Here is a 288,358-nt window from a genome sequence, read left to right as displayed (position 1 = left end):
ATCGTCATTTCCCTAAAAAGCTCATACACGCGCTCCAGCTCAATGAGAGCTAAGAAGAACACCAAGTTAGAAGCTTACCTGTCCAGGAAAGGGAGCTTCCAGGTGCTAATCCAAGTTGAGAGCGATGCTATGGCGTAGTTGTGCCCATCTTTGAAATGCTTGAGATTTGTCCTTGTTTTATTTGTCCTGGCATCGGCTTTCCTTCCTTGGCCTGCTTTTCAGAGTAGGCTGTAGTTGTTAGTGTGAGAATAGCAAGGTTTTCAGGACGGTGAGTCCGCCATTATCAACTTGTCTCTCAACTTGTCTCTTGGTGTCATTGGCTGGTAGCGCCGCGCGCGATTTCAAACATGATAAAACGGGATTTCACACATTTCCGCTGGATCTCATTGCATTAGATCAAAAGTGTCATAAATAATTAATTCTATCTTAAAACGATTCGCCAGTTCCTGCAGCATGCCAACATCTGCCTGATTGTTATGAAAAAAACAGAAAAAAAAACAAAAACGAAAACAAAGAGTTAAATACCTCCTCTCACCTTCTAGAATCTCGGCTTAGTGATAGCGTAGTGGTTACCGTGTTCGCCGCTAAGCCAGAAGGTAGCAAGTTCGAAACCCGCCCCGGCAATGGGCATACATGAGCCAAGTGCTGGCTGACTTACACAGTGTCACTATTGCATACATGTCGCTTTGCCATTTTTTACATTTTGAAAAAACACAGCATTGCATTTTTATGCCTATTTTGCCCCTTTACCCCCTTTTTTGCCCATTTTGCCACCTTCAACTTATTTTTATTGACACTTCAAGCCTTTATTGCCACTTTTCATCACTTACATTGTGGCTATTGCAACAACAATTGGGCTCTTTGCTTGAGTATGCTCTAGGAACACTGCTCTACATAGACGTGTTGAAATTCAATGTGAACATACGTGTGAGACAATTGTAAAATAGCCATGCTGTGTCCTCAGGTAGTTGTGAGAGTGGCCACTGAGGAGAAAAGCCCAAAGAGAATGAGACTGAATAGGATTGTTGAAAGGCCTTGAATGTGTGCTCAGTGACAATGTAGCCTAGTTTGGTGAAAAGTGTCAAGCTGCCAGGCCACTTTGGGTTGATTGGCAAATGGAATGTGTTTTTTTTCCAAAAGTAAATGGCAGTGTGATGGCGTGCACAGGGCACGAGGCAAGCCAGTTAGCTTCAGTCGCGGGAACGGCTCCAGCCCCCCAAGCCCCGGATCCCATGCTTTTCCGATCCTGCTCTGGTCGGATCCGGAGCCCCACTCCGCCGGGGCGCGAACCTGCAACCTCTTGCTCCGCCGACAGGCGTCGTTGCACACGACGCCATCAGTCTGCCCAAAACTTCTATGAACTGGGAGGGGATTTATCTTTCATTTTTTTTTTTTTTTTTTTTTAATTCATAAAACCCCAGCAGATGCTCGCATGCTGCAGGAAGTGGCGAATCGTTTAAAGATAGAATTAACTCTTTGTGACGCTCAAACGCAATAGACCCATTTACAGTCATCAGAAATATGCACACATTTCAGCAATGGAAGTGGCTCTTTGCTCCACCCACTGAACCGTGTAAGTGAACGTTCGTGCTAAAAATTAAGTTTACAGCTGCTAAAAAAATGTCCGGTTGTTGCGTGGTTGGTTGCCAGAACCGCTATTCCAGCCGTGGATTAAAGTTTGAAAGGATTTCGACGGGATCCCGACCGTTTCAGATCAACCGGAGGCGTCTGTGGCTGCAGGCTACAAGAGGAGTTGACTGGACCGAGGAGACGATCAGAAATGCTTGCGTTTGCAGCGCCCGCCTTATATCAGGTAAGTTCTAACTACACCATGATAAAACTAGAAAACAGTTTGATGAACTGTACATAAAATATATACTTAAGTTACAACTAGCAATAAAAATAACTGATGGTTAGCTGAAACGTTAGCTAATGTTAGAGTTAGCTAGTAAACAAACACCTGTTTTGTTTACAGGTGAGGCGTCAATGGAATCCAGCAGTCCGGAGGCCTGTACGACGAAGCTGGATTAAAAAGCCCTGGATATCTCACCGCTAGCTGGACTGACTTATCAAGACATTTGCAATCCGGATCAGCTGTAATAGGAAGCTGGTTATCAACTCGCTAATTGCAGCCAGGGTTTTCCAATCTGGATCAGTGCGCGCTCACGTAAAAGGGGTGGTGTTTGCAGCGTCTGACCAATCACAAACATGGAGAAAGCCTGTAGAGCAGCTTCTTTTCAATGGAGGAACAGACAATCATTCTTCAAAAATAGGAGGAATTTAAATCAATCATCCAGGCCAGAAGCAACACTGTCGCCGGAATGAATGCTGGCAGAAAACTGCCGACTGTTAATGCGTAAATTCGTCAGACTATACAAAATTAATTTATGGGACAATATAAACTGACACTCAGGTTAAGCAGCTACAACGTTTAACTTAGAGCTTGAGACAGACGCTCTTAGCTTGTTTTCGATGTCCAGCTTCTATCTGTATTCCGAGTGGATTGAGGAAAACCTTTCCTACACTAGACTAAGGCAAAAAGAAGGATGTGGCTCTCATCATGGGACAAAGTTTTACAGGTGAAGCAGAAGGCGATCTATAACTTATCCCATTTTCTTGTCTTTGGTTTAGTAATTGTGGTATCTGGTGTAGATTGTTGGCCCTTTATTTGACCTCTCTCAGAATGTTGCATGCTTTGGTAGAAGTGCTAAAGGTAACACTTTATTTTAGTGGGCCCTATTTACCTAGTAACTTTGTAGTAAGTGTAATTCTCTATTAATTTCTCAAGAATAAGGTGGTATTTACCTTGCAATAAGTTGTCATTTTACCAAGAAATATAGTAATATTAAAGAATTATTTACCTAGTAATAATGTATAATTCCTTGTAATATGGCACCAATTCTCTGGTAATTAAGTGACTTTGTAGTCTCACTGTGATGGTGCTATTGGTGTAGAACAAGACTGCAATGCCTCTTCAACTAAACCACCATGATAAAGAAAGGAGAGTCAAAAATGTACAAAAACCTTTTATTTCTCTGTAACATCATTCCTCCAGAAATGTGAGCCAACAGCTCGCCCCAGTCTTTTCCCTATGACTCTTAAAAATACTATTCAAAGTGCTTTGACATGGGGAAAACTAACTGGGGAACCATAAGCAGTTGTGATGTGCTTCAGATATGTAATGATGACAAACATAAATAATACTGGCAGGCACTTTTGTCATTTGAGGTATGCACAAAAACGAAACAAACAGCATCACAGACGGTTTTCAAAGGCATACTCTGGCTGTGCACAGGTAGGTGAGGAGTGGGCTCTACACACGGTGCAGCGCCTCGGCCTTTGGCAGCTACCGGTGGAGCACGCTGTCGGGTTTAGGATATCCAAACAGCTCAAAGTCTGGTTCATACAGTTTGTAAAGTTCTCTTCTCATTGACGAAGGGATCTGTTTAAACCAGTCTCTCTCCCAGCTGGCTGCAGTGCGATTTCGAGCTCCTGACGGGAAGTGTAGTAGATGATCCACCTCCAGGAGTTTTAGCAGGTTCTCTGCGTCTGATTCCAGGGTTTCCAGTCGTCCAATGAAGTCGTACTTCACCTGGCATGGATGGCACAGACGATACACCTGAAAAACGCAGAACAGCTGGACTTACAATTTCAAAAATGCATCAATTTATGCTAAGGCGAGAGACTTTTTTATTAGATGTACCACTGTCCCGTATCTGTGTGGCACCACTCTCCTTTGTGTGTGCATATTTAATATCGACACCATGACAAAGAGGTCACACAGCTATGTTCCTGGTTTGTTCTTTCAAACATGGCTAGTTTCAATGCATTTCCCAAAAGAACATAAACAAAAGAAGAGGAGGAAAGCACAAATAAAACAAAAATTAATAAGATACTTTTGTATAAGATACATCCTGCCAGGTAAATTTAGGGCTCCACATGAATACATTTACATGCTGAAAACTCACAGCATGCAGCCTGGAATGGTTCAATATTTTTGAGTGCAGTATTGATTGATGTAGTGGTCCCACAGCAGCTGCTTCCAACAAGATTAAATTAAAAAAACAAAGTCAGGAAGGCTCTGATAAAACTAACCGTGACATTTTTTTTAGCTTATTTCATGGGAAAACCTCAGTACATGTAGACACATATAGTACATATTTATAGTATTAAATTGTGACACATGAAGTGTAATTGATTGGGACAATCTTAAGCATCAGCATGGCTCTAAATCAAAACTGTATTATGTTTTTTTTTCTAATTCAATTATTTTGTCTGAGTTTATGACTGATTCAAGGACAATCTGAAATATCAGCTCCAGCTCTGAGGAAACAATTAACGGTAATTAAACAATATTTGCAAGGGACTCTGTTTTTACATGGAGACCTCTGGTAATTATCAAGAATTATGGAGGAAGTCTGTGTTCTTAATCCTGTGTGAACTGACCATGACAGAAATTTGTAAAGTAAAATTCCAGTGCAAATTCTGAAATTTTGGGTAAAATTTAAAAGAAGGTTATTGTCTGCACTGGACATTGCATGCAAAGATTTCCACAGTGTTTTACGAGCAAATTAAGCTGGCTTGTCTTGCTACACAGTTAAAGAGAAAATGATAAATCCATCAGAAAACCCTGATGTACAAGAGCCATTAGATTAATATCATGGGGGGGATCAGCTTTACGTAGGTAATACAGGAAGGGCTAAAAGTAAAAAAGTTGGGAAACACTGCTTGAAAGCATGCAAAAATAACCTTTTCTACCTTTAAACCTTTAGAGCGCTAACAGTACATGCAAATTTAAACACTGTCATCCACAAAATGCTAGGTGCTTTACATTTCCTTTTGTACAGATTTCAACAAGAAAATCAGCACAGTACTTTGTTTACTGACACAGTCAATCTGTGCCCAAGTGTTTTCAAGTAATCCACTTGTGCGTGGAAATTTCATTACACCAAACACTGACCTAAAGCCCCTATGTAAATTCAGTCACCAGGGAGCTCTAATTGTAAACAACTTCAAATATTTGAAGGCAGAGAAACACCGCTCAGCTCTGTCAGCCTCCATTGCTTATTACAGCTTTTGAATTAAGCAGTCTTTTCCACAGAAACTGCATTCAATGTGTTTTTGTTTCATGGATGAATTTCAAATAATGAGGAAGAAAAGCTGTTAAAAGTGGCATTTCTAAGGATCCTTTCGGGATTCTGGGAATGGAGTTACATATTTATAGGGGAGCCTGGGGTACAGAAGGATTAGCTAATGGTTCTAACAAGAACAAAACAGGAATGAGATAAATCAACAGAATGACAGCTTCCAGTAGCGCATCTTACTTCCTTGTGTCACAGTCTTTGACCAAAAATCCAGCATTTCCCCACCTCTGTCTGTCACAGAGGCTCTATCATAGCACAAGACACAGACAGTTACAACCAGGTCTTAATGATTTGCATAAATAATTTAATTGCATTTTTTCCCAATATTGTGATTTATTTGTTTTTCAACAGACCCAAGCAAAAAAAAATTCTATATAATAACCAGCACAATATTAGATAAATTAAACTATGGATGACCCATTTGAAAATATATATCTAATCAGGATTATTTTGGCTCATATTATAAATTTGATATCAAATGCTATATTGAACAGGGTGATAAGTTTTATGTCATTCTTGTTCTGATTAAGAAAAACATACAGAAACAAGAAAAGTTGTTTAGTTGTAAACTATTCTAAAAAAAAAAAAAGACTCTTCACTGTTTGCATAATGTATAAATTATAACATTTCTGCTGCAAAAAAAATGCATTAAACTGGTAGTTTGACACGTTTAAGGTTAAAGAAATTTTGCAATGTCTGCAACATAATTGCAGCACGTCATATTGCAATTTAATCTTATATTTGATTAATTTTCCAGCCCTGGTTACAACTATAAAAACTATATTTTTTTTGCTTTGAAAACTGGTGAAATATCCAAAGTAATAAGCACATAACTAAAATAAGAAATACAACACAGGAGTAGAAATTTAAGAAAATAAATGTAGATATTTTGGTGCAAAAATTAAACTTATTGTACCTTAAAGGAGGCAAATCAAGAGCCCTTCTTAAATGTAGCTTTATTTTTATGACTCAAATGTTGTTTTTTTAACTGTGTCTGATGTTTTTTGGACCTTGAGTTGGTTGGTTGACATGTTTTTACACACACTAGTCAAAGATTACCTTCTGCCTTTGGCATGCAAGAAGCAGACAAAGAAATAATTTTCTGTTTATTCTATTACATAGAAATAATGCTGGACTTACGTTTTTCCAACAGAAGGGGGAAGCATTCTCATACTGATCAACTCCACAGTAAGATCATAAAGTTTTAAGGTTATGTTTGAGGGCATACAGCTGTGGAAGTGGCATACCTGCCGCCAGTGTTCGTTGAAGATACTCTCCTTCTCCGTCTCTGGATCCAGCAAGTATGTGATAAATTGCTGAAATGTGGGTTTGATTCCTGCTGCAAACGCCTCAGCTGCTGTCTCTGGCAGACTACCAGACATATTACCATAACGACTCAGCATGACCGAGCCAAACTGCCTGTAGAAGTCTTCATTTGGCCTGAAAACACAGGAATATGCATGCCATGATTATTCAAGAAGGCTGCTTTTAAGTGAAGCACATTTTCCACATTTACAAACACACACTCTGAAAGTTAAACACCGACTCTCTGTGTATTGACGCATTTATTTCATACCCACCTTCCAAACTTGTTCCTGAAGGCTGATATGAGACGAACAAAAGGGTCTCGTACAAACAGAAACTTGGTGTAGTGCTGGAGCTTGAGTGCCATCAGGTGGCGGGATAGAGAACCATAATGGCGCCAAAACCTGTAAAATATACCATAAAGAGCACCAGGAAGGCAGATCTTAAGTATGTTAAAATTTGCTCAAACCCAGCTGCTGTGATTGTGTTGTGTCAAAGGATACTAAACACATTACATACAGTCAAAGAAGCCCTTAAAGGGTAAAGGATTTGTCGGTGTAAATACAAAAACATACGAGCAAACACAGACAGCTCCCGAGGGGTAGAGAAAGGTCTGTCTGTGCTGCAGATCCAGAGCCCCGCCTGTCGTTTCCACTCTCTTCTTCCAAGAGTCAACCCAGTAAATAACTCCTGAACCACAAGGAGAGTTCCTGCAGTTTGTAATGAATATTAGTCTTAAAATAGGGAAACTTGTGACTCATTACAGTCAGTTCAGCCCATTTTAAAAGGAGCAGAGACAAAAGAAACAGATAGCCACAGGAATCAGCCTATTAGCCTTGTTTAAATGAAATAATCAATGGGTTCTTCTCTTTTATTTCTAAAATTCTTACATTTAAATTTTTGAAATAGATTATTTGTAAGTAAAGACAGCCATGCTTTCACTAAAATTGTGCAGATGTCCTTCTCTTCTGCCTCGACCTCCTGATTTACTGGCTGTTTTCTTTGTTGTCACTGTGGTCATGAGGCTGTCTGGTTTGTTTGGACTCAACGAGATGCATTCTTCACACTCCTTGGTTTCCATGCTGACTTGCTTGGGAGATCTGTTTAGTGAATTGGTAAAAGTTTTATGGTGGGAGTTGGCTCCTTTGTGCAGGAATTTGGTGTGATTTGGGTTTGTTATCTTTAAAAATGTAATATGCTACATTCCCAGGCTTCCTTGGTATGCTGTTTAGTCCCTAAACACTGCTCAATAACTTCATTGAGAGATGCAATTCTTGCATGGCTGAAAATTTTAGTCAAAATGCCATATAATCGAATACAAGTGCATGTATTATTAAGAAAGCAGAATTTCACACTGAACATGAACCATTTATGGCATTGAAATATGCCACCAGATACCCTTTGACACAGTTTAAAGCTAACATTTAATTTTTTTTCTTCTTCCTTTGATACCTTAAAAACTGCCCTAAGAGCCATCCCTTTTCTCTAGCCACTTTTTTTCTTTACAAAATGACTGACCACACATTTCGTGCTTGTTTGTGTTTAGATCAGTGGTTCTCAAATGGTTGGGCAGCAGGACACCACCTCCTTGTGAGAAGTCGTGACCCAAATTTAAAAACTAAAACGTCAGAAACTGGAGATAGAGTTGGGAATGACATAGCAGGAAAGGAGCCACAGCGCAGATTAAAACCACCAACAAGCCTTCTGACGTGTCCACCAATTTTTTTGATCATCAACTACATTAGCTCACATATAGCTGTTCAAACGCAGATTACTACAAATATTAAGGTGTTACAACACTGACTAACATTTATTATTCTAATGGTTAACATTATCAACACTAGTAATACTAGTATGGTAATGGTACTACAATAGTAGTGTACGATGATAGTTCTTTAATTACCCCTGAAAATGTTTCACATTTTTGTGTTTCTGTGTGCATGGTGTCATACTTGGCAAAAGTGAGGTGGAGAGAGGAGTTGTGTACGAGGTCAGGAGGGACAGCCTCTGGGTCAGTGTAAGGTTTTCCTGAAGACGGTGAGATCAGAGACTGGGACAGAACCACCATCACTCTCTTCCAGTTGGTGCATGCTACCTGAACAGGGGAGAGTAATCAAGAGAGTCAAAAGAGAACTTTGAGAGGAAGATGTTTATATTTTCTTGCTTCATTTCCACATACAATGAACTACTGCTCCATATCAGACTATAGGGATGCTCAGGATGGTGGATGGAGTTGCAAACAGACATGAGAGAGCGAGGGAAGACATTGGGGAAATGGCCAGAGGTGGGAGACGGACCTTGACACACAGTAGCCTCTGCAGAAAACTGACAGGTCAGCATTCTATAACGTCCTCTTTCATTCTTAAATTCTGGGTAAGGCGGTATGTCAGACACAATGAATGCATTTTGACAAGCTGTATTCTTCAGCGCTGTAAACAATGGATGGAAAGATGAACTGATACAGAGGAGGCATGTTACGTGTTACAGGTAAAACCTTCACAATAAGACAAACTTTCACCTGGAAAACATCAAACCGCTCTAAAATATGGTATCAGCCAAGACCTACATATACACACGTACAGAGAAAACAAAGATTTTTCTGATTCTTGGGGGGATTGTGGACAGGCCAGGGGCCCATATAGGCTAGAAAAGCCTGATAAAGTGTATTTTGCATAATATGTGACCCTAAATAACTGCTGATAAAGAAATATTTACAGCCACCAGTATTAATTTCATCGCCTAAACTCTGACTAAAAATGTTCATTGACAGTCTTTTATTGCCATGAGAAAACTAAACTAAAACCTGCCAAAAATAGATCTGTGATGACTAAAACTGACAAAAAGTAAGTTTAGTTTTCACCTACTAGACTAAAATGTAATTTAGTTTTCGTCACACATTCAAAATACAAAATATTTCTCCACTGTGGGTAAATCTGTCAATATACAATGCGTCTGTATCTCTTCTGTCTCTCAGCTGTAGAAAGCAGGGACCCCAGGTTTAACAGGGTGCATAGAACACAGTACCATGACTTGGTACCAGACTCGAGCCAGAGAATAAATGCTTGAACAAAAAGTAAAGACTAAAATGTGAGGACTTTTTATGGACTAAACTAGACTAAAATGTTTTTGAGTTTTTGATGACTAAAACTAGACCAACACTAAAAAAGGTAGAAATGACTAAAATGTGACTAAAACTAAAAGGCATTTCATCGAAAGACCAAGACTGGGACTAAAATCAAAAATAGCTGTCAAAATTAAACCTGATAGCCACAATTAATAAGAGTTTCTACTTGTGGTCCTACTTCTGACTGAACTCATTTTGTAAAAGGACATCAGGCATCTCCAATGCAAAGAGAGGCGCAAGGAGAAATATTTAGCTCTCATTGAGTGGGATGTGCCCTAGGTAGCTACCTATACCTGATGGTACACTTGTACATTTTGCTGATATACAGGCCTGATATATGATAATATATATAATTTAATACAATTTATAGATAAAATTTATACTACCGATTGTAAAGCTGATATATCAGTAGAAACTTTCATATTACATGTCCAGAAGTTACACTCGCAATTAATCTATCATTAATCACACAGAGTGCCCAACTTTTAACAACAATTTCACTTAAAATTGCTTCATTGCTTCATTGAATCAGTGTTATGTAAAGCTCCTGATTGTAATGTGGATTGTGAGAAGTAATAAAAACAAGCTTTATCAAGCTTCATTACAGTATTATTACAAATTGGATCATGGTTTACAAGATGAATGGACTGAATACAAAAGAGGACTGGAAACTAGACATTAAAACCACAGATTCTTGTTTTAAGAGACAATAAATTAATTAGAAATGTGCTCATTTCTTCATTAACTCTTGTACAATCAGAATTTTTAAACTTGTGGAGTTCTCCTTATTGACCTCTAAAATGAAAGCTGGTTTAATGCCTTAAGAGTTTGAAAAACACTTTATGGCTCCATTAAAGTCTACGTTCATCACCTACGTGATAAGACTGTTTCATATAAATACAGACACATAGATAAGGACAGCTGTACCTTGGGAACGTAGCAGTAGATAATCTGGTGAGTGTCGTCTACTATAAGGTGATCCAGTTCTCTGTTTGGGATCTGCTCAAATGCTCGAGTCCTTCCAGGGAAATCCATCGCATCCTTCCCTGAGCACACATCCATAATCCTCTGCTTCCTCGCCTCCTGTTCCCTTTCCTCCACAGCGGTGCGACTCCTCTCCTTCTCCTCATCTTCCCTTGTTTCCTCCTTCCTTTGTTCTTGTGTTTCCTTTCCCTTATCCTTTGTTTGTTCCTTAGCTTCTCCTCCTTTCTCCTCAGGAACCAGTGTTGTACTGGGGGCAGTAGTGTGGACGATAACTGAAGAACTGGCGTGTGCTCTGCTGGTGGGCACAGAGCGTGGCGGGCCTGAAGTGGCCTGAGGGTAAGAGTCAGAATGCAGTGATTCGTGTTTGGGGTCCTGAAGCGGGTAGAGGTTGAAGCCTCCGACGTCGTCCCAGTACACGATGATCAGCAGGATCATAAACAAAGACCCCAGAATGAACGCCACTCGTAGACCACGCCATGTTCCCATGGTTACACCAGGTCCAGAGCGGTGATTGGTGAAGAAGAGAGGAAGAGGTTATCTTAGCTCCATGGTGGATGTCTATGCCGGAAGGAGGCGTTTCCTGCTTTTCAGATGCAGCTGAAAGAAACAGGAAATGTGACTAAAACCCCTGTTCCTCTTTCAAATGATGATCAAGCAACAAGAAAAATGGCCATAATAAAAAAAGTGGAAATTATGGTGTGAAGAAACTGAGGCGTCATGATACCAGATTTATTCTTTGACAGAATGAAACATCAGTGGTATTTTCAAGCGTTTAACCAGCTGAAAGAACACTGTATATTTTCACCATGCTACTTTGTACTTCCTTCACATTTAGGAGGGAAATACTTAACTACATGCAACGTGAGCCTGCATCAGAAATTAAATCAGCTTGATTTCATTGTAGTATCCTGACAGCATGTGAGTGAAGCAGCGTGACATGGCCTAACGTTTCTCTCCTGTGCCCAGTTCCTGTCTTTCTCTGCAGCTTGTGTAGACATGTGAAGAACAATAAAAAAGGGAGATGACAAGGAATTAGGAGAGTCAGACAGGGATATATTCTTTCACTCTCCTCACTCAACAGAGCTTTATAGCTTGTTTTAGAAAGTGGAGATTAATAATACCCTTATGGGTTTGAAATGTTATGCTCTGACTTTTGTTAACTTGGGGGCAAAACTATGCAGCTCAGAGCTGTCAAAGACTCATCAGTACAAAAACGCCACAGTTCCACCATAGGCGCTTTATGTCATACTATTTACAAAGGCAGCCTGAAATCTGCGGCTTTCTATGCCTTTATTTAGAGACAGTACAGTGGATAGAGATGGAAATTTGGGAGAGAGGAGGGTATGACATGCAGGGAAGAAGCCAAAAGCCAGATTCAAACTAAGGCCACCCCAGCACCCCTACTGCTGTATCATTCATACAAATTTTCCACTTTAATTTATTTGGGAGATGTCTTCCACTTTACTCAGTATCATTATAGATGATGGCTGCTATTGTTAGTTAGTACTGGCACACATTGTCTGCATTCGCTGCTGTTTAACTTTCCTGCACCAGCTTATGACCTTTTCGTTACTTTAAGATTCAAACTGCACATTTCTCTGCCTAACAGCTATACAGCTGTGTCCCAATTCAGGCGCTGCATCCTTTGGAGGGCTAATTTTGAATGAAGAGGGATATTAATTGCTTTCTTATCTGAAGACACCTTCTTTCCCCCACAAATGAAGGATCCATCAGGTGGGTCATTTATGACCCGAAGCATCCTGAGATTAATAGTGTGCCAATTATAGAGCTGGTGGATTGTCAAGTGATCAAGTGATACACTTTTGACTGTAATTATTTGGAATAAAGTCAATCAAAGGGCTAAAAACAAAAGGGGGGTTTGAAAAGTGCACTCAGCTTGAAAATCACAGGTTGAAGGCATGATGTTAGTTATGTTAGATAGTCCTTGGACAGCTGTTGAGGTTGCGGGGTGACAGGGAAGACCTTAGAAACAAAAGAGTAAAGGCGGGGATAGCTGGTGGCTAAGGCTGGGCAATCAATGGGAATTTAGATAAAATCAGAATATGTCCTACTGCAATTTTTAAATCAAAGAAGTTGCCATATTTGTTTCACCTGAAATGCGTCGAAAATAAATAGATAATAATAATAGATAAAAATAAATAAATGACAGTTTCAGACTTTTTTTTGGCAGCAGAGATGTTATGTTCTCCACATCAGTCAAACATGATTTTTTTTCTAGAATAGTTTGCAAAATGTCTTAGGTTTCTTTCTTTCTTTCTTTTTTTTTTTTTTTTTTTTTTTTTTTTAATGTTTCCCTTATTTAAAATGAGAATGGCAGGATGACCAAAATCGTTCAGCCCTGTTGGTGAATGTGAAATCCTTCATAGGTAGTCTCATCTTAATTTCCCTGAGTGGTCTATGCAGGATATGAAGGCTGAGTCCTTTGAAGTATGCTCTCCCTAAATTGAGACATCACTTATACATACAATATGTTATGGATTCACAGAGTTTGAGATTCTTAAAAAAATACCTTGTATGGAATAATTCTGAGTAGACTACATCCACCATTTTTGCCCAATGTGTGTTTTGGTCAAAATGTCCTCATATAATTAGGTCTATACATTCACACCCAAACACTTTGTGAAAACACTGTAATTAAATTAAGGATTAACTGGTACTATAGGTAAGACTTTTAAGGCACTAAAGAGGATTACAAGTGGACTTAAGCTTTGCTATAGGATGTTTACATCCTCATTAGTGCCTCATTAATCTAGTAGGAGCCACAAGGGGGACACGTTTTGTTTTGGATTGTGAGAAACCTAGTGGGTGTTAAGCTACAAAAGTTAAGTATCTAATCCCTTTTTTCCATTCTCAGAACTCCTTTAGGGTGACGAGTAACAGAGCTACAGTAAATGGACAAAGCAAGAGTTATGATAAAAAAGAATAAACCCAGTGAGAAGTTTTCTTTTTCTTCTATAGCGTATCAATAACATTACTTAAAAATGTATAAGGTGTGAGAAACCCCTGATAAATAATGCAATAGATATGACTGAAACCATTATAAGCTATTACAAGAATGAGGGACTTCCTGTAAAAAATCTTGTTAAAGAAACCTACATTATACCTCACTTCCTCAATGGTTTTACATGAGACCCACGGGTTATTTAAGGTTTTTTTTCTACCACTGCTGGATTTTATGTTTCATGAAGATTGTCAAGGGGTTGGTGATTGTGTTCTGCACTTTTGTCATTTGAAAATATTCTCTATTTGTATGGATTTAGTGGACAGGTGGATTCACAAGTCTGAGGGTCATCTTCCCCTCTGAAATAAAAGCAAATTTACATAAAAAGGAGTCCATATAATGCTTCATATTTAACATGTGTTGGCGTGTTAACACGGCATCCATAGTTAATGTGACAGGTGGTCTTTTCACTGAAATGGAAATGCAAAATGAAACGGTGAGGGGAGGGGGGGTGTTTGTAAATGCCAGCACAGTGAATAAATGCATAGAGTATGAGGGAACACTGACAAGTTTGAGCTGGTATTGGAGTGGAGCATGAATGATAAATATTTTACCATCTATTCCTTAACCACGGTACATTTGAAAATGTGAAGAACTTTTACTGTAACTGAGGGATTCTAAAATATTATATTCCTGCTTTGTATTTCTCAATTTAGACCTCAAACCTTCCCCCTGTGGGGTATCGGCAAATAAAGGACATAAAAGGTGCAACCGTTTCAGAGCAGCGAAGAAGAACCAAAGGACCCACTGCTGCAGCAAAGAATGGAAGCTGCGTTACAGTTTTTCTCTGAATGTGATTGTTAAAATGCCTTCCAGATCGGCGCTGTCATGCATGACAAGAAGTGACACGCTTACTTGCCACATTCAGCCCTTACTCCACCCTAAAGGTGTGTATTTTGTTATTTTTTTCAACAGATTATTTTCCCATGTCCCTGGTAATATGCAAGGACATCAAGGTGTGTCAGTCCTCCTTCCGCCCGTTGGTGCCCTCATACTAGCTTACTCGCCACATCTACACCTTCTTTCAGCATCAATTTTTAGCCTAAACATGCCTAAAAGTTCTGCACAGTACTGTATATCACAAGAAAGGTGTGTTGGAGAGAAATTAATACACGAATTGCAAAAATAGCATAGCAATGTTCTTGAGAGAGAAAGCTGTCAATGTATTTCTGCAATCTATACAGTATGCAGGAATGTGCCTGCAAGTTTTGACACTAAAAACAATAAAATACATATAAATCTAATATATTTTTGTAGTTCTGGTATCAAAACAGGAATTTAAATAATCTGAAATAAACCAGCATATTACCAAAGATCAAAATCTGGTCTTGTGACAACTCGATTGACTCTATCAAGGACACAGGTGATAATCTTTTAAAGTACAAATAAGAGCACAGTAACCTTCAAAGCACATGCTTTAATCTGTTATGTCCAGTATGAGTTGTCCCGGGGCCGTGGGAACCTCAGGCTCCACCCAGGGCACTCAGCTGTCACGGAGATGTGAACAAACGGTGAACAAACGGTGCTGTGGGGGTGGGAGCTGCTTCAGTCCAGAGCTTGTTAGAGGGCTTACTCCCCTTATTGTCTGTCCTATAAAAACATCTGCTGTTGGGGGATATTGTGGAAAAAATGACTGTTCTAATAAAACGGGGGAGAAAAACACAGACAGTGAAGGGAGTTAGCCTGAAGCAGAAACGCTCCAGCTCTCATTCTGACAGAGAAAATTATTGTTTTGACTGTGGTGTTTCTTTCCACTTGGTTTTAAATCTAAACTCCACGTTGACTGAAGTGGCCTATTTTGAGGAATATGCACCCACATGCTTGCTCGTATCTTGGCACACACAGTCCTCAGGAGCACACATAGGGCCGGGAGATATGGACTTAAAAACATATCTTGATCATTTTTAGCGGAATGGTAATACATGAGATACATCTTGATGTTTTCCTGTAAGAAATGAACATTTATTATGAGATCAGAATAACAGACCTTAAAAATTCTTGTAAAATATGCACAATACTTATTTACTGGACACAACAGATAAACATAAGTTATAGGTATCTGTTGATGCCACATTATTTCCTGATGGTTGATGCTTGTAAACTGGGTCGCAGAACAAGTTTGCAAAGATTTTGACAGTGATTATTATTGCGATTTTGATATGATTTGTGGTATTAAATTGTAACAATTTTTACATCATTATCCTCTTTTAACTGAAAAACATAGTCAGTGATTATTGAAAGAGTATGAACTAGAATGATTTTTTGTCATTTCTGTGCCAAAAAAAAAGTTAATTTCTAAAGCTAGAATGTATTAAATGTGCACCAGGACGTCTCTCCTGCAAAATAAATCTTAAATTATATGTAAAATGGATCTTTTGACACACGTGTCACCTTAATGGCAGGGGCGTCCAAACTATGGCCTTGGGGGCCACAGGATATTTCTAAAATAAAATGACATACGGCCCACATTGTAGCATGAAGCATGAAACCTGAAACCACGCTGATTCTGTAAACAAACATTTTTTTTTTTCTAAAGGTTAATTTTTGGGCATTTTGTGCCTTTGTTTGATAGAGGAGAGGATAGTGGATAGAGTTGGAAACAGGGAAGAGAGCGGGGAGAGACATGCGGTAAAGGGCCTCTGGCTGGATTCGAGCCTGGGCCGCCCGCGTACATGGGGTGCACGTCTTATCCATTCTGCCACCTGTGCCCCGTAAACAAACATTTTGACAAGAAAATTTTATAAATTTTTTGGGACTAAATTGAGACAACACTTAAGTATTTGACATTTGGCAAGCAAAATAATATTATTATCTTGATTTTAGAGATGAAACGGTATCACTTATTACGTGGTAGAGTCTCAGTACTGTTGTTGACGTGACTGTTTCAGAGAGAGAACTTAAAGGCAAAAAGTATAGATAGTAAGTATAGATATAGATCTAACAGTGTATAATAAACAATATATACTGCCAGACCGTGGTCACACACTTGATGTGGAATATGAGTAACATGAAGAGCCACTTTACAAATCATCACCCTAAAAGCATTGGCGAAGATGTGAGGCGCAGAATCAGGCCAGGTAAAAAGATTCTTAAGGAAGCGTTCACAATCCTGCTCCCCCACAACAACGCCAGAACTCAACAGATCACAAGGTTTATCTGTGAATATTTCACCAAAGACCTACGGCTATTTTCTGTGGTGGATAATGAAGGTTTTAGGAGGTTAGCTGGAGCCAAAGTATCACTATGTATTTTAAGCCTAATGCACACCCACAGCACTTTTTTGCACATACTCTAACATTTAAAGTGAAACTGTTCTTGATAAATGCCACGTCACTCTTTGTTAAGTCTTCATTTGCTTTTGTTTTTGATACCATAATGAATCCATTTTTGCTGACTTGTTACCAAGGTATTAACATACTGTGAGATTTTGATACTATTACATCGCTACTTCATTTGTACCACCCTGACTGATTACCACAGCAAATAGCAGTACCAATAGCATTCCAAAGCCAGTGGTAGCCAGAGCTAAGAAGGGGCCCCTGAAATCTGATTGGCCTCCCCAAAATCATTAAAGTGATATTTGCAATGTCAGCCATTAACAAGTCATTTGAGCATAATCAGCACTAAGCATATCTTTGCATAGATTAGATTGGTTTTATGAACTTTATTATCCTCAAGGTGAGGTATATGGAAGCAGTCCCATCATCTTTGGATATATTTCTGTATGTGGCCCTCAGGGGTAAAAGTTTGGATACCCCGGCCTTAAGGAGATATTGCACCTCCTCCATTAAAATTTAGATAAATTGGTCTGCCGTAGTCAATGTCAGCTGAAACTGAATTTTAAAAAGTTACATCCCAGGCTCCAGTTTAGCTCAGTGTGTGGAGCAGATGCACGTATACAATTCTCAAATCACTGATCAACTCCCGCTCTCTGTGCTGTTTGGTGCATGCCATTCCCCACTCTATTTCCCCATATATCCCGTCTCACCTCAGCTGTCCCATCCAAATAAAGGGAAAAGCCCCCAGAAAACCTTAAAAACAAAAAAACAGTTGCATCTCTAACTGAGATCAGTTTGCAGCAGACACTCAATACTGGATATTTTTTTGTTTCCAGTATCTAAAATTGCATGTAAAACACTGTCTAAATTGTACAAAAACATCAACGACACTTTGATATGGAGGTCCCCAAGATTTCCAACTCTGAACCCTTTAAAGTACTATATCTGACACACAATTTCATTAGGCCTCTGTCCAATCCTTTCCTTAAAACCTTTTGTATACAATCTAATAAATGAAAAAAATGCCTTTCAGTGGATTATCAATTTCCCAGAAATGCTTAATGAAACTTGGAATCAACGGTGGTGGACAGCTCCTATCCCAGGACAGAAAGATATAGACAATCTTTCATACCATCAGCAATTAGACTGTATAATTCTACAGCAACCAGATGAGACTCCCAGACGATTGAATTTCCCTTTGGGGATAAATAAAGTTCTTGTATTGTATTGTATTATTGTAATGCATCAAATGTGATGCAAAAAAAAAAAAAAAAAAAAAAAAAAAAACAAAAACAAATTTGTTGGCGATTTTTCTTTTTTGGTATCAGTGGGTTATATATCTCAGTTTCAAAAAAAAAAAAAAAAAAGAAAAAAAGCGCCTGATACCAAATTTTTTTTCGTATCAGGCGTCTTTTTTTTATTTATTTATTAAAAGGCCTATCATGTGTTTCAAAATGAGGAAATCATATTTTTTTTCAAAGATCTATAGTGGGTATTTTCAACCATGAGAGAAGGAACACTGTCTAAATTCCTTGAATGTGTTGGCAAAATCTGGAAAAGTTAAAATCAGTTTTAAAGATATATATATGTATACATGACACTGTCTTACACCATATCTAAAAAATATCGGTACCTTAAAACTCAATATTTTCCCCAGCCCTACCCACACGTGCAAACATTTTAAAATGGAAAATTACGTTAAACACATTTTGTTAAATTTGAATGATTTTTAGGGCTCAATAACAGTCTTATTTAGAGAGAAATTCCGTGTATCAAGTGGGCACATAATGTTTTATTCAGCTGTTTTTTCCGTGGGGTATTCGCCATCAACTGGTCCCAATCTTGGATGGAAAACCACCTTAATTTATACAGTACACAGGTTACAATGTGCCCTTTCACTGGCCTTTTCATCGGACTCTGTCTCCTTCTCATACATCGGGACACTTTCCTTTTTAACTCCACAGCAGCAGCAGACGACAGAAACATTAAAACTTCATTTTTCTTCAAAGACTCCTCTTCATTTCCTCCGTAAACCTCTTCACCACGCTCCCTTTGAGCTGTGAAAAAAAAGCCCGGTTCTGTTCCCTTAATGCCCTTCACACCGGGAGCATCACGGCGACAATTAAACCCGCCTGAACATGAATCAAATCCTGATTAAAATCAAACAAGATGGCCTCAGTTTCAGGTTTTCTCTTACCCGGCAGATGAGCTCCATGGTTCCGGGTGGTCAGCCCTTTGTCGCCTGCTCGGTGTCCCCCTCTCTGTCTGTCTGCGAGACCAGTGATGGGACCGGGTGGGCACGACAGGGACTGTGGTGGTCTAGGCTCACGCTGCAGTTAAATCACGCGAGATTTGGGGAAACCAGCCACTGGCCCCTCCACACAGGGTATCGTCTTACAGACTGCACTCACACACAGCCTGCAGCCCGGATTTAAAGCTATGAAACCGCAAACCTAGCATAGCCTTCAAGATTGGTTTCCAAAATAAGGTCCGAGGACCTGAAGGCGGGCCAGGACGGGGTTTCCACTGAGAAAACAAGAGAAATGTAACTATAAATAACAGCTGAGGACACTGGGAAATCCCATCACCATCAAAAGGAAAGAAGATAAATATACCGGGGTTCAAATTTAAACTCAACTGTCCCTTTCACAATAAAGCCATAAAAAGGAAAACTTCAAAATAAAAAACTGCACATTTTCATGAGTATCGAGACGGTATGAATGTCATTACAATGACTTAATGCTCTTGAAACATCTGTTAGTTGTTTTTTAGGATGATGTTAGCTTATATGAAAATCTTTGACCTTTTTTGAGAAATACACTATGCTATTTAAGCTTGGACAAGCATCTAAACTTCCAAGACATTGCAGAGAACAAATGATGTATTAAAATTAGGTTTATTTACACCAGATTGTTCACTTTTGAGTTAGGCCTAGTTTTTCTGTGGCTGCAGTGTGACGAAAAAAATGCTTTACCCTTTAACTGATTTTACAAATCGATCATGGTCAATTTAATTTGGCTTTTTTTCAACAAAAAAATCTTTAAATGTCGAATTGAAAACAGATTTCTACAAAGTATTGTCAATTAAATAAAATTTGTAATATAAAATAAGTGACTGCTTAAATATTCAACCCCTTAAAGCAGCTGACCTTAATAGACAGAGGTCCAGCCAGCTGGTGCTAGCAGTCTCACAATTAGTGAAACTGGCAGTGAATGTGTCTCAAGTGATTGTAACATAAAGACACTTGTGTCTGGAAGGTCTAGTCACTGGTTAATCAGGACTCATGGCTACCATTGCACCATGAAGCCAAAGGGACACTTAAAGTAACTCAGAGAAAAGGTTGGTGAAAGTGCACATCACCACAAACACACTATCCCCACTGTGAAGCACAGTGACGGCAGCATCAATCAGTGGGGATGCTTCTCAGCAGCCAGCCCTGGGAGGCTTGTATATATAGAAAGGAAATAACCAAAACTTCATGCTTGCTCTGGAAAATGGAGTAAAAGAAGATGTAAACATGCATGTCCTTCTATAAACTTGTGCTTTTTAACATGCTGTTTTTTTCCTTTTTTCCATGTAAGGTCCAAACTACAACTTTTTTTGTTAGATACATTTGGCTGGTTTCTCTTCAGGAGGTAGTGGTTGGTCCTTATGTCTGACCATTTAAGAATTACTGCTATTAAGTATAATCTGATATAAGCCTATATTGAATAAAAACAAAATCTACAGATGTTTGCAACAGATGAAACTTGTTCAGAATTCTGTCTGAACTACGGTTCAGGAGTAGTCTCTTAATGAGTATTTATAACATCTGTGAGTTGATGTGGAAATGACGGGGTTTCTGTCCGCTGTCTCCACATCACACGTCTCAGCGGCTCACCAGCGGTAGCTGAAAGTCAAGACCAGTGATCCTGTTACTAAAAATAGTCACACATTCTGTCAGTGAAGGCATTTCGCCCAGGAAATTAAATATTTTGAATGGTGCCACAGAAAGATTTCAGTTAGACCTTATTGTCAACATCAGGTAGATGAATGTTTGTATAAAATCACTGTAAGGTCAGTCGGATTAAGCTTTTATATCCTGCTCCAAACCTGATCTTAACCTTTCTGAATCCAAATAAAAGGCCTGTTGTTAGAGCGTCTTAGAGTCTCTGCTGGATGATGTATAATGATAAGGTGTATGCATCACAGCAAACCTCACTTCTAAATGCCATGTAAAGCACATAAAAATGAGATTATTGGCAGATATTGTCCTTCGTGAGGGTAATGATGGCTACTAATAGAGCACAATAGGGCTATATTTTATACATCAACTGCAGTGTTTAACAAAGTCTTCTGAAAACAAGCCCTTAGTGGAAAGTTCCCCCATTAAGTTCATCAAACACAACTGTATTCATCTGTACAATATGTTAAAATAAGTCAAACATAAAATGGAATTTCACTTTGGGGAGTTTCAGGGTAAACCAAAATAATGTCTTTTTAAAACATCCTGTAAAACAAACCCAAACTATTCCCTACTTCCTCTTGGGAATTTTCAAACTTTCCCTGCTTGAATTGTACAAAGATATTTTTTACTGCCATGGTTTTTACATAAAGGTTATTTTCAGGAAGGTTATTTTCAGATTCTCTTGTTTTTTGGGGGGACTGTGAGAAGGTTTGGTGAAAGCTATTTGTAATTTCTTTATTTGAATATTTCTCACTTCATTGAATTTTGAATTATAACTCTTTAAAACCACAACTGATGCTGCCATATTAGGTTTTGGTTTCCTGTTTTTTCAGGAAGGCCTGCTGTCCCCAAAATGGAGATAAACTGAGTTATGAGTGTTAAATGTTTGAAAATTGCCAGTTACATTTTATTTATACCAAAAGACAGATGGGTATTGTGTGGTTTAAAACTTGCTAAATGTTTAAGGAGAAAGTTGCTTTTAATTAATGAAGGGCATCTTGGACACAGCTCTCAACTACCTTGGGTACCACTGGGTAACACTAGTGCAACCAGGAGAGACTTGGTAGGTTCACAAGAATTTATTGGGAAGACTACTTGGAGGTGGCGATGAAGGTATGCAGGGTGGCAAAAAGGAGCTGGACCTGTACACCAATGAGGGGGCGATGAAGGGATGCCGTTTGCATGGAGGAGACTGACCTGGACATCGATGAGGTGTAATGGAGGTGGCTTGGGTGGAGGAGGGTTGAAACATTGAAACAACAGACTGACTGCATCAGCAGGATGATTACATCGAGATAAGTCACGGCAAAAAGGGATTGACTCGGAGCTCAAGAGAGTAGACACCCATACCAGCTGATTACCAGAACAGGAAAAGGGAGAGATTATCAATGAATGAAAGGATGAAGCAGAACGAAACAGTCTTCCTGCTTGAATCTACACTAAGCTTCATGATCGACTCACAAGCTCTTCATCAGGTACATCTGTTCAACCGCCCATTAACGTAAATATCTTTATCACCTAGTCCCATGACAGTGATCAATGCATGGCATGTAGACATGGTCAAGATGATGGTCAAGCACCAGAATGGGGAAGAAAGGTGATTCCAGGGACATTGAACATGCCATGGTTGTTGGTGGTCTGGCGGGCTTCCATGCTGTTTAAGTCAAATTCTGATGCTACCTTTTGAATGTCGCAGCAGAAATTGAGACTCATCAACCAGGCTCAGTTTTCTGTTCTGGTCTTCTGCCACTGCAGCCCATCTACTTCAAGGCTCGACATGTATGTTCAGAGAAGTTCTCTGCATTCCTCTGTTGTGAAGATTGTTTTTTGAGTTACTGTTGCCTTCCTATCAGCTCAAACCAGTCTGGTCATTCCCCTCTGACTTCTGTCTCCACCAAGGCATTTTTAACTGGAGAACTGCCACATACTGGATATTTTCTTTCTTAGACCATTCTCTGTAATGCTTCTGAGAGAAAATCCCAGCAGATCAGCAGTCTCTGAAACACTCAGACTCGCCTGTGCAGCACCAACAACCATGACCCGTTCAAAGTCATTTAAATTACCTGCCTTCCCCACAGATACTCGGTTTGACCTTCAGCTCATTGTCTTGACCATGTCTACATGCCTAAGTGCATCAGTTGCTGCCATGTGACTGGCTAATTAGATGTTTGTATCAGTGAGCAGCTGAAAGGGAACAAAGTGGTTGGTGAGTGTATGTCTTTAGAAACTTTTTACTCAAACAAACCTTTAAAACAACAACTAAGAGGCCGTTATGAGTGGGAGCAGGCTTTTTAAAACTGAGGTTGTTCAAGTGGGAGCTTTTCTACTATGAAAATCCTGGCTGTAACTTTTTTAGGCTGTCAAGCAAAGAGAAATCTTGACACTGATCTCACCAAACTGCCTGCTAACCATCACATAATATAGATGTTCACTTTCCTGTTAACATCTGTAAAAGGAAGCACATAAACACATTAGATCAGTTTAATGAAGTGAAAGACCTCTGCAGGATAAAGTGTCAACAAACTGAGTGGATCAACACTGTCTGACCTCACAGATCCATTAGGGATCACTTTTAATGATCACACTAATGAGCCAAAACGCTGCTGCCACATCAGGAACGCTTCAGTTTGATGAGGTTTTCTTGATGATAGTGACTTCAGTGTTTCATACGATATAAAACTGTGTTTAAAGGGCAGATGCTGGGTTCCCCTCTTTCCAGAGACCATTTTCCTAGAACATTTTCAGTGACAACTGCATCATGCCTATATATGTTCCTTTCTGTGGAGGTCTGATTCAAAAATTACACTTTAGTGACTGGCATTTAAAGGAGACATATTATGCAAAAATATGTGCCCCTGGCCTGTCACAAAATATGTGCTTCAACAAGAAATTCTCAGGTTTTCTCCTCATGATGTCATATGGGGAGTTAGCGGCCCCCAGGTTCGGTTGGCCCTCCTGATTGGAAGAAAGTTCTGCCCTCCTGTCCTGATCATCCTCTCTGCTGCCAGAGAGAAGAGGATAAAGAGAGCCACATCCATTTCCTGAGAGGGGCGTGGTCAGGGGCAGAGTCAGACAGCCTATTAACATTTAAAGCCACAGACACAGAAACAGCTGGTTCTGAGCAGGACTGAAACAGAGAGAATTTTTAGGCATGCAAAAATCCTATACTGGAGTGTTTTTTCAGCAACAAACTTCATGGGCAGGTTTCTGGGGACCTCTGAGACTTATATTAATGTATCTTAAAGGGGTAATAAATGTGACCTTTAATGGACTTTCAATTTCAATTACAATTCTGGCTTCCAACAATCATATAAACCAATATAACGGATAAAATGATTGCAGTGTCACTTGTGTTAAACTCAGCTTGTCGTAGGTTTTACTATGTGATACCTGTGTCTGGATTTGTTGCAATATTTTAGCCATGAAACTATTTCTTTTTTGTTTATTCATTGTTACTGTCTGTCATTATTTTACATATTCATGTTTTTTTCCACTCATTCATGTTCATCTATTGCTTGTTTTCAAAGTGTAAACAGTGGTTAAATTTGATAAATGCATATAATGCAAATGTAATTAATGAGTAACTGTGTTTATAATCATGATAATGATTTTGCCATAATCAAGCAGCCCTAAAGTGCAGTCTGTTCCTACAGCCCTGAACTCTAACACGCTTATGTAAGAGTTAATGATGATCATAAAAAAATTCAAATACACCGGCAGATGTAAAGCATTAGTTGAATTATGCTACCACTGGCAAACTCAGAACTGCATCTCTGCTTTGCACTCTTCAGATGATACGGTTCTGTTGGCCTCTTCACCTGGTGGCCTCCAGCAAACACTGGGAAGGTTTGCAGCTGACTGTGAAGTGGCTGAGATGAGAGTCTGCACCTCCAAGTCAGAGGTCATGGTTCTCTACTGGAAAACAGTGGATTGCAATCTATGGATGGGGAGCAAGTCTTAGCCCCAAGTGAAGGAGTTCAAGTATGTTGTCACTAGTATCCACTGGTGAGGGTAGAACGGGCTATGAGATTGACAGGTGGGTTGGTGCAGCTTCAGCAGTATTGCTGGTGTTGTACTTGTGGGACAGCACCTGCAGCTTTAATTTAGCGGTCAGTTTTCATTCTAGCCCTCATCTGTGTTTAGGAATTTCGGATAGTTCCAGAAAGAAGGAGATTGTGGACTCAAGCAAGTTGAAATGAGCTTCGTCTGGAGGGTGGTTAAGCTCAGCCTTAAGAGCTAGGGTGAGGATCTTGGACATCCAGGGAGAGTTTGGAGCAGAGCTGCTGCTCCCTCACATTGAAAAGAGTCAGCTAAGGTGGTTCAGGCATTTGATCAGGACGCCTCCTAGTCACCTCACTGTGTAAGTTTCCCAGGTACGTCTAACTAGGAGGAGACCTTAAGACCCAGAACTTGCTGGAAGTATTATACATCCTATCTGTACTTGAAGCACCTCAGAATCCCCAGGAGGAACTGGAAAACACTGCTGAGGAGAGAGATGTCAGTGGATTGGGCATTTATGCCTCTGTGTATGATTTAGTTATTGTTGGAGCAGTTTGGGCTTTATCCATGAATGTCTATAGAAATAAAATCCCACATTATCTTCATTTTTAGTTCATAACCTGATACTGAATCAAGAGAATGTTTTAAACTTTTCCAGGGGGTTCAGATGGCCTAGTTAAGGTATGCCTCATGCACATGAGTCTGGCCTGTGGCTCTCTCCCACTCTCTCATCCCTGTTTCCAACTCCATCCACTTTCCTCCTCTATAAATAAAGGCACAAAATGGCCCAAAAATCTATCTTTAAAAAGCCATTTCTAGGATATTTGACTTTTCTTCCATTTCCAAGGCTTGAAAATGTGGCAGCTGTTTTCTAGCTTTTCCAGGATGCATAGAAACCCTGCTATGGTCGAGCAAACCTGCTTCAAACTTCTTGACAGTCGATTTATTCAACAGAAGAGAAACTATATTTCAGTCACTTTATATAAGCATATTAAATTACAGCGCGGCTTGCTTGATGAATGTATTCAGGAAACAGAAAGAGGACTTTAACCTTAATGATGGACCAGCTACCTGGAAAAGTAGAGACAACCCTGTGATTTTCCCAGCATGAAATATCACTGACCACAAAAATACACAGTATGTGCAAAACAGAGAGTGGCCTTGACTGTTTTAGACATCAAATCAATCTAAGGAGATCTGCCATCATTTTTCCTACTGTTTGAACCAGCAGAGATCTGTGTCTGAAGCTGAAACACAGCTGGGACCTGACTGCAGCCTCTGTGGATGTAACGATGTGCTCATGAGATGTGATCTGCTTCAAAACAACGAAAATGTCAAACTTACCCAGCCAGGTGACGCTTGGGAGATAAAATCATCCTTAGCAAACTCTTGGACATGGAGAGACTTCTGATGGAAAAAGTTGATATGCTTCTCTCACGACTCCCAAACAGCAGACCACACAAAGTGGATCCAAAGCTCTGCTGCTGGAGGGAATGTGGAGAAACTGCGGTTGTTCATTCTCATGTGTTCTGATCCTCATTTTGTTTTTCTAGGAGACAGTAGCAACAATTGTTCAAAAAAGACAGTTTTACTATAAATACAGCAACTATTTCCCTCTACCCTTAAACATTCCCCTGAGTAACTTTATAAAGATGATGCTCAACTTTTAAAGGTCCTGTTAGGAAAAGCAGTTAAAACATTATACTACCACAGTTCTGTTTAAACACTGAGTAACATAACTTTTAGAACAGATGGTCAACTCTACAGGGTTAGGGTTTATTTTAATCATGGAGGAAGAAGACTCTGCGCCTGAACAAAATCAGAAATACTCAAATAGTTTTTATTTTTAAAAATCTGCTGTTTCTGAATAAAAAGGCCATCATTTATCTGCTAAAGGTCCTCAGGTGTCTGCACAAAGAGCACAACCTCCAAATAGCACCACCAGTGTTGCTTAATGAACCCAATTTCTCCCAATTTCTCAAACCCAAACCAAAACAAGATTGGATCAAAGTCAACAGGCATGGTTCATGTACTTCCCAAAGTGGTCTGAACCAGAGCTTCTGTGGGGATTTTGAGATATGAGAGATATTTATCTAATCCAGAAAAGCAGCCATCTTAAATCAGGTGATAGCAACAAACTTTATAAGATTTCACATTCTTCGTATTTATCCATATGCCATCAAAGATAAGTGAATATGTGTAAAACTAAAACAGGTACTCATCATCTTGTTAATGCATGTAATTTTTTTTAACTTTCTGGTTTATTTTTTGACTTATTTTCAATGGATGGAAATAAAACAATAAAAATTAGTTTATATATGTTGAAACAACAAGAAATGTATTTATAAGGGTTGTCAAACAATTAAATTCTTAATCACAATTCATCTCAGACCATTCAGTCAATTGCAATTAATCCCACCATTTTGCATTTAAAACTTCTTTCATTTCATGTTAGATTTTTCTACCATCTTACAACTAAAGCCCAAAACACCGGTTCTGCAGCGTTGCATCATATGACATGGTTCGAGTGCCAGCCTTAGCACACACCAGCAGCATCCGTTACTGGTCAAACTCCCCACCATGTGAGAGAGCCCACTCAGCACCCCACTTCCCCAGGTAAGTGGGAAAAAAAATATGCAAAAATAAACTTAAAAGAAAAAAGACAAGAGCAGTGTCATTTCACCAGCTGCTAAGGCCTCCAACTTTGACCTCGATTGTAAAATGGTGCTTATTTTCTGCCTCTGTGCTCTGAAACAGAGCTAGTACTCGACAGTCGAGATGTAAAAATCAGCTCTTGGGAATACAGAAGTGGCATTAAGCGTTGGGTCTAGGGCACTACCGGTGTGTTTGTTCATAGAAAATGATTGGGGCACTGGTTTGGACACGTGTCTGGCAGTGTTTGTGTTTCCTGTTTGGATGGAGACCTGTTTATATTTTAAAAGGCAATATGGACTGAAGTTTATGATATGAACTTAACCACTAAAAAGTAACTTCTTATGGACTGAAAAGGAAATAAGAGAACAATAAGAAAAGTAAATGTTTGATACCCTATCTCAAGGTGCAGATGACTTTTGACTCGTACACTGAGCTATCCAGATGTTTTTTCAGTAGAATGAGACATTAAGTGTCTTAGAGGGACAATGAGGCATGTGTTAAAAAATTCTTAATTCATGAATTTGGGGTTTTAGTTTATTTGTGTTACATCAGGCAGCCCTAGCATTCATGCATTTTTTTAACCTACACAATGAAATATAAAAAACAGTCAATTGATTTTACTAGAATGATACTGAATTCAACCCAGTCTTTTAAAGTCCACTATTGTGACAAAATCAGATTCAGAACCAGAGAAACAAATGACTCCCCTTCTTAAAAAGAACCAGACATTAGTACACATGAAGGTAGTATTGTGTTTGAATGTTTATTTAAAGTTAATCCCGCTGCACGCCCCCTCCCTGTGTGAAAGCCGAGTCTGAAAGGAGGAGGATACAGGCCACTATAGTGCCACATCAGCACATTTATTAACAAGGCTACTTGTTTGAGCACAACACCTCCAACCCCTTCTGGTATGGCACTGTGTGCTGCCCTTTGATGACACACTAGCATGGTGAGGCTAGTTCAACAACAAACCCCCGAGTAAGACGGTCCAATAAGAGGTTAGAGAGCAATTATCTCAAATGATGAATAGAAAAAGAAGGCAGTATTTCTAAATGTTCCACAGAGAAATGATTAAATGGGGCCCAAAGACAGCGAGGAAACAAAGAGAGGATATCTAAAATATGTTCTCTCTCGCTCCTCGGCGTGGCTGCTGATCAGTAAGGCGTGCTTTGATGATGTCACTAAAGTTAAATTTTGAGGCTCTGGATTTTGAACCCCAAGATTCACAGCGTGGTCGTCCTTCTCCAATCAATGACGCAGTTCTTCTCTCCTCGTTCCACACAAAAACGGATGGACTGTGAGAGAGAGGGAGAGAGAGAGGGGAGAGAGAGAGAGAGAGTGTGTCAAATTCAGGTCAGTGTCTAGACGGCAAATAATGCACACGCAGAGGTTGTCAATCTCAAAGGCTTGATTCACGATATCATCAAGATGCAGGAATGTGACTAATTTCCCTCCTGTGTGGCATAAAGATTTGAGCTCACAGAAGAATGACTCCATTCATGAAATTTAGCAGCTGCATGGGAGACGAATTAATTGGTACGCAACAGTTGCATCCAGCTTCCACTGAATCAATATTCAATTAAAACACTGACGTCACTGACATGGTGTTATCTAAGGGGAACACTACTGCAGAGCAACACTGCTTTGTTAAACTTAATGCATGCTTCAGAAAAGCACATATAAAAATACATCCAACCCCAAAATATGGGGCAGATGGACACTATTACAAACATGTAATAAAATCACCCTTAACCCCCACTGAAAAATCTTGCAAGGTAGTCTTTAGAACCATCAGATAATCAGGACTTTGCAGACTTTAGTCAGAAGATGGGGAATCAGGCTGAAAATCTGCACTATCATCTTGTAGTGTGTGCCAGGCTTTAGCTGGGTCCCAGTTGGTATTAAGTTGTTTTATTTGTGAAAATCCCTGCCAGATTTCAGGCAGACTTCCCCTAAAATCATACTGTGTTGGTCATTGACAGCGTCAGACTATCCCTGTTAAGACAGGAGGGGTCTCAGGAGGTAAGAAATGATGTGAAGCGAACAATGCAAAGTGGTGGACTAAGCAAAAAACAAAATCCAATACATGATGCTATAATAGGATTATGTGCCTCTACATCAGTGCTAAGTGCACATCCACCTATTCCCATCATTAACAGACTGGAGAAATACATAGAACTGGTTCTTTGCTATTCTGTCATCTGCAGGATATAAATGTTGTCACACCAACCCACTTAAGGTGATAACGTCAGGGTGAGAAACTTGGCTGTTAACACAACCACAGAAGTTTCAGAAGTTTTGTTCTCAAGTGAAAAGATCTATAATGTGTGTTTTGCATACTGGTATTCCAACATCCTTAGTCTCAACACAAAGTGTTGTTTTTCCTTTATCACTAAAATTTCAATCACTATGCCTCAATTTGAAGCTTTCTACCTAGCCTGTCAGACTCTAATACTCACTGTAGCACCAATCTTAAAAGAATAAGCTTCCCATTTCTGTAATCTAGTAAGGATAGTCTAGGATAGTCAAGGTCAACCTCAGGCTTGTCTGTGCCTCATTGTTACCTGCGTAGGGGACTACAGATCTCCAAGGGGAATGATTTCTTCGTTGATAAAAAACTCAATGGTCTCCTCCTCCCAGTCGTCCACGTTGCTGTCCAGCTCATCAGAGTCTACTCCTAGATGACAGAGAGGAGCGTCAGCGATCTTTTAATTAAAGACAGCAATGGAGAGAGGATTACAAATACTACACTAGAGGGAGGTCCTACCTCCTCTGAGCTCGAGGCGGAGGCTCTTCTGTTCATGATAGGTCTGCAGCGCCGCCTCCCTGTAGCGACGGTATTCCTCCATCATGGACCTGCGCTTGTCCACCAGCTCCTACTCAAACACAGAAAACTTTTAGTGTCATATCAGAGAACAACGGTGGAGATTGTTAAATTTTCATCATGGACAGCCAGACTTTACATATCATAAAATCTGGTGAGACAGACGCACTTTTACTTTATCTTAATGCTGTCTGAACCTTACATAATGGTACGACCAGATTACCAAGTGCAAAAAGACTGATGCATGGAGCATCATTAAGGCAAGTGCGCCGCCACCATTTTGATTGCAAGTGGCAGCTTTACAGCTCAAAATGTGCTATGATTGGGCCCCAAGACGCTGTACGGTTTATTCTGTGGCCTTCAAGTAGACGGCTCAGGTTCAAAGCTGAGCTGAGGCTCCTTTTCCACATTATTTCCAAACCCTCTCACTCCCCCATTTCCGACTATAAACTCTCCTGTCCCTGAACTCTCTGAGCCCTAAGCTATTTTTATACCATTTTGTCTCGCTCTGACATTTTGTCTTAAAAAGTTTTCAAAAAGTGAAAAACGTAATCACTCTGTAACAAAAAGTCCTCAAAATATTATTGTACTATTCAGGCCATCTGAATGTCTCTGAGAGTAAAGACTTGCACAGTTAGCAAACCACATTGGACGATGAAACAGCCTGCCATTGTTTGGCACAACCAAAAAAAAATATGGCGGATAGCATTAGCTGCTAGCAGCAGAAATGATTGAAAAATTGATTAAATAATGGAGAAAAGATGTTCAACATTGGAGTTACTGTTTTGGATTCTTAGCTGAATGTGATGGAAGTCATGACACAGTTTAAACTTTTTTCTCTGAGAATCCCAGAATCTTGCTGTATCCATGCACCAGTGCTACTTATAATCTAGATTTTAAAGTAATAATAATAAAAAAAAGTGTCATAATAGACAAGAAGTAAAAAGTTAAGGAGGTGAGATGAAAACAGTCTGCACAAGATTTAAAAAAAAAAAAAAAGTCAAACCTTAGAAGCCTTGGACTGGCTCAGACGATCCTTCTGCTCAAAGATCTTTGAGTATTTCTTCAGATCCTTCTTGATCATCTGCAAGACAGACAGATATTTCAAATTAAGACACAATCAATCAATCTTTATGTATAAAGTTATCTCAAGACACTTAAAAAGAGGGCTGTAAAAACACAGACAGCAACAGTTGAGAACTGAAGTCTGTTGTTTATTTGTTGAAATAACTGTTGATAGTACCTGCTACCGTTTATTGCTGTATTGTTTGTTGTAGTTTAATGTCACAGGGATAAGTCTAGGTAATAGTTACTACCTAACACAGTGTTAGGCTGTTAGTGATGCAAAAGGGAACATTCTAATGCTGTACAAACCCCCATAAATTTATTTAAGCTATGATTGACACCAAAAAGTTTTTGAAATTCATTTGACTCATTTGACGCATTGAGGACATTCCCACTGTGGTATTATGTTGGGGCGCTCTGGCAGTAAGCTTAAATTAAAGCCCTCTTTAAAGTGTTTATATCTGCAAAAGAGCAAAGCCATGAAAAGCACTTTATATCTAAAGAGAGCTGCATCAAGCCGAGTTATATCATCCAATGGAAAGGAGGTTATAGATTATACAGAAATAAATGAATACCTTGATCTGGTCTGAGCTGAGCAGGGTAGGAGGTCTGGGTCTCCAGAGCAGCTGACAGAAGCGGTCCTTGTTGTTCTTTTGAAGCAGACGGCCCTGGAACGTCCACAGCCAGTATGCATTGTCCACCTACAGACAAACATGAAGAAGCAGATGGAAATAGTATCAGTGTTCACCCCACTGATTTTGATTTCAGGGGGACAAAAATCTATTGTGTGGTTATGAAACGGCACGGACCTTGTGGCTCCACCAGGATACTGAAGTGACGACGTAACGACCAGTCGGGTCCCACTCCACGTCAGAGGCCATGTAGTGCTCTGCTATGTTCATCATGGTGCAGTCTGATGTGTCCACGAAGGCGAGAGCTCCGTTCATGCTGCACACAGAAACAAGTTAAGTTAGACACAAGGACACAAATACACAAGTACAAAGAACGAATACCGTGAGCCTCAGAACAGAGTTGGAATCAGGAGCTTAGCTCTCATACGAGGTGTCAGAAAAGTTATTTAGTTTGTCATCAGGGGCTTTGTGCGTCCATCACTAAAATAAAAACAAAACAACTTAAACTGACCTTCTGAGTCCAGCCAGCACCAAAAACTGTCCCTGTGGGCTCCAGAAGATGCTGTTGGCCTGCTGCTTGTCAAACATTTCTGCAGGAAAAAGGAACAAGTGTCAAACAGTGGAGGTTTGAGGAGTGTCTTTGACTATGACAGGACATCTGTGTGTAATCCACTCACTTATGAGCTCAATCTTGCCGTTGTTTTTGACATGATAGAAGGAGACGCTGATTCTAGGAGCCTCTCCATGGAGAACAGCAAACTTGCTGCCATTGGGCTCCCACGCAAATGCTATGATGCTTTCTGGAAACACAGAAAAACACTCATTAGATCATTGATTTCTTGTTTACATTCAGAAACAAATCTAGGGTTAGGATGTCCAGACTCTTGTTGGAAAGGAGACACAGGGCGGAGTGCTAGGGGTGCAAGGCCCTTTATTTTATTTATTTAACTTTACTTAAACCAGGAAAAAACTATTCTGCCAGATCGTGACTGTGGTGCATCTGAAAGTTGTTTGTCAAAAGGAAAAAAGCACGCTGTCACTGACATAGACGAATTTACAAACAAAGCAGAGCAAGTCAAAATATAATTAAAAAATGCTGCTAGGTCATTAATGGCCATTTTAATTGTGTATTAGCGTGAAGCTAACAGACAGTTGGGATACAGCATTTGTAAGGTTAGTTTTTTTCTTCCATCACCTCATTCAGTTGTCATCACTACTCTTTACATGTTAGTGTTTCCCTTTTTCTAAGTGTTGCATAGCTGCCTGTTGTCATGTAGTTTTTTTGAAAGTCTAATGAAGATGAATGAGGCTCTGTGTTTACTTACGGTCTAAATTCACAGTGCCAGCAGCATTTAAAGTTCAATACAAAGCTGATGCAGTAGGACATTTTTAGTGCTGAAAACATTGTTGGCTCCAGCTGTTTTTGTCACCATGATCTCAGTTGAAAACAATTCCACTTTTGAAACAGCACCGCACTTGTCAATGATGCTTCTCCCTCACTGTCCAATCAAAAATGGAGAAGGGATGGGACTTCACTCCAGCTTTGTAGAGAGAAACTGATCGGACTTGTCTTTTCAAGCGTCAAGTTTCTAAGTCTAATGACGCTGCTAATGCCAGGAGAGGATTCCTTTAAATTTTCTTGGAGATATTCTTTGAATAAAAGAAACATATTAAGCACACAGAGCTATTTAAAACTGATTTAGATACTAAAGAGGAAAGCAGGAATAAACCTGCCTCTGCCCTTATATATGAAGTAAGTGTGAAGTAAGGGTGGATGTGTGCTGGGGGATTGCAGTCAACCAACTTTATTTTAGGAATTGGAAACTATTCAGACCCATAAAGCAACTTTACATGACCCACCCATTTTGAGGGGAAGATTTCACACCATCCCTTGTAACTCTGTTCCTCAGAGGCACTTGGAAACGAGGATAAGGTCAAAATAAAAGTTCGAAATGGCACTGAGCCTTTGTGTGTAATTTAATATTCTTACCCTTCATCTCCACCACATCAACAGGAACCTGCTTCTCTCTCATGCGGAAGATTTCAAAGTTGGTGACCACACCCTGCAAACAATTAAAAATAACTTCAACCTTTGTTTTTTTTAATCTGAGATTTCGACAGTCTCCCTTCTTTCTCTCCATTTGTGTACCTGCGTTCCTTTAGGAGTCCTGTCCACCTTGACACACAGGTAATCTCCGTTTCTCTGCCAGTGCAGTTTGCAGTCTACAACGTTGAAGAGGTTACGGACACGGATCTCCTGACGGGAAGGCATCTGCATCAGAGTCACTCTGGCTGGGATGTCTTTATCCTCGGGTACCCAGAATGCTATGATGTTGTCTCCAGGAGACCAGGAAAAGTCCCTGCAGAAACAAAAAATGGTTAACGGTAAATATCTCTGTGGACAGATGTTTTAAATTCAAATCAGTTAACACTATCCATCAAGGACACTTACTTGATTCCAGTTATCTTCAGACTCTTCTTGTCGAGCAGGCCCATGGACTAAGAGAAGCAGAAACAAGACTTAAGCTCTAACTTGCACCACCAACATATAATATAATATGTTAATGTAATATAATAATAATATAATAAAGTGGTTTGTTGTAAACCAACTCACTGGAGTCTCGTAGATGCTCAGAGTGTCTGTGGTCATCCTGGCAAAGAACTTCCCATCATGGCTCCATCTGAGAACAAATTAGTAAATGTTCAGTCACTGCAGAAGAGAAGCTGTGAAGCACAGGACATTTTGAAAAAGGGAGAAGAAAACAAGGACGAAAAAGTGGACTATACTGACTTGAAAATGGGCCAGTGTGCAGAGCTCTCACAGTGGAAACCTCTCTTCTTCTGTCCGGTCAGGATGTCCCAGATGATGATGGCCTGAGGGTCCTCTTTAGTGTCCATCAGAGGACTGAAGGTCACCACGTACCTGAAATAAACAGGAGAAAACTAGGGCTTAGAAACAGCAACTAAAGCCTGAAGATTGTGAATGAACACTATTATTTGGATCAGCTTGAAAGACTGACATATTTCAGGCTTTGTTTCTGAATCATCAGAATCAGGATCAGAAAGACTTTATTGTCATTGTTGTTGGTACAATGAAATTTTGTTTGGAACTCACAGTCCAGCAGCAGTAAAATTAGGATAAAATAGAATCAGGGTAATAAAACAGAATAAAAATAGAATAAATACAATAAAATACAATAACAATAGCAATGACAACAGTAAAAGAGAGAGTCGCAACAGTAAAAAGAGAGAATGAATCATATTGTACTGTGAAAAGCTTCCTTGAGTGGAGTGTAAACATTGTGACATTTGTAAACATTGAATAAAGTGTACATAGTACAAGTTTCAAGTAGTGGAGTAGAGGTTCACTGCTGGCAAGTGCAGGTATTAAACAGCTGCATTTGACATTGGTGGTTACAGTCTCATTTACAACTTGAATGTAACTTGGAAATATCTGTAACAGTATTTATTTACAAAATTGGATTAAAATAAATAATCATATAAGAGTGGTACTACGGTTTCAGACAGGGGTCCAAAAATGATGGTCCAGACCAGGGTTGTCCAAACTTTTTCCACTGAGGGCCACATACAGAAATATGTAAGGATGTTAGGGCCACTTTAATATCCACAAGTGAGTTATATGACATTGATTCAGTCAGAATGAAAATAAAGGAGGAGCTGGGGTGGAGGAGAGCAAATCACCTGGCTGTCAGCTGATGAGGGATTGCATTAGATCAGCTGATTGAGGCAGAGCTCGACTCCATGGCCTGTCTGTAACAACGCTAAACGATTGATTTAATGGCTGGAACTTTGACGTACAATACAGTGAAACACAAGCTCCATGTTCAAATGTGGGCCAGATTTAATTTTATTTTTAGAATTAACTATGGACCAATTAAATTTCGATCTTGGGCCGCATTTGGCCCCTGAGCCATAGTTTGGACACCCCTGATCTAGAAGCTGAATCTCTAAGGTGAATTACCTCTCACACGGTGAGAAGTCGATGAGAGAAACCCCCTGATGACTGAACCTCTGAATCTGCTTGAACTTCTCACCGCCCCACAGTGCAATGCCTCGTTGATGGAAGGTGGCCAGGTAGGTGCCTTTAGGAGACCATCGGACGTACGTCTCTGTCCAGCGCTGCAGAAACAAAACCATCATTAGTCTGCAGGCCGACCCTCACTGTAATACTACATTTAATCCACTCATATCAATCCTGTCATCTCACCGCTCTCTCTTCAACTATGATTGGGTCCTTCGCATCATTATTAAAAATGGCCGTCCTCTCTCCAGCTTCATAGATCACGCTGTACTGGTCACGACAATCTGGATCCTCAATCCAGTGGCGCATGTTACCCTGATAAGATAAGATGTTTGTGGTTGGAAAGTTATTCAACAGGCTCATTTTCATGGACTTGTCAAAAATAATGAGAAATGCTTTGTAAAAATCTGAGTTATCAACAACCAAACAGCACTTACAAAGTCTTTGAACGGCTGCTTCTCTGGAGTAACCCACTCATCGCTGATGTTCATGTATCTGGGAAAATGAGCAGACAGAATTAGTCTGCTTGTCTCAAAATATGTTCCTCCACATTTTTAACACTTTAACACACTTACTTGTCAAAATCAGTGAAGAGATTGACCCTGAACGTATGCTGTTTGTCAAGTTTGTACCCATCTGCGTTCTTAACTGCCTCCAGGGCCTGAGTGGGAGCGGCATACTCCAAGAAGATGTACCTGTGTGAGATATGGGTCAGAGCTATGAGTCTTTTTTGATTATCTTTTTAATCCTTAAAACCCTTTACTGGACATTCACCATTTTAAAGAACATCCATGATGAACTGGACCCTACCAGTGCCATTCTACTAGCTGACTACTGCTTCAGGTCCTGTGAATTTTCTTAAAGAAGATTCATAATTTTCATAACACTAATGATTGACATAGTAGCAACTTTACCGGTGTGCAATAGACCATTTTTTATTTGTGAATTTTCCTTTTTTTATCTTAATGCCATCATAAATGAGGGAAAGTTAAATGTTTTTTGAGGCTTACATAAAGGTTTCCTACTACCACTACTACTACCATTCATAAAATCACTAAAATACAACAGTAATGCCATATACTGCAATAACAGAGTGAGATTAAGACAGTGCAAGAAGCACACATACCCTTTGGTCATGCCCTCTGCCTCTGGATAGAACTCTGTGGTGATTTTGCCAAACTTTGAGAAAATTTTGTGTATGACGTTCTTGAGTTTCTCCAACCGCTCCGGGCCCACCTGAGGGACGTTGTCCACCACAACCACAGAGTCGATGCCATCAGCTTCCTGGGGTTTCTCCCTCAGGATGTCACCCAGGAGCTCTGAGGGGAAAGATGAAAATCAGAATCAAGTCTATTTGCAAAGTACATTTACACATGCAGGAGATTTATCTTGGTGATAGAAAGAAAATAAATAAGCTAGTGAGCCGCTGTACTCCTACTGTCAGGGGCCTTAATAAGATAAAAACAAGAGTAAAAGTAATACAACAAAAATACCTAGTGTATGAATGCAAAAACTGCATCTTGAAAGTGCAAGACATTTGCAGCAGTTTTTTTTTTCTATCAACAAAATTTGACTACACCGATTTTAGTCTCTTCCATGTAATGACTTCAGTGACTGTATTTAAACTGTATAATAATGTTTCTGTATCTCCTTAAATCTAAAAACAGATTCAATAATAAAAAAAAACTCATCAATGACAGCAATTGCAAATTAGCCATAGTTAGTACAAGTAGAGCGATTATCAGCCTGGCCAATTATTGATTCTGATACCTGGCATTTTGCAATTACCAGTATCAGCATTTTATTTACCGATAATTGATCAATTTAATTAAAAGGTGTGCTGCCAACGGCAAGGTGTGTCTTCTCCTTTGACTTTGTTTTCCCACTCGGCAGCCTCACCTTATGTGCTGCCTACAATACTACCTGACTGGCAAGATGTCGTACAACTCTCAGCCAATCAACACTGAGGCCCTGGTGATACTGACAGTGTATGGCACAGTTCCCCAATTAGTGATCCCTAGGGGTTAAACTGTGGCAAGAATATCAAACTGAGGGCAGAAACATCCACAAGTTTTCCCCTACTGCATAAACAATAGTCACAGTAGATGTTAATCTTGCTTGATTATGATTACTTCGATTTCATATGAAGGAATAGAGGTAGTTTAGGGAATTCAGAAGTACTGAAGCAAAAAATCACAAAAGCTGCAGCAGGCAGATTTTTAATTTTTTTTTTTTTTAATGTTTGTATAAAATTTTGGCTTATTTGATCCGTGCAATCATGACTGGGTGGGGCAGATAACTTGGTCTACGGGCCATCATTTGGGGATAACTGGAGTACAGCATCACTTCCTGTTTCCTGCTGCGACTGTGTTGCCCTCTGCTGCATCTCATGTTGACAGAGCTGAGGCTAAACTGTGTATTTTCATACATACTTAAACATGCAATTTTACCTCTGTCACATTAAGTACATTTTGATTGTCATAACAAGTGCATATTGATTCCAAACACTGGTTATCAGTCTCATGCACAGCTTATAATCTGTACTGACATAAGCCCTGAAAAAACAGTATTGTTAATAGCTAGACAGCTGTTTTTGTGTATTACGCATGAAGCAATAACCACTGCAAAATGCCCTGTTAAATGAAAAATAAAAAAAATAAATAAAATTGAGATACAACAGACAACTAATGTCCAAAACATACAACAGTCAGATTTAAGTTAACCACTGTCTTAGTGTGTGATGCTGTGATTGCCAGCATATTTTATTAGTTAATATTTCTGAACTGCAGCAGTATGAAAGCAAACAAACTATGAGTAGAAAAATGAGATGCTACAAATTAGGGAAGTGGCAGAATCACTTTAAGACAGCAAATTAAAACACTGCCAAAAAGCCTATAGGATTAGGTTTCCAATATTTATCAAGAAAAGACACAAAAGGTGAATCACAAAGAAAACCATAAAGAAAAATACATTTTGATACTATGACAAGTGCACAGAGTCCTTCAGTTTGCTAAACTTGTGAAATCTAATAGTCTAGATTATTGTTGATCCATGTAATTACAGGTCTGTTGTAATACTGATTCAAATTATGGGATCTAATTCACTTGCAGATGAGTCAAGTATTACTATGCAAGGCACTCATATATATCAGAACAATCCTAGAGAAGTTACTTACTACCCTGTTAATAAGGTATTAAATCAGTTCATGTTAAGTAAACCTCAGGGAGATTATGGACTATATCCCTATATCCTCCTCAATCCTGGGCTAAAATGAACATGATGTGAAAGCTGGCCTGATGTACCAGCTGCTTCCTGCAAATCACGCACTGCAAGGTGGCTGTGGTGGTCTTGGCTCTTAAAACTGATTCAGATGGCTGTGAGACAATTACATGACAGTCTAAGCCTTACTGCAGTTTTATAATGACAGCGAGAAGACCACGGAGAATGGTCGTCTGGGGTCTGGGTGAGGCTTCAATGGGCGTGAAATGAAACCGTTGGTTAATATTAGCTCATGTCGGGATAAGTTTCAAGAAAATGATGATGACGCTGTTTTGTTCCTCGTGTTCGGACTCTAAAATGTAAGGTTGGGAAATTAACTGACAAGCTAACTTGAGCTAGCCCTATAGCACCTGCAGCACAACTACCATTGAGCTCTTTAGTACAGCTCCATGCTAACTGTTAGCATCAGGCCTAAAAGCCGGCGTCTTTCCTGCCGCCGCTCACCCTCGTCATCGACGTCATCCTCGTAGTCCTCTGGGTCGCTGAAGGAAGGCTCTTCCTCTTCATACTCTGGGTCGTCCACCATATCCACGGTTTCTTGCATTTATCAGGGATACGAGACGGATTTCTCGCCGAAGCAGAGCAGAATCCGAAAAATTAAGAGGCTGGGGGTCCTCGGCCGGTGCGGCACCATGTGCGATTACGTGAAAATGGACGATGTGACGGAAATGTAGCACCGGAACTTGTTCGGAAGCTAGCACGCGCTGCGCTGAATAGTTAAAGCTGTAGAACATAGGGATAGCTGGTTTCCGGGCCTCGCTAATGGGTCCTTGCCTATCCACATGTTTTTAAATCGGCGAGCGGCGCAGTTGTCAATGTTATGACACTCAAATTTTACTCTGAAAGAAAAAGAAGAGGGAAGCAAGGTACCGGTTGTTCTGAAACTATTTCCCGCGAGATGGGTGGTTGGTAAAACTACTGATAAAACTGGAGCTTCTCGTTCATGCTAGCTTTATCTGTCTAATTTTAGAAGATGGTGCATATAAAGTACGTGAGTGAGCGATAGCTATGAATGCATTAATGTAACTGAAATCTATCTGTCAAGGTTAGAGACCTACCAGTACTTACACGTATCCTGATGGTTCACTACCACACTTAGTTCAGTAACATGGACATAGAGTGCGTACCTCTGCTGCCCAGAGTTTGTGAGGTGCTGGCGGACTCAGGGAGGTCCTTACCTGATGATACCAGCCTGGAGAAACTGCTGGACTGGTTCACAAGGCTCACCAAGACTGGTTAGTAGCCTACTGTCTGAAACATGAGAAAAAGGATGGGTATTGCAGGTTAACAATACGATACGGATTTTGTGATTGACACTCTGCAGGACAATCCTATACCCTTAAACAGGTCAAATACATGTTTTAAATCCGTTTTTTACACTGCAAATTGTTGCCAGCTTCACCTCTAATCCCACTTTGTGTTTCTCCACTTTGTCCTCTTCTTTTGTGGTCAGTGAACTTGCATTCAGGTGACTCATGTCATTTGTAGTCCAATTACCATTAACTCATCACACAAGTCAAGAGTACAAGATAGTTAGATACTTTATTGATCCTAAAGGAAATTCAAGATTAATCCTGAGGGAAATTCAATATAATAATACTTTGCCTATATTTTGTGCCACCCCTTGGTGAGTTATTGGCTATCTGTCATTATTTCTTGCCTCTTTTGGTGTTAGGACTTTGCTTGCAGTCATCAAGGCTGCAAGCAAATCAGTCTTGAAACCGCTACCGATGCTTTTTCTTTACTTATTTTGGTGTAAGATTCCTAGTACAGGTTGTTGCAATCGTGTGATCCTGAATGTCCGCTGGGGGTCAGGAAGTGGGGTACAGTCATTAGGAACGAACAGGAACAGAGGGAAGTTCGCACTTTAATGCTCTAAATTAGGGCTGAACACCTTGGGAAAATAATCTAGTTGTGACCCGCCTGGCAACACTTTGATGCTCCCTCTGCAAGCTGCTTTTTGGAACCCTCCTCCACCCCAGCTCCTCTTTTCTCTACTTCTGACTTGATCTTTGTCACTCTGTTGTCATTGATGTCTGCTCTGTTCGGGGTTTTTTTGCTGCTTCTGCTGTAAATAATTGCAGAAAATCTGCCAGTACTGATATCATACTGGTAATATTGTGCATCCATAGTAACAGGTATTCATATTGTTTGATTTTTACTCCTACAGTGTTGAAATGAAAAATTCAGGTATCACAAAAATCCCTTTAGCTATATTTTTGTGGGTAACTTGCTGCAGATTAAAAGAATATAAAACATCTTGAACTTGTCCCTTCTTTACATCCATTTATCTGGGGTGAATTAGCAACTGTTCATTAGCACCATGCTCCAAATGCTCCATGTTACAGAGACACAGTTATTAAAAGTTAACTAATGCACCAATATAAGGACTAGAGGAATTATCTAAAGATTATTTGAAAAATGTATAGATAAAAGGGCACTGTGTCTTACGGTGATATTTTTTCTTGTCTTAAAGCTTACATTTGTGCATGTTTGTTGATAGATAAATACAGCAAGTAGGTATAGAAAGCATGAAGAGTGAGAGGAAGGGTTCAACCATGTTTGTACAAGTGGATAATAAATCTGTCTCATGTCTCGCTTTTCTCCTGACGAAGGGGGATCACTCCTAGGGTCCTGCCCATGCCTGACTGGTTTCATCTCCGCTGTGATTGGCAACAAAGACTCAGACCCCAGTGTCCTGTCCTTTACTCTCAAACTCACCGGCTTAATTGCAGCCACTGAGGATGGCTTCAGATCACTTCAGGTACAGAAAAAGTCATCTGTTTGCTACATTGCTACACCCCTGAATGTTGACAGAATTGTTTACAACAGATTCAGTCTCCCTTCTTCCTCCTCCAGGAAAGCCTGCTTCTTAATGAGGCCTTCAACCTTCAGCACTGGCAAGAAGCAGGGCTTTGGGATGATCCCTGTATCAGGATTGGTTGGATCCAGGGCTTGAAAAGTTTGCTGCAGCACCCAAAGGCTCTCAGTTTCTTTGCACAGTCAGGTAACACTTGTATATGTTATAAATCATAAAAAGTGTATGACTGAAGGGAGGCAACTTCAAGTCTTACCACTTTCTAATCTGTTTCCCTGACCTCCACAGACTTCATTGAACCGCTCCTACAGCTGCAGACAGACTCAAGCTTATTTGTTGCTTCAGCTGCAAATCAGATGCTCGCCCACATCCTCCTCTTCTTCCAGCCTGTCCTATCTGAAGGATGTAATGGAGAAGGAAAGCTAAATGGAATCAAAAGTGCCTCTTTAGAACAACCGGTTGTCCCAATGGAAGCCAGCGCAGAGTATACAGCTTTAGTCAAGCTGATCTCAAAGTACCTCAAAGAGTCACTAATACCCACAGACAACAAACAGCTCCATCAGAGTCTGCAGAGCCTCAAGCTGCTGGCCCTGCTGCTGCACCAGGCCAGGCCACCTCTTCAGGATGAGCTGCTCCAGACTGTCACAGGGTCTCTGGAGGAGGTGGTGAAATCAGGCTGCAGCGAGCTCACGCTGCCTCTGATGGACGTCATCCTGGCTGCATACAGGTAGACTTTACAGAAAGAAAGGCCCATAAATAATGTAACATGACTTTTGTTTTAATGAATTGTTGTCAACGCATGTCTTCAGCAGCCCCAGAAGTGAACGTGTCCAAGACCAGCGTGTTGGCCATCTGCTCTCCTCCATGTTGAACATTAACAAGCCGTCTGACCTCATTCAGGCTGCAGCTGCTTTCCTTCGCAGCGGTCTTCAGTAAGTATCAGTTCACTGCACAACTTCACAACCTCATGCAGAATTCCCCACCAACCGTGCAAACTGAGATAGACGAAGTCATGTTTCCTGATATTAAAAGTTACATCCTGGAAAACCTGGACATTTGCCAGTCATGGAAAACAAATGGAAATGAGAGAAACAGCAAGATGCCCTAGAAAATATCAAACTGTCCTGAAAAATTTTTTAGAAATTCTTCTTATTTTTTAATTATCTCAAACATCATATTCAACAGTGACAATAGTTTTTGGACAATAATGATAAGGGCTGGCAACACTCTGGAAACAGCTTTAGACCTGAGAAACTTTACCCTCCACAAAAGTCTGATGAATGAGATATGTTGTGCTAGAACATTTTTCATCATTATTACTGTTATTAATTTGAGTAAGGCGGAGGCAGGATAGTTTTATTGTCTTTTTATTTTTATGCCTCCATGCCTAAAATACTTAGGGTCAAGGCATTATATTCTCAGGTTGTCTACCCTTTTGTTCTCCCTGACTCCAGATGAACTGATAAGATTTTGGCTGTCACAGTGTTTAGATTGGGCCCAAAAATTCCAGCTCAATGCTACACGAGCCAGTGCACATTCTCTTCAAGCCTGGCCCAGCCTGTCCCCTCCCATTAATCACATTCATGAGCCCTAGGCTGATAAAAAACAGACATTTTTCAAAACAGATTGGCTGTTACATTATGAGTTAGTGAGGCAGTGAGGACGATCAGCAGTGTGCCGACATCACTGAGCACTGAAGATACAGAGCCTTTTAGAGATCATTTGTCTGTTAACAGACTGATACAGTCTGCATTACTCTTCTCTGACTTTATTGGTAAACTGAGTCGCATTTATTTATTTAAATTTATTTAACCAGGAGAACCTCATTGAGATCAAGAATCTACAGAATTTACAAGAGTGTCCTGGCCAAGACGGGCAGCAACGAAATCACAGTGTTAAAAACAGAACAGAGAAACTATTACAAACACAAATCAAACAAATCCATGTCAGAGTAGTACATCATTAGTCAAACATCGTCCTCCAACACTTTTAATTTACTTTAAAAAACATTTAAAGAGGCCAGCTCCACCAGACATAACGTCTCCTGTAGCAGATCTCAGGCAGCAGGAGCAGCATACCTAAAATTCCTTTTACCCATTTCAAGACAGACTTTGGGCACAGAGAGTAAAAGTAAATTTTGTGACTGAGTCACAGAATGACAGAGCATTACAACAGATAATGACGGATTTACTTTTTCTTGCTTGCCCCCCACTGTACTATTTCAGTACTCAGAGTGGAGCAAGCTGGCAGTGCCACTTTTTAACAGCTTTTCTACCTCATGTCAAAAACATATTTGAAGAAAATAGTTATATACAGAACATCTTGTAATTTGTGCGATGGGCCTGCACTAACGTGTCTGAAGTAGAAAAATAAGGTATAAAAACAAGGAAAAAAATCTAGGGTAAAATATAGTTATGCTGCTGTCTAACTGGACGTTTTTGACTATCATAGAGCTCAACCTGGCCAGGGCCTGAGGGAGGGTTAGGAATTCTGGCCCAATCCGGTTTTGACCTACGGACCATGTCAAATCCATGTTGTGTTCATGTGGAGAATCTAACCTCTTAAGTCATGGATCAAGGTCACTGGGGCTCATTTTCATCCTCTACTTTCCAGCCCATTCTTGTGAACCTGCTACTGTCAGAATGCTTTAAAGGATTTTCTTCAAATGTTTCACCAGTGTTCACTCTGACTTATGGATGACCCAATTAGATGTTGATAGTGAAAGGTTAATGTCCGCAGGCCTCATGTTCAGCCCTTGCTTATAATATTTATACAAATGACATTACCACAGAAAACACCACAGCCCTTCTTCCTGACCCACAACTATTCCTGAATTCCTGAATGCCCAAAGCATTATATTTGTATGTCTGCAGGTGTATTTTACTATACTATGATCAATTTGTCATCATTTAGAAATATGTAGGGTTCATGAATATAGCCATAGACTGCACATCTTTTAAATTTGAATTTCAGAAGTTGTCATGGAAAAGTCTTGGAAAGTAATCTCATTTAAAAAGTGGGAACCTTGGAGAAAAGTTCTGTATTTATCTACACCTGATGGCTGTTTCTTCATTTTTGCAGCGATGCTCACCACTCAGTCCAGGCGGTGCGAATGCTTCTGCTTCCACTCGACATTGTGACCGGTCACACTCTTCTGGGCACAAACATATCCGGTAATCCACACAGATAAACACTAAAACAGAACTGTTTATTCTTAAACGTCTTAAAAAAACATGTCTTTTGTCCCTGCAGTTGAAGACCATGGGGGTTCCATGGCAGAGCAGCTGAAGAGTAAAACCTCCTGCATCTCTCTGATCTGTATCTGCCTGACACACACGCCACACATCACACTCCTGGTGAGGCTGGAATACCAACAGAAACATCTGACTGTATGTTAGTGTTTGAGGCAGATTAGGGTTGATGACTGTCTCTTTCTTGTCCTCACAGCCCTCTGACATCCTCCCATGTCCTCCTGCTGTGATCGTCATTGCAGTCCTGTCATTGCTGAGGATCTGCAGTGGTGTTTCTCCCCCCTCATCTTCTGGTTGTAGTGAAGCATGCAGGAACGTGATCAGCAGCAGCAAAGTTCAGAAATGTGCTCTGGAGGCTCTGACATCTCTGAGCAGCAGCCAAGGTGAAGCTGTGTTTCTTTGTAAAATCTTTAACAAAGAGAAAAATACATTTATGCTCTCTTTTCCCAGAAGTTTAAACTTATTTAAGCTAAATGGAAAACAGACTAAAATTTAAAAAAAAAACCCGACAGAGTCAATCTGAATTAGAACTATATTTTACCTCGAGGTAGTTAAAATATAAAAGTCATTTAACCTAAGGGAATAAGAGGTTTAAAACTACTGATGGAAAAAGTAAAAAAAAGGTGATAATGATTATATCAACAACATAAATGAAACTAAGATTAAGAATCAATAAATACTGACTTAAAATACTAAAAAAATAATTGTTAGAATAAAAGAATATAGTTTTATACAATTTGTGTTTTTTGTGATAAGATGATTGTATCTTGTGTGTTTCAGGAGCACAGGAGAAGATCAGTGAAGTTGTTGTGTCTCTGATTGAATATTTGGACAATCCTGATTCAGAACCAACGGTAAATTGTTTTCTTACCTATAAATGAAACTCCTTATATATATATTTATATATCCAGACACTGGCCTGCTGCTACATGGATGCACTGATATAAGTACTGATGCTTGTCTTGTTTAATTCAGTTCAGTTGGAAAAAAGTAATGGAAAAAAATGTCCCGAGGTGTCATGGAACAAGTTGTGAAGCTGGAGTTCCAGGTTGTGAGGCCCGGTGACGTTCAGGCTCCTGCTGCTCTGTTTGAATTGCCCAGATACGTTGGCAACATCTGGATGAGTGGGTGGAACAGATGACTAGTGAGGGAAACCTTTGCTTCTATGCCGTGAGCAGAACTGGAGTGGAACAAGGGTTTCCCTACTTCCCACCCACTTTTCCAAAGGTTGCAAAACATTTTGGCGATTTAAAAAATGCTCTCTCTCTATTGGTTCAAAATATGACATATGACAAAATATGATATAATCCGGTGACTGTGCTTTTTGGTGCTGCTGGTCATTGAAAATGGTAAAGATCTGATCATTTTGAAACACATTTAATTCAAGAGTGTTTACATTTTTGATGACTTCATTACACAGAAATGTTTCCAATGTTTTTGTACAACTTTGGCCATTTTATATGAGTTTGTCTCCAATTTTTGTTATTGAAAAATAAGAAATTGACCAGTAATGAGGCTCTAGGGTAGTGATACTCAATGCATGACTCAAGAGCCACATGTGGCTCTTTTATGACTTAATTTGAAATATTATTCCCCCAGAAAACCATAGAAAAGGGAAACTTTGACCTCAGAAATTTTCCATTGCAAGTCACAAGCTGTTAGTTTCCAACACTTACACAGTAGGCTTTAATTGGTGAACTTAATCATCAACCTTTATTTTTTGTCTGTATATTTTTATTGCCCTTATTTACTATTTTTTTGCATCTTTAAATCCATTTTTGCTGATTCTAGCCCATTTATGCCACTTCTTTTTTTTCCATTTTCGGCCTTTAAAGCCGCCTTTTGCCATCAAATGCCCCTTTTGCCAATTTTTGCCATTCTTTGCTGCTTTTTGCCCGTTTTAGTCACTTTTCACTTTTTGTTTTGCTTTTAGACCATTTTTGCCACCTGCAACTCTTTTTTTCTGGTCACGTCTCACCCATTTTTGCCACTTTTCACTCAGTTTTTGCCATTTTATGCTTATTTTGCCACTTTTCACCATTTTTTGCCACTTTTCACTCAGTTTTTGCCATTTTATGCCTATTTTGCCCCTTTTCACCCCTTTTTGCCACTTTTTGCCACTTTATGACCATTTTTGCCCCCTGTAACCCTTTTTCTGGTCACTTCTCACCCATTTTTCCACTTTTCATTCAATTTTTTACCATTGTATGCCTATTTTGCTGCTTTTCACCCATTTTTGCGATTTTATTGCTGCTTTTTGACCATTTTTGCCACCTGTAACTTAATTTTATAGCCAATTCAACCTTTTTTTGCTGCTTTTCGCCACATAGATTGTGGCTCTTGGTAAAGATATTTTCAACAGTTTGGCTCTTTGGTTGAGCAGGGTTCAGGAACACTGCTCTAGGGCTTCTGTTTTATTGATTATGGTATCAAACAGGTTTAAATGTTTGATTTTTACTGGAACATTTTTACATTAAATTAAGGCTGGGTGATATGGTAAAAAATGGAATCTCCAATTTTTTTTCACACCAAACTCGACTTCCGATTTAAAGCGATTTTTTTGTTGTTTTAAAATAAAAAAGAAATTAAAGGTTTCTTTTATATTTTATATATATACATGTAATATGTAACAAAACTGAATTGAATTGTCCTTAACAGATTAAAGCGTGAGCTGTAAATTTGTCTTTAAAATTGCACTATGGAGGTTTTTTACATGAACACTCAGGCTCTGAAAGTTATCTGATTAAGAAACAGATAGAAAGTAATGCTATGTCTCTCCATGATCTATGGAAGTAAGAAAGACCATCAGAAGGTTATACAAATATATTATTTGTATTTGACTGCTCATCATATCAGCCACAGAATGCATGTAAAATAAAAATGTTGGCAAGCAGACCAAACTACATTTAATTTAAATTTCAACTAAAAGGATTAAGAGTGAATATTATTATTTAAACTGAGCAGGACGTTTTTCTTTGTTTGAGGGGATGTTTACCTTGAGTTTTAGAACACTTTGGTTACACATGAGCAATATGAAGGTTGCAAAAAACAATCATAAGATTACAGCTTCTTACAGTAGGTTTTTCTAAAGGTATTACTGCAGTAAAGTTTAACAGAAAATCTTAATTTTCAATTTTCAAAATCTTGATTTTCCAAAAATTTATGTTTTTTTAGCTGAAAAATATCAAGATATGCATTGTGCAATGCTGTATAACTACAAGATAATGAGATTTGTCCTTAAGACCAGCCCTTAACTTAAGCAAGATAGTTAATGGAGTGGATGCTGGTTTGGCACTTTGCCGCATCAACCTTGGTCCTGTACTGCTCTTGCCTCCTGGTTTCCATCCTCCAGACCTGTGCCCTATTTCTTTAGATATCATCCCAGCTTCCGCCCCCTACATTTGGACCACAGATCCGGTGAGCTGGATCAGGCCCTGGAAAGCACGCCTTCACATCCCTGCTCTCCTGAGCACGTCAGCATCAGACACACCGTCTTGCTTAAAGAAAGCCTTACTTTAAGTCCCCTTAGCAGGGTAAAGGTCTCTAGTTTTTAGAAAATTTTATTCTCTCATTGACATGACACTGTCTGTGTTTTTCAGGTGCTCCACAAGTCTTACCAGGCTTTGTTAAAGTGGATCAGCGTGTGCACAGACATCTCCTTTATAACAGACCAGCTTAGACGAGGTAACCTTTATTTAATCTCTCAGTGGTGAATCCACAGAAAGTGTTTGTGACTATCGTTGGATTACAATTCTCCATGTTTGTTACTCTTAGATCTGGCTGACGTTGTGAAGAAGCGTGTGTGTGACATGCGCTGGGAGGTGAGAGACTCCTCTGTGGAGTTTCTGGGACAGATGACAGACGTTGGTGTCCCTCTAAAATCGGCCAAGGAGATGTGTAATGTGACTGAGGCTCTGCTGGGAGGCTGCTGTACCACTCCTCTCCTGAGGGAGGCGCTTCAGGACACAGAGAGTTATGTGAGAGCCAGCGCTATCTCTGCACTGGCAAAGACAATGACACACAGCTGGCAGCAGGGGGCAGCACTCTCTCAGGAGGAGGTAGGCAGACTATTAAAGCTGTTGACTTTTGATAGCACATGAAACATTATTTACTAATCAACTGTCTGAACTTTTAATATTTTGGCTTCCAGCTTGTCACACATTCTGGGTAGTTATTTTTTAATGCTTTTACAGACATGCCTTATCCTTGTTGAATCATGCCTTCTTTTGGAGTTTTTACATATTTCAAGCTGCCATTAAAATTTAACATGGCTTGAAAGCTCTTTCACTGGAGTGACAACACAGAAGGTTGTGACTTAAATCAGAGCTGTGATTCAAATAGCATAGAAGGAAAAAACAACAGTATTTTTCTCATGCAAATGTGAATTTACTTCTAATTTCTGATTATGACATGAAAACCTTGTTCTGTAATAAATCTTTAGTCTTAAAAGAACATAGGTACAGTGATAAATGGTATGTGCATTTATTTTTTTGCCAACATCTTTTAAGTGTACCGTGCATTTTACCCAGACTCTAATAGAAATGTTTTATATTTACAAGAGCGGTATGATGAAGAGAAGGTGCTCCCAACCTCATTATCTCTTCTTCCAGGACTCCCCCTCACACTTTTCTCTGTCAGTTTTGTTGTACAGTCCAAAAAAATCCTGTTTATTCGCATGAGTTTACTATCGGTGACCCATGATGACAAAGAGAAAACTGAAAATTTATCAAAAAGAGAAAAACTGAAATATCACATTGACATAAGTATTCAGACCCTTTACAGAAACATGTGTTGTGATGACACCATGACTGGAGTCCACCTGTGGTAAATAGAATTGATTGGATTGGGTTTTATTTTGGAAGGTACACACCTCTCTATAGAGGGCCTCAGCAAAACCCAAGCCATGAGGTCAGAGGAACTGCCTGCAGAGCTCAGAGTCAGGGTTATTGCATGGCAAGACTGTGAAAAACAATATTCTCTGGTCTGATGAAACCAAGATTGAACTATTTGGCCTCAATTCTAAAGGATATATCTGGAGGAAAACATGCAACACTCATCTAATACCATCCCAATAGTGAAGCATGGTGGTGGCAGCATCATCCTGTGGGGGTGTTTTTTCAGCAGCATGGACTAGGAGACTGGTCAGGGTTGAGGGGAAGCTAAATTACAGAGATATCCTCAGTGAAAACCTGGTCCACCATGCTCAGTATCTCAGGTTGGGCTGAAAGTTACCCTTCCAACATGACGATTTATTTGTTTATCTGACTCTAAGCACACAGCTAAGATATCGCAGGAGTAGTTTAGGGACAACTCTGTGAGTGTCCTAGAGAGGCCCAGCCAAATACCTGACTTGAACCCTAAAGAACATCTCTGAGGCCTGAAAACGGCTGTCCACCAATGGTCCCTATCCAACCTGACTGAGCTTGAGAGGATTTGCAAAGAAGAGTGGCAGAAAATCCCCAAATCCAGGTGAAAATGTTTGTAGCATCAGGCTGCAACATAACAAAGTTTTAAAAAGTATAGGGGGTCTGAATACTTTCTAAATGCACTGTGCATATGTTTTTTGTTTTTTTTTTGGTGCGTCAGAGATGATGAAAAACATTAAAAACGGGAGGTTTAGTGATTACTGATCACTCCACTGTAATGTAAATTTGACTGTTGATGAAAATCTTCTCCTCTATCTTCCTTCAGACTGAAATAGTGAACAGACTACTTGAGATCCTCTCTGAAGACACAGAGGGATTCTCCAGGAGGGCTGTGGTGCAGTACTTCATCTCCTGGTTCTCCTCCTCCTCCTCTTCTTCTCCTCTCCTGATGCAGAGCGTCCGCTGCGTCCTCTCTCTGGGTGGTGCAGATCTGGACTGGGAGGTTAAGTTCCACACTCTGGAGCTGGCTGAGCTCCTCATGGACGAAGCGTTTTCAGGTCAGAGGGGTTACAGGAAGGACTCGGACACACATGATGCCCCACAGCACCCTTATGGTGTCATTTCTGAGCAGACCTTCACCCTCCACACTCACACAGCCACAGAGGAGGTGGGGTCAGATTTGGGCAGGGCGCTGAAGAGTCTGGTGGAGCAGGGTGTGATCTCTGCGCTGTTGAGTGGTCTGGTTGACTGTGATCGTCCCGTGGGTCTGAAGGCCTGTCGACTGCTGATAACACTCAGAGAGACAGTCTGCTCTCTGTTAGGGGAACAAGATGCTTCAAGGGGAACGGTCTCTAGAGTGTCCTGTGAACTTCCTGAACAAGGCTGGGGGCGGGAGATCAGAAAGCTACTGGGAGATAAAAAAGCCCAGGAAACAGACACACTGACTGAGGGAGCGATGGGAGAGGTGTGTGCTGTTGATGTCTGTGAGCTGTTGAGATCACTGGGTTTAGACGAGAAGCGGGACGTCCTGACTCAAAGCAGCGACCACATCCATAACTCTCCTCTCTCTCTGCTGCAGGACATTTTAACTGTAAGGGTCGCTCACTCTCATCCAGACGCAGAAACAGAGCAGGAGGTCATAGTGGACTGCTACTGACACACGTGCACTGTAGTGACTGCATATTCATATGGACGCTCCACCTATTTCCCTTGTGCAAAATTGAAGCCAAAATACCCCCATCACAGATGCTGCCGTGGTGGCATCACAGCCAAGATGTGTGCAGAAGCGATTACCTGGTAGAGCCACCAAACTTACATCATACCATTTTTCACCAACCAAAGCAGACATTAAACTCACTGATTCAAAGACAATGATGTCTTAGGTCCACAGCAGATCAGATTCTTGTGTTTGTTTGGAGCAAATACTCACTTTTATGGAAATTTTATTGACTTTTGTCCTCCTCCAGTCTGCTAATTCGGATTGGGTGGCTGTTTGGAGACCATTTGTCAACAGAGCTGTCAGTCATGATGTTATATCAGCTCTGTTTGGTATCAAAAAAAATGGATTAAAGCAAAACTTCTCAAAATTTTAAACTTGGACATAAATCAGCTCCATGATAACAACTGTCACCATAGAATCTGGGTTTAAGAAAAAAGATTTGTTCAGCCTATTTTAAGATTGATTGCAAAAGTAAGTCAGCTTACATAGAAGTCTGAGAAAATGGCTGTAAACTTTCCTTGTAGTTTATGTCAGTGGTTCCCAAAGTAGGGGTCGCGAGAAAGTAAAGGGAGGTCGCAGGATGCTTTTCAAAAAACAAATAGAAATTTAAAATGAGTTAAAATCATACGTTTTATACATTATTGTAAAAATGTTGTTAAAAAGAGTTCAGTTTAAGATAAAACCTAGTTATCAAGTGATACTTGTGCTTAAATGTGAGTAAATGTTCTAAAAACTACCTAAAATGTGAGTTTTAATCATGATGCTTTGTGCAACATTGTGCACTTTATTCCCCTCAAGGGAAGGTGGGGGTCTCCGGTATCTGACGCCGTTATTTTGGGGGTCACTGGCTGAAAAGTTTGGGAACCCCTAATTTATGTTACCAGTCACTTGTTTTAAGTCTTCTTTATTGGAGCACAAAGTTCAAATTGTAAATTTTGGTCGCATTCAGTTATATAGAAGGGTTTGCTTCAGAGCATGACTGCCATGTTTTACAAGTTCCATCTACAGAAAGGGAGTATGGATATTCTCATTCTTTTGACTAAATATTGTTCTTACTGGCTCCAAAAACATCACTGTCACACCTCACCCTAAAATGTTTCATGAAAAACAACGAAGCAGCTTTATTGGGAACCTTTCAAACTCCAAATACTCATTCCATTATTATTTTTATGCCGAACAAAATGTCATGCATTTCCACTGATATTTGTTTTCTTGCTGAAAATAAACTGCTGAAATTTAGAAAATAAATAATCTCTGAAATCATCCAAAAATTGGGGTAATTGTTGATGTTGTGTTGACTTTGTTTCAAATGTTTTACTTTCCCTCAGTCAGTATTAAGAGACTAACACACTTTCTTTCTTGAAAGCCATTTTTGGAGCCATAATGCTAGTTCAAAGATTTTTAAACTAAGATTAAATCAGTGTAAATGAAGTGATATCGAGCACCTTTCATGATGACCACTCATTGGTGACTGGATGGACAAACTTTGTTGATCCTTAGGGAATGTGAAAATATTTTTGTTGAAAATCAGTCTGTCAAACTTTGGATGCTTAATGTCTGACTCAGAATCAATATTCGGTGTAGAAAATGTGAACAGAGAGGTTATTTTAGCAGCGTACAATCAGTCATCCATTCTGACACCAGAAAGCATAAACCATAATATGTTTATTTATTTATTGATAGCAGTGGTTGGTTGCCTCTGATGGTCTTGTTGTCTTTTGTAGGTCAAACAGAAGCATCGGTATCAATGTTTATTCCTTCATTACCAGCTTCATTTTTGTAAGCAAACAGAAACAATACAGCTGGAGATTTCTGCATTAATGTATTAATCGCAATTTGATTAGGGTCCACAATACGTGCATTCATTTTTTAAAATCACATTAATCTCATGCTTTATTGTCCCTTTCAGCACGCTTTTGTTGAGATAAGATAAACCTTTATAGATCCCTACTGGGGGGAATTTGAATATCACATAAGCTCAACAGGAGAGGAAAAAGTAACTAGCAATACATAACAGAAAGTAAGAAAGAAAAATGTACTTGAATAAAAGATAACAAAAATAGCAATAATAATAACAGCATTTCTTACATATTTACATGTGCACACCTTTCACTTGTGGAGGGACTAAACCTCCAGGTAGCATTACACATCTGAAAAATGACAGAACTGATGATTTAATGTGCGGTTTAAGAGCAACAGGAAATGTCACACCTTGGATAGGTGGCTGTAACATCTTTGGGACTGATAAGCCACTGCATTGTCTCCCTGCAGCCACAGTGATGTAAAATAAGTTCACCACTGCTCAAATAATCACTATTTGGCTGTTCCCTTATTTCCTCTCAATCCATAACAAGTTATTTTATCCCCGGTTAAGCTCATGTCATAATCTTCAAAATAAAAGCAGGTGTGTATCCAAACAGGAAGTCAGTTACCCTTAGTTCAGACAGTACAAAAGCCAAAATGAAACACAACCTGCTTTAAATGCAAAATACTGGAATCACAGAATGTTTTAAAAATTGAGAATAATCATAATAAACTACTACAGTTCTGAGATCAGTCACGATTTAAATGTTTGATCATTTGAAAGCCATAAGTACAACACAACACAGATCAGACAGATGTTCATCTAAATTTTCTATAACAGCGGTTCTCAACTGGTTGGGCATCAGGACCCACCACAACCACCTCAAGAGCAATCGTGACCTAGGTTTTCCCAAAATGTTCAACCGCTCAAATTTACCAAATAAATTTTTTGGCCCTAAATGAAAAAAACATACTTAATAAAGAGACAAGACACAATAAACAGGCTTAAAAGCACATCACTACAGGAGAAATTACATACATGCATCTTATTTTACTCTGGTTTTTTCAAGACAGCATAAAAATTTCATGATTCCTGAAGAATGTCTTTCTTAGCTTGGGAAAACCAGAAGTGTTATCCAAAGAAAAAGAGGTAAATGAGTAGAAAGCTTGAAACAAATACTGAAATTTACTCGTTATCAAAGGAAAACCTAAAAATGCATAAATTTACCCTGTGCCTATGTAGGGCTTCTGTGTACAGAATTTCTGACTAATTTCTTTTTCAACATGCGCGACCGATTGGACAGAGCTTCAGGACCCACTTTTGGGTCCCAACCCACCAGTTGAGAATCACCTTTCTATACAACTTTGCTGAAGTTAGACTACACTTTTGAAAGTTTTAAATATCTTAAAATACGATATGATGAAGAATATGCATGAAGCGTCCTAAGTCACAGATGGGAATGCTAACTCAGTGGATAACTTCACTCATGGTGCAAATGTGTCTAGCAACAAAAACGACAACAGTCCACTTGAAAAATGACCAAAGCAATGTCAGCAGGGATCACTGAACAACAGGTAATATCTTAATGCAAGTAAACACATATGAAACACATCTAAATGCTCTGCCCAAGGGCATGATGGGAAAATCTGCAGACACATACCCCTGATTTGAAATAGAGTGCAGTCAACAGAGGAGAGGAAGGTAAAGCATTTAATATCGTAGCTGCTCAGTGTGGTTTTAGTCATAATTTCTTTATATACAGTTGTTAAGATCAGCCTTCTGGTTCCTTAATACTTTAGATAATGCAGCCCAGTGGTTGCACCTAATTACTGTCAACTATTATGTCTAACTAAAGTTAAATGTTATCACTGTTAAAGCTTTTAGAATATGGAAATGTGGGTCAATAGAAACAGCTGGAATAACTGTGTTAAGCGAAGACAAAGTTGTGATATTCATATAAAGAAAGTCCTCAGGTCATCACTCTCCACTCTGGATTATTTTTATTCCTTTCCTCTTTTCTTCCTCTGTCGCTAATTTCCCCGGAGGAAAATCTGCGTTTGAAGCCCCCGGAGTTTAAAGTGAGCGTAGACTTCAGAGATGGAGATCTCCACGTGTTCACTCACACTGAGTCACATGGAGTAATGGAGGGACACACGCGCGGAGCCAAACTCTCCTCATTAACTAATGAGCACACGCACATATCCACTCTGATTATCTCATCCTGTAATAGAGTGTCATTGCCCCGCTCTGCTGCACACACACACCGCTGTATTCTCGCTCTCTTCATTCATGAAGTGAAACTATTTTTGTAGCTGACTCTCCTCATTTGTTCATCATGGAGGCGGTGGCTCTTTTCTCCTTCACAGCATCTGAGGCGGACGAGATCAGTTTCCAGAAGGGCGACATCATCAAGGTAAGTGTTTGTGTCTTAGGGTGTAAACGTTTGATTGGTCTAAAAGTGGCTGAAGTTAAGAGAAGACTGCGTGTTTACATGGTGAGAATAACTGTGCATGTGTGCTTCAGGTGACAGAAATGGACGAGGATTCTTGTTGGTTCACAGCAGAGATCCAGGGAAAGAGAGGCTACGTGCCAGAGAACTACATTTCCCTCCTGCCTTATCCGTAAAATACACTTACTTTTTTCATTTAAAAAATCTTCAGAAGAAGAAAGAACACATTTTTATGGCAAAACAAATCCTCATGCATGTGTTTTTTTGACTAAAATCTTTGGCATCAGTGGTTTCGAAACTCTTTGGCTTGTGGATCCTTTATAAAGGAAAATATGCCATGTGTTTTTTACCTGCTTGGTTGTGACTTTTTGAAGTTTTTACACAGGTAAAAGGATTTTAATGTTACACAAGTAAGAGCAGAAATGAGGCAAGAGTTTCCAAAAGGTTGAATCAATCAAAGCTGCCACATTTTATTGATTGATTAAATGTGTATTTCAAACAAGTTAAAAATGCAAAATGATCACTGTAGTATTAATTTAAATCCGCATAATGATGATTGAAAGTATTATTCCGACACATTTTACTAAATACAGACAAACTTTGTGTTGCAACCAGATACAAAAAATTCCCAAAGAGTTTTTTGATCAAGATCAGTTTGAACACGTAAAAAAATGAAATTCGTCTGCATTAATCTGTGTCAAAAATAATCTCTGATTGTTTTATCTTTATCAAAACATTAAGTTGATTTTGTTTTAGAATACTTAAAGATTTATTATTAGACGCAAGAAAACATATGATTTTTAAGAGCAACTGGAAAAACCAAGATGCAAAATTTCTTTCCATTTCTGAGAAAAAGGTCAGACTGACTGTCTGACTCTAAACTAAGACCTGACATTAATCTCAAATTTCTGACTTTAGTCTCAGAATCAACTTTTATCTCAGAATCTTACTTAATCTCAGAATTCTGACTTTAACCCCAGACCTGATTTAAATCTCAGAATTTTACTTTAGTCTTGGGACCTGACCTTAATCTCAGAATTCAGACTTTAATATCAGACTTGATTTTAATCTCAGAATTTAGACTTAAATGTCAGATCTCTGTCTTTTATCTCAAATCTCAAAACCTGACTTTAATCTTGGATTTCAGACTTTAATCTCAACATTCTGATTTTCTTGTTCTTGTTACTGGTCTGATGATTGACCTTAATCTCTGAATTCTGACATCAACATCCGTATGTTGAGTTTATTCTCAATTTTGACATTAATCTCAGATTTCTGATTTTCATCTCAGAATTTTGGCTTTAATCTCAATTCTCACTTTGATCTCAGAATTCTTACTCTAATCTCAGAAAACTGACTTTAATCTCCATCCTAACTTTAATTTCATGATTCTGGCTTTAATCTCAGAACTTCAACTTTTTTTTGCTGAATTTGAAAGAAAAAAGTATTTTATATTTTCAGCAGCACTTATCCTCTTGGTATTATCCAAACATCAGGGTCCTAACTTGTGTTTTGGAGCCACTGTTTGATAAAACTTTGTTGATTTTTATCCAGACTCTCACATCATGCTTTAACCAGTTAAAACAGTCCTTTGGTTTTCATCAGCTCTTATTTTTAGCACAAGCCAAGAATATCGTTGACCTGCTTTTATGTGTTTATTTTAGGTGGTTTGCAGGGCGGGTGTCTCGACTCAATGCTGAAAAGCGTCTCCGTTGGCAGGACACGGGCGTGTTTCTGGTGAGGGAGAGTGAATCAGCTCCTGGAGAGTTTTCTGTCTCCGTTAGGTCAGTAAACGCACCATGACAGCTCACCAAAACCCCAGGCAGACAGACATAACACCCCTCTGATATCTATTCACACATTATCATGTTAATAAACACTGAAATGTCTGTTGTGCATCAGTCATATTTAAGCTGCTCTGCGTTTAAAAGGAGAATGGATAAAACCATCTGCTTCTGTCTTTTATTTGAAAGCTGTTTAACGCCTCAGAGAGTGAATCAAACCAGATTCATGCAGGCAGAAGCATCTAAATTTTACATCGTGTGCCGCTTTTAGATGTTTGTTTTACATCACAGAGAGCACATTAGCAAGTCAGAGCATCCACGTGTCTCTGAGTGTGTCAGGCCATTTAAATATGAACCAGAAGAACCCATCACACTAAAAATATAACAGCAGCACAGACAGAAGTGTGTATGTGAGAGAGAGAGATAGAGGAGGTGTAATTGGGTCACCAAAGTGACGTGGGACACATTTAATCATTGAGGGTACACTCAATAATCAGGCCGTTACATAACGGCACTCAGTGTTTAATTAAACACAGGTACATTATGCAATTGTCAACGAGCACATTCATGCATGTACACACTGTTTGTTTATGCATGTTTAAAGCTTCACATCTGTATGCCTTCGAGAGTCAAGAGGTCAGAGCTGCATTTTCTTGAAGTGCAGAAGAGCATGCTATAACGGTGAAGAGTGTAGTGCTGAGAAGTGTCGACAGAGGGAGGTAACGTTTAAGGAGTTTTTAAGAGTCACAAGATGTTTTTATGGTTTCAGACCGCAAAGACTCATTACAGGAGATTCCTTCAGTTCCCGGCATGTCTGCAGGCCTTTAGGCCATTTACCCTAACACCATGAAAAAACACAGACGTGTTTTTTTTTTATGAGATCTGTCTCTGAATTAGACAGTCAGCTGTACCTGTCTGCTTCCAAAATACATTCTGTATGCTAACTTAAAAAGTCATGCATGTGTGCACGTATCGATTTAATATTCAGTTCAGTTTTGACCAGGATTTGTTTTTTTTTTTCTCTTTTTTATGCCTGTAACTTTGTTAACTTCGCTGCTGTCTGTCTTGTTCCATCATGGCCATGCTTTTGTCATGGTCATGTTAAGTTTAAAATATTTGGTTATCTGTTTTTATTTATTTTTTATGTAGAATTTCTTAAATCTGTTTCATAAGACAGGTCTACTGTCTTATGCCAACAAAAAATTCCAAAGCCTTTTATTTGCAGTGTTTTGGTACTAAACTTAAGGGGCAAACCATTTGTTAAAAAAGTGAGGACATTTCAGATGGAACACACTGGCAAACAACAAATCCTCATCATGATGTCAAATCTCAACAGGTATATTAGCAAACAAACGTGACCTCTCTGATTGAGAGAGTAAATATGATGAAAGAATAGGTTTGTTGCTGAAAAATCACTCCATGTCTGAAAACCCCTCTATTTCAGCCCTGCTCAGAAAAAACTGTTTCTGTGTCTGTGGCTTGAGCTGTCTGACTCCGCCCCTCTCAGGAAATAGATTTGGCTGAAGGGATGTGGCTCCCCTGGATCAGGAGAAGAGGGCTGAACTTTCTTTCAAGTGGGGAGGGCCAACTGAACCTGGGGCTAACTCCCTGCATGACATCATGAGGGGAATATTGAGAACGGCTTGTTTCAGCACACGTTTTCTGAAAGGTGGAGAAAGAGATGGGGCGAGGGAATGGATTTTTCTGATTCTTGGGGGGATTGTGGTCAGACCAGGGGCTCATATTTTTGCTAGAAAAGCCCGAAAAAGTGTATTTTGCACTAATGTGTGACCTTTAAGCTTGTTTGACTGGATTTGTGAGATGCGCATCTTAGATGGGACATGCAGAGCCTTCAGACTGCCTGCATGTGTGCTCTCAAGCGCCTGATATGCATGGCACAGGCACCGAGAAGTTAGAGAATTAAGGTCTCGCCTAGTTGTCCGACACGCCGCATGCAGTTATGGATCAAATAGAAAAGAAAATGCTAACGGGAGATGTCCACGTTGGTAGAATATGTTTATTGACTACCCAGATGAAGGCCACGAGCTTAAATGATTAGTATCATTAAAGTTTAGATCTTTTGCATCTTGTATAAAATTGGCAGCTATTTTAAACTCTGCTGAAATGTGTGGCACTATTCACTCTGCTTGTAAACTACTGTACTGAATGTCAAAGTAGTTTTTTTGAATGTGGCTAGCGTTAGCCACTACTAGCCCTTAGTCCCTCCTGCAGGTTAACTTCCACATACCTGAGCTGGATGTGGTTACACATTGCTGCAGTTTTTATGCTAGTTTAACCTGATGTAGCTGCTTCTGGAACATTTAATTGTTTAGCTGACCAACCACACGCATGCTCAGAATAAATGTTCTGGAAGAGTACACAATAAACAGTTTCATCTTTATGGAGAATATTTTGTATGCAGCATTTTTTTTTTTTACTTGGACACAGGATGCACAACACCATATTAAAAGAAATGCACCGAGGGGAAATTAAGGTTTCTAATTAACCTACATTGGGAACAAACAACAGAAACGGGAGGTACAAAGAAACAAACTGAAGAGAAGGATGTGGGATCATTCTCAGGAACTATTGGTGTGAGGAAATAACTGTTCAAATATGAAAATATTAACTAGGGCATGATATAATCCACGCACCTCTCACACATCTGAGTGAAGAAGCCTTCATCAGAGCAGTGAAAATGATGTCATACTCATTTCAGAGTAATTAGATAATTATTTTCAGGTGTGTAAGGGAGGGACAAAAGACCTAATTCTGTGTGTGTTTGTTTTTAAAGTTAAATGCTTTTCAGTCTTTAAATCATTAGATAAAGAAACAATACAGGGCAGATACTCTCTATAAAATAGACACACAGTAACACTAGGATTATATGTAAAATGCTGAGGTGTTGGTTCTCCTCTTTTCACAAATCACAGGAGAGGTTTTTAATGGTAGGTGTGATGTTCCTTTAAATAGAAATGACAATAAAATGAAATGTTTATCAAAAATGTAAACTGGCTGCTTTAAAGCTTAGACCCGTCTATATTAGAGCGGCTGCTAATGCCATTTTACATTTATCATACACATTTATCACATGCATTTATCAGTAATTTTTTCTATCAATTAAATAAGCTTGATTTTTTAAATAATTGATCAATTTTAATCTATACATTTATTGTTTTTATTATTTTTATTATTTTTAAATTTTATTATTTTAAATAAAGTTTGATTTGATTTTGATTCATTGGCAGAACATTTATGAGCAGCAACTTTAATATGAGTCGAATCATTTAGATTCTTTTCTAGCATATGAAAAAATGTAATACCTTTATAAAGTTTAAAACCATATAAAATAAGATAAAGATTTATCTAATATGCATCAAGCTCTGACGCAAAGAGCTTGTGGACATTTACATCAAGTCAAGTCACTTGTAAACATTTTTCTTTTTAATGTAACCTTTATTTAACCAGATATAGACCCATTGAAATTGAGATCTCTTTTACAAGGGTGGCCTGGCCAAGAGGTCAGCACCAGTGAAAGCTCTGATTTATTTGTTGGTGACAACAATGTGATAAAAGACAATACAATACTGTGCTAAAGTCACAATATGAATAGTAGAATACAATAAGACTTGATATAAAATGACAAGATAGGATACAATACCTTACAATATATAATATAATATAATACAATAAAATATTGTAAAATATTAAAAATTCTGATGTAATACAATACAATTCAGTATGATACAGTACAATGTAATACTATACAATACAACATGATTAGAAACAATACACTAAAATGCCAAGATTTAATACAGTGACACTATAAAGGATATAAAGGATAGGATATAAATTGATTTAATAATATACCACAATGTGATATGATACAATACAAAGATATACTACAATCCTACAATTTTTTAAATGATATTATATGATACAGTATGGTTCAGTATAGCATGATGTTTTAAATTTGCTGATTTTTTGGGGTCTTAAATTAAAAATTGTAACTCAATGATTATCAATACTTTAAAAAATACAAAGCTACAAAGATCATATGATACTATGCAATACAATAAAATACAATGCAGTACAATACAGTTGATAGAAAAAAATACGGTACTATTTGGCACAATATGACTAGAATAATACAACAGGAAACAATACAACACTGTAAGACAGGATTCAACATGTTACAATACAGTAAGATAAAAAATACAGTAAAATATGAAACTTTAGGATACGGTACAAAATGATATGTCACAGTACATTATAATATGGTTTAAAAAATATGAAATAAACAATATGAAATGAAACAACATGATACATTACAATATGATATAATGATAGGATATGATATAATCGAATTTGGTGTAATTAGGTGACATATTATGCTATGAGCATGAATCTGATGTGCTGTACAGAGTTTACAGCAATTGCTAATTTCCAACTCTTGTCCCTAGTTGGGCCTTTGGGTGAACAGTTCATAAAATGTACAACATCTAACAGCATAAAAAGGCACAAGAGTTTATAGAATAACGGGACAATAAAATACATATCCACATAAAAAAACAACAAATTCTATAAACCAGTTCAAATAGGAGGTTAAAAACATGGCAGTCTAAGAATGATTACAGCTCTGGTTTGCTTTCATCCAGCACTTGACCTTTGTAGTGAAGGATTTTAAATCTGTGATTAGTTTGATTCTGTTGGTAATGAATTCCAGAGTTTACAACCTTTAAAAGAGAAGGCTGACTGTCCAAATGTTGATCTACGTTTTTGTATGCTACAGTTTCTGTTCACTGTGCTTTTTGTTACTCTGCTGCTGTTCTGTCTTCAAACAAATTTGGATAAGGGTTCAGGGGAACGATTATTAATACATTTAAAGACTAATTTAAGGAAAGAAAGATGCACGAAGCTCTCAAAGCTCAGTAGATTGTATTTTTTCAAAATGTGGCAGTGATGCCAACGGATTTTTTGTCCATTATTTTTAGGGCTTTATTGTACAAGGATGAACGATTTCTAATTGTTAAAGGTGAACGCTGAGCCCAGACTGTCATACAATATGAGAAATGAGAGAAGATCTTGGAGTGCATAAATACCTGACCTGCCTGAGTTGGTATGCACTGCCTAATTAATTTAAAACAATTTAGGTTGCACATTACTGATTTAGGGATTTTCTTCACGTGTTTATCAAACCTGAGCTGTGGATCTAAAATGACCCCCAATAATCTGAATTCATTAACCTCTTGCATTTATTTAGTCTTTATCTTAACACAAAAACATTCAAGTGGACACCATTTCCTTATGGAGAAGCATGTTTACACAGTCTTATTTAGATTTAAAACAGGATGATTGAGTTCCACTGTTGGACTTCATACATGTGGTCAGTCAAGATCTCTGCTGCCTTGATAGGTGACTTAGCAGGAGTATAGATGACTGAATCATCAGCATAGAGCTGGATGCCAATGTCTGGACAAATTTTGGGCATATAATTTATAAAAAGACTAAAAAGCAAAGGGCCAAGAATTGACCCTTGGGGATACCCGTTGTGTTTTTTAAAAAGGATGTTTGTCTGTCATCATTTACACACTGTTCTCTATTTAGAAGATAGGACTTGAACAAATCAACTGTGTTTTTAGAAAAATTAAAAGATGACAGCTTGGGCAGAAGAATTTTATGGTTGACGGTGTCAGACGCTATTTTAGGTCAAGAAACACTGCCCCACAACATCACCACCGTCAAGAGATTGTTCTGTCTTTTCAGTAAAAGAAGTATTTGCGGTTTCTGTTGATAAGATGATACAATATGACAAAATGATAAGTGTTGTCACGTTACAATATAATATGATACACTTTCCTCTCTCCTTGGGGAATATGTCTTGTACTTCTTGTGCTTTTAGGCATGTTTGTGCCAAAAATTACGGCTGAAGTAAAGAGTGTAATGGAGTACAAGACTGCCTGATGGCACCATCAGGTTGGACGGAGGATTGACACAACCCTGATCATGTTCTGGATGTCCTTGCATATTACCAGGGGCATGGGAAAATAATCTGTTGAAAACAAAAAAAAAATTAAAAAAAAAAACAAAGTCCACACCTTTAGGGCAGAGTAAGGGGTGGATGTGGCTGGTAAGCATGGCCAGGGTACCATCTGGGTGGGTTGGAGGGTTGCCACAAGCCCCTGGTCATGCTGTGGGTGTCCAAAGGGCAGGAAAACTGCTGGTACAAAGGCCCGGACAAAAGAGATGCTGTTGAGCTTGACCTTGCCTGCAGAGCAGCACACGTATGTCGACATGTGTCTTTAGTGCCCTACATGCCTAAAATGTATGCATGTGACTGTATCTTTCTTCACAGTAGCTTTAATAAATAGAAATAAATCAATAACAGTCGTGCAGATATGCAAAAACATACACCATATTCATCATTTTTGAGATGCTAGAGACAGAAAATATGTATGTTTTGCTGGAAGAAAGTCTGAAACAAGCATGTTTCACAATTGAAGCAGTTGTTGTATGTGATCAGCTTATTAATGATTCTGCCTCTTATTTCAGCTCTTTCTGACCTACTTCTGTCATTAGATCTTAAAGTTCACTCATCTAGATACACAGATTGTATGAGACAACCTCACGAACCACTGAACCTCTGTGAGCTTTGAAAACTGCTCAGACCAGAATAATGTGTTTATTCATGTGCATGTGTGTTGAGCTTGGGAATTTACCACCTGTGATGATTTAAAGGAAACACCCACACACTCAGGTGATTGTGGTGCCATTTCCCACACTGACAGAGGTGTGAATGTCTGAAAAGCATCCCAAGGAATGAAAAACAACATTGTCTCATTCTTTTCGGTGCTGATACCTGTCTAACTCTTCCCTCCTGTCTTACTCTGCAGCTACGGGGACAGGGTGGAGCATTTCCGGGTGCTGGAGGGTGGCGGTCAGTACTGCATCTGGGACGAGTCTTTCTGCTCCCTGAACCGTCTGGTGGATTACTACAGGACTCACAGCATTGCCGTGGAGAAAGTGGTCCTCCTCAAAGACCCACCCTTATCCCCTCGCCTGCTCTCCCACCCTGGACGTAACCCTTACCCCAACCCTTACAAAAGCAGCTCTCAAGAGTCTCTCCCCACTGCCCGCCTCTTCTCTCACCCGTCTCACCCGGAGCGTCTGCTTGAACCAGTTATGGCGGTACGATGAATCATAGCATTCATGTTTAAAATAGCTCACCTATTGTACATGATGTCATGGCTTAATGTTCTGTCTTTGTGTGTGTAGAAGCCTCGTCTAGCCCACGCGCTCTGTGACTACACCCCTCCTCACACCGCTCACCTCCACTTCCTGCGCGGTGACATCATCGACCTGCTGGACTGCTCGAGCCATCTGTCCTGGAGGGGGCGCTGCAGAGGCCGAGTAGGCATTTTCCCACCAGAATACGTCCAGCCGCTGTACCACTGACACCATATCAGACTCCAGTACCATGGCTGTATCACGACTATTATCTGTCAGACTCTAGAGACCTTCCTTATTTATCCAGTGACTGAACTAGACATGAAACAACAAGTTCAAAACAATTGACTGTTATTAATTCATAAAGTTAACCTCTAAAGCCTGGTTTATACTTCTGTGTTAAATCTACACCGCCTTTTAGCTCTATGCATTTGGTGTGCTTGTGTAGCTCTTCAGTACACCTCTCAGTGCGATTTTAGTCCCAGTTTCCTTTCCTGCTGCCACATTCCCTGTGTTTCCCCGTGTTTTGTTGGAATCAGAGCTGATAAATATTGATTAGGAGTTGATTTTACTGCACTACTTGCTAACACAGAAAGAGAGGAGACAGTGGAGGGGATGGAATGTACGGCAGCTGAATCAGCCGGGGCAGAGGACGGGGAGTTTTTTTTTTTGTTGCTGTTGATGAGTCACTGACAGTCACGGATGAGGAAAGACACTTCTGATACTTTCAGATGCCAACAAGTAGATCTAACTTTGCCTGTAGTTGGAGGTGTAGTGGTGCCTGCAGATGTGGCTATATTCTTAATTTAAGCCCCACATTTTTAGAGACAAATCCAGCTACGGATATATGTCCTTTGTCATACACTACTATTTAGTACAACTAAAATAGGTCTTTTTGTATTTGCACACTGACACGCCACTTCAGCTGCTTGACTTCAGGTAGTAAGGATCATTATGAAGTTATGAGGGAAACGAGTTGATAGAAAGTAGTGTCAGCTCTGTTTGATGTCATTAGGTATTTCCCAGAGGACCACAAAGGATACCATGCCCCAAGTAAACAATGAAGGAAATAAAAAATACTACAAAATGATGTGCATCAGAGGGAGCTGAAAATGGATATACTTTTTGTCAGTGGTTCCTCCTTTTTCCTTCGCCCCACCCCCTTGTTGTATCTTAGAAAAGCAGAGCCTCCCTGTGGTTCCACAAAAAATACAATATGTTAAAATCTGCAAAAAGTGACCATTCCTATTCATTTACATTTTTTATTTGAGGTCTTAAAGTATCTTAGACATTTCCTAAAGTTGTCACAGACAGAGGAATAATTAATTTTTCTAATCATAACGGAATGTGTCTTGTCATGTTTGTTGTCATAGGTCGTGAGTTCAATCGCCCAAACTTATCTTCTTAAAGGTCACATGTCAAAATACACTTTTTCAGGGTTTTCTAACAAAAATATGTGCCCCTTCCCTGTCCACAGTCCTCCCAAAAATCAGAAAAATCCATTCCTTCCTCCTCTCTCTCCACTTTTCAGAAAATGTGTTCTGAAACAAGCCGTTCTCAGATTTTCCCTTTCATGATGTCATGTGGGGAGTTAGCCCCGCCCCCAGGTTCGGTTGGCCCTCCCTAAGTGGGGAGGGCCAACCTTTTACTGATCCTCCTTAGGAGAGCCACATCCATTTCCTGAGAGGGGCAGAGTCAAACAGCTCATTAACATAGGCATTATTTTAAATACAGATTGCTAGCCATTGCTATTGCTAGTACTCACAACAGCAATGGACGACAATCAGAGCATAGTACTTAATTAGTAATGTATGCTCACATGCTTCAGAATAAGGTGTTTTGATAAAAAAATAAAGGTAGTAATATGAAAACTTGTTGAGCTACAACAAATACAATTAAGTTGCAAAGGAATTCGAAAGTCTGTACCCAAAAAGATTATTATGTAGTCTGTACTTAGCAAGCAGTCATAATGTTAGAGGAAAAAATATGGCTTACATAACTAAACATGCATAGAACAGTTATACAAAATTAAGGGAAAACACTAATAAAATAAAAATTACTTCAAGTCAGCTTTAGATTTCTGCCTATCAAAGTTGTGCCAGCTCAAGTGAAAAACACAGGTCCTAGAGCTACGGTGCTGAATCTGTTGTCATGAAACTGCTGCCTGCAAACCTGCAGATACGTACTACTGACGTCCACTGCCTCCTTCTCAATGCTGCTTTTTGATTTGAATTGAGGACTCTGTTCTACTAAAACAGCACATCATAAGCCAAATTTAATAATAATAATAATGCATTTTATTTATTTTGAGTTTTAAGAAGCGATTTGAAAATTTACTAAACAGAAAAGTGATGTTGACAATTTGTTTTCATTCACTTACATGTTCACGCTGGAAACAGCTGATGCACATGGATGTGTATGCGTGCACATTATGCACACCAGCTGTTATCAAAAGATCTTTGTATAAAATCTCCAGCAAGTGTTTGTAATCATTAGTTTATATGTGCTAATCTAAATTTTGACAGTCTCAGAGCAGAAAAACCCTTAAAGATCTTTAGCACCCCCCACTAGGGGGCCTGGACCCCAGGTAGGGAACCAGTGCTTTATGGAGACATAAAAAGGAGGTATGTATGCCTGTGAATACCCTGTACTACACCACTGCCTTCAGAGACTTTTACTACCACCCACTACTACCGAGCAGACCAGTCATAGGGGCTTACTATCTGTGTTGTGTCAATGACAAGTTACAGTTTTGAGGAAGTGCACATGCAAGATTCTGCATAGGCTCAACACTAATCAAACCTTTTGTGTGGGGCAGTGGTTCCCAACCTTTTTTCCTTTTAAGCCCCCCCCCCCCGTATTTCCTGTATCTCTTCACTTGTCCCATCAAATAATGGCAAAAAAGCCCTCAAACCAATCTAATGTGTATGCTACAGTGTAGATTTGATGCAGAAATATAAATCAGGCTTTAATTAGCTTTTTGTCCATAAGTGAAAACAGATATTTCTGCCAGTCAGTTGATTCCAAGCAGCAGAAATCATTACTGAAAAATGAAACTAATGTTTGAGTATCTCAAGTGTCCACTTAAGGTTGGGTCTAAAGATAAGAAATCCCCATAAAAGCCCTTATAAAAATGCCCATTTTTATAAGGGAAAGAAACCTGTTTATTACACTGTATAAAGAATGGCTTCAGCCTCTTTAGCTCAAGGTTAGGCAGCTTTGGTTCCCAGGAAGGCCATATAAGTTTTATCCTATCTGCAAATGTAGGGTTCCTGCAAAGGAAAATCTTAATTCAATAATTATTATAACTCCTAATTTACTAAGAGGAACTAATGCACAAAGCTTTCTTCAAAATTTGTCGTAGCAATGTTTATGAAGAGCTTAACTCAGAGTTAAAGCAGATTGAAGCTACTTATCACTGCGATGAGCAGAAGACTTACTGGTTATTAAAAGGTATTTTACGAACATTTTAATTTTTTTTCAAATGCATTTTGAATCTGTGTAAAGATTTTTAGAGAACGAATGAAAGCCACATTTCTTGCACCGAACAAAACAAATTCCAATACTTGAAGATTATTTTAGGGATATTTCTTTTTGCATTCGTTGAATATGGTGTTATACTGACAACTCAGTTTGAATCCATCATGCCAGGTTTTTTCAGTGTTTGCAGTTCACTGATTTTTGAGAACGACTCAAGAGCCATCGTGACAGGCCATCAGTTACCCACTCCTGCTCATCTGATTTGCTCATCTAGGAAATGTGATCAACTGAACCATTTTTCCATCTTATTACAGTTTAAGTCATAAATCGAGCATTTTTCTTGAATAAATCTTGAAAGGGAACTAAAAAAGAAAGCCCCATTAGAAAGCTGTCAAATTACCTCATATGAGTGGGTTGAAGACTGTAGTTTAAAAAAGTTAAAAATTTGATAGATCAGAGTTAGAAGGAAGTAATTTTACCAAACCTTTATAGGCTTTTTCCCAATCTTACCATTATAAATATGGACACTGTGTTTCTTTGTATTCCTGCTGTACATGACTGAAGCCAAACTACCCTTGTGACAGACGCTGACATAATGTGCTGGTAAAGTCATTTTTAACCAGTAAAAGATTTATCACAAAGAAAATAGCAGTGATAGAGTCTTAAGGCCATAGAGTGAACCTTTATGATCCTGTTTTTACATCAAAATCTGTTTCTTTAAACAGCTTCTATTAATATTAATTAAAATGTAGATTTCTGTTTGCTTTTTACATTTTTGCCTTACTGTGTGTTTCTCTTCTTCTTCTGCTTTAGTAAATGTAAGTAAACTGTACAGATGCCAAATAAAGAGTTATATTATCTGGTTTTACATCCTCTGCCATGGATTTATTATGGACAAACATCTTTGATGCACAAATATTTATATTTATTTAAAATATCACAGGAAAAACCACTGAAGAACAACCTCTGAGGATATGCTATGCTTTCACTGACATGAGGCTCTTTCTAATAGTGTGTATAGATACTTTCAGAGTTTCGTCAATAATTTGAGAAAAAAAATGTACACAAGACATTTTGGAGGTGACAACATATCCCTTTTCCACCTTTTAACACAGCCGCCCTTGCTCTAAATGAAATGTCTGCAACTTGGTAAGGTCAAATATAACATGGATGGAGGCTTTTGACCCTGTTTAAACCAGCTTTAAACAGCCTTTTTCAGAATGGTCAGTTTTGGTGTGCTTGTCTCTTTAAATGCAAATGATCTCCTCTGATGCTGCTACAGAGTACAGCTGTGTGCTTTCATGGCTGTGGGTGGAGAAACCAGGTGATGAGTGTTTTTATATTGACTGTCATATTGCCACAATGAGAACAGATTCTGAACAACACCCAGTTTTGTTTTCAGACATAGGAGGGCTGGATTAACTTATTGCACTTATATTTGGGTCAGTAGATACTCTGAATACCCAAAGATATGTGCAAAAATACTGAGGAAGGTACACATGTATGAATTGAATGCCTACAACACATTCCAAAAAAGTTTGGACAGGAGCCAGATACAACAGCGAAAGTGCTTAAAACACCCTAGAATATCCCACAGGTAAGTAGCTTAATTGGCAGCAGGTGATAAAACCATAATTCGGTATAAAAGGCTGGAAAAACTGCATGAGTTTCTCCACTTTGTGAAAGAATGCGTGGGTACATAGTCCAACAGTTTATGAACCACAATCCTCAGAGTGCAATTTCACCAAATTTAGAGATTGCACCATCCACAGGCCATAACATCCATAATGTCATCAAAAGATTCAGAGAATCTGGAGAAATCTCTGCAGGTAAGAGGCAAGGGTTCAAACCAACAACAAATGCCTGCGAACCTGGATCCCTCAGGCGGCACTGCATTCAAATCTGGTATCATTCTGTGATGGATGTTATAACATGGACTCAGGAACACTTTGAAAAAACATTCTCACTTAACAGTACGTTGCTAAATCTAAAAATGTAACCTAAGACTCTTATCATGCAAAGTGACAGCCATACATCAGCAACATTCAGAAGTTCCACTGCCTTCTCTGAGCCTGAGTTCATCTGAGATGGACTGACCTAAACTGGAAAGAGTGTGCTGCGGCCTGAATCCTCTTGGCTAAAGAGAGAAAGGACCATCCAGACTATTATCAACATAAAGTTTAAAGCCAGCATCTGTGAAAATGTGGAGGTGCATTGTGGCCCATAAGATGGGTAACTTGCACATATCTAAATGTACCATTAATACTAAGAGTTACATGATTTGAGGCAATATATGCTTCCACCCAGATGTTTTTCATGGCAAAAAAGCCAAGCCACACTCTGAACGAGCTACAAGAAGAAGAAAAGGTGATGTAACACAGTGGTTAACATGCTCCTGCCACAACTTTTCTGGAACATGTTGCAGATATTAAATTCAGAATGTGTGCTTGTTTTTCAAAAGTGTCAGTTCAAATATTAAATATCTTTCATTTGTGCTGTTTGAATTGTATGTAAGTTGAAAAGGATTTGCATTTTACTGTATCCTGTTTTTAATTCACATTTTACACAATGTCCAAACTTTTTTGGAATTGGGTTTTTTACATTTTGGGGTTTTTCAAGTAGATTCACATGTATCCTTTCATTCTTGTGCAATGCACTGTGGGTAATGATATTCTGTGGTTGCATCGCTCTACTTGCAGCATCTTTTTCTATAGAGTCATCCTGGATGAAACTGCCTGGACGAAAGTTCAGATGTGAACTTTTTTATAGTTCTCCAAATTGTTCCACAGTTGTTGGTACGGTTAGGTCAACATGTCTTCATATGCATGGTTTCCTATTAGAACAACATTGAAAAACAGAAACATTTTGAGATATCTAACATTTTGACTCTTGACCTTAAGCTTCTACTTCTATGAAAAACTCGAGAATGTGAAATGATGTGATAATCATCTATCATTATGTGTAATTTGACAGAAATGCGGGCAGATTCAAATACTTCTTCCCATCAAAATAAGACATGTCGAGGTTTGTGCAGTCTTTTTTTTGCAGAGGAATGTGCTCTCTGACTTTTTTCTAGTTAAACTGTGCTACATCTGCAGCTACATTATTCATTTTGAACACAGTACATGGTGTTGATTTTGAAAGAGTTGCATAAAATCACAGTTTGCTTCCACACATTCATGTATTTGGAGAAATCAGTCTGTTTGGCAGGCAGGCGGAGTTTGCGCTCCATGTTTGAGAGTTTGGCAGGAGTTCAGAGGGAGGGTGAGGCAGGATGTTAAATCGACTCCTTCACTCAGGCGAAGTATGCATACAGAAAAATGTTAATGCTGACCAGCAGGAGAGCGTTCACGCAGCAGAACCTTGACCAGAACACGCTCTCTCTGACGCTGAGCACTCTGGGAGTTGGAGTATCCTCTGATCGTCGAGCTGCCGAGATACACAGTCCTGTGCCGTGACCGCACGTCATCCGCTGAGCTGGCTCAGAGCCTGAAGGAAGCACACACACAAAGCAAACACAGGAAGTTACTCAAGCAATATCTACAGCAATGACTGTACATCACATGATGACTAATTTTATTCCAAGTAACCAGACTATTCAGACTCCTACTCTGGGAGTTGCGGTGGCTGATAGAGGACACTTTCTGGAGGGGTATTTCTCTCTGTGGTTCTTCAGTTATAGTCCACCAGGTCAGATTACAAATCTAGAAAGGGGGAAAAAGGATATGTAACCAAATTTAATTCATTCAAGGCAGTTAAATTATCTAAAATACACAATCTTAATAAAAAATAATCAGGATTTTTTTGGGGGGTTTTAGGCTTTTACTGAAGAGACAGGACAGTGGCTAGAGATTGAAACTAGGAGGAGAGGGTGGCAAAAGTAGTCTTGAACCCAAGCCAGTTTTGTTGTTGCTTTAACTAAACCACGCCTAATGACAGCACCTTGTTCATCCAATATGACTCTGATCGGTCCATTCATTCTCTGATCAGGAACAAGTGTGTCAACTCGAAGCTTGATGACAGACATGATATCAGGTCAATCCATCAGCTTTGCAATGTTAAAGTACAAATTAAGTTTAAGACAATAAGTAAACGTAGCACAAAAAGTAAGGAGATTTGTGTTTGGTAGATTATATATTTTTGTTGCAGCAATGCTTCTTGGCAATAAAGCTTATACTGATGGAAAGCCTGTTTATTTTCCTTTTAAATAGTGCCACATTTGTAAGGAACATGCATTTGAGAGATGAGCAGCAGAGCTGAGTATGTACGTCACAACCATGAAAAATTTGCCATATCTTCTCTGCCAGCACCAAAAAAATAATCTATCAAACACAAATTTCCTTATGTTATGTGCTAGGCTTATTAAGCTTAGCTTAACACAAAGTATACATACAATGAAATACGCTTAGCCAGGTTAAAATAGGCATGTGGGGTAGCTTAGGCTTGTGTAAACTGTGTCTCTGAATCTTCAGAAGAACATACTGGGGTGGATTTTATACGGACTCAGTTCAATTAGGCAAGATGAGAGGAATAAATGTCTTTTGGGAAGGCCAGACTCTATAGTCAGTGACAGAGCTCTCTAACACTGGTAGGCCTCCAGATAACTTTAATTTCTGTCACAAACTAAATATATTTCGATGTACTTTAATGTCTTATTTTTTCTCAGTGTGATGATGTTTTTGATCCACTTCAACAGATTGGAGCAAGCTGCTCCCCACAGTTCAGTCTCTATGCTGAGCTAGGCTTCCTCATGAACAGACTGCTATAAGATTAGTCCAAACTACGACTTCTAGTTCATGGTAAAAAACAACAACATATTTTTCTTTTAGACTTTTAGTCCTGTATTTGTTAGGACAGTGGATAGAGTAGGAGACTGGGGAGAAAGAGTAAGGAAAGACATGTGGGAAAGGAGCTGCAACTGGGGCTACCTGCTTGGAGAACCATCAGCACCATTGCAGTAAATGTGGTTTTACTGCAACTGATTTTGCCTAAATAACCTCACAAGTAATGGACCTTGTCACCATTTTTAAAGTAATGTAAAGTACTGAAAAGTGTGGCAGTGATTACTGTTGAGTTACTGGCAACGTGATAATGAACAAGATGTCTGTATTGTGTACAGGAGAGGTTAAATATGTTTGCCTTTTTCAGGTCAGGGCTAATTCTCCTGAAATGTGAATTGTGACAGAGTATTTCATCAGAATGTGGCTGTTTGCACTGCAAGTTTACACACAGACCAGAGGAGTGTCAGATGAGACAAATGGGTCAACGGCTCTAATAATACTTGAAATATGTAGCATTAAGTATGCAAGTCTTGCTTTTGTATACAACAATAGTTTGACTGTACTGTAAGGATTTGCTGTGGTTGTTGATCTTGTGGATTTGGACAGGTATGACCTCTTTGATTCAATATGCCTGCTCCTTTACCTCAGGGTCATTGCATTGTTTGGTTTGGCTTCCTTATAAGTTCTGTTATTTACAGCATTTATGAGCTACCTGCTCATGGCTGGGTGGTGGTGTGAGCAGTGATACTACAACCACAACGATCGCAGTGAGCCCACACAGCAGGATGGCGAAATGGAGGTAATGGACGCCACGCAGCACAGCAGGAGCTGAATCCACAATGCCACATCTAGGAGGTGGGAAGGCAAACTCCAGCACCATCCGACACACACCCACCACCAGGCCCACCATCAGGCCCCAGAATGCCCCCTAAAACAGACACAAAAAGAGATTTACAGGTTATATGGCATACCTTTCTAGGTGGATGTCCTGAACTTCCTGCTGTTAAAAGAATCAGTGCAATTCCTGCTACAGGCCTGGGTCACACTTGGGTGTGTTCGCCTTGCAGCACTCTCACTTTCCCACCACGGTAATCTGTCATTGTCGTGTCATTTCTCACTTTAGTTCACACACGTGCTGCAGTGACAAAAAAAACTCACTGGCTCCTTTTCTGTACAACCTTCAGCAAAGAATGTGATCCGTGCAGTTCGACTAAATGCTAATAAAACTAATGAGATTGTCATGGCACATGCAAGTAAACAGCTTTAACCTACTTTAGATGGCTCACTTCTTGCTTGTTGTGCTTGAGAAAACATTCAAGTCGTTGTTGGTGTTGCTTTGCAAACTGTTGTGCATGGTCTGTTTTCTGGTTTGAGTTTCAATGAATCACTGGGCATTAAAAAAATCGTGCACTCCTCTAAGCAAAATCCTTACATACAAACTCCTCGAATAAATACAAAGGGTGACAGCGACAAAACATCATAAACACCACGTGAGCTTGATATAAAGACTAATTGCAGTGTTAATAAGAGTTTTATGAGTTAGATTTGCAGCTGTGCTTCGAAGACACGTCATGCTCTCATCAAATAACTCGGTGCTGTTTGCTCTCTGCAGTCAGACTGCTTAGCATGTGACACATCCTGTGCACTAATGTGCGCCCTTTGACCACATGAGTCAACAACATTAAGTTTCTCACAGCCATATGCTCACTGCGTTTACATGAACGAAGAAAAAGCTCACACCTTTTATGTAACGGTACCATTGACCCTTCTCAATAACTTTTTATGGGTTTAAAGTGAAATGGTAACGGATGGCTGTGACATTTAACAGCTCTGCCACTGAGAATAAGTTTGGTCATCTGCAGGTCTAGACAATTGGACATGTGGTAGAAATTGAAATTTTTTTTTAGTTTCCTGGGAAACTTTCACTTCATTCTAATACAAATTAATTATGTAATTTAAACAAGGCTGAAAAGGCTATTGACCTTTGTAGACACATGCCTGCCATGACTAGTGTTGACATTAGGCTGCTATAAATCTTACATTCCAGGTGTATTTCAGGGCTATAAAAGTAAAAAGTAACAGAAAGTAACATGACAAAATCAGCCTACTTGACCCCAAATGGCAGTCATTCTGTAAAATGTGCTTAGTCACCTTGAGGGTGCTCAGTCACAAACACAGAGTCATGAAGAACAGAGCTGAAAGAGTCTTTTATTCATACAAGTGATCTTGAAGAACCCAACAGCCTCAATGCCAACTTAGCTGTCCTTGTGAATACCTCTTTGTTGAGCTTTTCATTAATATTTAAAAATATGCTCAGACTAGACAGATGGACATGCAAAATACTCTGTTTTCAACATTTCATTCCGTTGAAAGTCGCCAGCACGGTCACGTTTTAAACCTTAACACCATCGTCTGCTCGCGTTAGGGTTGGCCCATTCAGTGCTTTTGTTACAAAGATGAAATTGCTATGGAATATATGCTCTGTTACACTTTTGATGCGTTTTTCAGATCTGCTATCACACATTCAAACCTTACACACTGACTTCGCTGCATTTATCTTTCTATTGTTTCTCTATTCTATTATGAAAATTTGTAGTGTAAGGAAAATTGAACTGCAAAAAAAAAAAAAAAAAAATATGAAGATGATTCTATGGCTCTTTTACTGATTGTAAAAGAAAAAGGGAACACTGGGTACGTCCGTCCTGGAAGAACTCATCTTCATATGGATTTTTTGCACAAATTACTGTCTTATCTATGATGTTCGATGGTTGATATAAACATAATACATGGAAAAATGACAGTGTTTAAAGTGTGAGGGAGGGAGAGAAAGGAGCTGGAGCCACTGCTCTGACTGGGTAATCACCCATTTACATAACTTAGACAGATGCAAAAAAAAAAAAAAAATGCAAAAGTGTTCCTCCTGTTTCTCTTCCACAAAAAAAACAAGAAAAATAATGGACAACTGTTTTTGAGTCAGTGTGCAAACATAACAGCAGGGTATATAAGAAAATCTTTCATTAAATTTGATACCTTATAAGACTTTTTTCAAGACTCTCAATATATTTTCAGAGCCCATTGTCTTTTTGGTTGTTAACCATTTACACTGGCGACACAGCTTTGTGCATGTTTTGTGCAGCTTGTAAGATAAAGATGTGACAATGTAGTCAGGAAATCCAGATAGTATTTGTCACTGTTGAATGCAAATAAAGCTTTCTTGAGATGCTAGCGGTGCTAGCATGAACAGACTCTCTGCTAGTATTACACTAGGCAAAATCTGCTTTTTATTTGTAGAATCCTTGCTAGCTAGAGACACTGCAGAGCTTTAAAGATGCACTGATAGCTCAACAACGGGCCAGAACATAAATAGGTGTGCTAGCTAATTTCAAGAGCAGAGCCTTCAAACTCGTTAGACAAATATTAAAACTGAAAACAGCATATACTTTTTTATACTTTTTAAAAGCCTCAAATTTGCTAAATTAATAAAACAACTTTAAACACTCTTTAAGATCCTACAGACACCCTGGACAAGAATAACATAACATCTTATTTCTTGTCAATGTGCAGCAACATTTAATATTGACATTTAGAGCTTTCTAACCTGTTTAAAATGTGCACCACATAGACTACCATCAGAAATAAGTGGGCAAGAGTATTTATCTAGTGCCTGACTCCAGTGAGTAACATGTTTCTACTCCCATCCAGCCAGGACAGACATCGCGATGTCAACAGGCATGCTAGCTTGCAGTCATTGAGCTATACTGTGGGCACAACAGTGGTTTGAATTAAATGCTTATTTAAGCATGCTCAAAATGATCATGTGAACTTTGAGACAGCGTTTATCTTCCATATTATCAACTCTTTCTTTGTATCAGCCTGTTAACACATGTTTAAGCTGACAATGCTAATATCCTGGTGTAAAAGGTGTATCATCCTAAAATATCTTTGTTTTTGTGGTAGCAAAATGAGTGGAAATCTCCCTAAGAGCATAAAACTTCAGTTCCTTGTGTGCCCTCTTAAGGCTGACAGCAGCGACAATCCTGTAAAAATGCTAATTTATACATTATACATTTGCTTTTAATATCTCATTTCTTTATCAGTGCACGCGGTGATTTGTCAGTAGCTTATCAATTAAATGTTTCATATAAATTGTATAAGATACAATGTAAAATTGGTATTTAAAAGAAAAAAACAGACTGTGATTATTTCCTTGTTATTTTCACCTCATACTTAATTCAAAATGGTACAAAGATAACAAATCACATGCTATATTTTGAAATTTTATTGTATTTGGAAAATTACAAGCTCATTTTTATATTTGATGCCACCAACCAGTTTTAAAAGAAAGTGGGACACAGTCATGATTACCACTCAGCAATATCACCTCTTTAATGCCTCTCTGTAACATTGTCTCTAACTTGTTTTTAAGATATGCTTTTATATGCCTTCATTTTAGAGAAGAGGTCAGTGGATAGGATCGTAACCAGGGACGAGAGAGAGGGAAGAGACATGCGGGGCTACAGGCCAGACTTGAACCCGTGCTGCCCGCGTTCATGGGGCACTACCTAACCACTAGGCCATCTTTGCACCATTGTCTGTCATTTGTGAATTAAATATTTTACCATGTTGGCTTGATGTAGGCTATCAGCTGTCCAGCTGCTCATAATGTGCCTAATTTCAATGAGTGACACATCAGGACTGTAGGCAATTTTACCACCTTCTCTTTGCTGTGCTGCCTTTGAGCTATTTCATCTAAATATCAGGTTTCAATGCTTCAACAACAAACACATTCTGTTTGAGTCAGGGCTGTCAGATGATTCATTGTGCATCATAAAGGTTATGAAATTTAACTTCAACTGAATAGTTAATGAGGGAGTGATAAAAAAGATGAAAGGTTTGGTATTAAAAGGTACAGATGACTTTTGATTCATCCACTTAGCTGTGTGTGAGTTTAAGACGCTGCAGTAGCTTAACTAGTGTGTCCTAAAAGACACAACAGCAGGAGATTAACATGATTTTTTTTAATGAATTCTCTAAACACAGATCTTAATCAAACTGCAACTAATGCATTAATGCTGATATCCTTCATCTACAGTTTACACAGTGTTCTGATGTTTCAGGAAATAAAGTTTAACCGAGACTTCCTGCAAAACACATTGGCTGGGCTCTTCCTGCTCTACATCAGACAGTAATCTTGTTTTGAACTTTAATAAAAGTTAGAAAAGAGACACATTTATATCACAGTAAAGAGGAACCCTTTCATTCTGAAAACAAAACAGAGAAAATCCTCTGTATTTAATAGGTAAGAGAAAGTCCACAGGGTGTGGACACACCCAGCACTTGCTCTACTAAAGCAGAGTTTTAGAGTCGACTACCCAGCAGACTGGTCTTTACTTGTAGTAGAAAGAAGTTTCAACACGTGCGTTACTGGCTCTGGGCTCATCCACATTCTTACAGCAGACGTTTTATCTCTTTTATCTCACTCAGTTAATCTTTGTTTTCTAATAATCACACTTTCCCTTGCTTGCGCTTTGTTATCAACCTAAAGCAGTAATCTCATTATTCATGTGAAGGAGCCGCGTAGAGACGACGGTGACTACAGAGGAAATAATAAACAAAACGCAGCAAAGAACGTGTGATGAACAAACACATGCACAAACAACAGAGCACACACACGTCTCCACACAGAGCTATGAGAGATGTTGGCAGCTGGATCCCATGTGAGGCTAATAAAACCGTGAACAAGTACAGCAGGGGAGAAGGGACAAACAGAGCAGTCAGGAAAGACTCAAAACACCGAAAAATCCTGACTGCTTATCCCAAAAACAAATGATTGAAGCTAGTTTTTCATTTGTTCTCTTGTGTTTTAGGAGCTGTACCACAAATTAATTTTGTGTTTATTACTTGTGTTGTTATTCATCTAACTGTAATTAGTGCTGTAATCATCAGTTGGTCATATGAATAAATATCACTTGTGATCCTTTCAGCTAAAGTGATTAGCGGATCTGCACTTTTTCGAGTGTTTTGTTAAATGACAGTGCCTTTTACTATATGCTTTATGCTTTTTTTGTATTAGCTCTGTGATTTATGTTGTTTTTAATGCTCAGTCTGTGCGTTTACATGCTATGTTAAGTCAACAATGGTTAAAGCTTGATTAGGCAATTTCACTGGACTACTATCATGGTCTCAGTATACATGCACAAGAGGAATATCATTTTATTGATGGCAGTATGTCCAACTACACTACGATAGAACGCAAAACATACCCCTTTAGCAGCGGCCTTCAACCTGTTGACTTTGCTAACAAGTTAGCAGGCAGTCAACCCATTGTACATTCAATGATGAAAACATGGACAAACTTCAAAGGTCTGAACATTTCTGCACACTCTTTCCTTTACTTTTGGTATTAATGAGGAGAACACCATTCGTCTAGCTTATGGTGATATCTAGCAGATGACAATGAGACTCCTGCTATGACCTCTGGGTCAAAGCCCAGTGCGGAGACTTGAGCATGTAACATTACTTAATATGCATTCCAAGGTCCACTTTTTATCAGATAAACTCATCGGTTTGACCTTTCCTCTTTGCATATAAATATACTGAGTGTTTAATCTGTGCTGCCACTGAAAAAACAGCTGAACTGCCAGTGTTGCAGCACTAAATTCTCAAAATTTTCTTACTATATAAAAGCAAAACACGTTAAAGCCAACTGACAACCTCATAAAAACTTAAATATTAATTCAAACTGTAGGTTTTGTCACTGTGGACCCTTATACTGCACAGGGGCATTCTCTGTATCACTAAAACCAGAAAAGTTGGAACTGGAACTGCTTCAGTGGTTTTTCTGATATATCTTCTGTAGGGAGAATGCTTTCACTAAAATGACCACCAGGTTAAAAGTCTCCAAAATGCAGACAGTTTTATGTACTTATGATGTTTTAGGGCCAGTAATGCACCTGAGAAGTGAAGGGAACGGAATTTTCAACAAAGATAGGTGAGTATGAGCTAACATTATCTGGCTAATGTTAGCTAACGACAGTATGAGGATCACTGTCAGCTGTCATTTTTCAGTCAGTGTTCTGGACTGTAATGTTAAAGACAGCCATATTTTTTAAAGGTTTATTTTGGGCAATTTTGTGCCCTTATTTGATAGAGGAGGATAGTGGATAGAGTCGGAAACAGGGATGAGAGACATGTGGCCTCTGGCTGGATTTGAACCTGTCGCACACATGGGGCGCGCCTTAAACCACTCCGCCACCTGCGCCTCAAGACAGCCATATTTTGACAAAATATTTTATGGCAAGATTTAGAGAAGTCTGTTTGGCACTACTGTCTATTGAAATCTACAAACAGTGGGGATTTTCTGTCTGTAGAAGTATAACTCTGGCTTGTCTCCTCATTAATTAATGGTCTCTGCTGAAGAAGAACTTCTTTCTTTAAAAATACTAAAAATAAAACTGGCTTAAACATGAGTGCAGCAACACAGACCATCAACATCACTACAGTATACTGTGGTAGGAAGCCATTTTTGTTCACCAGTGGGTGGTTTCATGGGTGTGAGATGTCACATGAAAGCTTTGAATTCCCAGACAAACATCAATAATGAAACAACTAGCTATTCACAGTCGTTTTGTGTCATTGTGCTCATGTTTATGGTTCAAGTATGTTACCTGTTCATTGGTCCTCTTCCAAAACACGGCCAGAGTGAACACCGCAGTGACGGGCGGGGCGAGGTAACTCGTCACTGACTGGATATAAACGTACAGCTGGCCGCTGTTGGCCGACTGCAGGATGGGGATCCACACCACGCTCACCACCACCAAAATCACAGTCACGATCCTGGAAGTAAACACAACATCTGTTTCACTTTCTGAGCCCACAAGCTTCCCTTTTCTTGACTGATCATGATATTTAAAGTTAACCCTTCCCTAGCATCAAAGTGCATACTTAGTATTGTTAAACGTTAAAGAGTTTTTACCTGCCGACCAGTAGCAGCTCTCGCTCTGAGGCACGTGGGCGATGTTTCTTCCAGATGTCCATGGTGAAGAGTGTGGAGCTGCTGTTGAAGATGGAGGTGAGCGAGGACATCAGGGCAGCCATCATCACTGCTATCATAAGCCCTCGAAGGCCTGAAATACACAAGAATGACTATTCAAAATTCAACACATTGAGCAGCAGATTTTCAAGCTTTATTAAACAATCACTGTACTCTCACCACTTGGCATGAGTTCAATGACCAGTTTGGGGAAGGCGATGTTGGAGCATCCCACCTCAGCCCCACACACCCGCACACACTCCTCTGGATCCACACATCCCACAGAGTCTGAAATATGAAGACAAGGTCACAAGAGTGGGACATGTAACAAAATATTCTACTCATGCAGAATTCATGCTCCTTTGCTCTGTTTTCTACTATTGCTGAGGTAGGGGGCTGAGGCAACATCCCTTTAAGTAGGACGTTAGCAGGTCTCTGAATACAGCAACATTTGTGCGGTCACATTTCCTAATGTACTTTAGAGATGTCAATACTTTTATTCTGTTTTCAGTCAAGGTGGAATCAGAGAAACTGGATCTAGAAAATTTCATGGCCTGAAAAAAAAAAATCATGTGTCTTTTGAATAAAATACAAGTGAAAGTTCCTATGAGGATCTTTCACTTGTGTCAGTTCTGGTGCTACCTGTTATGATTTTCCAAAATTACAACATCATATAAAAGTTCGTTTTTCCTGTGATTTTCCTCAGAAAGTTAAACGTCCATATAGTCAAGATGCATCTCTTACAAAGTGAATCATTTCAACACTTCTTTGTTTTAATTCTGAATTTTATGGCTTACAGCTCACAAAAATTAAAAATCCACTATTTCAACATATTAGAGTATTGTGGAAAATTCCACTTTGCAAAGGTTTCCTGCGGCTTCATTCTCTCACTCTGGTTCAGTACACACAACCACAATCATGGGAAGACTGCTGACTTGAAAAATGTCCAGAGGACAATTACTGACACCCTGCACAAGGAGGCAAGCTACAGAGGGTCACTACTGAAAGGGCCGTCTGTTCTCTGAGGCTGTATCAAAGCTTATTCATGGGAAGTTGACTGGAAGGGAAAAGTGTAGTAAGAGAGGAGTACAAGCAACAAGGATGGGCTCAGCCTTCAGAGGATTGTCAAACATCAGATTCAAGAACTTAGGGGAGCTTCACATGCTGCTGTTGGTCCTCTGTGTTTAATCAAGTCCAGAGTCAACACTGTCAGCTGTCTCCAAGGAGATTTTAGAGCATTTCATACTTCCATCTGCTGAGAAGCTTTATGGAGATACCGATTTCCTTTTCCAGCAGGACTTGGCACCTGATCACAGTGAAGCCGAAACTACCAGAAACTGGTTTTCTAACCCTGGTATCACTGTGCTTGATTGGCCAGCCAACTGGTCTGACCTGAACCCCACAGAGGAACCTCTGGGGAAATGTCAAGAAGGTGAGACACCAGACTCAACAATACAGATGAGCTAGGACTACTATCAAAGCAACCTGGGGCTTCATAAAACATCAGCAGTCCCACAGACTGATAGGCTCCATACCACATTGCATAGATGCAGTAACCAAGTACTGAGTGCATAAATGAACAAAATTTTCCAGAAGATCCACATAACTGTCTTATAACTCATTTTTGGACTGATGTTTTGTGATTTTCTAATACTTTGAGACAGTGGATTTTTTATTTTCATGAGCTATAAGCTGTAATCATCAACATTAATACAAAAAATGTCATGAAATATTCCACTTTGTAATGATGAGTCTAGAATAAATGGAAGTCTCAATTCTTGAACTAAATCACATTAAAGGGAACGTTTTCATGATATTCCATTTTTTGATGCACCTGAATAACAGTGTGCCCATCCATATTGTTAACATCACCAATCAAAAGGTCATTCTGTTTTAAGAAAACATTTTGAAAAAGGCGATCCTGTTCGACAGCATAAATAAAATTAATTTTCTGTTGCTTTGATAAGAGTGTCTATTATTCAAGTTAAGAATAAAATATGGTTATTACAGGTTAACTTTACAATGGACCTTGATTGGGGAGACCTGCATCGGCACCCAGTTTGCCTGAACCCCAGAAAGCTCTCCCTTTTATCACCTCTGTGGGGGCCTGGTGTGCAGCCCCTCATTCTGAACTCTCTCCATTAGTGCATGCTCGTATGATCCTCTTTGTTCCTGTGCATGTATTTCAGCCTCTGTGTTTGTAATATTCAACAACAGAGATAAACTGAATTTCCTCTGAGGAGTTAATAAAGGATATTTTTTTCTTATTTTAACCGACTCTACCAAAGGGAAGGGCTTACGTATTTCATTATATGACGACAGATTAATAAACAATTAAGTCCTGTGGTTTAAGTAAACTGGTCCAACTGGGTCAGCTGTTGTGTCTCTCTCCGTCTGGCCAGGCAGGAGGGTGGAGTTTGAAGCCTCTCTTTCCTAACCCACTACCGGACACTCCGCCTTTCAGTCCCCGGTATCGGAGCTTCCGTTGGCGAATTCCAGGGTCAGACACTCGCCGGCTGCTCAACACTGGACTTAGATGAACTTTCTGTCTGTCTGGAGGAACTTTTTGAGACAAAATAAGGAAAGGAAAAACGGACGTGATCTCGAAGTAAAGGGAAGTTGGGACTCGCACGCGCCACGTCGGTGATTTTAACAACTTTTTATGCTTCGCTGAGTTCATCAGAAGTTGCCATTTTTGTGCCTTTAGACAGCTGAAGGGTTCAGACTTTAACAAAGGAGGAAAAGTGACTCGTCAGCGCTGCAGTTAGACTGAGTCACACTGTTTCGACACATTTAAAAGGAGGATTAGTGGCTTGTTTCTTTATCTCAAGTGTGTGTTCCGCTTCTGCCTGACTCATTGGCAGACACGAACATCTACTCAGACAGCTGCCTGCCTCCATGTCTGCCGGGCCCCGCGGCTGGAGCAGCTGAACCGGGCGGCTGCCGCTGGAGTTGCCCGGCCCCTGTCAGGTGAAAGGCGTGGCTTTGGGTGGTGGTGCTTTGATCGAAAAACACCTGAGGTAGTGTGTGTCAGTAACATGAGAGCTGAGCTGAGCTGGAGTCCGTTTTGAGGAGCTGTTCGGACTTTTTATTTCACTCTAATGAAAATGTTTTCCAATCGTTGAGGTTTGTTTACTGCCTTGGCTTCTCAGGTCACGCGGACACAGTATGGACCGTTATGAGAAGTCGTACTCTATCAAAGTTTGACCGTTTGGACTGACCGAAGAAAACTGGGTCGAAGTGGTTCCAACACTTAACTATTTACTGACCGGTGGATAAATTGGAGTCATGGCGTTGTCTCAGATTCAGTGTTTGGACGACCACCACGTCAACTGGCGCGTGAGTGAGAGCAAAGCGGAGTTTTTCTATAGTGAGGACCAACGGCTGGCTCTGGAGGCTCTCATCACCAAGGGCCGCGATGCTTTCATGGACTACATCAGCGAGCATAAAGTCCGGGAGTTCCTCTCGGAACCGGAGCTGGAGCGGATTGCACGGGTAGCAGAGGCCTACCGTCCTGGGCATGAGCATCACCCGAAACCAGAGACGCCGTTACCGGGTAGCTCTACCCCCGGGTTGGGGAACATCACCCCGGGGTCCGCGGAAGACGCCGGGGACGGTGAGGTGTCGCTGCAGTACTGGCCTGACCGGTCTGAGGCCTCAGTGGCGGAACTGGACCTTGGCTGGCCTGACGCCATATCATACAGAGGGGTCACGCGCGTGACCGTGTACACCCAACCTCCTACAGAGGGTCACACGCACATCAAAGAGGTGGTGCGGAAGAGCATTGCATCAGCCCAGAAGGTAGGCAGTGAGAAAGGCCAAGATAATGATTATAATGCAGTGTTTTAATCAGGGGATCTACAATAAATTAACATGGAAAATAACATGAACATGTCACAATAGTTTAAATGAAAAGAACAGAAGTCCTGTATTAAACAGCTTGTTTTTGTAGGCTATAATAGTTTGGTTTTTATACCAAGATTACACAGATTGTGTTTTAGGATGTCATTACAATGGGCTTAGTTTATATTTGGCTTCCCTATTTATACAAATCTTGGGGATTGAACACATTTTAACACAAAAACTAATAAAACACAACAATACAGAGGCTCCATTGTAAGACAGAACCCAATAAACACCCCAGAAGTCACAGCAAATTTCTTAACAAACATTAAAGTAAGATTTGATGTTAAGGAAAGAACTTCACAGGCTTAAAGCTACCCCAACACTGGGTTTAGATCAGTGGTTTTCAAACTTTTTTATGGCCTAGGCACACCTAAGATCAGGCCAAAATCTCAAAGCACACCATGTTCATATCCATACTAAACAGCATCTTTAAAACATCTCACAGTAGCTCAAGTTTTTATATCATTGGAGTAAAAATGTGTTGTTGAAAAAGTTACCACGTCACACCAAGACATGCTGTGGGCCTTGCCACACCATTTGAGAACCACTGGTTTAGATTACTAAAAGATGGCTTGATCAAATGTGAAATAAGCAGCTGTTGTGATATTGACTTATCAGTCATGCCGAACATTGAGCAATCTCAGCTCTTAGCCTTGGCAGTAGTGAACATCTTTGATTTCGCAGGGTATTTGGAGTTTTCTACACTGCTTGTGTGTCTATTGAAGTCAAAAGTCATGTCACCAGTCACATGGCTGCCAGCTATGCAGCTGCACACTAGGACAAGACATGGCCTATCAAACAGCAGTTATCTCTTATGGCTTCAGTCTGGCTGCATTTAATCCAATGACTCTCTTGTAAACATCAGTCTAGAGTTTTTTTTGTCTCATATCACTTTCTGTGTTTCTGTTTTTCTCAGACGTGCTCACCTCTCTCCATTCTCTCTCACCTGACAGACACATGCTTCATCATGCAGACTGCAAAGTTTTAATTAAACAAGCCTTATCTTGACACGCCAGGGGAGAAAAACGCTGTGACGTCACTGAATGTATAACATGCCAGACCTGTATACGCCACCTCTGACATATATAAATTTTGGCACGTGTACTCAAACTCTGGCCTGAATAAACAAGTCCTCAAATAAAATAGACTTTGTTCTAGGGCAGAGTACTTTTTTATAACTTGGAGAGTGCTTAAGACAGTGATCCAAGCAATAACTTTTTCCTTAATGCTGCTTTTTAGCTGAGCTTAATCAGGTTCAGGTTGTTTTTGTATTTATAAGCATGCACGATTGTTCTCTAAAAGGTGGTTTCTTTCACCTTTTACAGTTTTAGAGGGACTTAAGCATCATGCATTCTCTCAACAATAACAAAGCTAAGTTTCCACCAAGGTTCAGTTTGTTTCAGTATGGTATGCATTATTTGTGTTTCCACTAAGAAAACTTGGGAAATGTTAGATAACAAAATAACTGACCTGAACAGCCCTGCTTTTTCAGCACCCTTCTGTTGGTGCAAATGCACACCTATTGACCCTTAAAAGTGGAGCTAGACTTCATTTATTTGTCAAAACAATTGTCTCTTTCCAAATAACAGCACTAATAAGACAGACACTCAATACTGCAAGTTTTGTGCTGAGCTAAGGGGCTTATGGCGCCCCTTTAACAGCTTTTCTCCCCCGGTGTGTCATATAAATGCTTATAAAAGAAACAGTAACATACTATTCAGTTAATTAACCATGTGGGGTAGTGGGTAGACTACAAGGACTACTAATTTTAAGACAATCGACAACTATGCTGCGCAACAAGGAATTTGGCTCGGTTAGCTTTGTCCTTTATGTTCAAGAATTAAACATTAAATCAAATGATAAAAAAGTATGAAAAATTAAGATTTAAACATGCACAAGCTCTTGTTCTGTATTTTTTACTAGTATATACAAGTCCTCATACATTGATAATATGGTTGCAAGTATGCTAGATGCAAGGATGTGAGCATAATTATATGAGGTTTATAAGATAAATTAAGATATTTTACATTAATTAGTGCAAATGTGCACATGAGGTGAGGCATTTTACCAGATTGAGTTTTTTTTAACATATTATAGACATAAAAAAGCCAAAATATTACCTAATTAGGGGCCATTTGGGAGCCGAAAGAATGTCTTTTATCACTAAACTGGGCCAAATTAACCAGATTTTTAAAAGAAGCTAGCACTTACTACAACATTTACAGCCACTACAAGCAAGGCTGGATGGACATCAGCTGTAGAAAGCAAGATCAGGATTTACTGCACCAATCCGTGCCAAAGTGCACTGAACCAAATTGGACCACTTGGTGGAAATCCAGCATAAGAATACAGTTTATTTGTAATCTATGGTTAACTCTTCCAAACTCCCTCTCCGTGAAGTGGCTTCTCCCAGAGCTATTTTCTTCTCCAGTCTATCCATTTAGTCGCCAATCTTTGAGCCCACAATTGTGCAGTTCTCTAACTTCAAACTGGGTCATGTGAAGAGTGAATAGACAGCGCTGTGTGAAGAGATGCCATGCTGTCACAGGATTTGCCCTGTCGTTGAACCTGCATTGTCCAGCCGCTGCACACTCTATCACCTCTCTGCAAAGCACTCTCTGTTTCCAGCAGTCTCTTTATGGGACCTTCATGTTCTGACAGATTCTTTCTCTTTTGAGGGTTTAACTGTGTACATTCAGTTCTCACAATTGCTCAGCTTCCTTTCAGGATTTATTGGGTGGAATAGTGTTTACAGGGGCAGCTCAAATCTAAACCCACCCTCACAGATCAGGAAAAACTAACACCATTTCTGGTTTCCTCTTTGTGTTGTGTTTTTTTTTTTAGGTGATCGCTGTAGTGATGGATGTTTTTACAGACGTGGATATCTTTCGAGACCTGCTGGATGCTGGCTACAAACGCAAAGTTCCTGTATACATTATCCTTGACCAGGCTGCAGTCCCATGCTTTCTTTCCATGTGTGGCAGAGCTGATATGCACCGCGGACACCTGAAGGTTTGCAAAAACACACTCACAGATGATGTTTGGATAAGTGGGGGGTGGGGGGTGAACTAGCTGGAGAGATGGCTACCTTTGATAAGCACGTAATAATAGAGGAGGGTTTAAATTACAAAGCTCCTATGTCAACATTTGAAATTAAATTTTTTTCATGAAAGACACTTCGCAATAACAAGCATATCACTATAAAAGGGAACTAAATGCAAGTAGAGCAGATGAGGACACAGGTGTGACATGTTTCTGCCTGCAGGTCTTGGCAAACTGCATGCACCATCCAGTTTTTATAACCATATGCTGAATTTATTATTCTTTGTTTAACTGGTCTAGGCACTAACAGAAAATACTTAATATGTAATGGGTGCCTTTCTAGATATTTCATACTGGAGGCCAAAAAAAAAATCCCCACCAAGCACATTCCCTTTTGTGCTGCAGGCAATTAGCTAAACCATGCACACACATGCTCTCTCTGACATGATAATCTTTCATTTTTCTTTCTCTCTTCCTCATGGCATCGACAATCAGACATCCGCTCTCTTTCAGACTGTTTTTTATCTGCCATCTCTGCTGTCATCATGAGCATTTATGACTTCTATGCTTAGTATCTCCCGTGAGGTTTACTTACGAGGTAACGCTCGGCCTGCAACCACACCCTTATCACAGGGCCAAAGACAAACACAGCAGGGTGTGTCAAACAAGCATGCTCATACATCGATACAATCCATGCTCTAACCTGTACAGTCAGGAGGTTATGGTGGTATTAAAAGGAAAAGAGCTGTGCTAGAAAACTCATTGTTTTCCACCTCCTCATTCTCTTGACGCCTTTATTTGCCCTTTGTTCACTAAAATCCTTCGTCCCATTAACATGAAATCCCCAAGAGCCTGCCTGTGCATGGTATTAACCCTTAATGTACATGTGTGTTTTTGTTTAGAATCTGCGTGTTCGCTGCTGTGGAGGTGTGGAGTTCTTTACAAGGTCAGCACAGAAGGTTCGTGGATCTCTGAGCCAGAAGTTCCTCCTGGTCGATGGAGACAGAGCCATCTCAGGCTCCTACAGGTGAGCAGTGTGCTGAGCACGTTTTTCGTATGAATGAAAATACTGCAATCTTTGTTTGTTGTAACTCAGCCAAGCAGGCCATGTTTTCTTTCTGTTTATTGGCAAGTTAAATAGAATTATAAAAACATCTGTACTAGCTGGCTTTTGATTGGACTTTATGGAAGTGAGAGAAGAGGCTGAAGAAAACCTCTATTAAATTTCAAGCCACTTGCATTTGCAAGGAGTAACAGTGACATTAGTATGCCACCTTTAAATGGCCGTCCATAAGCACCATCTGACTGGATCTCACTAGTGTTGTCACCATTAGATTTTTTAATAATCTACTAATCTTAGACATCCATTATTGGGTACTTTCATCCTTTTGATTATACAAGTTTGTAGGCATACTCCTGCACACTGTCTAAATTGTACAAATATGTTGCCAATGTTATCAAGATATGCAAATGTATTTGTGCAAATTAGGTAGCGCTCTATCTTTCTTGCCCTTAGTGGCATTCGCTGGCTCAGTAGACCTACAGTCAGTCTTGCATATACTGCTCCTGCAGCCACATGTCATTGTGTCCTTGCACTAGACATTTAACCCCAATTTGCTCACACTGCTGCGTCAGTAGTGCGTGAATATAAATGGATACATATGCATGAAGTTGGTTTATACTAATATATGCTCTACATAGTTGCCTTTGCTATTTGTGTGTGAACTTAGAGTAAATGGATGAGTGAAAGCTGTGGTGTTGGTCAACTAGAACAGGACTTTACAAGCTCAAGTCTGTACTATTTAAAAATATAATTCAAGATTTGAATTTCTTTAAACTGTAGTGTTTTTTCACCTACTACTGAATGTCAAAGATTGTATAAGTTTAACACATTCAAAAGTGTGAAAGTACTGACAGTTCTGAGAACCTTTGAACTGACTTTCAAATAGGCAATAAGCAGAGGCGGTTTCAGTATTTGGAGGCCCAAGGCACAGACCAATATTAGGGCTTTTCCATTTCTTCCAAGCACGGCTCGGCTTGACTTGGCACAGCAGCCCAGCGCAGCAGGGGAGTTGCTTTTACACCACAACCGAGTTTGAGGGCGCATCTGGAGCTGATGACACAGTGCTTTGAGCCCTCCTCGATCTCTCTGCTCTGTCTGATCTGAATGACTTTACATCGTTTTAAAGCAAAAGATCAAACTGTAGACTGACAGCACTGCAGGCTCCTCTTTTTACATTCTCTCTCTCCCCGTCTCTCTCTCTCTCTATCCGCGATCAGTAAACAAAAAATAGTTCACGCTTCTCATCAAAGGAGAGAATTTTCCTGCATAGAAATTAAAGAAAAGTCTCCTTATTATTGATTTGTGGGTCTCTAAAGAGCAGAAAATGAACACAATCATATTTTGGATTGGGCAATGAGAACTGCATGCTTTACTAGTGTAAATAAATTAAAGACAGACTCTGTCATGGACAAAATGTCTCCAACACCTCCAGCATTTTATTTTTTAAAAGTCTAGAATTTATTTGTATATAAGAAGGGGAAAGCGTTAAACTTTGGTTATTAGTAAGTGCAGAAAAAAGGTGTATTCCTGGATCAGTGCCTGGTCCTTCCTGATTTCACTCGTCAGTGTGAGAAGCTGTGTGCACTGAAGGTGGGGCTGGCCTGCTTTGGCCCTACTCATGAGCAGGGCCATTTGAGCGCGGCTCAGTGCGGCCAAAGTGGTGATGGAAATGCAAATCAGCACGGCTTGGTTTGGCTTGGTGCGGCCAAAAGCCGTAGTGGAAAAGCCCCATATGTGGCCCTCAACAATTTAGCTACAGGCAATTATAGGGAGTGAACAAATATTTTGAAGCGTCTCTTTCCAGCTAACAAAGTTAAAGATCTACAGGACATAATTTTGAAACATAAACCAACTAAATAACCAACAGCAACTGTGCTTCACCTCTTAGAAGACTTTTGGTGCAATATCTGTTCTTCTGCCACATATAGTTATTTGTCTATATTGAAACACCACCACTGCGTTGTTTCATTGGGTCTATGGGGATCAATCTGACTCTAAATTTCTTCATATAAAGACAATTTTAGGCTGACTGAAGGGCTTTGACCTTGCTGCTGGAGCATGGAGATCACCCAAGGACCTTTTTAGACCATCAAAATATACTTTGATGCTTTTTGTTTAAACTTAGCCCCTTATTTCCTGTCAAAATACATGTCTTATCTTAATCATTGAAAGTAATTTTAAACACATACCTCACATCTGATGCACACCTATAATGATGATATCTTGATGCCCTTTGGAGCACAAGGCTCCAGGCAATTGCCTACCTTTGCCTAATGGTAAAACCACCCATGCCAATAATAAGATTGTTAATCTGGTGTCCAAGGATGGCTTTGACAAACACAAAAATCGAAGTATCTTCGTAGTGGACATAGGGTTCCCCTGCCTTCATTTTTCAAAGAAGCTGACATCTTAATGATGTTATTTCTCTGTAATAATTTTATATTTCTATAAACTCACTTGATTTTAACTCGTTTGCCTCCCCTCCCTCTATGTGAACTATTTGCAATTTAGTACAAAGTACTGGCGCATCAGTTAGGATCAGCCTTGTGTCTATACAGAATAACTCTTGACCTAGGTTGAGGGAAAAGACCAGGAAGTTTTCTTCTTATTTCTGTACTTAATATACAAACCCATTTGAAACTACGACTGGACTCTGCCATATCTCTCACTGTACATAGTTTTTTGGTGTCTTTTGGCTCATTATTTTGGCTTTGGACAGCAACTTCACTGTTCACTGCTTTAGCTTTTATTATCCTGTCTCATCCGTTTCCAGTTACAGCTGTTTCCAGAGAAAGTAAACAGGTAGCTGTAAGATAATGTGTTTCCCTTAACAACATGATAACAAGAAATGATATGTCAATATTTAGTTTACAGTTTGGTGCTCTGCTCCCAAAAGGCCGAAAATCATCTAGTCAGACTTTTATCAGCTAGTTCAATTATCTAATTAGACTGGTCTTTCATTGTCAAATAAACATTCCCCTCAACAGATGAACACATCATTATAGCAGTTTCAGTCTTACAATCTTCACGTGATCTCATAGATGATATGCCATGTTGAAGGGAAGCATGAAAGAAATATGTAATCAAAAACAAAGTTATAATCACGGCGTAATACGAGACTTCAAGGTGCAAATATCTTGTTTACTGGTTAACCTATGAGTTGAAGGAGATGTTACATAAAAGAAGAATTTTGATGGAAAAAACCTGCAAGGAAGGAGGTCTAGCTGAAGAATAGGACATTTAAAAGTTTAGATGACAAGATTTAAGGTACTTGTATTAATAATTAGCCCTTTTCTGCTCTTGTTTAGTGTACTGTCTCTTTTATCTGCATTTCTATTCTTTTGTACGGTCATTCAACTCGAGAAAAATTTACTTACCTGGTCATTATTATTTATGATCTCAGTTTATACACTGGGAGGAAGATTGAGAGCAAGCACCTTTTTATATCCACTCTGATAGCAGTGTATATAAAACAAAATGTTTTTGTTTAAATCAACACATCAAACAACAATCCAAGGCATCTACATTAGAGACGAAGGAAACCATACTGCATTCAGATCATTCCATGTCAGATAAAAATTTTTATATTTATTTAAAAAGCCAAGCATAGCTAATAGGACAACCTTCAGCAGAATCATTTCTAAGTTTCCAAATCTCATTCCTGAATAGATAACTGAAGGGGATCAAGTACTTTTGTGATTCCTGAGATGTTTGCTAAGAAGAGCTTTGTTATTAAATCAAACGCATTTTCTCTTGGGACAGCCAACAACAGCCTTGTTTTTTTTTTTTATCATTTTTTAAAAAACATTCTCCAAAGATATTCCTCTGATTTCAAAAAACTTGTTACAGGATGTCAGACTGCATCTAGAGCTTTAAAGCAACTTTTTTAAAACCATGTTTCATGTGAAAGTATGATCTAAGAAGATGTAAAATGTTACCAAATAAAGCAGTAGACTCCTGAGTATTTGCTATTATGACTGAGACCAATCTAACATGTTTGCTTATGTTGACAGTTGTTAAATCTGTTCAGATTTTTTGAAATGAAGTTTGATGATATCCTTAAAAAAATAGTGTGCAGCTATACAAAACAGCACCTTGAAAACCTAGAGGGGCAGTTCATGGGCCAATTCATGCATTTTTCCCTCCACCCTTACAAAGAAAAAAGGAATATGGTTGAAAACTGGTGGGCAATCCTTTTAAGAATAGAGACTCTGCATACAACTGTCAATAATAGATAAATGGATTCTGGGGGACTGTGGAGGGTTGACAATTGTGCTTTTTCATAATTGTAAGCAAACTCTAAATCAGATCTTCCCAAACTTTTTTTGCTCATGTCAGGGGCTGGGGACCCCTACTGTCCCTGTAGGTGGTTAGAGTATTTAGAAACACACAGCCTAAAAAGCATATTAAAGTAAGTTATCGTAAGAAAATATGTGTGCAGCAGACCCCTATATTATTGTTTCCATGTGCAAACTCACATTTAAAAGATTTCTCTTACACATTAATTTCATTTTAGCATTTATCTCACCCAGGGACTCTTTTTTATTTAACTAACTATATTTATATATTTTTTGGACTGTCAAAATAAATCACATGAGTCAGGATGAATTAAGGTCCACAGTTATTGCACATTTTATAAAATTGTGATTAATCCCATGATTTTTTTTGTCTATTTCAACAAACTACCGTGAAGCCACATCAGTGTCTCCCTGCAGCCACAGTGATGTAAAATAAGCTCACCAATGCTCCTTAAGTTTTCATTTCCCTTTAAAAAAAAGCCCTCATAGACAGTGCAGTGGATAAGTGAAAAAATCATATGAACACTGTTCTCAAACATTTACTGTCTTACTGTCCCCTTTGTTTCCTTTTCAATCCATAACAACTTCTTTGTCCATGTTTAAGTTCATGTTGAAATCTTTGATCTGCCCATAAAAGCAGTTCTGAACAATTTGTGGAATTTTAAAATACAATAACAAGATGCAATTAATGGAGATTAACCACAAATATTCTGAGACTAACCCAATTAAAACTTTCAGTCTTTTGGGTCACACATGGCCAAGACTTGAATCTGCTTATTTTAATTAAAGACAATTCCTTCAAACAGTGTGATGTGGCCAGCGGGATACCACAAGGACAAACTTTTTAGTTTATTTATGTAACCCTTTTGTGTACTCATCAGGAGGCACCACATCTCTTTCCGCAGCTATGCTGATGACACTCAGCTCTATGTGGCCATGTCTCCTGATGACACCAGACACATCAATTAACTTTTTAATGTCTTTTAGATATGAAAGCCTGGATGTAAAAAAAATGTTTGGAGCTCAACCAGGACAAAACAGAAGTTTTAATTATTGATTCCAAAGCTCAGAGAGAAAAATTGCCCTCTCAAACTACACAAAATAGAACTACACCCAAGTCAAGAAGCTAATAATCTTTGATTGTGATGTAAATTTTACAGCTCATATGCAGTATGTCACAAAAACAGCATTTTATCACTTGAAGAACAAGTAAGGCAATTTTTCTCTCTGAGCCAAACAGAGAGACTAAAGCACGCTTTTATAACAGGCTGGACTGTAATGCTCTCCTTTCTTGTCCACTGAAGAATATTTATCAGCTCCAGCTCATCCAAAACTCCAGGAGGGACCTCAGATCCTCTGGCTCTTCTGTCTTGGCTGTTGTACTGAACAGAACGCAAAAGTTTGCCGATGCTGCATGCAGCTATTACGCTCTGAGACGGTGGAACAGCTTTAAAGAGGATCTGAGAATACTGAGATTTTTAAAACGCAAGCTAAAAAACGTAGTCTCTAAATCCTTTTACCATTTTACCTTTTTGTCAGTCACTTTTCTTCTCTCCAGCATTGTAAAGCATTTAGAACTGCAATTGAATATGTTTGAAATGTGCTAAATCAATAACGTTTGTTTGTTTGATTGATTGATTGATTAATAGATAGATAAATAGATAGACAGATAGACAGATAGATAGATAGATAAAAGGAAAGGAAATCACCCCTGAGTGAGCCAGTGCTCTGGATTAATGCTTCCATGTTTGTGTTCCTCCAGCTTCACCTGGTCCTCCTCTCGTCTGGACCGTAACCTCATCACTGTGATCACAGGACAGGCGGTGGAGACCTTTGACCTGCAGTTTCGTGATCTCTTCCTCCTGTCCAGAGGCGTGTCTCTCAACAAGGTTCCCATGGTGGACGAACCTGTCCCTGATCCAATCCCACAGGCTGCTCCAGTTCCGGTTCCAGCTTCTATTGCTCGGAAACTCATCAATCCCAAATATGCCCTGGTTGCAGCGGGGACAAGTCAGACTTCTTCTGAACAAACCTCCAATAAGCCGATTCCCCCCGGGTTAAAGATAATGAAGGCACGTCTCAAAGGGGTTATTGAAGAGCCAGCCATACACCCTGGATTACTGAATCTGGAGAAAGCAAACCTGATCCCATACCTGCCCACCTGGCCAGAACCAGATCCACCAAGTGATGTGATTGGCTTCATCAACATTAGGGATGAAAAGCGAGCCAATCAGGTTCATTTACAGAGGTCTGAGAGGTTTGAGGTCAGCCAAGCTATACGCTTCACTTCACCGCTTACACTTCCAGCAAAGAACGAACCAGCTTTACGTCAGGATGATAAAATGGATGGAAAAGCAGAAAATCCTCCTGGGAGTAAAGGTACAGATGCTACAAGTCCAGTGAGTCCAACCAAGAAACAGTCCAAAAAGCAAACACAAGCAGCACAACATATAGACCAGTCTGATGAAACAGATTCAAGAGCACCCCCTCAACAGCAAAACACACCTGCAACACAAGAGACACAAAAAACAAGTACGCACACTCCTACATCACAACCCAAAGTTACTGCGGCATCACAACCAATAGAAAATGCCAAACAAACCCCAGAGAACCCACAAACCGTCGCACCTCCTGTTCCAAAACCCCGCACACTGCAGATAGTTCTAGATTCTGCCCCTGCAGAACAGCAAGGCAACCCGCAAGTCACCCTGATGAAAATGGACCAATCAGACGAGGAGGAGGAGGAGCTGAAACCAAGCCGCCGTAACTTAAAATTAACATTAAAAGACGACAGCCCGGACTCAGGCAGCAACGAGGAAGGAAGCCAAGACAGCACAAAGGTCATCTGTGACCGAGCTGCCAATGATGATCCTTCGAGCACATCCACAGCGTCAGAAGAGGAGTTTTATGACTGTGCACAACCTGACACCAGAGACCAGATGTCCAATGGGGTGACGACAGGGTCAGGACGCGGGCATCGCCATGGAGATGGGGTCAACATGATGGCTCGCCTCTCACAGAGCATGCTGGACTTGCGGGAGCCGAGCAAATCAGAGGACAGCACTGAACTGATTCGCCAATCACAGCAGCTCCGCAGACAAGGTTACCCCTCACCACACAGGCACATAGGACAGGTAAGCACCAAGGTGACTTGATTGCTGTTTCAACCCATCAGCTACTGAAAATTTCAAGAAATTTCAGGACAGCCTGAACCTAAAATCCTCCTGAGTTGCAGAGCAAGTCTAACACTACAATGGTAGTTTTTTTCTTTATGTCTGTGCTACTTTTGATCCTATGTACTCTTACTATGAACAATCATACTGAAAAGTGAATACTGGTGAGAAGGGCTGGTCTAGGAAGAAAATTTGGCTCTAGCATTTTTGGCTTGAACTTTGCCCCTCACAACAGTTTGAATATGACATAATTGCAGACACCTCCCCTTTGCCCCCCTTAATACATGGAGCTGCCATATCCAACCCCCAAAAAGATTACATAGCTTAGCGCTTAGTGGCATTGATGCATCTAATGGTGTGTATTCAATCTGTTTGAATGACTACTTAGTAGAAGTACATAAAAAAGCAAACAATGTCTTAGAGATTTTCTGCTAGAATTAATTGTAATTGTAATTTTTCAAATTAAGAAAGGCTTTAGGAGAAATGATTTGACCAGTAAACTGCCATTATAAAGTAAACCTATGGGCCATTGCCCCTTCTCTATGGGGCTGGTGCTTAGTGGAAAAAAACAAACAAACAATAGATTAATCATACCAGCATCAAAGAGCATCCACCCACCAGGAAATGCCAGATTGCCAGTCCACCCATGCTGGTGAGCAGAACAGTTTGAAGCAGCTTCTCATATCTCAGCAGTCAGATCATGTAAACATTATCACCCAAGCTCACTCACGGTGAAATTTCTTGAATATTTCCCGAAATGTTGGCATGTCAGCTCAGCCCAACTTCACTGAAACTTTACTAGGCAGCTGACAGGAAGAGGTCAGGGTGAAAACTTTGCTGTTTGTCTTTACACATGCAGCTTACCCCCAAAAATTTAACAAATGCTCCAGGTTCTTATCATGGTTCTGAATTGCTTCAACTTCAGGAGTCACCAATATCTTCTTAAAGCTACAATATATTGAATTTTTTAACAGAAGTATCTATTTAAATTAAATAACTACTCCAATTTTATAGATGAGTACTTATATTACCACAAACATTTACAACAGTTTACAAAAGCAGAGAAATTTTACAATTATGACGTTACATCTCTTGTTATGATGGCTGTCACGACAAAGCCACTGTGACCACGAGAGCTTGACTGCAGACATCCATAAACGCATGGGCACTTGGGACATTCAGAAACTCATATGTGTTGCCTACTATGTTTTACTGTTTAAATTTAGGTGTTTAATTAAGATGTTTAAAAGTCCCAACATATCCCGGGCCACGTGCTACAGTGGGTTCCCAAAATGCTTTGCGTGTGGCTCCTGTCCCCCCAAGGCACAAGCCAGAATAGGTCAGCACATGAAAAACAGGTTTTCTCTATCAATGTGGGAAATTCATCCAAGAAAATGGAACATGGTTTACTGTTTATTACTTTTGCCTTATGAGTTTAGTTTTTAATAAAAGACATCTCAAAAAAAGATAACAGGCAACTGATGTGGGCAGAGCACAACGCCCCGTAGGATCGCCCAGCACCATTGGAGGACAAATTAAATGTCTCTGGGATTCGCCTCTTCTACATCACAAGGGTGTGTTCAGTAGGGCCGTAGATTACCGATAAAGAAAACAAAAGAATATGAAAATGAGGACATTTCAAAAGTTTACAGATGTCTCAGTGCACATGTTTTATGGATGTCTAATGTCTGCAGCCATGTGCCTCTCACTGTCTGTGACAGACACAAATTGTTTACTGTTGCAATGAAAGCACATGATGTTATGTGAAGGAAAGCAAAACAATGCAATGGGAAATGCTACTGGAAACTGCCCTTCTATTGCAGCATTTCATTCATGTTTTGTGCTGCTTACCTTTAATGGACTACAGTTACTCTGCCATTATTTGCTGGTTCAATTGTCCAAGCTCAACCCTGTAACACAGTACCCAGTAATGCTTTGGCCTCACTAGGCATTTCCAGGTTGAGTCAAGATCAGGCCCGCTGTTCAGTTCTCCCACCTCTGTGATTCACTTCCTGTTTCAAAGTGTAGCCTCTGTTCATTTAAAATGGCTCTCCATACGGTGTATTTACTAAACCGTAAACAAAAAGTAAACAGTAGACACTGGCAGTGCTGATCTTTACCCATCATATGGTGTTACTGTTTAGATTGAGAGCCTCCTGATGGTGGAACTTAGATACTTTGCATTTTAATGAGAAATATTTCAAATTTCTGAACATTATGAACCACTCAAATATATGTGATCAAAAGATATGATTGAACCAACAGACAGAACAAAACAAGTATGTTTAAAAGCTGAAGAAGCCATGACAGGGCATGCATGCTGCAGTCTATTTCCCTCCATTACCCTACAATAATCTGTAAACATTGATATTTTCTAGATGTTTTCTGTTAGCTTGAGAAATTAACACAGCATAATGCAAAAGCATGCTTTGTTATCCTAAGATAAGTCCAGATTTCAAGAAAACAACTTCAAATTACTGACCATCACAGCAAAACAGAGTAAAGTAAACTAAATGGTTGTCTGTCTATCTCAGGCGTCTGTCGATCATAGAGTTTTAGCCACAGTTTTTCCAGGAAACACTTTTGTGACCCACTGAAAACAGCTCAGGGACCTACTTTTGGTCCTAACTTGCCAGTTGAGAACCAATAGTCCATGGGACCCACAACAGCAAATTAGAAAGCATCAAGAAATTTATTTTTCTTTAAAGGTTTTTAATGCCTGTTAGTGCTGCCAAAGGGTCAGGAGGAGTTATTTACTGCTTGCATTGCATAAATGCCTTTATTTACAGCAGCCACAGCAAAGACTCACAGTAAGAGATACCTTTGACAGTTAAAAGGAAGCAGGGTGATTTATTAGTCAGAAAACACTACTTACATATGCTTAGAACAAGATATGTAAAGTGATAATGTACTACCTTGAGCACAGGGGCTGCCAAAATCAACACAAACTGAAAGCTTCATATAGCTGCTTGAAGCACTCTCAAGTGAAGATGGAAAGTCTGGATTTGTCATGGAGAATGTGATATTTTTCAAGTTAAATGTCCTCTGGTTTTGTACTGTTGATCTGACAAAATAAGCCCTACGAAGAATTAACTTTGGGATACTTTAATTTTTACTTTTTCATACATAATAGTCTCCCTGCATCACAAAATAAACTTTAGACCTTAGATAACTCTGAAAGGCAGATGCCAACAGTGCTTCATTCCATCTTTGATGTCCATTTAAAAATATTTCACTCTTGAACGACTACTGTGCAGGATTCTACAGGATTAACTTTTGTTTTGAGCATTTTCACTGTGGGGTTCATTAATTCAGGATTAACAGAAAGGCTCTCAGACAAACACGGTTATGCAATCCTGCTTTAAAAAAAGGGTGTGTTCCACCGGTGGTGTCTAAGCAGGTTACTACCTGCTTACAGTAAACATGTCACCCCTTTTTTCCTTCTAAAGAGGTGTGTGTTTATGTGAATCTTTCCACATCTATTTGGACGTACCTGGATAGAGAGCTCTGCTGATCATGCCAGGAAGGATGATGAAGATAAACGGCAGCATTTTCAGATAGGCAGCCAGGATTGACGCTCCTTTCACATGACTCATGTTCTTAGCAGACAGGGACCGTTGTACAATCACCTACACATGAAAACAAAAAACGAAACAAGACTATTAAACTGTCTAAATTACATAACACAAACACATGTTTTTAGTGGTTTATGAAATAGTCTGATACAAATGATATAAATACCTCTTTATGATCTGCAAAACTAATCAAGACTATTGGCATTAGAAGAGATTATTTCTGCACAGTAACTTTTTTTTTTGTTTTGCACTTCTGGCCCTAGGTAGATGTCTGACAAAGTGAGTAACAACACTCTGCCAAAACAACACCTGTATATTACTTAAAAACTTTATCTCGCTGACATTTCTATGATGAGCCTTGATGTATGAAAGGAGGGACAATAATATACATATGACTTTTTGAGATAACTGACTTAATTTCTATAAAGGAGCCATCAAGTTTTTTTATTAGTTTCCTGCATTTTTATAGTAAAATAATGCATGAATCTCAGAACCAAGTGCATTCAAGTGGAAACGATAGTTTTGGAATATTTGTGAATTAAAGTAGAAAATGATAAGGGACCAAGGATTTATCCCTGAGGTACTCCATAAGTGGCTCCATATTAAAAAATTTCTCTCCTTTTGTCCTCCTTCTTTCTAGTTGTTCAAGACTTCAAAATCTCCAGGCCGTGATGGGCGACTGAGAGGAAATACAGTAGTACTTGCTAAACCAGGCAGTTTTCACCGCCCGACCCGAGCAGCTGGCCCTGTGATTGGAGGACACCGTTACTGGCAGGGTCAAACACTGCAGTCTGAATCATCTCAGTTCCATGGAGAGACGCGCTCTGGACGGTCACCAAGACGCCACAGCCCTGGCTACAGGAAGACAGACCACGCATCCCCACAGCCACCAACCAATGCTTCGGGGTTACTTGGAGTATCTTTCTCAAAACTGAACAATTTGAAACACCTAAGGGCAAGAGCTGGGGTACCACAAAAGAAAATGTCGCAGAATAACAAGGCTACCAGGTAGAACTGTGGGCAGGTACATGTACATAATGGGGATTAGAGTTAATTAAGTTGCTCAATCTTCAGTGTGGAATCTTCCCTATCTCTGCCATACAAAGTTACTTCCTGTTTTAAAACCTTTAGGCTCAACATACAGGATATCTGTAACTGGGATACTTTGACTATGTCAACAAGGGTTGGCAACTTCGTTAAATGATTTGTTTGAAGAGGTTTTGTCTGTAAATAGATTACATCACCTTCCAATTCTACATTTATTTGAAAAAAGGTTTCTAGTTTGATTGTTTTGGTCTGACCATGGGCTGCAGAGTACTGGACCAGGTCTGAGTGACGTCAGCCTTTTTGTTACTGAAGGGGCCTTTGAAGCCATATGAGACGTCGCTATATTGAAAACGCCGTCTTAAATCAACTTCAGATCAAACATGAATAAACAAAGAGGTGGAACTGAGGCAGGCCTTAGCCTCCTGACAAACAAAAATACTTGCTAGCTACCAGTCATATCAGACATGCTGAACTTATATCCTCTAAACCAAAAGTACGAGCTATGAAAAAAACCCTGGAAGTGCCCATGAAGATATGAACTCTTAAGACCAAAACTGTTTTTTGAACCAGGCTGTAAACGTGTTTTTTCTGCTGTAAAAATTGCTATTTTAACATGGGATGTATATTCTGTATGACTTCTGGTGCTTCTGCAGGCAGCCTCAAGTGGACAGTCGAGGAACTGCAGTGTTTTACACTTCAGCGTTGGTTTTGTTTTTCAACAGTGGCAATTTCCACGTGTTCTTTACTTGCTGATAATGAACTTTTGAAACAGGAACTATACAGACATATAACTTGACATTTGCATGTTTAGAAACATGCATAAAGACACATTTTAGCACTTCCCTCTAATATATTTATCCAAGAGTTGTGTGAAGATTTCTATCATAAGCAGGGTTTATTTAAAGGTGATAACCAGTCCAAAGAGACACTGTGACGGTGTGATAGTATTCCCTTTAATATTGTAAATAATCCTCTGAACAACTTCTTAATTACCTCAACTGCAATTCTTTTTCATTTTTTTGTACTGTAACCAACACAGATGGATGTGTTGTATCTGTGAAATCAATGTTATCTGATTGTCTTCCCACTGACAAGAGAGTCATGCTCTGGTGTTGATAGCACTGTGATTGGTTACTGATGTTGCAAGGGTAGGGCTAATGCTATGATTACTTATATAGATGGATGTGATTGATAACCTGTGCAGGTACAGAGAGGTTGTAAATATGGAATTTAAATCACTGATATGGGACCAAAAGGGAACATTGTAAATAAAAAGATGGATTGTTGCTGAACACACACTGCTGTCGTCCTAACAAGTTAAGTCAACACATGATTGTCACCAGATGTTTTTGTGAAAAACATCTAAAACAGTAGATGATTGTGTCTACAGACACTTCAGCAGAATGGAGTTAGGGCAAGTCATATGAGCAAAACCAACCACCTAACTTTAAGAGTAGAAGGTCCAGCTTGCTCCTGTCCAAACAAACTTACCATAAGGTTCATTTTGGCTGGACTGGAGGATGAGTAGTTCACTTTTTAACTAAATCATCTTACATTTTGCTGTAATTTTCCTCTTTTGACCTGTTTATTTACTGCCAATAACATTGACTATGTGACAGCAAATGTGGAAGTGGTAACTCTGTCAAATTACATTTCCAGGATGTAAGTTCATCTAGAAATACAAGGAAGTGTTTTTTACAGGACATTTGTATAAGTTTATATTTTATTTGCTTTATCTGATTAAGCCCCCCTCTTTTATAGCCATACCACCTGAATCAAGTTTGGGCAATTAAAATCATGTACTCAGAAGATCCTCGAGACATTTTCATGTGACGTAGGAAAAAACAAATGGAGCCATGCTCAGCTGCTGAATTTTAAGGTTAATCAAAACATGCAACCAATAACACAACACCCTCTGTACCTGTAATGCCAATGTAAAACAAATAGGACAAACGTCCGGCAACAAATGCCAAATAATGGACACTAAACCATGTCTTACCATTAAAACTGGATATAGGGCTAAGTAGCTTAGCAGTCCACCTCTACTTCACACATTGTTTTTCTGATTGGTAGAAGTTTCCAGAGGTATTCTAATTAAACAGTTTATTTTGAGAAATCCACTTATCCTCAGTGTAGTTTGGACTTTTGTGGTGAGCCTCTAATAGGCGCCAACAGGGGAACTGTATTTTAAAGCAGCTCTGCAGCAACAATGTTTTCAGCTTTTTCTTTGCCAGCACATAAACATGCACACTTGTGCCTGTGAGGAAGACTGGTTTTACTCCCCACTTTATTTTTCTCTAATTGTTTTGTTTTGAGAAAGCTTTCTCACCTCTCTCCACTTTATTTTGGACTTTTTTGTAGCTAGCCTGTAGTGATGATCAAGAGAGCTGCATTTTACAGCACATCTGCGTCAGTTGTCTGGCCAAATGCTTCTTTATACATCGTTTTCCAAATTGATGAAGAGATACTCTAACTGTTCAAACTATACTAAGGAAGCTTTCCCCAATGTTGTAAGAGCCTCTGTTACATGTCTCTCATGGCCACCAGGGTATCTGTGTTTTAAAGCACTCCTGCAGCAGCTGTTTGCAAGATTTCTTCATATGCCTCTCTCTGTGTTTGTATAAATGTACCTGGTCAGAGCACCAGTACCACGTGGCCAGTATGGTTAACCCCAGAGTCATTCCAGGCCAGGGCAGGTCTCCGGTGACGGCGTCTCGGAACAGGTGCATGGCGTCCTCACGAGGCAGGTGGCAGGTGCTGTTGGGGATGATCTTTTTGGGAACCGCCATGCTGTACACTTGCTCCAGGTTGCCATAGCCGCCAATCTTGTTGAAGGCTGTGAACAGAAACCACAGGTACACGCCTTCCAATAACTATTGTTATGCTATTTTATTGTGCTGTAATATGAGGTTTAAAAAAATAGCTGACATTTTTGGATGTTTCAAAATGATACAATCTCTGTTCAGCCAAAAATAACAAACAGATATTAAGGCATATCTTAAACCATAGCTAATTGTCCAAATTGCACCAATACATTGACAACTTTCAGTACCAAAAACTTGGCAATGCATTTTATACAGTGACATTTTCTGGAGTGGGAAAGTTTGCATGCACTCTATTGCAATTTAAAACAAGAAACTACCCCATATTTGGTGTCTGCAACTTTGTTTGTCAACATGGTATGGGAGCATGTACCTGCCAACATATAGGTTTCAAAATATGTGTGTTTTTGGGGGGATTTTTGCACCTGTGTGAGTCAACATATGTTCCCCCTTATATGTTGAGTCACACAGGTGTAGGTTTAGCTTCTTTGTAACCAAGACAGGAGACCGCCGAATAATACATGGACAGCATGAACTAGTATTAAGATAATGCAGAGAGGTGATGAGATAATGCATCTGTCTGCTCATGCATATAGCTCACCCTTTGATACAGATTGTGGGTTGGCAGGTCACAGGGACAGAGGGGTTTAAATTTTATGTTGCCGTGGACCGTGTGTATGTTGCATGAGTCATACGTGATCAGGTGAAGGAAACTGATTCTCTGTTAGGTTAGCCTTTTCATAGTAGAGCCATGAAAATTACAAATTTCCTGGGAAAATGACAAAAATGGAGGAGGGAGATAGGCCAAAAGTACTAGAGAAACCCTGGAAAAGAAGGAGCGTTGGCAGGTATGTCAGAACAGGTATTGTGGTAATAGGCTTCCCTAAGGTGTAAAGCTGCATCAGTGAGGAAAATGAAATGGGATTGGAATAGGAATATTACAAAGCAAGGGTTAAAATGAGACCCAGTAACCTCAACCTTTGACTCCCAGCATTGAATCAGTTCATCCTTGAGTCAGAATGGACATTTATGCAAAGTTTGCAGAAAATCCCTCAAAGTGATCTTGTGAAATCCTGTTTACAAGCAGGAATGGACACGTGGCTTAATGGCCTTGGCTATTACCTGTGACCTCTAATATTTAATGGAATCATTCTTGAGTCAGAGTGGACATTTATGCAACCTTTTGAAGAAAATTCAACAGAGCAGCCTTCAGATATCATGTCCATAAGCAAGGGATGGACATGTAATGTCCTTGGCCTTTATAATAAAAATTAGATATGTGTTGAGTCAGGGTGGATATTCGTGCAAAGTTTTAAGAAAATCCCTCAAAGCGTTCTCAAGATATTTCGTTTACAAAACTGGCTTGCACATGCACACTTATGGAGAAAACATAATGCCTCTGGCCTCGGCTATTGTTTACGAGTCATCAAAATTCCAGTATTGTGACAAGCCTAATAAAATAATACAAACCAGTGATTGTTAGGATGATCGCCCCAACGATCATGACAAACGTCTGCAGAGTGTCGGTGTAGATCACAGCAGCAAGACCACCTGAAAGAAAAGGTGGGCATCTTTAATCTCATGATACCACTCCATTATTTATAAAAAGCACACTGATTAACCCTGAGGAAACTATGTGATATGTTTATGTTGATGTTTGTGCACCTGCGATAGTGTAGAGAGCTGTCACCACAAGCATGAGGACAGTGGACAGGTAGAGGTTCCAGCCGAGGCACACCTGGACAAATAATGCTCCAGAGTACAAGTCAGTCTGGTGATGGAAACGTAACACGTCTGTCAACAATACCAGCAATAGAACCAGATTTACAGGAGATTATGTAGAATTGATTTTTTGGTTGTTCTTGCGATGTAGTCGTACTGAAATCTTTGTGAAGACAGACAGCAGCAGAGACAACACAGCCAGGTAGGTTCTGATCCTCTCTCCTCCAAAGCGACGGCCCAGGTACTCCGGCATCGTCACAATCTGAATGAACACGTCAGCATTTTAGACATGAAGAGCTACACAGAAAGTTCAAACTCAAGACGCTCCAGACAGTCCCAGAGGTCCAGTATGATGTATTTATTAGCATCTAATGTGAAGAACTTTTATTTGTTCACACTTCCTGATTTTAATATAGTAATTATGTGCTGATAACATAAATTATGTTTCCTAGAAGACAACTGCATGCGTGTGTGAGACAGGAGTATTGTAACACCCTGTTGGGGAATTTTTAAGGCGGGGAATGGTGATAAGGAGAATGTCTCTTGGCACCTAAATGTACCTGCAGAACCAGCCTTAACAAGCAGACGCTTAACTCTGTGTGAGCATGTGCAAACTAACCCCTGAAGAAATGTAGACAGGCACAAAAACCCAGGCAAGGGCGAGCAGCACATATGTGGCCTGGGAGAAAGAGGAAAAGAAAGCACAAAGAGGTGAGACAGTAAGTTTCCTAAATAACTGAGGTCAAAGTTTTATCTCCTTAGTTTCCCCTCAGGCTCATGTGCGAGCATGTGTACTGTTATGCCCCATTTAATACAGATGGATGGAGTTAAAGATGTGCTAATGCTACCACCTGCAGCAGAAAGCCTGTAACTGCTGTTACCCAGTTCAAAGCCATAATTTGAAAAAAACAACTTTGTCACACTAATGTCAGTTGTCAGGAATGATTTACTGTAGCTGTCTTTTTTTCTTGTGTTTATTCAGCCAGCCCCATAAATACAGCTCACAACAAAAGAAACATAGATTAGTCGACTAGCTCAGCTTCATTCCACTCTACGCTGTGTTTACTGAACATTAATGGGTCATCAGATCGGGTCTCTTAATGTTTTGTTGAATCTCTGATGTTGATGGATGTGTGTTTCTGTGTCTGCTCACATTCCATTCAAAGCCGGTGACAGCAATGCCTCCAGCAGCTCCGGTCCCAGCCAGGCCGATAAACAACCCTGAGCCCTCTGAGCTGGCAAAGAGAGATGCTCCAATCTGTGCACAGCGGGGAAGCAATAAGTATTTTATTCAGGAACACTCGTACAACAATGTTAATTATTCTGGGAAAAAATAAAGGCTTAAGTGTACCAGCCTGAGTGTGGTGTGCAGATGAACACAGATATGTATGAGTCACAGTGCATTCAGAGAGTATTTGACCCCTTCACTAGTTAAAAGTTTGATACGATACTTTTAACCCTTTTTCCAATTTCTGCAACGTCTTTGTAACTTTTTGCCTTTTTTGGCTGACTTTTGCCATTTTTTTGCCCATTTTTGTTGTTTTCTAACACTTTTCACCCATTCTTTTAGCCAATTTTGTTAACTTTTATGCCACTTTTATACAGTTTTTACCTTTTCATCCATCTCTGTCACTTTTTTAACCACTTTTTGCCTATTTTAGCTGCTTTATGCTACTTTTGACCATTTTGGCTGTATTTAACCCACTCTTTGATGCTTTTTGCCCATTTTGCCTCTCTCGGCCCATTTCTTGCAACTTTTTTTTATCATTTTTTTGTCACTTTGAGCCCATTTTCCCCAGTTATGCCACTTTTTGACTTGACCATTTTTGGAACTTTTAACTAATTTGGCCACTTTTCACCAATTCTTTTGCCTCTTTTTTACCACTTTTTGTCCATTTTTAACCCATTTATGCTACTTTTTTATATTTCAATCTATTCTTGCAACTTATCATGCATTTTTTGTCTTTTTTTCCACAAATTCAATTATTCACTACCTTTCCAAAAAAAAGTTGTCTCAGTTGTGCACATCATAGCCTAAATCAGAGGTTCCCAAAGTGGGCTGTGGGTCCAGCCAGGTGGCATGTTGTCATGACAAGAGGGGCGTGGCAAGTCAAGGCTAAGCAACACCAGCTAGTGGCTTAAGCACTGCAGAAGAGGCGCAGTTCATTGATGTCACCCCATATTAAATGATGCGGTTGCGGTTCAAGTCCAAGGCATGGTCCGCATTTTGGATTGGGGTGAAAAAGGAGTATCCACTGCTAGGCAGGAGAGCCCTGGCCACACTGCTCCTTTTTGCAACATCCTACCAGTGTGAGATAGGTGTTTCTGCTGTCCCCTCAATCAAGACAAAAACCAAATCAATGCTGGACATTGAAAATGAACAGAGTGGCAATCTCACAGCTGCAGTCAAGATTAACTTTTTATTCTCAAGGAATCGTTCATCTTCAGAGGGTCTGATTTTAAAAACTTTGTTTTAGGCGATGGTTATAATTTCTACAAAATTGTTGGTTCTATCCACATTGTTAACATTACAAAAGGTGATTTTGTTTCAATTAAAGGGGTTTATTTAATGAAATTCATGTTTTTTGCTTTGATAACAGTGGATATTATTATTTGAGTTAAAAATAAAATATGGTTATGACAGCTTAACTTTACAGTGGACCATGAGTTTGGCCCCCAGTTTGGCTGGGACCCAGAAAGCTCTCCCCTTTAATCCCAAATATTCCACTATTTGGAGTCACTCTTAGTATCAGATAATTGCAGATAAGGAAAAAAAATCATCACTTTAAATTCCTTCCTCCAGCTTGTTGCCTTATTCATAAATAATCACCAAATAAATAAATAAATCTGTATAGATCAACTCACCGGCCACCAGGCCATGTCCCGTCCAGCCAGGAAGTATCCGCTCAGAGTATTTCTGCTCACCCTGCATGATGACTGACAGAGCAAACAGTTATCCAGACATTGACATAAACTTTACAGTCACACACATTTTCAACTCCGACTCTCACCCAGATCCCCACAGCGAGGTTGAGAAGAAAGTAGGTTGCTATGACAATAATGTCAGAGATGCTGAAGGACTGAGGCAGGGCGTAGAAGTTGATGGTGGAGTTGGTCATCCTCAGTGTCCAGAGTAACGCAAATACACACTTAAAACACACAAATTCACCCACATAGACACAAATAAGCTAGATTTATCCAATTTTTACACTGTTTCTGTTAATTCTATTAACCTTTTCATATAATCTGTCAAAGAAGAGCCTCTATTTAAACACAAGAAACACCAAGAAGAGCACATCACATTCACTAAAACTCAGAAACTATCACCTAGTCTGATAAAAACTTATCCTCCCTTCAAACACAAAACCAAACGTCTCACTAACACAGACACACACACACTGAAACACAAACTCCAGCCCTTCGTAAAAGTTCCTCCTCGACTGATCTTCCAGCAGTTACCAGCCTGAGTCGGAGTGTTTGCTGTACGTGTGAAGAGGGCCGTCCCCCGGCTGAATTGATGATTAAACACATCACCTTAATGTGGCACCTGCAGCGCTGACACACACTCTCTGCTAGGGGATAATGGAGTGTGTGGTGTGGTTGACAAGTGGAGTACAGCAGATGCTCCAGTGGGCCGGAGTCCACGATGCACACACACACCAGCACACGCTGATGGTCAATCATTGGCAATGACAAGTTTATAATCATTAGCGTCTAAACACACAAACATCTGCTGGTAAGTGCCACGGACGCTGAGAGGAAGCAACAACAGGTTGATTAACTTTTCACGGTTTCACTCAGTAACTTTTAGGGGATTTCTACCCTCTATTACTAATGTTTCCTCCAACAAGCAGCAAATACCTGACAAAAGCACCAGTTTATTTTAACATAGATCTGTTTTTATGTCATCAAACAAACTGACACCAAACCTTTGATTGTCAATATTGTCCTCTATAGTTTACTCATTTAATGTTTGCTTATTTGTGAAGGGACACGTATTGAGCAAGTAAACTGTTGCCCACACACTACAGCATTTATAGTCTGGACTAATTTGCAATGCTGTCTCGAGGAGGGCCTTTCAGGGATAAACACCAATTCCAGAAAAGTTGGAAAGTTGTGTCAAATTTGAGTAAAAATCCTTTTCAATATATATTTTTAATTACTAATAGCATAGACTGATAACTGATAAACACTTTTAGGAAGTATGCACACATTCTGAATTCAAAGTCAGCAACGTGTTCCGAAAAAGTTGGGACATGAGCAAGAAATGACAAAAGGGTCAAAAACACCTGGAACATTCTACAGGTAAGTAGGTTGATTGGTAACAGGTGATTACACCATGACTGGGTGTAAAAGAAGCACCCCTGGAAGGTTCAAGGCACCCACAGTGGGGTTTGGTTCTCCACTCTGTGAAAGAGAGCATGTGCAAAAAGTCCAACACTTTATGGGACAATATCCCTCAATGTGCAACTGCAAGGACTTTAGAGATTTCACCATCTACAGCCTGGAGAAGTCTCTGCATGTAAGGGGGCAAGGCTGAAAACCAACATTGAAGGTCTGTGACCTTTGATCCTTCAGACACAGGAAGTACTGCTCAGCTCATCTGAGATAGACTGACCTAAAGTGGAAACATGTCCTGTGATCTGATGAGTTCGCAAATTGGTTTTTTTTCTGAAACAGAGGGACATTTTCATCCAGAGTGTTATCAGTGCAAAGCTCAAAAGCCAGCATCCTCGATGGTGTGGGTGTGTATTAGTACTCATGGCATGGCTAACTCACACATCTGTGAAGGCACCATTGATACTGAGAGTTACATACAGGCTTTGGAGTAACGTATGCATCCGTTTGGATGAGGTATTTTTCAGGGACTTCCGTGATTGTTTCAGCAAGACAATGCCAAGCCACATTCTGCACGAGTTGCTAGAGCATGGCTTCATAGTAAAAGATAGTGGCTACTAGAAGGGTCTGCATGAGGTACGGACCTGTCTCCAATTAAAAATGTATGATGATGTATGATGAAGCAAGAATGGGAGAAATTCTACTGTCGATACTTCAATAATCAATGTCTTCAGTCTCCAAACACACAAAAATGTACAGTGTTATTTATCTAGTTTCTGACAATGAATGGTGTTCAATGTGAGCGCTGATATTTGGTCGGTCAAGAAAGCAATCACCTGGAAATGGTGCAAAGGGAATCCTCCATTTCTCCTGGAAATTGCTGATGAGATCTGTCAGGCAAAAACTCACATATCTTTAATATTCAGTGATCAGATTTGAAAAAGAAATGGGGTAAATGAGCAGTCTGAGGCCCTCCGTAAACACAACTGAAACCCCATAAAGACAAAGTTATTTTGATTATTATCAAACGTGTCTGCATCCCACTGATATGAGTGGTGTGCTATATGTGTATTTATATTGTGTTTTAATTTTCTTTTAAATGGAAAATAAATAGAAGCTAAAAACTTCAATACAGACTAGATATAGAAAAAAGCATGTCAAAGTGTAAGAGCTCTATGCTTCAAAAACTGCAAACATGCAGACACAGCCTAATGAGTGTTTAATAGATCATAATATTGAGAATAGCACATGGTTAACATGATAAGGGGCACTCCTTTGATTTAAATCTACTTATACAGACATACAACATGGTTAGGCGATGTTTCTTTGAGCAACAACATGTTAGGACAAGAAGTCCAAGATGAGGACATGAAGACCATTGGCTGAGTTTGCTTTCCTGCTCCCTTATGTGAAATTACCTCAGTGTCACACACAAACTGCTGCTCAGTGTTTGTCTGCTGTGAGGAGCAGATGGTGGTGATAGAGGCACCCTGACGTCACACACATAATCATCATCAATCTCTCAAACTAACACACAGAGAACACATTGTCAGTGCCGAGGATGAGTCTATGTGTTATAGAAAATGAAGGAAAGCAAGCAAAAACTCAGCATTTAATGAGTCAGTTAATGTTATAGTAAACTAACTCAAACTTGTATATGACTTTTCCTGTCTTCTGACAACTCAGAGTCATTCTACACTACAAGTCACCATAACTCATCTACACAACATTCACAAATTAAAGTGGCTGCCACGTGAAGTGTCCATCAAATGTAACTGATCCCATTTAAACACATTCACTCTCAGCTGACGCAGCAGTGGGAAGAATCAAAGATTCTACCACTGAGCTACAAGGGCCCATGTTTTGGTTTTTTAGTAACTGCTTTGCTCAGGCCTGCTCAAGTATATGGTATACATCAGCGTTTCTTATGTGGCGTTGGTGAGGCACACTGATGTGCCTTGAGGAGAGCCTTAGCATGTCTTGGAAATTTTTACAACCATGCATGGTTACTTTGACTGAACAACAACTTAAGAAACTTTTACCTATGCTTGCACTGTTTTTTTTTTGTTTTTTTTTGGATACAATCATTTATTAAGATAACTACTATAACAATAATACCATTTTAAAACTCACTATATCAAAATGTTTCAATTCAAGGCACCTGGATCAGCAGCATAAAAATCAAAGAACAAAAGTCTAACAAAAACGAAAAACATATGTATATAGCTAATTGCACATATAAATATACAAAGAGAAAATATATTTTGTAAACAATACATAGATGCAGTACAGTATGTCTGTAAACAAAAATTAACACTATAAACAGGCGGTTAGAAATATAGCTTCAGATATTGACAGTAACGACATTTAAAATATGAACTAAGCTGTACAATTACAGTGATAAATTGAAAGCCAATAAACGCTGAAGTGCAAAGAGAATGATTTTAACTATAAATACATATAAAAACAGAGCAATGTGAAATGGACCAATACTGAGTAGATAAAGAGTTTGTAGTGCAATAAAATAAAAATCTAAATATATAAATAAAAAATTAACATGGGTATATGACGTGGACTGGGTAGAAAAAAAAGTGTTTTAGTGCAAAAAAGGATGGGTGGTCATCAGAATAACTCTGACTGTTAATGAGATAGCAAAGCAATATCTATCGTGTTATATGAAGACCGTAAATGGTAAAACCGTACATACCAGCATGAACTTACGTTTCCACTTAAGTTTTGTGAACATAGTAAGCTTAAAGTTAAACAATTAAATCAATACATACCTTTAACAGTAAGAAATAATCCTTCCTCGAGCGACATCCTCCGGCCAAACATTTTAACGGGTTTCAGCCGTGGTGCATGATGGGAGAATGAGTACTAGCTTCTCCAACCAATCAGATTACGAAAGGCTTTCATAACCCGGAAGTAATACACAATAACAAAATTTTACCGGGAAATCTGCTTCGTCAACGTCGCTGCCGAAGCATTAGAAGGAATATTTATGATAGAAGTCATTAAGCGTGTTTTTCAGTCAGCCAAACTCCTAAGCGACACCCTGGTTTTGTTTTACATCTGCTAGAGTTATTATGGACGAATATGACGAGTTGTTCGAGGTTGAGGATGACTTCGAGGATCGGTTCGCCGACGAGCTGGAAGCTTTGGCTGATATGGAGAGTAAGTGTCTGACAAAAGACAACTTCACAGAAACATTTCTGCATGTTTATAAAATATCGATATGTGAAAGAAACTATCCGTATTACTTGTGCCATCGCAGCTCTGGTCTCAAATATCGTTAATTACGTTAAAATGACAGCAAGACAGCGGGTTTCTAGTAACGAGAGCATGACAAAATGTAGAGCTGACACCAAATATCAGAGGAAAACAAATTAGATTTTACACTTTCACACTGTATGAGTATTTATATCCGTAAATTACACAAATATCTTAAACGTTTTGAATAGCTGTATCACAAAACATCGTTTTGCACCATGTATCACATTCAACATACACACATAAAAAGGAGAACAAAACAAAAACAGACATAAAACCCTGAAGACAGTTCCTCTATTTAGGTGTCCATAGAGAACTGTGTACACATACCTACAAAATAATTTTCACACGTACCCCCCAATTCAATTCATACATAAAGCCATATTCATACCAACATACACGCATGCATACACATACTGATACGTACCAGATGTGTTTCACCTGTCAAAGTAACATCCCAAATAAGATGAATTTGCATTATTGTTCATTTACATTTTTAGCAAAGCATGTATCTCAACTCCTGTCCTCTCTTAGTCCTGTTTAGTTCCTAGTATAGACCATGAATGTTTTCCACGTCTGGCTGTATTTGTTATTATTCAATCTTGCAATCATATTTCAGGAGCAGCCTTTTCTGTCATGACCTTCAAATACTCTAAAAGCCAAATATTTTATAAAGCCATGCTTGCATACAAATCCTTGATGTTTTTCAAAGTCTTTTGGAAAATACTGACAACAAATAAGCATTATAATCCTTGTAATAGAGCAATGCCACAGGTATTTATTCAATATACTGTACATTTGATCCTAGGAGTGAGATTTATATTACCCTCTTTTCTGTGGATAATAATAGCTCAAAATGGAAAATTGCTGTTTCACAAGACAGGTGTGTAGGAAGGCAATATGTCTTTAAAAAGAGTCCAATCGCAAATTGCAAGTCAGGCAGTGTGCAGGAATACTCTTGTAATAGCAGCGGCCTCACCCATAGACAGTAAATGTAATTTTTGGGCATCTTAATGTTTTCATTTACAACAGACAGACCACGATTACCCTGTATGCTGATATCTTCAACTTTTTTATTAAGTTGATTTTTGCTGTAAGAGTTCCCAGAAAATGTAATTACTTTGGTACTTTTAGAACTTATGGATTTAAAGGATGAAATCATATTTATATTTAATTCCTGTGCATTGAGAGCAAAAATAACCAGTCAGATTCCTTGTTGTGTAAGCATACTTAGCCAGTAAAGCTTGTTCCGATTCATTCTAACAATTGATAATATTAAAAAATGTAGAAAAACTTCATATTTTTAACTCAAAGCTGATGCAAGAGGTCATAATGAAGAAGCATTTTTATATTAAACATCATATTTTGGGGGGCAACTGAAGACACTGTCTAGATCGCATAAGCATTGCTACTGTATTTGAGCAATCAAGACTGTGTGCTGGATTTTGACTTTATCTTTTGAAATAAAAAACAAGTAGGTATTAGGTTTCCTAGAACTTCTTTTCTTGTCCTTGTGTAATCAATACAGGTGCTAATATCATTTGACTTTTACCAGAATAAAGATTATATAATGTCAGTTATCTTACTGTGTCATAACTGTGTATGGTTGAAATGACTAAAAAGTTTATGAACAGGGGTTTATTAACCAGAATAGCAAAAGGTCTATGCATGAGAAGCTGGACCAAGTGAAGGTTTCGCACAGTTTCTGAGAAGAGAAACTTTAGCAACTGAAAGACTGAAAATCTTCGCTGAGAGCCAAGGCTGGCTTATATCTTACTTGTTCACACACAAAAAGACCATATGAAATTCCAGATAAGCCTACGTTTTGATGGTTCATTGACTGGAAAAGAATGACAAAAGATTAACTGTAAAAGCTACAACAAACATGAAACAATGCCAGTAACTATGGTCATGATGGTCAACAGAAAATATCAACATTTTTAGGCCCTCTTCCCGACCTCCTGAAACACAACTAAACAGGTAAAAAATAAATGTCCAGACACTCATGTGCAAATTACTGGATATGTTGTCAAACCCAAAAGGACTGAAACACAAAAATCAAGAGCTGAACTTATAACGGCTTCTAGAGGCACAGTTATTATCAAAAATATTTTGGCCATATTTTGTTGATTGAGCAAGTAAGTTATTACTCAAGCATTAATTTTATATCTGTACGTCTTTATTACTTAAACATTACTTAAATGTCTATTCCTTTGTTTGAATTAATCAGAAGAATCCTCCAGGTTGGGAAAACGCCAGCAGCAGGACATTTCTGACATAGAGCATCTACTGGATGATCAACCCACCAGTGAGTAAACTGTCTTTGCAGCTGTTTTTGTTTGTTTTGTTTCTTGTTGGTTTATATCTTTGATGTGACCTTGTCCTCCTCCTCACAGCGCCAAAGGCAAAGCGGCAGAAACAGGAAGCGGGAGTGGTCAAACGGCTCTTCAACCCAGCCAAAGAGAGCAAACACTCGTCACAGCGAGATGACATCACACCGCCGTCCTCTCCAGAGCATTACGAACCCTCTGACGCCATCAGGTACCAGAGACTGTGTGGTAAACACAGCGTGAGCTGACAGTCATGATATATCTGTCACATGGGGTCTGAGGTTTAGTGAGAGAAAACTGATCTTCATCTTGGTCTGTAATGATTTTAAATCTAAGCTGGAGTGTGCCACAATAAGGGCCCTTGCTGAAAACTGATTACTGGTATTCATTTTAGGATTAATGGTATATCTTTAACAGGAAGTGATGCAGTATTTGAGACTCAGTACAACAGTTGATAGAGATCAGATCTTTCTGAATGTGTTTTTAGGTCTACCTCGGCTCTGTTGGATATCAGCGGTTTGGCTTCAATCCCAGAGACTCCTGCACGACCTCCCACAGCGGCTCCAGCCTCGCTGCACGTTCTGAGACGACCTCCTTTAGAGGGAGAGTTCATCACTGTGACAGACTCCTCTGGGAGTCGAGTCTACCTCAGACAGAGAGAAGACACGGGGACAAAGGTTAAACTGCCTATGCTGTGATTCATCTGGGATGCTGAATGTTCCACATTCAGGCTGCAGACCCTCAGTGTCTGTGTGTGTTATATTTCTGTATTATCTCCGCATTAATCTGTGTGTGGTTTCAGGTGGTGGAATCCAGAATTGTACCAAACTCCCAGGGTTCACTGGGGCTGCTGGCGGTGCCTATAGGTGTGTTGAGAGAACAGGAGGCAGACAGGGTGAGTGGCCAAGCTGCTGTTTGTGTTTAATCTGCAAAGTGTCCTCACATAACCACACAGTAATCACATATCAGTACAATCAGCTAAAACACTTTCTCTCAGTCCAAACATTTGATCACGATTACAGAGGAGAACAAGCCTTTTATATAAGGATGAGTGTAGCTGCAGTAATGCTTATATATTTAAATGACAGAAGACTGTAACTCACAGTGATAATTCTACATTTTTCACTTAAAGAAAGGGATGTTCTGATCTAATGACACAAACACTAGAAGGACAAGGATTAGTGTTTGAAGCTCAGATGCTCGAATATACTCATAAACAAATTCAGATTTTTCCATCCCATCTTACTTTCTTTATCGTGGCAGTTTTAGTATCAGACCTTTAGGGTAAATGTTAGATTCTCTGACATGGCCCCTAGCCCAGAACCAGGTCAGGCCAGGATCTCTGGCCCTCCTCTTGGGTCCGGCCTGGGTTGAGCTTGAGGGAAGGGGAAATGATTGACCATGGCGCTGAGATTAAAACTTGTGCTTTTTAATACAAGATGCAGGTAGTGACTACTTTGATAATTATACGTAAAAATGAAGAAATGGCATTATAAGCTGCTGTGCCACCTTTTTGTCTACTTTTGCCATTTACTGTTGCTTTTCACAAATTATTTGCCTCTTTCATTCTTTTTTTGACTATGTTCAACCATTTCTGTCACTTTTTAACCACTTTTTTGCCTCGGCAACATTTTTTTGCAACTTTTGCGTACTTTAGCCAGCATTTTGCCATTTTTAACAAGTTTTTTTGCCTCTTTTTCCCATTTTAACCACTTTTGTCAACCTTTTTGCCACCTTTATCCCTTATGTCCTTTTCCACCCATTTCTGCAACTTTTTATCCCTTTTTTGCCATATCTGCAACATCTGTTTGCAATTTTTAGTCCACTTAAGCCACCATTTTGCCACTTTTTGCCCAATTTTATTTCTTTCTGTCCATTTCTTGTCACTTTTCAGCCCATTTTTTTGGTCACTATGAGCCCATTCTCCCATTTATGCTACATTTTTTTCTACTTTTAACCCACTTTACCACTTGGAGCCAATTTTTGCCACCATTACCCACTTTTGCCTCTTTTTTTTAACACTTTTCAACAATTTTTGCCACTTTTAACCAATTTTCTGTCTCTGCCACATTGTTAACACTAATAAAAATCACTAATAAAAAGGAAATTCTGTTTTTATAAAAGGGATTTAAATTTAACAAAAAAGGCTATATTTTCCTTCAGCATAAATAAATGAAATTCATGTTTTGTTGCTTTGATAAGAGTGGTTATTATTCAGGTTAAAAATAATTGTGGTCATCACAGCTTAACTTTAGAATTGACCATGATTTTGCTGACCTCCATGGACCCCCATTTTGGCTGGAACCCAGAAAGCTCGCCCCTTTATCCCCTCTTATGGGCAACCTTGACAGTAGTAATGTACTCTTATCATAAATGTAAATGTGTAGGGAACTGTATGTGCACGAGGGATCTTTGAGGCTGCAGAAAATTTCAACGTGTGAAATTTTGTTTCTTTTTTTCTTTATGCAGAGGCACCAGCAGGTAATAGAGGAATCTCAGCGTCTTACAGACCTGCTAACCAGGTAACTCCCCACCCTCTGTCTCTTACATGCACCCTAGTACATGAAAAGTTTGATCATGACAAGTTTTTAATTTTATATCCTGCTTTGTGTCTTCTTACAGCAGTGTGAATGATGTGATTGTTGAGCCTGAGAGCAGAGAAGATGAAGAGAACGAAGATCCTGAGGACACAGAGGGTCGAAAATCCAGACTCTGGGTGGACAGATTCTCCCCTCGACACTACACTGAGCTGCTCAGTGATGATGTGAGATGTATTTAAATTTCTCTGTGCAGCTTTACACTAGATATTCCATGTGTACATTCATACTCAGAGCAGACCATCTTTGTGTTTGTAAACAGTGATCATGTGAATGTGGCATTTATACCAAACTGGTCTACATCAGTCTCCTGTGCTGAAGCCTGCTGTGTATGTCTGTGTTTTTCAGTTCACTAACCGCTGTCTGCTCAAGTGGCTGAAACTCTGGGACACTGTTGTGTTCGGGAGAGAGAGGAAGTCCCGTCCTGTTCGTTCTGACAGACAGGCTCCCAATCAGAACTCATTCAAACCCAATCAAACCAATCAGAATCCAAATCGCTTCAAGAGCAAGATAGAAATGACAGAGGAGCTGCTGGAGGCCGAGCTGGACCAGTACAAACGACCCAAATTCAAGGTAAACATAAAGGACCATCTGTTTGATCAGCCCTAAATGATATATGACATGTGACTGGCTTTTCTCTGTATGTAGGTGGCGATGTTGTCCGGTCCTCCTGGCTTGGGGAAAACTACCTTGGCCCATATTATAGCAAAGCATGCTGGGTACAATGTTGTGGAGATCAATGCCAGGTTAGACTAACCAAAGTCAAACAAATTCGGCATCATCTGTAAATCAAAAAATTAATTTTACTAGTCAACTTGTTGATGTTTCTGCAGTGATGATCGAAGTGCAGAGGTGTTTCAGAAACGCATCGACACTGCAACACAGATGAAGTCAGTTTTGGGAGCCAACGAGAAGCCAAACTGCCTCATTATTGACGAGATCGATGGAGCACCAGCGGTAGGTTTTAAACAAACAACACATATATGCCCAGGACTTCCATTTTTATTTTAAAGCCTGTCACATTTTTCTCCAATTTCTTAACATTTTTTTTGTTGTATCCTATTGAGTTCTTTTATAAATTGGGCTGCATTTTTTATTCTTGATTGAATTTTTTCAAATAAGTTATCCCAGTTGCCTGGTTTGCCCTTAATTGTTGTTGTAACTGCTCTCCCCTTTATCCCCCTTATGGAAGGGGGATAAAGGGGAGAGCTTTCTGGGGCCCAGCTAAACAGGGAGTCCATGGAGGTCAGGAAACTCACGATCCATTGTAAAGTCAACCTGAATAATAACTACTCCCATTAAAGTGACAAAACATGAATTTCATTAATTTATGCTGTAGTACAAAATAGCCTTTTTCAAAATATAAACTCCTTTTATTAAAATAGAACTACCTTTTTTATCAGTAATGGTATCAGTGTAGATAGATGCACTGAGCTATTAGTAAAGTAATGTCAGACATTTTTGCTAGGCCACAATGTGTACTAATGTCAGGATGCCAGAAAATAAAATAGAAGAAACTACGACAACTTTTTAAAAACATAGTGAATAATTGAATAGCTGTGAAAAGAGACAAAAATGAGTGGACAGTGGCAAGAATAGGTAAATATACTAAAAGAATAGAATTAATGGATTATAAGAAGTACAAAGTGGTCAAAAAATGGATGAAAAGCTGCAAAAATGGTCAACAAAAGGCTTTAATGGGAAAATTGGGTGAAAAGGGGCAAAAAAAATAAGAAGTGGCTTAAAAATTGACAAAAATGGCTATAAATGGGTGGAAAGGGGCAAAAAATGTTGTGGAAATGTTCAAAAAGTGATTAGAAAAGTGAAAGAAATAGGCTAAGAGTGGCTTGAAGTGGGTGATAAGCCGCAAAATACTCCATAAGCGGCAAAAAACGCCAAAAGAAAGCAAAAAGTTGCAAAAAAGATGTGAAACTTGACCAACAAAAGGGGGGAGAAAATGGTTATTTAAAGTGAAAGAAATGGGCAAAGAGTGGCTAGAAATAGGCAATTAGCAGCAAAAATAGTCAAAAAGTGGCAAAAACAGGTGAAAAATGATAAAAGTAGGTACAAAGTTGCAAATAAGAAGTTACGGAAATGGGTGTGAGTTGGCAAAAAATGGTTTAAAACTGTGACAGAAAGGGGTGAAAAGTTGCAAAAATTGGCAATAAACAGCAAAAAGTGGAGAAAATTGACAAAAAGTGGCAAAAACAGGTAAAAATGGCAAGCGGCAGCTAAAGTTGGAATAAATTTTCTACATAGATTTTGCAGAAATGGACAAAAACAGGCGAAAAACTGCAGGTATGGGCAAAAAGCGGTTTAAAAAAGAAGTGGCACAAATGGGTGAAAAAGGACATAAAATGGGGTAAAAGTGGCACAAAGATGTGGCAATAAAGAATGGAAAAAGTAGTGAAAGTGGTTAAAAGTACCACAAATGAATCATTTGAACATCAGAACACAATCACAGCTTGACATGCACTAAATGAGTTAAGTGTTAGCAAGGAAGCTAGCACCAATCCTATTGAGTCTACACACATGCATTGATATTAATAAATCAAAACTTGGGAGGGCGCATTCTCTGAGGTTTTCAGGAGTCCAGCAAATTCTGTGGGCGGTCCTGATGGTGAGCAAGGCTGTATCTCAGAAACTCCAAGAAACACAATCAAATATTTTTTATTCAGGATGTGGGTTCTGCATAATTATATGGCTGATATGACTGCATATCTACCTGCTGTAGCTGTTTGTCAGGAAGCTTCTGACCCATTTCAGCTCAACTTTTTCTATTTGTAGGTTGATCTAAGTTTAGCCTGAGAAGGTGTTTTAAATCTGGTGTTTGCTATGGATGGGTTTCAAAGATGGCTTTTAGTAACCAAAACTAAGACTTCATCCACTATTTTTTACTTTCTGTAATAAAAACAGAGTAATTTCATCAACTGGAGTCAATAGAAGCTTGGCTTTTAATTCAGTTTTGTGGTATTTGCAGTGTTACAAAGGTCGTTGTTTTACAGTGTGTTTGGTTTATTTTTCTTTGCTGTTTTCAGGCAGCGATCAATATTCTGTTAGCGACCCTGAACAGGAAAGACGGGGCTGGCGGGGAGGCAGCCACAGAACCATCGAAGAAGAAAAAGAAGAAAGAGTCCATCTTGCTTCGACCAATCATCTGCATCTGTAACGACCTGTAAGAGAGACTGGTGTTTGATAGACACATGAATGTGGACAGGAGACAGCAGAGTGGTCATTTGAATGACTAAATATATTTTAATTACTGCAGTATTTTATCTGACAACACTTTTTTTTGTTCAGTTATGTTCCAGCTCTCAGACCGCTCAGGCAACAGGCCTTCCTCCTCAGTTTTCCCCAGACTCAACCTTCTCGCCTTGCACAGAGACTGACAGAGGTCAGCCCACAAACATATAAAGAAATAATCACACAACCGTATCCAAACATACCAACAGTTCAGGTATTTATTGAGTCTTTGTTTGCAGATCTCAGTCCGACAGGGGATGAAGGTGGACACGGGGACTCTGATGTCTCTATGTGAGAAGACAGACAATGACATCAGGTCATGCATTAACACACTGCAGGTGAGGGAAAGTCCATCTCTTGCATGATTAGTTCAGTTGTATCTGTTGTGATAATGCATATGTATGTTGTTGTGTATGTAGTTCCTCCACGGGCGTGGTCTGAAGAAGGTGGACACCAGGACTATCCAGAGTGTTTCTGTGGGGCAGAAGGACCAAAATAAAGGCTTGTTCCATCTGTGGCAGGAGATCTTCCAGTTACAGCGATTCAAACGGTACTTTATTTGCTGCTTTAGTTTAATCAAACATGAAATCTGGATTATTAATTGTACCAGTAAGAATCCTCAGTCTGTTTCGGGGGACTTTTCCAGAGGGAAAGAAGGCTTGAACATGCTTCCTGTGTGACAATTTAAATGGCATTCTCACCATGCAGTTTCGGTGCAGCTCTTTTAGTGCCGTCGGCATGGAGAGTTTGCACTCCTGCTGCTGTAGTAAAGTAGCTGAGCCCTCAGCCTGTGCTGTGGCTTTGTCCACCTCCATGGTCTCTTTTTGTCTTTAAGTGGGGAATCCTTTCAATCAGAAACACTCCTTACAAGGTTTATTGACTTTACAGAATACCCCTGTTTTCTTTAAATCCAGTTGTAATACCTAATTAGAGAAAAACCTGTTTAGTGGCACCAGCACCCCCCTGGCTTGGGCTGCGTCACTGTGTGTATCCTAGCAAGTTCTGAACATCTGCTTACAGTACACAATGAATGGGGGCAAATCTTCAATAGCAACAGGTCACATGCAGTGTGTGGTGCTGGCGGCTGCCCTATTACAAGCACTACATTAGACCAGTGGTTCTCAACAGGTCTAGTGTCAGGATCCACTACCACCTTCTTATTGTCAAATCCTGACCCAAATTGCTTCAATTTTTTTTTTTATCATAACCAAATGTTTATAAAAAATTGAGCTGTTTAGGCTTTAGATAGAGCAAAAGATGTGATAAAGCAAAGAGACTGAGACATATATTGCAAAATAAAATCACATCATAGACTTTTTGCTACATATTTATTTTTGGGTACATATCCACAACCCACTGAAAATGGATTAATTTTGGGTCCCGACCCACCAGCTAAGAGCAAAGGGATTGGACCATAATGCATGGAAACAACATCAATTATGGGATAAGATAGCTGTTGTGATGTTTAGATTCTGCAGATGGCTTGCAGGGGGATATTTATTATTTTTCATTTTAACTAGATTAATCCCACTTATAAACTAACTGATCTGGAACTTCTGAGAAGTTTAAATAAAGTTTTATGAACCGGGGATCTCTGGACTTTAATGAGTCATTTTGTACATGCACCCCTGTAAATATTTTTTAATCTATAACAGTGTGAACACTGTATTTTACAGCAGGGGTTCTCAAACTTTTCAGCCTGGGACCCTGAAAATAAAGGTGCCAGAGAGCGGGGACCCAATTGTACCTGAAAGTGGCTGAACAGAGCCATGGACATTCAAGAATAGTCATGTGCCATCAAGGCTGCACATAGAGGGGGGAAGTCAGCAAAACCATGGGTCCATTGTAAAGTAAAGCCCTGATATCCATATTTAATGTATTTTATCTGAATAATCACCACTCTAATCAAAGCAACAATCTCAAGCCATCTTAAAAATGTAAGTCCTTTCTCTTAAAAACAAAATTAGATTGAGTTAAAAATTGGCAAGAATTGGGGAAAAAAGGGATGAAATTTGATTTTATAATAATGGGTAAACTAAGACATCAATAGGCGAAATGTTGCAAGAATTGGTCTTGAAGTGACATAAACAAGCAAATAAAGTCATGGAAAGGGTTTAAAAACGACAAAAATGGCTCAAAAGGGAAGAAATGGGGAGAAAAGCTGGTGAAATGGGATTAAGATGTAGCAGAAATAGGTTTAACATGCAAAATGTGAAAAAAATTTGTGGAAAAAAGGGATGAAAACGGGTTAAAATGTGGTAGAGTTGTTGTAGTGGCAAAAATGGGTAAACGGGCACAAATGGATTCATACTGTGCAAAATAGATGAAAAGTGGCAAATAATAGCAGTGAAATTGGGCAATAATGCTACTGATCCAACACACATGGATTGATATCATCAATAAATCACAAATGTAGAAGGCCCATTCTCTGGGTTTGTCAGGAGGCCAGACAATTCTGTGTGCAGATACACGTTTTATGGATTTTTAGAAACAGTACTTTGATTTCAAAGCATAAATCTCACCAAATGGCCATGTTTTTTTTACATTTGACTAGTTTTATGCATATTTTTTTGTAAAAATTGGTAAAATATACACTTTGAAATCATTTAAAAATTCGTCTTTTTTTCAGTTTCTCACGACCCGCACATTGAGAACCACTGTACAGAATAAGTCCTTTGGAGCTGAAATCTGATGCTTTATTGTGATTTGAAATAAAGAAGAATTGTTTGACAGTCCTAATGATTTTATTTTATTTTACTAAGGTGTGTTTTTATTATGTTTTTTAATGATGAGTAAATACTCAATGCCTGATGGATGCACTATGAGCAGGATTTGGTCCCTAGGTCTTCTTCTCTTCACCCATCTTGATGTCAAAACTCAATAAAAGAGTTAATCACTCATAAAGTGAAGCTCTAAACTGACAGTAAAAAAGGATGTCCTTTTAATTCCTCTATCCTTACAGGAAGCGTATCGGCGAAGGGTTTGAGGAGGCACCTGGTTCAGGAGGTGGAGCTCAGAGGTTTCAGAACATTTTACACCTGGCTTCATCAAGCGGAGAGTATGAAAAAGTTTCTCAGGTGATAAAAACACCCTCATTATTTTGATTTGAAACATTCTGTAACAGCAAGCCTAGCTGCTATAAATTAAAGGTTTAATCTGTGTGGCATGAAGCTGAACATGTGCGTCTCCTCCTCAGGGTCTGTATGATAATTATCTGTCCATGCGTGTGAGGGATCCAAACATGGAGAGCGTGTGTGAAGCTCTGGATTGGCTGATGTTCACAGACAGGCTCAACCACGTGATTCTGCACGGACAGAACTTCTCTCTGATGAGATACCTGCCCTTCATGTCCGTCACCTTCCACTTTCTGTTTGCTCACACAAACGTGCCACGTATCAGCTATCCTCACAGCCAGCAGGAGGTACCAATCTACCATATGCACCATTTTTACTTGCATGAACATTTCCACATAAAAAACTAAACATTCTGTATATTAAAGACTATATAATAAAGGAGATGGATATACAGAAAGGATAGGCCTAATAAATACGTGAGATTATTCCTTAAAAACAGTGTCACAGAGTCATAATTGTGTTCTCTTCAGGCTTCCTCTCGCCTCGTCGGCAGCAAGAATGCTCTAACCACGATGTTGGCTGACATCCCAGCATGCTTCAGAACGAGGATCAGTCAGATGAGCCTGACCCTCGATATCCTCTCTCTCCTCCTCGACATTATCTGCCCCAAACTACGACCTGTAAGTAAAAGCATGTACCTGGGTATTGGTCAAACCTGGTTTTAAAAAAGTGGCCCAAACCCATGAATGATGCATTGTGTGATTTTTGAAATTATGCCAATGTGACTTTAAGGTGCATAGATTGCATAAGTCAGTTAAACTTTTTAATATTTCATTTCTAGTTTTCAAATTTACTATGGCAAGAAGTTTGAAGGATATATGAAACAATTTATCTAGTTTAAAACACATGCTTCCTCATGTCCAACACAGCCTTACATCTCACAAAAATAAAAAAATCCACTATCTCAAAATATTAGAATATTGTTAAAAGGAAAAATTTGTAAATGTGTCCTGAGGCTTTATTCCCTCACTCTGGTTCAGTACACACAACCACAATCATGGGGAAGACTGCTGACTTGACTCTTGTCCAGAGGACAATCACTGACACCCTGCACAAGGAGAGTAAGCCAAGAAGGTCACTGCTGAAAGGGCAGTCTGTTCACAGAGGCTGTCTCAAAGCATAAATCATGGAAAGTGTACTGGAAGGGAAAAGAGTGACGCAAGCAACAGGGTTGATCTCAGCCTTCAGAGGATTGTCAAACAAAGCAGATTCAAGAACTTGGGGGAGCTTCACAAGGAGTGGACTGAAGCTGGAGACAGTGGATCAAAAGCCACCACACAGACAGGTCCAGGAAATGGGCTGCAAGTGTTATGTCCCTAGGGTCGAGCCACTCCTCAAACACAGATGATGTCATCACTTGGGCTCAGGAGGAAAATAACTGAATCCGTGTCCAGAAGAAGATCGGAGAGACACAGAATTCAAGATGCTTGGAGTCCAGTGTTTTCAGTTCCCACAGTCAGTGACCGTTGGGTCTTGGTGTTGGTCCGCTGGTCTTTGTTAAGTCCAGAGTCAACACTGTCAGCCGTGAACCAGATTTTAGAGCACTTCATTCTTCCATATGCTGAGAAGCTTCATGGAGATACCAATATCCTTTTCCAGCTGGACTTAGCACCTGATCACAGTGAAGCCTAAACATCCAGAAACTGGTTTTGTGACCCTGGTATTACTTTGCTTGTTTGGCCAGCCAACTGTCTGACCTGAATCCCACAGAGGAATCTCTGAGGAAATGTCAAGAGGAAGATGAGAGACACCAGACTCAACAATATAGATGAGCTGCTATCAGTGCAACCTGGGCTTCATAACACCCCAGCAGTGCCATGGACTGATCGGCTCCATGTCACTTTGATGCTGTAATTCGTGCAAAAGCAGCTTCAACCAGTTACTGAGTACATAAATGAAAACTATTTTCCAGAAGGTCAAAATTTCTGTATTAAAAATACTTTTTCCTAGGTTTTTTGTCTTGTTCTAATATTTTGAGCTAGCAGATTTTTTTTATTTTTGTGAGCTGTAAGCCTTAATCATCAACATTTAAACATAAAAGGTGTTCAGATATTTCACTTTCTATGAGATGAGTCTACTTTATATTGAAGTTTCACTTCTTGAATTAAATCACAGCAAAAAATGAACTTCATGATATTCAGATTTTTTAGATGCCTCTTAACAGTCTTTACAAAATTCTCAACAAAAGTTAAAATAAATTTGATGAACTTGAGGCACATTCTGGACTTAAATACAGGTGGATATCCCAGGTAGATTCCTATAGGAATGAGTGGGCCTCTGGTTGGCTCACCTATGTACAGGTGTGTTAATAGAACCAAGGCATTATCTTACATCCTGTGTGTGTCACTCAGGTGAATCCGCAGCTCTTCAGCAGCAGAGAGAAGGAGCAGATGAGAGAGCTCATCGACTCCATGCTGGCTTACAACCTCTCATACAGGCAGGACCGCACTCCTGAGGGACAGTACACATACATCCTGGAGCCGTGAGTACACACACAACTACACACTAACACACACACTAACTGTAACACCTGCAGCCAGCTCCACGCTGGTTTGAACACATGCAGAGCAGATGTGTTTCAGGGGTGTTGAAGGTCACTGCTCCTGTCCAAACTGTGTTCTCTGCATGGAGGCTTAGAGAGTAATCCCCTTAACACCTAGACTGTGTGTGTTTGAGTGTTTGATATTATCTCAGCCTGCCAGCTGATGGACAAACAGATGGAAAAATCACTGTTAGAGGAGGGAAATAAGGGGAGGAACAGCAGAAAAGTACTAACGCTTGTCTAAATGTAAGACATAAAAGGTTCCAAGCAAGACAAATTGGAGATTTTGGAGACCTTTGTTGACCCAGGAGCTTCATTTTTGTGGTTACTGCAGACACTGGAGAATTTGTGAAATGGGATAACAAGCCGTACATCTCAACCATGCCGTCCCAGGTCCATCAGCAGTCGGACTCACAGGGCGACTCCTTCCTTCAGGCTCGCTGTGACGAGGTGCTGGTCACCAACGACTGGGGTCTTCCTCTAGTCTTAGCTCTGCTGCTGCTTCTTCTGATCTACACCTTCCTGTACCTGCCCTCTCAGGCTCGCCACAACACCACGCTCTGACGACTCATGGGTGAAGATCTGGAACATGTGGATCTGAATGTTTTACATTAGTGGATATGCCTCTCTTCAGCTGGATTATTTGATTGGACTGCTCCTTTTTTGGACATCGCTGATTGGTCAGACTTTGGTGGAGTTATTTGGATTGCTGTTTTTTAGGGAGGGAGAGAAAGAACAGGAAAGATGAAGATGCTAGTTATTAGTTTATAATGGGAGACAGACATCTAAAGCAGTGTACAACACCACCAGAGCTTTTTATAGTGTGTATCACTCTGCTTCAGCCAGCGTACTGAATACTGTAAGTTAACATAGATTTATTAAAGTAGCTGGTACACCTGTGACCTGCTGCACCTTGTATGTAAGTTATGTCTTATGTTATTATGTCCACACTAAACCTTTCGTTTAAACTTGAGAAGTTGTAACTTCTGTTGTGTTTGGTTGCACCATGGAGACGAAAGGTTCTTCTAACCTAGTAGAGAATAACGCCCAATCATAGATGTGGTGGTAGCACTTGTCTCTTGTGCTGTATTGCCTCTGAACAGACCAATGGCTGACAGTAACAGAGATAAAAACATAATTAAAATATGTTTAATCACTGTCATTGGGTGAGGACTAAAAGCCTACACTCGAAACCTAAAGTCAGCGTCATATAATAAATCTTCAACATGGGGTATTTTAACTGTTCTTTATTGTGTAAAAACTGCAAATTTTAACTCTGCTAAGCTGACGGATTGACTAGATCCCCTGACTGTAATCTTCAGTTTCATTGTCTCCCGAGGGAAATTTGCTTCACAGTCAGGTGAAACCATGAAAAACTCAAGTGCACAAATTCAATTACAACTAGGATGGCCGTCTGAGGCGGCAGACCCACGCCTTAACAGCGCCACCGAGGAACTCACGCTCCCATTGATTACTATGGTGTTCAAAATTCGAAGTCCGAGAAAAACCGAACGGGTGTGCGGATCATCACCAAAATCTTATCGATTCTTCCCTGTCACTATCCCAATATTCCCTGAAACTTAGGTGAAGATCCGACTTTCCGTTCTCGAGTTGTCTTGTACACATACAAACAAAGAAACAAACAAAGATATGCAACCCTTTGCATAACTCCCTGCCGATTTCATCGGCGTGGGTAATAAATACCTGAATACAAGTATATGTTAAAGGACAGCTGAGAGTAAAACCATCCTCAAAGTCACTGCCAGACATCAGTAGTGAAAGTTAAATACTTCAGTCTGGATTATTTTAGTTATTCAGTTGTGTAATGGCCTGCTGGACTTGGACTTTTGTAATCTTAATCTCCTGATGTAGGGCAGGAGCTCATATTCAGCATGGAGTGGTTGCCTAGAGTACTGTGTGATGATTTTACTGGTACCCTCAAACCTCTTTTTAATCTCCTAGTGAAAGGTTACCAAACCAGGTGATAATGTCAAAGGTCGGGGCAGATTTGACCTTTGAGTTGTAAAACCGTGTCATTCATTTGTGGTTGAGCTTCTGAAAGAAGTGCAGCTGCTGCTGTGATTTTTTTCCTAAACTATATCAGTATTGAATGGCAGCTCGTTGTCAGTGACAAAGCCCAGGTATTACAGCACCTATAAAAAGAAAGGAAGGCTTGTATAGGTAGAGGTTAACACAGATGTGGCAAAATAGAAGAAAATCCTGGAGGACAGTCTTATTCAGTCTGCAAGAGAACTACAGCTTGAGAGAAGATTTATTTTCCAGCACGACAATGACCTGAAACATACAAGAAAGCTACACAGAAACGGTTTATAGACAACAAGGTGAATGTTCTGGAGTGGCCAGACCTCAATCCATTAAAGACTTTTGACTGGTCTTGAAAAGAGCTGTTCATACCTGATCCCCGTTCTACCTGATAGAGCTTGAGCAGTCTGCAAAGAAGATTGCAGCGTCCAGATGTGCCTGACTGAGAGCTATCCACACAGACTCAGTGCTGTGATTGCAGCCAAAGGTGCATCTACTAAATACTGACTAAAAGGGGTCAATATTTATGCAGTCACTTATTTTATGTTTCATATTTTTGTTTAATTGATATTACTTTATAGAAATCAGTTTTCACTTTGACATTAAAGAGGTTTTTTAAATGTATGTAAAAAAATAATACATTAACCCTTTTATTGACTTATAAAATCAATAAAAGGGTAAAACATTAAAAGAGTGGATACTTTTTATAGGGACTATGTCTGGTGGATCCATCTTGCAAAGCTTCAAATGAAAATGCTTGTTATGAGAAAGAGGGGATAGCTACAGGCGTTGTTCAGGTATACTGCAAGCCTGTAAACCAAGGTTATTATAGTAAATTAAAACAAACAAAATAACTAAAACCAAAATGTCAGATTCATTTTAGTTAACTGAAACATTAACAAAACCAAGACTGTGAGGCTACAAAACAAAAAATAAAATAAAACTAGAAAAGCACTTGGAGAGCGCAGACCTCTGCCATAAGCCCTATCTCCCAATAGTAAAGAATCCTTTAAAAAATCCAGACGGCGATCCGGATCACTCCCAAAATCTAATCAGTTTTTCCTTATGCCATTTCTGACATGTCCTGAAAATTTCATCAAAATCCGTCCTCAACTTTTTGAGTTATGTTACTAAGAGACAAACTAACTAACAAACCTCCTTGGCGGAGGTAATAATAAGGCACACAGTATTTTCAGTCTGTTTTCTTTGTTTTTAGCAGCATACTTCATTTGCACCCAAGCCTGGGGAGTGTAAAATGCTCTGATTTGATTGGCCAAGCCTTCACACAAAGGTACTTTTTGGACTTAAGTTGTTTTCAAATATTGAATTCAAGTAAATAAAATAAAAAGGGATGTGTAGCCTGTTCAAACATCGTTCAAAAATTGTGTGATGTTTACTGTTTCTGGCTCATTTGGGTTTCCCCCCCGAAAGGTGCCCCATATTACTAAAAAATCTAAAACTACAACTTTTTATTTTTGTAAAATAAAAATTAAACCAACAAATCAGAAGTAAAAGCAAATAAAAGATGAAATAAAAGTTGAAAACAAAAAATAACAACAAAACTAAAAGTAAAGAAACATAAAAAAAAAATGTTTTAACTTTGCTGTAAACAATGGCAGCCAGTAAAGAAATCAGTGAGGCAGTAGCTTAAGCTGCAGTTTCATCAGAGCTTTATTATTTATTTATTAAAAGAAGAGCAAAGAATTGGACTGAAAGCTTTTCTTGGTGAAGGAGATGTTTTGCTCTTCTTCTCTTTAATTCACTAACTGGCTCGACTGATGGTGAACAATGATGATGGATGTTGTTCGCCCCGCTGGACGACAAACAGCTACTCCATCTTCCTTGCCTTGATTGGCCTGCTATGAATGTGATAGACAAAGATCCTCTGATCACCCTCAGAGTTTTTCCTTTGAAAGGCTCTCCCCTTCCTAAACACCGCCAATGGGCTGTTGGATGTGTGAAACAATATTGCATTGCAGGTTGGGAAACTGTCTCTGCTCATTGAAAACAAAAGTGGGAATTCCAAGGAAGTCCTCAAACATTTTTAGGGATGTAATCAATCATGGGGAACACACTGCTGAAAACAGTCACTAAAATAATCTGCTCCTCATCCTCCAATTCATCCCACTTTTCAATACAAAACACCATGACAGCTGTATTTTATAGAGAACTTTACACCTACAAGGAGGCAGGTGAAAGATTTAAGCTGAAATCTAAACCAGGGCTCACCACGTACATTTGCACAAGGGCCAAATTTAGTCTTGACAGAGACTCTGGGGCCGGACTTTCAAATAAACTAAATTCAATTAGTATATGGTTTAATTAACATATTATTGTATAGTTACAATAATATCCCAGAGACAGGACCCTCCCCAGTTGTGATTTAGCACAAATATCAACTTAGATTTGACACTTTATAACCCCTTTTCATTACTTTATTTGGCTGTTTCTGCTTAGGTTTTTTGCCAATCGTAACCCATTTTTGACACTTTTCGCCCATTTTGCCACTCTTTAACCTCTACTAGCCACTTTCCTGCCACTTATCATCCATTTTGGCTACTCCCTAACCCCTTTTCACCACTTCATCTGGCCATTTTTGCAACATTTCCACCAGTCTTAACCCATTTTTTAAAAAGTTATTTACAAATATTTACTAATTAAGGTCTGACGAGTGATTTTCTGTAAAAACAGATTAAATGTTCAGTTATTCTAAAAATATTTCAATATGAATTGTTTTTGGGGTGGGTTTAACAGCTGCAGACATTGAAAGCCAAAAAAAGGCCATCACAACATGTTGTTTTCCTCCTTTTATATGAGTTTAACAATCTTCTGGGGGCTGGATAGGAAGCTTTGGGGGCCTGATGTGGCCCCCAGGCCACCAGCTGATAAACAGTGACCTAAACCCACATTGAAACTCTCTCAGCTGGTGCAAAAAAATCAAAAGTTAGCTGGACTTAATCTTGGACATAAGAAGGAACTTGTGTCCAAACTAAGCAGCCTTTTGTAGTGCCGCTCATAGATAAATCACCAAACAAAGTCATTTTTAACTCACTGCTTGATTAATTAAAACACAAATGACATAAAAATCTGTACATGTGGCTTCTTTTCGAAGAGCAGCCTCTGTTCGTGGTCCATCAGCCCCCCATCTCTGCCCTTTTATATCTTCTTTATGATATATTTAGGTCGCTCAGGCATTGAGTGAGTCTGCTGGAGTGTACTGTCTGATTTTGTGTGTGTTGGAGAAAGATGGAGATCAGCTATAAGAGGATTAAGGTTTTAGAGAGTGACAAATGTAGGCTTTAATTCTGCAAAACATAAACCACAGCATTAGAACTGGGACCTTTTTGTCTTATTTGCGATCTTATATTTACCTGTGTCAGCTTCTCGCTGTTAGGACTGTATTAAGTTTAATATCTAGTTCTTTCAGCTCTCTAATGGTTATACTCCTGTGTGTTTGCAGGCGTGTTGAGGAGGTGGTGAGGTTTCCGGGCCTTCCTCCACGGCGTCAGCTGACATATCAGGCCAAACAAACGATCAGCAGAGAGATGGAGCTGGAGAAGATGAGGAGAGCCGAGCAAATGATGCTGCAGAGAAACCCTGCAGGGGTGAGACCATAAACACACGTGTTAAAGAACAGATGGTGGGGTGTTATTTAACAGTAGACAGTCAGGTCACTGTAAGTGTTAATAATCTAATGTTTTTATAATCCGCTCTGTCTGTGTGGAGCAGAAGAAGGAGGGAGAGAAAAAGAACGCGGGTCCTAAACCAACCAGGAACCACGAGCAGAGGCTGGAGAACATCGTCAAACAGACTACAGTGGAGAGCCGGGTGAGAAACACACATGCACAGACACGCAACTAACTGAGAAATAAAAAGTGAGAGTTATTTATGTCTCAATAAAGGGATTTGCTGTAAAGTCAATAAAACATGAAAACAGTCATTTTTAACAAATCACTACAAGACTTAGGTGCAAATTTTTTATTGGCTAATTTAACCAGTGAACAGTTATTTTTAGACCACTGGGCTAAATGGGGAAGTAGAATTGAGTCTCCCACAGCTGTATGAGTTCATGCCTGCAGGTGGCGCCAGAGAGAACCACTCAACGTGAGAGGCTGTGTGAGCTGCTGCTCTAATAGATCAGTAATGAGTGACAGAGAGAGAGAGAGAGAGAGAGAGCCTCTGGAGGGCAGAATCGAGGATAATGAGAAGCCACTGGGTTAACGTCCCTGATGGTGAAACTGTGAAACGAGGCTAATAAGAGGCCGTGTTTCTGTTCAGTGTTATTGACCTCTTTATAAAGGACAGAAACTTTATGATCACTTTGATCCTGATCGTCTCTCTATCTTTGTTTGTTGGTGTTTCACAGCCCGAGGTGGACTTCTTCGGTCGAGCCGTGGCCCCCAAACCTCAGAAACCTCAGCCGTCAGCTGACTCAGGTATGGTGTGAATTCACAAGCATCATTTATCCAGACCTTCACGGGGCTGTTTAGTGGAAAAACGCCTCAGGGCACATCTGGTCTAAACCCACAGCTGGGGTGATTACTGATGTGTGTTACATAACGCGGCTAATTCAGATCTCCTGAGGCTCTCTGCAGGCTGGAGATCTGGTCTGTCAACAGCACAGACGCCTCCACAATGGAGGTAATATCGTGTCTATCAGAAACATTATAGTGGGAGCTCCCCTCCTTTATTTAAAGCTTAACCAACAGAATAAACAACACATGCATATTACTTACCTAGAAAGAAGTCAAATACAACCTTAATAGGGTCTAAAGTTACTGAAACTATCAAAACTTCATAAAACTATGCAGACTAGTGTCAGTGATTCACCCCCCAGTCACTTTGTGCCACTGGAGACAAACGTGACTGCTGTGTTCAGATGCATCACAGTTCCAGGCTAAAAATAGCACATTAGCATAAACAATAGAGCTCTTCAACAGCCAGCTGGGGTAAAAATATTCAATTGGTGTTTTTAGATAGGGAAACTCATCTTATTGTTGCACCGTTTGTACTAAAATATATGGAAATAAACATCCAGTCTGTGATTTTGTTTGTAAACTTGATTATTTACAGCATCATCTCTTAATATGGAGATGAAGGGAGATTTCTGGCAATTATTATTTAGGATAAAGGCTTTATACCAAAGGGAAGGTCGCTCATAGCTGCCTTCTTTTATCAGAAAAACGCTAAGTCATGTCAGAGTGAACTATATTTAGTTTTAATTTTATTTAAATCCCTGCTCTCTGTGAAAACTGTAAATCAGAGCTGTCAGTGTTAACATGTTAATCCTGATCCTCCCCCCGCTAAAAACATGCTCAGTAGGTTAAGTGGTGACTCTAAATTGGCCTTGGGTGTGAATGTGAGCATGCCTGGTTGTCTGTCTCTGGCGACCAGTCCAGGGTGTACCCTGCCTCCCACCCAATGACAGCTGGGAGGCTCCAGCCCCCCCCAGCCCCCCAAGATAAGCAGAATAAAAAAGTGGAGGCATCATATGCGCTTCCTTTTTCCCTTTCGGCACACCATAGTTAAGCCTTCCTCCACCTTCTGCAGTGATGGAAACAAACAGTGCAGTACTTTTAACATGCACATTTCACATAAACTCATTGACGGTACTGACATGTGCACTCTTTGTCAGACAGAACTGAATTATGGGGGCACACAGATAGCCCAGTGGTCTACGGCGCTACCCATGTACGTGTGCGGCCCAATTTGGAGAGACATGCGGCCTGTGGCCCTTTGCCACGTCTCTACCCACTCTCTCTCCCGTTTCCGACTCTATCCACTAGGGGTGGGACAAAAAAATCGATACACTGAAATATCGCGATACTTCCTGGCGCGATATTGTATCGATATTTTAAAATGCAGTATCGATATTTAATTAATTAGCTAATTATTCACTTTGTTGGTGCGGTAGTTTGTGGTTTAATTTCACCCCCTGACCGCTAGTTGGCGGCAGGCATTGCCAGCTGGCAGTTGACTCTTGCCTCTTCTCTCTTGAGACAACGAGATCACACGAGACTTCCGGTCTGCGTGAGCCGGTTGCTTGTACCTACCCTGCAGAGCGACTTCTGCCGCATTCATAGTGGATGTGTATTTTTCCTGATATAGTCTGTAGGCATCATTATCATTCATCTTTTTCACTGGTGTTTAAAAAGCTAACAAAAGATTGCAAAAATCGGCAATATTGTAGAATCGCAATTTAAATCGAATCGGCACCTAAAAAAAATCGTAAAAAATCGAATCGGGAGAAAAGTGAATCGTCCCAGCCCTACTATCCACTGTCCTCCTCTATGGAATAAAGGTGCCAAAAGCCCAAAAATAAGTCTTTAAAAAAAAAGAACTGAAATATGACCAAGTATGTGATTACATACGAGCCAAGTATACATGTGCAGCAAGTCTGACTTGTGTCAACAGACAAGTCATTCCTATAGCGGTTGGTTCAAATAAAAGTGAACCTGTTGAAAAAAGCAAACCATCCTGAAAAGCTCTTCATTACTGAGATTGATCAACTGTAATTGTAGTTTTTATGCAAAGCTGGGGCTGATATCAGGTCAAAGCCGAAGCAGTGAATTAAACTGGTACAGCTTTAAATCCTATGTCCCCATACAAGTACTTTGTTATTAATTTGTGGCTTTTATGTCTTAAATATGCAGCAAAAGTGAAAATAAATCTGTATGTAGGTTTGTTGTCTGATAGGATTGAATGAGCTGAAGCCACGCCCACACAAATGTGTGGGCTGGTGATGTCACCAGCCCACATATTTGCCCTGCCAAAATTAATCCCAGCCAGGAAAGAGGTGGAAAGATTTCTCACAGTCTAAATAAAAAATTCAGTCGCATGTAGATATCAGTGTTTTCACATGTTTACAGCAACCATATTCCAACATATCTAGTTTGTTCATACACATATTTTGGATTTCACTTTACAGGGTCTTTATAAACTTCACTTTATCTGCTACCATTTTAACACAGTTTAGGACACTGGTTATTGAGATTATGCTGTCATGAAATCAAAAGATGCTTTAGTTAAGAATTAGTCTATGGGGTTTTCATGTCCATGCAACCAGGTAATTCATTTTGATAAGATCTTTGATAAGATTTCAAAGGTTGGTTGTGTTTTGTATTGTATGTGCCATAGTTTACATTAAAGGTGGGAAATATGTAAAATAATATATCTTTGCATCATTTTTAAAAACCTGAAAACTTTTGCTAATGTGATATTTCTGTTTTTTATTTTTCATAATTTATCAAAAAAATCTAAAATTATGTTTTCACTTTGTTCTGATGGGGTTCTGAGTATAGATTAATTGGAATATATTTCTTTTTATCTGTAGCATCAGGCTGCAATAAATCAAAAGTGAAAAAAAATGATGGGGGTCTGATAACTTTCTGAACGCACTGTTTGCACAAGTCACTGTTTTGTCTTGTTTCATCAGAGTTGAACTTATAGTCACCCTTATCTGTGTTTGTATGAATAGCCTAAATGCAAATTATCTGCCTGCAGCTGTGCTGTGAAGAAGTATGCAAAGTCTAATGTAAAACATTGACTTAGAGTTTCAACAAACAAACGAGTGTAGCTTTGTTAAGGCTGAGAAGATTAATTTTCCTTACGAGTAGTGCTCCAAATAATTCTTGATTTTCATATAGACAATTCACTTTACAGTTTTGTGTGGAAGTCAGAAAACATTTTTCTCTCATAAAAAGTCTTGTTCAGATTTCCTAGTCTGATATGAGCATTTGCAGATTTTTAATAGGAAGTATTTATTTCATTTTAGATAATGCTAAATGGATTTTTTATCAGACTTATCAGCTACAGTTTTCAGCATTTAAGCTGCTGGTTCTAGATTGTGATTTTGAGAACTCGCTTGGTTGTTTTTAACTGCTCCTTCTCTGACTTGTCAGTATCAACAAGAGAAAAAAGTAATTTTGTTGTTACCTTGCATTTTTTATTGGCACATAAACTCACCTAGCACTTTAATAGGACACGTGTTCAATACCTTGTTAATGCAAATAGGGTCAGTTTTTGCACACATAAATGCAAATTTCTGCCTTTTGCATGCAAAAAGGGCACAAATAGTCTTATCTCTTGCATTCTGAAAGGACATATTTCAGAGTCCCAGGTCAAAGAAAGAAATGAAGCCTGAAGACATGACTTTTGATGTTGAGTAGGTGTGGTTCAAGATGTTTTCATGATCTGACTTTTCACGATAAAAAAATAAAATAATAGAATAAAAAAAAAATAGAAAATGATAGAAAAAACTGTAACACAGTGTTAACTGATAAATTAACTCCTCTTTAATCACTTTTCTTGCTATTAAAAGTTAAAGGGATATTTTTCAAGTAGATTTGTATGAGGTACCTAGCAGTAGTAGTAGTAGCCTCCTGCAATTTCAGTGAGCATTGCTCCTTTAAGTAGGTCTCGCTGGTTGTACTGGCCAAGAAGCTAGGCTATACAGTGTTAACAGATGGGTACAGGTTCTCTGTGGAATTTAGGGAGTTTTTGGTAAAAAAACAACTAGCTAGTTCTTCTTAAAGGAGCACTGGAGGCTAATCCCACTTGTGCTGCTAGGTACCTCATCAACTCAACTTCAAAAATAATGAAATATCCCTTTAAATTGGCTTAGGGACTCTTTTTATTCCTACCACCTTGCATAACAATACCCATAATGCACTTGTCCTCTCTCTGCAGGTGAGAAGTGTGCGGTTCAGTCCATAGGAACAGCGGTGGGCAACAGTGACGTTTGGTTTCGCTTCAATGAGGGAATGTCCAACGCTGTCAGACGAAATGTTTACATCAGAGAGCTGCTGTAACACAAAACACACTTAAATACACACTTTCACCCCTTTTCACATCTGAATGAATCCAACAAATTCCACTGTTAAATTCAAAACAGTCTTTATTTTGATTGACAGTGTAAAGAGCCAATAAAAACGTGTTGTTGAACATTTCTCAGTGGTCCTTCAAAACAAACTTCTAGAAAGCTACTCAGTGCTGAACGCTCACTCACTCACTCACTCATACAGTAGTCTTCACATAAATTAAAAGCATTCAGGAGTCTCCCAATAAATAAACATGATAAAAGCAACAATGTGTGTGAAGGAGAGTTAGTGCAGCGTGAGTGTGTGTGGGAGTGCACGATTCTTAATTTTGAATGCATCCGTGATTGTGTGTGTGACCATTAGAGGATCACACACTTGCCCTTCTCCACCCAGGGGTTGGCTCTCATCAGCTCCGGGTTCAGAAATGGATCCTCACACACACAACCCTCGATCCACTTCACCAGCCTGTAAAGAAAACCACACAGTCACCGTCAGCGTGAACCTGACACAGCAGAGAGCTTTGATGTGGACGGTTTAAACTCACTCAGTAACGGTGATGGAGGATTTCTCTCTGTTGATGGCCAGCTGATACTGAAGGCTCTCCACCTCTCTCCTCATCTGTGGGACGTCTAACTCCTCCATGATGCTACTGCCGTTCACACGCAAGAGAAAAACAGACAACAGAGGCTCTTTTAACCCATTTGATCAAAAGATTTCACACAGTGTAACGCACTTACATAGTCATAAAGCAGTGGTTCTCAGTTGGTCTTTGTTAAGGACCCACCACTACCTCCTTAATGGTCTCAACAGACCGAAGAACTTTCTTCCACTTGACCATGGAGTCTTCCACATGCCCTTTGGTCAACGCTAGTTAAGATTTAATGAGTTTTCTTCAACAGTGGCTTTCTCTTTGCCACTCTCCCATAAATCTTTGACTGGTAAAGAACCCTGGTAACCCTGCCAGTATCGGCCAAAACTTTAAATATCAGCAGAAATGTTCCTAACTGCCAATACGATCATTTTTTCAGCTAGCAACTGTCCATACTGATGTCATCCTTATATTTAAATAAGTGCTGCTATAGATTTTTAAAATTGTTATTGTCAGGTGTTTTATTTTTACTATTTAATTCTATGTACAGCACATTAAAGGAGTCCTTATCGATACTACTATCGATACTTTCTACAGTTTGGTGGAAAGAAAATAAGGGCAAATATTTAAACTACAAGTGGTCCAAGCTGAGTAGTGCTTGAGTTAAAAAGTCTGTCGCATCTATTGTATATCCCTCAAATTTAAACACATATTAGCACTGTATCTATTGAAGTTTCTCATCAAAAACTAAATTATCCCATTTTAAGTGACATTTTGAACACAACATATAGAATACAGTCGTCTAATTTACTGAGGTTACTTGAACGCATTATATTCTCTGTCTTTAGCTTGTAAAGTTCGCTAAGTAACTTTAATTTTGCTAATTCCATCCTGAATTCCTACACTGGATTAATATCGTTAACGCACAGGACTTGCTCAAAGTTTGGGAGCACTTTTCAGCATTTAGCTGAGCAGCTGAAGAAGAAAACTGTCCTGAAGCAGCTGAAGAGAGCAGTATGACCATGGCTTGATCCCGTGTTGTTGTTAGCATCTTTGCTAACATTAGCAAAGATGTGCTTTGACTAAAGGTGGTACTTTAAATCGCGTTTTTTTTTTTGTTTTTTTTTTTAACATGTTACGAATTCAAGATTAATCACAAGCATTAACGCGTTCACGTTAACAGCCCTAACTTAAATGTTAAACATTTCTCTCCTATACTGTTTGGTGGATCTTCAGGGGCTGGAGCATGACCTGCCTAGATCCAAATTCAGCTCAGTTTGTTTGGTAACATAAGATAGATATGATGGCTAAAGTCTTTCAGTCTGGATAAAGATCTGATTAAAATGATCCACTTTAATTCAGAATGGGGTTTTTACTGCAGAGTTGTTTGACTCAAAAAAGTAATTTATTTGGATGTTTTTGGTGCATCAAAATCAGATAGCACTGCTTTACTTAACTTTAAAATTCCACTACTTAAGACATTCTCTGGTCGTGCAGAAAGATTTAAAGACTCAGAAATGACTTCCCTACATTCTGTGTACAGTATTATTTAAAAAAAAACAATAAACCCATCACAAGACTGCAGTTTTTCAAAAGTAGACGCCAGTCAGTAATGAATTTTCAGTTTATTTGGGGCTTAATTCCTTTGGCGGATTAATATGCATTTAATGCCCTGAGTATTAACAGCGGCAGTGTGCCGGCTGTGGGATAGACTACAATGCCTGTGGTCATTGTGAGAAATGGTCAAATCATTCACTGTAACAGTGAGGCTCGTTGTCAGCTTTATAATTTTGGTTAATAATGGACCTCTGCAACGTAAAATAAACTATAACAGGCTGATCTAACAGCTGTTTGTCCATTCATTCAACTGTTAATCTGGTTTCATTTGATAAAGTTTCATGTTAAAGGTTATAATCTCTTCTTTGGGTATTTAGGTCAAGCTTCATCTTAATGCTTGTTTTAGTATTTACTTGACCAAATGCATATTTGAAGCAATTATAATATATAGAGAGTGATAGAAAGAAAGATGTACTTTATTGATAACAAACAGGGAAACTGTGGTATTTCAGAGTATCAGTATCATGAAAACTAGGTAGATTCCCAGTCTCAGTGAAAGTTGATGCCCCTGCTCCCCTTCCTCCCCATGTTTCCTCTCTTCTGCTGTCATATCTAATACAGGCGAAATGCCCCCAAAATAATCTTGAAAAGCAGTGTTAAAACAATGCAGTCAAACTCTACTCTGACTCTACAAACATGAAGGAATGTCTGTGCAGAATACCATAAAAGCACCAATATGGTAGATATAAACTAAATTATACACAAGAGCTAGTGTGCAAAAATATCTGGCCTGTCAAACTATTACATTTTAAATGTGATAAACTACTGACTTTGAAGTGTCAGTGGTGAGTAGTTGTATATGAGAAATTAAGATTATTTTGCATTTCAGAAAATACATTTTTAATGTGAAGCTATTCCTATTTGTGTGTCGATCTGTGAATTAAATAAAACGCAAGCTCTTTTAAGATCTTGACATTTAGATTTATTATTCAAATGCATGCTTCAAACTATGACTGAGAGGTATTCTGTCAAATCCAACATTTAAACAGGTATACATTTTGAAAAATGTAGGAATGCATGTACAAAATGACTCACTGACTTCTGATGATCCCAAGTAAATATGACCACATAAGAGTTACGCAGAAACAGTTAAGGTTGACAATAAAGCAGAGATTTTCTCAAAAATATGTTCAATGTCATGCTTTTACTTTGTACTATCTTTTTTTTTTTTTTTTAAAGATTTCTTTTTGGCCTTTATTAGATAGGACAGTGGATAGAGTCGGAAACAGGGAAGAGAGCGGGGAGAGACATGCAGGAAATAGTGCCACGGGCTGGACTCGAGCCCTGATCACCTGCGTACATGGTGCGTGCCTTAACCACTTGACTACTGGCGCACCCTACTTTGTACTATCTTAAACTAAGGCTATTTTACTTCCTGTTCAGATAAAAACTTGCTTTTATTTTGGAAAAAAAATCTGGTAGGTGGAACAGAAAAAAGAACTTACTATTGATAAGTGAATGAAAATGGCTGACGTGAGAGTTTAAAAAGTCTGTGGGTCATTTGGTGTCGGCTTTCGGAGAAAGAATAAACTTATTTTATCGACATTTTTTGGACCATCAGAGTCAGACTCTGATGAATGAAAGATTTGAGAGGGGCAGGACCTATCAAAGAATTCTCAGAAGGTGATTGGACAAACTTTCTGTCAGTCACATTTACAACGGGCCAATCAGAGCAACAAGATAAAATGAGGTTGTAGACATGACAACTCCACTACTAACCAGAGCTTTACAGGCTAACGCTACTGTACTGTTTGAAAGGAGTGGGGTTGTCGTGGCTAAAGCCAAGCCCATCTTCTCTTCTAAGAGAAGCTTTCAGTGTGGCTCTTTGCTCTTGTTTTAATAAAGAAATGTGGTCCAGGTCTGATGAAACCGCTGCTTTTCTACAGCTACATCAGAGCTAATTGCTACAGTGGTAGCAGTCAATGCATGTCTTAACTGGTGAGAGTCCATCGCAGTAATGGTGACTACTCAACTTCCAGTGCTTCTCTGGATTCATCTATACACTAGCTTACAGTAAATTTAACCCCACCTGTAATGATCGTAATCTCAACAAGCAGGTTGGCAGAGGTAACCACCTCTTCCGTTATGAAAAGCTTTCAGTGCTGTTCTTTGCCCTTAATTTCATAGAGAAATGTGGTCCAGTTCTGATAAAACTGCTTCTGTACCATAGCCACACCTGAGATGTAACCACTGCACCAGCTTAACCCCAGCCGTAGCTACACCCTCGCTCTCCTCCAATGGCAGACACTTTAGATTGGAGCTTTGCAAGGTAAATTTGCCTGATGATAGTCTGGTAAATTCATCTTCTTTGCAAGGTTCGGAAAATGTCACACTACACTAAAATAGAGAATAATTTTCAGCGTGATAGCCCACCGTTTAGTCTTTGTGTCAAAATGCTTTGTTAACCAGTTTCTCTTCAGGAGCTACCCTGGCAGCCACAATGCTGCTATGTTTAAAAATAAATCAGTTATTTCTGCACTTTTCCCACCCTCAGCCGACAAAGCAGTCTTCTTTTCTCTCTTATTTTTCTCCACCCCTCCCTTTAGACATTTAATGCCCATACATATCCTATTTGTTTCACCCAGTGATGGAATATAACATCAGATTTCAGTACTGCATTCTGACTTTTTGACCTTTTTACTCTCAAGGGGAAGATGGGAGAAAATATTTTTACAAAAACAAGTTAGAGCTAAAGTGTTTTGGCTTCATTAATTGCGCATTCTATTAAAAAATAGTACCAAAATACATATATTTGTAGCATTTTTTCTCACATACTTTTCCCTGTCTTTTTTAAAAGGTGAAATGATGATTCATTCTGGGTGGTCCAAACGGCCCATAGTTGGGCGATCCTTCTTGCATTTACCTCCGGATCAACTAGTAGAAATATTCAGTTGCAGTAGTTGGTTTTCAGCCTGTAGAGGGCAGTCACTATGCATACTTCTAATGCAAAATCTAGGATTTTTATCCTCCCGAGACCCTGCGTATATAAAGACAATAATTTTTGGCTTTCCTACAACACAGAAATTCTGCTATCAGAATTATTGAGATAATTGTCTAGAATTTCCATAGAAATTTAAGTAATTTGCTTTTGTTTTGTTTTATAACGTATTTGTTGGGGATATCATAGTGTTTTTACCTTTTGTTCTGGTAAAAGCCTTCTAGGTGTCAGGTGACAGGTGTCGCAAATTAGCATTTGCTATAAACACTATGATACATGCATGGGATGGTTGTTCTCAGTTGTCTCTATATATTGTATTTGTCCCTGATATATATATATATATATATACATATATATATATATGTATATATATATATATATATACATATATATATATGTATATGTAATTTTCAGTAATTTTCATGTCAGTTTTTGGAGGATATGTTTGTAGATTAAGAGCTTGATTTGACATTTTAGGTACTTTTATGGGAAATGGGCAAATGTATTTGTAAGTATTTGGGGAATTTAATAAGAAGATAACACTTCAGGGAAATTTTTTGGTTTGTTTGTAATTTTTCCATAATTTTTGAGGCATTTTGGGGAAATTTACCTGTCATTTTTGGGGGGATTTGATTGGATATTGTGGACGGAATTTGATTTTACATTTCGAGGAACATTTTTATTAAAATCTTTTGTCTTTCAGAAGGTTTCACCAAAACATCTGGGAATGTTAAAAGAAATTTTAGGCCTATCAAGGTTAATCTCCATCCATCCATCCATATTCTATATCGCTTGTGCCGTTGGGGGTCGTAGGGGGAGGGTTGCCAGTCAATCACAGGGCTGACATATAAGACAGTCAACCCACGCATGCATGGAGAGAACATGCAAACGCTGCACACAAAGACCAGGAAGTGAACCAGGGACCTTCTTGCTGTGAGGCAACAGTGCTATTTCCTGTGCCACCGTGCAGCCCAAAGTTAATCTCAATAATTGCAATTATCGACGATCTACAATTAGTGCATTATTTTTTTAATCGCAATTAATTGCATATTTTATGCCTTCCAACACAGCAATATAAGTAAGTTATTTCCTTTTCAATCCATAACAAGTTTCTTTTTTCATGGTTTAGTCTTCAATATACCTATAAAAGCACGCCTGTATTCAACCTCTAAGTCAATTACCCCTAATTTAAGACAGAAAGATCCAAAGATGACACATAAAGAGTAAAATGCGATTTTAAAAAAGGGTGTGATTAATCATGATTAACGACAGACAACCTGAGATTAATCACGATCAAGATATAATCTTATAACAGCCCTAGAATTTTTTTGGATTTAATGGGATTTTTTAAAAGACGTTTAAGAATTTTCAAAGATTTTTTTAAAAATGTTTTGGAAATTTAGGGATTTTTTTAAAATATATTTTTGTGTTCTGGAAAGCTTCAATAATTTAAAGGGGAATTTTCCAAGACCTCAAAACCTTTTGGTGTCCAAAAAAATTATGTGCAGAATGATAATCTACAATAAAGAAATAATTCTGTTTTTATTGTGCAGATAGGCCTACTGTCATCATTTACAGACATCATTCTATGGTGAAATCTTCTTGTTCAAAAGACAGGGTTTAGTTTTTATACTCGGCAGATCCTACTTGTCCCAATTAAATGGGAGAAACTAAAAAATGCATTGCAAATAAAAGCACAGGTCTTAGGAGAATATGTATTTTGTCCTGAAGATCTGGATCCTGACTGACCAACAATACAATTAAATACACATGTTGGATTTTTATAAAGAGAGGTCTGAGAGTCTATTGTTAAGCATTTCACAACTTTCCCAGTCCATTGCAGCCTCTGTGCAAAACTTTCAGATTTGAAATTGATGTAAAACACTCAAAAATGATCACATATATAAGCTTTATTGTTTCCTTTAAGTTGCATTGGCAATTCTACTGTTTTGTAAATCACAGAAAGTTCTAATTTCCATTTGAATGTCCCAGCTTTTTAGGAAATAAGGTTGTAGCTGAGTAAAGCTGGCTGCTTGTACTTTAACTCCTATTTATTGTAAAGTGTGCCCCACCCTGCCACAGACCACATAACAGCAGGAAGAGAGAGAGAAGAGAGGAGTTCATGGCCGGCCATAGGATCAGAGTCCTAGTCTACTGGAAGCCATCTCCCCCCTCTTCCTCACCCTCCTCCCTCCTCCTCATCTTTTTAATGGATATGTAAGTGTGCTGGCCTGGTCCTATTTCCTCCAGCAGCATCTCTCCATCCTGCTGGAGCCAGCTGTTCCATTAAAAGGCCTCTTTTCCCTCCTCCACCTCCTCCTCCTCATCATCATTTAATTATAACATGCTCTAATGTGCTACACTGACACATCATCATCACTCGGCTATCGGGGATATTTAAGGGCGCCTTAGTACATATTTACGGTAAAATAATGAGGTTTTTGACTCGTTTATGTGTCTACAGAAGGAAAAGCGACTACAAGATGCTAGCTGTGTTCCTTTAACATCAAAACATCCGCGGAAATGAGGCTGTGTCGTGATTTTACGGCCGTGAGAACGCGTTAACCCACCCACAAACCACCGCTCTTACCGTAAGATCTGCCGGACAGGACCGGGGGAAGATTACCGGCTGACGGAGGGTGTAGTCGGCGTCAAAAAGCAGCTGATAGTCGGTGGAGTTTCCCCGGCAGAGGAGTCCGGCTTCAGTGCAGGCAGGAGGAAGAGGAAGACGACGAAGAAGAAGAGGAGGAGGAGGAGGAGGGCACTCCCCTGCGCTGCTCTCCTCTGGTGACTGGATGCGGGATGCGCAGGGCGGAGTAATGGAGCCACACCGCCTGCTTTGGCAGTCAAACGAGGTCTGCACGCACCTGTATGGAAATCCGGGAGCAGAAACACGCAAAAGAGGACGAGCTCCAAAGGGAAAACAAGCCCGGAGATCATTTTCCATTCAGATGACTGAGGCAGATGTCGGCTTTCGTGTTAGGATTCTCCAGAGAGAGACGAGAGAGAAAGTACTAGAAGCACTGAGAATGGATTAGTGGATTTGTTTACCTTCCTTTTTTAATTTTTCAATAAGTCACTTGTAAAATAAGACATAATATATGACTCTGCTTAAGGAGAGGATTTCTTTCATCATTTCGGACGCATTTTCTAAAGTTAGGCTACGAAGGTCAGGCCTGGAAGGAAAACGTGTTCTGGTATTAGAAACGGCCAGAGGTCAGGGCAAGGCCGTCCATAAGGGGGGATAAAGGGGCCCAACCACACTATGGGCCTATGAAGGTCAGCAAAATCATGGTAACTATATTTTATTTTTAACCTAGATGATAACCCCTCTTGTCAAAGCAACAAAACATGAATTTTATCAATTTATCCTATAGTACCACAGTTTATAGCCCTTTTCATTAGTAATGTTAACAATGTGGATGGATGCACTAAACTATACGGAAAGTGATGCCAGACTTTATAGCAAGACCATGATTTTCACAAATGTCAGGATGTCAGAAAATAAAATAAACTGAAACTTTTTTTAAAATATAGTGAATAATAGTGAATAGGCAAAAAAATGGTTGAGGAGTGGCAAGAATCGGTTAAAGTAGATAAAGGTAGGTAAAAAATGGCAAAATGGGTTAAAAGTTGCAAAAATGGTCAAAAGTGAAATAAATTGGCAGAAAGTTTTAAAATTGGTGAAAAGCAGCAAAATCTGGCAAATATGAATGTGGCAAAAAGCAGCTACAGTAGGCAAAAAGTAGCATATGTCACAGAAATGGGCAAAAGTGGTTAAAAAGGGACCAAAAAATTTTTTTAGCAAAAGTTGTACCCACAATTTGCAGTTTATACCACAGAGTATTTTCATTCACAACATAGGATTGAAGCTGTGTAAACATGTGAGACTGTGGTAGGTTAAAGCATTTATGGCATAGCACCAAAATTCTGCCACAATTCTAAGTCAGAAGAAGAAGCAGACTCTTCATCTGTCTTTGTCCTTCTAATAGTAAAGGTAGGAGATTCTGAACGTGCATGCATATCTTTACTCTCACAGCATAATTCCCCCCGTCATTTATGACCACATTTTGATATTTACCCAACTCTATTCATTGTGCCTTACTTCCTATATCCTCAGCCAATCAGAGTGCTTGTTACAGTCCATAATCACTGTATGCCAGTCATCCATTATCTATCAGGTCACTTTTATGAAGTCCTTGTGGCTTTGCATTAAAGAAGCATGTTCACACGTCTGGTAGATCTTCCGCTTACAGTACAAATTTTAAAAAAAAAGCATTGTTTGAAAAAGTTTTTTTTCTGAAAACCTTCAAATATGACTTGGGCAGTTTTACTATGAGGCTAACAATCTATGAAAAATTCAGCCTACTTGTTTTTCAGCCAAGTATTTCAACAAAGTAAATAAAGGCCTCCAACTCAGACCTTTAAGCATCAACACCAAGCAAGTAAAAAGGACAAGTCATAAATAGGGATGGATATTTTCATGTAGTTTTACAGAAACTTTATTTTACAAATACAAGTTGATGGTTGAAATAAAAACACAAAGCCCTTTAGAATACATAAGTCATGTTATTTGAAAATTACACTATCCTCAATGAGCTTTTCTACTCTTAGAAACTTTCATCATTGAATATTTAATTCAGTTGCAAATTCACTCGTCCTCTCTTCATTCTTCCACTGTGATTATTCTGATTGACAGCTGGGTCACCTGAAAAAGAAAACAAATCATAAGAAAATCAGAGATTAGAAATAAAAGCTTCAAGTGTAGAGGTACTGTCAAACTGAGTTATAAAAAAAATGCCTTTGGCTATACCACACATGCACTCAGGGCCAGTTTAAGTGGTTATGAGGCCCCAGGCAGAAACCAATGTGAGGCCCTTCTATCTAACAGAAAAAATAAAGCAAGTGAACAAAATCTATGAAGAATCTCTTTCAAGGTAGTAAAACCAGCGAACTACAGGGCATACCCAAATTCAAAACATTCAAAGGGATCCAACAATAAATCACTTGATAGGGAGACTTTCTGGAGGCTTGGATGTTGCTGTAAGGGCCAGGGGTCCTCATCAGGGACTTTTGGATAACTAAAATATTTTTGGAACAATTTTGTTCACTACTGGCCCTTTTTATACACCAATGTACGTCTACAACATTTTAAGTAATTTCAGATGTATACCTCATGAGATGCAATACAATTACTAAATCCTGAACCCCCAAGGAATTTGCCTAATGATAAAATGGCCTATATGCTACACAAGCACCAACTTACCATCAGAGTGAAGTGTGTCACAGGATGACTGACTGGACCAAACAGCATTACTTGCTCTTGATGAACAAATTAGTCTGTGAAGAGAAATGTTCAACTTTTATACCCAAAGAAAAAAAAATCCCAACCTCATGCACATTTTGGTTAAGGAGCCTCAGGATAAAGTTAGAATCAGGGGCTGAAGTTCAGCTCTCATAGTAGGTGTCAGAAAAGTTTATTTTAGTTTGTCATCACTGGCTAGAAGGATTTTTTAAAATACAAAGTATTGAGAGGACTTACCAGGTTTTAGATGGCACTTTTAGCTGAAGTTGAGAAAATTTTGATCCAAAGACCTTAGAGAAAAGTAGAAAAACATGAATGTAAGCGGCCATTATCAGGGAAAGACAGCCCAAATACATCCATTATAGAGCCTCAGTTTAAATTCAGAATCAGAGGCTGGAGTTCAGCTCTCATAGTAGGTGTCAGAAAAGTAAAATTTAGTTTGTCATCACAGGCTGCTAATCTTCAACATGCCATATATATGAACTCACCAGCTCTAACTCCTGGAGATGCTGATCCCTTGAAATCAGTGCTCATCAGGTGTCGACGGACTGAATTCAGGCATCTTGCTGGTCTTCAGGCCTGGAAAGACATCTACGCAGCAACCATGTCTCAGCTGCCTTGATTATCACCTGTACCAGGGAATACTGTCAATGAAAATATGATTTAAAGGGGATTAGAGATGCAACAAAATCAGTGCAACCTTCTGATTTTTCCAATATAAATGACTCCCAGTTAATAATTTTATTAGACTGCAAAAAAAAAGTCCTAGGCACAGAATATTGGATTATACCTTAACTTTTTTTTCCCCGGAGATCAAAAACCAATCAAACTCCTGCACACTGTTTAAATATTTAAGACTATTGGCAACCATTAAGACGGTGTAAAAAAAAAATTCAACCACAATTTTATGGAAACATTTCTCTGCTACATGGGTGTCTACATCAAATAAATACTTTTTTTATTATCGGTGATTTAGAATTAAACATCATCCATTACTGTTCAAACGTGTCGTTTAAAAACGTGTGAATTTAGTAAAAAAAAAAAAATGGTGACACCCTTTGCCCTGTACACATGCACGCGGACACAGAAAGAGAAGTAGCACCTTTGCCTCACTTAAGTCTGGAAAACTCTACTAAAAAAATTAAAAACAAAAATTTAGAACTGACTGCTCCAATTTTAAAGCTGCATTTACTATTTTAAGAAGAATTGACCACTTTGTTTTAGTAATGAGTGGCTCTTACATTTGCTCAACAGCCACGTGCTACTGTTGAAACCAAAATGCACCATAGTTAGCAAGTAAACATTATAATACTCACTCAATTTGACTTCATCTTGTGACCAGGTCGACGTCTATCATACTAAGCGACCTGCTTTGGTCATGTTTGCTGAAAACTGGTGAAGGTTTTGGTACAAAATGCCCAGAGGAGTCCCGGATAGCCATCTCTCCTACCACGTTACCATCAGAGACCGCACAGGGCCGGAAAACTTCATTTATAAACGGTTTCCGGCACCGGAAGTCCCTCCCATTTCGGAGCTAACTCTTTAACTAGGAGTCTTTTTTCTATTTAATAAGACATAAAGTTTCTTATACTTGTCCTTTCTGGTATTAATGTTTTGCTGTTTGTGATTTAACGTTAATGCCTAAACTGTCAATCGTTTTAATACAGCGATAATTTTGACCGCTCAAAAGAACTACATTTCTCGACTCGTATAGGTGAAGACTGCTTTAAAGCCTCACGGGAGGTGTAGTTTTTTATTATAATAACAAAAATCGCTTATTTTTTAAGGAATTAGGAAACGGTGCTTTTAAGAAAAAAATAAGACAATGACGCAAAATTCTCCTCAAAAGAGATAACGGTGTTTATGTATAATTTAAACATTAATTTTCCTCTTTTTTTGTTCAGAGTGTTGCAAGAATACAATTACCTAAATGCGATTTAATACATGTAATATTTCCAACTTTTCCACAAATATAAGCTGCTTATAAATAATGTGTTGTAATGTGTTTCAAATATATTGTAGACTATTATCAGTGTGTGACTATGGAGTGAAAAGGCGTGAATGCAGAGGTGTGACCTGCAGTGTTGAAGCGCTTTGAGTAATCACACTACCAGGCCTGTCCATAATTTTTGCTGGGCCCCGCAGAATGGGCCCTCCTCTGTTGTGATTAATTGAAGGTTTCAATGTATAGGTGTTTCATCAGTAGCACTGGTGTTAGTCTAGGTCCACTTTTCATCAGTTTTGTGCACTTTTTCCTCTCTGTTTTTTACCACTTTTGAACCATTTTTGCCACTTTTTAATCCCATTTCGCTGTCTTTTCTGTATGTTTTTGACACTTTAAATCAAGTTTTGTCACTTGTAACTCCATTTCCCCACTTTTTCCTACCCTTTTTGCCACTTTTAACCCATTTAATTCTGTTTTAAGAAAGAAAGAAATTCTGTTAAAAATTAAATGTTGTTATGACAGCTTGACTTTACAGTGGCCCATCTGGGGCTGACTTCCATGGGCCCCCAGTCGGGCTAGGCCCCAAAAACCTCTCCCCTTTATGTGTGGCCTTTCATATGACTAGAAAAGCGCTATACAGGCTCAAGCTCCATTTACCATGTAAATAGAAGTCTTAATTTCCTTGTAAATTCAAAAGAAATTATTTTTCTTACAAGCAATTAGATCCTTTAACTCCCCCTTAAAATGGGTTTAAATCTCTATGATAAATTATCCAAATGAAATCAGAGCAAGACCTGGAAATAAACTATTTATTTTGTAGGCCATTCATTCCTAACATAATGTATCCCCTTATTTTTCAAGAAATTTTCAAGATAAAAGTCTCCATCATGTTAGATATTAATTAAAGTCCTTAAAATGTAATTTTAACTTTGTATTTAGTTTATTAAATCAGTTGAGCAGTGCTTTATTGTCCAATCTCAAAGTGCTGAATAGCAGCTAATCTCTTCAGAAAGAGCCAATATTTCATGTAAAGACAAGTGAGAAATAAAAAAGAAACACACATGACGAGTTATGTAAGGTTTAATTTATACATTTATTCTGATCACAGCTGTACAGGAATGCATCGTCACAGCAGAAACACAACCTAAACCCAACCATGGCACGAAAGCCGTCACAACACATCCAGAACTCAACCAGAAATGTACAGGCTCAATCAGCTCGCCTCAATTTAATATCTATAACTATCATCATCATCATCATTATTATTATCTTTATTATTATTATTATTATTATTATTATTCACATAGAACCATCTGTCTCTCAAATATATCTTTGTTTTCAAAGAGCATAAAAATACAAGTGGACTCTTCATTGGGGTGAACACTGGTGCTTGATCCACTGTTTGGCCTACATGGGGGACCACTGAAAACCGGGAAGGAGCAGAGCCAATTTATTACAGCTTACAGGAGGGGTCCAGGGGGTGGCAGAGGGCTCTTACAATGCTTTTCAATGTTTACAGGAGGAATGCAGACACAAAACTCAAACTATAACCTACTTCTGACGTCACACACATACACAAGGAGCCAGAAAAAAACAATTAAAATGGAAATAATAAGAAAAAATGGGGATATAAAAGTAAATCTGAATATATGAGAGAACACTACCAAGGCACAGAGAGATGTAAAGTGAACAAAAAGAAGGAGGTATCAAAGGGAGAAAAGAAATGAGGAGGCAGGATGGTAGGTGGGAAGATTAGAGGCAGTTTCACTAACCAACACTAGAGGGAGCTCTAACAGCTCAAATACCCAGGTATATTAGAAACTCTATGTATGTATACTGGATGTACTATATAAAGCATTGAAATATAGGACTATCTTTTTAAAAACACTGTTCACTGCAGCAGGACAAAGGGAAACAACGCATGAGTCTGTGTGTCATTGCATGTGCATGTGTATTTGCAGATTCATTTCCAAGCAAACCTCCATAGACGGAGCTACACACCAACACCAGCAAAGTCACCACCAATGAAATGCCTTTATCTGTATGTGAGTGAACGTGTGCGGGTGTCTCAAATTTCATGGACACACATCTATATCGTCGTTCTGATCGTTAGAATAGCTACTGTACGAGTGGGAGGACATTGACATGAGCATCAGCAGGAACTACATACACTCGTAACGACAACAACGGCAACGGTAACAACAACGGCAACAACAACAACATGAAGAAAGACGACACACAAGTCAGGAAGTTTCTGGTTAACCACAATCCTCCACTCACACAGAAGAAGAATCTGGAAAAATGCATCTTTTTTGACATCTCATGAGTGAGACAGACTCAGAAAGCGGCCCGTCTTTCTGTGTGCTTTTTTTTTTAAAACTCTCGCTGGTATCTCATCTGTATGCATCCTGTCTATCGATCCCGCTATCTTATCCGCCTGTCAGTCAGTTCATGTGCTTATTTTTGCAAGCAATATGCTTATCTGTCTGTCTCCCTGTCTGACTGGGTTAACGTCTCTGTCCTAGCCAGAGTCTGTGGAGATAAAAGGATGAGGAAAATGATTGTGCTTCTCGGTCCATGCAGCCCTCTCAGACTCAGAGGTGGCGGCGGCTCGCTGGGCTGCAGAGGTCAGAGGTTGTGTGGGAGCGGCCTCCTCGTGTCAGGAGGCGTTCTAGAGCTACCGCACCAGACGAAGAGGTCTCCCTCCTCGGTGATTTTGCTGTACAAGGCTACATGAGAAGCGCTCAAACACACTCAAACTCACACGCACACACTCGCAGAGCGCCAGCAGCGTCGAGCCTTGGGAGAGTTTTGTTGATACACCTACACATGATAAGGGATAGGAAAGGTGGGGGTAAAGGGCTTGGTTTGAGACGGGACGTGGGCAGCGGATCAGTCGAGCATTGCATCCAGTTGGTCTGCCAAGTCGTCAAACATGCTGCCGATGTCGTCCAAGATGGAGGCCGTCTCCTTTTTGCTGGAAAGAGAGCTGCGAGTTGGAGAGAAGAAAAAGGAGTGTTAGCTGATACTGAAGCAGACAACACAGTCACAGTCATAGAGGAGTGTGAGCTGAGTTTCACACATTGTTCAGCTGCATTATAGAGATCCTTTCTAACGTTATACACAATATTCCTCAACACGGACACACAGGAACCCACAGAAGGTTCTGGGTCCCCTAAAAACTCAGTAAAACGGGCTCTCTCCAGCTGTGATGTATTAATACAGGTGTTGTAACTGTAGCAATGGTGCTTCCATCGTCTCTTACATTTTCCTCATTTTGAAGCCAAAAAACAGTTCAGCTTTATTTGGTTCTAATTTTGAAATTATTCATTCTATTGTTGAAAAAATGTTTAACCACTTTTCTCCACTTTTTAACAGATTTTCACCAATTTTTCTGGCAATTTTGCCACTCTGGGCATTTTTTTTGTACACTTTTATACGTTTATTGCCTCTTTTAACCAAGTTTTGCCACAGTTAGTAACTTTTCTGACCCTGATAACCAACCTTGCCTCTGTCTGACCCTTTTCTTGCCCATTTTTGCCTCTTTATCCAACTTTAGCTATATTTAAAGTTTTTTTTTTCCTCTATTGACCTTGTTTTTACATTTTTCTCCCTTTTTTCCCCCTTTCAGAGTTTCCTGTCAAATTTAACCACGGGGGTTTTACCTCTTTTACCACATTTTTATACTTTTCCACCTTTTGTGCTTTTTTAAAGCAGGTTTTGCCACATTTGACCATTTTTGACTCCTACATCCTATTTTTACACTTCTCTACCTTTTTGTTTGCCTTTGATAAATTTTATTTGCAACACTTGAACATGGCTTTTGCATCTTTGAACCTATTTTGGACACCTTTCTCCTTTTTTTTGCCCCTAACACTTTTTGCCACTAGTTACCATTTTTGACTCTTTAAACTCATTCTTATTCTTTCCTACCTTTTTTTTTTTTTGCCTCTTTCCTACCTTTTTTTTTTTGCCTCTTTCAACCATTTTTCCCAAATCTAAACATGGGTTATGCCTCTTTTTAAATATTTTTAACACTTTTTCGAAACACTTTCCTACCTTCTGTGCTTTAAACCAAGTTTTGCTGCATTATCCACCTTTTTGCCTATTTTTAACCATTTTTTATACTTTTCTACCTTTTTTACCATTTTGAACCGGTGTTTGGCACATTTAACCATGGGTGTTTGCCCATCTCTAACCCATTTGCCTCTTTTAGACCCCTTTTCACTACTTTTTCCTGCCTGTTTTGCCACTTTTACCAGTTTTTTTCCATTTCACCACCTTATGGGGGCTTCAGGAGCCCACAGTATATCTTAAGAACACTTACATAACTGATTCTTGGGGTTGAGCTGGGATAACCATTTTTTATTTTTGACCTAAATAATTAAAACTCTTGCTTTACAGAATATAGTATTCTTCAAAATGTAAACCTCTTGTCTTTAAACCGTGTTGTTGTGTAATCAGAAGTGGCACAGATGGGTTAACAGAGGCAATTACAGGGTGAAAAATACCAAATGTGCAAAAATGAAAATAAAAAGGTGGGATGAATGGGTTATAAGTGGCAATAATGGGTGTGTCAAACAGTGAAATGCAGTTAAATTGGCAAAAATTGGACATAAAATTTGTTGGGTTAAAAGTGGCATAAATGGGCAGAAAAAGGTGGGAAAGGGGTTTAAAAATGGTAAAATGGCCTTACAATGGCAAAAGTAGGTAAAAAAGGTGGTGAAATAAGATTAAAATGTGGAAACAATGGGTCCAAGAAGGTAAAATGGATTAAATGTGGCAAAACATATGCTTTTGAATGGAAAAAATTGGTTCACAGATTCAACAATTGGCAGAATGTGGCAAAAATGAGTTAAGAGTGGCAAAAAAGGCAGGAAAAGTTGTGAAAAGTGGAAAAATGAGTTTATACCTGCAAAAATGGGCATGCAAATAGTAAAATGCAGTTAAAATAGACAGAAATGGACTTAAGAATTGGTAAAAAGTACTTAATAGTGGCAAAAATGGGTTAACAGAGGTAAAAAGAAAAAGATTTGAGTGTCTAAAAAGTGTCTAAAAAGGAAAAAAAAAAAACGTGGTGAAATAGTATTAAAAAGCAGTAAACATTGGTTAACAGGCAACGCTAGGCGGAAAGTGGCAAAATTGGTTAAAGGTGGCATAAAAGTATTATAGTAGCAAATATGGGCGTAAAGATTGTGAAAAGGTGGGGAAATAGGATTAATAAAGTGGCAAAAAACAGGCAGAAATAGCGGTGAAATGTATTTAAAGAAGCAAAAAGGTGGAAAAAGTGTGCAGAATTGTTGAAAGACGGCTAAATGGCTATTAAAACAGGATAAGATGGGTTAAAAACAGCACAAATAAATAATTTCAACATCAGAATCCAATAATAGCTTGATACACTTCTCAGCCCCAAATTGAAGTAACTGTTAGCCAGGATGCTAGCACCAATGCTACTGCTCCAGCAGACATACAAGGCTCCTATCAATCAATCACGACTGTGGAGGGCCCATTCTCTGGGATTTTCAGGGGTCCAGCAAACTCTGGGGGCCGGCCTGCTCTGGGAAACTTAGGGGAGGATAAACAGGATGTAAAGCACAACAATGACAAAGTAATAAACAATAAGGCAATAATCCATACCAATGCTTCTTCATCACACTAATTTCAATATTTAAAGCAACTTAATATCCCTATACGATCCACTCTTCTGCAGGTTCTTTTCTGAGCTGTTGATGTCTTATGCAGCTCCCAGTGTCACACCTTTTTTTTTCCACTTGGCTCCATGTTTCTAGCCATGCTGCTTCTTTCTGTTGTCACACCTTTACATCAGATGGTGGTGTGCTTGAGGATAGAAACTATAAAACCAAAGTGTTTCATGGTTCCTTAGGAGCTGTTTTAAAAAAAACTCTTATTTTTATTACAGCTAATGCCTGCTTGTATGCTCATATTCCCCCTGTCACTTAATTGTCTATATTTGGGAGTACAGGGAAGAGGTGGTAGTTGTTATCCTTATTTTACTAGTTACATGGATTTTTATTTTCATTATAAACTTCCTCTGAGAAGGGACCTGATCCCTGTGCAACCTGACAGAGCTTGAGCAGTTATGCAAAGAAGAATGGAGGAAAATTGCAGTGTCCAGATGTGCAAGCCTGACTGAGAGCTATCCACACAGACTAGTGCTGTGATTGCAGCCAAAGGTGCATCTACTAAATACTGACTTAAAGGGGCTGGATATTTATGCAGTCACTTATTTTACATTATATATTTTTATTTAGTTGACATTACTTTGTAGAAAACCTTATTAACTTTGACATCAAACAGAGTTATTTTTCCTTTTGGTCTCTTTCTTTCTGCTGTGTCATGCTGACATGGTAGCATAAGAAGTTGTTTTTTAGAGCTTTATTATGGAATAATCTAGCATTCACGTTCCATTGTCTCAAAATCTGTGAAAAAGTAAATGATCTGCAGTCAGCTCATCAGAACAACACACTATCACAGAGATTTAACACCAGCTTTTCATACAGTGAACTCTGATACAGTTGACTGGTGGGTTTATTTTGGTGAAAGCCTTCACCTTCAGTAATTATCTTAATGCATAGTAATTATTAGTAGTGATGCAGCCCACAGTGTCCATGTTGGATTTTAATATCCTACCTACGTACAAAGGATAAGTAGCTTTAAATTCAGGCCACTTTTGTCCTCCAGCCTCTGCTCCTCTTCACTGAAGCCTTGTGTGTCAGAGCTTTATTTAGTAACTGCTAATACAAATCAAACAAGCCCTTCTGCTGAGAGGAAGAGAGGCTTTTACTGTAAAGCAACCGCAGAACAAAAAAAAAAAATCACACAATGTGTTTGCTTTACTGAGCTGTAAACAGATACACCTGTTGCTCTTCTATCATATATCTGGGAAGCTGCCTTCGGGTGTTTACTGTTCAAACGCACTCTCAGTTACCATGGCAACCATGGTTTCATGCATATTGAAGGTGTCAAAGTCATGGCAATCAGTTAAAAAAATACCCCACCCCTGTATTCATCCGGTTGTTTTGACTTTAAGATCTTAAATACAACAGGAAATACCAGCCTCAGTGACCTCAAATCAAAACTGCTACAGTGACCCAGAAATATAACAGAAATGAAAGTAATTTTAATAGACAACCCTTTTATCAGGTTTCTATGCACTGTGTTTGGAAATAGCTTTAAAGACTGTAATTTAATTTTCCTCAAAGCTCTACCTGCTTTTCACTATTTTCAGGAATAATCTAATGTTTTAGGAGAAGCTGTTTAGCTATTTTTTAAAATATAAAAATGTCTGGTCTTTGTCACAGTTGGAAGAATAAGCCACAGTACACAGAACAACACTAATTTATGTGGCTGAAAAATGTAAGTCTGTAAGAACTTTGTTCTCCCTCTCTGAACCTGCTACGTCTCGTCTAGTCTCAGACGCTAAGAGAGGTCGGGACAGGTTAGTCCATGGACAGGAGACTGCCTGGGTATACCAGGCGTTTTAAGCTTGAGATAGCTGTGGATTAGTAGATAGAGTCAGTCGTCTCTGAACCAGAAGGTCTGGGGTTTGATCCCCATCTCGAGGTGTCCTTGAGCTTCTCCACTGTGCTCTCACTGCTGTGTCAGTGGTGTGAATGCATGTGGATGGGATTAGTTAATACTGATAACCTCTCAATAAGCAGCCTTTAACATCGGTGTGGTGATGTCACAGTGGTTTGTCATCATTTGGGGAAACCTCGCAGACATGTTTAAGGAGCAACGACTGCGCCAAACTTTGAAATACCTGCTGGAAGAGGAAGAAACTTTGTAGTAGAAACAATCAGTGCTTCTCCTTCTGGCAGAGCAAAACAATGCTTTCTGAAGCGCAGCTATTTAACATCATCAACTCAGAACGCCGCGTCAGCAGCTCTAGATGCCCTCATATGGGTTAGCTTGGTTGTGGTGAAAAAGCAAATTTCCTCCCATGCTGGGCTGTCATGCAGACTCAAACCCAGCCACTCAATGTAATAGAAAAGCTCCATTAGATGCCCTGAGCAGGGCCTATATCAGTGATCAAGAGGCCACATCAGGTCCTCTAAATCTTACCATCCAGCCCCCAGAACATGATCAAATTCAAAATATATGCAAGGAAAAATTCTAGAGGATAAATATTACAACTACAGCTTTTAAAACGACTCCAAAAACAACTAAGATTGAAACAATTTAATCAGAAATGACTTTATGTGTCATCCATTTTTTTAGAAATCCACCTGTAAGTCAATATTAGCAAATATATAATGCATATTAAGCACTAATTTATAAGTTCATTCTGGATAAAAACTGCTGTTTTCTATGGAAACTTTTGGCTTCAGGTGTTTTGGGAGTATGAAGAAATATTAAGCTAAAAAATCTCCGTCGCCCCCTTGTGGCTGGCTGTGATATAGGGATTGATCTCATTGTTGGAGCCAAAAAATTTTGTACATTTGAAAGAAAATAAAACTATAGATACAAAAAGATGTTAATAAGACTTTTTTGAAAAATTCTTAAGTTTATTTGAAAGTTCTGTGGTTGATGACCCCTGACCTACATTGGCTGTGGGAACTTAATTTCACACTAGGACTTTGTTAAGCATATTGTCTTCTTTGGAAAATATTCTTTTTACTGTTTTTCTGTAACTTAAATACTGTAAGAAAGCTAACTGGTGAAATATCTCACATCATTTGTACCTGTTAATATAGCATATCTTAAATTATCTCATCTACCCAATGTAAATCAGCCCACATCCTTGCATATTTTATACTTTTGATCATGTCTATTCAGCGTTCTTGCACCCTTTGCACAACCATAACATTAATGCTCGACCCAAATTAAAAATCCCATCCACCCTCTAAATGCATAAATGCATTGAAAATGACTTCATCTATTAACAAGAAAACTCCATAAAGAAATTCAAAGCATTGATGGTAAGATTTCCCCACTATGGTGAAGCTGGTTTTTATTTTTTAGACATATAGTCAGGATTGTATACCTCTATTCAGAGAGAAAGACAGAAGATAGAATCAGAAATAGTGAAAAGAAAGAGGGGAATGAAACAGGCCACAGGAGCCACAGGCCAGGCATCAGCCCACAGCTTTGTCTAAAACTCTGGCTGCTGTGTAGGGCTGACAAAAAACTGGCAGGCAGAGATTACATATTCATCAATCTGACCAAAGGGGTTCAAGATCTGACTGCATTTCCCACTTTAATAGAAAGGCACGAGAGCAGTATTTATGCTTTTATTTTCCTGGTAAGAACAAATATTTTGAATAATTTAAATTTCATGAATACAGGGAATTGTCATGTCAGGACTGCTATCCATTGCCTGATATTCGTCTTCTCACTTCTGAGGTCTACTTTGTGCAAAGAAAAGCTCATTTATGATTTGATCTGTTCTTAACCAGCGTTTTTGATTAAAATGGTTCAGACTGTCACATTAATGTCAGACTAATTTTTCCTAAATACTCACTCGTTTTGTTTGTCCTCCTCTTTGATTTTATGCTCCACAGCCTGCACAGCTGCAGCCAAGGAGGCACTGGTCTCCTCCAAACGATGCTTCACCTCCTCTTTCTGCTCCTCCTCCTCTGCTTGGCCCTCCACCTCTCTCACATTTTCTGCCTCCGCTCTCTTCCTCTCCTCCTCCTCCTCTTCCTGCTCCTTTTGCCTCTTTTGCTCTTTCTCTTTCCTCCTCTCCTCCTCCTCTCGCCTCCTTTCCTCTTCCTCCTCTGCTTCCCGTCCACCTATGAGATCGATGGAGAGGCCGGCGATGGAGGAGCGAGGAGGCTTGACAGGGTGTGGAGACGGGGTGGAGGGGCTCTGGGCTGGAGAGGGGGAGGTAAGAGGGAGTCCTGGAGAGAGGGAAGGACCAGAGGGGGTCTCAGGGGCAGGAAGAGGAGCAGTGGAGAGAGGAGAGGAGGGTTTGGGGGCCGGGGTGGGGCTGGCAGCAGCTGGGCTGGTAGCAGCAGGACTGGGGCTCTGTGTAGCTGAAGCTACTATTGCTTTGCCTGGTTTGGGTGCTGTTGGAGGCCCGCGGGGTTTGGGGGACACGGGAGGAGGGACACGCTTTGGCTCTGGTTCAGGGAAAGAGAGAGAGAGAGAAATCTTTTAGTTATTGTTACACAGTTTACATTATTTGCAGGGGATCAAACCACAGAGTTTGCTGCAAGTTTATGGTGAGTGACTGAATCATCAAGTATTTATTTTAATAAACAAAGAGCATTTCTTTTCAGTACATGAGGGCAGTGTTATTAGCTGCTCCTCTTTAATAAACACATTATTGTTTTCCTAAACTTTAACCTCCACGGTGCTTTTTCCTAAGATTTATGAGCTTTGATTGTGATTAAGGCGTTGGGGAATTTTTGCAATTTTATGAAAAATTAAAAACTGAAATATCACATTGACATAAGTATTCAGGCCCTGCTGCTCTGAAGGTTCCCAAGAACACAGTGGCCTCCATGAGTCTAAAAATGGAAGAAATTTGGCACAACCAGGACTCCTCTTAGAGCTGGTCGCCTGACTAAACAGCAATAGGGGGTAGAAGTGCTTAGTAAGAGGTGACCAGGAACCCAGTGGTCAGTGGATACACAGAAGCTTCTCCTCAGTGCAGAACAGATTAAAGCCTGCTCGGCTCCAATTAGCCTAGCCTAGCGTTCATTTGAGGAGAATGAGGAGGTAGCTGTGAGCAAGGTTTAGCTGTGCTGGAAGACGATAGCAATGGCTGTTGCCGGTGTAGCGATTAGCTTGGGTGTAGCTGTAGTGTAGCAGCAGTTTAATCAGAACTGGATCACTTAAAACAAGGGTGTCAAACTCAAGGCCCGGGGGCAAAATCCGGCCTGTGGTACAGTTAACACCGGTCCAGAAGATCATATCCTATTCTTACTGGCCCTAAAAGATAATTATGACTTCTATCTATTATTTGGATGATTATCTTATATTTTGACCTTTTACATTCATTATTTGGACTTTTAGCTAATATTTAGGCTTTTTAATTTTGATTTTTTATCTAATATTTTGACTTTGTTAATTTATTATTTTCACTTTTGTCCAATATTTTGGCTTTTTCTATTTATAATTGACTTTTTATCTCATATTTTGACCTTTTAAGTTCACAATTTTAAATCTCAAGTCATATTTTGGCCTTTAAACATGATCTTGACCTTTTTATATATATACATTTGCCTTTTAAAAGCACTATCTTAACATCTGATTTTGTGTTTTGACCTTTTGCAATAATAGTTTTGACTTTTAACTCAGATTTTGGGCCTTTTAAAATCATTTTGACTTTTAGATCTCAAAATAATTTATCATCAGTGCTAATTTCCCAGATGAATGTAAAATAAATCCATGCAATGGTTTTAGGAGACAGTCTATCTAATGTGTCAGATTAATGCATCGCCACACAGGGATTTTTTTAAAGGGTTTTGTGTTAATATTAATGTAAAAACTGTGCATTATTAAATGAAGCTAAATTTGAGAAAAATGCTTTGATTAGATGCAAAATCAGTAAAGAAACATCTCCCAGGATAAATCATCAACATCCTTTTTAGAATTTTTTTTTAAATAGATCAAATCTGATAAAATGTCATTAAGAATTTCTACAAAATGACTTGCCTAATTCTAGTGTAGAGGTGAAAAATAATACCTAAGGCATATAAAATGAAAAGCATGGTCTGTTTCGAGTTCTGAAAACTTGAAGTCTAAACTGATCAGTTAGATCTTATGACTGTTTTCCAAGTTGACGTCGTATTTCTTTACATTTCTTGTCCTTTCTTTGTCCATGAAAAAAAGATATCCAGTTTGGACTTTAATGTCACATAAATAAAAATCCTAATAAATGAGAAACTGAAACATCAACATGATTTAAAATTAATGGCTTAACAGCAAAGCTGCAGATTAATTTCCTTTTAATTGACTTATGTGAAATTATTCCAGCTCTAGTTTATCCCCAAAGATGCTTTTAAATCAGAAAAACTCATTAGAAATGATTTCATTAAGCCCCTGTGTGTGGAGGCATTCTCCGGCTGAGTGGGTGATAATAACAATATAACTAGAACTTCCACTCAAAGTCAGTTAAAACAGGAAGAATGCTAATACAGTTTCCTATTAGTGTAAAATTTTTGACGACCTGTTTTCCCACTCCTCAAATTAGTACCAACATGAGGACAGGGATGTGAGAGAGCAAGAAAATAACAGAGATTTCTTATTTTTCTCTAAATCAAAATCATCAGAGTACTTTCAGGCATTAACAATGTTAATCATTGACACAAAGTGGCTTTCAAAGGTTAAAGTTATTAAAAAAAACAGTATATATATACTTGACTCTGCACAAGCTCTTCCAACTCTTGCTTGTATACTAACATGAGCGAAGAATCTCTGACTCCTTCTGTTGAACAAAAATGAAGCCAAAATAGCCTCACAATGGGTGCTGGCATATTGTAATGAAATCTGCAGAAGGAAGCTGTATTTTATTCACAATTCACAAACTGAGACGTTTTACCATTTCATGGAAAATTTCAGCTCGTTTTGAATTTGACGGCAGCAACACAGCTCAAAAAACTCGGGACAGAGCCATGTTTACCATTGTGTAGCATCACCTTCTCTTTTATTAACAGTCTGTGAACGTCTGGGAAGGGAAGAGACTAGGTCATGGAATTTTGGGAGAGGAATGTTGTCCCATTGGATTCAAGATGCTCAACATTTTCTATTGGTGAAAGAACTGGACTGCAGACTTCTGTCTTCTGTAGATGGTGGAATATTCAAAGTCTTTGCAATCTTACATTGAGGAACATTTTTCTGAAAGTGTTTCACAGCTTTTGTTTTTTGCAGATTGGTGAACCTCTGCCCATCTTTACTTCTGAAAGACTCACTGCCCCTCTAAAATGCACCTTTTTTACCATGTTACTGACCGTTGCAATTTAACCTAATTAGTTGCAAAATGCTCCTCCAGCAATTTTTCACTTGCATCACCTACTTTTCCAGCCTTTTTGCTGCCCAATCCCTTCCTTTGTTGAGATGTATTGCTGCCATCATATTTAAAATGTACTAACATTTTATTTGACATGGTCTAATGTCTCAGTTTCAACATCTGATGTCATTTATGGGTTTATCAGATTTGACAATCATTGCATTCTGTTTTTATTTACATTTTACAAAGCGCCCCAACTTTTTTGGAATTGGGGTTGTTGTATTCAGTCAACGCTCTTAACTCAATGACTGATTACAAAACCTTCAGATCGGTCTAACCTGGACTCTGTGCCGTCTCTGTGGTGTCCGGCCCCGGTATGGGGACCCTGCGAGTTGGGGTTGGCGGATCAGCTTGCGTCTTCCTCAGGGCAACTGTGGATGGTTTGGGTGAAACTGGCGGCTTCAGAGACTTCCGGGCCTCCATCCACTCACAGCTCTCCCTGTTTGTCTCCGTCCTATCAGAGACGTCGGACACCGGCCTCCTCCTCAGGACCACGCCCCCGTTCTGCTGCAGCTCACCTCCTGCTTTCCTGCTACTGTCCGTCTGACTGCTGGGAGGGTGCGGTTGCTTATTGCTTTGATTGGCGGTTTCTGTGTGCTCGGACGCGCGCTGCCTCCTGCGGATGGTATCTGTACCGGTTGTCATGGTAACGACAGTGGTCACCGTGGATGCGGGTGCCTCAGAGTCTGTTTCAAGCAGACGCGGCTTCCTTCGGAGCGTCGCTGTTCCGTCAGTAATCTCTGAAGTTGAAGAGGAGACCACGGTGGAGCGAGGGCGGGGTTCTGGACGCGGCTGAGCTGGTTGGCGCGGTGACGCATCAGTCTGATCAGCAGGGAGGGCTTCTGGTCCACTGATGGTCCGACGCCGATTCAAGATGTCATCCTCCTCAGAGCCTAGACCGCCTGCATGTGCCTGCCGCCGAAGCATGGGCGGACTCACCTGGAGGTCACATGACTGTTACACATACATGCCAAGTATAAAAGCAGTAGAATATGATTCTTAAATAAACCACACCCACCTGCAGGTAGCTGTTGCTGCCTCCCATGTTCCTTGGAAGGGTTTTAGCCCCACCCACCATGGATGTTTCCAGCATGGCAGCAAGACTGCGGACACTCCCAGAGGCCCCCTCTGACCTCTCCAGACCCCCTGACTCCTGAGATCTCAAAGCTGCTCCCAGACTGCCGCAGTCACTGGCTCGCCGCTCCCGATAGGCTGGCAGCCCTAGAAGCCCCTCCTCCTGTGCCTCCCCTTCCCCGTCACCCCCAGTGATGGAAGAACAGGACCTTTTGGGTGGAGTTGGGGGCCGTCCTTTCCGACGAGGTCGAAGAGTGACGGATGATTGGCTGCGGTTGACAGTGACATCATTGGAGGCGGCAGTGCGTGCAGAGCTGCTGCGGCACACTGTGGCGTATCGAGAGTCTGACTCTGAGCCAATCAAACTGTGAGTTCTCCTTCGCTCCTCCTCCTCACAGGGTAGGCGGAGCAGTGGGACTGGCGAATCTGGCGTCGCCATCTGAGTGGAGGGGCGGGGTCGAGCCCTGGGGGAGGCCTGCTGGGTGCGGGTGTGAGGCGGCGTCTGTGGTGGCGTTTGTGTAGGTGTGAGGGGCGGGGTCTGTTGATGTGTGAGACCTGGACGGGGTTTGGCCAATGGGCTGGGGGCTCCTTCTCTCAGCCTCTTGGCCTCCCTGCGAGGCTCTGAGCCGGTGCTGCTCCCGGGGCTGGAGGGAGGGGTAGAGGGGCTCTGAGGAGGCTCAGAGCTGCTTACTCCTCTCTGCAGCTCCTTCAGTCTCCTCACCCCCAACATCAGCTTCTTCTGATGGCCTGAGGGAAGGACAGATAGAATTATCGCGAGGAGAAGACAATGAGGACATTTATTCTGAGACTTTATACATACAAGAGAAAACCTCTAATTGACATGCAAATATGCTGGTAAAACTGCATTTTTTTTTCCTGTTTACCTCGCATTACATGACTTTTGAGGGCAGTTTTGCAGCAGTTACTCTAACAAGAAGCTTACCTACTTTAAAATTGGAAAATAAAAACCAAAAAAGCCTTTATTACTCATGCAATCCTGGAAATCTATTGAAAATTTCAGGCAAAACTTTCTGACTTGCCCATTTACAAATGCTATGTTACCATCAGTCACACATTCCTGCCTTCCTGTCCGGAAAACACTTAAACCACTCCTGTTCTCTATATATTTGGCAGAGATGTAACGCTCCACACACCATGCAAATATCCAAGTGTCAAAAAAATAAAACAAAATCTTCGTTTTTGTATATGTATGTCTCATTAAATATGAGAAAGCCATAAAATCATCATTATCTTCAATGAAACAATTCATATTCAGTTTTGCAATGAGTAATAATAATAGCATTTTCCCAAATTGTACAGCCTTAGTTTAATCTATTTAATGTGTATTATGTATTTATCTATTTATATTTAATGCTTGTTGTGATATAGAATGGTTAATTGCTTGTTTGTTGAGAAATACATAAGATAAGGAACCTAAATATAATCGTATATTAAATTGCACATGCAATATTGAGGAAAAAATTGCTAGATTATTGGATTATTTTCCTGCATTGAACAGCCCTAGTTTACGTCTATGTCTCTTCTAAGTCTGGAATGCTAATGATAATGTGATGAGTCTGTGTAAAATCACAAACATTGCCTTATTGTTCTGTCTTAAATGTGTACTTTGATGAGGCTCTGAACTGCTCTGAAGTGCTTCATCTGGTCAAAGCCGCCCATAAGAGGGATAAAGGGGAGAGCTTTTTGTGGCCCATCCAAACTGGGAGCCCATGGAGGACAGTGAAATCATTGTCTAATGTAAAGTTAAGCTATGATAACTGAATTTTATTTTTATCTCTTATCAAAGCAACAAAACATGAATTTTATTTTTTTATGCTCTAATACAATAAAGCCCTTTCAAAATGTAAACCCCTTATATTAAAACAAAAAAACCTTTACATGAGTAATGTTAACAGTGTGGATGGACGCACTGAACAAGTGGGAAAGTAATTAAGACTTTATAGCTAGGCCATGATGTGCATAAATGTCAGGATGCCAGAAAAAAATGGAAGGAAATTAGACAAATTTCATTGAAAATGTAGTGGAAAATTGAATAATTGTAAAAAGAGACAAAAATTGGTGAAAAGTAGCAAAAAATTGGTTAAAATAGGAAATAGAAAGGCAAAAATTGGTTAAAAGTGACAAAAAAGGGTAAAAGGTGACAAAAATCAGGTAAGTTGGCAAAAAGAAGTAGCAAAACTGAGTTAAAAAAGGAAAAAGAACAATGCAAAATTGGTTAAAAGTGTCAAAATAGGTTAAAAAGTTGCAAAAATGGTCATAAAGTGTCTCAAAGGGACATAACGAGTGATACTGATAAAAAGTGGCATGAAATGGACAGAAAGTGGCAAAAAATGGCTGAAAAGCAGCAAAAAATGGGTTAGATGCAGCAAAAACTCTCAAAAAGGGAATAAAAATGGCAAAAAGTGGCTACAGTAGGCAAATGGTTTTAAAAAATGCTGTAGAAATGGGAAAAATGAGAGGTAAACAAAAGTGGCATAAATGGTTGAAAAGGGCAAAAACTAGAATGAAGGTAGCAAAAAGTAGCAAAAAATGGGCAAAAGCAGCAAAGAGTGGCAAAAGTAGACAAAAAGTGGCTAAATCAGGCAAAAAATGGGCAAATAATGGCAGGAGGCGGCTGAAGTAGGCAAAAGTTGCAAAAAATGCTGCAGAAATGGGCAAAACAGGCAATAAGAAGTGAAAAATGACAGCAATGAGTAAAAAGGGCAAAAACTGGATAAGAGAAGCAAAAAGTTTTAAAAAGTGGTGAAAAAATGGGCATTAAGTGGCAAAAATTTGCAAAAGCAGCAAATAGTGGCAAAAACAGGTTAAAAAAAACATGGAAAAAGCAGCTAATATGGGCAAAAAGTTTGAAAATAGATGATACAGAAATGGGCAAAAAAGGCAAAAAAAACTTTGCAAATATGGGTAAAAAGTGGTAAAAAAAAAAAAGAAGCAGAAGTGGGTAAAAAAGGGCAAATTGGGATAAAAGTGGCAAAAATATGGCAATAATGGGTGGAAAAAAACTGTCAAAAGTACCACTAATAAATCACTCCTGCATCAGAATCCATGATAGTTGGAAACAATTTTCAGCTCCAAAATGAGGTAATTGTTAGCCACGATGCTAGCACCGATGCCACTGATCCAAAAAACACATTAATATCATAATAGATCAAAACTGGGGAGGGCCCATTTCCTGGATTTTTTAGGGGCCCAGCTAATTCTGTGGGCGGGCGGCTGTGTACAAGTGAAACAGAAGTTTATTTATGATGTAAATGTTATGAAGTGAGTGATATTAAGGGTCTTGAAATCTTGCTTTGTTTTCAGAAATTGTAATTAGTTGATATCTTTGCAGTGTCTCACCAAGTTTAGTAATCCCGATCTCCTGCAGATCCTCCAGGCTGATGTCAGAGATGAAGTCAATGTTTTCATATCCGTTCTGCACCAGGACCTGATAGTACTGACTGAGACCCAGGTGAGACAGCCATTCCGCCAGATTGGCCTTAGACACACAAGCAGGGACACACAAACATGAGACACAGAGTATTATTTCATTGCGTTGTGATTCTGAATGACTGTGTGGATGCTTTTCTGCATGCAGCTGCCAAAACTCAACATCTTTCTTTTTCGTTGTTGTGTAGTGCACGTGTGAGCCTTACAGGCTTGTGGTCCGGCAGCCAGTCTGTGGAGGGCAGCTTGCTGATCTCTGATGTCAACTTCTTTCGATGTCCAGGCTTCATGACCCCGATTGCCGTCAGGTCCTTCAACACAGAGCACACTTAGTCACGTCAGGAATTCACCACAGCTACTGTAGGTGTTTTTTTCTCTTTTATATGTAAGCAATTTTGTGCGTTCGTTTGACATTTGTACTCGAGCTGCGTGTGATGTGCCTTCAGGAATATTTTGTGTAGATAATCTCTCATGAGTGTCCCCGGCCTTTTGGCGGTTTACGTCATAGCACTGTGTCCGCTTGGATACACACTCACTAAAACACACACTGGCACTGGAAACACACTCAAGGACAAACACAACGAGCAGCGTTTACAGCAGACGGCCATGTGTGAACGCACGTATGTACATGAAGCAGACTGAGCATGAGGAGTGACTGGTTGAGGCTCAGGACTCACACCGGGGGGTCAGGTGACAGAGACAGGAGGGTCATGATGACATCATCCAGGTCAGCGGGGGAGCTGATTTGAGAGCTGAGCTGGGCGGAGCCTTGACAGACAGGGGACGGGGCGTGAGGGGGTCAGGGGTAATGACCTTACCTCAGGGGTCATGCGGCTAATGGTGTCTAGATCATATCCGGCGGTGAGGAAGTGGGTGGTGTAGAACTGCAGCTGAAACTCACCCAGCCACGCCACTACTGCCTGCTTCTAGAACACAGAACACAGAACACTACTGCCTGCTTCTAGAAGAGTCCACAGGCTTCTTCTAGAGCACGGGACACACGCCCGTTCTAGAGCGGGACACGGGCGGCCTGCTCTAGAACACGGGAGAGAACACTGTTCTAGAAAACAGCAGAGAAACATCCATTTATCCCCACAGTGTAGACTGATCTACAACAAAATGTCAAAAATCTTACAACAAAGTGGAAACATAAAATAAAAAAGGGCTTTTCACTTTAGAAAACATATTACAGCTTCTTAAATATGACCTCACAATAAAAACATCCCACTTCAAGACATGCTACCTCCCTGGAAATGTGCTTATGATTCATAAAGGTTTTACAAGGAGGATTCATACGGGGATTTCCGTCACTGATACCATTTCTAAAGGATAAAATGTAGCATGACTGACATGGTGGCTGATATAGAGCATATTAAGCTGGAATGAGGGTACTATAAGATTCAGAGTATGTTGTAATTGCATTAACATAGTCAGCTTCCATAGCCTGCATAGAACACTCAGACTGAGCTGAAATGAGAGCCTGGCTGATGAAGAATTTCCAATTTTTCCAATTTCCAACTGCGATTTTGAGCACAATCCAGCTGACTACATACCGACAACACCTGGACCTTTGGGTAGTAGCCAGACCATGCCAGAGTTTGGCTAATTCAGAGTGTAGCCATGCTTGTTAGCATCTAACTAACATCTATTTTCATTTTCTTTGATGTTCCTTCTTTAAAACTTGACCTGATTTACAGCGTATCCCAGTGTAGCTATGTAGCGCCTCCTAGAGACTGTGGCTAAACTGCACTTTCTTACAAATTTTTACACAATTTGAACTTTCCCAGTGGAAATCGGGCGGCTGGCTTATGATTGGCTAAATAAGATTTGTGGGTGGGGCCTACAGGAAACAGCATCTAAGGCCCGCCCACTCCTTCAACCAAGGTTATTAAAGTTAACTAAAACTGACTAAATAGCAAAAACTAAAGTGTAAACATCATTTTAATTAACTGAACAAAAAGAAACTAACTAAAACTTACATCTTAGTTTAGTCTTTGACAACATTAGACTGACTAACATGTACATCCAAGCCTGTGGAGTGTAAAATGGCCTGATTTGATTGAAGAGGACTTCACACAGTGGCTAATTTTAGGGTCTTGATTTGTATCAAAATACCAAATTCAAAAAAAATAAAATGAAAAGTGAAGAATAGGGTGTTTGGATATGTTTTTTTAAAAAATTGTATCATGTTTACTTTTGCTTGCCTTTTTGGGTCTTGCCCCTGACAGAAATTCCATATTGCTAAAAAAAAGGTAAAACTAACACACAAACTAATAATATATATATATATATATATATATATATATATATATATATATATTTTTTTTTTTTTTTTTTTTTTTTTTGCAAAATAAAAACTAAACTAAACTGACAAACCAGCAGTCAAAACTAGATAAAAATTAAAACTCATGATTTTTTTTAAATTATATCCTTGGTCTGGACCAGCCCTAAATTATGTTGCTATAGGCTTAAAGCTAGGACTAAACCAGTCCCAACTATAAGCTTTATCAAACAGGAATGTTTTAAGACTACAGAAGCAGCTTAACTAACTAAGGGCTGGGCCAGTCTTAACTATAGTATCATGGTATTTCATCTAAAACATAACATACACAACATTTCCCACTTTCTCATCCCTGTTTCCAACTCGATCCCCCGCCTTTCTCTCTAAGTAAAGGAATTAAACACCCAAACTAAATCTTTTTTTAAAAAGCGGTGCTGCAGCCTTGTGTGAGTCACCATGTATGCCACCACACTTGGCACAGTTAAGCAGCTGTTTACACTTCACTGTGAATTAGGGTGAATCTTAAATCATGTCAGGTCATGTGCAGTGTGTGATAGTGGCAGCTGCAATCACTGAGATAACTTGTGCATTAGCAGACCCAGAATATAGGATGCAGCCAATTCTTCAGACAAATAAATCATTTTTAAAAGTTAATTTTATATACATAATTTTACTGGTGATTCTTTTCTATGTTTTTTTGGCCTGTTTATTTACTTGTATAACTTTTCATAGACACTAATAGTTTTTTTTGTTATCTTAAATTATAATTTAATTAAGATTTTTTAGTATTATATAGCTTTGCTAACTTATTATGGTCTTCTTCCTCTGGCTATTGAGATCGGTCGACTCAAAAATATCCGCAGAGAAAATAGACTGTGAGTTGTGTGATCCAGCAGAAATAGAAAATGAGCCTCATTTTATTTTGCACTCTACCAAATATGATGATATAGGAGAGGTTTTGCTTCATGAAATGACTTGTCAAAATCCTGAAATCCTGCAGTTGCCTGATGAGCAAAAATTGGAATGATTGTTTAAGTTTGATGTGTTCAAACTTGCAATTTTTTAAACTCAAAAGTCTGGAAAAGAAGACAAGATAGCTTATTTAACTAATTAATTAATGTTTAGTTTGTCTTCATCCTTCTTTTCTGTTCTATAATGATGAGAGAACTACTGTGCACTCTGATCCTGGTTTTGTTTGAATTCTTGGTGTCATGTACGCCCATGTAGGCTGGGTATATGATTGTATGTATGACACAGGAATAAAGTAAAAACTTATTCTACTGCAGACAACCATCCTCTCAGCTGAGATGTTTTGATTCATGTGTTGCAGAGAGTGTTACGAGTATTGTAAGCTATGGAGGAGGGGCTCTGTCTACTAGACAAACTTTGTGATGGAGTTTAATTTTTCCTGTGTGAATTTTTGCACCTATTTTGAACAACTTTGACTGACATAATTGTTTTGTATGAAAAATTGTTCCCCTACTGGTGTTTTTGATGGCTCAGCATTGGTCTGATAATATGTGACAACCAATATGTCGGTCATGCTCCACTTCTAACCCATGCAAAGGAAACACAAACCATCAGTGCAGCTAGAAACAATAATAAAATTACATGTTGGATTTGTGAATAAGTTCAGTGTCAAAAAAGGTGTGACAAGATCATCCAATCAATTCAACACTTCACTGCTGTTGCCTGGCAACCAGTAGATGCACGATTCTAGAATCCACTGTTTGATGTTTCTAGAACGTTTAACCCTCAGTACACACACACTGTTGGCAGGTTCTAGAGCAGAGCAGCATGTGGCCTCCTGGTGTCTCAGTGTGGTGTGAGGACGGGAGGGGGGGCGGGTGGAGGCACAGAAGGCAGGACCGTCTCTCTGCCTGTCTCCATGGTGACACAGTCGCATGCCCATCCTCGAGGTGTCATCTGTTTGGGAGCGACACGACCACGGTGTGTGGCTGACACCACACCGGGCCAAACTGAACCCACCCATGTCGATGACTTTCTCTGAACCCAAAGCTATGGTCGAAAGGATACAGCTGAAAAAGAAAGTGAACCAATCTGCCACGCAAACACTCACTTTCCCATCATCCTCCTCTGCCTTCCGATCAAACTGCCGGGGCTCATGAACCGGGTGGCTGGAGGAACCTTTGGGTCAAGAGGAAAGAAAGATTGTTAACACTTTATATTACTTATAGAAAAATGTACACCTACAGTGATATTATTTTTCTCAAAACCAGGACTGATATGGTCCAAAAATCATATCCCAGTATTTTTCACAATACTTAATATTTAATGAAAAGTGAAAGTAATAAAAACAACCACGCACTCAGCTGATAGTCACCAGTTTACACGGTCACTGGTTGAACCAAAACATCGGTCGATGTTTTCACAGGTTTTAACTGTTACTTACATACTGTCTGCATTGTAATAAAACATTCACAATATTTTCAAGGTGGTTAATAATGTTCTATATTTTAAAGTCTCATGTGTTTAAAAATGATAAAATTGCTCTTAATCTTGTTAAGAATTCTACTTCCTCTAGATAGTTAAGTTTGATCGTCTTCTCGGTGTCACAGAACCCAGCAGGGCCGGGACCTCACTCAACCATCCAATCAGCAGTAGGAACAGGAGGTGTGCACAAAGGGCAGAGACCTAATCAGTGTGAGCTTATCCACACCGACAGGAGATTCCACATTCACAGGAAATAATTGCAATGCCTCTCACAAGTGGGGTTCCCTAAACCTCTAGGCGAAGGGTAGACACATGCTGATCCACTCAGTGGGGCGCGCATGCAGCCCTGGTATCAAACCTCTTAATGCTCAGTCTCGAGGCTGAATGCCACTTGTCATTCTAAGAAGTTTTACATCGACCCCACAGGGATGCATATCTAGTCAGCATGCTGGAGTCTTATCTGATATTGAAATTAACCAGACAAATCGCTTCACCGTCGGTCATGCACCACCCACAGAATCAAGAAAGAGACATCTTTATGTCTGTCCTTTCCATGTCAAGGCTAAGTGATGTTTCCCATGTTAAGTCAAATTGAACTGCAAGCGCCACCCCTGTTGGTGGCAGGAGTTTCAGCTTTGCAGTCATACTCTCCTTAAACCCAAAGACTTTGGTTTTTTAACAATCTGCCCAGGAGGTTATGGGAATAATGCAGCCAAACTGATCATGGTCGGAACTATGGCGATATTTTTATTGTTTCTGAACCTCTAAGTTTCAGTCTTGATTAATAAAAACCTTCTGCTTTGGCTTGTGTCTAAAATCTCCATTATTTAAATGATTTATGCCTTAAAAAAGTGCAGTAACTGAATGATCTTCAGTCATAATTTAACCTAAAAAGAGAGAGCACCGTCTAAATTAAACAAATATATTGGCAACATTTGGAAAAAGTGAGTGAAACTAACGAGGAGCGACGGTTCCTCTATCCTGACAAGACAGTTGGATTGTTTCCCACATCAAGTGTATGGGTTATGTCTCACATCCATCTGGGCAACTGCCCAGTGAAAGTGTTTGGAGAGGGCAGAACCTTGTGATTGGTTGAACATCCTGTCCATCTTGTTCATTATGGGCCAATCAGAGTGACAGTGCACATAGTCGGTATGTGCAGCTCCAAAGTGAACTAGCCACAGAAGCCATTACGGTTGCTAATGCTAACTATTACAGGAGTCATTAGGTTTATCAAACCCATGCTAAGAAAGCATTCAGTGTGCTCCTTTGTTCTTCTTACCGCTATATTGTAGCTACATCCGAGCTCATTGCCACACTGGTGTCAGCAATTGCTATCAGCCTGCAGTACAACTAAACCGGCCCTGTATCTACAGCTCGTTCTCCTCAAATGAACTGATTGGTCTGATCTGCTCTCAGACTGGGAACAAACATCTCTGATTGGAGTTTGCAGGATGGATCAGTCAGATGAGTGACAGAATCTGGCCAATCTATTTGCTTTGCAATCTGTTCCAAGTGCTTTAACAAGTGTTGCCAATGTATTTGTGCAATTTAGACAGCATGCACTGATTGTTTAGGACTGTTGATGTTGCAGTAGTGTAACCAGGTTGTGATTACTTTTAGAAAAAAGGTAAATGTCCCTAAATAAAATCAAATAAATCAAATTAAAATCCCCCATTCAGACTAAACTTTTCAAATACATTATCTTGTAGTCAATAAACATGTTGATTTGAGTGTTTCTTATTGTAGACAAACATTTTTGCTAAGTATTTGGATTGTCAACGATTCTTTTCTTCTGCATGAACAATGAACCAGAATTATATTCATCTAAACAAAACTGCACTCCTCTTTATCCTATTTGACAACATACTGGCATATCTTGATAATATGTCCTTATAAAAACCAGGTGCTTAATATCTGAAGAAATGAATACCCTTTAACCTTATAAAGGGCCAAGTAATGGTAATGAATGTTTGTCAAACTTGCTCTTAAAAGGCTTGTTTTAGCAGTTTCAGGTCAGTAAAGTTCATTGATATTTTTCTTACTGAGAGAAAAATACATGTAATCATCAACTAATCACAATGAAAACAGAGACAGGAATAAGACTTCCTTAACTATAGAAAACTCCTTTATTATTCTAAGTTAAGTTATTTTTTTAAAGAGGCAAAAACAGCCTGTTTAAAGACGTCTACCTCCTCTGAAATCAGATCATACTGGAGCTTCATCCTTGCTAATCATTAAAAATAAAGAAACATGGAAAACAAAAACACTTCCTCATTCCTTAACCCTGTTTCTGACAACTCTGCAAAATGGTGTTATGTGATGATCAAGCACAGCCTTTGAGAGCAAGAAGCAATGAAAATATTCATGAAAAATAGTCTTTGGAGCCCTTCCTAATAGCTCTGGTGGCAGGTTTTATGCTCTGCCAGTTTTTGTGTTGGTGTTTTAGCACTTTAACTCCCACGCATTACAGCAGAGGAGGCGAAAGTATGCTAATTTATGATTCTTTTAAAGTGAGATCAGTAAATCAACTTCAACAACAAATAAGCTGTCCCAAATTTAAGTGGGACCCCTGAGATGCCATAATAATGTATTCATGCTTAGTTTATAAAAACATCAAACATGTTGATTGAACTGTATATTGCATCAAGCCCCAGGCAGACACACACATTTATCGCAAAAGGAAAGAAATATGAAGTTGTAAATGTCAGGAATATGTTTTTATAACTAATAAATGGCCACTGATCCAATTTTATCATCAGTTTTTTGAAGCGCGTTTTCTGTGGAAGATGAGAAAGGGAAACCTTCTGTAGTTCAGTGAGGACCATACATGATTTAAAGCTATAAATATTTCCTAATTAGCAGTTATTAATCGCCACCTATTGCTGTTATTTATGTTTGATGGTGTGGCTGTTCTGAGATCCCCTTGCCCTTCCATGAGCCTACATGGAAAGCATCAAACAGGAAAAGCACACCTTCCTGCACTTCCGATGCCGATAAGGAAAGCATAATGCAGGGAGAGAAGCAGCAAAATACCCAGAGCAGAGCAGGCGTCAATGACAACAGAATGACACTGATTAAGTCAGAAGCAGAATGAAGGAGGAGCTGGGGTGGAGGAAGGTTGCAAGAACAGCTTGCAGAGAGAGAGTGGCAGGGCATAGCCAGGCAAGAGCAGGTTAAAAATGGCAGCATGAGATCAGCTGATCTCAATTATGACAGCCCTTGACTCTGTTGCCTGCCTGAGCTGGTTAAAAATGGCAGCATGAGATCAGCTGATCTCAATTATGACAGCCTTTGACTCTGTTGCCTGCCTGAGCCGACGCTCAATTTGTGTTGAAATCTTGCTTAACCTATTTGTGCCACTTTCTCAAGACAGAAATGCCAGGAAGAAGATACGATGAGAAAAAAATAACTTGTTAACAAGAGAGAACTTGTAGTGCTTAAATAATTGGATGATTAAATCAAAATCTTGAAAAACAACTTAAGTTTATTGGTCATGACTGAAAAAGGAAGTAAATTAAAAGTACTGACGCATGTCTTCTAAGGAGTTCCACAAATAATTCTTATAAAATGAATAATTCCTCTCACCAACCACTTTATTAGGTACACCAGTTCAACTGCTCACTGATGGGAATATCTAATTAACTAATCACATGGCAGCAACCACTGCATTTAAGCATGGAGACATGGTCAAGACGATCCGCTTAAGTTCAAACTGTTTATCAGAACTGGGTAAAAAAAGGTGGTTTAAGTGACTCTGGATGTGCCATGGTTGCTGGTGCCAGATGAGAGGATCTGATTATTTCACAAACTGCTGATCTACTGAGATTTTCATGCACAGGCATCTCTAGGGTATACAGAGAAGAGAGAAAACATCCAGTAAGCACCAGTTCTCTTGGCCAAGATGTCTTATTGATGGCAGAGGTCAGAGGAGAATGACCAGACTGGTTTGAGCTGATAGAAGGGCAACAAGTGACCACTCGTTACAACCAATGTATGCAGAAGAGCATCTCTGAATGCACATCACGTCGAACCTTGAAGCAGATGGGCTACAGCAGCAAAAAAAAAAACCACAGTGTGCGACTCCTGTCAGCTAAGAACAGGAAACTGAGGCTACAATTCACACCGGCTCATCAAAATCAGAAAATAGAAGACTGAAAAGGAATCTTTAGTCTGATGAGTCTTGATTTCGGCAGTGGCACTGAATGGTAGGGTCAAAATTTGTTGTTAAAAGCATGAAAGCTTGTCAGAGCACCAACAACAATGACACAACTAAAGTCCCTTTTTCACCTATTCTGATGATCAGTGTGAACTTCAGCACATCATCTAGACTGCGGTTTCCAACCTTTTTTCCTTAGGGCCCCGCCTTTTTGTATCTAAGAGGGCTAAGCCCCCAAACGGGACCCACTTAAACATCAATTTTTTATTGTCCTCTTTGACAAAATCCAAACATAATAGGCCTACTTAATAGGGTCTTGCCAAAAGAATTATGTATAAACTATCTAATATTACAACAGCATATAAGGGCCACTAGGTGACTTTAAAGGTCACATATTATGCAAAATACACTTTTTCAGGCTTTTCTAGCAAAAATATTTCCTGTCCACAATCTCCCCCAAAATCAGACCCCCCCGCCCCTTTCTCCACCTTTCACAAAATGTTTGCTGACACAAGCCATTCTCAGATTTCCCCTTCATGATGTCATGTGGGGAGTTAGCCCTGCCCCCAGGTTCGTTAGGCCCTCCCCGCTGATAGGTCTCCCTAAAATCCTTAAAATGATTGGCTAATTGCCTTGTCAGCCATTAACTATCCATTTAAGCATACCTCATCACTGAGCATATCTTAACCATCATAACGTTGGTTTTATTAACTTTACTATCCTCAAGGTGAGGCATATGAAAGTGGTATGTGGCCCTCAGTGGAAAAAGTTTGGAAACCCCTGTCTTGGACCAATATAAACTTGTCTTAAAAGGGTCAAATTTATGACTTTTAAGAGTGTTGCTCTGATGGATGCCACCTTTGCAATGAGACAGTTTGTGACACTGTATCCCTGCTCAGCCATGAAGCAGAAGACCACATTAAATCACAGAGCAGGGCCAACAACTGCTAAGGTGTATAAAAGTCCTCAACGTTCTGCTGATTCCATAGCTTAAGAGTTGCCAACTTCCACTGGCATTAATGTAAGAACAAACACTGTGGCAGGAGCTTCATGGAGCCTCGAGTTTGGTGGAGGAGGGACAATGGTTTGGGGCTGTTTTCAGGATTTGGCAAGGCCCCTTATCCCGGATGAAGGGCAATCTTACTGCTTCAGCATACCAGACATTTTTGGACAATGCAATGCTTCAACCTTTATGGCAACAGTTTGAGGAAAGCCCTTTTTTTAGTCCAACATGACTATGGCCCCTAAAAGCTAGGACTATAAAGACATGATTTGATGAGTTTGGTGTGGAAGAACTTAACTGGACCGCACAGAGCCCTGACCTAAACCTCAGTGAGTACCTTTGGGATGTTTGTAAGTGTTTGTGATTAATTGAATGGAAAATAAATGACAGTGAAACTCTACAGTCTGTCTGCTGATTCTTAGCAGATGTGTGTGTTTTTATGCTTTATTGCAGATACCAGAAAGCATAAAAAGACACATATTTCTAAGTAAAGAGCCTTGTGCATTAATCTTATGAAAGAGCAACCTGTTGAGCGGCGTCTGTGATTACAGAACAACTAACATCAGTTTTACATAAGAGCGTGGGCGGTAAATGCAGCTTGTGTCTGACATGAGCAGACAGGTGGTCTTTAAAGAGGGCCCGGCTTATTGACAGTGAAATGAAGAAAACAATCATTCATAAAAGCAGTGATCCAAACAGCCTTCAGGCTCTCGTTGCATTGGTGAACCTGTCTTGATCGTTTTTAATTGTTATGACTTCACTACAGACCGACTGCCTTTACTGAATCATCGACTCACTGCTGAGGACAAACTGCAGTTCTTCTTAAATCACTTCTGTGTTTGATCACAGAACAGAAGGCAGCCGCACAACAGACGCGCAACTTGAATTGAAAATGAGACAATATTTCACTTCCACTGAGGCTGAAGATGTTGCCTTTTTTTGTTGTATTTGGCTGATTTTGAGAGTGTGTGCTTACTCGCTGACTGCTCGACAGACTGCGACTGCTCCAAGAGATGTTCCTTGGCTTTGACCGATTGAGACAGCACAGTGGCCAGGAGCTGAAACATACAAAAAAAACACACATAAGCAGGCTCATACTCACAAACACACACATTTACTCAAGCATAATCATTCAAATCCCCAAGGTGTCCTGTGACTCAGCTTGATGGACTAAGTGAGCATATAACAGGCTGATTCCCCCCTCATTTCCTGCAGTTTACCAGTAATGATTCATCACTCATACTTGAAAAAAAGCTCTTAAAATAGACATGTCCCTCCAGCCAAATTTGGCTACATTTTTATTGTTTATTTTAAAGACACTTCCTAAAATAGTTATTTTATCTGGCAGGACAATGCTCATTTATCATTGCCAGGGCCTTCTTACTGTGGTGTGGTAAACCTACATGTTGTTTGCAGTGCATATGCTGGGGATATGAATGGGTGGGTGCTTATCTGAGGTTGGGATGCAGTGCCAGCAAGCGAAGTAAGTCAACCCTGACATTCCTCTCCCCAGCAACGCTCACAAATTTGTCCTATTCCAAGGTGTGTGCCAGGAAGCCCTCCAAAAGGAGGCGATCAGGAGGCATCCTGAAGGACATGAAGGAGCAATGTCTCTACATTGAGCTCCTCCTCCTAACTCAAAGGCTGAGCCCAGACGCCCTCCTGAGAAATCTAATTTTGACCATTTGGACCTACAATGTCATTCTTTCAGTGATTACCCAGAGTTCAGGACCATAGGTGAGGGTTGGAACGCAGAGTGACTGGTAAATCGAAAGCTTTGTCTTCCGGCTCAGCCCCCTGCAAAACTGCTGACGCTGCACCAATCTAATGTCCCTCAGAGAATCGGCCCCTTATTGTGGTGGAGGAGTTTGTGTGTCCCCGTGAACCTGGGAGCGGTGTTAACCCCTGATAGGGTCTCCCAAGTCAAACTGGTCCCAGGGGGAGGTACAAGACAAAGGGTAATTTAGGAAAACCCTCATGATTCGGAGCCAGACCTGGGGCGGGGTGGGGGGTAGCATGATGGCAAGTGTCTGGTGGCTGGGCCTCCCTCTATGAGGCTTCGTGGGGCTCAGCCAAAAAAGATAACATGGTGCTGCCCACCTGTGGGCCCACCACCTGCAGGGATAGGCACTGGAGTTGGGTGCAATGGCAGCAAGCAAGGGTGGAGGCCTAAGTGTACTAACCCCTTACAGTGCAGACTGGTTTTCAGGCTAAATTGTTCCTAATGAAACTCAGAGAACCAAAAGGTCATCTGAGGTGAGCTGAATTCCAAAATGAGCCAGAGTTCCAGAGAGGCTGAACAGAAAGAAATAACCACGATTTTTGTTTACTTGCAGAGTACCACAGATCCTGTCAGTTGACAGGATGTTCTCAAAGCATAAAAAAATCAAATCATCTTCAGTCGCTCTGCAATGCTCCACCCAAAAACTACTCAGCAGTGCGATTTTTATGCCAGGTCCCAGTCTCATCACATTCCTACTTGTTTGTGCACAGGACACCTACTGCTTCAAAGATAAAAGAGAGATGTTGCTGAATCAGCTGAGTGATTTCTTTTTGCACTTGTTTGTCCATTGAGAGACATGGATGAGGAAATGCAATATGGATGCCAGCAGGTAGATTAGTGTGGTTTTATCACCATCTGCAGCCATTTATCTCACACCAGAGGACACAGAATATGCCCAGTGCTACCCAACAGACCAGTCACAGGGCTTACAGTCTTCATCGTTTTGATGCATAGGTACATTCTTGAGGAGCCACATGCATAGACCTTTGTGTAGCAGAGCTGCATAGATCATGTAGCTCTTGGATGAGAGGTGGATGTAGGACTTAGAGGTCTAATTTTATTGTATGAGAGATAAAATCCAGGACTTCACAGTAGTATTACTCCTGGTGTTCTTTTGAAAAATGATGAGTGATGATGATCCTGCAGCAGAAGAACAAACTGAGCAGGAAGCAGAATTGTGGTTAATCTGGTGACGAGGCTTGTTTCCTGGAAATGCTTTGCTCTTTCCCAGAAACAACATGCTTTTCTGCTGTGTAACACATTCAAAAACATGCACACAAATATACAAGTACTCAGTAATACAGAGAACAAATATGAATGCTAAATACCATACCATTAAAGTTCTTAAAATGTTTTAAAAAGTTTATCGGCACCAGATGTTCCTCAACCCTCTTTTTAACTATTCAGCAGTGTATAGTTTGCAGTCAGCTCTAATTTTATCATCAAAATTTGTGTTGACTATCATTAAATACATATTTATTGAATTCATATGTATATGAAATGTATAGTATATATATTAAATATCAACATAATGCAGAAATGGCTCCAATTTCTCCTACCTCCTTAAATAATAACAGGCTAAAATGATGTTGAGAACTATATTGACAATGACGTATGAGTGTTAGTATTTAGCCTTAGAATTGGCGCCAGTTCCTCACACTGGTATCAGTATTGGTGCACCCCTACAGCATGCAATAATATCACGTGTCTTACTTTGACCCCTTCAGCTTGTGCATGCAGGCCCGGAGCGTTAAGGCCGTGCGTGTTGACTCCTGGTGTGTTCGCCGGGTGTGGACTGGGTGCAGGCGTGGTCAGCACATGTGTGTTTCCGGAGCCCTGCATGCTGCTCGATGAGCGAACGCTGCCGAGGCTGCCTACACTGCCACTGCGCTCGCCACCTTAAACGCACAGATATAACAGTCATGTTATTTAGAGAAGAATCCTCGAACACCTCCTTTGACATCGTAAACCAAGAACACTCTTATGATTTACCTGCCAGCGGTTTGCGAAGCACCCATATATCCTCGCTGGTGCTGCTCTGCTGTCCCAGAGTGGGAGAGCCTTGAGGACTCAGCTCTGCAGTGCGTGACCCTAACACACATAAACAACCACACAAAAAGATACACACACACATGCAATTGTTACTGCCACCACTTTTGTCTTTTCACTGGAAATTCTTATGACAAAAAGTTGACTAACTTAGTGACAGCTTAACAGACTAATAATAAAATGTGTTTTATAATGATGTATTTTAGTATACAGTGCCTACTTAAGTATTCACCCCTTGGATGTTTTACCCTCTTATTGATTTTATAAATCAATAATAGTCAATATAGTTTAGCTTTTTAGACAAAAAATAATAGTGTTAATAAAACAAGTAAAAACCGGTTTCTACAAAGTAATATCAATTGAATAAAAACATGCAAGGAAAAATAAGTGAATACATAAATATTCACTCGCTTTAAAGTAATTGATCTAATTCAACAGAGTCTCTCAATTAGTGAAATGGGGATCAATTGCAGTGAACGTGTCTCAAGTGATTGTAGTACAAAGACAGACCAAACACTGCACACCACCACAAACACACCATCCCCACTGTGAAGCACAGTGGTGGCAGCATCATGCTGTGGAGATGCTTCTCAAAAGGCTGAGGGTAAAATGAATGCCTGGAATCCTGGAAGACAATCTCACTCAGTCTGCGAGAGAACTACGGCTTGGGAGAAGATTTATTTTTCTCAGCAATGACCTGGAGCATGCAGTGAAAGCTACACAGGAATGTTTAGAGACAACAAGGTGTTCAACAATGTTCTGGAGAGGCCGAGTCAAAGCCCAGACTTCAATCCAATAGAGAATGTCCGGCTGGACAGGAAAAGGGGTGTTTACACCTGATTCCTGTAGCAACCTGACAGAGCTTTAGCAGTTTTGCAAAGAATGGAGTAAAATTGCAGTGTCTAGTCGTGCAAGCCTGATTGAGTCCTGGCTGTGATTACAGCCAGAGGTGCATCTTCTAAATACTGACTTGAAGGGGTGAATATTTATGCAGGTACTTATTCAGCATCACATATTTTTATCTATTCAGTTTTACTTTGTAGAAATCTGTTTTCACTTTGACATTGAAGAGGATTTTTTTGTATTTTTTTTTTGTCAAAAAAGCAAAATTCTATTGACCATGATTGACTTATAAAATCAGTAAAAGGGTTAAACATTGAATATTTCTTTATAGGCACTGTACACATTATATATGATAAAATATAAATCTTATATGGTCTATAAATGTGTCTTAAATGAAGACTGTCAAACACTCAAGCTCACAAAGATGCACTTACTCCCCCACACACTCACTGACAAATCATTACTCATAATGTCTGCACAACCTCTAAGTGCAATTTATTTGGTTTATTTTTAAACACAATAGACACTTTGACAGGCTTATTGTTATATGCTTGTCTGCATATTGTTAACAAATGGTGCAGAGAAGCACTGCTCCAAACACATTGGCTGCATCAGAATTCACATACAAAGCTCTGCATATCATATCTTATAAGTTTACCACTTAAATTTCATGGAAAAGCAGTCGTGCAACTCCTTGGTTGCATGGCTCAGCATCACATCTTTTGCTGGTTGGAGACACAGAAAACTGCTAGCTTCTCACAACTACATACTGCACTAATCATAAATAAACTCATTCTTTAAGAGGCACAGGCATAACTCAAGGGTTGCCATGTTTATTTCCTGTTATTGTTGCTGTTGTCATCACTACTGAATTGCATCATGGAACGTTTATGCCGCTATTGTAGCCAGGACATGGATGATTAAATGTGTTTTATAAATAAATAAAATTACTACTGCTAATGCAAAATTTATCAGTAAACAATTTGCACTTCCCATACAAGCAGTTTTCCTCTCTGTATTTAAACAAAGAAGTCAATGTAAAATTTGGCATAACAGCTCAATAGCATGCTTGAGGCAGGTTAGTTCAGCAGTTTTTTTCGGTTTTATACAGGTTTTGATCTAATTTAAAGCTCCTGTGAAAATTTCTGCTGCTTTGATTTTGGTGCCCCCTGTGGACAAAGTGGTACCACTTTTCCCCTGGTTGATTTTGTCCTTTGCATGTAAAAAAATCAATCATATCACTTACTGCGTGTATTTTAAGTTGGAAATGTAAACAGATTCTATTTCTGCAGACTCTTGAAAGTCACTATTCCTGACACTTACTCTAATCTTATTAATAGCGTCATTAAAATGAACAATCTTTAAGCATGATTTGTGTTCTCATACACTGTAAAAGATTCCAACTGGGAAGAGCTGTTATAGGTTATATGTTTCTACATGCTTTCATCTATTTACTACAACCATCTAGTTGAATGTATGCAGTATAATCAGAATTTTGGATGCAGCAAATGACTTTACTGTGTGTAAAATTTTACAGCTTCCAGATATAGAAAATGTTCATAAAACATTCAGAAATCTCTCATACATTTTCTATGACGTTATAGCATGTGAGGTATGTTCCCTTTAAATATGAATGCTTCAGTTAAAGGGTCAGTTCACCCAAATTACTATAAAGCTTCCCCAGTATAGCAGAAGAGAGAGGATGCTCTGGGGGGAAAAAGTGTGTTTCAAACTGAAATAAAGGGGCCTCATTGCAGAAAAATCCCAACTTTGACGTTATGGCTGTGTCCTTTTCCCTTCTTCAGACAATATGTGCCAACACATTAAATTCTGTGTTGAATTGTTAGCTTTATATTATAATCAGCACTTGTCCTGTCATGTCTGTGTCTTTGTTTATAACATTTATGAGTGTCTGTCTCCATTATAACTTAATGGACAAGAGCAGAACAGTAAATCTGAGCGTTGGTGAGTGAAAGGCATTAATCATGGTAGTGTCAGACATAAGATATTGATCAAATCTGAACCTAAGGTACATACATTTCACTGCCCTCAATCTCTCTCAATCAAAACACTAAGAAAAGATAACAAAGAGGAGCAGGGAAACATGGAGTTAAGCCCAAAACACACTGCAGTGACACACATATGATGCACTTTAAGTGCCAGCCCTAGTTTCAGCAGTCAAACTCCCCAACAGCCACTGCTGGGCCAGAAGTGAGAGGGCTCATTTAGGGCTCCCCTCTATGCCTTAGAGAAAAAAATCAATAAGGGTAATAGTGTTTCACTGGCAGCCAAGGCCCCTGGCTTATTCTGCACCTAGAATGGAAGATGGCGCTATATTTCTTCTTCTGTGATCTCAAACAGAGCTGTAACTACAGCAGCTGAGATGGACAAAACAGGTGTTTAAAACTTCTACTGCTGCAGCCTTACATTGCAAAGCAGATGTTTTGCCAGTCTGTCATCAGGCAAATCCATCTTAAAAACGCTCCAATTCTATGTTTGCGAGGAATTGAAAATGGTTTGAACCAATCAGTGCCATTTGAGAAGAATGAGGCGGTAGCTAAGACCAGTAGAAATTAGCCTGGATGTAGCTATAGTATAGCGGACTACATTTCTGTATGAAATAAAGAGCAAAAACAACGGCAAAAGTTTTTCATGACAGAAAAGATGTTTTTCGCTCTTCTCCTGGCCTGCTTCAGCATAAGTTCACAACCGTTATGGTTGGGGTTTGCCTGTGCATTCAATGGCTTCTGCTGTGGTAGCTATTGGCACCGTTGTAGCTGTACTATAGCATCAGTTTGATCAGAAGTGGACATTTCTTTATTAAAACAAGAGCAAAGAGCTATACAAATAGACTGTCTTGGCAGGGAAAGATGTTTTTGCACATCTACCAACCAGCTTCAGTGAGAAACTCACTTTCTCTGAGTTTAAAAAAACTCTGCCGTTAGTATATATTAGCAGGGCCAGCCTGTAGAGCTCAGGTTTCAACTGCAGCTGCACATTGCATTGTCCTGTTGCTCTGATTGGCTCGAATGTGACATCCAACCAATCACCTGAGAATTCCCAGATGCTTTGTATGGGAGCTCTTTACTGAGTCTGAATGTAGCTGAATGATAGCTGGAGCTGTGACGGTGGTAAAGCTCATCCATCTACCCAGGGTTTCAGCTAAATCAAGCTGTTTTTCTTATTTACAAATGCAGTGTTTGTTATGTTTATCATTCATGTTGGTTTTGGGACTTTTTTCCTAAAATAGAATAGCATTTTATTTGAGTCTCTTGAGATTTCTTAGTAGCAGACATCCTCATCAAGATAAGACAGCAATTAAGATGATTCTGTAATGAGGTCCTTCATCAGTTAGTATAATATATAGTCCTATCTCTGGATAATTTACTCCTTTTTTATCATTTTGGTATAAAGTATTTCATTATGGTTGCAGAAATTGATCAGTACAGTGAGACACCAGCTGGAGAAACATCTTTCCTCCTGTGGGTGAATTGATCCTTTAATTTTCTCACATAAATATTGTAGATATGCTGTATAATTCACACACCCATGCACTCAATCACATGTATGATGTATATCTATATGTAGCTGTAGCAGTGAAGGACTGGTGGAAGCAGAAAGTATTTCATATTTGGTCTTGGAAAGGATTCTTATCTGTGATTTAAAGTGGATCTACAGTATGTACCTGTCTGACTCTGCTGCTCCTGAGAAGTGGAGAGAGGAGGAGGAGGAGGAGGAGGAGTAGACAGAGAAGGAGGAGAGATGGGGAGAGGAACGTACCCAAATGAGGAGAACCGAGGGAGGGACTGTGTGTTGGAAGGGGATGAAGGAGGGGGAGTCAGATGCAGGGGGAGGACTTTGGTGGGGGGGTATGAGTGTCCGTTGGCTGAGGCGATGGGGCAGGGGTTGGGCCTGCGGAGGAGGAGGGTGTGGCACTGCTGGGAGGGGGAGTGACCTGGATGCAAGCCATGAGGAGGAGGAAGAGGAGGAGGAGGGAGGGAGGTGCAAAACAACAACAACAACACAACAACAACTGATCAGTCAAGTTGAAACAAAACAAATCTAAAACATGTCAAAATAATAATTGGTTAAAATCAAAATATGACAAAAATACATCCACACATCCACAGGGAAAATTTCTCTATAAAGCAAAATATCACCAAAGTAAACAAACAATATGAACACAAGCATCACAAGCTAGCAGAGCAGGTGGGTTTGAGGGTTTAGGGAGGGTGACAGAGGGAGCAGAAATATAGAGGGAGAGAAGACGGTCCATAGGGGGCAGTATTTTATCTTTACACATAATTGACAGGCGGGGAGGAACGGATGGACTACCTAAAGAGGCCGATGATGCTGCAGCTAGCTAGGACTAATGGTCAGCTATGCTACAGAACAGCTGCTGAACTCACACACACACATGTGAAAGCACACACACATGTCCTCCCACACAAACACAGCTGTGATGCGGTCGGTCACCTGCCCTCTTGATGACTTCCACCATGTTGGAGGGGAAGTAACCAACACGGTCATTTCCTGTGCGATTATCGTGAATACAACCTTTCCATCGGCCGTCAGAGTGCTGCTCTAAAACCTGTCGACACACGCACATAAAAAGTTCAAACAAAAATACACACGTTTACTCTTCTAAAAAGACTGGGCTGGGCTGCAGCAGCTAAAATCTATCACTACGTTGGTGTATAGAGGTTGTCCTTAGTCAATTTCTGACTGGTTTTAAACCTGCATGTGCTTTATGAAAGATGACAGATTTTATGTATTTATTATATGGAACAAATAATGCTAACTTAATGATACCCAGCAGATAGATAGAAACATACAGAGCATTCAGAAAGTATTCAGGCCCCTTTTACTCTTCCATTTTCTTATGTTGCAGCCTGATGCTACGGTCAATATCAAATTGACATGCAATCCGTGTATGATTCATTCATTTATGATTTGATTTCTTAAACTAAATCAAACAAATTATGATTTGGTTTTCAGAGTTTAGATAGTTAGTTTGGGATCAAACAATGGAATGCAACAAAACAGCGACAAGCAGTCTGATTACATTATTCATTCGGGTAACTCTGTGTAGGTGTTGTGCTCAGAAAAGCATCCCAAGAATCATGTGCCCATCACTGAGGAGCAGTGTGGGGGTAATGCGTCACCAATAGGGCTGTCAATAGATTAAAAATTTTAATCGCGATTATTTTCACAAATTCCATAGTTAACTTGAGATTAATCGGAAATTAATTACACTTTTTTGTCTGTTCTAAATGCACCTTACAGGACTATTTCTCAAGATTTAAATACCCTCATTAACACAAGTGGACAAAAATACTTTTTTTATGCAAGTGTTTGTTTATGTCAACAACCCAAAACAACAGATAATGTCCAGAAAATTCTCTAGTCTAATCTCAAAGATACTGAATGCTCCAAAAATCTTCTGAGAACATAACATGGTAAACTCAAGCCCACCAAGCCACAACAGATGGAGATACTGACCTTAATGTAACATTACTGAATAATACCACAGACTTGTAGAAGTTAACTCCTCTGTTGTTCTCAGCAGCTTAACACAGAATAACAGATCTAATCATCACACGTGGACATAAAGAGCATGGTCAGTGAAGTTTAAATCACTTAAAGATCATTCCTGGATCCTTCACACTAAGGCAGAGAATTTTGGTCTCACACGGGGGAAATAAAGGCTCACAATCATCTTATTATACCAAGAGGATTCACAACAGATGGTACAAAAAGAGAGACTAAATACAGTCTTTTCTGAGCAAAACACCTGCACCAGGTTACCCAAATGAATATTGAAATCGAATTGACTGCTTATGGTTGTTTTGTTCATATTCCAGTCTTTGATCCCAGCATTAATAGCACAAGTCAAAAAGACACATTTTTTCTTATTTAATTTTGCTTCAGAAATGAAAACAAGAAAATGAACTGTTTCCATTATTTGATTTGGTTTTAAGAATAGATAAGTGAAAAAATTAGATGTTTTTCATTTATTTGTTATTCACTTATTAATAAAATATTAACTGAACAAATTATGTATTCAGACCATTTGAAAAAAACACTTTCAGTCAATCTCAGGTTCCCCCCATTTCTTTTGATCATTGCTGAAATGTTTCTACTCCTTGATTGGAGTCCACCTCTGGTAAATTAAAATGACTGGACATGATTCTCTATAGGAAGCCTCACAGCTTACAATGAATATCAGAGTAAAAACCAAGCCATGAGGTCAAAGGAACTGCCTGCAGAGCTCAGAGACAGGATTGTTGCAGGGCAAAGATCTGGAGAAGACTCCAAAAATGTTCCCAAGAGCACAGTGGCCTCCATAATTCTCAAATGGAAGAAGTTTGGCACAACCAGGACTCTTCCAAGAGATGGTCACCCAGCCAAACTGAGCAACTGGGGGAGAAGGGTCTTAGTAAGAGAGGTGACCAAGAACCAAATGGCCACTCTGATTGAGCTCCGGAGATCCTGTGTGGGGATGGAACGAAGTGGGGTCATGTCTGATGTCACACAGTGGGGGTGCGGTGTCTCTCAGCCTTTATGAGGTACACCTGTGAGGAGGCCGAGACACTCTACACCAGAGACAAACGAAAGACTGAATCAGGAATATTGTTTTTATTGGAAATGACCCAGATTTGGGTGCACATCATAACCTAAATGGACAACAATGAAAACAGGCTGGTCGTTGGAGACTAGCAACATTGGTTGACTGAGAGGGAGCTGGTTGCAGTATGCGTAGAGCCTCGAGATGTAAGTCACCCACAAACAGGTGGAGGTTGCAACTCATCAAGGGATGAGTGCGCCAACAAAAAAAGTATCATGTAGTGAGAGGCACTAGGTTACAGGATTGCTAGCCCTGGAGTTAGGTGGACTGTAGCTGGGGTTTGTGTAGCAGCATAACATGGAGGAAACCAGGAACTGTTCATCATCCTCCTAGTACCATCCCAGCAGCATGGTGGTGGCAGCATCATGCTGTGGGGGTGCTTTCAGCAGCAGGGACTGGGAGACTGGTCAGGCTTGAGGGAAAGCTGAATGGAGCCAAGTGCAGAGATATCCTCAATGAAAACCTGCTCTGCAGCACTCAGGACCTCAGACTGGGCTGAAGGGTCACCTTCCAACATGGCAATGACCCTAAGCAGATAGTCAAGACAACACAGGAGGGACAACTCTGAATGTCCTAGAGTGGCCCGGCCAAAGCTCTGACTTGAACCTTATCAGACATCTCTGGAAAGACCTAAAAAAGGCTGTGGACTGATGGTCTCCATCCAACTTGACTGAGCACGAGAGGATTTACAATGGAGGATAGCAAATCCCACAATCCAGGTGTGACCAGCTGTTGTGTCCTTTTCAAAAATACTCAAGGCTGTGATTCCTGCCAAAGGTGCTTCAACTAAGTACTGAGTAAAAGTCTGAATACTTACATCAATGTGATGTTTCAGTTTGTTTTTATGTCTAATAAAATTGCAAAAATGTCTTTGTCATTCTGAGTGTAGATTAATGAGAGAAGAAAATAATTTCACAACAAAAATTGAAAAAAGTGAAGGGGTTCTGAATACTTTATGAATGTACTTACATACATTTAACACATTTACATGTGCATTTATATTGTACATATGTATAAAACACCAATTTGTCTAGTGTGGATAAATTTAACAGCTTTATTGAAAGAACTTCTATTCATCAAGCTAAATAGTTAGCTAGCACACATTAGTATTGTCCATTTGCAACAGTGAAACTCCAACACTTATCTCCCTGGTTTAGATGTTTCATCCCAGCTTATATTAAAGCTCTGTTTTTGTAATGCATTTTTATTTGCCAGTTTGTTAAAGTTCATTCCCAATAGGTTAATAATTAGCTGTCTTAAGGACGGTAAATTATGAAGAACTGGGGCTATGTATCAGTGATATTAAAACTAAAGCTACAACCAGAGTTAAGATGACCTTGTGTTAGACTTTAGTATAATTCCTTTTATAGACTTAAAATAATACATGTCAGTGCACAGAAATGTGTCTTATTGCTGCTTGATTACCGTGATAATGTCTCCAGCTTTGATGTTAAGACTGGTGAGGTCGTAGTTGTTGCAGTAATCCTTCAGAGCACGCACCTGCATTGCTGCTGAAGCATCTAAGAGACAAAAGCATTCATAGCATGAGTGAGCAGCGGGGTTGCGTTGAGTCAAGCAGTGTACCGGGGCGCAGCAGAGATTTCCAGGCACTCGGAAATGTGACTACATCAAAGGTGTGTTTGCTCTCATGCACTCACCTCTGAGCAGTTGTTTGATCTCTCGGCTGGCCTGTGTGGTGGTGAACTGGTTAACAATATCCAGGGCGGTTTGACTCAGAGTGTTTCTCACTCCCGCGCTGATGCCGCTCTGAAGGGAAGAGGAGAGGAAAAAAATGATTGAAGCTGCAGCGTGACATTGTGTCACACAGCGTTCATAGCAGAGATAAACTGGGCATTTGGTGTCAGTCTGAGTGTACGCTACATGAGCGCTGGTTATATTTGCTGTGAGTGAAGTGCTTCTGCAGTTACATCAGAAATCAAGTGCATGGATGTGGAAGAAGTACACCGATCTTTTATTAAGAGAAGTGTTGCAGGACCACACTGATAAAACACTATTTCAAGCTAGAGTCCTGCATTAAAGACCATACTTTAGTACATATTAGGGGTGCTGCACATACAACCGTTTCAGTACAGTACAAGCAGATGTGCACTGATCCAAGTGCTGTACCTCAAATCTGAGTTCTCACAAGGACTGGGTAAAGGGAGGGCACCACACACAGCATGCTTAGACTATCATGGCAACCACAACAAACAAGATGCAAGAGCTTTAGGACCCCCCCGATTATTAATGCATTTGAAACAGCTCCATATGATCTTAAATGTCATTGCAACAATGAAAAAGACACCACAGAGCATATCAGGGGTTGAGAACACAAGATTTGAACACATCAGAGTTAACTAAGCTGCAATGTAAAATTCTTTCTTGTCCAATTGCAGTGATAAAGCCCAAGCCCTTTATGTACAAGCTGTTTTGCTGTGTGTACTTGTCCATGGCATCTGCTGTAGCTCTCATGACTGCTGGATGGACATCTAATATACTGTCCTAGATGTGATTTAGGGATGTGTGTGCGATTTATTTCAAAATATTTCATTTATTGAATACATAGAGTTGGTTACAACAATATTCTTTTTATAAGTGCATTTATTTCTCTATATTTTAGTTTTTAAAATAAAAACAAAACAAAACCTTAGAGCACTGGTTCCCAACCTTTTTTCCTATGAGCCCCCCTTCCTGTATCGTAGAGGAGCTAAGGACCCCCAGGACCCACACAAACAGAAGGTGATCCATGATTTCAAAAAGTAACATCAAATTTAAAAGTTTTCATTGTTCAAACCAATATAAAATAGCCCCACACAGGTTTTCTTATCAAGAGACCTTTGCATGAACTATTCGTAAATGTGTTATCATGATTTTAGGTAGCACTAGTGAATCTAATTTTGCACTCAAAGCAGACAGAGCCTTGTGCCTCCCCCAAATCTCTGACGCTCCCCCAAGGGGGTCCCAGACCCGAGGTTGGGAGCCAATGCCTTAGAGCATGGACTGTTGATGCTACTCTTTAGACAATGTGTGAAAAAGTTTTCAAGTTCCAAACTAAAGATTAAGAAAATTTCACCTTTGTTTCTCAAAGTGTAGTGAAAATGTTTAAAACAGTAAATTCTACACTGGGGCACATCCTGATTTTACATATTGTGACAACTCTGGTTTGTATGTATTATAAGCAAAAGCTCTTTCAATCTGCTTAATCTGAATGAACATGCAACCTATGATGACTCTTAGCTTAAGAAAAATGACTTTTTAACCAACTTTCTGTTAATCCCCTCTGATTAACAGAACCTTTACTGAACAGTTACCTTTGGCCGCTGCTAAACTCTTCATGCATTCAATGATTTTTTTCTCATTTATCTCACTGTCACGGCTGGAGCAACCACTCTAAAACCATTACACACCCTCTACAAACAATCCCTGAAAACTCCGGATAAAAAATCAAGGAACTACCACCACTGTATCATCATTAAGAAATATTACTAAATGACCTTTGACAGTTTTCTTTGTTATGCAGATACGTGTCTGATGTATGAGTTGATTCATGATCAGACCGCACCACCACTTAAACAATGTGTGTTACTCTGCAGGAACAATCTTAGGGAGACCAGGGCATCAGCAAGAGGAGACTGTTCTGCTAAACTTAGGAAAACTGCATTTGGACATTTTGCATTTTCAGCCAGAGCAGCAGAAAAGTGGAACTCATTCCTATATATCCCATAACAGAGACTGTACACACCTCAGTGTTTTTAAAAGTAAACTGAGATCATGGCTCAAGGAAAAAACAATAAAATGATCACTGCTTAAACGTCTGAATGCATCAGTCTTAGAGACAATGAAATGTAATTTTAAATGTGTTGTTTTGAGTGAGGGACTGTTGTTGAGTTTGTAACTCTGGCTTAACAGTTTTGTTTTACAAGGCCCCTGTCAAATAAACTATTAAATAAAATAAATAAATAAATAATAAATAGATGCTTTACAGGCATGTAAAACAATAGGCTACTTTTTTCTCTGATTATCTGGTTTGTTTTATCTGGGAAAAGCTCCCATAGATGCTTGGCGCACCTATAGAAAGTGTTTGGGAAGGGCAGGACTTCTCAAACAATTCTTGAAAGGTACTCGGACGAATGTTCTGTCACATTTTTGACAGACTTTAGTTAAGCACAAGCGTCATGGATTAGAGCTTTTCAAGATGGATTTGCTTGATGATAGTCTGGCATATCCATCTACTCTGCAAGGATATATTTCAGTGTGGTAAATAATAGTAAAAACTCCAATCAATCTTTAGGTACAAACAATAAAAGAACTTAATGTGCAAAAAGGTGCATGTCTGGGTTTTACTAGTGTATTGGCTTCTCTAAAGGTATTTAAGTTTATCTAATCTGCTTTATATTTTGCATTTTCCATTAGGACTAGGTTATCTGCTTAGTTTAGGCTTAAAAATATTATTTTAGTTTTGTCACAATAAAATCGCTGAAAAAAATTAAGAGGCAACTGCATCATTTTTTTGCCTCTTGTATTTTTAGGGTTGTGGTTGAATAAAAAGGTTATTTTTATGCCACCATGGCTTAGAACAGCCAAGCCTGGAGGCATCGTGTTCTCAGGCTGTCTATCCGTTTGCCATTCTTGTGAACACAAAATCTCAAGAATGCTTTGAGGGATTTTCTTCAAACTTTGCACAAATGTTCGCTCCAGCTCAAGGATGAACTGATTCAATGTTGGAAGCGCAAGGTCAAAGGTCGGAAACCATCCCAGCACTTCTTCTTGATCCACAGATCTACTGGACAGCGACTGAATACTTCATGAAGGCAACAGCTCTGGTCATGCTATTATACTCAACATTTCTTCCAGCGCCCAAATATAATATTTTCATTTGAGTCATTAATTTGAAGAAAATGACAACTTGTTAACAAAACAAATACAGTAAATAAGGAATTTTCAGACCTGGAACAATGAAAATGAAAAAAGCTTAAATCTTAACCCTCTTGCTGTTAGAGAGTAGTTTAAGTTTATTTGCCTTTTCATTGAGTAGATCATGAAGTATAAATTGAAAATAAAGGTGCCTCAGTTTGCCCTTTGCTATAGTAAATGTACTCCATTATGTTTAAAGAGAGAACAATGAAAAGCAGAACCTGCTCAAAAACATAATCCCCGTTCGTGTGAAGGTGACAGGAGGGTTGAAAATGAATAACAAAGCAGAGCGGGTTTGATGGTTGCATGACAGTAAGGCTGCTATCCAGTCTGCTACAGTTTTTTTATATAACACGCAGACATATCCCACAGGCTTCATCACACAGATCACTGGGATGAGAGCCAAGTGCTGAGGTGTAAACTTGCTCGGCTGAGGAGAGGGAGGCAGCTTTAACAACAATTGCTTTTGTAAACACGTTAGACAGAGAGAGAGAGAGAGAGAGAGAGAGAGAGAAAGAGAGAGAGACAGGAAGATGGGCTTACATCCAGCAGCAGGCGTACTACCTCTGTCTTCCCACAGAGGGCCGCCTGATGTAGCGCTGTGCCAGACTCCGACTGTCTGTTGATGTCAATACCAGCCTGAATGAGCAACCTACAACACAAAACAACAGCAACATCCACCTTTGTTTGCATCTTTAACAACAACAGCTAATAAAGTGCTCAAACAGGACATAAAATAGAAGATGCAACAGAAACACTGATAAACATCTATGTAAGTGCATGCTAATGTTCATAGAAAAGCTTCAAAAGCGGATCTGATGTGATCCGACCAGCATCTAAGTCACAAGTATTGACAGACACAATGTGCCCAACCCAAAACCACACAAATAATTTTAATATTTAAAGTCTTTTTGAACACAGACTTAAAACATTCACATTGTTGCTGGAAAAGTAAGTGACTGCACAACGTTCAGGAGGAATTTTGGACCGTTATTCCCCTCAGAACTGCTTCAGCTCACCCATATTCTCAGGCTGTCTGGTGTGAACGGCTCTCTCGAGGTCATTCCACAGTATCTGTATTGGATTCAGGTCTGGGCTCCGACTAACCTGACACGCCAGATGGATGTGTTTCACACATCCATCTGGGAAAGCTTCAATAGCAAATGTTTGAGAAAAGGCAGAGGCTTTGAAAAAAACTCAGAGTACTATTGGATGAACGTTCTGTCTGTCACATCTCTACGGGCCAATCAGAGCGACAAAGCACAGGACGTAGCAGCTATCGAGCTGCGCGTGCGCAGCTACTGAATAACGCGAAACATGGCAACTATAGACATGTAAGTACAAATGTTGTCAAGTTCTGATAAAACTTACGCTTAAGCTCTTCCGCCATAATTGCACCAGCCTCTTGTTGCTGCTTGTTTACGTCACGACTCTGCCGCGCCTGAAAGTACTGCCCCTTGTTGCTGATTGGTCCTGTCACTTTCTAACTGGGCCCAAATGGTTCAGATGGGAGCTTAACAAGATGGATTTGCCAGTGAAAAACAAGGAAATGGGCGTATCCATCTGCTTTGCAAGGTTAGGCTCTGACTGGGCCACTCCAAAAGGTGGCTCTTCTTTTTTTTTTTGAAGCCACGCTGTTGTGGATTTACTTTGATGTTTATGGTCATTGTCCTGCTGCATCACCAAGGTTTTTCTAAGCTTCAGCCACCCTGACATTATCCTTGATAATTTGGGAATTCATTTAGCCCTTTAAAAAACAAAAAGAGGCCCAGTCCCTGAAGCAGCAAAGCAGCCCTAAAATCATGATGACCCCCCCACCATACTTCACTGAGGGCATGATGATCTCATGTTGGTGTGTGGTACCCTTTTTACACCAAACATAGTGCTGCATGTTCTTCCCAAAGAAATCAGCCTTAGTTTCATCAGTCCACAAAACGTGTTCCCAGTAGGGTTGTGGAGAGTCAAGTAGGGATAATATTATCTGTCTGGTATCCGTGTTGACTGTAAATTTTGTCCATATATACTAATAAATTAGTGGAGTTTTAGGGTGAACCAACAGACCTATGTCAGTTGAGGTCTTTTTCTTTATTTATCCTCGTTTGTTAAACTTTGTTTTTTAAGGACTGAAGCTTGTTTCCTTGGTCATCCTCAAACCTTAATGTGTGTCCAAAAGGACTGAAATTTCTTGAGAGAAAAGCATATTTAATTATCTATTGGGTATCGTCTAAAATGAATCTGTAAATATTGGCATCAAGGCAAAAATCCAATATTGTATATCCCTAGTGTCAAGTTGCTCCTTGTCAAACTTCAGGCATGCAGTGATGGTTCTTTGGAGTGCAGCTGCTTCCTCCATGGTGTCCTGTTACATCTTTTGGCTCGTTCCACTGATGCCTTTGAGCCTTTAGCTACAGTCTACAGCTACAGGCTACAGTCTCCTTTAATTGATTGGACTTAAAGTGAGCAAACTCTTGACTCCAGCTGGCTATTTTTGGGGTCATTTGCCTAAGGGTTCACTTCTTTTTTCCAGCAGCACTGTGAATGTTTCATGGCTGTGTTCGATAAAGACTTAAAATATTAAAATTTATTACAATTATTTGAGTGGTTTTAGGTTAAGCACACTGTGTCTGTCTATACTTGTGACTTAGATGCAGATCAGATCACATTTGATGACTAATTAATGCAGAAAACTAAAAAATTTCAAAGCGTTCACACACTCTTTCTCTATATTAGATCATTTTTGATTCTAAATTCAGAATCTCATTTCAGGTTAGATGACAGGGACTGACTGATAGACAGAGCAGCTATGAAAAAAGCAGACTAGATTTAGTTTTTCCTACCGTATTACATCAATGTGTCCATTTTTAGCAGCGAGATGAAGAGGTGATACTCCGTTGGGGTCTGAGGGTTTTGGTTCCAGCATGGCTGCACACATGTTACTGCTGAGCAGGAGCTGGACCACCTTTAAAACAGAAAAAAAACAGCATGTTCATGTTTAAAACACAGAGATTTCTAATCCTTAGCTGAAAGTATGAGAAGGTTTGTGAACACTGCTGGGACAGAGGAGACATAATGACTGATCAGAGACCATCAAAGATTTATGGTGTTTATTGAGACAGGAGGGTAAAGTCAGAAGTTGACGGCCTGACTCCATGCGTATCTCAGAAAGGAAGTGCTGTAATTTGCAGGTATAACTTATTTCCAGTTTTAGAAGATTTTAGATTGAACTTTATTCATAAACAAAGTCTGGCAGTTACACTACACAAATAACCAGATTGCAAACACAACAGTCTGAGCAACACTTCATAAATAAAACTGAGAAGAAGGTCTGAGGTCTACTCAGGGATTAAATTATGTATAGATCTGTTTTAGAAGTAGTGACATGAACGGTGGCTTGCTTTAGCTTCGTTAGCTTTAGCTAAACCTAACATAGCTATGCTAGCTACATAATTAACGTCACAAAAGCCAGTGCAGCTAAGTTAGCTTAAGCAACAAGAGTTTTAGCAAACTTAGCTATGTAGATAACATACCTATGTAGCTTACATAGTTGCTTTGTTAGTTCAGCTTTAGCTATGTTAGCTACATAGCTACATAAAGTATAGTTAAGCTAGTATTTGCAATGTGAGCTAAGCAAACATAGCTAAAGCTAACTTAGCTACACAGATCCCGTCACTTACATAGCTGCTTTGTGAGCTTAGCATTAGCTCCATGTGCTATGTAGCTACATTAGCTACCTAGCTATGTCATCCTCAGTTCAATTCAATTCAAGATGCTTTATCGGCATGGAAATGAAAAGTTTCATTGCCAAAGCAATTCACAATGAAAAAGACAAATTTACACATTCAAATTCACAAATTCAGAGATTAAAATTCAGTAATTCAAAGATTTCATAGATTCACACAATCAAAGATTTCTGTTAGTTGGGAGAAGACTGAATGGTTGCCCCTCAGGCTATGACAGGATCTGATGTATTTACATTTAGCGTCATCTATGCAGACGATTCTTTGTTCTACGTACCTATGTAGACTTTGTATCTGTGTAGACTGTTTTATTTCTAGCTTACGCAGCTAACAGAGCTATGTAAGCTACATTTGCTGCGTTTGAATGTTTTCAGCAAGGACGAGCTTTATTCCTGTAAGCAGACTGTTTACTCTGCTTTTATTTTGTTATCAGATTTACAGGTCAGGTTTTTGACTTTTAACTCTTGGTATGCTAACCCTTACCATAACACTCAACGGAAGTTTAATCCCATATCATTTCAAAAGTTTTAGTGTCACACACAAGGACGATCTTGGTGAGTGGATGCCTGCAATAAGTGATACCTCATCTAGATGCTTGTTAATATTTTGTCCATTCACAGCACAGATGTGTCTATTGTTTATTTTACAGCTTGACTCGATGAGCTTTTGTTCAATCATAAATTACAAACAAATAGCGCTAATGCTGATTTATACCCCACCTTCAATAACCATATGGATAAGGATGGAAATTCTGTCTATTCCTTAGCTCCGGTAATTCCATCCCTATTTCTGCTCCTTCTCTGGTTGCTTATGGATACAGACCAAATTTTGCAATAGCACTGAAAATCATGAGTAGTAGTGTGGCCAACAGCCAGACCAGCAGGGTTTGACATTAACACCCAGCCGGATTTCAGCTGTGGCAGGTAGAGCAGTAACTCCCACTAGCCACTTTGGCAGGCAGAATTAATCACTGCCACACCCTGTGCTTTATTCTAACAGGGTTCAGCTGTTAGTGCTAGTGTTTCTGAACTGATACAGTGGAAGATGCTAATTGCATTGAGGCTGTTTTGCACATATAGGGATACAATGTTCCCAAACATAATACCTTACAGTTCTGGATCTGTGCCCACTTTATACAGATCACAAACTTTGCCAGTCAATCTGTGTTTTCTTTCTGATGGATGAGAAAAAAATAGTGTAAAGTCGGAATTACAGAGTTAATTTACATTTCAAAGGATCGAGTTCAAGTAAATTTTAGAATGTCATAATCTACCTTAATCGTACAAAATGTTATTTCAGGCAATAAAAACGTGGCTGGGGAGAAAAAAAAATAATGTGAAGCCCTGCAAGGCAAAGCAAGGCGAGTTTATTTTAAGGCAATTCAAAGTGCTTCACACAGGACATTAAAATACAATGACAAAAGGAAAAAGAAGCACAATGGAAACATTTAAAACGAAACATGTAAAAGGTGATAAAAACAGCAAATAAGACCCACAAAAGATAAAAACCCAGGTTCCTCTCTGTTTATTTATTTATTTATTTTTCATATGTCAGAAACAACCTTGGTCCGTAGACTGGTTTCTGTCGCAGACAGTTTCATGTTCCTGACCTATCCCAGATGCCAGTAACAACCTTGGTCCGGAGACCAGATTCTGTCCAAGACAGCTTCACTTATCTGGCCAACCCCTTTATATATATGTATGCCAGAAACAACCTTGGTCCGTAGACTGGATTCTGTCCCAGACAGTTTCACGTTTCTGGCCAATACCGGATCCTTATCTGATCTCCAAGCTCTTAACTGTAGTGCTTCACACAGGACATTAAAATACAATGACAAAGGGGAAAAAAACACACTATAGAAAAATTTGCAGACCACCAAAAAATCTGCAGACCAGCAAAAACAACAAAGAAGAGCGATATGGAAAAATGGCAGAACTTTTGTGTAGAAATTATAAACATATGAATGATGTTAGCTCGCCTGGCCATGGACAGACAGCTACAGCAGAACAGCCAGGCAAACTGACAGTCGTTTGGGTGGCAGTGAAGGAGAAGTGGAGGTCTGAATGAGACTGTGGCCTCCACTGGAAGAACATTTTTAAATGTAATATTTGGAAAAACAGACTTATGTGAGAGTCTAGGCAGTGATGGTTGTGCTGTTTACAACATATGGATCTATTTTCATAAATCAAAGGGAGCATAAATGAGCCTTAATTGTACTTCTTTCTCTTATTATCTTACATGCTTATTCTAATCAATATAGAAAATTTCTGAGATATCTGTTTGTCAATTAAAACTGCAATACCACATCTGAATTATGTGGAGGCGCTTGTCAGACTGCAGGTCTCATATTGTGGAACCATCTAGAAAATTCTGATTTATATTAGCTAAATTTGGTCTCTGTGTAAATTTAAATCACTGCGCTCTCCTCTGGCTGCCAACATTTTTGGGATACCTCAGGGTCTAAATTTGTACGCCTCATTGTGCCGGGGTTTTAAATTGGTCACACGTATTTTTCCGTTCTGAAGCAGAATGTGACTTATGTTTTTCTTCGCTATATAACATTTCTCTGCTGAAATGCCTGAATGAAAAACAGGCAAAAGATAACATGAAAATGAAGAAACATCAAATGTGACAGCTTGGGTGCAGCATTTAGGGTGAAAAAACGCGATTACATGAGAAAAAACAGTCGGATTTTCTATATTTGTTGTGTTTTCTCACTTTGAAGTGTTTTTCTAAGTGTTATAAATATGCAAGTAGAGCCAACATGTGGCTTTCTGAAAGAAAAGGAGGTTAAATGAGATTATGTGGAAAAATGTAGGTAGTGTAAAATGTACTCACTGCAACTCGTCCAAATTCACAGGCGAGGTCCAGTGGCGTTTTCCCCGCTGCGTCTGATATACACGGGTTGGACTGGTGTTGTAGCAGCATCTCCGACTGTAAACACATGCATGCACACATGTTTTACTGCCACGTCTAAATTTTCCTCACCGGTAACGACCACAAATCATGCATGCATCATCAGGCGCACCTAACAGGTAAACACACCTCACAACAATACATACACAAACACCCACACTGCACACACACGAGCACAGTTACCCCGTCGTAGTGTCCGTGCTGAGATGAAAGGTGGAGGGGGATCTGTCCTTCATCTGACTGCCCGTTGACGGACGAGCCCGCCTTCAGCAGCATTTTCATCGGCTCAGTCTTCCCCTGCCATGCAGCGTAATGCAGAGGACGCATCCCTACACAACACACAAAGACACACAGGCAAAGATGACAGCACGATAAAACACAAATGTTTAAGTTGCAAAAACAGCACATGCACACAGACAACAGGAGAGCATAGAGACACATGAATGCATGCAAAGACAAGCACGCTCTAATTGCGGCCTGTAAAGGCCATAGATATTTTACTGCTTTTTAAGTGATCTAATATTTTGAAGTTTTTATTTTATGGTTGTGTCCTAACCAGGATCAGAGCACACAGTAGTTCTCTCATCCGTCTTAACAAGTTTGAACACGTCAAATCCAAACAGCCATTCCTGTCTTTTGCTCATCAGTCTATAGCAGTATTTCAAAGTTTTGACAAGCCATTTCATGAAGCAATAACTCTCCTGGATCATCTGGTTTTTCATTGTGCAAAAGAAAACAGGATTCACTCTCCACTTTAGCTAGGTCACACAACTCCAGCAGTCTGTTTTCTCTTCTCTGAAAGAACGCCAGATTTTAACTGTGCGACTAAGGATCTTTGACTTCCAGATAACAAAATCTGACAACATGACATTCTGTTCAATTAGCACATATGGACAAAAGTATTTGGATGCCTGCTTATTGCACCAATAGGGCCTGCAAGGATACTGTATTCAAATGGAGTTGGCCCCCCTTCTGCAGCTCTAACAGCCTCCACTCTTCTCAGAAGGGACAACACTTTGGGTTTCTGTGGAAATCTGTGCCCATTCCCTCTGTAGAGAATTTATGAGGTCAGACACTGAGAAAGCATGGCTCCAAATCTCTGCTCCAGAGCAGAAGGTGCTCAGTGGTTGTGAGGTGATGGCTCTGTGCAGGCCAGTGGTGTTCTCCCACGCCAAACTCGTCATCTTTTTAGTCCTAGCTTTGTGCACTGGAGCTCATTCATGTTGGAATAGAAAGGGTCTTCCTAAAACTGTTGCCACAAAGTTGGAAGCATAGCATTGTCTGAAATGTCTTGGCATGCTGAAGCATTAAGATTGGCCTTCACTGGAGCTAAAGGGCCTGGCTCACACCCTGAAAAACCCCTCCTCCACCAAACTTTTTGCACAATGCAGCCAGGCAGCATGTGCCAAACCCAGACTCGCCCATCTGACTGTCAAACAGAAAAGCGTGATTTGTCATTCCAGAACATGTTTCTACTGCTCCACAGTCCACTGTTATTGTGCTTTACTACTCCGTATGATGCTTGGCATTGGAGTTGGTGATGTGAGGCTTTCATGCAGCTGTTTGGGCATGGAAGCTCCTGTTGCACAGTTTTTGTGCCATTGGAAGTTCAAAACTCTTCAGCTATGGAATCAGCAGAGCGGTGACTCTGGGCATCATGCTATATTTAAAAAAAAAGTAAAGTTTACATCCCTAGTTTAGATATTTTTGGATGAACCAACAATCCTGATCATTTTTGATTTTTTTCTCCTATTTTCTGGCAATCTACACACCAACAGACTAATCAAGTGAGAAAACCGTGCCTCATCATCTAACGATGACAACATTGATATTTCACAGCCCTGATGTGAAAGTTTTTTTCCCAAACAGTTCAGTTTTACTGTCGCAGCAGATTTTTTTCTTGCACGGACTCTCAGTATCCCTCCTGGAAATGCAGTCTTATTGTGGTTGGCATGTTTTTGACCTTTTTAACCGGAGGAGTATTGTTTGTGCGAGCACTGAACTCCTGGGACATTGGAGACAAACTGCTTCAGACAAAGGGCAAGAAATCCCCTTTAAGTGGCCTAACAAGTCCTCAGAGAACCCCGCAGGAAACCATATGATACAGCCAACACATGGAGCTGTGTGGGAAACGACAGGTGAGGCCAAGTTCATGTGAGTCCAGCGTGGAGTAAGCGCCTCTAACTGGAAGACATTAGACACCACTTTGGAGGAGCAATGAGCGAATTTCTCATGGCAGCAGCCCAAGACCCCCCCGACTTGATACCAGCGATGAGCCACATCGTGGAGTTGAATAAAGAGGCCCTGCAGGCCTGGCTGGCATGAGGGAGTCCTGACTCAGAAGAGTGGTGCTGGCAGGATGAAGAGGAGCAGCGGCTGTTGGAGTTATAGGAGCTAAAGCCTCAGTGTATGAAGAGATGTGATGGAAAATGATTTCCAGGCTGTAGACTCACAGAGCCTCCAGAGAAGAGAGAGGACTTCAGAGCGAGCACAGAGAAAGACTGAACTTGTCTGAAGAGTGGCACGATGAAACAGACAAACCAGGAGTCTGTTTTGGAGGGCTGCCCTAGGTGATGTGACCTATTTTCTATCCTGTGGTCAATGGGATACTTCACCAAGTTCTGAAAAGTCCATTGTTGTGATTCATATTCCCTGTGTGACTTTTGTGGGTTGTATTCCATTTGGCAGGCAGCGGTAGACATGAAACACTTTGATAAGAGCACTTTGAAAGATTTAGGGAAATAACGTCAGTCATGAGCAGGTCATACAACCCTCCTACTTTTTCAACATTAAATAGGATAAAAAAAACATTCAGACAGAAATCTGATTACTATTACAGAAAGGGGTTTTCTGATTCTGGAAATCCCCTCAACTACATTCACATGAGTCTCCTGGCAGACTCTCTGAGAACAAAGTTGTTTGCCTTCTTTTCTGTTAACGATTTTTTTGGACAGGAGATTCTGTCCAGACGTCCCTTCCAGCAGCAGGATGTCTGAGGTTGTGACCTCAAGTTGGCATCTCTCCCCACGCCAATGTGGAAGGGTTTGACATTTTCCGTCATGGATCATAAATTCCCAGTAAGAGGAAACAGGTTATCTTAGTGATTACTCATCACGCGGAAACACTGAAAAACAAGCTGAGAACACAACATCTACCTGTGAAAACTGATATGGCTAAGTCAGGAAAAAAAGAAAAAGAGACATTATTGCTCATTTGGAATTGTGTTTCCTGATGAACTAAATCCAAAAGTCACTTCTGATCTCCAGTAGGGTAACCTTGCAAAGCAGATGGACTGGCCAGATTCCATGTCTGTCATCCAGCTGATCAATCTTGCAAAGCTTTAAATGTGTGCGACTTTCATTGCTTTTGCAGCCAACCTTGAATAAACACTTGAGTTTTGCATTCGTTTGCATTTCTGCATTGCCTTCATTTCAGCCTCTGAGGTTGCAGCTTGGCTTCTTCATTCTGGCAGTCCATTTGTTCCTCCTAAAACCAGGCGTACTCTGGGAGATTTCCAGATGATTTAGACACAAATTTTCAGTTGCACAGCTCACTTCAAACAGGCCAACTTTCAGTCTCTTTGTGCAGCATTTTTCATGTAGGGGACAGGCAGACAGGATGGCCAACCCCGGCCTGACCTGTTGATGTTTTGGTTGTACTACAGCTTCTTAAATCGCCCAACAACAGCAGGCATGCCTGTATCATAAAAAACATGCATGAGCGGGTAAAATATTCATACTTTATATAAAACATTGTGCAATCTAAGTTTGATGGCTTTAAAGCTATGGTTTGGGTTAATCTAAGACTGTCAACATCAGGGTGTCAAACTCAAGGCCAGGGGACCAAATCCAGGTACAGTCATACCCGGCCCGCAAGGTCAGATCATATTTTTATTATTATAACTGGTCCACCGGTACGAGGTCTGCAGATGTCTTCCAGTATAAAACTGAAAACTACTTGGAGGATTTAAAATATCCTTGTTAAGTTAAAAAAAATATAAAAATTACACAGTGAAAAAAATTTAGGGATGTGGGAAAAGACATTAATTTGTGTTGTCATTTCATATATTCAACTTTGCGTCACACAAATACAACTTAAACTTTTGATTTTAACTTTTAATTTTATATTTTGACTTACATATTGACCTTTAAAACTCATGATTTTGAATTTTTCTCATATTTTGACCTTTAAGATTTGCAATTTAAAATTTTATCCAATATTTAGAACTTTAAGATTTGCAATTGTAAATTTAAACCCATTATTTGACCTTTTAAACTCATGATTTTGAATTTTTCTCATATTTTGACATTTAAAACTTGTGATTTTGAATTTTTCTCCTATTTTGACCTTTAAAATTCACAATTTTGAATTTATCTCATATTTTCATCCAAAACTTCATTATTTTGATTTTTTTTTTTTTTTACCATATTTAGACTTTTAAGATTGGCAGTTTTAAATTTAAACCCAGATTTTGACCTTTTAAACTTGTGATTTTGACTTTCATTTCATATTTTGACCTTTTAGATTCACAATTTTAAATTTAAGTCATATATTGGCCTTTAAAATCCCTGATTCTGAATTTTATCTCATGTTTTGACCTTTAAACTCATAATTTTGACTTTCTATTTCATGTATTTGCCTTCTAAAAACATTATTTTGACTCTTGATTTTGTGTTTTGACCTTTTGAACTTATACCTTTAACTTTTGACCTCAGATTTTGAGGCTTTAAACTTATAACCATGCCTTTTTAAATCTCAAAAATCATTTGTCCTCGGTGCAAAGTTTTTTCCCATAATCCATTACTGGTGAGAATGAGGTTAACAGTTTATGGTTAAATGATGACCCTGTTAGGCTCTCAGGTTAGACATAAATTCAGAATCTGGCCCCTGCTGGGATTGAGTTTGACACCCCTGGTCAAGATGAATCACATTTAACTTAGATCCACAATTAGTGTTGTAAATCATTACGGTTTATGCCACTTCCTGCCTTTGGTTCATAAGTTGCTCCACTTTGCTTTCACACCTTAAATGAACTACACCAGGGTTTGTGTGGAAGCAACCAAGATCCCCGTTTTTAAGTGGACCAGAGTCCACTTGTTTAGTCCACACCAGAGGTTGAATGAGCTTTCACACCACTCCAAACAAACTGGACAGTCCAGTGAAATGGACCAGGATTCATTTAAAGCAGACCAAACAGCTCAGGTGTGAAAGCGACCTTAACCCACCGAGGTCTAAGCAATCACCGGTGTGTTTTCGCTGTTCAAACACTTCAATGAATGGGAGAATCTCATCTTTCACTTCCGCCCTCTTCCACCTCATGTGATTCACAGCCGGAGTTACAGGACCAGTAAGACAGCACACGTCGTCACCTCTCACTGTGCGTCATTGGTTGAAACCTTTGTCAGTCAACCTTTCCCAACCAGTTGACACTGTGGAATCCCTAAGGCCCTCCCTATCATAGGAGGTGAGGAGAAGTAGACCTGTTGCTCTGCGATGATGGTGAAGCGCTGTAATGTTGTAGACATTTTGGTGAAAACAGGATGACTGACAACATTTATGCTCAAAAAATTTTCATTTTAGACATGTTTTCTGCACCTACCAACTATTTTATTCATATATTCCACCCCTTTTGTGAAGCCAAGACTTTGGTCAACCAAAGCACCAAAACATTTCATCCACATGAGTGAAGGTGTGTTTTCACAGGGGAGTCGAAAAATTTCAAAGATTGGATTTCAAAATTCAGCATTTGTGCTAAAATAACTCATTAAATCCATAAAGCTGAGACTGTCCTGAAAATGTTGATATAAACACTTGGATATTGTGTTATTAGCGAGTACCTTAAAAGTGGGAATTTAAAAAATATAAAATCAAGGAAACACCCTTAGACCATAGAGGGTTTTCCATGAAATGTTGAATATCCTCTCTAAACAATAATTTACCTTTTTGGGCTCTGAAAACTGGAGCTTGAATCTTGAGGAAAACTAGTAGCAACACTTAAACTGTAAAGCAGCGTGAGTTACACAGAGCAGTAAAGTTGCTGTCTTGAAAACAGAATAAAGGAGAAGAAAGATGCAAACTAAAGCAGCATTTCTCCCATTAAAAGCTACACTTGAGTTCAAGCTTTAAAACTCCCAGTCCTCATAATGAGAGCAGGAGTAGAAGTTTAAGGTTTCACTTTCACAGAGAAAAATAAGTTAAGGAAAGTGTGACCACCTGGTGGGGGAACCTGCCAGTTGTAAACCTCCATACGGAGCCACACTGGGCATGACTGACTGAGAACGGAGAGGAAGTTCAGCCTGCATCCTGCAGGGATTATATCTCCCATCTGCCCTGAGATTCCCTCCTCTTCTTCGTCTCCTTCTTCTTCTAGGATCTGGCGGTGTGAGCTGGAGATATTTGCTGCTCTGCTTCCTCTTGGCTCTAAGTCCTGCAGCCATAAAGCACTCATCTTCTTCCATTGTCTATTGTTTGCTGTGCACACAAATCTGTCACTTCCCATAAACACAGAATACTACACTGATTTCTTTCTTTCTTTTTTTATTGCATTTCCAACACGCTCACCTTTTGTTACATAAGACGATGTTATTGGTCACGCAGGGAAAGCCAGGACTTTGTGTTTGCTCTCCTGTTGTGATTGTTTTGTTTGTTGCCTGAGCTTTGTGTGCTTTGTTTTCATTTTTATGACAATGTAAGGACACTTGTATTTTGTGCACATGTGTGTGTATTTTTACCTTTGTGGTCTTTAATATCCACTGCTGCCTGGGCCTCCAGCAGCAGAGAGATGAGCTCCTTGTTCCCGCTCAGAGCAGCATGATGCAGCGGCGACAACCTTCACACAGACACAGATTATGTATAAAAATACACATATTCATAGACCGGGTGTAAAACCAGAGCATAACTTTGCTGAAATAATCTCCAGCGTAGTGCAGCTCCTCCCCTTAGCTCTGTGTGAGCGACGGGAGGGGGCAAATGACCTACTTCCATTAATAAGCAATCTCTCTACCCCGGAGCAGAGCGTGAACACAGCACGTCTGTGAGTGTGTGTGTGTCTAATGGATCCCTGGTGAATATAAGGGCCGGGCCCTGGAGTCAAATCAACGAATCATCAGTCATTACACAAGGAGCTGAGTCCAATTATCTGATTCCAATCAACATAATAAAAAGATCTTTGTTATCTGATGGAGCCAAAGGAAACACAATCGCAAACCAAGCATGTGCACATGTAAAAAGCGCAACCAATCATGGGTCTAAATATAGCCAAAATCCATAGATGTTCATTCAGAGATATGGGAACATTTAGGGGACAATTAAGAGCTGAGAAATGCTGGCATCCCTTTGAGGTAATTACAGTCGTCATATTTAGATAGTGAGGGTTTCAGAGATAGACTTAAGCTGATACAATGATGTGGTTTGTGGTATATTGATCTCTAAAGGAGATTAAGTCCTACTCACTTGCTGCTGTCAGCTGGATGATTAAAGCGTTCATCCACCACAGAATAAAGTCCAAAATACTGGTAGAAGTTTTGGTTTGTCCTCCGGTGTCACTACTCCTAACAAAAAGGCCATTTAAGGACAGAAACGTCTACTCAGAAAATGCCCTTGTACATAAGGTGTGACCTGACTATTAGCTCATCATGCCCCAGAGTGTTAAAACTAAAGAGATACTGTCACGTTATTTTTACTTAAAGAAATCAGCTGTTTTCAATTAGTGGTGCAAATTTAATTTAACCACTATAGTGATGTCTTGCTGTGGAATTACATAATCACGCAAAATATTGCAATTATTTTTGTATTATGTAGTAGTTGAAAGGTTTACAAAATGCCTCTAAGTTTATATAAACAATGTAAATAATGACCTATATCTGCTGTAAATATCGGCTGATAAAAGTTGTAAATGTATGCATATATCTGCTGAAAAATATCAGCCCTTTTCTGCTGTAAATATCACCCTTTATAAGCTATAATTATTGGCCTATATCTGCTGAATATTGGTCTACATCTGCTGTATATATTGTTCTATATCTGCTGTAAATGTTGGCCTATAACTACTGTAAATGGGGCCTTTATCTAACCTTGCAAAGCAGATGGATCCCAAACACTGTGTATGAGTGGTTTACCAGATGTATGTGTGAAACAAATCCAGGCTAGCCCTTTTCTGCTACTAATATGGGCTTACACAGCAGTAAATATCGGCCTATACCAGCTGTATATATCTGCTTATATCTGCTGTAAATATTGGCCTATATCTACTGTAAATATTGGCATTACTCAGCTTTAATTTCGTTAGATCTGCTAAAAATATTGGCCTACATCTTCTGTATATATCAGCCTATGTCAGCTGTAAACATCTGCTTATATCTGCTTTAAATATTGGCCTTTATCAGCTGTAAATATGTGCCTTAATCAGCTGTTAACATCGACTTTTATCTGCTGTAATTATTGCCCTACATCTGCCACATCCAGTGTGTCCCTAGATGTAACCTTCCTACAAGTGGTACACGTTTGAGAATGAGGAGAATTTTTAAAGACTGCTTGACATCAGCAGTTGTTTCTCATTGTTCTCTGCATTAGATTTTATCCCAAATATTGTGTCATAACTGCACACAATGTAAGAGATTATTAACAACAAAATAAGCTTGATTACACTGATTCCTATATCCCATATTAAAAAGGCAAGGAACAGGGAAAAAGGGGGATGACAAGACACCAGGGGTGTCAGACAGGAATATTTTCTTGATTTTCTTTCACTTTCCTCTCTCGGCAGAGCTCATTAGCTTGTTATATAAAGTGCAGATAGTTGTGCATTAATAATATCTCTATCCATGTTTGAAATGTAATACTCTGACTGCTGTCAACGTGGAGGCAAATCTATTCAACTCAAAGCTGTCAGGCTTGTCAATACAAAGCGCCAACTTTGTTTAGTCCACATAGAAGCAGTTGATGTTACAGTATTTACAAAGGGAGCCTGAAATTCACAGATCAGACCGTTTACTTTGAACTGATGCTGTGGACAGTGAGTGAGTGTAATGCAACGCGATTCCTGCTGCTCGCACGCTGTAAGGACACGGTGTAAGTGGCCTGAGCCTGATCATGAGTCTGAATAACAACAAAGGAATCTTAAACTCATAAATCTCTCAAATCTTACCTGTAAGCAGATTTTAGTCTCCAGCTTTCATTTCTCCTGAGCAGAGATTATTTATTGTGCCAAAGTCACTTTATGTTATAGTTGACAATTTCAACTCTCTCTGCTGTTTTGTCGTTTATCCCCTAATCCTGATGTTCAGTCATACAACATTTTTCTGCTGTTTGTTGATAAACTGATGAAAGGCCAGTAGTCTGTTCAGATACATGATGCAGAACAGGCAGCACATAAAAACAGCATTAAGAAAACTACTTTTAAGGTATTCTAGTTGTTACGCCAGTTCACCCCGTGTACAGAGGCGGTTATTCTCGGAGCAGACGGCCCAGGTTTAAATCTGCAGGTCGTTCTCCACTCGCTCTCTCTCTCTCCCCCTGATTTTAGTCTCTGTCCACTGTTCTGTCTCTGACAGAGGCATAAAAGCCTGAAAATTAATCTTTAAAAATGGAGGGAAAAGGAAAATGCTTTTCACTAATTAGTCTCATGAAGGCAAAACGTCATTTCTGTGACAGATATTCCACATAACAGGCTGACATTCCACTGTACCTCACCATAGTAGAAAAAAAGCAAAAAAAAAACCACTAGAAATGAACATAAGATATTTAGAGTGTGCTATGTCACTTTAGAAGTTTTATAAAATTGTTGATTGTGAACTAATTGAACAGTTAAAGGGAAACATGATTATCTGAGGCATATTATCAGGAATGATTTGAGTGATGAGGATGATGTGCAGTGCAAGTGCTGCAAAACTGTACAGAGAACGCTAAAAAGAGCTTTTAAGGGCTTCTTGTTTTACACTTCATACTGCAGAAAAGCAAATATAATAAAGCTATAATTCTATGAACATATAAAACTTCTCAAATTACCAAGCAGTGAGAGTGTGAGTCAGATGTTTGTTCTTTTTCATGCTGATATCGACTAATGGATCCGACATAAAGTTAAAACCCCAATTCCAAAAAAGACGGGACGCTCTGTAAAATGTGAATAAAAGCAGAGCAAATACTTCTTTACCTATATTCAGTTTAATACAGCTCAAAGACATGATATTAACATTCAAACTGATAAACTTTGTATATACGCTGCAGGCACACAACATTAACATGATGTAAATTTATGTGCTCAGTGTCTGCTGTGCTAAATCATACATTAGAAACTGTACCTGCTTTTACTCTTCTTCACCTCGCTGAACTTTTTCCCCTTCAACTTTAACTTGGCTGCAGCAGGCCTCCACATCTATCAAAGATTGCATACTGCCAACAAGAGTATTCACTTCATCCCTAATTGACATGCACAATCAATATATTGAGCATATAGCATTAGTTCAGGCAGGCCACAGTGTCAAGCGCTGCCATTTCTTTGAGATCAGCTGATCTCACACAAGCCCTCATCAGCTGACTGCCAGTTAATTCACACTTAGCTTTCTACTGGCTAAATGCGCTCATGCCGCCATATTTAAGCTGCTCCGGCATGCCTTCTCTTTGCTTCTTTAGCAAACTGCTTTTGCAACCCTCCTCCACCCCAGCTCCTCCATTATGCTACATACAACTTAATCAATTCCACTCTGTTGTCACTGATGCCTGCTCTGTTCTGAGCAGGAAAGTGTGCTGTTCCTGCCTGATGCTTTCTACTAAGGCTCATGGAGGGGCAGGGGGACCCCAGAGCAGTCAAATATAAATGACAGCAATAAATGCATGATAGCAGCTGCTAATAGAATTTAAAAAAAAAATAGCTGAAAACTACGTATGTCTGTTTCTTGACTAAGTGGTCTTGAATGATCACTTATCCTGGATGAGAGTCATTCTCTTGGCATTATAATATCGTTGCAATTTCCACAGAAAAGTGAAGTTATTTTTGGTGTAAAACTTGGAAAAATACTGAGGTCCTGACCTCAGTGACTTCAATGGTTGGTACAGCCATGTGTACACATTCTGAATTTGATGCCTGCAAGATATTCCATACAGATAGTCCAACAGATTTTGAACGACGCTCCTCAATGTGCAACTGCTAGGAATCTAGAGATTACATAATATCATCAAAAGATTCCGAGAATATGGAGAAATCTCTGCATGTAAGATGCAAGACCAAAAACAAAACTTGAATTCCTGTGACCCAAGTTCCCTCAGGCTGCACTGTATAATAATAATACTTTTTAAAAAGCCTCATTTTGTGATTAAAACTGACAATGGCTTCCTGGGGAAACTTAGGAAAGCCACTGTCAATTAAAACAGATCATCACTGCATCTACAAATATAGGTAAAGACTACCATTCAAAGAGAAAGCTATAAATCACAGCATCCAGAAAGGCTGCATGACCTGAGCTCAACTCAGATGGACTGACCTGTAGTGGGAAAGTGTGCTGTGGTCTGATGAGTCCACATTTCAAAATGTTTTCAAAAATAATGGATGTTGAGTCCTCCGGGCTAAAGAAGAAAAGGACCATCCAGATTGTTCTCAACGTGCACAAGCGCCAGCATCTGTGATGGTATGGCGATGTTTTAGTGCCCAGGCATGGGCACTAACTTACACATCTGCAAAGGCACCGTTAATACTGAGAGGTACATATGAGTGACATCCCTGCTTATTTCAGCAAGACAGCACCAAAACACATCCTGCACAAGTTACAAAAGCATGGCGACAGTTAGATAATGGAGGTAGCCTGTGGGTGGCCTGCATGCAGTTAAGACTTGTGTCCTATTGAAAATGTATGGCTCATTATGAGGTGCAAAATTCAGCAAGTGAAACCCTGCACTGTCTAGAAACTTAAGATTGAAGATACATTGAGCAACCACTTTCAATCCTTCAACATTTAGGGTCTTTAGTCCGCAGACGCTTACAGAGAGAGACTGTCCTGACCCAACTTTTATGAAACATGTTGTGCATCACATTCAGAATGCATCCATATTAAAAAAAACAACCAATTATATCAGTCTGAACATTAAATACCTTGTCTTTGTATTAAATTCAGTAGGATACAGGTTGAAAGTAATTTTTAAAAATCACTGCATTCTGTTTTCTGTACATTTGACACAATTAAATAACACTTTAATAAAATAAAAATAAACTAAAAAATAAATAAGGAAACACCAAACTTTGAGTTGTAATAATAGATTATTGATAAGTAACATAACAAAGAGTACAGTTTAGAGCATCTGGGTTTGTTTAGTATATTGAGATAAAAACTGTTATGAATTGGTGCTCCAATAATAAGAATTGTTTTTCATTTGAAATCATATTACTGCCAACCTGATGAGTGTAGAAACAATATTTCGGCCTGTTTATATTCCCAAGTCATCAATTATCAATGTTTTGTTATGTTTGGTGTGTACATGCTAGCTTTTAGTGTCTGCATGAGACTGGGCTCTGAATTAAATCCAGTGTAAACCCATCAGCAGTGACATCAAACCTCCAGTGCAGCAGCTCTTAGTGACATATTGGAAATCCAGATAATTCTGCCTGCGGGCGAAGGATGGGTCAAACAACACAGCACTCTCACTCACAAGACCAGGACTCATGTGAGACCAAAGGTCAGCATGGAGTTTGTTTAACTTAACACACACTGTGATGTTTTTTTTTTTCCTTAACTATTTCCTGTTAAGGAGCTTTAGGCATAAAGAAAGCAGATGCTACATGATAAAACAGCAGAACATAAAGACTTGAGAATGAAAAGATGTTAAACATTCGCTCTCCTTCAGCTGTCTTCCCCATCTCCTAAAGGAATAACTCCAATTAAGGTGAGTACACCGATGTTTTAGAGCTTTTCAAGCTGCTGCTGCAGCTGAAGATGACGAAATGATGCCTTGCTGACCAAACAAGATCATAAAGCTATTTTAAGCAAAAAGATTCTCTCTTGATCCATCTATATAACCACGCTTTTGCATTAGCTCATTGATCTCCCATCAATGTGTTATCCATTGCACTGAAATATGGATTATAAGCACAGTTTGCCTCGCCCTAGGCAGCTCTAACCAAGCTATACACCAGTGCCCTAAATATTATCTTCATTGGTTTAATTAAAAATCTTTATGGGAGCAAATACAAGGCCTTTTTGATTCAGGATTACAACCTGTAATGGATTTTTTTTTTATATTTCTAATATTTCTGTGTCTCCACAGATATTCAGAGGATGCTTAAGTTACTCGAAGGCCCCAGGTCAAGCTGTAAGGTCAGGAGTGGGAACTCTAGGAGTCTCTCCTCTCTTCCTGGGCTAATAGTCCAAACTCACGAGCCTGACTTAGATAAGAGGCTGTCGTTGTCTTCTTCTTACATGCAATATAATGCATAGCACTGCTACATTTGTTTTTGCCTTGTTTAGTTTTAGCACGTCTAGTATATGCGTCCCCCAGGGATCTTGGTGTAAACATGCATCGCCTATGCAATATAAAAAACGCTAGAAGTCAGTGTAAGCAAGAGTCTCAAGAGTGTTAACTGATACCTTTAGGTGATTTGGCAAACTTGAGCAAACAGCTTACTCATCCAGATAGAAATATATTCAAACACAGGAAAAGAAAGCCTAAAAAGCTTTTAAAATAAAATATGGGTATGTGTTGCAGTAGCAAAAGTAACATGAGATTAAAAAATAACATGATTCCTCACCCGTCTGCATCCTGGATGTTGACATTCACCCGTTTTGCTGCTCCGAGGAGCTCTGAAACGAGAAGTGGAGAAACATCCTCATTAAAATTAAGAGTCCACGTTTAAATCTCTTCAGTATGCAGTGATTAATCTACTATGTCCTTGAACAGTTTCATAAATTTTATTCCCCGAGGATCAGCAGCTACACTTCTATACCTGAGAGTACTCTGGAAAAAGTAGCAGCTATAACGCCAACAACAAAAACAACATCAACAGAGGTCAAGGAGAAGTGAAAATAAAAAGACAACAAAGAAGAGTCTGTCAGGGAAATTTATCAGTAACCCTCAAAGTCCCATATAAAAAATAGTTCAATGCAAAGAGTCTGATTTGCATTTAACATCTGTTTTTCATAGCTGTAATATGGACTCGTCCCACTTCTGTAATAAAGAGCATTAAAGCAGTAAGTCTGATACCTGGAAGAAGAATTAGGGGATAACATCTAGGATGTAGGGAAGTCCTATGCAGACATGTAGCCATTAACTGTATTTCACTCTGTTTTACTGGACAAGGAGTAAATTACATTTATTTTCCTCAGACCCTGACTTAGTGACTCAAAGAAAGCTCTGATTTCTTGAGATATGAAAAAAACAACAACCAACATTTGATTTATAACTGCAAAACAGGGTGAAATAAAATGTCTGCATGCACGTCCTCCCAAAGTTAAGGCTGAATGATTTGGGAAAATAATCAAATTGTGAACCCCACCCAAAAAGAGTCGAGGCTCCTGAGAAGCCCAGTGAATGGTTCTCTGCATCAGATTATCTGTGCTGGTGCTAGCCTTTTGGCTAATGTGTCTTTTTAGCTTGGCTCAGAGTAGATTTTGGAGCTGGATGAGAGAAAATGTGCTACCAAGCTTTTGTTGTGGTCACATGAGTGAGCCAGCTCCATCCTTTTCTTCTCATTTCTTTTGTTAGAGTTGTTTGAAGGCCCTGGCATGGCAATACACAGCCCTAAATTACTGGGCTAAGAGTGAAATTCAACACAACGGCCCACTATATTAAGTTTGCAGAAACAGGCGCATACCATTTTTAGAAAAGGGGGGTCACATTGTGGAACAGGCCACATTTTACTCAACAATTTAAAAAATGCACTTTTATTCCTCCAATTTATGGCGAATATTTATGTTAAAAATAAAAGTTGGATGGATCATGTTTTTGTAAACCTCCATGTTTACCAATGCAATCCATAGGTAACTCAGTTTTGCCATCCAATATCATCAGATTCAAAAGCACATATTATGCACCGGACAGGTAAATCTGTGCTGTGCTGTAAAGATGCTGTCAGGCGAGTTAAATTTTTTGGCATTTTTTCAAAGCAGAGAATAGTTAAACCTTTTGGGAAATATGATAAATCACTGTCCTTTTCTGCTTTGCAAAGACAGTGACACCACTGTCATGTCTGTACAGTTATTCTTTGTATGAGTGTTTTTATGCATCTGTTCTTGACTTTGTGTGAATGTGAGCATCAGTGTGTCTGTATTAACCTTGACTTTGACAGAACTGTCACAAAGATAAAGACTCCAAACAGCAGGAAAGATGAGCACACAAAATGCTCACAAAATCGGACACATACACACTCGGAAAAAAAATCTGCTTGTTTGTCCCTCTGCATCTACGTTTTTTTTTTTTTTTTTTTGGTCAAACCCTCTTAATCCACAGGCCATAATCTGTAGCTGTTCTGTAATCTGGGGAAAAGCTTCTCCCTCTCTCTGCAGCTCTATCTGCACTTCATCCCTTCATCCTGCTCTCACACTCTAATTTTCCCTGTAATTTGCTAAAGAGCGGCGTGCTGATTGGTAGCTCTGCTGCTTGTGTTTACACTCTGCAGCTGACATCATTCTCCTTTTGCATGTGTGTGCTTGTTTGCACATCTCACCACCATCCTGAACCATCTATCTTGGATTAAAAAGCAAGAACCAGCCTCCTCCTCCTACACCCTCCCCCCCTCTTCTCTCCGGCAGATGAATCAATGAGTGCAGATATCTGTGTCACCGTCAGAAATCCACATGACACCGGGCAAAATCTTCAGACCAGGGCTGCCACGATACCACAATGTTAAACTTTGAAATGAAAACCAGTAACAACTGTATGACATTATTCTGAATGTTATGCTTCCAACATTGTGGCAACAGTTGAGGGAAGGCCCTTTTTAAATTCCACAATGCACACAAGCAAGGACTATAAAAACATGGTTTGATGAGGCCTTCAGAAAGCCTTTCGAGTAGAGTGGAGGCCGTTATAGCTGCAAGGGGGGGGGGGGGGACTCCATATTGAGTACATGCATTTGAATAAAATATCATAACGATACCTGTCGGTGTAATGATCAGGTGCCCAAATACTTTTGTCCATATGAATCATGAAGTTTGCTGTGACATTGTCACATAGCTGTTAGTAAATAGCTGATGAAGTGGTTACTTGTGCATGACTCATGTATGTCGGTAGAAGACCACAGACTAGCTTACTCAACGACGTTGTAAAGGAGCCTGAGCAGAGCACTTTAAAACACATCCACATATTGCCTTTAAAGTGTATCATCAGTAATGTCTTTGACTCTCTCTGCTTTCAGGTTCAGGGGCTTTTTACAAACAGCACTGAGAAGTTGAGGAAAGGGATATATATGTATAGTCAGGATAAGTTGTAGCTCTGCCGCTCTTGCTATTGAAGCTAAATTTTCTTCTTTGTGTCATTTAGGCCCCGTCCCCATGGAGACGAATTCAGGAGTATGTGCAAAAGCTTTTTGTCGTATCGGCGTTTCATCCACACGGAAGTGGCGTTTTGGGCGACTATAAACAATAGTATGCACAAATCTGTAAACGACTACCATTTAAAGCCCATTTATGCTCAACGTTAAATACGAATCCGGATACAGACGGAGCCTTCAGCCTTTTGTCTTTTATGCAGGAGGTACATTATCAGTACCTCCTCCACAGTCGCCATGTTTGTTTTTGAGTTTGTTGTTGTCATAAACTTTTGACCCCCCCACCACCTAGACTGGCGTGCAAATACTGCATTTCCAGTTGCCTTTTTCTCCATCCTGATTCAATTAAAAGCATATTTATGACAAAATAAGGATTATTTCACGTTAAAAGGACCTTGCTAGCCTCTTAGCTCCTCAAGCCTCCTGTTTCCCTTCTTGTGGCAAGACGACACTAGTTGAAAGTTTGCAAGACTTCATAATTTGTGATATTTATCACCTCCACACCAGATAAATCTATTTGTAAAGTAAAGAAATGATACTTAATATATGTTGAAATTTTCTGATGATAATTGCAGGATACAGGCCAGTTTAGAGCTCCCTTCCCATTCATTACTAATGGCTGACTCCCACTTCCGGACCCCCAGTGGTGCGTCATCAGAGTCACATGACAGCAAAAAAGCCAAACAATCAGCTCCTAGAAGAGATGAATTTACAACAAGTAAGGCTGGATGGGCATCAGCTGAGGAAATACTGGTAAAACCAGAGTTTAATGTGCTTAACCATGACAACTGTTGTGTGACACTGCTCGTCCAGATGAAAGTTGCTTAAGAATAAAGAATGGTTCAGTTTTGCACTTAGAGCACTTGGTATAGTTGTACACAGCTTCAATCATGGCCTTTAGGTAGCATTTCTCCTTCAGAAATCCCCCCCTTTCCCCCTAAGGAGTGTTCTCCACTGCTGCGTGACATCATCTGCAAAGGACCAATACAAAGACTGTTGTATGTAAACACACTGAAAATCACCTCCACATTAACAAAACATTCACATCTTTGAGGGGTGTGTTTTGCCAACCTGTGAATCTTAACGGACCACAGCTGATCGGTCTCTTTGCTTGTGGCAGCTTTTTGTCAAAATGACATCGATGTTTTTTTAAACTTCAGTACTCTTTAATACTGCCAATCATTGAAGTGGTAAAGATTGTATTGTTCCAAATCAGTAGGTATCAAAAAAACTGAGAAAGTTTTAAAAGATATTTAGAAATATGGATGATCACATCCATTCAGCAACTCTACTCACTTCACCCAGAATTGTCTGGACCCCTGAAAAACCAAGTGAATGTGTTGTGATTTATTGATATTTGTGGATCACTAGCATTGGTTCTATCCCGGCTAACAGTTACTTCATTTTGGAGCTGAAAAGTATGTAAATCTATTACTGGGTTCTGATGTTTAAAGTACTTATTCATGCTACTTTTAGACCCTTTTTCATCATGATTCCACTTATTCTTTCCCAATTTTTTCAAACCTTTATCCCATTTTTGCCTCTTTTATACAATTCTTGCAACTTTTAACCCATTTTTGATTCCTTTTAAACCCTTTTCACTATATTAAATTCCCATTTTGTGATTCTTTCTGCCATTTTTAACCCACTGATGACACTTTTTGCATATTTTTGTCTCTGTAACTCATTGTTGCCAGTTTTTACCTGCTTTTCATCATTATTTCTGCACATTTTTGCCCCTTTTTGCCTTTCTTAGCCCATTTTTGCCACTCCATAACTTCTTTCCACCACTTTTGCCATCAATTTTTACCACTTTTTTTTAATCTCTTTTCACAGTTTTTTAATTAATTTTCCCTTAAAGTTATTTCGGCTCCCTCTGCTTTACTCTCTGGCATCCTGACATATGTGCACATCAGCTTAGCCATGAAGTCTGACTTAACTTTCTGACTGGTTTGTGCCCATCCTGATTGTTAACATTACCAAAAAAGCTATTTTGTTTTAAGAAAAGTGGTTCACATTTTTAAAAAAGGCTATTTTGTACTACAGCCTTCCCTCTTAAGATTATCTTTCCTTTACAACATGAATTCTGAATCACAGCATTATTTAATAAAGCTCCAAGTCTGACCCAAAACCATGATGTATATTTAATCAAATACTCGGATGTAGCTGCCCGAGACAAGGTATCACTTAGACTTTAAAAAAGAATCCTATTTTCAGACCTTTTTTCCTGAAACACACTCTTATTTCTAAGAGCTATCTGCCCAATTTCATCAGATGCTTAAATTTGAATCCTGATATTTCAGATTTATGTATTCTCCTTCTCTGTTGGTCTGCGGGCATTACCATAATGCGTCTCTGATTCTGTCCTCGGGCCAGGGTTCATATTTCTTTATGATAATTTTAGGCAAAACACTGCAACCAAGCCCCTGTAACCATGACAACCAATCCTATGCGCCATTCTCGCTGACTGTCAATCACTTGGCACCGATTACCGTGATATTATTTTGCAGCATCTCCCTCAAACTGTTGCTATTTCAGACGATTGAGCATCCCGTCATTCCCTTTAGATTTAACAGAGAGCGCCAACTGTCTCGCCTCCACCAGTGAAACTTACTTTTAGTGTAGCTGAGCAGATTCACCCCCAAACCTCAGGAGAGGTGAAGTGGAGTGCTTCTCAGGGGTTCTCATTACCAGAAAATGTTCTGAAGTCCACTTTTTCAGCGCCTCAGATTTCGCCTGTCATCATAAATTCAGACTTTTAGTTTAACGCCTTAAAGCAAAAAGCCATCCTGGATGTGTCTGTTCTATTTCTGCTGCAGACGACTGCACACATATGTTTCAGTGAGCCAACGCAGGGTCACGGTCTTTAAATAGAGCAGGAAATGCATCACATTTTACTCACAGGACAAAGTCACACTAAACTATGACACTAAAACACATGCAGATGTATGCTGGAGTAAAATATACCACAGTAAATAGATGTTTTACTGTTTATCTGAGAGTTGAAGTTTGAATCATTGCTGCTGCAAATACTAAAGTTGTGTGGTTGATTTTTCGTGGCGCTCCAGTTCTTCTAATGAGGATGTCTTGTACCCCATTTCATTAGTCTAGAGGTGCTTGAAGCTTCCCGGGTGAGCTGGGACAATAAGAGGAGAAAATGTTAACAAGTAACTTTCCATGTCTTCATATTAAACCTTTTGAAATAGAGTTAGAGGCTTTGGCAGATTTATTATGCATTAAACTCATTTCAGCTTTCTGGAGAATCTAGGTCAGTAGTGGCAAATGGCAAAAATGAAAAGAAAGTGTAAAGAGAGTGCCAAAGAGTGTTCTGCTCTTCTTTAAACATGACAGCAGGAATTAGACTTAAAGAGAAATGTCAGCCTCCTTAAAGTGCTCTCTGGGGATCAGCTTGTTTTGTCTTGTAATGTTTAAAAGTACAAAAACAAAGACAAAAGCGTCTCTATCTATCTGTGCACTAAGTACAAAACAGTTGGGGAAATTTAGGGCATCATTTAGCTGTGCAGTGATTCAGGGGTTAGCGCCATTACCTCACAGCCAAGTCCACCTATAAGGGGGGATAGGGGGAAAGCTTTCAGGGGCCTAGCCAAATGTGGAGCCCATGGAGGTCAGAAAATAATTTAACTACAAAAAACATATTTACATTTAATCTGGATTACAAAATTACCTAAATTATTTCAAAATGTAAACCCATTTTCTTTACTTTTTATTGGTAATGCTCAAAGCTAAGCAAAGATGTGCACAAATGTCAGGATACCAGAGAGTAAAGTAGAAGGAATTAAAGAAAGCTGCAATGGAAAAAATAATTAAATAATTGCAAAAGAAGGGAAAAATTAGGAAGAAGTGGCAAAATGGCTGTTAAACTGGCAAAAAGCAGATAAAAAGTAGCCAAATTGTCAGAAATAAGAGGTGAAAAGTGGTTAAAGTGTGGCAAAACTTGGTTAAAAGTGGCAGAAATGGGTTAAAAGAGGAAAACAATGGAATTAAGCAGCAAATATGTGTTAAGAAAGGAAAAACTGGCAAAATGTGCAGTAAAAATGGGGAAAAGCAGTTAAAAAGTGGCAATGTTTGCTATTGTGGCAAAAGATGGCAGTAAAAATGTTGAAAGGTGGTTAAAAAGTGGCAAAAACTATTAAAAACGGCAAAAATGTATTTAAAGTGGCAAATAAAATTTTCTAAAAGTAGCAAAAATTGGTGCTAAAAATGGTGAAAAGTGGTTAAAGAGTGGAAAAATGGGTTGAAATTGGCAGAAAATTGGCTAAAATCAGCAAAAATGGCAGTAAAATGGTTAAAAAGTGGCACAAAATTGGTTTAACCCCTTAAAGCCTGTTGTATCATATTTAATACATACTTTTAAGATAACTATATCAAATCAAAATGATCATAAATGACTAAAAAATAAACTTCTGAATACAATCTGATAAATGATAAAAATGCCCTCTAGTGGATTATCAGTTACCAAAAACACCAAATGTATCAAATGAGATTAAAACAAAAAAAAAGTTAAATTTTATGGAAATTTAGATTTTTTTAGATTTCATTAGAAAGTGAAATAAACATTTCAGATCCGAAAAAAATTAATTTTCTGGCTATAATTAGCCTACATGTCATGCATAAATAACTTAAACATCAGAACCCAATGATAGCTTCACAAACTTTTCAGCTCCAGAATGAGGTAACTGTTAGCCAGGATGCTAGCACCTACTGATCCATCCATTGATATAGTCAGTAAATCTCAACTGTGGGGGGCCCATTCACTGTTTTCTGGGGGGCTCTGCCAATTCTGTGGGCTGGCCTGCTCACGGCAAGAAGGTTCCTGGTTCAAATCCCAGTTGGACAGGGTGTTTCTTGCATGTTCTCACCATGTGAAGCATACTGTCACCAAACAGTGACAGTACAGTGGTGGGTCAAGAAGAGGATTGGGGGTTTCTGTGGTAGTATGATTCATCAAAATTACGTAAGAGGCAAAAAAGGGACGTAATGACCTCTGACCTCCTAAAAAAATCGAACCTGTTCATCCCCAAGTCAGAGTGAACATTTGCACATAGTTTGGAGACAATCCCTCAAAAAGTTCCTGAGATATCAAGATCACAAGATCGATCCCAGACAACCCAAAAACATCAAACCTCGGCTGCAAACACAGAGGCGTGAAAATGTCAGCAGTATTCAGAGAAGGTGAACCACATTTCATATTTAACACCTGTTGCTCTTGTGCCACAAATGAAAACAAGAAAGAAGTAAAACAGGTGAAATGTCACTGTATGCCTGCCAAAAGCTGATGGCAAATTATACGAATGCCAGTTCCAGCTGCTTGTAACACACTGAATGGAGTCAGTAATGATGCAGCTGTGCTTGTGGCTCTAAATCAATGACATTATTGTAAATAAGGAAACCATTGCCAATGTTCAGAAACATCTGCAGGAGACTTGTTATAAAACGGCTTTTAACGCCATATTGTCAGCTACATACAGTACAGAGACTGAGCTTGTCTAAATGTTTGACACTTTATTACTTTTTGGTAATAAATGAGTATCAAAGCTAGAAGATCTGAGCACATCACTCCAAATTTATCCTCTCTACACTGGCCCCCAGTATGTTTTAGAAGTGTTTTTAATGTTTACTTTTAAAGCTCTTAATGGCCTGGCTCCCACCTAGATCTTTTTAACCCCTTATGAGTCGTGACCTGTACATTCATCACGCTATGAAATAATAACGTATAATTATGTAACATTACGACACATGAAGCAAATACTCGGAACTATTTCTTGAGTAAACCACTGGGCGGAGTGACACAGTGCAGCAGCCATGTCTGGAGTGTAGTTCCGGCTTTGCATTTAGCTTTAAAACATCTCTGTCTCGTAATGTTCCATGATTATTTCATAGCGTGGTGAATGTACAAGTCACAACTTGTCCACGAGAGCATTTTGGAGTTGTTGGATTGTGTATTTGATGAGTTTGATGAGGGAAAGCTGGAATACCATCTGCTTACATTGAGTTGGCACAGCAGGTCCGAACTCGGCAGCGGCGATCTAGAAACAGCTTGCACCGACAACTGAAGGTAACGAACCTATAACTAAGACTATAGGAAATATGGCAATGGACAAATTTGCCAAAATGTTGAAGTATCCCTTTAATGCACCAGATAAGACCAGAGATACTCTACACGACAAGTCAAACACCAACAATGAATAAATCCTGTTTCCTCTGTACCATAAAGCTCTATTTTTGTCTGAAGTTATTAAAACACATCTCTGACACACACTGTTCCACTGTACACATGTTCCTCTGTAACAATGAGCAGGGATTATTTTGAGGCTCCTCCTCACGCAGCTTCCTCAGGCCTAAAATACTTACTAGAGCATTGTCTGTATTGATGAACCGCTGGAAATAGTTCCTCAGAAAAACACACATTTTATCTTCAAGTCTGAAAAACATTTTTTTTTACTGGGGCTTCTTGTCAAATGAATCTGTATTTTTATGGCCATGATTTCTGTTTGCATGAGGAACAAAAAGTTGTGTGTAGCAAAAAATGGAAAGATCAGTAAGAAATATTTTTGGTTTGGGTTTCCAGAGGGAGCAGGGGAATATTTATTACTAAAACTTTTAATGTCTGATTCAAAACTTTATATCAGAGGGAGCAGGGGGAATATTTACTACTAAAACTTTTAATGTCTGATTCAAAACTTTATATCTATTCAGACTTCAGAAATGGCTCATCTTAGACTTTTTACAACTTTAAAGAAAATGCTTTTTAATGATTGGAGGCATGCAAAAACCCAAATCATTCACATTAACATTTTCCTTGTAACTTTATCTGTCAGTTTCAATCCTGTATGCAAAGCTAAGCTAAACGGCAGCTTGCTAAATATTCCTTTGCAAACACCAGAGAGGAGGACTGTAGGGTTTTTAAAACTGCGATACTAATAACCTTGAATTTATAGTAATACACTATATCAACTGGTGGCCTGGGGGCCATATCAGGCCCCCCAAAGATTCTTGTCCAACCCCCGAAAGATCATTAAATTCAGAAAAGGAGAAAAGGACAATGTTGTGGTTTAAGAGTATCCTTTAGCTTTAAAAGCCTACAGCTATTAAATCCATCCCACAATAAACACTGATTTAGTTTTAGAATGACTTGACATTTGATCTGTTTTTACTGAACTTTACTGTCATAATTAGATTTTTAAGAAGGGGATAAGGTTGGCAGAAGTGCTGCAAAAATGACCAGATAAAGTGGTGAAAAGGGGTTAGAGAGCAGCAAAGATGGGTGATAAGTGGCAAAATGGGTTGTGGAGCGGCACAAAGGGACAGGAATTGGCAGAAAAAGTTGTGAAAAGAGGATAAAATGTGGCAAAAAATGGTTAAAAGAGGAAAAAGGGGCAAAAATTGGTTACAAATGACAAAAAATATAGCAAAAAAGTAATGAAAAGGGTTTAAAAAGTGGCAAAAGTAAAAGAAAAGCGGTGAAAATGGATAAAAGAGTGGCACAAAGGGGAGGCAAAAAGTATCAAAAATCGGTTGGAAGTGGCAAAAAATGTTTTTAAAGTTGCAAAAATTGTCAAAAAATGTAATGAAAAGGGGTTAAAAAGTGGCAAAAATAGAAGATAAGTGTCAAAAATGGATAAGAGTTGCAAAAAGGGGATAAAACATGCAAGTAAAGTGGTTAAAAAGGGGTTAAATTTTGCACAATATTGGGTTAAAGAAGCAAAAAGGCACAAAAATGATCAAAAAGGGGTTAAAAGTGGCAAAAATGAGTTAACACTGGTACTAAACCACAACTGTGGAGGGCCCATTCTCTGGGATTTTCAGGGACCCAGCCAACTCTGTTGTCAGACCTGTGTCCTTGTGGCCTGCTGCATTACAGATAATAGGGATAGATCTCACTGGTAATGCCTAAAAATGTCCTGCATTTTGAAAGAAAATACAAATAAACTAAATCTGGCTCTTGTGCAAATGTACTTGACGACCCCTGCACTATATGGACAAAAGTACTGGGACGACTGACCATTACATCAATCTCATGGAAAGTTTGGAGTGTTTCTGTGATTCATTCTGTAGAGCCGTGGTTCTCAACTGGTCTCGCCTCGGGACCCACCACCGCCTCCTAAATGACAAGCTGCATCCCAATTCCTTAAAATTTTAAACAACTTACATTAAAATATTGAAATTTGTAAACTCTATTTGTACCTATAGAACAAAACTAACTGAAAGGAGAAACAGGACAAGCTTGTCATTATAAAAGCCCTAAACTGAGATGCATGAATAAATTGCATTTTATTCCATTTCTCATGGCAACGTGTAAATTTTGGTTCATTTCTGGACATGTAAAAAAGTTAGCACTTTAAGGTTCAAATCCAGTTTTGTTTCCCTGGAAAAGTTAAGATCTTTATAAAACCCCAAAATATACTTATTACTATGGAAAAATGGAGTAAAATAAGACTAATCTGTCTGCTTAGACATTCCATACATCATGGACTTCATCTCTCAGTTTTTTCCAGGCACCACTAAAAATAGCTTCGCAACCCACTTTTGGGTCCTGACCCACTAGTTGAGAAACTCTGCTATAGAGCATTTATGAGGTCAGGTGCTGACGTTGGATGAGAAGGTCTGGCTCGCTATCTCTGTTCCAGTTCATCCCAAAGGTGCTCAGTGGGTTGAGGACAGGGTTCTGTGAGGGCCAGTACTCATCAATCCATGTCTTTATAGTCCCTGCGTTGTGCGCTGGGGTACAGTCATGTTGGAACAGAAAAGAGCCATCCCCAAACTGTTGCCACAGAGTAAGAAGCATCGCATTGTCCAAAATGTCTTGGTATGCTGAAGGGTCAAGATTGGCCTTCACTGAGATATGGGGCCTCGACCAAACCCTGAAAAACAGCCCCAACACAGCAAAATCTACACTCTCAAATTCCAAATTCCCACAGGACAGAGTGTTGATTTGACTCTTTGGGGCTCTTTGGTACTGTAACACTATTTAAGTGTCACTATTGACTCCATCTGGAGTAAAAACTTGACTCTCCTAACCAGTTTTACTTCAGTTCAACACTTCTTTGCAGTGTTAGAAATGTACTCTCTCAGTACATCATTTTAAACTATTAAAGTGTTATCCTCTTGTTGTAAGGTGTAAATATTTATGAAATTAACTGCTGAAAAACTTGGAAATATTGCTAAAATAAAGACTTTAAAACAAGGTATCATTTATTTTCACTTAAGGAGTCAAACTGAACTTTTTACAATTTCAATTACTGGCGCATTGCAATGCACATTTCATAATCAATGAGAAAAATTATTTGAGCACCTGTAGCAAAGTCAGGTGTTTTCTAGTAAGGATGGAGCAAAGACACGGATGCAGAGTTGGAAAACAAACTTTGATGTGAATCAGCAAACCACCCTTATCTCTAAAGCACCCTTTCTCAACAGCAGGAAGTCACTAACTGGATGGATAACTTCACCCACGGTGCAGAAGTGTCTAACATAAAAAACAGTTGTCCACCAAAAACAGGAGCAGAGGAATCCCAGCTGTGATCACTGTGCAACATCCAAACACATTTAAACAATCTGCCCAGAGGCATGATCTCCCAGATTAGAAATCATAGTGGGCGGGGCTTCTAGCAATTGGCTCTCTTCAGAGTTGGTTCAACACAGTCATTTAACTCCAACACTGAAGGTTATTTAACTCTGAATGGAGTAAAAATTACTCATAAATGTTTAACACTGTGAATTCAACACTCCAGATTTGGCTGTTTATCTTTATCCCTCCTCCAACAGACTAACCTGACACGCCAGATGGATGTGTTTCACACATCCATCTGGGAAAGCTTCAACAGGAAACGTTTGAAAAAAAGCAGAGGCTTTGAAAAAACTCGGAGGGTAATTGGATGAACGTTCTGCCTGTCACATCTCTACGGGCCAATCAGAGCAACAAAACACGTGACGTAGCCGCTATCGAGCTGCGTAGCTACTAAGGATTAACGTGAAACATGACGACTGCAGACATGTAAGTACTCGACTTTTGCTGTTTTTGAAAAGAAAACCACTCACTGCTGTTCTTTGTTCTTCTTTTAACAAAGAAATGTCAAGTTCTGATAAAACTGGCGCTTTAGCAGCATCCAGGCTAATCTCTTCCTCCGTAACTGCACCAGCTCCTGCTGCTGCTTGTTAAGGTCACGACTCTGCTGAGCCTGAAAGTACCGCCCCTCATCGCTGATTGGTCCTGTCACTTTCTAACCAGGCCCAGACAGTTCAGATGGGAGCTTTGCAAGATGGATTCACCAGTGACAAAAAAAAAGGAAACGGGCGTCTCCATCTGCTTTGCAAGGTTACCAACAAACTTCACAGCTGGCACAATGCAGTCGGGCAGGTAATGTTCTCCTGACATCCACCCAACCCAGACTCACCCATCTGACTGCCAAACAGAGAAACGTGATTGGACACTCTACTCTGCTCCACTGCTCCACGGTCAAGTGCTGGTGTGCTTTGAAACTCTCAATCTGACTCTTGGCACTGGACTTGGCGATGTGAGGCTTGCATGCAGCTGCTCGGCCACGGAAACCCATTCTGTGAAGCTCCCACTGCACAAATTTTGTGCTTAAATTAATGCCAGTGGAAGTTGGGAACTCTTTAGTTATGGAATCAGCAGAATGTGACACCTTTTAAGCACCATGCGCCTGTTGGCCCCTGCTTTGTGGCTCTTCTGCTGTTGTTCCTAAACGCTTCCACTTTCTGATAAAATCACTTACAGTCCAGCATGGAAGAAACAGGTCTGGCTAAAACATCTGAATTCAATATTAAACAGGTGCGGCCAAACATTTTTGTCAACATAATGTATATTGGCACACTCTTATATCTCTCATCCCTACATGAGGGGCATTCATCTCTTTAGGAAAGCAAGTGGGTAAGAGTGAAAAATGTAGATGTTGCTTCATTTTGTCAGAGAAAACAGAGCCTTTTTGTCCAACAGCAACCAAGAGGGAGAGTCAGTGTGGTGAAAAGGACTTGATATTCCTGTCACCTCTTTGTTTCTTTATCTCCATCCTTGAATGGTGCCATTTTGACGGAGCAAACAGCCACTAAAGCAGCTCCCACCGCCCTCATCATTATCATACAGTTAATAAAACAAACGCGGGCAGACGTCTGACTCACACCTTAAGTGTTTCTAAGCAGGCAGGCCTGTGATTGTGTGTGTGTTGGAGGTGTTGGAGTGTGTGTGAAGACAGTGATTCTCCAGCAGAGAAACCTGACTTCCTGTTTAATTATTCAAACATAAACCTGGAGTCACGCTGTCACACCGTGCATAAGCCACCATTTAACCTTTTTCCCATCATCCCAGTCTCTTTACCTCCCTGAATTCACGTCTCCTCCTGCCCTGCACCCTCACACGTCTCCTCTCTCATCCTAACTGCTCGCCTCACCCCCTTGCTCCCCCACACCCCCTGTCCCACCTCCCCCTTTTCTCTTTTGTCAGTGTGCAGTGGACTGAGCACTCAGCGCTGATCTGTTCTGGCATTTGAGGAGAAGCATTTTTCTTTTCCATGGCACTGCTGGAATGTCCAGATACGAACGCACACCAGAGGAGAGGAGAGAGGAGAGGTAGACGAAACGGTGGGAGATAAAGGAGGGGAGAGGGGAAGATTGAGTAGGGGAGGACAGGAGAGGAAATGGAAGCAGAAGAGAGGAGAGCGAAAAAGGAAGGGAGGAGAGGGGGAGGAAGGGGAGCAGGTGAAAAAAGAGATGAGAAGGTAAGATTTGGGAGGAGTGGCAAGGGCAGGAAAAGGAGGAGAACACACGAGGAAACAGAGGGAAAGAAGGAGGAAAGGAGAAGAAGAGGGGAGAAGAAAGGGAGGGAGAACAGGGGAGGTCAAAGGAAGATGACAGGGCAAGATTTTGGAGAGCAGGGAAAGAAACAAGGGGAGAAAGAATGAAGAGGATGAGAGCAGGGAGGGAAAGACAGGAAATGACAGGGGAGGAAAGAGGAAGGTGTGAGAGAAAAAGAGAGGAGGAAAGGACTGAAAGATTGGAGGAGAGATGGGAGGAGAGAGGAGGAGGCTAGAGGAAGTAAAATGGGAGGAGAGGGGAGGGGCTGCACCAACATCAGTGTTGATAGCAAGCCTAAGCTCTGTTTTAAAGATATGTTTCTTTGCTTTTATGCCTTAATTCATAGAGGAGGACAGGGCATAGAGTGAGGAACAGGGAGGAGAGAGAGGGGAAATGCAGGAAAGGGGCCACAGGCCAGACTTAAGCCTGGACATCCTGTGTACACGGGCACAACCTAATTACTAGTCCATGTGAGCTCCAGGCATGATGTTAACCTCTCATTAATCATTCAGGTGGGTGAAGTTGGAGTCATGTCAGCAGTTTGGTGATATAAGACAGTCTGGCTGCAGACTGCAGATCTCAGATGCCCCCTCTTGCAGACCACTATGGTGAGTTGTCGTCTCTGTCAGACCAGAAACACATGCTGAAAGTTCCAAAATGAAATCAGATTAAACCTTTGGTTAGGGTTAGGGGAAAAGGCTAAAATGCCAGAAGTTAAAAATCAATAAACTTGGCCCTTGTTTGGTAGATTATTTCTTTATTGCAACAATCCTTCTTGGCAATAAATCTTATACTGTTGGAAAGCCAGTTTAGTTCTCCATTAAATGGTGCCACATTTGTGAGGATCATATATTTGTGGGATGAGCAGCAGAGCTGAGAATGTGGGTTGTGCCCATGAAGAAAATGCCAAATTGAATTGATGATTGAAGTCTGAATAAACACAACATATTGCGATTTAACAATTGATTCATCTAACAAACAGCAGCCTTAGTAGCGTGTGGAAGAACCTTACACTGCCTCCACAAAAGATGTGACTCTATTGGTGCAGCAATCAGCATAGTCAGCATAATCAGTCCTTCGCATCTTCTCCACACGTTGACTCAATGATCCAACTGCTGAAGGCAGAATCTGGACTCATTGCTGAATATAACACTCCGCCACGTGTTCAGGTTCCAGTGCATGTGTTGCTGGCACCTGCGCAAACGGGCCTGCTGGTGAGGGACAGTCATGGCAGCCCTATGATTGGTTGCTACAGTCTGTTCTGTAATGTCTAGGCAGAGTCAGCCATATCATCCCGCAAACCTTGACTGCATGTCTGTAGAAGACAGCCTACAGTTCCTCAGGGCTGACAGGGTGAGGAAACGGTCTTCTTAGGATGCCCACTTCATGGCGTGTCCCTGTTATATGAAACTTGGCCTTCAGTTTTCAGATGGTACTCACTCCAAATAATGCTATAATTTAGTTTTGCAGAACAGCAGCTTGAAGTTGCCCTATCCAGATCTGTCAAACATGGCATGCGGCCTACTGACCCCTGTAGCAGTGCCTGATTAGCACCTTATTGCCAGCATCTGGGGGTGCCAAAAGCATAAAATAAGAGTCAGTAGAAACAACAAATCAGCTGTTTGGCATTGGCAGAGAAGATTTGGCTAATTTTTCATAAGTGCAACCCACATACTCAGCTCTGCTGCTCATCCCACAAACCCAAGTTCCTTACAAATGTGGCGCCATGTATAAGGCAGATAAATAGGCTTTCCAGGGTTATAAGATTTATTGCCAAAAAGCATTGTTACAACAAAGAAATAGTCTACTAAGCTAAAATTTCCTTTCTTTTTGTGCTAAGTTTAAATTAAGATGTAATTACTTTGACTTATATTGTGATTTTAGTATGATTTGTATTAGAGGGACAAATTTCACATAATTGCTCACATTTTAATTGAAAAGCATGTTAAATGATGATTAATGAGTATAAAAATTAGCAATATGTTTGATTTTTTTGACATTGAGATTCTAATAGTATATTGATTGGTTAACAGGGTAAATTATTTCTCTTTATTAACATACCCACTTTTAAAATTTCATATTTTTACTTCATGTCAGTGAGTGCTCATGTATGAGTACTTAGTCTAAAAAAGATTTGATATTGGTACATCCCTAGAGGAAATATTATAAAAAGAGAAGAGGGAAATAGAAGAGAAAGAAGTGGGATAAAGAGAGGAGAAGAAAAGGAAAGAGAGAGGCAAAAGATGATGAGGAGGAAAGATGGAGAGGAAGAGAGAGGAGAGACCAAAAAGGGGGAGAGGAGATAAATCCAGAGTGTGGAGATGAAACTGGAGAGGAGGAGAGCAGTTTCAAGGCTGTAATTGAAATCTAATTATCACCTCAAGTCCCAGCTGACTCCACGTCAAGCATCCTCACGCACACATGCACCGACGGTCTGAGCGCCACATCTGTGCACGCATGTAAATGTCTGCACGTGCGCACTGACGACCATCACATTATTACCACAAACATCTGGCGCCTTCACACACCAATAATCCTCCCTGTCCCGAGAGCGGTGTAGGACCTTCGTGTACTTTCACCTCTCACTCTCAGACACACACTCACTCACTCTTCCCAACACTCACTAACATTGAAAACACACAGTAATACACACATAGAAACTCGCACTAACACAGACATTTACATTTAGGGTTTTCAAGCTGTCACACACAAATGTGTCACAGGCATTTTTAGCTTCTTCATCTTGGTGATTCTTCTCACATGTGTAATGTAGGGCTGGGAAATATATCACATTATTAAGATAGATTTATCTATTTTAAAAGGAGATACAGGCTAAGAAAATATTATAGATACAGCATGTATCGATGGGAAAAAAAAAAGCCAGGCCTAATGCTCATTAAAAAGATTATTACAGCAAGAATTGTGCTGCCACAAGGTGGTCTAGATCAGTTAAGCATGATGCACAATTATTTGCATTTCACTGAATAAAGTTGAGAAAGGTACCTAATTAACTGATCTGTACCATCCTAAATTTGTTACTGGGGTACCAAGCATACCCATCCAACCCTAAATAGGGGAGCCTAGACTCACTGCAGTCTGCTGATTGGTTAAAAGAATATTCATTTCCCATGTGACAGCAGTAATAATGGAATAACACAAAACGTAACCAGTCAGCATCATGTAAGGAGAATGAGGCAGTAGCATGTACTAGAAGCTGAGAGCAATGGCTGCTGCCAGCTTTGCATTTAGGTAAAGTTTAGCAGCAGTTTTGTCAGAGCTGGACTACGTTTCTTTATCAAATGAAGCGCAAAGAGCCACAGCGAAAGCTTCTCTTGGTAGAAAATAAGTTTTTGCACTTTTCCTGACTGGCTTCATTATGAGTTTTGTCCTCCAACAAGCTCCACTGTTTATAAACTACGGCAGCACCAGCCTGTCAAGCTCAGGCTGCTAATGGAGCTGTGCATGCCTACTACCTAATTTTGTCTTGCCTCTCTGATTGGCCCATAATAAACATGACTGACAGAACATTTGTCCAGTCACCTTCTAGGAGTGTTTCTGATAAGTCCTGCCCTTCCCAAACCCTTTTGTATGGGAGGTTTCATTTTGTCATGAATGTGTTTTTTAAGTAAATGGTGATGGTACCATTTAGCAAATATAGTTGTTGGTCCTTGATATATTGACATTAATTCAAAATGAAAAGTTTCAAGCTGAAGTCATTTATGTGAGCCACATAAAAGTGAGTCAGTCCCCTATTTTAATTTGGTTTAAAGGTCACATATTATGCAAAATACACTTTTTTCAAGCTTTTCTGACGAAAATATGTGCCCCGGCCTGTCCAAAATCCTCCCAAGGATAAAAAAACTTAATTCCCTTCTCTTTCTCCACCTTTCAGAAAACATGTGCTGAAACAAGCCGTTCTCAGATTTTCCCTTCATGATGTCATGTGGGGAGTTAGCCCCGCCCCCAGGTCCAGTTGGCCCTCCCCACTTGGAAGAAAGTTCCACCCTCCTCTCCTGTTCCTCCTCTCAGCTGCCAGCTGATCCATTTCCTGAGAGGGGGCGTGGCCAGGGGGCAGAGTCAGACAGCTGGTTAACATTTAAAGCCACAGACACAGAAACAGCTCGTTACGACCAGGACTGAAACAGAGGGGTTTTTAGACATGCAAAAATCCAACACTGGAGTGTATTTTCAGCAACAAACTTCACAGGCATGTTTTGGGGGCCTCTGGGAACAATATGAACTTGTCTTAAAATTGTAAAATATGTGACCTTTAATAAACATAAAAGCCAAAATGGTACTAAATGAAGAGCCATCTGGGAGTTGGAAGATTGCTGTTATTACTGAGCTGAGCCAAATGCTGCTGATCGCTGTCCCTTCATTTCCACTATGTATGTGACTGATGTCTGCAGATTCATAAAAATATGGATGATAACCTCCTCCAACCCCCAGGTAAGGGGGGTGCATTTCTTTCAAAAGAGCTAATTCATTCAGCTGTTCTAGTATGACATCTAACCCATTTTTGTTCTCTTAACTTATTAGTATAAAAAGATGATCTGACGGCACTTCTTATGGATTGACAGATCATAGCGAACTTATTAATCTGACTTTATGTCATATCAAACAGATAAATGAATGAGTCGGCTTGGCCTGTTAGCTGGTTAGCTGCTTGTTAATCTAGTACACTGTGATACCATGCCACTGGCATTCAGCACAGAAGTTCAATTATTTCAGGATACTCAAGGCGCATTCTGGATGAAAATATTACCAAGGGAAGGGTTTGGCAGGCAGGTTAGACATCATGGAGACTCTAATAGACTAATAGACTCCATCGCTACAAGTGAGGCTGGATCAGTACTGGCTGTGAAAATGTAAGCAAAATCAGAGTTTAGTGAACCAAGACAGACTGGGACTGTTTGGTGGAAATGCACCATAATAGTAATTTGCTTACTGACCACAGAAGTATCTATCAGATCCAGGTCAGAGTTCTTGTTTTCAGCCCCATTAAAGCCTGACCAGACAGTCGTAGGGAATCAGAACCTGTCAAGATAAAATCTGTCATTTTGTCTTGTGTTGTGTGTCATGGAATAAGAGTCAAGAACACGTCTGAGACTAGGGTTGGGTACTGATTGTTTTTTCTCAATACTGGTGCTAAACTGATGAAATCGCTACATTTAAGAGGAATAAAAGGGTTTTAAAACTCAGCAGCTGAATAAAAGCTATAGCACATGTAACATATTTTATGCCTTTCCTTTGGAGTGACAGGGATCGCATAGAGGTCATGAGGAACCAAAATGAAGCACCAAAATCTGTCTTGTAATTTGGATGGTAGGTATCAAATGTGTTGGTACAGGATTCTGATACTCATCCCCATCTGAGGTACCTCACAACCTCCCTAAAGAGTCAGGCATGTTTGATCTTTGTCCTGCCATCTCAGATTTGTTTTATGGTGTCACTGAAGTTAACCAATAAGAGCACAGAGTCCTTTCTACAGGTAGCTGACACGAATGTAAACAGACCAAATGGCGAAAAAAAAAAAAAGGAGTGACAAAGTCGGTGACAAAGGAAACGGTTTTCAACTTCTGTAACAACATCCCTGTCTTTATGGTGTGTCATTGAGGGAAAACCTCGACTGTCTAAAGAAGAAACATGCTGGAGAGAAACAGCAACCGGTCTTTTTCTTCTTCTACGTCACATGATCAAGCAGGTGTGTGGTCTCAGTGGACTCACGGTCCGGCTGAGTCATCTCGTGTGTGCACTCAGAGATTACAGGATGAAAAATGGTTTGAAATTGTCTTTATGTCTGTGAAAATCACTTAAGATTTGCAAATCGGCTAGTGTGCAGCCATCTCTACAAGGTAATAACTGTCACGCTCATTCTTGAATGTGAGTGCACATACTTCAGGCCACTCCTGTTTAAGCCCCTACCACGGTTGGGCCATCGCTGTCTGCTATTAAAAGTTCCTGTGTGACATTTCACATTCATCCTATGTGGATCTGACATACAACAGAACTATTTATGTAACTCCTTCACAAATCAAATTCAGCATATTTATTGGATTTTGCCATCCATCTGTAAAATATCAGTGTATGATTTTTGGTCCGTACTGCCCACCCCTACACACTCTCACACATGTTCTGCATTCAAGCTGTCATACACACACAAATGGTGTGTGGTGGGAAATGTGTGACAAGCATTCCTGACTCCTAATTACATCCTGATGACTCTTCTCTCACACGTGCAACGTCATCACTATCACACACCCAACGTCATAGCACAAACACACATTAATACCCACATGCATGCAGCAGGAAAGCACGCGCGCACACAAATACAGTGAGTGCACCATTTAGGTTAAATGGCATCACATCAGATTTTGGCTGCACTGTCCTGACCTGGTAAAGCTGGGCTCTGTGTGGTGTGTTGATTGTGTAGTGTGTGTGAAGTGTGTAGTGTGTCAGGATGAAGGGATGGATGGATGGATGGATACTGACTGGCTTTCCCTGGCCGAGGTCTCTGTAGAAGCCGCTGAGCTGTCAGCAAGTCCTCGGTCTTGACGGCCTGGAGCAGCTCCTGGTCCTTCCCCATGTCCCCTCCGTCCCTCCTCTGTCCGCTCGGTCCCGCTCTCTTCCTCTGAGCGCCCCTCTCTCCTCCGTTAATCCGCTGCTACATCCTGCCGCCGCTCCGGGCCTCCCGCTGGAGCCGAGGCGCGGAGGGATGGGTGCTGGTGCCGGGAGTGGGCTGCTCCGGTTCGGCCAGGAGTCCAGCGCAAAGTCCCGCCCTTTACCTCCCCCTGCACGCTCGGTGCTCGAGACCCCACACTGACCACCGACCGACCCACCTACCGACCGACCGACCGGACCTTGCGCTCTATCGGGATGCTCTCTGGCCGCGCAAGAACGCTCGCGACAGATTCCACAGATTCAATCCGCGTGACGATTTCACCGGGTCTACGTGCGTGCCGTGCGTGAAAAACGGTGGAGCTCGAGCGCCCTCCCGTCTGCTGGGTCAAATCCGCACCTCTCAATCCTCACGAGGACTTCAAACCGCAGAATAACCACGCACGAGTCCCTGACGGCTAACGTGTGACCGCTGTCTCCGCCGCTGTGCTGGACCAGCTCGCGCAAGCTCCCGCGCGCACAAACACACACACTCACTCACTCGCATTCACATACGGCATTACATAAACATGAGATACTTGAGCGCGCGCCACTCCAGCGGTTGTAATCCCGGCCCGCGAGTCTGCGCGCGTGCGGGCAGATAAGTCAGGAGAGGTCGTTTGACATCGTAATAATAATGTAGAAATCAGTCGCGTGCAAGAGAGGCAGCAGAGCGCGGGACAGTGAGAGTCCGGGATCGCGCGGACCCATGAGACCTCAGTAGTTCAAGTCGATGTAAATCTGATTAAATGTGGTTTAACGAATTAGGCCTGCAAGTCTTTTTACTTCTCCATTTTTATATAGGTTATTCTTATTTATTTCATTTTTATTTCTATACAGTAAAAGTATCACAAATTAATCACAATCTTTGATGTTTAAATGTGATGGATTAACTCTTCCTGCACCTATCCGTGTCACTGAGGTGATGGAGTTACGTCAACATTTTTAAGGTTAATGAGACGGAGATAATTTGAGGGCAGCCACAGAGTGCGTGTCCGTGTTTGTGTGTCCCCTGAGCAGAGCTAATTTAGTCTAAAGGGGCCACTGCCAGTCAGATTTAGGACAGGAAGTGGAACACATGACAGACGACTGGTACTTCATTTAAAAAAAAAAAATCAAAACAGTGTGTGTGTTCAGATGTGTGTATTCCTGCACTGGCATTAAGCCTATCTGATTGAAATGGCAGATAGTTGTTCAGTTGAGAGTCATTTTGTTTTACATGGCCGGATTAACCTTCTACATGGGCTGTGGGCCCTTAGCAGCCCCCAAAAAACCCACAATAAATTGATTACAGTTATATTAAATATAGGTTGCACTGTTTCCTCTAGAAAAGTAAAGATTAAGGAGCATTTTCACATTAAACACAAATGTTTTATACCATGCATGACTGCCGCCCCAGGGTCCATGTAAAAAATAATGCTGTGCACTTATGTAGTAACGACAATAGATTAGTTTTGCTCTGATAATGAGAATATTCTAGCTAGGGGTGTGTATTGGCAAGAATCCGGCGATATGATACGTATCGCGATAAAGGGATAATATTGCGATATATTGAGATACAAGGCAAGGCAATATATTGCGATATTTTTGTTATATAAACAAATTTGTATGTATATGTGGGTGTGTATATATATGTTTATTTATAGAAATACATAACTAATGTGAAGTTAATATGGAATATAACAAAACAGAATTAAGCTATTAATACAAATCTATTAAAATTATGTGTACAGTATATAAATTAAAAAATATATGGAGTATTATAAAATATATGGTCCTGCATCATCTAGAGTTTTAACTCTTTTTGTGCAATTTGAAGATGAGGATTTTTCCCCTTTCCCCCAGATGACCTTCACCCCACTTCCAGATCTGCCATACAGCTCACTGGATGGCATGTGTCCATGCTGCATGGAGACCACGGTTTTAGAAGAAGCAGGACATATTCAGGACTGCCTTTACAGCTCCGGAATCTCATATTTGGGAACGGTTTTCACATCTGACCTGTGCTCGAGTTCATACGAACCTTGCCAAAATCACCTCTTAAAGTCAACTCCTTAAGCAAACTTTTACTCCTTAAATGTACTGGGATCATTCTAGTTAACATGAACAAAACAGTCTGCATGCAGTTAGAGCTCAACAAAAAGCATGTGCCTTTAATTTGAACTCTCATGAAGCAAAGAAAAAGAAGATACAGGATGGATGTCCTCTTACAGCTTCAGCACAAAAGCTTTGCTCTGTGGCTGTAAGTCTGTGAAGCAGTTATTCATACCAAATGCTAACATTAGCATGCTAAGTTACTCATAATTTAAACAACAAAAACTTCTGCAGATGTTTATGTTAAATATTTTGAGTTTACAAATGTTTCCCTCTTAGTTTAACATGTTTAATTCTACTGATTAGCCTTAACTCAATAAGGATGCTGAAATTCAAGCCTGGACCAAAATAAATGACCATCAAACCAGGACTAACATCTCTGAAGCTCCACTACATAAAAGACAAACCTTACTGCTTAAAACTCTTTACATGGGGCTTTGGGATTGACCACCATGTCTTTAAAATTGTTAAGCCATGGGATCACATGCTTTTCAACATTTTGCACACTAAAAACTTAATTTATTCATCTTTTACAACATTTGGTAAAACATCACACGTTTTAACAATTTTTCATTGTTTCACATAACTGACAACTAAAGCACTTGTGAAATGGATTCAAGTATTAATGGATGGTTAAAACTACACTTATCAATATTTTTTTCCATCACATTTTTTGGTTTCACTGTAGTTCTGTCATTTCTCTCATAGCTGCTCTCATCAAATCTTCCAAACAGTTGAGCAGGCAGAAGATAAAGTTACCCCATGTAACTCAGTGGCTGGTACAAAAAGAGACACATATTTTTAAAGCACATATGGTGATAACTACAGTACCGCTGCAGAAGCAAAAAGGATGTGCTTGCAAGAAAAGGTATTGATCTCCTTATACTGAAATGAGTTATCAGATTCTCTACAATCAGTTTTTCTGCGATGGCTGCATTCAACAATCGCTACTTCCTGTATGTGTATACATCGCTCTCTATATGGAGAGAATCAGACATATTTATGGATAGTATGTTTTAGGTATGTAGGACACTAGGATTCACCTTGAGGCCCGACATTACACAACCCAGGGCTGAAGGAACAAATGGGCTGAAGGTGCATAGTCAAGCTTGACACGTGTATCGTCAGCAGCAAAGGTTAAGCTCGACGGCCTCTTTTGTCCGGGCCTTTCCAACCCTGGTAATAAGCCGGGAGACCGACCACCCACCCAGAAGGTACCCTAGCTGTGCTAACTCGCCACATACACCCCTACTCCGCCCTAAAGGTCAAGACCTTAAACAGATTGTTTTCCCATGCCCCTGGTAATATGCAAGGACATCTAGAGCTTGGCAGGGGTTGTGTAAATTCTCCCTCCCACCTGATAGTGCCTGCAGGCGGGCTTTCTCTCCACATCTTTGCCCTACTCAATTTTTTCCCAAACATGCCTAAATGTTTCACACAGATGAATATATATATAAATAGATATGAAACTGCTCTATAATTTACCAAATAATGAAGTTATGAACCCATAAGGCCTCATTCATCAACTGTTATTCAGAAACTGGTTTCTTAACCACCTTCAAGGTTATCAAGAACATTGTGACAGTCAAATAATTTTTCCTATCTGTGTTTAATTCTAATGTGGGAACAAAATCTAAGAGCACTAGAGTGCACTCTAACACATTTCATCAGCACTCAAATATACATGTTTGTTTTGAATAAAAATAAGTTTGGATAAATATTTGTGTATTTCACATATCTGTCATAAATTCATGTTTTGATAAGGATAAACCAATCAGATTATGTTTTTGATATAAATCAATATCTAAGGCTATTAAATTTTATATAAAAAAAGAAAAATATTTTTGTGATAGATTTCTATCTTGTCATAAGAAAAAGTTCATTGAAATAAGTAAAACATAGTTGAATGAATAAAGGAAGTATTTTTTAAATTAACCATCTCTAATTTATGGAGTAGGGGTGGGATTAAAAGAGTTTGTTCCAACTTTCTACATTTGTAATATCATTCATGCGTGTTTTTAGCTCATCATTTTATGTCTGAATTCTTTGTCTGAAGGACCATTTTAGTTTTCTTACGGGTTTGAAATAAATATTCCAATAAAATCTGCTGGTTCAAGAAATTTACAATACTATGTATTTGTCATTATATTCTACTGAATCTCTATCACTGTAACTAATAACATACAAATACATGAATGAAATATGGTCAGCTTTTGGTTTAACCATTTAGTGCTTGATCTTAACTGCAAAATGTAATATAATGTATTTAAATTTAACATTTTTGTGAGATTGTTTTTCATTAAACCTTTATAAAACAGTAAAACCACCCCTGTCCAAAGGCACATAAAGATTGTCAAACAGCTTGTAAAATAAGATTTCATTATGATGTTCTATTATTTTACAACGTTGACTTTTAGCAATATGGTGATTGCCTCTCTTCACCCCTAACATATAAATATTTTTCATGTAAACTGGAATGCATCCTTTTCTTATACAGTGTGATGGATGTCCTCTCAAACCCTATGGCTGTCAGATCAGGCTTTAATCATGCTGAAAACATGAGACAATATTGATGAATGAGGTCCAGAGTTAAAAGGGGCAGGGGTAGTAACAAATGTAGTAACTACCCACAAATGTAATAAGCCACATATACAATACACATCTGCAGCTCTTCTTGTAATAGTAGTTACCTACTTCAAATGTATCAAATATTACTTTGCAGGGATTTATTAGGTTTGTGGGAAGGTTAAAATCTCAGGCTTTCAAAATTGTATTAACTTGACTGAAATGTAATGCGAACATGAAAACTCAGAGTTGTGGTCATTGCTTGTTGAGCCTTTTTTTTTAACTGCTAGTGGGCTCAAGCCATCTTAAGCTTAAGTCATTCAAAAATTTAGTCATGGGGATTTTTTGTTCGCCATGAAACGGGAAGATTTTTCCAGAGTCTTTAACCACGGGTAGGCATGAATCTTAGCACAAAATTCCGCTCTGATGATGATGATCCAATCCTGATGGTGATCCAAATAGAACTATTTTAGCATTTCATAGAAAGCTGACAAAAACAGAATTTTTTTGCATGTGAAAAAAACTCACAGGACAAGGCGAGGCTGGCTCTCCCTATTACAGCAATAAACAGGGTACAAATGTCCTGAGACCAAAAAGTAATATTGGGTATAAAATAATAAAACTGGCTGGGTGAACAGTGCTTCTGTATATTATTTATCCTCAGAGTGATGTTTTGGCACTTTTAATCCACTCTGTTAAGATTCATGGCTCTATCAGTGTTTTAGGATTCTTAAAGAAACTACTTCCTTTTACATGGTGGACAAAAAAAAAAAACTGCCATGAGTTTGTTCTTTGATGTGACTCGAGCTTAAGCTGACCTGAACTTATTGGCAGTTATAAAAAGGCTACAACAAACAGAGGTGACCACAAAAATGTAATTTTCACATTCACGTTTCATTTGTGAGAAATTGTGACAATTTTAAAAGCCGGAGATTTTTATTACAAAGGTAATAAATCCCTGCAGCGATAAGAGTTTTCATATTTGTGGGGAATTTGTTACTATGTTTATTAGGTAGGCAGCTGTTTAGGGGAAATGTATTGCATTTGTGGGATTTTTACGTTAAGAACTGCAGATTTGCATTATGTTTGTGGTGTATTATGTTTGTGTGTAGTTAAAAAAAGCTACATTTGTTCACTTCTTTTGTCATTTGAGCAGCCATCTTGCTGCTGACTGGTGAGGTATTCTGGGGGATCCTATAACATTCAGTTTGGAGTGTTCCTCTTCATTTCAAGGGCCATGTACCCCCATCACTTCACCCTACCCCTCCATTTTAACAAGAATCGGGATGCCCTAAACCTAGGGATAGGGCTAAGTAGTAGGGGTGTGTTTGAAGTAAGTTTCACAATCATAGGATAACAAGATTAGAAACAGAAATGCAACCACGATGCTTGAAAATTTTAGACATTCATTCAGCGTACTTCTCAAGAAATAAACAAACTGCTTACAGTGAATTTGAGAACTATCATCATTAACTTTTGGCCTGTTAGCTCTTTAGGCTGCTTTGTTGTACTCCCCCTAGTGGCACTAATATATGCAGCTTTAAATAGCAGCGAGTCCTATGTTTTATTGTACATACAATGATATGTATTGATGAAGGCAGTGGTGCCGCAGATGGAAATAAGCCCCTTTTACATCAATGATGAATGTGTATTATTGATTAAAACATATTATGTACCATGTGTGATTTGTAAAATGCAGCCTATCTTTTTATTAATCAGTGCAAATAACCTTTAAATAAATGAAATTAAAAAATTATACATTAAAAAAATAAACACAAAGTTTCTTTACATGTAAAAATCTCCTGTGGTCCTCACTTACTTGCTATATAGAGTGAGGGTAAGCATGGACATAGTCTTTATCTCGACTGCTGAGTCCAGGTAAAGTGCTTAATTTTTCTGCTCCATATGTACGGGTAAGAGCTCTCCTGCACATCTGCTTGAGGCACTCTGGACGCTGCTTTCGATAGGGCAGAGTGAGCTTACAGGATGAGCTCGTGTAATAAGTGAGCAGAGCAAAGAGAGAGGGAAAAGTCCTGTGGCTGCCGTACAGGCTGAAGAGCAGGTTGTTCAGCAGGACGCGAACACTCGTGGGTCCGTCATCGCTTTGGTAACTCAGAGTGAAGAAAACGTCTGATTGGCCGCTGTCCCTGCAAAAACAGAGCAGGATACAGTCAATTTGTGCCTGTAAGGTTTTTGGTTTCATAACCCTTTTATGAGGAAAACAGAAGCCCCACAGGAGGACAGCCTGTACCAATTACAAAAAATAAAATAAAATAAAACAAAGAAGGGGAGAAAATAATCAGAATAAACTCATCCATTATTTTCAAGCAGCTATCTCCTTTGTTGACAGATGAAGCCAAAATCAATGAGCCAAATGCTGCAGTTCCTAAAATGGCCACTAGAGGCTGGTTTCAAAATGAGTCAATCCCCATTTGGCCCCGTATTATAAGGCCCAACTTTATGGCAGAATTAACACGTTTACAGCCAGTTTCTGTACTTAGACACAGTTCAGTGCAATATAATAACTCACTGACCATGCATGGAGTTAGTGCTGAAAGATTGCCTCAATTCCATTTTTAGGTTAAATTGAGGATTATAAACTTCCATGGAAAGCTAACATAAAAATAAAGGTGTCTTTGTTTAAACTGAACAAAGCAAAGTTTCTTTAAAATTAGAAGGTAATTTGAATTTTGTATTGTGCTCACTAATTTTGACATTTCTTTGTCATTTTGTGAAAATTAGGGGAAATACACACATTAGCAACATGAAACCATTTGAATGATCAAAAAACGACAACAATTATACATAAAGCAGATTACAGGGAGCAAACCAACAGTCTGTTCATTCAGGCAGGATTATTAAAACTTAAAGGTTTGGGTGAGTTATTTTCAGAGCAAAATGTAGAGAATTACCACAACATTTGCAAAAAAAAAAGCAGATTTCTAGCTCAGAGATAAGGAACATGGAAGGAAATTTAATTTCAAGCATCAATTTGCAATGACAACTTTAGAGCAGACGTATATCTATGCAGTTAGAGTCCAAGTGAGTGATATGAAGACTTGCATGAATATATTTCAGTTTTTGTAAATGTAACTTTGCAGACTTTGGTCAGCTGTTGAATACTTGTGTTTTGAATGAGATATATTTCTCAAAGGTCTCATATTTTCCGCCTTTAAGACAAGTTTATATTGGTCTCAGAGGTCCCCAAAACATGCCTGTGAAGTTTGTTGCTTAAAAAACACTCCAGTATTGGATTTTTGCATGTCTAAAAAAGCCCTCTGTTTCAGCCCTGCTCAGAACGAGCTGTTTTTGTGTCTGTGGCTTTAAATGTTAATGAGCTGTCTGACCCCGCCCCTCTCTGGAAATGGATGTGGCTCTGTTGATCCTCCTCTCAGTTGGAAGCTGAGGAGGATCAGGGCAGAACTTTCTTTGAGGGCCAACCAAATCTGGGGGCGGAGCTAACTCCTCACATGGCATCATGAAGGGAAAATCTGAGATCGGCTTGTTTCAGCAGACTTTTTCTGAGAGATGGAGAAAGAGAGGGGGGAGGAAATGGATTTTTCTGATTCTTGTGGGAATTGTGGACAGGCCTGGGCACAAATTTTTGAGTGGGGGAAAGGCACGCACCAAACAGTGCCAAATCAATCCCGCGACCAGCAGTGCTTGCTCTACTAACTGAGCTCCTTTCTGAGCATGGAATGTGATGGAGTTGTGAATTATTACTTTTGTGGAAAATTGTGGGCTTAACCATGCTGAGGAAAAAAGAAAAATAATGAATGGCAGAATACAATGTGTTAAGTCGCAATGTGATACAATGCAATCTGATGCAACATGACACAATAACAAACTTTAATATGTAGACGATCTTTTCACCTAACTCTCTTTTTTCTTTGTTAGCACAGCACTTTGTAATGTGCTTCATGTCGATGCAAAAGTTCTGCATTTTTTATTTTTTAGATCATGGTCCCTGCCACATCTCTTGCACTGGTACAGAAACCAAAGGCCCACACAGGTGCATGCTGGTCCTCTAGCTACCTATCTATCTACCCATATCAGGTGTCTACAGTAGGACTGGGCGATTATGGCAAAAATCAAAATCATGATTAATTGAACTTTTTACCTCGATTATGATCAATGAACGATTATTCCCTAACCTCCAACTCTGTTTGTTCTGTCGATATTTGTATAATTTAGAACAAACAACTGAATGGAACAGGCACAGATTAACAATGTATGGTTATTTATTGAAATATATGAAATCAAAACACATATCAGCTGAAATCAAAAAGTTTTTTGTAAAAAGTTAAATTTTTCCAATAAAAGGGGAAAAAATTGAAATAATTGATGTGGCAGGTTTACGCCGGCTCGAGGCTCTAAATGTTGGTTTTGATTTTTTTTCGATTAATTGCCCAGCTCTAGTCTACAGTGTTTCCTAATCACAAAATCTTACTAAAGTACTACATAAATAAATACTACAGGACATAATAATAACAACCCTATTCTAAATAAAGACAATGCAAAAATAAGCAATACCTTATACCTAATAGAAGTAACTCAATTCTTCACTAAATACAAACTACAAATAAATAGCTCCTATATGAACTATGGTATGTTACAATATGATATGATGTGATGCAACACAATAATGAGCTGCAAACAAACCTTAGTAGTTTGCTTCAATGTGTTTTTTTAATCTTTATAGCTCTATAGCCATTATTTAAATTCATACCATATATTTAACATTCATTTAGGTAGGAATGTCCATTTTCACAGGTCAGCTGGAGAAGAAGAGAGCCTTTAAAGGTGCAGATAAAACAAGACTACACCTCTTAAGCGGAGTATTACCTGATGAGGAAGGTGCCCAGAGGTGCTCGTGTGAGTATATTGTGTGCCTCCTCCATGGTCATTGATCCCCAGTAGTAGCCGCTGTGCTGAAGCTGCAGGTAGGTGCATTTCACAAGTTTATACTCTGCTGCGCTGCTGAATGGACGGAGGTGCGTGGGCAAGCTCTCAGCATCAGCGCCAGACAATGGCTGGAGAAACAGAAGGTGAAAATCAATAACATTTAAACTGTGAAAGCGTGGTACTAGATGATGCTGTTTGTTAAAATCAGACTTCAGCAGAGGCTGCACAGAGCAAAAAAAGCTGGGTTTCACCTGCACTTGGTCTAAATAAATGACCTGGTTTGAAGTCTTTGCCCTGGGTTATGCTTCCCAGGAAACATTTTAAGCCTTCAGGTGTTGGTGTCTGGGGACAAATGAGCACCTGGGATACGTTTGCCTTCAGGGATTCCTGCCAGAAAGCTCTGTTCACACCAGAGACATTTGTTGATATCCCATGAGAAAGAAGAAAGTCAACATTAAAGTTTTATGCAAGCCCTCACTATGCTGCTTTTCAAAAGAAACCAAGCTGGCTTGGCAACAAAGCGTGACAAAACAGCGGTAGTTTCAAAAGTACACCCAGGTGTTTGAAAACAGCTTGGTTTACTTTAAGACAAGTTCACAAGCTTTTGGTTTCGTACTGAGCAAGAGCAGCAGTCGCCTTCATAAAAATCCAGTGTTTGACCAGTTTATGACCCTAAAACATTTTACAACTCTGCATACCACCTGAGGCTTTCCTGCAAGCCTTCTGTCAGAAAGACTCTAAGAGTCTCTAATAACAGAATATGTGCTGGCTGAAAACTGTACTTTGAAAGCTGCAGGCACTTTTCAGAGCTAAAAAACATAAAATAACTTTATAAATCCATTTGCAAGAACAGCAAGAACCTTGAAAAACACACCTTAGTTTTTCCGCCTTTAAGATTTTTTTTTTTTTTTTTTGCAAGGTGCTTTACTTGAACAGAAACACTTTGTAGCACTGAGAAACAGCGGCCAAATTTGTCACAAAAAAGGAGAGGGAAAGTTTTAATGGCATCGTTCAAAGTCCAAAAAAATCTGACGCTGGACTCTCTCCAAGCTGAGTGTCTAAACAATGACATGGTCACTGTGGAGGATTAAATGACGATAAGCTCTTTTCATTGAAAAAACACAGTCCACATCTACTGTGACACTGATGAGATTTCCAGGGTTAGAGAGAAAAAAGAATACTGTCCTCCAGCAAAAAGACAGTTACTGTCATTAAAATTCACTTAAGTAGGAGAAAAACCACAGCTCTATAAATTTACTCTAGTAAAAGATAACTCATGCCAAATTTACCCAAAAGTACTGAAACCTAAATGGTAACTTTTGAAAAGAAAAATAAGACAATTCCTTCTGTATTGCTTTACTTAATGCTCCAGGATTCTTCAGAGACATGCTTCAAGCATCTTCTTGTAAGCCAAAAAAATAATTAATATATTAAAAGTACACAAGAGAAAGTGCGAATTATAGGCAACAATTTGACAAAATATACATTGATCTGTAAATAATAATTTTTCATGCATAAACATTTTTATTTAAAATGTAGTTTGAATAGTTATTTTAGTACAATATTATCTGGGTCACATTTAAAGGAAAAAAAACATGTTTGTAAATTAGTAACAACATATCTTGAACACGTAAAAGCATTACTAATAACTAATAAATAACTAATAACTGTCACCTTAACCTGATGGTCAAGGGGTCTATTGTAAAATAAAATAAATTTAAATCGTTTAAAATATTTAATGCATTAGCTAACAGGTTGGTGCAGAAGTAAAAGAGAAAACCCTGACTTGTTGACAAACTATTTGAAAAATTATACAGAGAAAAGGTTGTTTTTCTGGGTATTAACTTACAAATTTGGCTTAAAAATTGAATGAAAATCGTGATAAAATCGAAAACGTGGTCTGGTCATAAAAAAATTGTGAAATGAATTTTTTTCCCATGTCACCCACCCCTACCTGGTGGGCGACATGGTGCTAAAACAATACTTTTTATACAGTTAGGATGTCTAAACAGTGCCTGGATCAATACCTTTGAGAGGAAAAATGCTGTCTGGGTAAAGTAAACGAGTCACAGAAATATCTTTCTAAGATGCCAGTTGAATATGGGATAAGACAAGGAAACCAGTGTAACTGAATTCATAAATCATTCCATAATCATCTTCTTTGCCTTTAATTTGGAGTTGCAGGGTACCAAAATGAAGATCAATATCTGAGTTGTAACTCATTCTGGTAGGTTTTGGACATGTTAGTACCGATATCAATTTTCAGTACTCATCTTTACTGACTGTGACACTTGTGGTATTGTGAGTTGAGTGTGGCGTTACATCCCTCGGCAATATTGAAGTTGTACATACAAAGACCAAAAACACTGGTACGTTTTAGCTGAATGGTGATACTTGAGAAATATTTTAATACTTTTATATGTAAAAAATATTGTTGCCACAATACCAGAGTTGTGAACTTAGATGATTCCAGTAAAATAAAACAATACTGAAACTTTTTTGACTACATTGCAACCAAAAAAAAAGTCCTAGACACACAATACATTGAGCAATTTTTCAAGTCTAAATTTACTGTCTTAACACTGTATAAATTGCTAAAAAAAAAACTAACAAAAAAACACTGACAACTTTTCTGTAAACTGAAGTTGTCAATATGTTCCACACTCTTAAATACCGTGTGTTTCAAAATGGCCAAATCTGCATTATTTCAAGGATGTGTTCTGAAAAAGTACAGCAACTTTTGATCTTTAGAGATGTTTTTTAACCTAAAGACCAAAAGAAAATCTCCATTTCCAGCCACTTTTCAACATGTTGCCAACATATTTGTGCAATTAAGACAGAGGTAGGAGTTTGCCTGCTTTTTTTGCCAATAAAAAATATAAATCAAACAACACTGGGTGTCTAAGACTTCTATTTTTTTTGGTGTGATTTCAAACAGGTAACAAAATCATTTGATTTTTTTAAAGAGTATTTTTGGTGCTTTTTGCCTGACAGGACAGCTGAGGAGTGCCAGGGAACATGGGGGGAGAGAGTGGGGGTGACATGCACCAAACAGCGCCCAAACCAGGAACCGATCCCCTGAAAGTATATTGAGGACTAAAGATTTAGTTCATGGGTGCTGCTTGTTCTACCCACTGAGCTAAACCGCCCAAAATTCTTTGATTTTTACCATTAATATGAATGCTTCTAAAATAGATTAATAAATAAAATCAAATTCCCAAAGTAGCCTAAACATTTCAAACAGTTCATATTGTGGTCGATAAAATTATTGACAAAAACACAGTTACTCCCTACACATCACCCTGCCCTGGCTGTGACCATATTTAAGCTTGTTTGTCAAAAGGTTTAAGACAAACCAGCTGATTTCTTCCCGTTTTCAGTCAAAATTCAGCTCACTCTTTTGTATATATTGATCCTGCTTTTACTCCAGTCATTTTGGTTCTACTTTTATGACTTCCTTTTATGACTTTCACACCTGGTTGTAACATTGAACAAATCAAATCTTCTTGTTTGATCTCTTTTTATATCTCTCTGCAGCCATCTGTTCAAAACAACATCCCACAGTGATTAATCACCTCCACAGACTGTGAGTCACCGTGAGTTAACTGTGAGGACTTTACCTGGCGCCAGGTGTCGAGTTCTTCCTCAAAGTGAAGTTTGCTCCAGCGCAGTAAATCAAGCTGTGACTCTGTTGGCTCTGTGCTTTCTGCTTTGACTCTCTCTGGGCTCTGTCCTCGTTCAGGTCCTGCAGGTTCTTCAGGGTGTTGGTTTTGGCTCTCCGCTGCTCCGTTGGGTTTCTGTTTCTGGCTCAGAACTACTGATTTGTCAAGACTGTCTCTGACCATCCTACAAAAGAGAGTCCTTTCCTTGACCGCCTGTTGCTCCAGTTCCTCCACTTTTTGCCAGCAGATCCTCCATCACTGACCCGGATCCTGCAGGTCATCAGTAGATCGGTCCTTAGGGGGCCTCCATGTTTACTTGAGCGCCTTTGTCATCTACTGCTGAAGGTCTTTTACAGGAAATATTATGGGCTGTAAAAGAAGAATGAACACAGATAGTCAGAGCAGTAATCTTTGTTCCATCTGCACTGCATTTCATTTTATTTTTAATGTATTAACCAAATCCTTTCTTGGCCCCATGTGAAGCACATTTTGGCCCTTACAGGATCGCCTATGACTGAAACAGAGTATGAAGTCGTTAAAACGATTTTCAGCACACAGAAACAATCACAACTAAGGCTGCAAGCAGCACTGAAGGGCCCTCGCACCCCGGCGCAGGTCGGGGTGTCACGCAACCGCTAGTGTGTGGCAACAGTGGGGTGAAGGCAAACCCCTGAAGTGTGCTGATGCACTGCAGAGAGACCACTGAGATTGTCTTTTGACCGCCCTTATTTTAAAAATAAAAAATCAGCATGGTGCACTTTGTTTATGAGGTAGTACTGCCCCTCAACAGTAGGTGGATGTCAGAGGTGGATGCCAATATGTAAAGGGTATGAGGGAAGGACTATTTTTCATGTAAATCAAGGTGCCAATGGCATCTTACAGTAGGGGGCGCTAAAACAAAACTGTGAAATTAACACTGTTAACACAATTTATAGAGTGGTAGATGCTGATAATACATGTGAAATTTGAATGCAATCGGGTGTTTCATTTGAGAGTTACACCTACTTCCTGTCAGATGGCAAAGGATCAACATGGCCGCCATGGCCACTGGGGCATGTGTTAATGAGTCATGTCAATATTAGGACAGATATTGATTAGTTGAGGTGAAAATCAGAGGATTATAGGTTAAACACAGTAAGAATAACACAGAAATAACCCATTTCCTGTCAAATGGCGAAGGATCAAAATGGCCGACATGGCCATTGGGGTGTCTGTTAATGAAACATGTCAATGTAGGGACAGATATTGAGGAGTTTATGTGAAAATGAGAGCATTAAAGGTTCAACACACTAATGACCCATTTGCATCACTTCCTGTTGGCAGTAGGGGGCGCCATGATGATCCGTTTTCATGTGAGCGTGTTCAGTGTGTCACTGATGTGTTGCCATAACATTCTGAAGACCATATAATGATCTCCACCAAAGTTACATCAGTTTTCAGTGTATGATTGTCCAAAAAAAATTGAGGTATTTTGGATTTGGGGTGGAGCCAGTGGACTTCCTGTTGGGATTTTGGCATGGGTCCAAATGGTGATTTTATAGCTCTGATGATGATCCATATTCACAGTGAAGATCAGAGGCCTAGGATGAACGGTGGATTTTTGGTGAATTTTTTTGCGGCAACCCATAAATCACACATGAAAAACTAAGGGTGTAAATGTACACCTGGCAGAAGGGGGCGCTGTGGCAAAGTGATGATATTGATGCATGGTTGTATTCAGGACCAATGTATGATTATCCATGCGACGTTTGGTGATGATTGACATGAGCACTTGAAAAAGTTATAAGGCCTTATTGTGTAAATTTGACTGTAAAAAACACATCAAAAATGGGGCAAAATTGGGCCCCTATTATAGGCCCCATCCACTGGTGAAAACTCAAGCTTTTGATAACTTTTCATTTCCAGGGGGTCTAGTTTCTGCAAAAAAATTCTGGAGTCCATCAGAGGAAAGCCCTAGGACAAGTTCGTTCAAATGCGAAATGTGTTGTTTTCCAAAAATGCCAAAATTTGACAAAAAACAGTTTATAGTGCGTTTCCTGTACATTTTAGAGGATGGCCATAATGTAATTTTTTGTTCATCTCATCATGATACATATGTGTACCAATTTTGGTGCATGTAGGTGTTACCCACGGCCCTATCTCACTTTTGGCCACGCCCACTGGCAACTGCTGGATGGATTTGCACGGTTCCACCAAAAGGTTGTTATTTCTCGCGGGGGACAATTTTGGGTGAAGTCTGGTGAGTTTTTGAGCATGTTAAGGCCCCCAAATTAGCGATTTCCCAGTCAGGAAAAGAATAATAACAGCTACAGTTTCCAGAGGGTCCTCGCACCGAGGTCAGTGCTCGGGCCCTAACAAAATGAGGGAGAGAGGACAATACAGCACACTGGGTTAAAGTACTACTCCAGGGTGGGAAATTAGCACCTGCCACCAGCTAAATGTGGGTATTTTTGAGCGTGTCGAGTGAATTTGCTCAACCTACCAGCTCCTGGGGCAGGTAAATAAAAGTAGCATAATGACTGATTTTGTGATTTGCTTGTTCCTACCAACATCATGGTCAGAACCGAGAAGACCTGCTCACTGACCAAAGAGCCCTGCCTCCTCTTTCCCACACCAGACTTTAATCAGAGGATAAGTTGAGACAGTTTGAATAAATAGCTTAGTCAATGTAAAAAGGACCATCTAGTTCATCATTTACCCATTATAATAAAAGATAGGAACAAAGACACCAGGTTGAGTTCAGTAACAGGATAAGGAAAAGTAAAATTTAGCCTCCTGAGGAAAAAAAAAAAAACACCCTTTAGACCAGTCAATTCAATCACGCCTCTTGCTGTATCTACTTAAGAATAAATCCTCGTTATATAAAATTTGTATTATCAAAAGTGATGGTTTTAAAAAACATTCCTAGTGCAGTTTTCACCAATGAAGACACAAGGGACAGAAATGATCAGAGTTGCTAGATCTTGTAAGAGAAACAAGCAACGAGGTCTATGAAAAACAAACCTAGAAGACATGACTTGGCTCTTCAGTTACATAAATAAAAGCTCAAGAAATGATTTGGGGCCAGCGTCAAGTTGACACTCCAGTAACTGTTGAGTTTAACACTTCTGCACTGGCTCCATTTTTCAACCCCGTTTGTTCTGTACTTTCTTTCTTTTTCTTTTTAAACAATTCAAAAAATTACATTAGAAAAACAGTTTTTAAAAGTCCACTTTTACATGGTTCCTACACACTTTTAAGAATATTTTTAAGACCTAAGCTGAGAAAAATTAATAACATAAAATGTGTGGCCAATGGACTGTGAGATTTTTCGGTACATTAGGAGAAGCTGACTTATCTGGTTTAATTCACTGTAAATGAAAAGCAAATTGATATAGCACAACGAGATATTTTGGTCATAAACACCCACATTTAATTACTTAAATGCCTCTTTTCTGTCAATGAACAGCAAAGTACGGTGGCCTGAAAGTGCAATACCAAGAACACTTTTACAAAGCTTGAAACTAATTTACAATAACCAAAACATTTTTGCATTTCTTAAAACAAATTTATATTAGCAAAAACTTTTTCAAATGACAAAATAAATTTACATTTTACAAACCAAATTTAAAAAGTCTGACACAAATTTACAAAGTCTGAAACACTTTAAACAAAACTTAAAACAAATTTACAAAGTCTGAAACACTTTTACAAAACTGGGAACCTGGGTCACTTCCAGCATTTGGTACATTCTTCTCTCCGTAAAACACTGTTGTTTGTAAATTTGTTTCAGAAGTTTAAAAAAAATGTTCTTCAACTTGTAAATTTGTCTCTGCCCACGGAAAAGTGTTTCATGTTTTGTAAAATGCGAATTTTAAATCATAAATAGTAGTTTTTTTATATTAAATTTGTTTCATAAAATGTCAAAATGTTTTTTAAGAAAAGCGCAAGAAGCATAAACTCAAAAAAGAACGATTAAAAATTGAACAAATGTTGGTGGAAAAGAGAGACAGAGTAAAGGCACGTGCCATACAAAATCTAAGATCACTCACCAATAAAAATAAGACTTTTAAATATTTTTACGGTCTTAAATTTAATAAGCCCAATTTAAGACTTTTGCAGGATCTACAGGAGGTTCAGGCTAAAAGTGAACAATGTGATGCAAGAACCTCTTTATCAGTTAATCAGGTGATTCATGTGACTTCAGGCTAATCACTTCCTTTTATCAAAGCTTGCATGCTTTCCTGGCATCTAGCCAAAAGTTTTGCAAGTCTTAAGCATGATTTCATTTAAAACAAACATTCTAAAACAAAAAAAGTCACTTGACCTTTTTTAAAAAGTATGTAAAATCACTCTGTATACTCTTGTTTTTTAAAAGTACTATATAAAGTTAATTATGCTATCATTTTAATGTCAAAGAATGACTTTTAATAAAACTCTGAGACATAAAACCACACAGTTTTACAGCACTGTGATCAGACTCAGAGACACTGAAAACCAAAGTAGCCTTCCTTTATTCCCCTGGAAACGCTTGTGTATCCATAAAATAATAACTATTATAACATCATTATAAAACATACAGTAATCATGTCATAATTAGTTGACTCTAGCATGATATCAGTAATTATCATCTCTTAGACACACAGCATGTAAATCTGACCCCAGCAATGATCAAAGATGATGACCAGAGATGAACAGCTCAGCTAAACCCATGCTCATTTCTAACTTCTTTTTTAGATAAAAACTGTACTCTAAAAGCTTTATCTACTAAAACTGCTGTCATCCTGGCATGGATGAATCTGACATAATGAGGGAGAAAAGCAGTTAAAAGGTGCTCTCCTGGTTAATGCCATGAAAACTGGAGCTCTTTGCTCGACCTGGAAATGCTGAGCCATGACTTTACTGACGTTAGAGGTGGGAAGACGGAGCAGCGTTAACGGCTGGAGATCAAAAATAGCAGAATTTCACTGAAATCTAAAACTCAACAGATTTTCACAAAAAAATGAAAGCAGCAAGTGAAAAGTTCTGTGAGTTTTAAGCAATTTAAGACATGTATTACCATCCTGTATCTCATTTCCCCCCAAATCTGTAATCATCGTAAGAAAAAAAAAAAAGTTTGGTCTTCCGTTGTAGATTTTACTCTTGATATAAACAGTTGTAGATTTTAGTGACAGCACCTGAAAATATAAACTGGTTGAGCTTCTCCTCTGTTGAGTGCAGTCAAATGCCTCTCTAATGCATGATGGAAATATGGCTGGGCTGCAGACCATCGGATGTTCACTACTTTTCACAATGCCTTGTATTAGTGCACTGTATAAAAAGCATCTATAGTGCATTATAAAGTGAACAGGGAGTAATTTAAGACCCTGCGTGTTCCAGCTAGCAGAAATAGACTGTGTTGATGTTTGGGTCAACTTTCTTGGTTATATCTCTTGCCTTGTTTTTATGTTTGCCTTGACAGAGTCGTTCACAACAATCTTTCCTCAGAGACCCCCCATACTTGAAATGAATAGAAGCTGAGTCCACCCAAGACCCACGATAAAAAAATGTACACAGCGTTGCTAAAAACTGACACCCGCTTAAGTGTTTCATTGACAGAACCCTAAGAAAATGGCTCTAAGCTTGTGTTTCTTACCAAAAGACCATTGTGAAAACTGTTTACTGCGCAACTTATCATGATTTTACTTAATATGTGAAAATCTAATTTTGAATCTTATTTGCGCGCCCCCAAGCACTTTGTAAACCCCTGCTTTAAAAGTGCTACACAAATGACACTGTATTAATTACTATTAATACTATTAAAATATCTGCTGTAATATAAGTAATCACTAGAAATATGACAAAGGAATAGTAGTTTTTAATTAATGCAGATATTTCAATACAAAAAAGTAAGTACTTTACCTTTAAGAAGTCAGAAATATGATGTAAAAAAAACCCTTTCTTTTTAGATCAATTGTTGTTATCTAAGCCTCAGTTACATCTTTATGACTTAAATGCACTCTGTAGCAGCCGAGCGTACGTGGGAGCTGTAAACAGAACAAAAGCACTGACAGTAAAATTGTATTACTGGGAAGAGCGGATGTAACTTCACTCATCATGAGAGAGGAATGCTTTCACTTTCTCACCCAAGAAACAAAGAAAGATGAGAAATAAATCTGTGGATTTCTTTAATGTTCTTAAGTTGTCTTAAAATATCCTCATATGTGTTATTGCTCATAGAGTAGCTTTAGTACCTTTAGATCCTTCCCAGATTGAACAGACAAAAAGCTACCATAAATACAGCAAAACTTAAGATCAAATAGGTCATTTTACTTACTTAAATCAAGCCTTTATTTACCCTTTAGTCCTTTCTTTATGACATATTCTATAACTTTGTGCATGGATTGTAAGGTGAGGCTCAGGGTCCGGTGAAGTCATGTATTTAGTTTTTATATGTGAATCTTAAGTGCTTTAAGTTTGATAAATTGATATGTATAAAAAATAAGTTGGTTATACTTTAGTAAGTTGTGAATAAAGTTTAATACTAATGCTTTACACTGCATGGATCTTTCTTGTTTGCATTTCAGAATAAACTTCTCTAAAGTTTTTTCTTGTTCTGAGTTTGACACTGAGAGGGTTTTCACTGCAATTAATTTCTTTGTTAAAATGTTGCAAAATGAATGAAAATATGACAGAATTTTAACCCTGTTAACTGAATTGAAAAAAAGAGACTTTTGAGTAGGTTTTTTCAAAGATGTAACCCTTTCCCTACTCACAGGTTTAATTTCCTTTCTCTAAAGACTGTAATTATATTACAGGATGTTGTGAAATGATGGATGCTCATGATTTTGTAATCAGATAGTCACGACTGTGTGTGCAATTAAAGGAAACACTGATGGTGAGTTTTAACTTTCAGTTTGTGTAAGTGTCACTAAAAGGTCAAATGTACCTATACAATATGTATTCTCATAGTTCTAATAGAGCTTCTAAATTCTATATTTTTCTTTAAAAAAATAACTTTACTCATGTTTCTTTATCACCACTTTCTGCTTGGCTTGTAGCCCCGTTTTACTGCTCATATGTCCATGCAGAGTTTCCTCTTACCTGGTGAATAAAGGTGATTCTTGTCATGAATGGTTACACACCCAAACTGGTAAAACAGCCCAATTTTCTTTTATGGTCTTGCAGAGAAGAAGGACTGGACTGGGGCTGTGGCTCTGAGGACCCAAGGGAGAAGATGTTGCACATCTTAAATCAAATTAGACCAGACGCACTTTAAGATAACAATATTGTTTCGCTTTTAATCAAATGTGCAAGGCAACAAATAGAAGGAAAATGTGCAAACTCATGCAATGATGGCCTTTGGAGCATTAGAAATTTACAACAAGTGGGCACACATTTCTACAAAACGCAAATATAAAAGTAGAGTTTCAACTTTGTAAAAGTGCTGCAATTTTGCCAAAAAAAAAAAAAGAAAAAAAAAAACCCTCTCAGTTATACATTGCATGTAATTCAAATGAAATGCAATTTAAAATGTATTTAAATTGCATTAGTTTGAATTTATTAAAAAAAATATTAGAATTTGTATGGCTGAATGACGTTTAAAACAACTTGATAAAAAAGACATTTCAAAAAAATTACCGTTATTTTTTACAGTCATTGAAAGCATTTTGCTAGCATGTCACAATAGCAGCATTCAGATGTTTGCCTGTTTCTTGACTTAATTACCGCACAAAAAGGTGAAACACCTTTATACTACCTGCTAATGACGCATTAATTAAACCTAGAGGGAACTTACTTGCCGTAGGTTTCTGTCAGCCGGGATTAGTCCACACAGCCGTCAAGCTCTCAGCTCGACTTCAGATAAAGTAAGTTTACTTTCGGATAAGGTTGGATAAGAAATTAGTGGGCGGAGCTCGACATTCAAACAACCTGGTGATAACGGAAAAACTGAGCTATTCACGCGCTTCTCCTTCGAGGGATCATTAAGAGGCGGTGGCACGCGCGTTATGTACTCGTACATGCACGCTGACATACTTACTGACAGAGAGGGAAAAAAAAAAGGCATTCAGGTGTTAGCTTTCGCTTTCGTTCTTGTCTGTGGATTTCGCATAAAACACGTGACGTACAAGAACGGGGTAGGGGGGGAAGGGGGGGAAGCGTGCAGGGCCGGTTTTTGTCAGTTGGAGGGCCTGGGCAAAGACCTGGATCTGGCCCCCTCCCAGTTTGGCTGAAAATAATTGCAGGAAGTAAAAAAAATTTTTAAAGCATCAGATGAATCAGAATCTGAAAAATAATATGCACAAATACCCAACAGCACTTCAACACCTCTTAAACAAGGACCATAAGTCAAACCCAGTGCTTCTGAATTTTAATAATAGCTCATTGTTGGTGCAATATCTCTTTCTGCTGGATCTACCTTGCTATAACATTATATGATGACATTTCAGGGCTTTGTGGGGGGCTTCAGCTTTGCTTTTGGGGCCAGGGGTCCTCCCAATGATATTTTTGCATAATAAATATATATTTTGTTGCTTTTTTGTCACTTTGGCCCATTATTTAAATTTGAAATATATGTCTTAATCATTGAAAATTGATGCACACTCATAATGACTTTATCTTGAAGCCTCTTGCAGCTTGAGGCCCCAGGCAGTTCCCTATTTTACGTTATGGTAAATGCAAAAGTAAAGTATATTTCACCATCTGTGCTGTATATAACACCTTAGCCATTATGGTGAGATTTATGCTCAAACAAATACAAATTTTAAAATTAGGGCTGTCTGCTTTAATGGATTTATTGCAATTAATAAGGGTCAATTATTCGTGCATTCATTTTTTTAAAATATTGAAATTAGATTGCACATTTTGTCATTTTCAGCCAGAGGGGTCAAAAGTATTCACATTCATTACTTAAGTAGAAGTATAGTCACAAGGGTTTAAAAGAATTTGGTAGAAGTTGAAGTATCAACTCAAGCTTTTTACTCAAGTAAAAGTGTAAAAGTAGTGGTTTCAAAACTACTCAAAGTGTAAAAGTAAAAGTAATGTAAGGGGGAAAAAAATGCCATTAAGGACAAAAGTTTACGCAGCGCCACAGGAGCCTATAGTGCACTACCTGACCTCCCAAAAAAAAAAAAAAAAAAAAATTTTCTAAAGGCCATAATGACTATAATGTTACATTAAAATGTTAATGTTGAAAAATTTGGGATGCACCTGTTTCAGCCACATTTATGCCCATTGAAAATGAATGCATTTTAGTACAATGCAAATACATTCAAGAACCATATATGTGTACTACCAACCTCCTCGCTGGTGCTTGGTTGGGACATTTCACTCGAGTTCTCTTGAGTCTCTGCCACGGACATCTTCGTACTAGGCTAGAAACGTCTGCTATTTCCTTGCTGGAGTGTGGCGTGATTTGTGTCGTGCGCAGGTGCGATGGATCGCGTACAAACCAATAGCGTGTCAGAATGGTATTATGTTTAAACTTCTCATCCAACCACAATCAAATTCCCTCTATTCTGATGACGCGATTTATCTGGATAGATTTTTGGGTTCTTTATTTGTGTTTTTTTAACAATGACAAGCCGGAATGAAAACAAGCTGAAATGAAATAGGAGTAACGAGGCTATTTTTAAAATGTAAGGGGTAGAAAGTACAGATAATTGCTTGAAAATGTAAGGAGTAGAAGTAAAAAGTAGGCTGAAAAATAATTACTCCAGAAAAGTAAAGATACCCAAAATTTCTACTTAAGTAAGGTAAGGAAGTATTCGTACTTAGTCGACACCTCTGTTTTCAGCACACTGTAGTTTAGCTACTGCAGCCTCTCCCTGCAGCCACAGTGATGTGAAATACTGTAAGTCATACTGTAAGACAAGCCAAAAGTCACCTGCATCTTGTGAAATCAACCGTTCACTATTTCAATGTTTACTTATTTACGTTCCTTCTTTCACAGTTAAGTTCATTTCATAATCTTCAGTCATCTGTATTTGTTTTTTTTACAAAATAAAAGCATGTCTGCACCTAAAAGGAAGTCAATTACTCTTAGTTTAAGACCAAACAAAACAATAAAATGAAACAAAATGTGACAAAAAGGAGATTATTTGCAATTAGTTGCAGAAGTTATGAGATGAATTACAACTGAAAATCTCAACCTTTTGACAGCCCTACTAAACAATATTTAAAGTGTAATTTTGCACACAGACTTGGCCTATGCATTACAAAATATAGCATGTTCACTCAGTGCTCAAGTCTCCACGTGGACATCACTTGTGTTCTGCCCAGGACTTTCTTACATTTAACTACTATATAATGTAATGTTATGGGTTTCTGCCTGCTCTTATGCTACCATTGTAGGCATCACCATCGTTCTTTAAGGGGTCACAGGCTGAAAAGCTTCAGACCTTCTGTTTTAGTATACATTTGTATTCGAGTACCTTTTAGTTTTTATTTTAACACATTAGCTTAATTGCACCAGCAGCTACTTACACTTGAGAGCAAAATGTATCGACTCTGCAAGACTTTTCATATTTCTAGATGTTATCGAGAGAACAATGCAAAGTCAAAACAAATGTGAAACAAAGATGTGCCGCCTGCATGTTCTCACGAATTCATCCAGAATTATGGAGTGGGTCTGACTTCATTATTGTGGCATTATAATCTTGATGGTAGCCTCCTCCACCTCCTCTCTGCTCTCTTACAAAGGAAAAACACTAAAACACAAAATGACAAATAAAGCAAGTGGGTAAACGCTTAAGCATGCAATTAATTGTGGACCAGATAGCATTCACTGTGCATCTCTATGGAAGCCCTAAAAGGACATACCATGTTGGCTTCAATATAAGACAGGTTGTATTACAGTCTAGGTCTAGACTTTAAAAAGACCAAAATACTTTCACAATAGATGGTCGTTGACCAAGGTAAGCTGTCACTCACAGATGCAGTGCCAAGGGGAGACATGAGGACACTGAGTTAACAAAAACTGAGCCAGGGTTATGATGCAAATGTAAAGATAATCATTATCAATGCAGAATTTTATTTATATAACGTGCATATTCCACTCGGACCAGCGTCCTGCCTGTGCCACAATTTTGCTCGCACCCTCATCCACTTAGTCTATCTCTGAGGTAAACTGGGATGAGAGCACAATTCTCACAAGTCTACCAGGAATTAGGAGAATAACATACTAATCCAGTGCTATGTAGGCTTGGATGTTATGCTGTTTAACTGCATCCTGTTTGGATGTAATGTAGATATAGGGATGGGCAGTCTGTCCCTGGTGTTTATTTTGATGACCAGATGCTCTGTGCTGCTTCCTGTCTGTCTTTCAGTTTGGATTGATCCGCTCTGCTCAGACTGATGTCTACTGGCAGCCGGCTCATCTGAAAATAGTCTCGCCAGCGCCGGAGACAGATGACAGTGCATACTGGAAAACAAAAGTTGACAAGAAAGGGCAAAATGTGTTCCTGAGTGTGTGGCCTGAGAGAAGGCTGGACAAACAGGTTATGTGGAAATTACAGGTAAGGTTTCCAGGTAAAATCTGCACCTACTTTCTAACCTGACACACCAGACTGAGTGTTGCTTTTATCCATTGGATGGGATGCATTTTACATCCATCTGGGCAATGGCTCATAGTCAGTGTTTGGGAGGGGTAAAACCTTGCAAGGAAATCTCAGTGGATGGACGCACAGATGGTTGAGGGTTTAAGGCGCTACCCATGCGGGCAGCCCGGGTTTGAATCCAGCCTGTGGTCCTTTACCACATGTCTCTTCCCTATTTCTGAGTCTATCCCCTGTCCTTCCTCTCTCCGGTAAAGGCATGAAAAGGCCCAAAATAAATCTTTAAAAAAAAAAAAAAGAAAAGAAAAAAAAAATTCAGCAGATTATTGAACGAATGTTTTGTCAGTTATTCCAAACCAATCAGAGCAACAAAAATTAAACAAAGTAGGCATGTGCAGCCCAAGGGAGTAAAGAACAAATGCAAGCTTAACAGGCAGCACACATTGTTAACTATCAGTGGAGGCAGTTGGTGATCAAACTCTTGCCAAAGCCAGATTGAAGAAGTCTTCAGGCAAGAAATTGTATTAAAAACTACCAGTAACTACATCTACCACTACACACTATCATTCTAAAAAGTATTCATCTCTGATGTTTTACTGTTTTAGTGATTTTATAAGTCAATCATTTGACAAAATACTTTACAAAACCCTTTAAAAAATACTTCTTGAGTGAGAAAAGGTTTCCATAAAGTTATGTCAATTCGATAAAAATGTGTCATGTAAAATAAGTGACTGTACAAATATTCACCCCCTTCAGTGACTGAACTCATTCTAGAGGTAGTCTCACATTTGTGGAAATGGGGATCACCTGAGTGCAGTGAAGGTGTGTCAAGTGATAGTAGTATAAAGACACCTGTGTCTTGTAGGTTAAGTCACTGGTTAATCAGTATTCTTGGCTACCACTGCACCATGAAGCCAAAAGAACACTCTAAGCAACTCAGAGAAAAGTATAAGTCAGGAGATGATACAAAAATGATCCAAGGCACTGAGTATACCCCAGAGTTCAGTTAAATCTGGGTTCTTCACCAGTCAAAGCTTTGTGGGAGGGTGGCAGGGAAACCACTGTTAAAGAAAACTCATGGAATATGGACTTCTGTTCGCCAAAATGTGAGTTGGAGATTCAATGGTCAAGTGAAAGAAAGTTCTTCAGTCTGATGAAACCAAAATGGAGCCTTTTGTCCATCAGACAAGACGCTAGCTTTAAGACTGCACATCACCACAAAAAAAAACATCCCCACTGTGAAGCACAGCGGTGGCAGCATCATGCTGTGGGGATGCTTCTCGGCAGGCATCCCTGAAAGGCTTGTAGAGAGGTAGAGGGTAAAATGATTGCAGCAAAATACAGAAACGATCTTTTTCAGTCTGCAAGAGAACTAGAGAAGATTTATTAGGGTTTGATTTTTGTCAAATAGCCAAATTATATTCACCATCATTTGATTTTGATTTAGAAAATCAAAATAAGGGTTAAACATCAAAGGAGGTGAATACTTTTTAAAGGCACTGTACATTCAAACTAATCACTTCACTGGCCACTGTTGTTTACAGGTTTGCAGTACAACTAGACCACATCTGTAGCTCGTTCTCTTCAAATGACACTAGTTGGTCCATTTATTCTCAGGCTGGCCACAAATGTTTCAGAAGGAAGCTTTACAAGATAGAGGCGCCTCATGACAGACATGGAATCAGGCCAACCTATCAGCTTTGCAAGGTTCGACTTTCTGTCCCATGGCTAATACTTTGTTAAACAGAAAGATATGTCTGATAATGGATGCATGCATGGAATGTGGCACCACAGCTACGTGATACTGATACTAAAACAGGTATGAAACAGTTTCACTTTTTACATTTTCAAGTAAATTATATCCTTTATAAATACAAGATTCCCTTTTAACATGCATTTATAAATAAAACTGACCTGAAAAGGGTGACAGGGTATGTGAGCAATGATCTTGCTGTTTTGTTGCATCCCAAGTACTGATGCAAAGTCCTCCAAATGAGCAGTGAGGATTCAAGACCAGGCTGTGACTCCTTTCCTTTGTAGTCCCAAATCTCCACCTTTCCTACTCTATTTACTGTCCTTTCAAAATAAAGGCAAAAAAAGCTAAAATGTCAATTTTATCAGTTTTCAGGTCTTCCCAAATTCACACATTTTACTCTGATTTCCTGCAATAAGTAAAGTCTGGTTGTTTGCTGAAGACATTGTCTTTTTTATCTCTTTATCTTTGTAAAAAAAAAAAAAGCAGGGTTTTCTCTGATATCTAGTTAAAGAGCTTTAAAGAATATATCTCAAACCTCATTTAAGTCAAAGACAAAAAAAGTCAGAAAAAAGTAATCATCAAAAATCCTCTACAGAGAGGCATCAAATCAAACAATGCCTACAAGCTCTGACACTGTCATTGTTGTACTCTTCAAGTATTTAAACTGTGAATTTAAAAGCCTTTGTATTGAATGGTGTGTTGCAGAGAATTAACATTGTCTATCAAACATTGTCTTGGGAACATAAGCTTCTACTCCTTCCTTAAGTGGGTGTTTTTCAACACTTCCTCTTCCATTTTAACTAAAAATATATTTAAAAAGGCCAAAACATTCAATAGAGGAACTGATGCTATTCAAAAAATAATAAGTACAATAAGATAAAAGCGTGATTTGGTTTCAGTTTCTCCAGCTGCACATGGACATCTTGTGGAGAAACGGTTTAACTGCACATACATTCACACTCTGATGCCATGGAAACTGTAGTGTGACTTCCCATAATGACACTGAATCATGATCAGTTAGAATAAAGCATTTTCACAGGTTTTATTAACAGAGCACGGGTAGTGTTGTGGCGTTTCCTCCCATCTTTCAGGCCGTGGAGCTGGACGTCTGTGTTCCTTTCCTCTGTCTGTGAATGAAGTAGGCGGCTGCAGTTACAGCAAAGAGCCCATAAGTTACCAACACGCACTGCAAGAGAGAGGAGAGTCAGATTTCTTTGACTTAAGACAACTAAATATAGAACTAAAACAGTTCACATCTAATGCAGTAAAAGCATGCAGAAGTGTGTATATTTTACATTTCGGCGCCCCTGCAGCGTGTAGCTATTAAAGTATTTCCTATAACCCGTCAGGTCTGCAGAAGCTGGAGCCTCAATACCAAACAGCTGCTTCTGAAATACAAAATACACCACACATATACACACCAGTTAGAGGCCAGAAGATTTTCTCATAAAAGAAAAACAAGCAAACGCATGATTTTAATACGCATTTAAAGACACAAAATGAGTTACATGGAACTAGAACGCAGCAAAAAAAAAAGAACCACATGTGAAAACGAAAGAAACAACAGTTAACCACAAAACCAGAAGTGACAATTTAAAAAAACAGATGGTGTGAGATTCAGTACGAGTTGAGCAATGTAATTTAATATTTATCATCATTACCATCAACTACAGTCGTATGAGGGCCAGCTTTTTTCTTGATGGACCTTTTGGGGGCTAGACTTTCAAAGGAACTTTATAAACATTTTAGTCTAATTAACAAATCATTGTACATAGATTTCTATTTCCATTGAACTGCCTGCAATATTTAGGGGAATCTAGACACAACATGATGTTGCCCCAGACTCCATCCACTCCCAAGAAAGCCAGATGGAAAACTCCTCAAAATTTAAACACAAGTTTATTTGCTGACGCAGAGCAAAGATATATAACAGAAGGTTTCCCCAAGTAACACAGAATTTCTAAGTACAAAAACTAGATACCGAACTTGTGTTTTCAAATCTCAGTAAATGCAAAATGGTAACACAGTCGAAGCAGCCCACAATCTAAATTCAACCAAAAGGTCTGCTGCTACAGCATTGTTAAGCAACTAAACTCTGATGACAAAACTCTGAAACTTTAACAATTAAAGTTGGTATCTCCAGGGCTGAATGTCTAAGTCTAAAAAAGTAACGCAGCAAAGTTTGGGCTGCTACCACTAACTGGTCACACATATACAACACACACAAGGCTACAAATCACAAGTTTCTTTGTTGGCATTGGCTGGAGTACAGAGAGAGAGCAGGCTGCAGCAGCAGGTATTTGTAAGCTCTCTGGAGTAACTCAGGTGGCGGCAATCCCTGCAGCAGCCAATCAGCCTCAGCACCAGGACCTAATCACAGTCACTCATTCACACCTCACACAGACACATTCACTGAGGGAGCCACACTCACTGACATCCACACCCACTCACACACAGCAGAAGAGGAGGCAAAGCTGCATTCACAATAAACACAACCAAACATATGACCCAGGGTCATTACACACTATATTGCCAAAAGTAATTGCTCACATTCCTTGAGTCACATATGAACTTAAGTGACGTCCCATTCTTAATCCAGGGTTTAATATGATGTTGGTCCACCCTTTGCGAACAAGTAGCGGCAAGAGCTGGTGCAGTTATGGAGGAAGAGATTAGCATGGATGCTGCTAAAGTGCCAGTTTTATCAGAACTTGACAACATTTCTTTGTTAAAAGAAGAACAAAAAAAAAGCAGTGAGTTGTTTTCCTATTCCTATTTCCTACTGAAGCTTTCCCAGATGGAGGTGTGAAACAAATCCATCTGGCGTGTCAGGTTAGTATTCAGATGCAACTCAACCTGAAGCTACTGATTCTGCAAGTTTATACACATTTTACCTCAAAGCACAATGATATGATCACGCAATCATCCTTGCTTCTAACGGTTGTGCTGTTTGTGCAAGAAAAAGATTTATTGTACACTTTCTCTTCGAGGAGGCAGTGACACTCTCTGACCTGCTTTCACCTCTATCAAGTAGAGCCATTCAGAGTCATAATGAAAGTGAAACATTAAATGGATTCCAGAGAGTTCTATTATTGCCGAAATGAGATGCAAAACACCAAGAATCCAGTGACGAGAAATAGAGCAATTTCTGTGAAGCCTTTGTGGCAGCCGAGACCAAAACACCAATTAAAGGAGCTTTTTGCATGTTCAAACAGCCTGTTTTGTTGGCTGGCATGACGAGGCAGAACTAGGATTACTAAATGTTTCACGGCCATGCAAGTCACATTGAACACGGCTGTTGAATTAGATTTAACTGAATTATTCATCAGCTGGAACTCTAGCTAATCATCTGGACCGGCTGGCAGTGCAAAGCTCATTCTGCACAGACTCTGCGGACCGTTTCTGCCATGAGAGTTGGACTGTGTGATAAAAGCTTAAGGCAGTAATTCCATATTTGAGGTTTTCTCTTTTAATGCATATGCTGAGATTATTAACAAAACTGCTAAATTCTCCAATGCAAGCTTCTACAGAAAGCCTGAAGGAAAAATGTATGATGCAGAACACATTTTCATATTTGCCTCAGTCTTGTCACAAAATAATGGATGTGTTTAGAGGAGAAGCTTTCATTCAAATTAGCTTGGTCTTCAAATAATGTATTTAAATGTTTTGGCTAATAGTCACTTTCCTGCAGAGAGTTGAATAAGAATATTGATTTTGTTTTCATTTCAGTAGTTAGTAATGAAACTAACATTAGCTTTGTTGCAACCAGAACTTAGTTAGTTCTGTTTAACTGCCTACTAATCCAAATATCTGCAACCTCAATCAAGTTCAGTCGCCCCAAGATGTATGCCTCTGAGTTTGGCACTATTTCAAAATGTGAGCTTCGGCTACCAGCTACATGCTCTTCCGCTCCAGCGTATCTGAACAGCTGTTCTGTCAAAGACAACAACAAGTAGCTGAGCTAAAGCAAAGCTAAATTTAACAATTTTGACATGAGTGGCAATGATGTGCCCTTTACTGTGGATACAGGGAGATGCTTTTATGAGCCGGAGTACACAGAGGAATAACTCCTGAAAATGGAGACTCAGCTGGAAGACAGAGAGGGGAGAAACTTAAGTGGAGACTGGTTGGCAGAAGAGATCTCATACTTCTTGGTGGTGTAGGTGTGAGCCCATGAACATGGAGAGCTTCTGTTGTCATGATTGGGACTTCACCGGCTCACAGACGCATGCAGCCTACATCACTCCCCATCCAGAGTTGCTGCCTTACTGAGCGTTGGTGTTTTATGGACATTCTTCAACTTTCTGAGGATAACTGGAGGAACCAACCCTGATCAGAAGAGGTGAATGGGAATTTGTCAAGGCAAGATTGTGGCTTGTGCTTTATTCTTAATTCTTCAAATGGCTCATAATTAGAAAAGCAATTTTTTTTGTGTGAAGCTATTTTTAGGAAGCTATTAGCCTGCACACCAAAAACTAGTGTGTTAAATATTTCAGAGTTGATTTAAACTCCAAAGAGTTATTTTAACTCAGTGTTGGAGTTATTTAAAAGTGGTGATGCATTCAGTGTTAGTCCAACTCAGTAGAGACTAAATTAATGTAAGCTCCGCCCACTGCCTTTACCCAACATGCCCTTGGGCATAGCATGTTTTTGATATGTTTGATGTTATCTGTTGTAAAGTGATCACTTCTGGGATTCTTTTGCTCATGTTTATGGTGAAGGCTATTTCTGATGTTAGGCGATTTTGCACCACAAGTGAAGTTATCCACCGAGTTAGTAAATTCCTGCAGAACTAGATGAGTTGAAGTCAGGAGTGATGTTCCGATCTGTAATCAAGGATGCTCCTGAACTTTGCACTTGTTCCATACGTCATCTTTGCCGTTGGCCATCTAACTATGGCACAAGTGTTCAACACAAGAAGCCAATCTTAAAGAATTTATGAGTGTAAAATTAAATTAAGTTGTAAATACTTTGAATTTACACCCATGTGGAAGGAAATGAATAACACATTATTGTGTAAAAAGTCAACTTTAATGTGTAAACTGTGAATGATAAAAATAGAGATAACATATTAACACTTTACAAAGAGTACAGTTAACTCAGAACCTGTGAGAACTTTATCATCTCAGGAGTTAACAATGAAAATTTTGCTGTGTATCTTAGCATTACAAATGGGTAGACAGAGAGCTAAGGCAGTACAACTAAATTTCATAAAGAGGCCTGTAAACTAAAAATTATGTTTTTTCTTGTTCGTATAAATACAATGTAAAAGTAATTTTTATTTCTGCAAAGTTTACCTTTGCATAAGACTGCCCTGTTTCTAATTTGATAACTGAATCAAGCAAACCTTGTCATGGCTTTGATTGCATATTTGAAGAGGAGTAGCTGCACATTTAGGGAAGTTAGTGTGTTATTTCATTTTGTGGCGTAAGATGAGATGATTAACATCACTGTCATGTCTGAACAAACAAATATGAAACCCTGCATGAAGACTGGAAACAAGAGGAAACAAGAAGTCTGGCTCCACCAAATGGTAGCAAATCTGACCACAATCACACCATAAGCTTTACTGTGCTAGATCTTGGTTGATATGTGGACACATTGAGCAAAGTGGGACAACAAAAACAAGACATCTTGGGCAATGCTATGCTTCCAATTTTGGGGACATTTGAGGAAGGCCCTTTTCTATTTCAACATGACTGTGGCCCAGAGCAAAAAGCAAGGACTATAAAGACATGGTTTAATGAGTTTGGTGTGGAAGAACTTGACACAGAGTCCTGACCTCAACCCCATCGAGCACCTTTGGGATGAAATGGAACAGGGATTATGAGCCAGGTCTTCTTATCAATCATCAATGCCTGACCTCATAAATGCTCTGCTGAATTAATGGGCATAAATTCCCACAGAAACACTCTAAAATCTGTGGAAAGCCTTCCAAGAAGAGTGGAAGCTGCAAAAGGAGAGCCAACACCATATCAAAGTACATTTATTTGATGTATTTGATACAATGTCAATGCAGTCCCTGAGGCTGCTGCTCGTGAAGGAGCACAAAAGAAATTGGGGTTCTGGTGCCTTGCCCAAGGGCACTTTGCAGTGCTCGGGAATTGAAATGGTTCCTCTCCAACTACCAGACCAACTCCCATACTAGGTCTGACCAGAACTTGAACCTGAAAACGTCCAGTTCCAAACCTAACTCCTCAAAAACTGAGCTACTGTGTTCTAGTGAACTACATTACAAATCTTCTTGAAAATCCAGTGAAACAAATGTATTAATCTCCATCTTTTTCTAGCGTCTTAATTGAAATGCATCACATTTTATTAAATTAAGTATTCATCTGAAGGCTTAGTTTGCAGAGCATGGGGGGGGGGGGGGGGGGGGGTGCAGAATATAAGGATTCACATGAAAGAGAAATTATTCCCATTGTAAACATTAGACTATGTATGAAATGTGCCCAAGGCTTCAGCAGAGTGCTGATGAAGCTGCTCTGCTTAGTAATTCTGATTTATTCTAAAAATGGCACTGGCAGAGGAAAAGCCTTACACATACTGAGCTATGCCATGAAAGCTTACAGCTGAATGGAGAATGATGGGACTGAAGCTGGGGATTGAAAACGTTTACAAACAGGAGCAGCTGTACTCTTGTTGATAGTATTAAGATTAAATCATAAAAGGCAATTTTCATTGAAAGTCCATGTCCCACTTTATTAAACTGCATGGTTGAAAGTGGCGATTTAGCAGCAGCTACAGAGTAGAGTCTTTCTAAAGGGCACTTTTGAAGGAAAATAAATCTGTATTCTTGGACCATACACATGAATGCATAGGTTTTTTAGTCATATGGTGAGAGTACACCATATGACCAGAAACACCATATCTTTATACCTGCACAAAACAATTATATTCCCAGATCTTTTTCACCCCACCCCTTATCCTGGATTAAGCCTGGTCCAGGTTACAGCATTGAGTTTACACCATAGTGGCCTACGTCATTATGAATACAACATACACAATATTGCCAAAAGTATTCACTCACCCATCCAAATAATGGAAATCAGGTGTTCCAATCACTTCCATGGCCACAGGTGTATAAAATCAAGCACCTAGGCATGCAGACTGTTTCTAAAAACATTTATGAAAGAATGACTCGCTCTCAGGAGCTCAGTGAATTCCAGCATGGTACTGTGACAGGATGCCACCTGTGCAACAAGTTCAGTCGTGAAACTTCCTTGCTCCTAAATATTCCACAGTCAATTGTCAGTGGTATTATAGCAAAGTGGAAGCGATTGGGAACGACAGCAACTCAGCCACGAAGTGTGAGGCCATGTAAAATGACGGAGCGGGGTCAGCTGATGCTGAAGCGCATAGTGTGCAGAGGTCGCCAACTTTCTGCACATTCAATCGCTACAGACCTCCAAACTTCATGTGGCCTTCAGATTAGCTCAAGAACAGTGGAGACGTGTTCTCTGGAGTGGCAAATCGCGCTTCTCCATCTGGCAAGCTGATGGATGAGTCTGGGTTTGGCCGTTGCCAGGAGAACGGTACTTGTCTGACTGCATAGTGTCAAGTGTAAAGTTTGGTGGAGGGTGGATTATGGTGTGGGGTTGTTTTTCGGGAGCTGGGCTTGGCCACTTAGTTCCAGTGAAAGGAACTCTGAATGCTTCAACATACCAAGAGATTTTGGACAATTCCATGCTCCCAACTTTGTGGGAACCGTTTGGGGATGGCCCCTTCCTGTTCCAACATGACTGTGCACCAGTGCACAAAGCAAGGTCCATAAAGACATGGATGTGAGAATTTGATGTGGATGAACTTGACTGGCCTGCACAGAGTCCTGACCTTAACCTGACAGAACACCTTTGGGATGAATTAGAGCAGAGACTGAGAGCCAGGCCTTCTCGTCCAACATCAGTGTGTGACCTCACAAATGCGCTTCTGAGAGAATGGTCAAACACACTCCTAAACCTTGTGGAAAGCCTTCCCAGAAGAGTTGAAGCTGTTATAGCTGCAAAGGGTGGACCGACGTCATATTAAACCCTATGGATTAAGAATGGGATGTTCATATGCGAGTCAAGGCAGGTGAGCAAATACTTTTGGCAATATACTGTATTTGTGCATTAGTGTTTGGAATTTGGGGTGTCCCATCACATTGAAAGAATGGTCTTAAGTAGGGATGAATGATATTGTATTTTTGCCAATACCAGATATGCTGATCTCTATAGATTCATTTTAGCCAATACCGATATTTAAATATGTTTTATATAACTAAAAATGCAGTCCTTTGAACGCAATTCAAGGTTTGAGGATGAAAAAAGAAACTAAGTTTTTAATGTGTGTCTTAAAACACACATTCAAATTTAAAGAACAAGGATAATTAAAAAAAAAGATCTCAACTTACATAGGTCTGTTGGTCAAGCCTAAAACTCCACAAATTTATTAGTATTTTTTGCCAGATTTTACAGTTGATATATGCTGATATTCACAGCCAAAATATCGGATCTAAATATCAGCAGAAATTTGATATCAGCCGATACCAATATCACAAGGGTACATCTTAAAGAGGAACTTCACATTAAAATGGTTTTATATCCACTCTGAATACATAATTGCACTGAGGGTAGCAGGGTTACTCTAATTATTATTTAATTATAGTAGCTTAGCATAGTTGGTTGAACGTGCGCCCACATGGAGAAGCTATAGTCCTTGATTCACTGTCCTTAGGTTTAATTAGCCTTTGGTGCGTGTCTTCCCCATTCTATCTCCTCATATTTCCTATCTCTCATCAGCTGTCCTATCATGATAAAGGCAAAAATTCCCCAAAAAATAATCTTTAGGTGTCATTGTTGATTTGGGGTTGATTTGAAAAAAAAAAAAAGCTATCAATACCTTTGACTTGCATTAAATTTGGTTTCTGTCGATATCATTTTTTTTTCTCACTTGAATTCACCTTGGCTCCTAAAGAGCAAGATGGATTGTGGGCAGCCTGGCCAAAAGCATACTTACTCTTGTACTAAGAAACCTTGGTTCTCAACTGGTGGGTCAGGACCAAAAGGTGGGTTGTGAAGCCATTTTCAGTGGGTCACAGATGGCTGCCGGGTGAAAAAGTATGTGGCAAAAAGTCTTTTATATGCTTTTATTTTTAAAGATACATTTTTATCTCTTTTTTTTCATCAAATCTTTTGCTGTAGTTCAAGTTCAAACTCACCCATTTTTATTAGAAATACTTGGTTATGATTGAAAAATTAAAGAAATGTGGGTCACAATTTATGGATAAGGAGATGTAGGTGGGTCCTGACGCTAGACCAGTTGGGAACAACTGCTTTAAAGCAAGGTTTCACAAACTTTTTTCCTGGCAACACACTTTTTAGAAAGGAAACGCCATCATGGCCCAGCAACTATGTTTTCTGTACTTTATTACTCATCACCTAACTGTTGTGCCATCCTTGGCTGGTTGGTTGACCTGACGGCTTGGATATCAGTAAGTCTGGACTCAATCTGGTCCTGACCTGGCTTTTCTAATTTTATGAGTCTGGAAGGGGACACCTCACCTCTGTCATAAAGGCTTTCTTTGCATGCTTGGCCCCTTTTGGCCTTCAGTGGCTGTCTCATCTGGATTAATGCATTTCTTTATAATGAGCCAAGCATCAATAACGTTGACTTTAGCACTTTTGCCGTGCAGTGGCAGGCAGAGCCTAGTATTTGTTTTATTATGGTGGGGAGGGTGAGTGGTTGTAATGTGCCCCATAAAGTATGGCTGTAAAGAAATTTGGCGATCTGAAAAACAAACAAACAAAAAAAAATAAAAAATAAAAAAAAAATACAGTGACCCACCCATGGGTCCTGACCCAGACTTTGGCAATGGGTGCTTTTGAGAGCTTGCTGAATTAAAAAACCAAAGACTAATGCCATAAGAAAGAAATATGGCAGATTTCAAACTATGTGGCTGTAAACTGTACAAAAAAGCTTCAGTTATGTACCTCTTTGTGATTTAAAAGGTTTAGTTTGGCATAGTGTGGCCCTTTGAAGCTCACTTATAAAATATGATAGCTTTTCTACGTTTAAGCTTCTAGAAATTTAAGTTTAAAGAGAGATACATTAATTTTTTACATTCTCCTCAGTACTTTAACTGGTCCAAATGTGTTTATAACAATGAAAAAATAACCAGAACAGATGTTCTATATTTCCAAAGACAGTACTAAGTGTTTAAGTAAATCATGTTTCTACTACAGTGTAGAATTTGAGCGTCTTTTATTTTTCTTTCTAGGTCAGGCGGCTTGTTTTACTTCAGATAATTATATCTGTTATCTTCTTCCTTGAACTGCTGGAGGTCGGTCACCTTTTATCTTATCTTCTAAGTGAATAAATTGAAGTCACAAAAAAAACTCCATGTGGTCTACTAAACCTGCAGCATCATCAGAGAACAAAAAGTAGAGATAAAGAGGTGTGTCATGATTTTATTATGAATAAACAGCCGAGAAAACAAAATGCACTGATGGTAACAAAATAAGAACCAGGAGAATACCCTTAATTATTTGTCTTTTTCACATCTTACTTCCTGTATCAAAACGGACACATGTAAAGTCTTCTACCTCTGCAGAATAGATCAAACAATCCTGCTCTTACCTTCACCTCTGTGATGAGATGGCCGAAGCTGGTCAGAGGGATCCTCGTTTTAACAGGAGACGTCGGCATAACTGCAGACAGTTTAATATGAAATATCACGTTACGTCGTGTCTCTTATCACACACGTTTGCGCCACATTCTTAGGTTTCATTCAAATGAACATTTAAAGAGAAAAGTCCTACTTACTGCTCTGTTTGCTAGGGAAAGGCAGGAGGACGCTTACACAAGGTTTTCAAAGTCTTCCGGGTGCAATGACGTAAGCACCGTCCATCCAATCGTGTGGTTCTCTGGATAACGCTGACCAATAGCATGCTGGGTGAAAGGCGGGCCTTATAGATAGTTACGCAAACGACATGTTCACATGTTGCCATGTCTTTGTTGAACCACAAGAGAGCGCTAGATGAACGTTTATAGTAAATATACTGAACATACTGTACTGTACACCTGCAGCTTGAATTCAGTATTGTCCGCTCTCTTTTAAACAGCAGTCTGCAGGGGAGGAGGAGCACAGAGGGGACAGAAATAGACTGAGTAAACCAGCAGCCCCACTTTCACACTAATGCGATGCACTTTTTGTGTTTTACTTAGATTCTGGTCTTGGTCCCTCTACAAGCAAAGGTGTTCATATGTAATAATACTATAAATGCCATTTTTATCTACTGTATTCAAGTATTTTACTTTTCACTTTTGTTGAATATTGCTGATTATTTTGTCCTCTATTGGGAGCTCTTGTTATAACTAAATTTACCATAACAGGAGATCAATACAGGTGTCTCTCATCTAATCATATCTTAATTTCCTGCATATTTCTATTGATTGACGTTATTGATATATATTTTTTAATTAGCTTAGATTTTAAGAAAAAGACAATAAATAACAACCAGTTACATTTTTTTTTTTGTGTTGTACTTTCCTATTATTTGGTTTAAATAAAATTATCATTTTAGATTTACAATAGTCCTTTATCTGTATAATCATTTCCCTTTTTTAACATTCAAAATACATTTAAATTTCTATTCAGATTGTCTTGTCAATCTGACTGGCTGGTAAAGGGGAAGGGAAAACAAACACAAAAAAACAAACAAAAAAATGCATTACCTTAGTTAGACAGCTATAATCATAACAGTTTTTGTGTTGCAGGTGACTGCTTTACCAAGTAGCTACACCGCCTCTTCAATTTGAAATGGTACTTTCCACTAATCTAGGTCAAAAGCTTTTTGTTAATTGGGAACAGTGCACATTTGGGCATGTTAATCCTTTATCCTGACAGTAAATGCTTAATCAGAGGAAGCACCACTAGATCAGGATGAAGTAGAGGCTGAACCTTTGGATGGTTTGTTGTTCAGGTCAGCAAATATGGATGAATGACGGTAAGGGAGGGAGCTGGACTGAAAACATAAAGTGAAGATTGTCTGCAGGAGACTGTCTGTACTTCACTCCCCAAGACGCCAGGGCTACTTCTAAATGAAGAACATGAAGAAATACAATCAACTCAACTAAAAATAAAAACATTTGTCCAAAATGCACTTAAAAAATTAAAATTAAAACATGTATAAAAATATATGGTTTACTTTACATAAAAAATTGTAGTAAAAACTGGTCATTTAACTCAGAGTGGAAGTTTGTAGTTTGCAAAACAACCATTTAGAAATAGTTTGATGCAACTAAAGACAACACCCTAAAGAGTTTTCTTTAGTGTAGCTGTGGGGATCTTGTAATTACTTAACTATAAGAAAGTATTTCATAATTAAGGCAACTTACATTTCTGCCAGACTTTGTTCCTTGTCTTTATTTCTGCATCATTTTGCTGATATTTTTTGCCTTTTATCAGAAAGGACAGGACAGTGGATAGATATTCAAGAAAAAAACCACAGGTCAGATTCAGACCTGCCCAGCTCACTTGGAGGACTAGCTACCATACATGGGGCTTCATTTAACCAACCTTGCATAGCAGATGAATTGTCCAGACTCCATGTCTGTCATCAGGCAGATCCATCTTACAGAGCTCCGTTATGAAATGTTTGTGGCCAGTCTGAAACATTACCAGAGGTGGAAAAAGTACCAGACTGTTATACTCAAGTAAAAGTACAGTTACTTTGGTTAAAATTTACTTAAGTAGAAGTAAAAGTACTGGTCTATAAATCTTCTCAAGCACAAGTAAAAAGTAAGTCATTTAAAATTTACTCAAAGTACTGAGTAGCTACTTTTGATACCCAAGGGGCTTTCATATGACCTGTCCTTAATGTGCAAAAACAAGAAACTAGGGCTGCAAGCAGCACTGAAGGGCCCTGTCACCTCAGCACGTAAAGAGAGTTTTTTGTAGGTCTGGTTATGATCCCTATGAAGATCAAAAATAATAAGCCTGGGTTGAAAGGTGTGTGAAGACAGAGTGTTTAAAGGTGTTCTAAAGGACAAAATCAAAATTTAGGGGAGGAAATGATCAGTTAGCAGAAGGGGGTGCTGTGACATAGTGATGATTCAGAGTCAATGTGTGATCATCCCTGTTAAGACTGACGATGACTGACATAGGCACTGTGGAGTTACATAGAATCAAATTAGTTGTCACACATCAGAAAATATGGATGAAAGGTTTTCCAACTTCAGGCCCAGTTTACAGCCCTATGGTGACAGCTCACAGTTCACACAACTGTAGACCTTGTTCAGAATAAGCACGAAAAATGTGATTTTGATTTGATTTCTTTATTTTGATCATGTAAATGACAACTTTAAAATAGTTAAAAAATAGAAATAAGTGAACATCAAGAAATGAAAACAAAACAGAAAGTTGCATCTGCAAATTCTTAAAACCCCTGAAGCCCTAGCGGGACCAAATTTGGTCCTGCTCACCTTGATCCAAACAAACTCGCTCTGTGCACTCAATTTTTGCACAAACGTAGTCATGTTACACATCAAATTAAACAGAAGAAGCTCAGCTACAAGCCAAAATAAAACTTTTTTAACCCACACCACATCCAACTCAAAAAGAACTCAAATAAATGACCACGTGTTAAAGTGGCTGTAGCTACGTAGTCAGACACTTCCGCCCCCTATGGGATGGTCCCTGCTACTACAGACACAAACGTGGTCTCATTTGAAAGCCCAGCCTCTACTGAACATTCTAGTCATGTTCGTGCAGTTTGCATTTGTTTCAACAGTTTCTTTAGTTTTCTGCACTTTATTTTGTGTTGTTTGTTTGTGCCAGTGAAAATAAATCTGCTCCTCTTGGTGTCAAACTTTAGTTCCTTGTTAGGCTTCCTTTGAAAGTGAACTATATGGAGGTCTGGGTGATGTGAGAGGGAAAAAAAGAATTCCATGATGCAGTGACCACCTATAATGGCATATGAGTAAAAAATAGTTTGATACCTGAGATTTTTCAAATGGCAGAGATTGTGCCAAATTATGCCTAAATGGCACAAGAGGGGATTTCGCCTGGATATTTTTTTTTTTACTAAAATCCCTCTTATTTTGTCCTGATAACCCTCTAGTGGCATGAAAGTTGAAAGAGGTATCATCAAAATGTGCTGCTTTGGCCAACTGGAGATTTTTGGACTTCAACTGCATTACTTCTATGGGATATGTATGCTAAAATTGCAAGAAAAATTAGGCGAAAATGAAATTTTTCATTTGCCAACTTGACTCTCTCTGATCCAGTAACATACATACACATACTTACACTTCTGAACAAATTTCACAAGTGCCCTCTTCATTGTTGTAGCTTGATCATTCAAACAGACTTTGTTGTTACAGAGTTTTACTTGTTTAAATTGGACTGTAAATTTCGAGCAGTAGCCTAATAAAAGAAGATCGGGCTTAACAGCTGTTATACTGGAGTGTTTTTTCAACAACAGACTTCACAAACATGTTTTGGGGACCCGTGAGACCAATATTAACTTGTATTAAAGGGGTAAAATATGTGACCTTTAAAAGAATAGATTCGATTTCTTTAGTTTTGCTGTTGACAATGTGATTCTTCCAGTTCCTTGTTAATTCTGGCTCCTTAGACGGGTAAGTTGCATTTTGTGATGAAAAATCTCCTGTTTTTTTCAAACGATCAAACATAATATCACTCACTGATAATAATCCAAAGTCTGTTTCTGCAGTGCACTGTACCTTATTGAGTGACGCCTTCCCCGCGGCAGTGTTTACTGGTATTTAAAGCAGTGATGTAACAATAACAAATCCTCTCACTGATTTATAAAAGTCCAAAAATGAAAACAAATGCTCACCATTCCTCTGCCATAAATTAATCATCTTTATTTATTAAATGGCATTTTACAACACGGTAATCCACCAGTCATTGTTTAATCTATCTGTAGGGATTTACCTGTTATCTGCTGAGCAAGGAGACATTCTGAAGCTTTTTGAGGGACTTAGACCATGCTGATGAGGCCAGGGATCCTTTCCAGGGTCTTTTTTTTAGATAATCCAACACTATTTTAATGCTCTTTATTCATACTTGGCTCCTGATTTGCATTAAGAGCTAAAAAGGCCCCGGCTATTGCCCACCTTTGCCTAATGGTAAAACAGCCTGAGGTCACACACCCATGTTTACAAATCACAGCAGCCATTACTGAGGAAGGTTTAGATTTCTAAGGAGTGCTCCTTTTCCTTCCAAATCTTCCCTGAAAGCTTTTGTGAGAGCTCTTAAAAAAAAAAATCTTGGCTCAGAACTTCTGGGAGGACTCATAGAGGTGAGATTGAGTCCTTTATGAAAAAGGCCCGTGGGTCAAACAGCAGTTCTTATTTTCATTACGTGATTCACAGGCAGCAGAAACTCTCGCAGGCAGGCTTAGAGTTTAAAAAGCCTGTTTGTCCTCAGAGTCTACAGGCCGATGAATAAACCAAAAGGAAAAACTGTTTTGCTGGAAATCACACCCACTTTCCAGTGAAATTATTGCACAGGCATGAAAACTGGCCGAGCTCCAAAACATCCCAAACTTTTTTTCTTCTTCTTCCCACAGAAGACGGTCCGTGTTCACAGCTGAACTGCACGCTCACCTCAGAGCCTGCAGCGATGAAGAGGAAGAGAGCGTTTAGAGCCAATGGAGGATTTTCAATGGATTAAGGTTCACATTCAAACAACCATTTCACTCCAACACTACAACATGCAAAACTCTGCAGCCATGCAATGATCTTATGACTCTTTATGGTTGCATCTTTGGTATATTGTTGAGGTGGTCGTTGCTCTCTCCATCTCAGGTCCTTCCTTCATTTAAACCATCAGCTTTCAGGCAAAACCACATTTGAGAAGCACTGCAAGATTTTTAATTTTCTAACAGTCATTTCTCGTCAACATTTACCTGTTTTTAGGCGTCATTTATAGCTGGCTAGATTGCTCCTCCTATGAACACATAAATCAAGATCATGCAAATTTTTCTAACCTCTTTCAGAGGGCTTACATCTTCTCACCAAATATTAACAAATTGATTACATCGAGGTCTCATATTTGGAATCACTGCCTTAAGTCATAATAACTGGGACAGGGAATAAATCTTGTTCTCAGGTTCCACAAACCCACACAACAAAAAACAAACTGTCCTCCCCTGGAGTGGCACTAAACCTGTCGGTCTTTATGTTTCTGAGCATAGCTGTGCACACAATCATCTTTCTATTCTGTTTAATTTTCAATATGGACAAAAGTATTTACACCTGTTAATTATTGAATTCAGGTGTTTTAATCAGACCTGTAGCCACAGGTGTGTCAACCAATCACATAGCCATGCAGTCTCCATCTGCAAACATTTGTGATACAAACAACATATGACCTAAAATTTTTTAGGTTTAAAATTCAGGCTGAAGATGAACAGTTCGCTGAAAAATGCAAACATAACATAAAGAACATCTTTCAAATCTGTAAGTCCTGCAATAATTTCAGGGACTACTGTGGGCTTTTTTTTGGTGCTACAGATCTCTTGAGTCTTGGATGCAGCTGTGAGACTGGCAATCTCAGGCCAATTTCAACATCCAGCTTTGATTTTTTTTTCTTGTCTTAATTGCAGCAACAGCAGAAAAAACTATCTGAAACAGGTAGGATGTTGCAAAAAGAAAGAGTGTAACCAAGGCTCTCAATGGCATTGTTGAATCTGAGGGGACATCATTGAACTGGACTATTCTGCAGTGCTTGTGTTGCTTAGCCCTGCGATGCTGCGCAAATAATGTTGCTAATGTAACTCCGTTAGCTTCAGCCTTTGCTACTTAAGCTGTGTTAGTGTTTCATGGAGGACACCTTTTTTCCTTTTTTTCCCTACAATGAGGTTTAACAGTTTTGACTTTTTGTTTCCCTTTTGCCCTAACCTAACCCTAACAGGAAGTTTAATCCAATTTTATTCTGAAAGTTTCAGCATGTATTTTCATCAGGACAGAGGCGGTGTCTCACAGTAGTGGTCTGCGAGAGGGGCCATCTGAGAGCTGTGGTCTGCAGCCAGACTGTCTTGTGGTTGGTACAGTTCACAGCAGAACAAATTATTGAGTCTGGTTTGAGCTGACATGAAAGTTTATGGAAAATCAGGTTTTTGCTACATTTTAACTTGTCTTTTCCTTCTCTACTCGACTTCTATCTTTAACATCCCTGGATAGAGCTGCCAATTATGTCACATCTGCTCTTTTTTAAAAAATTATATAAATAATTTAAACATGGAGTAGGCAGGGTTCATGACTTATACTGTCGCCTGTCACCAGGAGCCATAAATATTTTGGCTTCACTCTCTGGAAACTGTTGCTACGTCCATCTTAATATATGGTCTGTAGAAGCTTCTTTCATTTCACAGCACTCATTGAAGTTTTGTTTTTAACTCCCAGCTGAAACTCATATGCATCTTAGATGCTTCCCAGATGGTTATCCGTGTTATATTAAACTTGTTTCACCTGTAAATATGTCTGTGCATTGTTGTTGCTGTTGTGACTGTTTGGAGCCATGGGTAGGTGACACATGAACGCCTTCAGCCACAGTGTCACATTGAACCTGAAACATCACAGGTTCACATCAATGACGGAGACAGTGGTTTCTGTCATTCACACGTAACCTCCTACACATGACAAGACACAAGACAGACCAGAGGAGCAATCCTAAATTTAGATGGGCTCGAACAAGCCAGCACCTACATTTTTACAATATAGAGATAGGCAGAAATTTAAATATGTGCTGTATACTGAGCAAATTTCTTTAACTGTAATGTTTTAAATCTGTTGGCTGATCAGGAGTGTTTTATTGTTATGAAAACATTTCATCTTTAACAGCTTTTTGTCATGTCTGCATGAAAGATTAAAGCTAAATGTGGGGTGGTGACGTACTCTCTTGCATTGTGTGATGACCCAGAGGTGGACTTCTATTTTTGGCAACAACACGCTGTTTATTCTTAAAACAGAAGCACATTAGGTCTCTCGCAGCTCCTCATGAAAGTAATGAGCTCCAAAAATGCACAGGGACTGCATAGTGTAGACTGGCAAAAATATGAACAATTATACATCTACTTCATAACAACAGAGACACTAGGGTTGAGGTCAGAACTCTGTGCAGGCCAGTCAGGTCCTTCCACACCAAACTGATGAAGCCATGTCTTTATAGTCCGTGCCTTGTGCACTGTGGCACAGTCATGCTGGAGTAGTAAAGAGTCTTCCCCAAACTGTTGCCACAAAGTTGGAAGCATAGCATTGATGGAAGCATGAAGATTGCCCTTCACTGGAGATAGGGGGTCTAACCCAAACCCTGAAAAACAGCCCCATACCATTATCACTCATGCACCAAACTTCACAGTTGGCATAATGCAGTCAGACTGGTAACCTTCACTCAGCAATTGCCAGACCCACACCCAACTATATGACTGCCAAACAGAGAAGCGTGATTTGTCACTCCATAGAGCATGTTTCCTCTGCTCTACAGTCCAGTATCAGTGTGCATCTGACGCTTTGCACTGGACTTGACGATGTCAGAAATCATTTTGAGATGGAAAACATAAAAATGATGAGTTTAAGTTTAAGTTCAAAAGGTCAAAACATGAAATTTGAAGGCAAAATAAGGTCTTAAAAAGGCAAATACATGAGATATAAAGTCAAAATCACAAGTTTAAGTCAGAATCGTGAGACGCAAAATTGAAAATATGAAATGACAACATTAATTTCTTTTCCCACCTTCCTGACTTTTAATCTAACGTCTTTTACTCTTTACTTTTTCATATTTTTATAATTTAACAAGGATATTTCAAATCATCAAGGTTAAGTTTACACGTTTATACTGGAGGAAATCTGCAGACCTCATAGTGGTGGGCCAGATAGAATAGCAATATCGTATGAACTTGCGGGCCGGATACAACTGTACCAAGGGCCGGATTTGGCCCCCAGGCCTTGTATTTGACACCTCTGGTGTAAGCCAATGCAGCTACATTTGCTTTAGCTCTAGCAACAATGCTAATTTAGTTACGCGGCTAACTAAGCTTAAGCTAACTTGGCTAACTGAGCTAAAGCTAACTTTACTAATTTAGCTAAAGGTAATGTAGCTATATAGTTACATTAGCTTTGGCGAATGTAGCATATGCTAAAGGGGTTTCATTAGCTTTTGCTTTTAGCAATTTTGGCTACACAGCTAAATTATCTACATAGCATATACAGCTAATGTAGCTTCATTAGCTTCAGCCTTTGCTACATTAGCTGTGTCAGTGTCTGTGTGCTTTGAAACTCTCCATCCCACTCTAGGCACTGGACTTGATGATGTCAGGCTACATGCAGCTGCTTGGCCACGGAAACCCATTCTATGAAGCTCCTGCCACACGCTTTATTGGCTTACATCCATGCCAGTGGAAGTTAAGAACTCTTCAGCTATGGAAACAGCAGAGTGTTAGCAACTGTTGTTGCTGTTGTTCCTAAATGCTTCCACTTTCTAATAACATCACATACAGTTGACTGTGGGATATCTTGCAGGGATGAAATTTCCCAAACTGTCTAACTGCAAAGGTGGCATCAATCAGAGTATCACACTTGAAGTCGCTGAGCTCTTCAGAACAACCTAAGTGGTCTAACTTATTATTGCAACAGGAGACTGCACGGCTAGGTGCTTGATTTTATACACCTGATACAACCAGTCTGATTAAAACACCTGATTTAAAAATTGACAGGTGTGGCCAAATATTTTGTCAATAAGTGTATATGCTATAGTGAGAACTTCACACTTTGTGTTGACCCCCCATTTTCCAATATTTTCAAATTTTTCAGAAAACAAATGATAAACTATTTCTTTCTTTTTCCTTAAACCATTTCTGACATTTCCTAAAAATTTCATCCAAATCCGTCCACAACTTTTTGAGTTATGTTGCTAACAAACAAACTAACAAACGAACAAACCCACCCGATCACATAACCTCCTTGGTGGAGGTAATAATGTATCTCATCTTTACTCTCTCAGTCCTCATAGTTTTCATGGTGAGCTCAGATTCTCTGTGCTGTGTAGAATTTAGGTTAACATCAAAACTGCATCTCTGAAAATGCATGGTGTCCGTTCATGCATCCATTGTTTTGCTAAGTTCCGTCTTTCATATATACTGTAAAAATGATACGTGGTGTCATGTATGGGGTCATTTCTTGGCTGGGATGGAGCATTGACTTTCTGGCGTTTCATGTTTGATCTCGTTTGATGTGTGATGACAAGTCTTCACCACAATTTATTGATTTATGGTTTGCTATGCTAGCAGCTGACTGCATACTCATACTGAAGACTTGTGAGAGGTGCCATTGTCTCCTCTAACTATTGGCAAGAAAGCAACCTCCACAAAAATGTCGAAATATTCCTGCTTGTCTTTCGCAATACCAGAATACAGTACTGCAACACAGTTTTAAATAACCATAGATCCTCCTGGGGATCCTGAGCTCTTTGGTCTCACAGGTTCCTCTGGATCTCGGCTAAAGACGACCTGCTGTTGTTGATCCACCTGACTCTATCTGCTACAAAGATTAGTATCAGCCTGGGATTGTATTGTATTGACAGAGTTGTCTCTTTAAATGTGAATCTGAATATAATAGCTTAAATAGCATTGTCAGTTCTCTCTAGTTTGTTGTCATTTTAGCTGTAAATGCCAATATTAGAATGATCAATTGAATATTATACTTTATGGTTCCTTCTAATACCATTCAGTGCTAAACAAATTTATTAGACCACCTGTCATATTTGTCTCAGAGACCATCCAGCATCATGAAGTGCTTTAATGTGGACTCTTTCATTTTCACTGAGCTCTCCACGTTTTACCATTTTGAACAGGAATGAGGGATTTCAAACTGAATTCACCCAAATTTGAGCCGGCTCACTGGGCTTCTCTGAGAAGTCAGAAATTAATCGAGCATAACATTCAACCACTAAAACTCATTTTTCTGTTCAGGAATGCAAGTAAATAACTATAACTTGACATATTAATCAAGAAATATTAATGTGCTTTACTGTTTTTTCAATTTTTTTGTAAATCGGTAAATTTGAAAATTCATGGATAACAATGATAATGATATTTTAGCATTAAAAATATTATTTAGGTTAAAGAATTCTACATATTGGTGTATTAACCATTTCACTGAAACATAAAAAATGATTTTGGTAATCACCAATGCTGTTAATTTAGGGCAGCTGTGGCATAAACCTTACTTTAGTTAGGGTTAGGGTGGTCTAATAAATTTGTTAAGCACTGTACATTTAACATCGATACTTGCATCACAGCCATAGGCAACTGCCTGGGGCCTCATGCTCTGAGGGGCCTTAAGATATGTACAGTGCATTCAGAAAGTATTCAGACCCTTTAATCCCCTCTTGGTTGAAGAACCTTTAGCAGCAATTAAAGCATTTAAAGCCTTTCAGGATATGGTGCATTAATACTTGTCTTTGATAACAGGCCAGAACTCCAGCCTCCTTATTTTCCCACAAATCAAAGCTTTTTGTCACCCTTTACAACTTTCAGCAAGCTTTATGGATCCCAAACCTCAATAAATGTGGACCTAAGAAAATTTTTATAACTTTTTTGTGATTACTTTTGTTTTCAACGTAAACTTTTAAACTTTTTCAAGTGGTCACGTGGTTTCACTTTAGATCAAGACAAAGGGGATCTTTGTGGGAGCGTCAAGCTGAGGGCTTCATTCGGTGGATCTTATAGCAGCATTACAGTATATATCATAATAGGCACTGAATTTGAGGTGTATGTCTAATAAGCATATGTATTAGAATGTAAAAACAAAAGTGCCAACAGTGAATAAAATTGCTTCAAAATGTCTTCATTTTAAGCAAATTATAGCTACTGAAAACCCTATGGGCATATTAAAGGCATGAATTGGTGGATCACTGCGTATCAAAATGGCATGCAAAAGGTGGCAGAAGAACAGACACTGCGCCAATAGTGAGCATATTCTTATTCGGGTATGCCCTGTAGTGCTCTGACTTTGTTACCTGAAAAGAGAAGCTTCAAAACATTCATTTCACTCAGGGTGAATGCTTTTAGCTAAAAGAAAAAAGACCACATGTCGGTCTTTGCCTGGGGCCTCCAGGTCTCTAAAACTGCCCCTGATTATAGTCACAAACCTGTTTAATTTGTTGTTGCTTTGTTGTTCTCAGTGTTTTTCCATCTCTCCCTCTGGAGGCTGAAGCCCAGCACTGTTGTGGCAGACGGCTGCTCATCATGAGTCTGGCTCTGCTTTATGTTTAAGATGGAGTTTGTCCTTGCCACTATTACTTTGCTGGATGTTTCAAAGGCTTTGTTTATGGTGGATTAATTTTGGGTCTCTTTGAAATAGCAAAGAGTCCTGTCGGGACCTGTATTTTGTAAAGTGTCTTGAACCAACATAACGATTTGGTTGCAATACAACACAAAGGCTGGTAGAATGATTGATTGATGTTTTTGTGAGGTTTTGATTAAACACTGACTTTGCATAAAACATAAAATGTACACTACCTTTTTGGTTTTAATGATTCGACAGCCTTTTGAGGCCATTCCCCATTCAGCTAAAAGTAATCATAGTGAGTGAACAAAATACAAAACAAACACCCAGTTAACCTTTTACCTCTAGAATGTTCCAAGGTTCAAGGTACCTACATCAGAACTTAACTGTGGTACTCGAGGGGATTGTGGATGGGCTGAGGGCACATATTTTCTTAGAAAAGCCTGAAAAAGGGGTTTTTTATATGAATGTCTATCACTGCAGATGTCTATCCCAAGCAACTGCTTGGGAAAAAAACATAATAATTTTGGAAAATATTGGGGGCTTAAGCCCTGTAAGCCACCCCCATGCTCTCCCCATGCCTCGGCTATTGCCTCCTTATCTGAATGGTAAATTTGCCAATATAGCTACAATATTAGAAACAGAAAGCAGCTTCAGCTTGAATTGTGGTCTAAATATAACAGTTCAGGGTTCTCTGGCCTCCGGTTTGAACTCCACCCTAAAAGATTTCCTCCAGCCTCAGGGTCTTAGCCCCCCCCCCCCAAAAGGTTTCCTCCGGCCTCCAGATCCTCCTCCACCCTTTAAAGGTTTCGTCCGGCCTCTGGGTTCTCCTCCACTCTGTAGAGGGTGCCTCTGGCCTATACTATAATACAATTTCAGCAAAAAATTCAGTATGCTACTTGTACCCAAAACTCTTCAAAGCTAGCCTCAATCAGTACTAGTGCTAGTACTAGTGGTAAAGTTGGGCAGTAATGACTTTCAAGTCAAAATAAAGATAATAGACATTAGAAATGCATGGCTATATTATCATAGGCCTATAAACTAGCTCTGTGAAAAGCAGGAATGGAAAATAAGACACTGGTCAGCTTCAGCTGTAGCCAGTCCTCCTTGGTAGATAGTGATAGGTGTGTTGGGGAAGATAAAACATGAAAAACAATTTGTAAAAATTAGGCTCACCTTTACGCGGTCGACCAAAGCTTGCATCATGGCCGCCACCACCAGGTTCTCCAGCAGAAACTGGACCATTAAGTAGGCGAGACCCACGACAGGTAGCTCAAACAGATGTCAGAATTAGGAGGACATTCCATCAAAGTGTCCTGAAAAGACACAAAAAAGCTTAGGTCTGGAACAGAACAGAGGAAACTTTATAAAAAGCAATTCTGTAAAAACTACAGGTTTTACAGGTTTTATGCTACTTAATAATATAACTATCATATAACTACCATTGACTACATTTTAAAACCAAGCAAGAAGAAGACAATTATGTATTGTAATCACAATGACATATCCTAATATTGTCCAGTATAATCACAGTTACTTATTATTGCTAAATCATGCAGATCTAGTCGATCAGGACCAAAACCTCAAAAAACAGAACATCAGTACAAATCGTACTGAAGCTTTACTGTGCATTTATTTTTTAGATATCTGGACTATAACTGATCACAAACCTGCACATCTGTATAGTGCCTTCATTGCACCTTGTATGGAGTTATATTTGTACCTCAATTCCGAGCCACCAATGAGCAAACAAGATTCTATTCTGTTCTCAGTTTCATTCTATGCTCTTTCACAAACTCTTCCTCCATTTGCAGGCACACTGTCTCTCCCTCTCTCAAATCTGCCCAAGTAGTGCACAGCGTTACAAATGTGCTTGTGATTCTGATTGTAACTTTGTACAATCAGAGGTTTTAAAGTGATTGTAACTTTGTACAATCGGAGGCTTTAAAGTGATTGTAACTTTGTACAATCAGAGGTTTTAAAGTGATTGTAACTTTGTACATTCAGAGGTTTTAAAGTGATTGTAACTTTGTACAATTGGAGGCTTTAAAGTGATTGTAACTTTGTACAATCAGAGGCTTTAAAGTGATTGTAACTTTGTACATTCAGAGGCTTTAAAGTGATTGTAACTTTGTACAATCGGATGCTTTAAAGTGATTGTAACTTTGTACAATCAGCTCTGTTAAAGTGATTGTAACTTTGTACAATCAGCTCTGTTAAAGTGATTGTAACTTTGTACAGTCAGAGGTATTAAAGTGACTGTAACTTTGTACAATCAGCACTATTAAAGTGATTGTACCTGTACAATCAGCACTATTAAAGTGATTGTACCTGTACAATCAGCTCTATTAAAGTGATTGTACCTGTACAATCAGCTCTATTAAAGTGATTGTACCTGTACAATCAGCACTATTAAAGTGATTGTACCTGTACAATCAGCTCTATTAAAGTGATTGTAACTTTGTACAATCAGCACTATTAAAGTGATTGTACCTGTACAATCAGCACTATTAAAGTGATTGTACCTGTACAATCAGCTCTATTAAAGTGATTGTAACTTTGTACAGTCAGAGGTATTAAAGTGATTGTAACTTTGTACAGTCAGAGGTATTAAAGTGATTGTAACTTTGTACACTTTGTTACAACATTGACACAATTTACAATATTTACACTATATACAAAAATTTACAATATGTACAATATGTACAATATTTACATGTCCCTTTTCCTGCCTCCTCACCTCCCCCTGTGTTTTCTTGCCCGTTTGGAGGCAGGTGGCTGCTTATTGGCAGGGGCAGGCCTGTTAGGCAGGGTCAAGGGCAAGCGGTCTGCCAGGAGCTGAGTAGGAGGCTTCCAGAGGATCCGGTTCATGTTGTTTGCAAACTGGAAGCCTCCAGCTCCTCCTGGAAGCCCTCATCCTCCTGCTGTTGCTGCTGCTGCTCCTATTCCACCTCTGCCGTCCCGTCTGGAGCATCCGGGTCTCGACCTGGGTCCCGCACCGGAGTGCCTGTCTGCGAGAACAGGAATATTGTTATACAGTAATAACACTGAAACTCTATGATTCAAAGTAAATCACCTGAAACGGGCTAATTGTGCAAAGGCCTTAACACTCTGCATGCTGACCTGTATTCCTCTGTGGCTGAGACACCTGCAGCAGCCTCTCAGTGCTCTGTCAGCACAGAGCACTTTCACGCTTTCATGTTTGCAAAATGGAAAAAGATCTATGCATCTGTCTGTGTGTGTGCGCTGAAATGCAGGCTCATCCTCATCATTCTAGCCCATCTGTACAGCCTTCAAAATGATCTGTCATCCTTCAAAAAAATCCATTAATGATGGAGAATATTCAGTTAACGCGACCTCTAATTCATAGTACCCTGACATGAGTTCCCGCCTGCTGATTTTATTTAAAGCTAGCTACCGTGCGTCCGTTAGCATACGCGCTAATACTAGCTGCTTTCCCCCTTTACTGGCAGCTTCT

General features: G+C 39.4%; 10 protein-coding genes, 1 long non-coding RNA gene, 3 other non-coding genes and 1 pseudogene across 19 annotated transcripts; 4 read left to right on the top strand and 11 right to left on the bottom strand.

The window, feature by feature from the left end:
• Positions 1-3,041: 3,041 nt before the first annotated feature.
• Positions 3,042-19,397, bottom strand: LOC121507942 (carbohydrate sulfotransferase 12-like). 2 transcript variants are annotated; one of them, XM_041784350.1, is made up of 7 exons: positions 19,055-19,397; positions 10,501-11,154; positions 8,402-8,544; positions 7,025-7,159; positions 6,725-6,853; positions 6,392-6,584; positions 3,042-3,619 (listed from the first exon to the last, which is right to left on the bottom strand). In XM_041784350.1, exons 2-7 carry the CDS (start codon positions 11,041-11,043, stop codon positions 3,347-3,349), a joined length of 1,416 nt encoding a protein of 471 aa, XP_041640284.1. In that variant the 5' UTR covers positions 11,044-11,154; positions 19,055-19,397; the 3' UTR covers positions 3,042-3,346. The 2 variants fall into 2 exon arrangements, with proteins under 2 accessions (XP_041640284.1, XP_041640285.1); XM_041784351.1 differs by lacking the exon at positions 7,025-7,159 and having other exon boundaries at positions 19,055-19,385.
• Positions 19,398-28,201: 8,804 nt separating this feature from the next.
• Positions 28,202-39,966, bottom strand: eif3ba (eukaryotic translation initiation factor 3, subunit Ba). Its single transcript, XM_041785992.1, has 19 exons — positions 39,744-39,966; positions 37,147-37,339; positions 36,596-36,715; positions 36,458-36,515; positions 36,207-36,335; positions 35,961-36,118; positions 34,770-34,901; positions 34,593-34,659; positions 34,431-34,477; positions 34,128-34,338; positions 33,969-34,041; positions 32,656-32,778; positions 32,490-32,568; positions 32,156-32,294; positions 31,922-32,047; positions 31,288-31,365; positions 30,225-30,333; positions 30,022-30,134; positions 28,202-28,752 (listed from the first exon to the last, which is right to left on the bottom strand). The coding sequence occupies exons 1-18, from the start codon at positions 39,841-39,843 to the stop codon at positions 30,034-30,036; spliced, it is 2,043 nt and encodes a 680-aa protein (XP_041641926.1). The 5' UTR covers positions 39,844-39,966; the 3' UTR covers positions 28,202-28,752; positions 30,022-30,033.
• On the bottom strand, positions 32,363-32,444 carry LOC121509179. Its single transcript, XR_005991856.1, has one exon. It is a non-coding gene; the product is annotated as a small nucleolar RNA SNORD60 (small nucleolar RNA).
• Positions 39,967-40,159: 193 nt separating the features above from the next.
• Positions 40,160-53,208, top strand: brat1 (BRCA1-associated ATM activator 1). Of its 2 annotated transcripts, none has more exons than XM_041784250.1 (12): positions 40,160-40,534; positions 41,915-42,063; positions 42,159-42,306; positions 42,406-42,844; positions 42,930-43,049; positions 45,199-45,290; positions 45,370-45,473; positions 45,565-45,751; positions 46,149-46,222; positions 48,968-49,052; positions 49,143-49,426; positions 51,060-53,208. In XM_041784250.1, exons 1-12 carry the CDS (start codon positions 40,408-40,410, stop codon positions 51,888-51,890), a joined length of 2,640 nt encoding a protein of 879 aa, XP_041640184.1. In that variant the 5' UTR covers positions 40,160-40,407; the 3' UTR covers positions 51,891-53,208. The 2 variants fall into 2 exon arrangements, with proteins under 2 accessions (XP_041640184.1, XP_041640183.1); XM_041784249.1 differs by having other exon boundaries at positions 42,927-43,049.
• Positions 53,209-56,092: 2,884 nt separating this feature from the next.
• LOC121509048 lies at positions 56,093-65,445 on the top strand (annotated as a pseudogene).
• Positions 65,446-69,783: 4,338 nt separating this feature from the next.
• slc5a10 (solute carrier family 5 member 10) lies at positions 69,784-109,095 on the bottom strand. The gene is made up of 14 exons (XM_041785244.1): positions 109,024-109,095; positions 107,312-107,416; positions 106,778-106,837; positions 106,316-106,420; positions 106,102-106,207; positions 105,907-105,987; positions 104,245-104,450; positions 100,486-100,621; positions 81,691-81,798; positions 81,454-81,604; positions 81,146-81,314; positions 74,191-74,406; positions 72,308-72,401; positions 69,784-72,186 (listed from the first exon to the last, which is right to left on the bottom strand). The coding sequence occupies exons 1-14, from the start codon at positions 109,036-109,038 to the stop codon at positions 71,993-71,995; spliced, it is 1,746 nt and encodes a 581-aa protein (XP_041641178.1). The 5' UTR covers positions 109,039-109,095; the 3' UTR covers positions 69,784-71,992.
• Positions 83,992-103,388, top strand: LOC121508404 (protein FAM83G). Its single transcript, XM_041785243.1, has 5 exons — positions 83,992-85,311; positions 88,261-88,428; positions 89,361-89,485; positions 95,582-96,953; positions 101,208-103,388. The coding sequence occupies exons 1-5, from the start codon at positions 84,799-84,801 to the stop codon at positions 101,577-101,579; spliced, it is 2,550 nt and encodes an 849-aa protein (XP_041641177.1). The 5' UTR covers positions 83,992-84,798; the 3' UTR covers positions 101,580-103,388.
• A 4,339-nt stretch (positions 109,096-113,434) lies between the features above and the next one.
• Positions 113,435-138,598, top strand: chtf18 (CTF18, chromosome transmission fidelity factor 18 homolog (S. cerevisiae)). Its single transcript, XM_041784168.1, has 22 exons — positions 113,435-113,670; positions 115,997-116,074; positions 116,163-116,307; positions 116,584-116,773; positions 116,899-116,991; positions 118,566-118,618; positions 118,719-118,860; positions 119,042-119,266; positions 119,342-119,439; positions 119,527-119,650; positions 121,732-121,868; positions 121,994-122,087; positions 122,176-122,274; positions 122,356-122,486; positions 124,899-125,013; positions 125,133-125,357; positions 125,541-125,690; positions 127,422-127,552; positions 133,116-133,260; positions 133,385-133,483; positions 134,022-134,091; positions 138,344-138,598. The coding sequence occupies exons 1-22, from the start codon at positions 113,583-113,585 to the stop codon at positions 138,463-138,465; spliced, it is 2,754 nt and encodes a 917-aa protein (XP_041640102.1). The 5' UTR covers positions 113,435-113,582; the 3' UTR covers positions 138,466-138,598.
• On the bottom strand, positions 138,534-146,380 carry LOC121507830 (guanine nucleotide-binding protein G(I)/G(S)/G(O) subunit gamma-13-like). 2 transcript variants are annotated; one of them, XM_041784170.1, is made up of 3 exons: positions 146,209-146,380; positions 139,019-139,120; positions 138,534-138,939 (listed from the first exon to the last, which is right to left on the bottom strand). In XM_041784170.1, the coding sequence occupies exons 2-3, from the start codon at positions 139,114-139,116 to the stop codon at positions 138,834-138,836; spliced, it is 204 nt and encodes a 67-aa protein (XP_041640104.1). In that variant the 5' UTR covers positions 139,117-139,120; positions 146,209-146,380; the 3' UTR covers positions 138,534-138,833. The 2 variants fall into 2 exon arrangements, with proteins under 2 accessions (XP_041640104.1, XP_041640103.1); XM_041784169.1 differs by having other exon boundaries at positions 139,019-139,123; positions 146,209-146,374.
• Positions 146,381-148,106: 1,726 nt separating this feature from the next.
• On the bottom strand, positions 148,107-150,392 carry LOC121508813. The gene is made up of 5 exons (XR_005991817.1): positions 150,240-150,392; positions 149,412-149,567; positions 149,161-149,213; positions 148,885-148,958; positions 148,107-148,326 (listed from the first exon to the last, which is right to left on the bottom strand). It is a non-coding gene; the product is annotated as an uncharacterized LOC121508813 (long non-coding RNA).
• Positions 149,031-149,120, bottom strand: LOC121509178. The gene has a single exon (XR_005991855.1). It is a non-coding gene; the product is annotated as a small nucleolar RNA SNORD60 (small nucleolar RNA).
• Positions 149,288-149,377, bottom strand: LOC121509177. The gene has a single exon (XR_005991854.1). It is a non-coding gene; the product is annotated as a small nucleolar RNA SNORD60 (small nucleolar RNA).
• A 1,595-nt stretch (positions 150,393-151,987) lies between the features above and the next one.
• si:dkeyp-9d4.3 (caskin-1) lies at positions 151,988-236,567 on the bottom strand. 3 transcript variants are annotated; one of them, XM_041786345.1, is made up of 22 exons: positions 235,925-236,567; positions 214,868-214,919; positions 207,867-207,964; positions 201,319-201,464; positions 201,058-201,153; positions 197,320-197,441; positions 195,026-195,134; positions 191,227-191,335; positions 190,994-191,088; positions 187,417-187,531; positions 186,626-186,895; positions 182,041-182,139; positions 181,762-181,946; positions 179,242-179,323; positions 172,730-172,797; positions 169,187-169,294; positions 168,578-168,679; positions 168,282-168,420; positions 164,866-165,668; positions 164,126-164,786; positions 160,353-160,953; positions 151,988-153,857 (listed from the first exon to the last, which is right to left on the bottom strand). In XM_041786345.1, exons 1-22 carry the CDS (start codon positions 236,016-236,018, stop codon positions 153,761-153,763), a joined length of 4,251 nt encoding a protein of 1,416 aa, XP_041642279.1. In that variant the 5' UTR covers positions 236,019-236,567; the 3' UTR covers positions 151,988-153,760. The 3 variants fall into 3 exon arrangements, with proteins under 3 accessions (XP_041642279.1, XP_041642280.1, XP_041642281.1); XM_041786346.1 differs by lacking the exon at positions 186,626-186,895; XM_041786347.1 differs by lacking the exons at positions 169,187-169,294; positions 186,626-186,895.
• A 1,648-nt stretch (positions 236,568-238,215) lies between these two features.
• On the bottom strand, positions 238,216-257,347 carry LOC121509009 (suppressor of cytokine signaling 1-like). The gene is made up of 5 exons (XM_041786186.1): positions 257,072-257,347; positions 256,378-256,490; positions 249,274-249,684; positions 245,594-245,781; positions 238,216-242,895 (listed from the first exon to the last, which is right to left on the bottom strand). The coding sequence occupies exons 3-5, from the start codon at positions 249,496-249,498 to the stop codon at positions 242,571-242,573; spliced, it is 738 nt and encodes a 245-aa protein (XP_041642120.1). The 5' UTR covers positions 249,499-249,684; positions 256,378-256,490; positions 257,072-257,347; the 3' UTR covers positions 238,216-242,570.
• Positions 257,348-263,607: 6,260 nt separating this feature from the next.
• Positions 263,608-273,481, bottom strand: LOC121508641 (ATP synthase membrane subunit K, mitochondrial-like). Its single transcript, XM_041785629.1, has 4 exons — positions 273,388-273,481; positions 273,202-273,272; positions 263,880-263,972; positions 263,608-263,770 (listed from the first exon to the last, which is right to left on the bottom strand). Exons 2-4 carry the CDS (start codon positions 273,268-273,270, stop codon positions 263,672-263,674), a joined length of 261 nt encoding a protein of 86 aa, XP_041641563.1. The 5' UTR covers positions 273,271-273,272; positions 273,388-273,481; the 3' UTR covers positions 263,608-263,671.
• Positions 273,482-288,358: the final 14,877 nt, after the last annotated feature.

The sequence above is a fragment of the Cheilinus undulatus genome, linkage group 4 (genome assembly GCF_018320785.1).
Source record: "Cheilinus undulatus linkage group 4, ASM1832078v1, whole genome shotgun sequence".
Lineage (NCBI taxonomy): Eukaryota > Metazoa > Chordata > Actinopteri > Labriformes > Labridae > Cheilinus > Cheilinus undulatus.
Note: the sequence above shows the minus strand (reverse complement) of the source record. Positions and strands in the feature narration are given on the sequence as shown.

What these genes read in the sequence shown, in the direction of transcription:
- slc5a10 (XM_041785244.1), bottom strand. An exon ending in GGTACTGGTGCTCTGACCAG is followed by an intron (nt 100,622 to 104,244) that starts GTACATTTATAC and finishes TTTCATGTGTAG; the next exon opens with GTGATTGTACAACGGTCCCT. An exon ending in CATTGAACTCATGCCAAGTG is followed by an intron (nt 81,605 to 81,690) that starts GTGAGAGTACAG and finishes TGTGTATTTCAG; the next exon opens with GCCTTCGAGGGCTTATGATA.
- si:dkeyp-9d4.3 (XM_041786345.1), bottom strand. Translation starts at nt 236,018, where the DNA reads ATGGGGAAGGACCAGGAGCTGCTCCAGGCCGTCAAGACCGAGGACTTG. An exon ending in ACCTCGGCCAGGGAAAGCCA is followed by an intron (nt 214,920 to 235,924) that starts GTCAGTATCCAT and finishes TTCTCGTTTCAG; the next exon opens with AGCTCCTCGGAGCAGCAAAA. An exon ending in GAGGAGGACAAACAAAACGA is followed by an intron (nt 153,858 to 160,352) that starts GTGAGTATTTAG and finishes TCCAACTCGCAG; the next exon opens with CTCTCTTTCCAGCAAAAAGG.
- LOC121507942 (XM_041784350.1), bottom strand. Translation starts at nt 11,043, where the DNA reads ATGGGAACATGGCGTGGTCTACGAGTGGCGTTCATTCTGGGGTCTTTG. An exon ending in TCTACTGCTACGTTCCCAAG is followed by an intron (nt 8,545 to 10,500) that starts GTACAGCTGTCC and finishes TCCCCTGTTCAG; the next exon opens with GTAGCATGCACCAACTGGAA. An exon ending in CTCCACCTCACTTTTGCCAA is followed by an intron (nt 7,160 to 8,401) that starts GTATGACACCAT and finishes TACAAACTGCAG; the next exon opens with GAACTCTCCTTGTGGTTCAG.
- eif3ba (XM_041785992.1), bottom strand. Translation starts at nt 39,843, where the DNA reads ATGCAAGAAACCGTGGATATGGTGGACGACCCAGAGTATGAAGAGGAA. An exon ending in GGATGACGTCGATGACGAGG is followed by an intron (nt 37,340 to 39,743) that starts GTGAGCGGCGGC and finishes CTTTCCCCTCAG; the next exon opens with AGCTCCTGGGTGACATCCTG. An exon ending in AGCAGCCGTTCAAAGACTTT is followed by an intron (nt 36,336 to 36,457) that starts GTAAGTGCTGTT and finishes TTATCTTATCAG; the next exon opens with GGTAACATGCGCCACTGGAT.
- LOC121507830 (XM_041784170.1), bottom strand. Translation starts at nt 139,116, where the DNA reads ATGGAGGAGTTAGACGTCCCACAGATGAGGAGAGAGGTGGAGAGCCTT. An exon ending in TCCTCCATCACCGTTACTGA is followed by an intron (nt 138,940 to 139,018) that starts GTGAGTTTAAAC and finishes TTTTCTTTACAG; the next exon opens with GCTGGTGAAGTGGATCGAGG.
- LOC121508404 (XM_041785243.1), top strand. Translation starts at nt 84,799, where the DNA reads ATGGCGTTGTCTCAGATTCAGTGTTTGGACGACCACCACGTCAACTGG. An exon ending in TGCACCGCGGACACCTGAAG is followed by an intron (nt 88,429 to 89,360) that starts GTTTGCAAAAAC and finishes GTTTTTGTTTAG; the next exon opens with AATCTGCGTGTTCGCTGCTG. An exon ending in GCCATCTCAGGCTCCTACAG is followed by an intron (nt 89,486 to 95,581) that starts GTGAGCAGTGTG and finishes GTGTTCCTCCAG; the next exon opens with CTTCACCTGGTCCTCCTCTC.
- brat1 (XM_041784249.1), top strand. Translation starts at nt 40,408, where the DNA reads ATGGACATAGAGTGCGTACCTCTGCTGCCCAGAGTTTGTGAGGTGCTG. An exon ending in ATGGCTTCAGATCACTTCAG is followed by an intron (nt 42,064 to 42,158) that starts GTACAGAAAAAG and finishes TTCCTCCTCCAG; the next exon opens with GAAAGCCTGCTTCTTAATGA. An exon ending in CAGTTTCTTTGCACAGTCAG is followed by an intron (nt 42,307 to 42,405) that starts GTAACACTTGTA and finishes TGACCTCCACAG; the next exon opens with ACTTCATTGAACCGCTCCTA.
- LOC121509009 (XM_041786186.1), bottom strand. Translation starts at nt 249,498, where the DNA reads ATGGTCAGAGACAGTCTTGACAAATCAGTAGTTCTGAGCCAGAAACAG. An exon ending in AACTCGACACCTGGCGCCAG is followed by an intron (nt 245,782 to 249,273) that starts GTAAAGTCCTCA and finishes CTGTTTCTCCAG; the next exon opens with CCATTGTCTGGCGCTGATGC. An exon ending in CTGGGCACCTTCCTCATCAG is followed by an intron (nt 242,896 to 245,593) that starts GTAATACTCCGC and finishes CTGTTTTTGCAG; the next exon opens with GGACAGCGGCCAATCAGACG.
- chtf18 (XM_041784168.1), top strand. Translation starts at nt 113,583, where the DNA reads ATGGACGAATATGACGAGTTGTTCGAGGTTGAGGATGACTTCGAGGAT. An exon ending in CATGCATTAACACACTGCAG is followed by an intron (nt 122,275 to 122,355) that starts GTGAGGGAAAGT and finishes TTGTGTATGTAG; the next exon opens with TTCCTCCACGGGCGTGGTCT. An exon ending in AGACTACAGTGGAGAGCCGG is followed by an intron (nt 133,484 to 134,021) that starts GTGAGAAACACA and finishes GGTGTTTCACAG; the next exon opens with CCCGAGGTGGACTTCTTCGG.
- LOC121508641 (XM_041785629.1), bottom strand. Translation starts at nt 273,270, where the DNA reads ATGCCGACGTCTCCTGTTAAAACGAGGATCCCTCTGACCAGCTTCGGC. An exon ending in ATCTCATCACAGAGGTGAAG is followed by an intron (nt 263,973 to 273,201) that starts GTAAGAGCAGGA and finishes TTTGTATTTCAG; the next exon opens with AAGCAGCTGTTTGGTATTGA. An exon ending in CGCTGCAGGGGCGCCGAAAT is followed by an intron (nt 263,771 to 263,879) that starts GTAAAATATACA and finishes TCTCTCTTGCAG; the next exon opens with TGCGTGTTGGTAACTTATGG.